Source organism: Melanerpes formicivorus, unplaced genomic scaffold (genome assembly GCF_026170545.1).
Source record: "Melanerpes formicivorus ecotype bairdi unplaced genomic scaffold, bMelFor1.0.p_v2 SCAF_4, whole genome shotgun sequence".
Classification (NCBI taxonomy): domain Eukaryota; kingdom Metazoa; phylum Chordata; class Aves; order Piciformes; family Picidae; genus Melanerpes; species Melanerpes formicivorus.
In genome coordinates this window covers 28,008,561-28,294,330 of record NW_027142356.1, presented here as the reverse complement: position 1 = coordinate 28,294,330, position 285,770 = coordinate 28,008,561, and the positions used below count along the sequence as shown (strand labels likewise).

The following is a 285,770-nucleotide window of genomic DNA, read 5'->3' as shown; positions in this document are numbered from 1 at the left end:
TCCAGCTCTTGCCCACATCCATTGAAGATGTCTGCTGTAGTTCACAATCTGCTGCATAGCTTCTGACAGACATATCACAAAGCCTCTGCAGGCATCATAGTCATTTTTCCCTAAAATCAGATTTGCATCCAGTTGCAAGATGGCATAGGCTAAGGTGCCCAGGTGCCTGCAGGATGACTAAGCCTTCATCAGATATTTTGCTGACAGTCGTATCTGACAATCTATGGGATTCCTTTTTCTGCCCCCCCAGGAAATGATAATGCCATTGGGAAAACAATCTGCACAGATATGCTCAGAAAAAGACAGCAGCAAGGCTTCATGCCACCTGGGTTCAGGAATCCTGTCCTCATCTTCTGCAGCCTTCATCCTCCTGGGCACAGCTAAGTCAGCAAGCCAATCTGATAGCCTTTTTGGTCCCAGCTTTAACCACCTCTTTCTGTTTTCTTTGACCTTTCTGTGACATTCTCTCACCAAATCTAAAGTAGCTTCTTCAGAAAAATCATTTCAGCTTTTTTCTGCTCCCAGATCTGTGTTCGCTCAAAGAAATACTTCCTAGATAGCGACTAGTTCTCTTCTTGATATCTGTAATAGATATTTTGTATTTGTCTGTCCAGGGAGGCCACCTGCTTTACAAGACAAATAACAAAGTTCTTGGGGCATGGGCATGGAATTGAATGACACTCTTTAGAAAGCAGTAAAGAAAGAAGCAGATTTTGCTTGCACTTTCACACTGAGAAGTTGGCAGTAAGACCATGGTTGTGTCAAACCAGAAAACTCCAGTGATCAAATATCTAGAAGAATACACAGGCTTGTCTTCTTTTTGCACTGTGGAGATGACAAGAAGACTGAAAACCTAATAATACAGGAACAAAGGAGTCTTTCCACTGTGTACTTGGTCTTGACCACTGGCTGCTGAAACCTCACAATAGGTTTGTTAGCAATTGTAATCAAAGGGCAGTGATTTTGAAAGGGTCTTTACACATCCTCTGACCTTATATTTTCTTAATTTTAAATTAAAGTACAATACATAGGCTCTGAGCCTCAGCTACATTCCATGTGCAATATCCACACTTTCCAGTGGAGGTTCAAATGTTGCTTTGAACGTAAATACTTATTTTTGTGGTTTTACATGATAGCAAATGAAGAGTTTGTGGCAATCTGGAATTAGACAGAAATTTCCTAGCCTACATTTCAGTGTCATGCTGAAGAAAGGCAGATGTGGTCAAACAGGTACAAACAGGAAGCAGCTTGATGGTTGTGAAACATTCAACTGAGCTGCTGTTTTGGTAAAGATACAGGGAACTGTCTTGACATAATTTGAAACATTCTCATTAGGTTTGTGCACTGGAGAAACTTTCTGGCTCTGGGAAAAGGTAGTAACAGAAGAAAAATCTAGGATAGAATTAAGTAGTTGTGTGGGGTGGTTTTTTTTAAGCTAACAGCCTTTCTTTCCTTGAATGACAGTAGCAGGATTTGTCCTACTGTTCATATAGCAGTGTGTTTTCATCCATGAAGTCTCACTAGCAGTAGATAAATAGACAGGGAAAGAAGGCTGACTCCCTGCCAACAGCCTTGCAAAGCGTGGTTGGACTAGGTATTTCTAAAGATCCCTTCCAACCCTTACCTTTCTGGGATTCTATGTGTGAAAGCAAAAAGCGCCTTTACCTTCAGTAGTAAACTTTTACTACAGTAAAAGTTAGAGGAGAGCATAGGAAAATGGTGGAGTATCTACAATAAATTAATGTAATGAGTATAATTTTCTCTTAAGGTTTTTCTCTGAATTTTCATTAGGCCTAGATGATATTTTCAGGTTTAATTTCTGTTACAGTGGGTAGTTTTTCTTCTGCTTCCTGTTAGAGCAGCTATTCAAGACCTGGGCATTAAAAAAAAAGGGATCCTGATCACAGGCAGTCACATACATCTGCGGATCAGACCTAGGAGGGCAAAGTTTAAATGTATCAAGAACACCACTCAGAATCACAGAATACATCCAGTTGGAAGAGAACTCAAAGATCACCCATTCCTACTCTCAGCCCAGCACTGAAAGGTCAACACTAAATCATGTCCCCAAAGGCCAGGTCCACACAGTGCTTGAACACCTCCAGGGATAGTGACTTCATTGCTGCTCTGGGCAGACCATCCCAATGTTTGATAACCCATCAGTGAAGAAATATTTCCTAATACCCAGCCTGAACCTCTCCCAGCATAGCTTGTAACCATTTCCTCTAGCCCTGTTGCTCATCACTGAGGAGGAAGAGGCTGCCCTTTCCTCATTCCAGCTTCCTTTCAGGGAGTTGCAGAGGCCAATGAGGTCTGCCGTCAGCCTCCTCTTCCCCTGACTAGACAACCGCAGCTCCCTCAGTCCCTCCTCAGAGGCCATGTGTTCCAGGTCCTTCAACAGCTTCAATGCTCTTTCTCTGCTCCAGCACCTCACAGGATCACAGGAAGTTAGGGGTTAGAAGAGACCCCCAGAGATCATCGAGTCCAAGCCCCCCAAAATATAGCATATTTTAGGTAATTCAAGATTAGGTATATCAGGTAATTCAATCCTTATTTTGTTTTAGGCCTTTCTTACTACTAGAACTGAATTATGCTATATATTAGGTCTTCATTTTGTACTATTTTATATCATTCAGGATTAGGTATATTATGTAATTCAATCCTCATTTTGTCTTACATCTTTCTTATTACTAGAACTGAATCATGTCAGATACTAGGTCTTGATTTTGAACTATGGATCTAAATATTTTTCCAAAGATATTTTTGTTAGAGATCTCTGTGTGTGAATCACAACATAGAGCTCATAAGGAGGATGTCTGTACAATATGGTGTGGTGGGTGGAAAATTCCTCCCCCCAACATTAAATTTGCCAGACCAGCTCAGTTGGAAGCAAATTAAAGCTGTATTTACAAGCAAAACTACAAGCTACAATGAAATGCAATGAATGTGTACAAAATATACAGTATTTACAATATTGACAGTTATTTACAATTAATAAACAGCACAAGGACTCCCCTGGCCAAAGATATGGGGGAGCTAATAGCTTCTCCCTCCTTGCCCTCCCTTACCCCTCCCCTGTACACAAAAGGGACAAGAGAAAGGAGCAGAGAGACATTAGACTTAGCCAACACAATGCAGCCAAGGTCAAGCAGAAGCAAGTTAGTATCTCTCCCAGAGTGAAGAAGCAAGAGAAGAGAGAAATTGTTTACATGGCTAGCTTTAAGTCCATTATCTTTCCAATGGGATTCTTTAGAACTAGCATTATTTTCCATGTTGCACCCAATAGTGATTTATTTATGTTCTGCTACTTTCTATTCAAAATCTGTGGAAAAAAAAGGTAAAGGCACAGCCTAAAACTACCACACATGGAATCCATTTTAAAAACTCCAGAAGAAATTTTTCAGTTATCTTTTGGTTTTAGTGAATTCTGATGCATATCATGAACCCACTGACACTGCTGCTTTAGGGGAAAAAAAAATGGAAGAGGCAAGGCAGAAAAATTACCAGTGGCTATTATATGTTGTAAGTGAAGTGAGGTTTATCAGTGATGTTGGACAACACCACACCGTATCCTTTAGTGGTTCATTCAGCTAGCAACATTCTTTGCCTACAGTAATGCCATTGACATTGACTGTCACCTTTGCCTCCTAACACACAGTTCAACTTGCAATTAATTACACCCCAGCAAGCTGCCAGGAGCTGAAAGTGTTGCACAAATTGTTTATCTTGATGTTTATCTGATAAATATTCACCGAGGCAGAGAAAGGAAATAGCATGCACGCAAGATAAGCACAGAGGTTTTGCATACAATAGCGTTTGTTTTCTTTTCATAATCACCAGAAAATCTCACAGTTCTGTTGAACATATGACCAAGGAAATCTACAGACATATTTTCTGGTATGCTCTGAACAGTCATTTCTTCCTTTTCCCTTTTCTCCTTCATTACCTATACAACTGCAAAGACAATAGTCAAACCCCCAAAATATGGGTGACTGGAGGTTTTGTAGAATAACAGAAACAAATATGATAACACAGCAAATTATATTGCTCAGGGCTGTTTTGAAATAATACAATAAAATAAAATTTAATTATTATTTTTAAAAAGTAGAAGAAGAAGAAAAAAAATGCAAAAAGAAAGTGCTGCAGTATACCACAAAATGACAGAATTGTGGGGTTGGAAGGGGCTTCTGAAGATCATTGAGTCCAACCCCCCTGCCAGAGCAGGATCACCCAGAGTAAATCCCATAGGAACATATCCAGGTGGGTTTGGAATGCCTCCAGAGAAGCAGACTTCACAACCTCTCAGTACAGCCTGTTCCAGTGCTCTGCCACCTTCAAAGTGAAGTATTTTGTTGTTTATGTGGAACCTCCTGTGTTCCAGTTCATGTCCATTGCTAACATTCTCTCTTACAATAAACCCAAAGAATCACTGATTGATTCATTAGCTGAATCTTGGGGGGAGGACAAGAGCAAAAATCTGCAAGACATATTAAAACATGCAGAAAAAATTATCTCATTGCCTCCACCCAAAGGTAGAGCTAAGCCATGTAAACTTCCTTGAGAACACTGGGCATGAAAGGGAAGAAGATGAAGTGAAACATTTCCTTTAAGATATAGATCTTGCTTCTGTCTTCTGCACCTTCATTGTCTTTTAGAAGGGATTCCCACAGTGTGTGCTGCATGTCTCTACTTCAGCTCTGTGTGCAAAACTGACACACCATGGAAAATAAGGAGGCTGCTGCTCAGTGCTGCTGTAGCAGGTTCATGGTTGGACTCAATGATCTTGGCAGTTGGACTTGACGATCTTAAAGATCTTTTCCACCCAGAACAATTCTATGATTCTACGTGGTACCAGTTCTCTGATTTCTGTACTGTCTTCTCTCAGTAGACCCTAACCAGTTAATTGGGTTTTATCCAGCAAGTCATCCCTGTTGCTATACTACAGTGTCTCTATTGTTGTTAAATATCTTGGTGCTGATAAATTAAACGAGAATAGGAACAGCTGCCAGATTTTTTAGGAAGGATCTTGGCCCAGAAAGGACAAGGGCACAACATGAAACCCTTAATAAATTTCATGTGGTCTCAGATGGATGTGAATTCAGAAGTTTCTTTGTGAGTGCTGGCAATCCTTTGACCAAATTCACTGGCTATTGCAAACCTCACTAATGACCACAGGGCTTTCTTGGTTCTGCATACAAAAGATCCAAAATAAAAAATATTTTTAGATATATTTGATGCTAGTTACCCTAAAGAGTAATTTACATCCTAGCTATTGTTTGTGCTTTTGTTTGTGTTTTGAGACTTGATGAATCTTCAGGATTTAAGTCTGGTAATTAGACAAGGTGTAGATGGTATTTTGAATGATTTATGCAGTGCTCTTTAAGAAGTTAGATAAAAAATAAGCTGACAGCTTGCTTATATTCAGATAGGTGGGGAAGATTAATTTTTTTTATGACAGTACTGAGCTTGATTAAAATCTCTTAATTAAACTACTGCAACGGGAAGAAAAAGGCAGGGTGTGATCGTGTGTGCATGTGTGTTTGTGTGAGAAGAGTGCAGTTTATTACAAAGCCAAAACTTTGACTAATAGCACAGCAGAAAATAATAATTGTACATCATTCAGGTAATCCATTTAAATTAAGTAATGGATTGAGCACTTTCAGGCAGTGCTTATGTTGCATGTTCTGTTGGAAAGAAGGTGAGAGTCACATGAAAAGCCGAGGTTATAATAATGGCTGTCAGTGAAGGGAATACGGAGACCTGGGCAAATGCTTCATCAAGTTTCTAGGAGTCTGTGTGTGCTCTTGAAGATGCTATAGAGTCTCTATATACATTGAACATGCATGCAACGTGTTTCTATGTGTGCTTGGACAGCTTTTATGATTGCTTAGGCTCTGATTTCTCCAGCATTTATGCACTGCTTAACTTCAGCATAGAGATCATTTCTGCACACAGAAGGATCGTGAAAGTCCACCAAAAAAGAGTGTAGGTGTTGCACCAGTGGCCATGCTGAGGGGGAGGGGGAAGAAATCCTATATATGCATACTGCTTTCTGGCTTCACTAAACCAGCTTTGAAAATTCTCCCTCATGGGGATAAACTTGGATTTGCAGAAGGCAAGAGAAGATTGACATCTGTAGCTCACATAACAGCTTTTGTGGCATGATTAATGGGAAGAGGTCAGCTCTGAACATGACAGGATGACAAAATCTAATCAGTGTGACCACACACAGGCATAAAATGTGAAAAAGATAAAGCACTCAGATTGGAGACTTTGCAAACTATTAGAAATCCTACACAAATATTGCGTGGGTAAAAATACAAGCCTCATGTATTTTTGTATGTAACACCCATTTCATTCTTCATTGGCCTCACTTCAGGAATGAAACATGTTACTGGTAGAAAAAATACAGGTATGGTGTGTCCCTATTTTACAAACTTATTCCAGTGTTTAGGAAACTGGCAGATCCATTTATGCCTGATAAAAGTAACTGCAGTGCTTGTTCCACTGAAGTTGTGTTGCAAACAGACCTGTGCCCTGTTTTCCTACAGAAGTTTGTAAACAGCTCCATCTTCAGGCATTTTTCCCTGTGCTTTAAAAAGAAGAAAAAAAAAGCTACAATTCTGTGTACCACAAGCTTTCAAAACCCTGTTAGCCTTTTTCACTTACACCAATTTTTATCACTTAAATCGATGTAATGGTTTCATATAACTACTTCCCACATATATTAAATGGAAAGAAAATCATTGGGATTGAACCAAGCATCTAACGAATGAATCCTGGTAGGTCAGTGGCACAGTAGAGTACATTTACCTGTATCTAAATGCAACTGAAATTGCATTGCAACCACTGGAATGTCTTTCTGTCAGCAGACAGACCCCAAAGTGCTCAAGTTGAATCCATTTTTAAAAGGCGGGGGTGGGGGTGGCTTAACAAAAATGAAGTAAGAAAGGCAGCACTGCAAAAATGTTAGCATGAAGGAGATGAAATATCTAAAAGCCTTGCAGAGGGTATGTCTCCCAAAATCAGGCTTGCACAATGGCCTTTGACTATCATTCAGCATGAGAGTGAAAGATGTAATTTCATATGCTGGCAGGAGTGTAAATGAGGTGTTCTGTGGATATTGAGAAGAGTGTAATTCAATTGTCCAGTGGGTGTTTTTCTTCCCAGGGGCAGTGCCTGAATAAACCAGTGAAATGGATCTGGGAATAGATTTATTTTATTTTAATTCTTTTCTGCAATATGTTTGAAATAATTCATCCTTTAATTTGAAAATGCTTTGGCATAGAGTTTGTGTCCAGAAGAGATCTCTATTTATGTAACAGGGCATTTGGTAGCAGATAGGGTGATCATGTCTAGAATTATAAACTGAACTCAATATATTGTAAGCCAAATATCAGCATATTTGGCACTTTAAAATACAGTCTTTTTATGGCTATTTTCAATTAGTCCTGCTTGATCAGATCACTGCTATTTAGAAGTACTATGTGTGATTACATATTAAATAGATTTATGTGATCTGGTTCTGCATGTGTAGCTATACATGGGAGGTCCTTTTGTATAAGTTGTCCTTTTCTCCATCAGTCAGACAGAAGATAGCTAAAAGCCTTCTCAATAAATTCATCACTAGTCCTTCTAGAATATATAAGTAGCCATTGGTTTTGCTTTGGTAAGTTTGGGGCTTTTTCATGTTCAGTTATAAGATTTATACCTAAAAGGTAGCGGTAAAGTTTTCCAACTGCTTGTTAATAGTGTATTACAGTAAAGAAGGCAAGTATTCATCCAACACTTAATTTGACAAGTAGCTGTAACTCTGTTAATATATACACGTTAAAATTATACTCATTGAGTAAATTTGACTAAATTTGACAGCAATATAATTTAACCAGAGCTTTTGTACTTAACTTTTTGGTGCCTGTTTCCTATCCATTTGAAAATTAGCTATCTAAGAACCTCAGAGTATTTTATGCTTTTCTCAGCTGGTCATAATTCCACTGGATTTACATGAAGCAAGTGGTTTGTTTATCTTAATCCTTCCTCTTTCTGTGCCCTAAGATACATTTATGCTGCAGAAAATACTAGAGGTAGCAAAGACCTAATTAGTTGTAGGTTTAAAGGTGGTAGAGTTGTCTAAGGCTTTTATTCTAAGTAATATGTAGGGAATAATGAAGATGATCCCCTGTGATTTTGTGAATCCATCTGAGTGTAAATTTATTCATAGTTGTACATTTATTCAGTTGAACACTGGAATAATATGCAGCCCTTGATGGGAGGAGGGAGAGAAAGGGGCAAAAGCAGACTTGTAAAAGTACATTTAGTTCATCCATTTTATTCCCACTGTATGCGAAGGGATGATGGCTTTTATGTACTTATTTTGATATGGTGACAGAAAGAAGCTGTGTGCAAAAACATAGTGCAGAATCTTGGCTTTTAACATCTTTGTAATGGAATAAACTGAGTTGAAAGCATAGCATCACTGCTACAGAAACACTTCAGACAAATAAATGCAAGTTGTTTGCTGACACTTTAAACCATTTCAGAAAAGTCCTGATCTAATTTAAGGTCCAGTCCTTTACCTTTAGATTGCACTGGAGCTTGACCAAGCTTTTCAATAACTGACAACCCCAAAGTGAAAACAAAAGATACATGCGTTGCTTCTCTTAAAGCAGTAAGGCACACAGAAGCATTTTACTTCTCTTCATACAGGTTCTCATTTCACCATCTCTCTTCATACATAGCCAATCCTTTCAAATTAATGGGACTTCTTCTAAACTGCAAACAGGAACATGTTTGTATAACTTACTAAATACACACCACACCCCAAAATACTGTAGCTACTTTTTGTGCCAAAAGCCAAGGAAACCGAGTGCTTATAGGAAAGTACTGTAGAGAGTACAGGATGTGGACCCAACAATGTATATGCAAATTTACTACATGTCTAGAGATGCTATTCCAGAACCTAGGAAAGGAAAATCCTGGCTCCACTGTAGCCTGTAAATTTCCATTCATTTAAATGCAGCCTGGATTTCCTCCGTATCATTTTCTTGCTGTATTATAGAAATGTTGACCAAAGCTGTTGAATTATAGAGGATGAAAGTACTTCTGTCACTACACTGAGGGGGACAACTATTTCTTTGAAAGGTGGGGTTGGGGGTTGGGTGGTTTTGTGAGGGTTTTTTGGTTGGTTTTGGTGTGGTTTTTTTCCTCAAAAACCTTTTCTTTCTTTCTTTATCTATAGAGCTTACAGAAGTTTTACTAAAAGCAAGAGCAGAATTATATTGGCTTTTATTTGAGAAAATATTGGATAACTACCAGAGTTTACTCAAGTGAAAATACTGGAGTTGAGTTACCTCAGTTAGACATTCATTTTAGTCATTAGAAAAGGATACCAATAGCACAAATTTCTGGTTATACATCCAATTACTGCTGAGTTGTTCTTTTAGGGAAGTGAAAATATTGGAGTATAGTTACCTCAGTAAGGCATCAGGATTCATTTTAGTCATTAGAAAAGGATACCAGGAGCACAAATTTCTGGTTATACATCCAATTACTGCTGAGTTCTTCTTTTAGGGAAGTGAAATTATTGGAGTTTAGCTAATTTACCTCAGCACAAATTTCTGATTATACATCCACCTACCGTTGAATTGTTCTTTCAGGGAGTATCCCCTGGCCTCTCCACAACTCATCTGCTTCAGTTGGGTGGATAAATAAAAACCATTGTGGCAGGGTCGCCAAACTGGTTTGTTAAGTCTTTGTAGAGTGCTTCAAACATATATTGCAGCAATGTGTTGTAATATCATTGTCAAAAAATGGGATGGGTTTCCCAGCAAGCCAGCTGTCACATACCAAAAATACTTAAGCAATGCCACGGAAATCTACAGCCTCATGATCATTTAGGAAGCTGTGCAACTCAACAACAGCAACAAAGCAATTAATTATCACGGGCAACACTTTTTCATGGGTAAAATCAGCTCCTCAATAAATACTTTAAAATAAAACAAATTAAGGTTGATTTATTTTGTTTGCAAGATGATGATCTAACTGATGCACATTTTCTGTAGGTTTTATATCAATGTGATGCTGAATTTATTGCCAAATTGTGAGTGAAGTTCTTCTAAAAGCATCTGAATATTCTTCAGTATGTTTGGATTTTTTTTTAAATGAATGTGAGATTTAACTCTCAGAGGAGAGAGATTTAACTCTCCTCTGAGAGAGCCACTGAAGTGGCTTTTGGCTACCTCAAAACAGTAGCTTCTAAGCCTAAATAAGGCTTCCATAAGTAACTACAGAAAGATTTTGACCCAAGTCAGCAAAAAAAAAGCTTGAATTTAGTTGAAAATTTTTAATTTAGAAGGTTCTGACCAAAGGAATTGCTTAGATCAAAGGTGTGTGGTTGGACACAGCTCTAGGTCAGGTCAGGGCAATGCTCAGTTTCTGAGGACCTGAAGTCTTTGTCAAGAGATGTATTTAGTTCCATATATTTTCAGCTACAGTTTTGTAGCCTGCTGTGTCACTTGCTTACACTCTCTTCTCATTAATAAAGAAAGAAACTCTCTTGGACATTCTGTCCGTAGGCTTGCACAGTTGACAGTATTCCTTTACAAATCATCTCCTTGTGTAAACTTTCATTTGGGTTTCCTTGAAAGGGGTTTTCCAGCCTGTCTGCTGATGCATGTGGTGCCTTGCCAAGCAATAATGGAAATGAACCCATCAACTCATGGTTCCCTTCCCAGGATAATCTGCCACCCCATCTGCGCGGTCGCAGCAAACTTCTGCTGTGGCAACCTCTGCCCAACAGTTATTGTATGATCTATTTAATATATTCTAGAGGAGCCATAACCACTCTGTGCCTAGATGGGATACCAATAAGGCCTCAGCAGACATGCCAGAGCAGCCTCTCCAGGGGATTGAGCTGGAGCCAGATTCACCACAGTCAGTTAAGTACACATTCCTTTGGTACATGTGTGGCTAATCTACTTTTAATTGAGCTCCATTGTTTTCATATATTTAGTAAACAAACGTGCATAGGTACAAAAGCTGCTGCTTGTTGACAGCACAAACAGAATGCAGCTTGCTGGAGCTTTGGACAGGAACCCTTGGCAGTAGACGTGGCAGAGTGTATTTAATGCACAGACATATTTCTTTGTGTCTTTTGCCTTTTTATTTGTCTTTTTTTAGTTTACCATTTCCTGGATTTTGGTTTCCCAATGGCCTCTTCTGTGTGATTATCACAGCTGAGTGTAGGTGCAAACACAAGGGCTTGCTCCATGCAGAGACATCTGTGTGCCAGCATTGTTAAAGGGTATGAACTGGGTTTTGTTTTGGTTTGCTCTCCCTTTTTTGATTAATATTAAGCCTCTTTAGACTGAGCTAAAAAGGCAGGGCTCTGCCACAGTGATGACTCTTTTATTGCCTTACTGGGAACAGAGACATGTCATTCACTTTTCACCTGCTTTGAGAAGAAGTAGCATGCTATGTATTTGTTATTCAATATTCAGCATGTGATATTTAGAGAAACCTTGACAGCCTTTGTTTGGTGTTGACTACCAAAAGGACAGGGCTGTTCCAAAACAAGCTGTGGTCATCTACATCCCTTTTCTCTTCTTTTCTTTTATCTTTTCTTTTCTGGTTTTGTGATTTTGTTTTTTGAGATGTTTTTCATTTAATTCCCATTGCCTGTAAGGTGCTCTAGGAAGAAATGTCCACATCCCAGGCAACATTTTGTTCCTGATGCTGAGGGTGAGAGATGTTTAGGGCAGTTGCTGGATCAGTGTGTTACTTGGGTCCATCAAATCTTCCATGGGAGCTCGGAGGAGCTGCCCAAGAGTCATCCCCCTCCTACCAAGCCTGATCCTGATCCCAGTGTGTTACTGCAGGGAGGACAGGGTGGATTACTGGCAAAGACAGTGGTCTCCTCCCTGGAGAGCAATGTAAAAAGTTCCTACTGGCTAGATAGTCTTCGCTAGTGTGCATTTCTAGATGGCAGCTCTTCTCCTGGCAGGTGGTTATATATCTGTGAACAGCCTCATTGTGCTCAGCATGCCCCGGTATTACTTTCTAGCTGAGGCTGCTGCTGTGTGACAGCTCTCAGCCCATCCTCTTTCCAGTGGGGGATGCTTCATCCTTTCATCAGGATGCTGTCCTTCATCTTAGCAAAGTCTCAAAGTGACATCTAGTGGAATACCTAGTCTCTGTGGGGAAATTTAATTAAACCACAGTCCCTTTATACCAGCACAAATATTGTGAAGGAAAACAACTCAACTCCTTTGACATTTTTGCAAATAGGTTCAGTGGAAACTGCTGTGTTTACTTTAACTGACATTTGTTTTTTCAGGCAATTATCCCTCAGGCTTTTTTTCTTTCATAATTTATTACATGCAGCTCAGCCATAATAATAAATACAAAGTTGTTTCCCCTTTCTGTTGTTGTCTTGCAGACTGTGCCACGAACAAATGAAATAAAAATGAGTCCCCCTAATCTCCTTTGCTTTCCCATCTCAGTGGTAGCCTCTAACTATTTATTATGGACCTTATGGAGCAGAATTTAATCCCAAATGCGAACAGAATGTTAGTCTGCAACTCTATTTTTTTTCCTCATGCTTGTGTCCTGCTCCAAACTGCACTAAAGACCCTAAGAGTGTGTTGTTGGTTTCTTTCTCTTTTTTTTTTCTTTTGCTTCAGTGGTCTTTGGAGCAAGTCCTTTAACCATGACACTTAAACACAGCTTTCAGCCAGATGACATCTTTCTGACTAGTTATTTCTGAACTAAAAGACAAACATGCCACCTTGATGCAGTTCTTCACTTCTCACTTTTAAATTTGTTCAAGAATTTCAGGAAGCCTTCAGAACTCTCCGAGGAAAATCTACCCAGAAAAACCAATTTGTAAAAGGAATGCCCTTATAATGGCAGGGGAAAGGGTCAAATCACAGGCTGGGCTTCTGCAAGTGCTTTCCTTGACTTCAATGCTTGGGTTGTAGCCAAAGCTTCAATGACAAATTCTTTTTCTAGCTCTTCAATCAAATGCTGCTGGACTAGAGGAGAAACATGACTTTTCTCTTTTCTTTTCTTTTTTCTTTTTTCTTTTCTTTTCTTTTTTCTTTTCTTTTCTTTTCTTTTCTTTTCTTTTCTTTTCTTTTCTTTTCTTTTCTTTTCTTTTCTTTTCTTTTCTTTTCTTTTCTTTTCTTTTCTTTTCTTTTCTTTTCTTTTCTTTTCTTTTTTCTTTTCGTTTCGTTTCTTTTCTTTTTTCTTTTCTTTTCTCTTTTCTTTTCTTTTCTTTTCTTTTCTTTTCTTTTCTTTTCTTTTCTTTTCTTTTCTTTTCTTTTCTTTTCTTTTCTTTTCCCTTCCCTTCCCTTCCCTTCCCTTCCCTTCCCTTCCCTTCCCTTCCCTTCCCTTCCCTTCCCTTCCCTTCCCTTCCCTTCCCTTCCCTTCCCTTCCCTTCCCTTCCCTTCCCTTCCCTTCCCTTCCCTTCCCTTCCCTTCCCTTCCCTTCCCTTCCCTTCCCTTCCCTTCCCTTCCCTTCCCTTCCCTTCCCTTCCCTTCCCTTCCCTTTCCCCTTCCCTTTCCCCTTCCCTTTCCCCCTTTCCTTTCCTTTCCCCTTTCCTTTCCTTTTCTTCCTTTCCTTTTCTTCCTTTCCTTTCCGTTCCATTCTGTTCTTCTTTCCCATTGTCCTGGTTTGAGGCCAGACAGATCCTGTCCCTGCCCCTGGTAGGGGCAAAAGAATGACACTCATGCAAATGGAAAGTTTAAGTGGAAAAGCAATTTGTGCTTTACAGAAGTTGCAAATACAGTGACAAAAGAATCCCCAAAACATACAGAGTCCCCTATAGCACACCCAAAAGCCTCCCAAACACTTCCCTTCTCCCCACCTGAGGGTACACCCAAAACCCCAGGGCTCTTTCTTCCTATTGCCCCGCTCACCCCGCTAGGGTCGTCTCAGGCTGGCTAGGTCTCCCCCTTCTCCTCCTGGTATTAGGCCTAGCCAGGCCAAGGATGCCTTGAGATAACTCCACCACAGTTAGCCAATAGGGAGCATCTTCCACAGGAGCAGAGAGGGAAGAAAGAGAATGAGAAAGACTTTGCAGATGTATTTATAGGGTGCAGGATAATATGGGTATGAAATACGCAGCTTCCTGTGTCCACCTACTGGGCTGGACCCTGAGGACACCGGAGGTGTAGCTTATGTGGCAGGAACAGGAGCCTAAACTGCCACATCCTTGCTGTTTAAGAATGAAAAGAATATGTTTGCAAGGGCAGAGCATGTTCCTCACAACTCTAAGGAACACAGCAGCCGTGCTTCAAGTGACTTAAGTAAAAGCAGTGAAACAACAGAGCAGACTATGCTCTATGCACTGATTTAATCCATCAGGTACTGTCATGCTGCTACTTTTCTTTGTGCACAAAAATATTCTGATCTTTCATTGAAAACTTTCATCGAAGCAAACCGAATGTTTCACAGCCAAAACTCTTCAGCTGGCCACTTTGTCTGAAAATATTTCCATTTTCTGAGAAGCAATTTTTCATACAATCCTACCAGCTGAAAGCTATTTTTCTTCCTTTATTCTTCATCAACAGCAAAAAGAGCACCTCAAGAGCTACACAAAGTTTTATATTCCATCTGGGAAGCTCATCAGCCATCCACAGAAATGAAGCTATTTAAAGGAACGGTAAATAGAGATGTGAACATTTGGAAAGCTGAATCCACTGGAAAGGAGTTATTTTTCAAAGTCCTTTTCAAGATGTTTTTTGCCAATAGCACAAAGAATCTGTGACAGATCTGATGAGTCTATAAACAAAATGTTATGTTCAGCCTCCCAAGTAATCAGGAAAGTAAGGGAGGAGGAAGAAAAAGAGATGGGAAATCAATATCAAACTCAGCAGTACTTTATATGGAAATAACAATGTTAATTTTTTTATTCCTTGTGCTGAAAAGTTTTTTTCTAGCTTAGAAATGCTTTCTTGACATAAAATGCTTTACAGAACGTATTTAGAAAGCCAAATACAATGAGGGATTTCCTTTCATCAGCTTGATGAATACATTCTTGAGAACTATTAAGTTCACAGGTCTGGAATATGCTGAGAAATGCCCTTCAGATAGCAGTTGTTCTGGTGGGCCACCGATTTGCTTTGATTTCTGCAATGAGTTCCACAGATGCCAATGGAAGGGGCTTGGTATAGCTCCTAGAGGGGCTGGGGGAATGAAAAAAAAAAAAAGGGAAATTTACTGAAAATCTGAAAAATCATTATGGATTTCCTGCACTGTCTTTTCTATGAGTCTGCTTTCCTGGTTTGTACCAGACCAGGTGTGGATGAAGAGTTTAAGTCCTCTTACTCTCAACTAACTCAGGTGGAACTTTAGAGAAGTCCTCTGTCTTATACTAATGTAAAAGCAAAGCAAAAGATTATTTGGGATGTATATTTAAGGCTGCCACATGGAATACATGCATTCATGCCTTTGCAAATGTAAATTCCAAACCAAACATCTTATCTGGAGCGGTAGGCAAATGGCATGAATGCAACCCAACACACTGGTGAAAGTCTGAGGAGCTAGCCCTTCTCAGAGGAGAGAGCAGCCCAAAGGCTAATGCTGTCACCCAGGAAAGAATGATGAAGTGCATTGCCATTTTTCATTTGACATTTAAACACATTTCTAATAAGCTTTCCTCCCTTTCCTCCTTCCTTCCTTCCTCCCTCCCTTCCTTCCTTCCTCCCTCCCTCCCTCCCCCTTGCTCCCTCCCTTCCTTCCTTCCTTCCTTCCTTCCTCCCTTCCTCCCTTCCTCCCTTCCTCCCTCCCCTCCCTCCCTCCCTCCCTCCTTCTCTCCCTCTTTCTTTCTTTTTCTTTCTTTTTCTTTCTTTCTTTCCCTTCCTTCCTTCCTTCCTTCCTTCCTTCCTTCCTTCCTTCCTTCCTTCCTTCCTTCCTTCCTTCCTTCCTTCCTTCCTTCCTTCCTTCCTTCCTTCCTTCCTTCCTTCCTTCCTTCCTTCCTTCCTTCCTTCCTTCCTTCCTTCCTTCCTTCCTTCCTTCCTTCCTTCCTTCCTTCCTTCCTTCCTTCCTTCCTTCCTTCCTTCCTTCCTTCCTTCCTTCCTTCCTTCCTTCCTTCCTTCCTTCCTTCCTTCCTTCCTTCCTTCCTTCCTTCCTTCCTTCCTTCCTTCCTTCCTTCCTTCCTTCCTTCCTTCCTTCCTTCCTTCCTTCCTTCCTTCCTTCCTTCCTTCCTTCCTTCCTTCCTTCCTTCCTTCCTTCCTTCCTTCCTTCCTTCCTTCCTTCCTTCCTTCCTTCCTTCCTTCCTTCCTTCCTTCCTTCCTTCCTTCCTTCCTTTCTTTTTCTTTCTTTCTTTCTTTCTTCCTCTCTTTCTCTCTTTCTCTCTTTCCTTCTTTCCTTCTTTCCTTCTTTCCTTCTTTCTTTCCTTCTTTCCTTCTTTCCTTCCTTCTTTCCTTCCTTCCTTCTTTCCTTCTTTTCTTTTTTCCTTCCTTTCTTTCTTTTTCTCCCCCTTTACACACACACACATTTTAATTGGGAAAATAGTAGGCAAGCTTTTTAAAGGTTGATTTCATTGGAAATGAAGCATTTGAACAGCTCTAAAAATCTGACCCAGACAGACACCTCCAGTGACATCGCAAGCACACCAAAATAGCTGAGCTACCCAACTGTAGCTTTTGTGAAAAGAGGAGGTCAAACTTTGAGGATAAATTGCTAATTCTGTATCAAAATTCATTAAATTATATAAACTTTTTTTATGAGATGCTGTTTGATAAGGATAATTTTATTAGTTCTTAAGTTTAAGGTAATTTGATTGAGTGTATTCATCAAGATAGGATTTTTAAACTGTCATTCCACATTTCAGGTTACCCACAGAAATAAAGGAGTGAGTGTTCATCACAAACAGGGAGATTTGTCCTAGAGTAAGGGCCAAATTCTGCCAGTTCAGACTAACCTAGAGACTAATGACAACCTTCTGAGTGTGATTCTAGCCCTGGCATCAAAAGGGGGGAAAATGACCATACAAAAAAAGAACTGCACCTGTGCCTGTCACTAAGGAGTTTCTTCAAAGTTAGACCAGCATATGACACGGCCACTACTGCATATAATTCCTAATTTCCTGAGAACCACTTTATTTTTGACCACCAGCAGGGTTTCTTTGGTTTTCATTAGCACATGGCTATAGCTCTCGGTGTAACCATATCCAGATTGCTAATGAAAAAATATTGTCTGGAGTCACATATGTATTCTGGAGACTAGGAGTATAATGAGGGTTGGGAGCAATGTATCAACCTGTGCATCTACTGAGCGTCTTTGTTACCCATCCCAGTGCCAGCACTGAGCAAATACTGTGCTGCTTTCTTTCAGGTGGTGTCTGTAGTAATCTGTCTCTGGGTGGAGTTTCCATAAACTAGTTTTTTTTTTGCAGACTTATTCTCACTACTGAAAAGGTCATTGCTCTCTAACTCAGATCCTTATATCCTGTGAAACATGGTACATCCCAACAAAACGTCCTCTGCCTTTCACACCCTGGTCCAACCACAAATGATACTCAGCATGTACCACAATAATTTTTGGTGAGGGGTTGTCAGATTTTCTGACATCATTCTCTGTGTTAAAAGCTATATAAGGCAAGCTGAGCCACAGATAGTAACAAGACTTCTGTCACTGCATGTAGAGCCACAAAATCACTAAATTAGTGTGGTGTAAACACAGGGCAGCACCTTCCTGAAAGCAGAATAAAGCTGATTCTAAGGATGTGAAGCCCTCTGAACTCACTCTCTATTTTATTATGATACATTAGCAAGGCTGCTGCTGTTACTGAGATATGCCATGTGCCTTTAGGGTGCTCTCCTGCTTTCTTTCTACTGTCTGTTCTCCATGCATTTCAGTTGAGGTTTTATCTCCAAATGCCTCCTTGCAGATCAGACCACACCTCGTCCTTATGGTGGTGTAAAGTTGATGCTTGGGGCACAGGGGGAGAAGCAGCGGAAGAGGGAAGCAATTATTCTCACCATACATAGACTCTTCCTCCTTCTCTTCTACCCTTTAGAAGCACAGGAAGTTCATCCTCAAACCATATGGTACCTAGAGATATGCTGTGAGTCTTGGGGGAATGCCAGGGCCCAGCAGTGCCCTTGGGGACCAGGGGGCCCTTCAGCCTCGCCTTCTCTCCCCAACTTGCCATGGCACAGTTTCCTTCATAAGATTCCTTATCGCACTTCTGCCAGTGCCTCTCGTTCCTGGCCTGCAACACCTGTGCTGCATTACAGTGCAGAAAACAATACCCACACTGAGGCAGGCAAACTGTATTTCATCTGTCAGGCTCGCTCCACTCCAGAAAAGCCACTGGCATTAATCCACTGTGCAGCCTTTGATAGTCTGCTGCTGAGAGGCTGGGTGGAGGTACTGGGGGCTCTCCAGGAAAGGTTACCTCAAGGCCTCTATATCAAGGTCTGAGCACACCGAGTTGTGTTTGAACTGAGCAGCAGTAATTGTTTCATTACTGTGATGTGCTGTTTCTCTCTAAGCTATCCATTGGCAGTGATGTAATCAAAGTCACTTGATGTGGAATTGGCGGACACACAATGGTTTGGCTGCTTTGGCTGCTTTGGCATTTGTGATCCACTTTGTTTTTCGGACCTGCTTATAATTTAAAATATATGATTTCCTTCAAAGTGGCATAGTTTTGAAAAATAGCATGTGATGCACTAATAAATTATTCAGTCTTCTGCACAGGCTACATGAAAAGCACATTTTTCCATCTGCATCTGGCTAGGCATTTGCAACTGTTTCTCTTGGATCTGTACCGCAGCACACTTAGCCATGATTCTGTGACCCCCAGAAAGGATTAATGCAATATGTTGTGCACGGAGCTGCTAGTGAAGGTCACTTGGAAATGTGGGCTAGTGTGACATGTGGCTGCCCACCTGCTCAGTGTTGTTAGCTGCAGGCACTGTGTTATTCTGTGTCACCACAGTGTAGTGAGCTTGTGTTCTGCAAACAGGCAGAGGGTCCAGTTCCCTTCAAACCAGAGTTAGGTGCCACAGAAAATACTGAGAGGGGATCTTAGCAATGCTTATCAGTGTCTAAAGGGTGGGGCACAACAGGATGGGGCTGGGCTCTTTTCAGTGGTGCCCAGTGATAGGACAAGGGACAATGTGTACAAACTAGAACCCAGGAGATTTCACTTGATTTTATGAAAAGACTTCTCCCCAGTGAGGGTGCTGGAGCACGCTGCCCAGAGAGGTTGGGGTGTCTCCTTCTCTGGTAATTTTCAAACCCACCTGCACACATTCCTGTGAAACGTGATCTAGGTGACCCTGCTCTAGCAAGAAGGTTGGACTAGATGATCTTCCACCCCCTACCATTCTATGATTCTACAGTGCTCACTGCTGCAGGGTTTGCTGGGGTTTCTCATGGGACCAGTAATAGGAGACTACCTACAGTTATAGCAATGCCATTCATGAAAATCAAAACATGGAGACCAGACCCTTAAAACCTCTTTTTGTGGAGGAAAAGAACCTGTTGCCACTGCTGGCAACAGGGAGGTCTGTTATTGCCCCTGTCAAACTTACACAGGGTGTCAGTACTACTCACCCACCAGCAAGAACTCATCTTCTGTGCTTTGAATCTCTCTAAAAGCTGGTCTGTATTAGACATCACTTGTTGGGAGGAAGATGAGATCAACTGCAGTGCTCAGGACCCCAGTTTAAAACCAAAATGTTCTTAGAGGAGGTCACTGTGATGGTGTCAGTCCAAGGGAACTGAAACACTTTGGCAGCTCAAGACAGCTTTCTACCTTCTCTTTTTCATAGGAAGTGGCATTGGACACTTCTATCTGGGACAGGAAAACTCTATGGTGGAGATTTGTTTATTTCTTTTCAGAATTTGATTAATTTATTGATTTTATCATGTTCCTGCCTTATGTGTTCAGAGTCAGCTCAGCAGTCAAAGTAAGTAGCATTTGTACATGAAATGAGTACTGAAGTAGTTTGCAACAACCTGCAGAAAGCCAAAATGGTCTCTGTTCCCTTAAGCATAATGAGTTTCATAGTTGGGTATACTCTGTTGTTAGGTCATAGATAAACAGTGATGATACAAACTGAGCCATACAAAACATTTTATTTTTGTGACAAAAGCTGCTCAGTGTGCCAGAAACATAACCGTGGTCACACTCAGCTAAGACATACCAGGATTTGAATGCCCTGGGCCTTAATTTTGATGAAAGACTTTTGCATACCAGCAAAAAGAGAAATAATCAAGACTGCCTAGGGTCTGGCATCAGTCAGGCTCAAAATGCTTTCTTTGCCAAGGTAAACACATCTTCCATATCTTGGGATAGGCTGGATGTCTAATGTGTTGGTGCTAGAAGAAAACAGGAATTGGGCATGTTTAGACTAAGATGAGAAGTTTGAGTCCTATGTGAGAAGGAAGAGATGCATATTCTTGCATCTGACAAATCTGAGAAGTCAAATTCCTCATTAAATTAAACTAAAAGAATAATATTGAGGAAAAGAAAAATATGGGTTCCTGTTATTTTAATCTGTGATTTAGTGGTAGAAGGAATATGAACACAGGCCTTGAAGGAGTATGATGTATTTCAGCTAGATATAGCCAGGCACAGATTTAAATGGAGACAGGGGAGGGAGTGTATCACCACCTGCATCACCACACTGGGGGAAATGCAGTCAAAACAATGCCTTTACCTCCCAGCTCAGAAAACTGGACCTCAGCGCTTGCTCTCCTGTTACCCTCCCCTTCCTCTGTCCCACCACCACAGGGCCCAGTGTCTCCTGCTTCAGCTCCATGTTCACAGTATGGAAAAGCTCTGTCAGTACCTCCCACAAGGACACCTCAGTTTCTAAGAAACATCCAGAAAGGCACCATTACCCTGAGGCCTTTAGCCCCCTGTTATGAGTCCTGCCTGTGCATGAATTGATATGCAGGATCTCACACACACACAGAGAACAGCTTGAGCTACTTGGTCAGATCCTTTCCTGGACTCTTTGGCTACTCATCCTGACTTGCATCCATCCCTGCACAGAATGGACTGCACAGACAAAGGGTCTTTGGCTGTCCTGTACAAAAGAAGCACACATTTGTGACAGAGGTAACTAAAAGACTTTGAGGTCCTGGAGTGGGTCCAGAGAAGGGCAACAAGGCTGGTGAATAGTTCAGAGAACAGGTCTGGTGAGGAACAGCTGAGGGAACTGGGGTTGTTTAGCCTGGAGAAAAGGAGGCTGAGGGCAGACCTCACTCTCTACAACTCCCTAAAGTCAATCTGGAGTCAGGTGGGTGGTGGTCTTTTCTCCCTAGTAACAAGTGATAGGATGAGAGGACATTGCCTCAAACTGAACAGAGGAGGTTTAGGTTGGATCTTAAAAGAAAATTCCTGACTGAAAGGGTTCTCAAAGTCTGGGATAGGCTCCCCAGAGAGGTGGTTAAATCCCCATCCCTGGAGTGTTGAGAAGATGCAGAGATGTGGTGCTGAGGGATATGGCTTAGCCCCAGACTTGGCAGAGCTAGATAATGGTTGGACTTGATAGTCCTTTTCCGACCATTCTAGGAATTCAGTGAGACCCGGAAATGATGAAACATTCATGTCATTAACGCAGAGAAGGGCAATTACTGCTCCAATAACTGGGAGGTGGGAGACACAACTTTTTGTCACCTTCTAAGCAATGAAGCTTGTGTTCCCCATATTACATAACTCAGCCCTTGACTGTGTGTCATCAGATAGCCAAAGGATGATATTTCACAGCTCTGCAGTAGCTGGGCTGACCTTCTGCAAGGCTTTTAACCTTGAGCTAATGAGTATTGTCCTTCAAGGGGTAAAACATTGAACTGCAGCTGTTTACTATTTACACAAAGGGTCTGACACGTGAGTCCTCCCATCGTGCAGTTTGGCCCATGTGAACTCAGTTCAAAAAGAAAAGAGAAAAAAAAAAGCTCAGATTTTATTACATTTGCAGCTACAGAGAGGGCAGACTGTCCTCAGCTGTCGCTCGTGAGCTCACTCTTGAGCTTTGCCCACTGTCAGAGGCAATATTCATTATTGCAGTCATTTTCTTTCCCATTTATTGTTCAACACCAAACCATGAAAAATGAACACTGACGTAATGATTGATCATGGAGCTGGGGGGGGGGGGGGGTTAAAAGTGAAGGCTAGGACTGTTGGGCTGTATATGAAAAGGTTTGGGGTTTTTTTTCCTTTCTCTCTCTCTTTCTCTCTCTTTCCTTTTTTTTTTTTGGATGATAATATATTGTTTGTGAATGGGTTATTTATTAGAGCCATGTGTAGCCTAAAAGGTTTGTAAAGATGATTACTAAAGCATAACCATATGTGGAATGTGTGTGCATATTTGTAAACTTGGCAATTTGTCCAGAATCTCTTTTTTTTTTAGTTTCCTTAAAGGTTTGTAGAAGAAAAGAAAAAGGTCTCGGTAATTGTGTAGGGTTGTTCTTTTTCTCAATAGTAGGCAATGCATTTTTCAGAGCTGTTGTGCTGCACATACCTTCTGCTTTAGTTCTGACATCTGACCCCCAAGTACTTTTGTATACTTCTTAAAATTACGGATAATCAGAATATTTGACAGTCCCACATGGATCTTAGCAGCAAAGTACTTTTTTTGCCAGCATCTCGTACTCTCCAAATATTGTGTTAGATCAGATAGAGACCTCTTCGTGCATCTGTGGTGGAAGGTAACAAAAACTGGGCATGACTAAACTACTGTTGGAGATATGAGTGCTTTTGGTAGCACATAGGACCCTTAATGGGAAGGAGTTCAAGCCTGCAGTGGGCAGTAGTGTCTTCCCTACTCTAGTGGTGAGGTCTGTGGTGACAGGTTGGACTCGATGCTCTTTGAGGTCCCTTCCAACCTTAGGAATACTGAATACTGAATATGAAAATTGTCCTATTTTTGTTATATTTTGGAACCCTGGGGTATCAAGGTTTTGGGTTTTTTAAAGAACCTTTTGGCCAGATGACACTCTCCTGTGAGTTTCAGAAATGCAAACAGTGAAGGCTCAGTCAAGAAACTAACACCCTTCCTGCGTTTGGCTAGTTGGTCTAAATGCAGAGCTATTGTGCTACTGCATCTCTCTTGATGACAAGAGGCTGAGAGACCTGGGGCTCAGTAGCCTGGAGAAGAGCAGACAGTGAGGGGATCTGATCAGTATGTAAAGGGTGGCAGTCAAGAGGATGGGGCTGGGCTCTTTTCAGTGGTGCCCAGTGATCGGGCAAGGGACAGGGGGCACAAACTGGAACACAGAAGGTTTCACTTAAACATAAAGGAAAATTGTTTGCTGTGAGGGTGCTTGAGCCTTGGAACAAGCTGCCCAGAGAGTTTGTGGAGTCTCTGTCTCTGAAAGCTTTCAAAATCTACCTGGATGTGATCCTGAGCAACCTGATCTAGGTGACACTGCTTTAGCAGGAGAATTGGACTGGGTTCCAGAGGTCCCTTCCAACCCTTACCATTCTGTGATTCTATGAGACTGTAAGCAGATAATTTTGGCACTAGCACTGGTGGGGCTGAGAACAAGGACTTTTCCAGTCATGTGTTCCGAGAGACTACAAACGTGAGCAGGAGAGGGTTCTGTTGGGTCTGACAGCTTTAAATCAGGTTTTCACAAGATCTAAGCACTGTGCAAAGAGGAACATCCCGCAGTGCACCTCCGAGGCAGGCTGCTATCTATTAGCCTCATTTTAAAGGAAATGAGGAACGTGGCACAGACAGGTGCTCCCTAGCAAGGCATCATGAACATAAAAGGAAATCCATGAGCTGATACTGCAAAAAGGAAATAGGCTTGTAACTCAACATTGACAGTACTCAACTGGTGGAAAGAAACTCGAGTACTTGCAAAGGCAGCTAAATTCAAGCCCAGGGCTTGGTTGCCCAGTCTGGGCAGATGCACAGTTATCTGCAATTATCTCCCTTCGCTATGGTCAGAGCTGTGTAAACACACTAAATTTGTCTCTTCACGGTGTCCATAGGAGCACTTTGCTGTCACTCTGTGTGACAGCACGCAAGTCCCCTATGAGGAGAGGCTAAGGGAGCTGGGATTGCTTCGCTTGGAGAAGAGGAGGCTCAGAGGAGACCTGATTGCTGTCTGCAACTACCTGAAGGCAGGTTGGAGCCAGGTGGGGGCTGGTCTCTTCTCCCAGGCAACCACCAACAGAACAAGAGGGCACAGTCTCAAGCTGCACCAGGGGAGGTTTAGGCTGGATATTAGGAAGAAGTTCTTCCCAGAAAGAGTGATTGGCCGTTGGAATGTGCTGTCCAGGGAGGTGGTGGAGTCACCACCACTGGAGGTGTTTAAGAAGAGATTGGATGAGTCACTTGGTGCCACAGGTTAGTTGATTAGATGGTGTTGGGTGATAGGTTGTACTTGATGATCTCAAAGTCTTTTCCAACCTGGTTAATTCTGTTCTATTCTATTCTATTCATACATGACTGTGACATTGGGGATCACCCCATGAAGTCCATGTGTTTAATTTTGTTGGGAATATTTTCCAGTATGTGCATAAATATCAAAGTAACTAAAGACACAGGTGGAATTGGACAGAGAGGAACCTAATGAAATTCAACAAGGGGAAGTGTAGAGTCCTGCACCTGGGGAAGAGCAGCTCCATGGATCAGTGCAGGTTGGGGGCTGACCTGCTGGAGACTAGCTCTGAAGAAAAGGCCCTGGGAGTCCTGGTGGACAACAGGCTGATCATGACCCAGCAATGTGCCCTCATGGCCAAGAAGGCCAGTGACATCCTGGGGTACATCAAGAAGAGTGTGGCCAGCAGGTTCTTCTTCTCTACTCTGCCTGGAGTACTGCATCCTGTTCTGAGCTCCCAATTCAAAAGAGACAGGGAACTACTGGAGAGAGTCCAGCAAAGAGCTACAAAGATGTTTAGGGGACTAGAAAATGCCTCTTGTGAATCAAAACTGAGGGATTTGAGGCTTTTTAGCTTGGAAAGGAGAAGAATGAGGAGGGGTCTTACCAATGCTTATAAATACCTAAAGAATGGGTGTCAAGAGGATGCAGCCTGACTTTTTTCAGTGGTGTCCAGTGACAAGACAAGAGGTAAAAGGGCACAAATTTGAACACAGGAACTTCCGTCTAAACAAGAGTTGGAACTTCTCTGCTTTGAGGGTAGTGTATCACTGGAAAGGACTGCCCAGAGAGGTGGTAGAGTATCCATCTCTGGAGACTTTCAAAATGCACCTGAATGCCATCCTGTGAAACTGCCCTAAGTAAATCTGCTCTGGCAGGGGGGATTTGACTCTGTGATCTCCAGAGGTCCCTTCCAAGCCCTACCATTCTGTAATATTATAATTGACTTTGAAGAACAGTCTTAGAGCTGTTTCATATAATTGAGAGTTTATAATTCAGGAAATAAGGACATGATTAAATTATGCACTTCATTAAGTGCCTTGTTTTACCACAGGATCACAGAATGGTGAGGGTTGGAAGGGAGCTTTGGAGATCATCTAGTCCAACCTGCTTGCTAAAGCAGAGTCACCCAGAGCAGGTTGTTCAAGGCATGAGTATTTATTGACAATGTCTATATAAATGAAAACAAGGATCATTTAAAGTGATTTGCAGGTTGCTGGATTGCTTCACTGTGTCTGTCAATGGCTTCATGTCCCAGTGGAGGCCAGTGACAAGCGAAGTCCCTCAGGGATCAGTCCTGGGACCTGTCTTGTTCAACATCTTTGTGGGTGCCATGGACAGTGGCATTGAGTGCACCCTCAGCAAGTTTGCTGATGACACCAAGCTGTGTGGTGCAGCAGACATGCTGGAGGGAAGGGAGGCCATCCAGAGGGACCTTGACAGGCTGGAGAGGTGGGCACAAGCCAGCCTCATGAGGTTCAACAAGAGCAAGTGCAGGGTCCTGCATCTGGGTCGAGGCAATCCCAGGCACAAATCCAGGCTGGGCAGTGACTGGCTGGAAAGCAGCCCTGAGGAGAGAGACTTGGGGGTGCTGGTGGACAAAAAACTCAACATGAGCTCTCAGTGTGCACTTGCAGCCCAGAAAGCCAATCAGATCCTGGGCTGCATCAGGAGAAGTGTGGCCAGCAGGGCAAGGGAGGGGATCCTGCCCCTCTACTCAGCCCTGGTGAGACCCCACCTGGAGTACTGCGTCCAGTTCTGGAGGCCCTATTACAAGAGGGATGTGGAGGTGCTGGAAGGTGTCCAGAGAAGGGCCACAAGAATGATCAGAGGGCTGGAGCACCTCTCCTATGAGGACAGACTGAAGGAGTTGGGGCTGTTCAGTCTGGAGAAGAGAAGGCACCGAGGTGACCTAATTGTGGTATCTGAAGGGGGCCTACAAGAAGGTTGGGGAAGGACTTTTCCGGATCTCAGGTAGTGATAGGACTAGGGGGAATGGAATGAAGCTGGAGGTGGGGAGATTCAGGCTGGATGTGAGGATGAAGTTCTTCACCATGAGAGTGGTGAAACCCTAGAATGGGTTGTCCAGGGAAGTGGTTGAGGTGCCGTCCCTGGAGGTGTTTAAGCCCAGGCTGGACAAGGCTCTGGCCAGGCTGATCTAGTGTGGGGTGTCCCTGCCCATGGCAGGGGGGTTGGAACTAGATGATCCTTGTGGTCCCTTCCAACCCTGACTGATACTATGATACTATGATTCAGGCTGGAGTTAAGATCAGAAAGTCATGTCACAGAAAAAGATGTGGTAAACAGCCCAATCTAAATCTCAATGAGAAACTTAAAAGGGATTTGAGAAGTCAAACAGTGGAAACTATGATTTGCTTCTCATGTTAAAAATATCACCTCCTTCACATCTCCTCAGGATCAGGCTTATTTCAAACAATTGTGGTTTATGGAGACTATTCTATGGAAAAAAAATATTTCATATATTCATTTTCCTTTAGGCAGACAGACACTTCAGCTGCAATAATAAACCACACCTGAATTTTCTGAAGCAATTAATTGGACAACAGAGCTATGGTTAATGTCTTCATGGAGATTTGTCTTATAGGCAAATGTGGGGAAAGCATTTAGAAAGAAGGAAGCATTTAATTAGTAAACTCTGCAATAAATATCCTTGGAAAAGGTATAAAGTGTCTTGTCAGCGATGCTGGCATTTATCTCCAGGTCACTGTTATTTTAGGGAGCAATTTCAATAGTTTAAATGATTAGCAGCATGGAATAATTGTAGATTTTTATAGCTGAAAGCTGAGTTCTGATTTTCCAGCTTGGGCCTAGTTAGTCTTTCATTTCATACCAACAGTTTTATGGAGGAAGGTTGTAGAGGGAGGAGGTTGCAGTAGTTTTGGATGTGATTTGTGCCAGTTTAAAAGTCTTCAGGGATGGTTTGTTGCATTTTAATAAAAGACCAGCAGTGGTTACACAGCATTTAAACCATTAGTGAGTACTTAAACATTTCTCACCAGATGTCTGTATGATTATGTTTTCTAGCCTCGTGTTTAACTGGGCATCTAAGCCTTATCAGTGGCCCTGTGATTCTTTGTGTTCACAGAAATGGAAAGTAAATCCTTACTAAATTCATCAAATTAGATCCTTGATGCATCCCATTGCTTGGAGTCTTGCAATGTGGAAAATTTTCCATTCTGTTTCTGCCTTCGATTATTCTTTCATCCACCACTGTTTGCTTTCATAATTCTTTACTTTGTGACTGTCTAGGACTTCATTAAATTCTTGAAATTAATTTTGGCTCCTTTGTGCTAAGTTACTGCAGCTTGTCCTTTGTACGCTGTGATGTGGATAAGCACAGGACATATTGGTGGTCACTGCACTGTTAATACATAATCAACTGCTCCTCTCCCTGGGCATTTGCGCCTTCTGTCTGAATTTTTATCCCTGCCTGTTAAATTAATGCCCAACAAATATCTTCATTCTCCTGAAATTGTCTCTATATCACAGTATCACAGTATAACTTAGGTTGGAAAGGACCTCGAGGATCATCAAGTCCAAACTATCAACACAGACCCCATGACTAGACCATGGCACCAAGTGCCACGTCCAATCTCCTCTTGAACGCCTCCAGGGACGATGACTCAACCACCTCCCTGGGCAGCACATTCCAATGACGAACAACTCGCTTGGTGAAGAATTTCCTCCTCACCTCGAGTCTAAACCTCCCCTTGCGCAGCTTGGTCATATGTTGGTCATATAGTTGGTTGTATATGTTGGTCATATGCTGACCCGCTCCCAGCTGCTGTTAGGTAATTCCCAATCTTTGCCAATTATGTCAGATGCAGGCTTGGCTTTACTTCAGTTAGATGGATCTCCAAAACTTCTCCAGCATTGTATCAAGATACTTTCCTGTCTCTTTTATGCTGTGTATTGAGCTCCCATGTTTCCTTTTGGCTAGCTGGCCTTGTATTCTGGGGGGGAAAGTGTAACAAAAAAGGTTACTTTAGAAATGTTTCCACCAATTCTGTTGGTCATCCATTTGCATGTGCTCTTGTTGCCAGTAGGAACTAGAATCAGTATATTCATTTCTTCCTTCCACACACAGATATGATTTATTTTATTTGCTTTGCTGACAGTTAAAGCTTCTTGGCATTTGAGAAGGTTAGTGTTGGCATTCCCAGGCCTGTGGTTGTCAAATACAGAGAAGTATTCCCCAGCAGATATTCATGGAGAGTTATGTTTCTTCCTATGGGGTTGCAAAAGAAGTGAAATATAAATACAGGTTTTGCTAGCAGGAATAAGAAGTATCTTCCTTTTTCCATTTCAAATTGTACCTGAGAATGCCTGTCCCGTTACTGGTAATTTTTGCTTAACAAACACTGGATTTCTTTCAGAGAGAAATGATATAGCATTTGATTGGAGCTACCTCTGTTAGAGAACAGTATTGGGTAAGAAGTGTTGGATAGTGTCTCAATCTAAGAGTTCTTATAAAAGCATCATATTTAACATTCCTTAGAAGAACATAGCGTCTACTGTATTACTGCTAGGCCTCCTATCCTCTTGGTGTCTCAGTAACCAATCCCTTTTTGCAGAGTGGCAAACACCAAAGGCAATGAAAGAGTCTTTATCGCTCTCCACAAGTACCTCGAAGGAGACTAGAGCAAGGCAGAGGTCGGTTTCTTCTCACATACAACAAGTGATTGGACAAGAGGAAATGGGCTCAGGTTGTGCCAAGGGAGGTTCAGGTTGGACATTAGGAAAAATTTCACAGCAAGGGTTATCAGGCATTGTCACCATCCCTGGATGGTTTTGTGATTGTCTTGGACTTGGCCTTGCTTGGCTGAGTATTAATGGCTAAATTTGAGGGCACCCAGAGAGCCAGAGATAAGACAGAGTGAGACAGAGGAAAGGAGGAATCATCCTAAATCTGCAAGAGATATATTGTCACCAACAGTCTGTAGTTTTCACAGAATCAAAGAATAATGCAGTTAGCAGGGACCTCTAGAGCCACCTCATTGTATCCGCTATGCAAAATAGAACAGACTAGCTCAAGCCTTGTTCAGTGCTTTGTTCTTTTAAATGTAAGTTGTACATGAAGCCAACTGGCCCACTTCTTGTATGCCTATTTCCTCCTACATAGCTCCAACCATGTCAGTCAAGTTATTCCTCTTCTACATGGCTTTAGGAGGAGAATGGCTTGAAATACTTTACTGTAACAGTGCATACTACTCTAAAAATACCCAAGAAGCTCACATGAGGGAACTTCAGATGTTTTTTCAACTGAAGAATAAGCCAATGGGGCCAAAATAGAACACAGGAGGTTCCACCTGAATAATAAAGAAAAAAAGTTCTTTGCTGTGAGGGTGCCAGAGCACTGAATCAGGCTGCCCAGAGAGGTTGTGGAGTCTCCTTCTGCAGAGGCTTTCAAAATCTTTGTGTAAATGTTTCTGTGCAATCTGATCTACACAATCCTGCTTAGCAGGGGGGGCTGGACTAAATGTCAAAAGGTCTCTTCCAACAGCCCACCACTCTGTGATTCTGTGATTCTGTGAATGCTTATCCCAAGAAATGGTTATTTCTGGAGGCTGTCTGAGAGGGTCTGCAACTTTAGCTACAATATGCCTTAAGTTAGCCAAATTCTTGTCTATGCAAGGTGTGGCTTGCAATCATGTGAAAGAAAAGAAGGCTACAAGCATAAGGATGCAAAAGAATGAGAAGCAAAATACTATTTTCTCTCTTTTATTTTCATTCACATATTCTAATGCTAGTTCAAACATCTCCTCTTCTTCATTTCCATAGCAATAGTTACCAAATCCTAGACAGGGCAAGAGTGTATTCAGGGCTGAGCACATATGCTCTTTGCAAATGCTGGAGGGAAAACTGGAGAACACCTGCATAACCATTTTATTTCTGAACAGGACTCTTTGTATAACCTGTCAACCACCCTGCTGGGAATCTCTTGTTTTGACATAATATCCAGTTTTACAAATGAATGTTCAGATGCTGGGGGGGTAGGGGGGAAGCAAGTCCCAACTCATGTGTTCTGCATGTCACCTTTCTGGTTAATAAGGTGTAATTTTGATGCCAGCTCAGTGGAGGTTTACCCCTTCGCCAGGGGGTTGAGAGGTACATACCCTGCAGCTGGGGCAGTCTTCCTTGATAAAAGCATAGAAGGGATTCACCACAAACACATTTGAAAATAATTCCTCCTCTTTCTTGGTCAGCTTTCCTGATAAAGTTCTCATTTTATTTGTTTGACTTGCTTACCTGGTTTAATACTGCTCCTGGATCAATACTAGCTCCTCTGGGAAACATGATGATGAATCTTTCCCCATTGCAGCAATGTTGTCCGGAGTTCCACTTGCCCAGGCTCTGCCCCTTCATTTCCAGGAAACTGGGTAACAAAACTGAATCTTCTGAACCTGATGAGCCCTGTGCATGTAGGATTTGCAGTCTCCTCCAGAAAAATGATCTCACTTGTCTTCTGAGGTACCTTCTACATCCACAGCTGGAGCACGTGTGCATGTCCAATCCCTGCAGTTGTAAGTGTCAGAGGAGAGCTCTTGGATGTCAGCCCAACTTTAGAAAAATTAGCTCTACTGTAAATTATGATTGCAACACTTAGGAAGGTTTGATGACTTTGCAGCGAGTGACCACATTGTGGGGACTACAAACAGAGGTGAATGATGTAAGAAGTTTCTATCACCCCTGTCTGAGGTGTCCCCAGTCAGGCAGTGCTCCTCCCTTCAAGCCTAACCTCTCTACATACAAAATGAGCTGAGGAACAGAGGGACTAGGTAAGATGTAGGTGACAAACAAATGATGTTGGGCATAGGGTCAGTCTCAATGTTACTGAATGAAACAGGGCAAGAAAGAGGAGAGTGTAACAGCACCTTGGGGCAACAGTAGGAGTCCAAATAACCAGAAGACACAAAGAGAGGGCGAGAGGGAAGAGACACTGTCAGATGTTGTGTTATGAAAGGACCAAGAGATCAGCATGACCAGTGGGGAGGAACACCAGCCATCTAGGAGTCAGAAGAAATTCTGTGGAATCCGAGAGGAAATCCCAACTTTTGGGCAATGGCAGACTCTTGGTGACAGAGGTGCTTTTCCTGAGTGATTAGTTGATCGGTTAGCTACCTCTACTGCAGGTTTGGCACAGATGGATGAAGCACGGCCAAGAAAAATCAGTTGCTGACACAGTCCATGCCCTTCCTGAGATGTTAGTAGATGTAGCTCTGCCTCAAGAGGGAAGGGAACTTTGTCAGCATTTGCACTAAGACATAGTTTCACTATCTGAGACCTTTTTTTTTCATAAATGTGGCCTTTATTCCTGTCTCCTAAACTTTTTTCTTGATCTTCCACTGGCCTTCAGGTTGATCTTGGGCATTATTTTTTAATCTACATACTTCAGTATCTCCATGTGCATAAAAAGCATAAAATAACTTGTCTAAGAATGCTCTGAACTTAGAAGAGAGAAAAAAATACTTAAATTTGATTAAAATACCTTTTAAAAAGGCAAAACATCCTTCTAATGCATATCCTTTCCATTTGAAACACATTTTAACAAGAGTTGCATACAATTCATTAGATGTGACTTGCTTCTTCTCTACTTTATCTTAGTTTTCACTGTATTTGCAGAACAATTTGAAAAGCATCTAGAGAATACCAAATATTTGGTTCATCTCTCTCTGATACTGAACAGCCACATTACAGGGGTTGTGCCTAGCCAACTAGGAGATGTCTAGAATGACAGATCCCGACTCTTTCTGAGAAATAAGGTTTGCTTATCTGAGACTAAGATCTCTGGCTCTAACACCCAAGACTGAGATGCACACTGAGTGTCTGAGGAGCATATGTTCCAAATCAGCTGTCAGTAAATGACCAAGCGAAGGCATGGAACAGCGGAGACATTCTTCACACGTTGCAAATGCCTGGACACTTTCTCTTCTTTTTAGGTTTTTCCTTTACACTCATGTTCAGATGGAAACCTCTCCGAAAGCCAGGTACTGTGGTACACAGTGGGAAAATAGTAGAGGGAGTGATTGATTGTGAAAACTGGAAGATGTATTGTGTAATCATATGCCAGGAGAGGGAGCAGGCAACATGACTTGGTTTCCATTTCAAATAAATAGACAGTGGAACAATCAAGAAACTGCCAAAGTAATGAGTTCGGTGTGGTTGGAACACCAGCCTTTCATTGCTTCGGAGAACGTTCCTGTCACAAGTTTCATCCACGGTGAAAGACACAGGTCTTCTGTTTTATTTTTTCACTTCCTGAGCCACACTCTGCTCTCTGTTATTCCAACTGACATCTGGAGGAAAGCCAGGGAGTTCACTGAAATTACTCTGCTTTTAAATTATTGTAACACAGATGAGATTCCTGCCCACTTTCCTTGAACCTTTGAGATATGCAAAACGTGATGGACTCTTTCTCATGGGGGATTTATACACTGATTTAACGCTACCTGACAGTTTCTTTACCACATTATGAGCTTTAGGTTGAGGAGGAGAAAAAGAAAATCTTTTAGCTATGAAAAAGTGACAGAAATCAAGAAAAATTAGTTACTCTCCATGTAAATTGCAAGAGGTCTCAAGGCCATATCAGAGCACATTATTTAAATTCTTTTAGCTATCAACAGCAGTGCAGAGCTTCTCCTCCAACATGTCTGAATCTGCATTTGATCTTGTAATTTGAGATACGTTAAATTAGAGGCTATGATACTCCCTTCACTTTGGAATCTATTACAGGGCTTCCTCTAAAAGGCTTGAATATAAACCTCACAAGACACACACAGCCGTGACTTGCACGGAACACTAGGTCTTGACAAACTTCAGCAGTGTTGGCCATGTGTGTAAGCAAGGATTTACCAACACACTAGGTTACACACAGCTCATGCCAAAAGGACAGGGTGCTGAGAGTCCTGACCTAGTGTGTGCTTTCTGTGAAAGCAGGACACTCTTTCAGTAGCTGAAGGATATAGATTATAACAGTGCTTGACACTTATAGTCTTGAAGGTCTTCTACTCCATCTAATTAAAATTTGTGGATATGTAGCCTTTGATGCTTGGGGAAAGTAAAATAGGTAAAAGGCATAGATAGAAGAGGAAAGAAGTCACAGGCACAGAATTCTAATTGTAATTCTAACTCAGTTCCTGGGCACTAGTCCTTCCTCAGATTCGAGGGGAGAGGAGAGGAGAGGAGAGGAGAGGAGAGGAGAGGAGAGGAGAGGAGAGGAGAGGAGAGGAGAGGAGAGGAGAGGAGAGGAGAGGAGAGGAGAGGAGAGGAGAGGAGAGGAGAGGAGAGGAGAGGAGAGGAGAGGAGAGGAGAGGAGAGGAGAGGAGAGGAGAGGAGAGGAGAGGAGGGGAGGGGAGGGGAGGGGAGGGGAGGGGAGGGGAGGGGAGGGGAGGGGAGGGGAGGGGAGGGGAGGGGAGGGGAGGGGAGGGGAGGGGAGGGGAGGGGAGAGGGGAGGGGAGGGGAGGGGAGGGGAGGGGAGGGGAGAGGAGAGGAGAGGAGAGGAGAGGAGAGGAGAGGAGAGGAGAGGAGAGGAGAACTGGAATTTCATCCAAAACAACAGACAAAATGAACAATGAAGAATAAATCTAATACTGATACTAAACCATGGCACAATACTCTGAATAAGAAAGAGGTGTGTTTTTTTCAGGAATATAAGTAGGAAAACATAATACCCACTGGTGTTAGAATTTCCAGGATTATTACAAGTCCAAAGTCATCCCTTATTTCTCTAGCTACTCCACAGCTTCTTTCTCAGCACAAAATCATAGTGTATGTGCCAGCAGCTTTAAAAAGTGTTCACCCCATGGCACATAAGAACATGTTACACCTCCATCTTCTACAGACTTTGCAGTGTCAGTGCATTTATTAAGCAGAAAACTAAAGCATCACTGTTTAACTTAGATTAACCATGAAAGCAGAAGGGAAAACCCATGTCTGAACAATTCCATTTCTACCAAGGTCTGCTAATAAACGCACACTCCATAAAGAAATATTCAGTACTTCAGAAATCACAGTTGCACAGTTCCTGGAGTGGGTCCAGAATAGGGCAAAGAAGCTGGTGAAGGGTCTGGAGAACAGGTATTGTGAGGAGCAACTGAGGGATCTGGGCTTGTTTAGTCTGGAGAATTGGAAGCTGAGGGCAGACCTTCTCACTCTCCACAACTCCCTGAAAGGAGGTTGAAGCAAGGTTGGTTGCTCTCTTCTCCCTAGGAACAAGTGAAAGGAGGAGAGGAAATGGCCTCAAGCTGCTCCAGGGGAAGGTTAGGTTGGATATTAGAAGAAATTTCTTGACTGAAAGTATTCTCAAAGACTAGAACAGGCTGCCCAGCAAGGTGCTTGAACATTCATCTCTGGAGGTGTTGGAAAGAGATGTGATGCTGGGGGACATGGTTTAGCACCAGGCTTGGTAGAGTTAGATAATGGTTGGACTCGATGATCTTATAGGGTTTTTTTCCAACCAAAACAATTCTATGATTCTATGAAGCTTGCTTCAGCTAGAAGTACAGCCCTCTGTCACTCTCCACACTTGACTATGTCATCTGAGGGGCATTCACGCCAGCCAGGTCCCTTGGCTCTCTCCATGCTTATTTGAGTTTGGCTCTTAGGAGTGTTTGGAACAGCTTTGCTCATATCCATTGTATTGAGTTGCTAACTGAAGGATGTATCTTCTTTCCTCAGAACATTTCCTGATATATGAAAAGTTAAAGAAAAGCTAGGTTTATCTACAGAGAAATTTGGGATTTTTTCTGCAAGTACAGACAGACTCAGCTTTACCTGGCTGAGTTACACCACTGCTGGCCAGCAAGGCCCACTCACAGGAGTAGAAGCAATGCCCAAGTGTTCTTGGTGTTTGGGATGCAACCTGGCAGTGTTTATCCAAGCAAAATGCCACAGAGCTTGGCTTGAGTGAGAAGGTAGGTTAAGGCCTATGTGTCTTATTAATCAATAAGGAGAGAGGCTGTAAATTGCAGAGTACACACAGCTGACTGGCTGTAGCTTGCAGTTTATAAAGTCTCCTTTCCTGTTATGCTGTAGGGCAACATCATGAACTAGAAATGTTTAAATAACATCATTAACCAGAAATGTTTAAATAACATCATTAACTAGAAATGTTTAAATAATCACCTATATTTTAGTGTGATTGCTCTTAAATTGAATACATGTACAACTCTTCCACAGAAAGAGTTTCTCCCTTTCGTTATATACTACCTTAGCTCTTCATAAGAACTATAAACTTTCCATACCATGCTTTGCACAATTAAAACCTCATGCAAGCTTTGTCCAGTGACATCTGAAAAATATACAGAGATCAGTGTTTAGCAGAGCACACCACATACAGCTTTTGACCCTTATTCAGTGGCCATCATTTCAATTCTTCTGGAGGTAAGGAATAGACAGAGCAGGCTGCCACCATCTCTGTGGTATTTTGTGGCTACTAACTTGAGTTTTTGATGTCAAACTAGAGAAGTCAAGGTCATTCTTAATAAAAGCAGCAACCATGGGCAAGATGAGTAGTATCAAAGAATTAATTTGTCAAGCAAGCAGAATGTTCTCTCACTGTGCCTTGTATTCCTCCTTGTGTTTTAAGGCAGAGAAATACACTGGAATAACTTTTCTTTACGGGCTGCATTTGCTTTTGATAAAATGAAAACAGTGAAAACAATTGAGCAGAAAGTTGAGGAGGTGTTTTTCCTCAAAGCACCAGCTAGAGAAGATTTCATGTAAGAGTGTGGAAGACATTTTCAGGAGTTGGATAAACAGGCTCAGTTATTTATACTGAAAAATTCCAAAGATTAGGCTTCTGCTTTTTAATGTCTCAGCCCTAAAAGGTATGTGATATATGTGTTCAGTTTGTTCTTTTTACATTTGCCCTTTAAGTGCAGAGTCCATTGATAGCCATTTAGAAAGCACCCAGGACTTGAGTGTCATGTGTTTTAGCAAAGCTAAGAGAGATTTGAGATATTAGGAGTAGTGTTTAAAACAGCCTCATGAAATTGCTGCTAGGAATCATCCCGGGATAGGAGGGGAGCAGGGATGATGCAGAGCAAGTCTTAAAGAAATGAGCTGTAGCTGATGCTGTCAGCAACACCACTGAGAGTCAGACTGGCAGTTCAGTCAGGGTTAAACTAATGTCTGGAATTTGGACACCCCTGAACACAAATTGTTCATGCCAGGAAGCTCTGTAGCTGACTGGCACTTCAGTCAGCTACACATACATGGAGCAGCTATCCTGGCGTGGATGACACACCTAACCTTCAAAGAGAGTAATTGATCACATTTATACAGAGACAACAACTGGTTGTTTTGGTTTTTTTAATCCTATCACCTGAGATGGTCAGAATCATACTTACCCTTCTCTAACAGTGGATTCACACAGGGGTTTTCATCCATCTCACACCTGCAAGGAGTTCTCCTTGCTGGTGAACAATGCAGAGTGCTCCCAAAATCATTCCATGCTCTAGAGAGATGTGAGCCAGGGGGGTGGTGAGGGGACTGGCCAGGTCCTGCACTCACCAAGTCTCTGCAACTTTTTCCTTACTTTCACTGAAGCAATCCAGTTTTGCATGACCTTGCAAGAGCCCTTTTTGGAGAGGGCTGGGTGTAACACAAGAGTTTGTGGAGATGAGCGCGGTCGTTGGATTTGACCCACTGCTTGGTTTGTGGCCGGTTTGACTGCAGGATTCATGGTGGATAAGGATGCCTGATATGCCTGAAGATGTAGTCATCTGAATTGGGCTACCAAATTGATGAAACTGAGGGTAAGGTTTAGTGAGACTTGCCAGAGCCCCTGTCAGTGGCTGAGGAACAGTGTGGACTGATGAGAACTGATACATCTTGATGTTTCATGGGATCAGACTAACATAGGAGTAACTATTGTCCCATTATTGCTACAACTTTCCCAAATGTAGTATGTCTGCACCCTTTTGTTTTTAACTTAAATTACAATGAGAACCTTGATCTGGGGCACCTCAGTGGTAGGCAAAGTTGGCAAGAACTGGTGGTCTGGGGCAGAAGCATGAACTATTAACCTCTGACTCCCATTAGTCCCCAACTAATGCCTAGTCATCAGTGTTGCTTAATTAATTTGTAGTGAACTGACAGGAAGATGTGGACCTGCTTTCTCCTAATTGTGTTACTTTATAAATATGTCCTTTAAAATCCTTGTTCATGTTATTCTCTAGACTTTTGACCTCCCATTCATCTTTCTCCTGCCATACAACAGATGGACTTGAATCTAGCATGAATGATGTCAAGTTTTCATCTAGTAGAAGCTCTCACCAGTATTGCTTCTAGCTGCTCTGGCTTGCAAATACCCTGTTTCAATAGAAATTAGAAAAATGCCTTTATCCTCATTTCTCTGTGAAATACAATATATTTGGAAGATAAGCCTAGACCTTCATGTTAATCATAAAGCAATTATGTTTAACCCTAGCCCAGAAAGCATGAAAATTCCTTTTTTCCTTATTGCAAGATCCAGTAGGATCCTCACAGTAATTATGCCACTTTCTTTTTTAGAAAACTCATAAGCTCACATCATAATCATTAGAGCTACAACTGAATTGTTGTCTGCCTTTGATTATTTGAAATACCCATTTCAGCTGCAGTGGAAGTTGGGGTATGTATTTAATTTTGATAGCTGAAGTAAAGCCTTTTATTAACCAGGTTGCCCCTTTTTATTCCTCACGTAGCCTTTTGTGTTTAATCAGTTTTTACATGACAGGATTCTGCATGAAGAAAGTGAGAAGGGCAGTAAGAAGTTAAGCCTGTAAAATACTGTCTATGCCTGGTGCCACTGACCATCGATTTGTCAGAACCCGGCAAGATTGCTCCTTACACCTTGAGTCTGTAAATAGATCCTGTCAATCAGGCTGTCCCCACTGTTTGTTATTGCTATTACTTGAACCATCCAATGTGTTTATCTGATACCTCCTCTGTGCTAAGAGATGTACAAGGACAGTGTAAACAGGAGAAAAGGTGGGATGGAGGAAATATCCTTCGTTCTGCTACATACATTCATTCTGATACCTACGTAAGTATCTGGGATACAAAGATAGTAAATATATTTCACTGTCCTCAAGATCCCAAATATTTGGGGTTAGATTATCTTTATTTTTTTGGTTGCTTGCTTTTTTCTTTTTCTTTAATTTGGGGTTGTTGTCTGGTTGGTTGGTTGGTTTTGGTTGGTTTGAATTGCTACTGGGGTTTTGGGGAGGGGTTTCAGGCGGGAAGTGTTTATTTGCTTGCTTGTTGGGTTCGGGTTTGGGTTTGGTTGGGCTTTGGGGGGGGGGGGGGGGGGGGGAGGAGTAGTGAGTGTATTTACAGTGCTGATCCTGCCTGAAACACAGGCTTACAGCTTATAGGAAAATAGGGGAAATGGGTTAGTCCACTGTATGTGTCTTGCACATTCTATTCTAGTCCCAGCCATATCTACACACTTGGTGAGGTTCATTACGGACTCTCAACTCCGTTAAACAACCTTACCCCATGTGATCCTGAGGTGCTGGGTTTGGCTCACATGGTGACCAGCACTGCCAGAAGAATAAATCCACTGCATTTTGCCCCACAGTTTACTTGGCAAGATATCAAACAAGCACACTGCTGATGAGAGTTCACATTTAATTGTCTAGATCTCAAGCACCAAAACCAAGCCATTATTCTGTGTGCATTATGAAATAGGTGTCAGGGACTCATTTCTCCTGTTCATCTCAGGCTCTGTGGAATGTAAGCATGATCTTATGGTCAGGCCCTGCTGCCCTTTCCACATCAAGTACTAACTTGTCAGAATGAGTGGAAACAGGTGTATGCAGAGAAAAGGAGATGGCTATATCTGAAAGAGTGTTTTTCACTGTGCAGCCACAGATGAAATTAAATCTGTCTGATAAGTGCAATCAAAATTTTCAGGCTGATTTGCGCACTATCATGGCTACTAGTGGCATATGTGCCAGCAATTATGTTAATCATCATAGAATCATAGTATCAGTCAGGGTTGGAAGGGACCACAAGCATCATCTAGTTCCAACCCCCCTGCCATGGGCAGGGACACCCCACACTAGATCAGGCTGGCCAGAGCCTCATCCAGCCTGGGCTTAAACACCTCCAGGGCTGGTGCCCCAACCACCTCCCTGGACAACCCATTCCAGGGATTCACCACTCTCATGGTGAAGAACTTCCTCCTCACATCCAGCCTGAATCTCCCCACCTCCAGCTTCATTCCATTCCCCCTAGTCCTATCACTACCTGACATCCTGAGAAGTCCCTCCCCAGCCTTCCTGTAGGCCCCCTTCAGATACTGGAAGGCCACAATTAGGTCACCTTGGAGCCTTCTCTTCTGCAGACTGAACAGCCCCAACTCCTTCAGTCTCTCCTCATAGGAGAGGTGCTCCAGCCCCCTGATCATCCTTGTGGCCCTTCTCTGGACACGCTCCAGCACCTCCACATCCCTCTTGTAATAGGGGCTCCGGAACTGGACGCAGTACTCCAGGTGGGGTCTCACCAGAGCTGAGTAGAGGGGGAGAATCACCTCCCTTGACCTGCTGGCCACACTTCTCCTGATGCAGCCCAGGATCTGATTGGCTTTCTGGGCTGCAAGTGCACATTGAGAGCTCATGTTGAGCTTCTCGTCCACCAGCACCCCCAAGTCTCTCTCCTCTGGGCTGCTTTCCAGCCAGTCACTACCCAAATTACAGGACACTTCAAACCCTCCCCCCTTGGCAATCTTGATTTCAGTTGCTCTTTATTACTTGAAGGCTCTCTGAAGTATTTTGGCTATGTTATGTCCAACTTCCAATATGTCTGTCCTTAATCTATATTATTTCATTGCTGCATTGCTCCCTTTATGGTTAGAAAGCATTCTTTTTCAGCTCAGTAGCCCATTGATGCTAGCAAATGAGTGAGAAGAGCAACCAGCTTGTCATATTCAGTGGTACAGTAAATGCTAAAGCATGGCATTAAAGCATTAACTGGCACCCTGACAAATTACAATGAATACTCCTTGCGAAGTAGCAAACATGGTAGTTCTGCCCCTGAGATTTCATTTTTCTTACTCAGCTTTCTTAAACTATATAAAGGTGACTGAGCTCAGCCCACTTTTCTGTGCAGAAATCAAAACTTCCAAATCAAAACGTCAATGTACCCTTCATCTTTCTTTCCCTTCCCTATAAATACGTGATTAAAATCACCCCAGTCTGTTTGCGTGTAATTGCCAGTGCTGGAAAGCAGCTACCTGAAGTATCCCATCATTTCCCACGTGCTATGAGGTAGGCAAAGAAGCATGTGCTCTGCCTAGCTCAAGCCCTCTAAAAAGAAAGCACACTTTGAGGCCCCATACCTTCCTACAGGCTGAGGCTATTACTACCTCAGGCCTAAGCAGCTACTACCTGTGTCCAAGTGCAAGTGTGGCAGCTAATTTTGCAGGATATGTGGCGTAATGAGGAACCAAATTACTACAGAGGGGTTTAAACTACCAGTTTCTCATCACTTTGGTGGGGAAAGGGGGACATCTGGTGGGAGGTCTTTGTAGAAATTGATCAAGGCAACTTCCTACAAGACACAAATCCTTACGGACGTGATATATTCTGAGTAACTGTTAGATTTTGCTGACCTTCTAACCAGGAACGTTGATTAAAGGAAGCACATCAAAATCACACAGCAGAATGGGTTGCAGTGGTGCATAGTCTAAAGCCCTCACTTCCCTTTTATCAAGTTCACAAAGAAGTGTATCTAGGCCTGGATCAATGCCCAGAACCCTCTTGCAAAGAGAGTTTCACTAAATGGAGAGAAGGGGTGAGAGGAAGTCTGATCCTGAAAAAGCCTTTTGCTGGGGGTCAGACAATACATATTAGAAATCTGAAAGCATCGCATGGGTACCTAAGAAAGCAAAATGTTATGACACTCTCCAAGCCTTGAGTAGGCATCTTCTCCAGGACTATAACCTGTTTAATCAAGCCTTGGAAATTAAATGAGGCAGGAGGCAAAACTTTCAGTAATACTCGAGCATGACGCTCCAAGATAAACTGCAGCAGATTAAAAGAAGTCTGCATAGGGCTTTGAGGAGAAGACAGCCAGCATGATGTCTGGATGTCTTGCTGCTGTTGCTTGATCTGTCAGGCCTGTTTGCATTGTAGCTGAGCTATCATCTCACCCACTGCCAACTGGGTAAATTTTATTTCCATGAAATTGCATGGCAAATAGACACATTTCTTTTCACCAAAGAGGGCACAAGGCATTTGCTGCGAGTTGATGTTTGCAGTGGATATACTTTCCCCTCCACTGCACTGCACACTACATTTCACTTCTTCGTCCAAATCATCTCAGATTCTATGTCCTGTGGCAACATAGTGTCCTTTCAGCCCATCACTGTTACAAACTCAGATTTATTTTTCACTATTTCTCACTGTTATCTGCAGTCTTCAAAGTGCAGCACAGGACTATCAGTGCAGACAATTTATGCTTGCATTTGCATTTAAGTTATGCAAAGCTAACCCAAAACTTTCTAAGATAAACTGTATCTTCCATATAAAGTATGTTTATTAAATGTGCTCAGTTGTTACAAAGATCCTTTAAATTTATGAAAATGCTAAGAAACCACTTGGCAAGAATACCTGAAATGACAATATATATCATGCCTTCCATAGCATATAAAGAACAGCATGAGAAAAAAGAACAACTAAAAATGTTCAGCATGTTCACTTATGCTCTGGGTGTAACATAAGCCAAGCTGACCTCAATTTATACAAGGCCATTTCATACTCAAATATACCACTAAGCTTTATTTTATCTGGTTTATTTTCATTATTTTTGGCCAGACCTGCAATGGGAGCATTGAGGCTTCTGAGCTGCCTCATAAAAAGGAATTTCAGAATGGAACAAGGTTCACAACTGACTCCTCTGATGGGCACACATGGATATTTTAAAAAGCAGACTTCTATGCACAAAGAGGGGGTGCTAATCACATAATCTCAGCATGGTGGGGTTGGCAGGGACCTCCAGAGATCATCTACTCCAATACCCCTGCAGGGTCACCTAGATCAGACTGCTAAGGATCAGGTTCAGGTGGGTTCTACTTTCTCACTACCCCCACTGTCAAGAATCTCTTCTTAATCTCCAAACGGAATCTCCCCTCTTCAAGCTTTAAACCATTCCCTCTCATCCTCATCCACTTGTAAAAAGTCCATCTCCAGATTTGCTCTACGCCCCTTTTAGGTACTGGAAGGCTGCTTTAAGGTCTTCTGGAGCCTTCTCTTTGCCAGGATGAACAGCCCCGGCTCTCACAACCTGTTCTTATAGAACAGGTGCTCCAGCCCTCTGATCGTCTTTGTGGCTTCATCTGGACCCACACCAACAGTTCAGTGTCCTTCACTTGGGGGTCCTAGAACCAGATATGGTGTTATATATATCTGAATTTGTTTCTGCAGTGGATAGGTGACAAAATGAATAGGAGATTGTCTTTGCCATTTGGGAAAAAAAAACTCAGTGAGGCTGTTCCAATGGGGAGTCCATTGGCTAAGCTCTGAAAGTGAATTTTCAAAAGAACTGGCCAATCCAATTGCCTGTAATCAAAGACTTTAGCATGCTTAGAAAAAAGTAGTCACATTTCAGTATCCTTCTGGTCTGTTCTTCCATTTCTACACCATATTAATGCAATGGGATTTTCTACTTTTCTCTGGGACACTGAATATTTACTACTTGCAAGTGAAAATACCAGTCTTGATGGAAAAATCATTTGATATGTTATGGCAAGTCCTGCCATCCTGAGAGACATAGTAGTTTAAGAGGTGGAGTGAGTGCTTGCTCTATGTCAGGGATTAACAGCCACTAAAGGAGTGACAAACATTCTCTATGAACCTCTCACCTTTCCCAAAGGGGAAAAGATGGAGAGTGACTTTTGGATTGGAAAAGAAAACTAAAACAGTTTAAATAAAAATAATAATGATAGCATGAAATAGATACAAATCAATATTGAACACAAGCCCCTGATGGCAGTTAGTCACTGTCACCACTGATGCTGTGGCAGAAGTCCCAGACTGGACTCAGCAGCAGATGGGAACTGGATTCAGAAGCTGGATTCAGGAACTGGATTCAGGAACTCATGGATTGGGATTGAAGGCAGAAGGGACAGAGTCCTCCTCAGATGCCAGCAACTGAAGAAGAGGAATGATGGAATGATAAGAAGAGGCTTGGCCCTGGTGACCCCTGATCTTTATACCAAATGGACATCCATGGAATGGAATCCCTTGTTGGTCAGTTAAGGGTCACCTGAACTGTCTGCTCTTCCTTGAAGGTGTGCATTGTATGCACATGGTGTGATCCCTGCAGAACTTAGTAACTGTGTTTGGCTTAGTCAGCAGTGACAGTCCAACACTGCCTGAAGGAAAGATACTGAATTTGAAAGTGTTTTACTGCATCAGAACAGCTGCTTTGATTTTTTTTTTCTAGCCAGCTTCACCTTTTTCACTATTTTGTGCATTTTCTTCATCATGGAAGGTAAATCTAACTAAGTGCTTTATGTTTAGGTTTCCATCTTCTGTCACAGTCTGGGGTTTATTTTCGCCTCCCATGTAATGCAAGAGACATCTTCATCCTCACCTTGAAGAACATGTCTTATGAGGAGCAGCTGAGGGAACTGGGGTTATTGAGCCTGGAGAAAAGGAGGCTGAGGGGAAACGTTCTTTCTCTCTACAACTTTCTAGAAGGAGGTTGGAGCAAGGTGCACTTTGCTCTCTTCTCCCTAGTAGCAAGTGATGAGAGGAAATGGCCCCATGTTGCACTAGGGGAAGTTTGGGTTGGATATGAGAGGAAACTTCTTGACTGAAAGGGTTCTTAAAGACTGGAACAGGCTCCCCAGGGTGGTGGTTGAATCCCCATCCTTAGAGGTGTTTCAAAGAGGCAAAGGTGTGGTGATGAGGAACGTGGTTTACACCAGAGTTAGGTAACTGTTGGATGAGATGATAGTAAAGGTCTTTTCCAACAGAAACAATTCTATCATTCTATGGTTGTGCATGTATAAAGTACTAAAGTACTTCTCATTCTGAAATCTGCACAGGATCCTCCTGGAAGATCAACACTTCTTTTTGGCTCCAGAGAGGTAAAAGATACTCTGTGAGAGAATTCAGAAAAGGAACCATTCATTTGAATTGAAAACACAGACAGGAAAACACATGACATTTATAGCACAACAGTTTATTTCTAAGAGATTAGCTGATGAGATTTCAGGAATAAATACAATGTACATTTGGTTTAGAAAAGGCTTTTCCCTAGATTACCATAAGAACATTATGCCATTGATTTCTGACACAGGATTTGTAAACCTAAAATACAATGCTGCATCTGTAATCACAGCTTTTGTAGAAGTTAAAAATGATCCAATGCAGTTAATTGTTTCAGCTGTAACTCTTACATCAGCAGAAGTGTGGGAAGTGTGGTTTTTGTTCCAACTGTACGATGATTGAGCTGAAATTATTAATTGCAATGTAGTTTCAGTGTAATTGAAATGAATAATTGAACTGCTGGAGTGGCTCCAGAGGAGGGCCATGAAGATGGGGACAGGCTGTGAGAGTTGGAGCTGTTCAGCCTGGAGTATAGAAGGCCCTGGGGAGATTTTACAGTGGCTTTCCACTACCTGAAGGGAACCTACAAGAAAGCCATGGAGAGACATTTTACAAGGGCTCATAGTGATAGGATGAGGGGCAATGGCTTCAAGCTGGAGGAGAGCAGATTTAGACTGGAGATGAAGAAGAAATTCTTGACAGTGAGGGTGGTAAGACACTGGAACAGGTTGCCCAGGGAGGCTGTGGATGCCCCTTCCCTGGAGGTGTTCAAGGCCAGTATCACAGTATCACTAAGGTTGGAAGAGACCTCGAGGATCATTGAGTCCAACCTATCGACACAGACCTCATGACTAGACCATGGCACCAAGTGCCACGTCCAATCCCCTCTTGAACACCTCCAGGGACGGTGACTCCACCACCTCCCTGGGCAGCACATTCCAATGATGAACGACTCTCTCAGTGAAGAACTTTCTCCTCACCTCGAGTCTAAACCTCCCCTGGCGCAGCTTGAGACTGTGTCCCCTTGTTCTGGTGCTGGTTGCCTGGGAGAAGAGACCAACCCCTTCCTGGCTACAACCACCTTTCAGGTAGTTGTAGAGGGCAATGAGGTCACCCCTGAGCCTCCTCTTCTCCAGGCTAAACAATCCTATCTCACTCAGCCTCTCCTCATAGGGAGACTTTCAAGATCATCGTGTCCAACCCATCATCCAACACCATCTAATCAACTAAACCATGGCACCAAGCACCCCATCAAGTCTCCTCCTAAACATCTGGGCTGCCCAGGGAGGTGGTTGAGTCACCGTCCCTGGAGGGGTTGAAGAGGGGATTGGATGTCGCACTTGGTGCCATAGTCTAGTCATGAGGTCTGTGGTGACAGGTTGGACTTGATGATCTTTGAGGTCTCTTCCAACCTTGGTGATACTGTGACATAGGTAATCTTGCAGAAGAAAACCATTCTCAGTAAGGAAAAATCACTTTTCTGGATCAACTTTTCACTAAGGCAGGTAATGACAGCACAAGGGGTAAGAGCTTCAAACTGGAAGAAGCTCAATTTAGATGAGACATTAGGAAGAAATTCTTCCCTAGTAGGTTGCTGAGGCTCTGTAACAGGTTGCCCAGAGAAGCTGTGGAGGCGCCGAGCCTGCAAGTGTTTAAAGCCAGGTTGGATGGGGCCTCAAATATTGCTTCAAAGGGACAACAAGTATTTCATGCTGGATACTGGAATGTAATTCTGCATCACTAACTCATCCAAAGAAAATAATAAGCAGTGATTTAAGTGGCAGGAACTGCAGCAGTGATGCAGATATTTGGCCAATAGAAGTTAATGAGCATGTGTGGGGTAACAGAGAAACTTTGTTAGGCTTTGAGGAACACACTGGTTTCCACATACACAACACTGGGTCCCATCTCTGGCACTCTCAGCTGCCCCAAAAGAGAACTAGGGCCAGGTAGGAGCTGGAGGCTTACATCTCCCACTCATCTTGCTGTAAACATTAAGTGCTTTCTCTCACATCAATGGCTCTGGAATGGCATAAGCCTAGTTGAAGGGATAGGGAAACTGGGCTTTTAGTGTCCCTGTAGCTTAGTTTCTCCACTTTTAATATATGTGGAGGTTTATTTATTTATTTAGCATTGTTTTAAAGCTCAGATGCCTTAGTGACAGACGCCTTTTACACGAATATTTGGAAGCTGTCCTTATGCAAGCTTTTAAAAGTTATCTCCTCTGGAGTGCTCCAGGGGGCTAGGCAGATTTATTCCCTTCACATATGCTTTCTTTCTCTCTCTCTTTCTCTGTTCCTCCCTCAGCCCATGTTCTGTAAAACATATTAACTTCTTTGTCCTGAAAGGTATTTACTTTTAAGTTGAAATTCAAGAGATGGTCCTGAAACTCCATGGTTACATGAATTAAACTGTATCTAGTCTTTGGAGCCACAAATGTTGCACTGTTAGCTTCACACTGTAAGGGGATATTGAAAAAAACCCAACTATTTTCCCCTTCTTTTCAGGCATTATTCTGTATAAAATATCTCCATCCACTGGCTTACATATTTTCTCAATGGTTATAAATATCCTGAATGGGTGAAAGCCAATCAAGTAAATACAGCTGATTTTTGGCTCTTGAATGAGACCAAACCCACCCATAACCACCCACTCCAGAGAAAAAGTTTATGCAACTGAGTCTTAAACTTTAGATCCAGTATCATTTTAAAAGAGGAGGCAGTGCTTTTAATTCCCTCCTCATTATTGTACCATTTGTTTGTATTCAATATTTTTATGTTTTGGGTATGGTTTTAAAAATCATAAATTCCCAGAGATTTTTTTTCCCCACTTTGGACAACTTTACCTCCTTCTGGAATGGCAGAGCTGTGTACCATGGAAGTAAAAAATAAGCTGTTGCAGAAGAGACTGAAAGATTCATGAAGCACAGGAACTAATAAATTGCATGGATTGAGCACATCCTGTGCACTTATTTCACATAATTCTTTTAAATTATTATGATGTAATGATTTTTTTTTCTTCTTGTTGTTCCATAAAGAGAGGTTTTGGCAAGAACTTGCCCAGTGAACACATCCTAGTATTAAACTTACACCCACCTTTTCTTTGTTTTCTCTTGACAAGAACTTGGGGGAAAAGAAATAAAAAAAGTCAAGCCCTATAGCAAGGAGTAGGTCTGCTGGAGGACACCACCACTGCCTGATCTTCCTGCTCCCTTACCAGGTTCATCCTCAGTCAGGTAACTCCCATGCTGTCTAAGAAACGAGCCCTTGCAGAGTTGTGTAACGTAAGTCATTTCACTTAGGTGACTGCTTCAGAGCATTCCCCTCAGTAACCTATCATAGTATCAGTCAGGGTTGGAAGGGACCACAAGCATCATCTAGTTCCAACCCCCCTGCCATGGGCAGGGACACCCCACACTAGATCAGGCTGGCCAGAGCCTCATCCAGCCTGCTCTTAACACCTCCAGGGACCACCTCCCTGGACAACCCATTCCAGGGCTTCACCACTCTCATGGTGAAGAACCTGCTCCTCACATCCAGCTTGAATCTCCCCACCTCCAGCTTCATTCCATTCCCCCTAGTCCTATCACTACCTGAGATCCTGAGAAGTCCCTCCCCAGCCTTCGTGTAGGCCCCCTTCAGATACTGGAAGGCCACAATTAGGTCACTTCGGAGCCTTCTCTTCTGCAGACTGTACAGCCCCAACTCCTTCAGTCTGTCCTCACAGGAGAGGTGCTCCAGCCCTCTGATCATCCTTGTGGCCCTTCTCTGGACACCTTCCAGCACCTCCATATCCCTCTTGTAATAGGGGCTCCAGAACTGGATGCAGTACTCAAGGTGGGGTCTCACCAGAGCTGAGTAGAAGAGAATTACCTCCCTTGCCCTGCTGGCCACACTTCTCCTGATGCAGCCCAGGATCTGATTGGCTTTGCGGGCTGCAAGTGCACATTGAGAGCTCATGTTGAGCTTTTTGTCCACCAGCACCCCCAAGGCTCTCTCCTCAGGGCTGCTTTCCAGCCAATCACTGCCCAGCCTGTATTTGTGCCTGGGATTGCCTCGACCCAGATGCAGGACCCTGCACTTGCTCTTATTGAACCTCATGAGGTTGGCTTGTGCCCACCTCTCCAGCCTGTCAAGGTCCCTCTGGATGGCCTCCCTTCCCTCCAGCGTGTCTGCTGCACCACACAGCTTGGTGTCATCAGCAAACTTGCTGAGGGTGCACTCAATGCCACTGTCCATGTCACCCACAACGATGTTGAACAAGACAGGTCCCAGGACCTGTCATCTTGCAAGCAATTCTGACCAATCTGGTAACCAAAGTAAGTGAAGCTGTACTAGAAAGGAACCTAGGGAAAGATCAGAAGTGGGTATACAAATGCATTGCTTTCAGTTACCGAGTAATCTGTACTAACACCTTAAACTGAGACAATTCAATGCCATTAATAGGTATTGATCACTGCTGCAAATAGTAAGCAAACAGAAGTAGAAACTAAGGCTGACTGGGCTTATTATTTTCATTTGCAATCTGTTTACCTACAGTGCCATAAACAGCCTCTCTGATTTGCTGTTTTCAGCTGCAGTTTGTGTAACTGTGGTTCTATAAACAGCCGTTCTGATTTTGGAAGAACCATCCAAGCTCTTCCCTCAATCACACATGCAGGGGCTTAGCGTTGTTCCTGGCTGAAAAAAAACTTCACACGTTGCCTCACAAACCTCACCTTTGAAGAAACAATGCATTTAAAGGCAGGCATGGAAGTTCTCAAACAGAGAACTCCAAACAGGAGGTTTACATTGAACGAAGGGTGGAAATGGTTTGGGCCCTTCCAGAAGCACCATCTGTTTCTACGGCTGGTCATTGTTTGGATTATTTATGACCATAATTTTAGATTTATCTGGTTAACCTTTGGATAGCCTCCTAAAATAAGTATTGACTCTCAGAGTTTTCAAGGTAATATATTAAGATGCAAGAGTTTCATGTTATTATTTTACAGAAAGAACCACAAGCCTTTTAATGCAATATATCAATACCTACAAAGCTGGGCAATAGCTATGCTATCACATGGCAAAGGGAACTGCAGTGTGACATACTTCTTGTTCACACCACAAGCTACTCTAATGGAAATTTCTTTCTGAGAAAAATAGAAAAGCAAAGGACAGCTTAGGTTGTTTTTTTTTTGAGACTTCCTTACAATAGTTTAATATCCATTTTCACATTGGAGTTCCACAAAGAGAGAGGAGTAAATGCAATGAAGCTCCTCCAAAAATAAAAGAAAAAGAGAAAGAGAAAAAGAAAAAGGAAAAAAGAAAAATAAAAAGAAAAATAAAAAGAAAAAGAAAAAGAAAAAGAAAAAGAAAAAGAAAAAGAAAAAGAAAAAGAAAAAGAAAAAGAAAAAGAAAAAGAAAAAAGAAAAAGGAAAAGGAAAAGGAAAAAAGAAAAAGAAAAAAAAAAGAAAAAGAAAAAAAGAAAAAAGAAAGAAAAATGAAAAAGACAAAAAGACAAAGACAAAGAAAAAGAAAAAGAATAAAAAGAAAAAAAATAAAAAGAAAAGGAAAAGGAAAAAAAAAATAAAGGAAAAGAAAAAGAAAAAGACAAAAAGACAAAGAAAAATAAAAAGAATAAAAAGAAAAAAAGATTAAAAATAAAAGGAAAAAGAAAAATAAAGGAAAAGAAAAAGGAAAAGAAAAAGAAAAAGAAAAAGAAAAAGAAAAAGACAAAGAAAAAGAAAAAGAAAAAGAAAAAGAAAAGAAAAGAAAAAAGAAAAAGAAAAGAAAAAGAAAGAGAAAACAAGAAAAAGAGAAAAAGAAAGAGAAGAAGAAGGAAAAAGAAAGAAAAAGGACAGAGGTAAAAAAAGGAAATGGATCTTGAGGATTTGTGGCTTGCATCAGGCTTAACATGGATGAAAAAAAGATGGGGAAAAAAGCCTTTTTCCATATTATCCTGTATATTCTCATCCTGCACTATTAGAGGTGCTGGGAGTCTCTTCATTTTCCTTGAGGGGTTAGGTCCCACAATCCAAAACAACTGTGCTAAAATAAAAATGGACAGAATCCTGCTTGGTGTTGCAAACGTTCACCAAGAATAGTTCAAATTTTGGTCAAAAATCAGCTGGTAGAAATTAGGATCTGTGGGAAAGGGACTGTGCAACTAAAGCAGTTTTAGTTGGAGTATAATTACACTTGCTCACTAGAGGTTATGCACACCAATACATAGGCTTCAGAATTAAAGAGCATGAACTCTCATGGATTTGTTTGTATTTAAAGGGCAGCACTCCAGTCAAATGAGTTTATAGAATTTGTTCTTCATAAGAGTGAGCCCACAATCTCATGTAGCTTTAGGCTCCTTTCTGTGTAACGGGCTAAAACAAACCCTCAGATGAAAGCACCTTACTGTTTTACTTGGGACTTTATGGCCTGTGTCCAGTCTTGGTTTAAACTTCATTCTATAATATTCCAAATCTACACAGCACTCTACAAAATGCACATTGACCAGGATGCTGGCAACCAGTCAAAATAAAACCACTGTTGAAAAATAGGCTGCAGAGTTAGTCTTTACTTAGCCAAATAAGTGTAAATTGAGGAAGACTTTTTAGTCTTCCTGATAATGTAATGGATTCCCCTTCCCACCAGGGAAAAACATTCTGAAATTATGAAAAAACCTGAAAAAAAGCTTTCTTCCAGGTGATCACCCTCCCTTCCCCCATGATTAATAAATAAATCTAAGACAGATACTGCAATTCAGAGCTATAAAAAACAAGAGACCCCTGTTTAGGAGAAACTACACATACCAGGTAGAACAGAAGAAGATCTCCAAAAAAAAACACCCAGCATTAATTCAGGTCTTTTGGGTGGCACTGCAGAGGAAATGAACCAGGCTGGCCTCTCAAAATGCAATCAGTGTTGTGGTCTGTAGTCATATAATCTTCCTTTTTATGATCCTAACCCTGTAAAATTGATTAGTCACTTTAGCTCCAATTTGACATTTCCATATTCATCTGAAACACTGGCAAACATTAAACTAAACTGTAGCAATGTGTGTAAACACCTGATGAGAGGAAATAAAGGAGAGAGAGCCAGGCTCTTTTCAGTCATGCTCACTGACAGAACAGATTAAAATATATGAAACCTGCACATAAGAAAGACCAGATTTGCTCTAAGGCTGGTCAAACATGGGCACAGGTTGCCTGGAGGGTTTGTGGAGTCTCTATCCTTCAACAGAGACCAGCTGGATGTGGTCCTGGGTAATCTTCTTGAGGTTGAGCAGAGGCATAGCCTAGATGACCTCCAGAGATGTCTTCCAGCCTCAGCATTTCTGTGAGTCTGTGAGAAGTTATTCTCTAGCTATTACATCTACTTCAGCTCCAGTGTAAGACTGATAGCACAGCGAGAAGCTGACCATATTTTAGTTCTTTAATCTAAAAAGGATTCCACAGTGGCTAAACTGCATTTTCTGAACCTTACTAATGACAGAGACAAGGTGTGGGGAAAAGAAAACGCTGGCGGGGTTTACGTACCCTTAGTCCTTGTGTCCAATCAGCTTCAAATAATGCATTTAACCTACTGTGGAACCCTGTAAAACGTATTTTTCGTTCACAGAGATTTGCTGATTTGATCAAGAAGCAGGAAAATGTTTACGAAAATGACTTACGGGGCAGGAAATGTGGTCCGAAGTCTGCTACATGAGGAATACAAAGCGAGAGGTTCTTTTCGCATGACTTAATCTTACACTGCCGCCTAGTGGCCAAGATCCGAATGAGTCACTGTAAGGCTTCACACTGGGCTTTAGATAGGGATAGGGCTCTAGAGTACTTCTCTGTGTTATTGTACTATTTTAATTCATCTTTAGAAACTAGATTATGTTTATTATATGTCCACATAGTAGCAGTGTTGCCAAATGTCACAAATTCATAGAACTGTTTCAATTGGGAATTACCTCTAATGGCCACTAAACCATGTCCTGAAGTGCCATGTCCACATAGTTTTTGAATGCCTCTGCTGACAGTGACTTTGCCACCACCCTGGACAGTCTGTTCCAATGTCTGACCACCCTTGCAGGAAAGAAATTCTTCCTAATATCCAACCTAAACTTCCCCTGGCAGAACTTGAGGCCATTTCTTCTCATCCACTTACTACTAGGGAGAAGAAACCAACAGGTACCTCACTCCAATCTCCTTTCAAGGAGTTGTAGAGAGCTAGAAGGTCTTCCCTCAGCCTACTTTTCTCCAGACTAAACAATCTCAGTTCTTTCAGCCACTCCACAGAAGATCTGCTTTCCAGACCCTTTACCAGCTTCACTGACCTTCTCTGGACATGTTTCAGCAACCTAATGTCTTTCTTGTACTGTGGGCCCCAAAATCTGAATACAGTATTGGAGGTGTGGCCTCACCAGTGCTGAGTACAGGGGCACAATCACTTCCCTTGTCCTGCTGGTCACACCATTGCTGATCCAGGCCACAATGCTATTGGCTTTCATGGCCATATAAGCACAGGCTGGCTCATCCTCAGCCAACCAGAAGCCAGCCCCCAGGTCCTTTTCTGCTGAGCAGCTTTCTAGCTGTGCAAGTATAGTGAAGAACAGAGAAATATCCATGTAGAAGGACACTAATACATTGGGTGCTAGTCGTGATTGAGTAATGATTGTAAGAGCACCTGCTAGAGAACAGTATCTAAGTTATTTAGTTCTTTCTTAGAACCAATGAAAGGTTTCATCTTGTCAATGCATCAAATTGGCATAAAAGTCCCAATTTGTTTCTCTTAAGGAGAACTCTCTGCAGGGCATTTGCTTAAATCAGCTTTTTTACAAAGTGCAATGATGTTCTCATCTACACTGTCCTAGGAATGTGCCTGACCTCTTACTGTCACTGGAAGCAGATGGTGAACTAGAAATTTTAAGTCCACTTAGTTTACAGTTTTAGAAATAAGCAGCTCAAGTAATAAGCAATCTCCAGAAACATGACAGCATCCTGGAACTATGCTGTGGCTCTTTCTGATCTGAGATGCTTTGCTATTGCTCCCATGAGGAGTTCTGGCTGAGTTGTCAAAAAGAAATAAGTGAAATGAAAACTGGTGCTCTGATCTTGCCTACAGAGATAGGCTACCTCCCTTAAAATCTGCTCTATCTGCTATGGCTTAGATCCTCAAGATCTAGTTGTATTTATGCCAACTATCTGGCCACACTGAAAGCGTTTGAGGATGTATCTTCGTTATACCTCTCAGAAGAACATTTCCTTTCTGCAAATGAATAATTTCTAATCTTCTCTTTGCTGTCATTTCTAGCCCACATCATACCTCCCATCCTGCTAGTTCCACCTTACATCTTCTCCCTCAATCCAGAACTACTGTTGGAATCCACAAAATAAGTCAAAGGGGAAAATGTCTTAGCTTTGCCAAACTCATTCCAAAAAGTACTACAGCAGTGGTACTCCAAAACTGAGAATAAGACTATAAACCTTCTTTGTTGCCATGGTGATCAAAATCAGGACAGTACCTTCTTTTCTTTTTTTTTCAGCCAGTACTTTTGACATCCTAAAGAACCTGCTCTATGGAAAAGGGTCTAATTAACTGCAGAACACCAAACAAATATCTGAGACGTGAAAATGGAAAGAACTGAGACATGAAAACAGAAAGAAATGATTGTATCTCCAAACACACATACACAAAAAGGACTAAAAGAAAAAAAAAAAGGGGGGGGAAAAAAGGCATAAATGAAAATGTTCCCCTACTGAGAGATGAGGGATAGGTGATAAAAGAGAGTAAGGACAAGGCTGAGACTTGGACATACAGAAGGAACATTTTAAGTGAATGAGAAGCAGGCAGTACCCTTAATGTTTTGGGATTCCTCCTAATGCCACCCAGTGCCAGCCACTCCATCCAAGATCCCAGAAGAACTACACTGCCATGGAGTCATAGACCAGTTTCCTTGGTATATTGTCCCAGGCAGATCTATTCCTTTCTTGACCTCATTTCAAAGGAAGGAGATGGGTGACCACTTGGTTCCACCTTCAGTCCTGGAGCTGCAGATTACAGTGTATTTTTTCACATTCTCCATGCCAAGGCAAAGCTTAAGCTTACACACATTTTTTTAGAAGACTATATTGCATATTTGTGAACTGTACACCAGTAAGTCTTATAATGTCTGTAGTTTTGGCTCCTCAGGTTTCTTACAGCGATATGCACTTTTGATTTAGAATAAACCAAACCAGGTTGGAAGAGACCTTCAAGATCATCGCGTCCAACCCATCAACCAATCCAACCCACCCAAACAGCTAACCCATGGCACCAAGTTTTTTGCTGTTTTAAAGTGTTCAGTAGTGTTTCATAGTATCACAGGTATACCACAGCCATTATTAATCAACTACATAACACAAGGAAAATCACAGGCAAAGCTCAGTGCAGCTTTTTAGCAGGCAAGCTCAGAATTTCGTGCTGTGCTTTGCAGAAGCACCTCTGCAGAAAGTTCATCAGGTTACAAAAACCTCTCAGCTGACACCAAGAGAAAAGAAAAGCCAACCAAAGTGAAAAATTAGGAATCATACAACTCGATAAGAAATTCAGAATTAAGAAGCAGGAAAGGCACTGAATTGAGCATGTAATTTGAATTTAAATAGGGCTGACTTTAATTAATTTAGCTTTAATTTAGTTTAACAGCACTTGCCTTTCCAAATGTTAAAGATCAGAAGTTTTATTAGAGAATATATTCAGGAACATTTCAACACAACCTTTTCTTAAAATCTCTGACATTTTCTCCTTAGAAAAATACTTCCACAATAAAGGATGGTTTCCTTTTACTTTACACACTCAGGCTTTGCAGCTTTGCACTAACACTAAGTTCTCCTCGGTCTTTTGCTTGGCTTTTGGGTCACGCTGGAACCACACTTTGATGGAAAGGCCACAGGGGGCTAAATGTGTCCAGAAGGTCTTCATACAGTTTAAAGAAAACCGAGTTCAACAGCTTGCCTCCTCCTTGACTAGATGTCTTCATTTAATGATCAATGTCCTAAGTTTGTCTAAATTAAATGGCTATTTTAGCCCATGTCAGATCAGCAGAGCTGCTCTGATGGGCTGGTGTCCATGAGATTGGACTGGAATAAGCTGTCTTACTAGGAATGGCTGCCTACACCCTCAAAAAAAATAAAGAAAATATAGCATTTCTCCAGTATGATATTTTTTAGAGTTGAAGACCTATGTGGTGTTAGTAATTAAAAAGGGAGGAATAAGGACACAAACAAGAATGTGAAAATTAGCTTATAGAAAAGCTTTTCAGTAACTTCCTTTTCCACTGTTTTTCCCCTTGGAAAAGCAAAAGGCAAAACAGACATACAGCACTAAAGCAGGCTTAAAATTGTTTGGTGATGACAAATTTGCTCCATTGTATTTGGATGTCTCCCCTGAATACAAAACACAAATATAATCTGGAAAAGGCAAAAAAAATCCTGAGGTCTTTTAAAAGCTAACAGGCTGCAGTTGTTTTGTTTGGTTTTTCCCTGAGATCTACACCAGCTCTCCACAATTAGACAATCAATCATCTAGGCGTGGTTAAGTCTTTTCATTGTGTCCAAGTACAACCTCCACTGGAGCTAAATCATGATCCCTGAGTGGCTTTAAAGACTTAATAGCCGTTTGTCTAGTGTTAAGTTGATAATAATCTCTTATACTAGCTCTCCAGCACTGATGTGGAAGGAAAAACAAAGTTTAGAAAACAAGCAAACAGAAAAAAAGATAATTAAAACAGGAAAAAATCAAACACCGCCACGAATCCCACAAACAAAACCCAAACCAACAAAAACCAACCCAGCAGCCATTTCAAAGCAGAACTTGTTCAGCATTCAGCATTTTGAGTATCTTAATAGATAATATTTAAGCCCATTTGCACAGGTGATGAAGAACAGAAGGTTTGATAGCTATGAAGAACTCAATTATTTGGGATTTGTTTGGAGGGGTTTCCTTCGTATTTCTGAGTTTCTCCTTCCTCATTTACTATGTTTGCCTTTTGTTGCCCCAAGGAGAAATTGTAGTAGCAATAGTAGCTTCTTTGCATTTCTTTAATTAAATCCTGAAAGGCACCAGATGCTTCCATTTGCAATCTCCCTTTCTCTTACTAAAGCACAGAGGAGTTAATCATACAGTAGGCTTTAGTTTACTCTGAACCCAGGCTGGGGCAGAGTTAATTAAGTCTTGCCATTTAGATGAAGTATAGCCTGTCATCACAACAGGTCTCTGCTGCATTGCTTTGTATTGGCTTTTTTTCAACCCAGTAGAGAATTCTGCGATTTTTAGCTCTCTCTGTAGTTTAAATTATTAAAGACTTGAGCTGTAATCATTCCTTCTTGTCCAAGAACTAAGTCTTATAATTTGGCCCTTAGGAAGTGCCTGGTTCAGTCATACTGGAGTGTAGGGATCTGGGGCTTGAAGAAACCACAGGAGAATTTCAAAGGATGACAGCCCATGCTACTTTTCACCAGATTCAGAGGTTATATAGGTGTCCACAGGTACAAGTAGGTGTTCCCTGTGATTTTCACAAACATCCCAAGCCACTTTATAAAATTCTAGGGTGGCATTTGTTGCATCCTTAGGTGTCTGAACACTCTTTGACTGTGTTCTTGACTCTTGCATCCTCTTTTCAAGGACACTGCAGTGTTAAGAAAGGTGAATGTTAGGCAGCTGTTTTGGCATATGCCTCAGGGGCAGCCAATGAATTCACAGGCTTTACCTCTCACAATGGAAATTTTATCCAAATAGTCAACTATGCAACTGGGATGCAAATCACTTCCCAGGTGCATCCTCAGGCTGACAAGATGAGGTTTTAATCACTTCACCTTTTGCCTCCCTACATCTGATTCCTCTGAGGAGGAAATGTGGCTGCACGAGCCTGAGCAGACCCCTGGAGCACTCCAACTGGGTCTCCACCTCAGGGATTTGGGTACTCAGTAGGGCACACCAGTCAGGAGATGAGATCCTGCTCCACCTTCCTGTCTCACAAGATGACTGTCAGCTATTCACAGATGAGCTGCAGACCCAGAACTTTATTTAAAGGAAAGACTTAACAAATGATTTTTAATAACAAACACAGCTGAGGAAAACTTGCTCTGCTTGGGGAGAATTAGTAAAGAAGAGAGGCAAAATTCATCAGATAAATTATCCATTATTAACATAACTGTATGAGAAACTTTAAATTAGGGCAAGATAAAGATCCAGGTTTGTAACTCACTTCCCTGAAGCACAAAAGTATGTGAGAACTTCAAATAACTAGGCTTTACTTAGAAAAAAAACCCAATAAAATATGTAGTTTAAAACACATGACTTAGACCTTTCTAAGTCTTTACTAACTCACTTGGATTAACTTTATCAGATTTGTAGTTATGTTACATTAATGACAGAAAATGAGACCAGGGCCACATAAACTGAAATCATCACCAAAGAGAACCTTGGTTTCTCAGGAGGATGTTGAGTCTTACACACACCCAGAGTTTTCTCACAGCCTGCTATTGTCTGAAAATAAAATAGTGTCTCTGCTGCAGGCAAACAAAAAGCCCCAAAACTCAGCCAGACTGAAAACAGAACATGAATTGTGTGGGGTTTTTGTCAGTCTTTCTCCCAGTGTCTGTTCACCTGCCCAGTCTGGAGTGCCAGGAAGGCTTCTCAGTGAAGGACTTTGAGTAAGACCATTCCTCTTCATTTTATCCTGTCTACCTCATGCTCACAAAAATTCAATGCTCTTTCTCTGAGCACATCAGGTTGCCACAATCACTTTCTCTTTCCTCAACACTAAGGATCATTTTAAGAGGAATTAACATACTCTTTCCCAGGAGAAAAGACCTTTTCTCCTGCCACATATCTAGCATCCTCATGTGCTTCCTGTAGTTAAGTTGCATATACTCAGAATCACTTAAAACTATAATTCATTTGCCCACATGTGATTAACACACACAACCCCTCCATACAGTATACCTTACTATTCTGGCCTGTCCTCACTTGCACTTGAACAAATGACAGCACAAGGTGCAACGTTAAGGAAAGCTTGAGTTTTATTTTAGCCTAACAAATTTAATATTGTAAGCTCATACTCATTTGAGAGAGACTGTTTACAAAGGCCTGTAGTGATAGGACAAGGCACAATGGTTTCAAACTAGAGAGATTTAGATTGAATGTTTGGAACAAGTTCTCTACCATGAGGGTAGTGGAACACTGGAACAGATTGCCCAGGGGTGTAGTTGAGGTCCCATCCCTAGAGATATTCAAGATGAGGCTTGACAGGACTCTGGGCAACCTGATCTAGTTGAGGGTGCTCCTGCTTTCTGCAGAGGGGGTTGGACTAGATGACCTCTGGAGGTCACTTCCAACCCAAACCATCCTATGACTCTATGGTGAAGCGTCCATAGCCTAAATATCCTTGTCCTCAAAGTGGAGGAGGGAGGAAAGGCTTTTGGGGGAGGGAAAGGCTGGGTTTTTTTTCATTGTAAACAATGGTGGAGGAGAGGAAGCATGATTAGACAATGTAGGTGAGGTCATAGATCCACAATATGAAGTGTACAGCACTAGTGCCTTGTTAAGGAGTTTCTCTCTCCCTTCTCATGCCTCAAACCATTTGTTTCTCTTCCTATGACTCAAAGCAAGTCAGGCAAGATCTTTATAATACTTGGCCAATATATTTCCTTCTAAACCCACAGCACAGACCCCCTCTGCAGCCTGCAGGAACAGCTGTGGGATGGGCTATCAGGGTGAATAAGAAAGGCAAGGAAGGACTTGTGAAACTGGTATGGAGCACAAATAGGTTCACACTATTAAAGGCAGCATCCTAATAGCATGTCAGACTTACTTCAACTTACAGATGAACCAGGACAATTTTATTGCTGATGAACACAGCAAAGAGGACTGCAAAAAGAAAACACTGTATTACTATCAGTCCCTGGAGACAGACTGAGAGTTGAGGCTATTCAGTCTGGAGAGCAGAAGGCTCTGAGGAGACCTTATTGTGTCCTTCCAGTGTCTAAGGGTGCCTACAAGAAAGCTGGTGAGGGACTTTTTAGGATGTCAGGTAGTGATAGGACTAGGGGGAATGGTGCAAAACTAGAAGTGAGTAGATTCAGATTGGATGCTATGCAGAAGTTCTTCATGAGGATGGTGAGACACTGCTTTAAGGTCAGGCTGAATGTGGCTCTGAGCAACCTGATCTAGTCCCTGCCTATGGCCAGAGGGGTTGGAACTAGATGATCCTTGAGGTCCCTTACAACCCTGAAAATTCTATTCTGTGATTTTATTGCTGGAAGCACAAGAGCTTGCACAGTGACATGAAGCAGCAAACAGGATCCACACTTTCAGTGTCCTGCTGTAATGAACAGAGAAATAAACACACTGCTGTGAATTTGTGAATTTTTATGTGCTCTGAGCTTATGCTAGAGTGGAGTAAATGCTTACAAAAGGTTCATGGCACCACACCAAGCTGTGTGGTGCAGCAGACACGCTGGAGGGAAGGGAGGCCATCCAGAGGGACCTTGACAGGCTGGAGAGGTGGGCACAAGCCAACCTCATGAGGTTCAATAAGAGCAAGTGCAGGATCCTGCATCTGGGTCGAGGCAATCCCAGGCACAAATACAGGCTGGGCAGTGACTGGCTGGAAAGCAGCCCTGAGGAGAGAGACTTGGGGGTGCTGGTGGACAAAAAGCTCAACATGAGCTCTCAGTGTGCACTTGCAGCCCGCAAAGCCAATCAGATCCTGGGCTGCATCAGGAGAAGTGTGGCCAGCAGGTCAAGGGAGGTGATCCTCCCCCTCTACTCAGCTCTGGTGAGACCCCACCTGGAGTACTGTGTCCAGTTCTGGAGCCCCTATTACAAGAGGGATATGGAGGTGCTGGAACGTGTCCAGAGAAGGGCCACAAGGATGATCAGGGGGCTGGAGCACCTCTCCTATGAGGACAGACTGAAGGAGTTGGTGCTGTTCAATCTGGAGAAGGCTCCAAGGTGACCTAATTGTGGCCTTCCAGTATCTGAAGGGGGCCTACAGGAAGGCTGGGGAAGGACTTTTCAGGATCTCAGGTAGTGATAGGACTAGGGGGAATGGAATGAAGCTGGAGGTGGGGAGATTCAGGCTGGATGTGAGGAGGAGGTTCTTCGCCGTGAGAGTGGTGAAGCCCTGGAATGGGTTGTCCAGGCAGGTGGTTGAGGCCACATCCCTGGAGGTGTTAAGAGCAGGCTGGATGAGGCTCTGGGCAGCCTGATCTAGTGTGGGGTGTCCCTGCCCATGGCAGGGGGGTTGGAACTAGATGATCCTTGTGGTCCCTTCCAACCCTGACTGATACTATGATACTATGATACTATGAAAAATAAAATAATCCAAACTCTCTTCTGAAAAGGTAGCCAGGAAAAAAGAAGTTGTAAGTTAAGAAAGATCAGAGCAATTGAAGTAAGCAAAATTAAGGTTATGTTTTGCAAGCCTACTAAACCTAATAGGATTAGGGGAAAATATTGATCATGTAAGTAGGCTTTCATCAGTGAGGACAAATTAATCTAACCTAATAATAGAATGAAATAAAAAAGGGAAAATTTTGTTTGGTATCCAGGGGGAGAGCCTTTTGTCCAATTGTTTTTATACTGTGAAATAGTGTGAAAGGGGAGTGGCAAAATTCACTTGAGACATTAAGAAAAAAAAAATAGAATGGTGGATGCATTAGAAAAAGTACTGCAGAAAACTACCCTCCAATGCTGGGAGTGCTCCAAGTGACCTTTCATAATAGAACTTCTCCATTACTGTTTTGTTTCTCTTTTTTTTTGGAGCCCATATATATGAGCCCATGCATATTTTACTTGGGACCTTAAATGAGATTGCATGATATATATCAACTGTTGGAGAACAGGGGTTGCTAATGGGGGCTGATCTTCGAATGCCCTTTTGTCATTACAGATGGGAGAAAAAGGAACCAAATTAATTGTCTCATTTCATTTTTATTCAGTATACTCTAATATATTTTCATGTTTTGAATTCCAATTTCTCCCAGTTCACTTTATAGCCAGAGCTGGAAAAGCCATTCCTTGTATTTCTTAATATGCTTGAAGGATCTAAGGAAATTACAGAATTCAACAGCTTTACTTCAAAAATCCATGTAAGAGCTCCAATGACCACCATAAGCTGCATGGTCATACTGGACAAATTGTCTGATAGTTTAGAGAATTTACTTATATTAGCATCTAGAATATAAAGTAGATAAAACCCATCAGAGAGCCTGAAATGTTCCTTTCATCAGTAAATCCATTATACTGTATAAAACCACACTGACCTCCTCCCAGTTATGACAGAAGTTTCCATTACCAGAGGTTTAAAGAACCCCTGTTTGTTCCAGACCTTTTAATATTTAGATGAACTCTGGAGTTTGGAAGGATTCAGGATTAAACTGTGCACTCAGCAAGCTGAGTGAATCTCATACTGAAGTCAGTTACATCTGTTAGATGTATATAAAGAGAGGGGGGAAATAATAGTCTTGGTTTTCTTGTGAAGTCCTTAACCACTGATAGTTGAGTTGTCACTGATAGGACATGGCAGGTGAGAATTGAGCATGTCCTTTGTACCTTGTCCCTGTCCTTTCTGAGGGTAAGTTTTGTGTTGAGAATAACTTGAAAGGCCCAGCTTGGTCTGGAGCAGATGCAGGTGGAATTGGCTAGTACACAGGGATAGTACACTGGCTAGTACATTCCAGCCTGGGGGTGGGTGTTCTTGCCAGTTTTTTGCCAGCTGACGGAGAGGACACACAGTACCTGCTCTGGAATAAGACAGTGCTAACCAGTTAAAAATGTTTGACCTGTTTGAACCAGTGAGGTGTCTCTGTTACATGGCTATGGCCTTTTCAATATGGAGTTACACAGCACAAAACTGGTATTACTGTATCAGCAAACCACAGCCAGCACTATGGCAGGCTTCATCTTTGCCTTCATGTCCTCAGGCGGGTAGCTGAGATGAGTTCTGTGGGCAAGAGCAGCTGACATCCATGGAGAAGGGAGCTTGATGCCCCAGCCATGACAGCAGTCAAAGGAGGCACTAGTGAATGCCAGGGGCATGGGAAAAAACAATAGTGAAGGATGAAAGGGATACATTCCCCTGGGCAATGAGACCAATATAAGGCCTCTGAATGACTTGGCATGTGTGATGCCCGTGGCAGCATGCCTTCCCTCCACTGCCTTTGATCCCACCACTGAAACACTGCCCTCACTATCCAAGTTGGCGCCTGGGCTCAAGAAGTCTTTGAACCTCAGATTACTGGAAGCCAGAAGAATACTCTCAAGAAGTATTGCTGCAGCATCTATTACTCTTCCCCTGGCACATACTAGTAGCTATGGTTAGAGAGCAGATCCCCATCTTGAGGGGGTTTTAGTTTTGCTCACTCCAGCTCTTTCTGTATTTCACAGTCTAGAGTGGTGTTTCAGCCTGTCCTGGCTCTGAGCAAAGCTGCAACATCCAGCCTTCCCCCTACTGAAAGCTTTTCAGATAACCCTTTAATTACAGAATTACTTTTTTATCATGAGGTTCTGAGTCCACTTTATCATGAAGTTCTGAGTCTCCTCAGTGATCCCCAAATGACAAAGTCATGCAAATGACAAAGCCTCTTTACCTCTTGAGAGATACTTATCTGTACATGTACTACAAATGGACCACATGTTGCCCACATGAAAAAGAAGAATTGCAGAATCTGGTTTTTAACTTGCACCTCTACAATTTCTGTTGGCAAGTGGCTTTTTTGCCTATCATTATGTCACTCTGGGATTTATCCTGGCATTTTCTGATATTGATAATGGGAGAAGGCACCATCAGCAAAAGGTTAGACATGTTCGAGGGCTTGAGGGGAGGGATACTTCACTCAGTGATCTCAAAATGAAAGTTGCTAAGTTGTGGGGCATCTCTTTTGGTGACACAGATCCTTCATCTTATTCTTGTGATTAGATCCTTATGAGGATCCAAGCACCAATGCTCAGAGCACATGAAGCCTAGGAAAATTGATTATAAGAAGAGCTGATGAAGAGGGTCCAGAGGAGGGTCATGAAAATTATCAAGGGGTTGAACCACCTCTACTACGAGGACAGGCTGAGAGGGCCAGGTTGTTCAGCCTGAAGAAGAGAAGGCTCAGGGGAGACCTGATAGCAACCTTCAAGTACCTGAGGGGGGGCCTACAGGAAGGATGGGGAGAGACTATTTACAGAGGCAGGTGAGGAGGAAACCATAGCACCAAGCCAGCATGATAGTACTCCTGGCACAAAGCTTATTGGCCCCCTGAGAGGCAGCAGAGATCTGTGTTGTGAAGAAAAACAGCAGCCTCAGCATCGACTTCTCCTCAAAAAACATCCTAATCCATATTTTTGAGACCCATAAAAATATGGTGGTTTATGGATTTGAGCACACAAAAAATCTAACTGATGCTTTATTTAAGGTCTTTCTTCCAGAGTGAGCTTATTGAATGTCAGTTCTATGTGTGATCACAGAATCACACAATGTCAGGGGTTAGAAGGGACCTCCAGAGATCACTGAGTCCAACCTCCCTGCCAAAGTACCTAGGACAGGCTGCACAAGTTCTTTACAAATCGCTCAAGGAGCAGAGCACCTCAGGGCTGTTTTACAGAGCTGCTGCTGCTGCTGAGCAGACACATTGTACACAGATACGTATCCCTGTGGCCCTCAGTGGTGAGGTCCCTAGAGTTTTTCCTGATGTCCAGTATTTCCCCATGACTGCAGGATTTGCAGTGGTTTATGGCAAGTCTTTCAACAGCTGATATTCCTCCAAGCCTGTCCTGATTCCTGAGAAACACTAGTAACAAATGGGTCATGGACCAGAAGTCCAGGTGATCAGTAAGTCATCAGGACAAACTGCTTTTGGCCACCCTGCACCTCAGGGAGCTGCTGGGGCCAGCAAGGCATGCTGAGCAGTGGCCTCTTTGAGAAGTGCTTTGTCCTGGCTGTCCCTCAGTACTTGTAGCCAGACACGTGATGATTGGTGTGTCTTGCATGTTGACTATACCACAACACACTGAGTGCTTTTCTGTGATGGTTTTAGGTTGGCTACAGCTATTGCTGGTTCTCATTTAACAACAGCAACACAAAAATTAAAAAGGAGGTAGATTTCCCTCCAAGTTAACCGTCCACACACAATCACCAAGAAGCCATATAATACTCATGTGAATGTCTCATTCCCACAGAATTGTACTGTCATACAACCTGTTAGAGCTTTGGGTAATTGCCAGTGGAAACAAAATCAAGCCAAGCAGACCTTCCATAATTAATGCATGACCTGCCTTCTGGATGAAGAAAAGATGCACATGGGTTCCACCTGTGGTCCCACCACAGCTTGGGAATGCCATTCACTGTCCATTCAGGCTCACTCCTTGCTTTACTATACTGGGGAGGGCAGCATGGAAGTCATTCTCTGCAAAAGTACAGTGACCTCCATCCCAGGGAGCAGGAGCCAGGCACACCCCTGTGCTGTGTGTAGTATGTCTTCATCAACATTCCAGTCCTCCACACCCTCCTGAGCCTTGCTGGACACAAAGTTTTATCTTCAGAGAATCACAGAATGGCAGAAGTTGGAAGGTGCCACTAAGGATCATCTAGTTCAACCCCCCCTGCTAGGGCAGGATCACCCAGAATAAATCACATAGGATGGCATCCAGGCGGCTTTGGAATGCCTCCAAAGATGGAGACTCCACAACCTCTCTGGGCAGCCTGCTCCCTTGCTCTGGCACTCTCAAAGTGAAGAATTTTTTCCTGGAAACCACTGAGAAGAATCTGACTCCATCCTCCTAATGTTAACCCTTTAAATATTAATAAGCATGAATGAGGTCCCCCCTCAGTTTCTTCTAGGCTGAACAGACCCAGATCTCTCTCTCAGCCTTTCCTCATAAGGTAGATGTTCCAGTCCCCTCAGCATCTCTGAGTGACTTTCCACCGGACACTCTCCAGTAGTTTTCTGCCTCTCTTGAGCCAGTACTGGACACAGTACTCCACATGTGACCTCACTAGGGAAGGAGAATCTCCCTTGACCTGCTGGCCACGCTCTTCTTCATGTACCCCAGAACCTCAGTGGCCTTCTCGGCCTCAAAGGCACACTGCTGGCTCATGGTCAGCCTGATGTCCACCAGCTCTCCATGGTACATTTCTCCAGAGCTGCTCTCCAGCAGGTCAGCCCTCAACCTGCACTGATCAGGGAGGTGATCAAGTCACTGTCCCTGAAGTGTTCAAAAAGGGATTGGATGGGGCACTTGAAGCCATGGTTTAGCGGTCGTGAGGAGTTGGGCGAGAGGTTAGACTTGATGATCTCGGAGGTCTTTTCCAGCCTTATTGATTCTATGATTCTATATGATCCTCAGGGCAGTTCTTCCCCAGGCACAGGAACTCAGCACTTGCCGTTGTTGAATTTCATTAGGTTCCTCCCCCCCACCCTTTTGGGTTTTCTGATGCCTTTCTCATTAACTTGCTCATGGGGATGGGGAAGCCCAGAGTTAGGCAGTTTCTGAAGAGTGAGGCTGGTGTTTTCCTAAGCAATTGCTACCCAGAAGCACACCCACCAGACGTGGTGCTAAAATTAACGCTTCATTAACACCTGGCGTTCCCTGGAAATGAGGCTCCTGGGAGGTGGCTTTGGTTGTTTTGCTTTTATAAGCAGCAAGCTCTCCCCCCACCCAAGGCTCTTGGCGGCTCTAGCTTGAGGCGGGCCCTAAGAGCAGTAGGCTCCCTTTCCCGGGCCCCGCTTCCCCGCCCGCGGAGGCCGGTGCCAGGAGCCGCCTCCTCGCTCCCCGCCCTCCCACCGCTCACCCGGACCCCGTGACGGTCCGGTCCCGCCCTAGCAGGCGGCAAAGGCGGGGATCGTGTAGCTAGGCTGGGCGCGGAGGAGCCATGGGGTCGGCGGCTGAGCTGCTGCCGCCGTTAAGGGAATGTGAACGGGAAGCGGGGACGGTGTCCGCCCGGTACCAGCAGCGCCCAGAGGAGCAGGTGGGTGTCAGCGGGTTAAGGGGTCTGGGGAAGGCAGGGCCGCGGCTTTAGGGCTGCCCCGGGATGGCGGGGGCTGTCCCAGGAACAAGGCGGGACGCCGGGAAAGCCCTGAGTCCGTCCCGGCGTCCTGCCCTGTTGCCGTGGCAGCCCCGCTGTCAGGCGAGAGAAATCCCTGAACACCTTTGGATTTATCTTCCGTGGCGTTCCGGTTTGCGGCGAGGCTTATGCAACCCAGCCGAGCTGCGTGGGGCTTCCCCCGCCGCGCTCTGGAGTAGCCCCCGGTGTACCCCGCCCGGTCCTCGTTCCTCCCTCCCCGACACGTTCGGTCCCTGCTTTGGGTTGAGTTGTGACTAAAGGTACAGAGGTTCTGATCCCTGCTCAGCATCCACGTGTGAACATCTGGCTTGAAGTAACTGGGGTGCTGTTGCCATCGCCGGAATTGCCCTGTAGTTCAGCTCTGGGTCTTCCTTTGAAAGCCTTTGGCTTCTTCACTGAAGTGTTTTAAGCTTTGAATCTCTTTATTGCTCATTAAATTGGATGTAATGTGATTGGAGAAAGAGATCAACTCATTTTTTTGGCTTGGCTTATCCTCAGGGTACACATTTTCGTGGCACGGTGGATGGCAGTGGGCTGAGGAAAGAAGCTGTGTGTGTTTCCCTGTTGTTAATTGTGAAATGGCTTTCCGCACACTCTTTGTTTTGCAGACAGCCTTGTCCCGCTGCTTAGACAAAGGCAGTGTTCTTAATGCACCTTTATTGATGTTTCGTTTAAAGATAAAAGAACACAACCCATTTCATCCTCGGTCCTTTAATGAACTGCTACAATTGTGTGACTCGGTAAGAGAAACACACTGGTGCTGATAATTGCACCGGGGCAAACAGAGCTCCTGCGGTACTTCCCAAAGTAATTTCCAGGGAGTTTTCTTTAATTTGTTAATGATTTCTGTTGAAAATTTTTACAGGATGGTTGTGACTGCAACTCAGCCCTTACTGAGCCCTTTCCAGCTAGAATAGCTTGGTACTTGAAAGCATCTGGTAGTACTTGGTGACATTTCAGCTAGAAGTGGGCCACTTCTGAAAGACACTGGTGCTTGAGAATTCTCTTGGTGACCATTTACGTCAGTCAGTGCATCTCTCTTGGCCCTTTCTGTAAAAAATGGGTCAGAGCAGGCCACATACCTGAATGTAGAGTAAGGCTAGATGTGCTATGAGAGGCATAGCAGTTCCCATCTATCCATGAACCCTTCTGCAAGGTATCACAGGAGGAGACTCAAATTATTCACTGGTTCTGGCTGCCATCTTCCCTGAAAAAAAAAAGACATTAAAAAGCTGCCTCAGATCATCTTGGATGTTACTGCTCTCAAACTGGTTGTAACTTGTCACTTGAGAAGGGAGCTCCCTGCAGTTCACCACTGCTTCTCTCAGTGTGGTGGTGTGGTTTCAGAGGATGCTTTTGATTGAAGAGCAGCTTTCTGGTGTTGGCCAAACACATTTTAGAATGAAGTTGGGTGAAGGTACTGCTTGGGGTGGCCACAGGCACAAGAACACTTGGCTCAGAAATTCTCTTCCCATTTTTCTTGGGCATAGGTAGTGAGCATGGCCCTTCCTCACAAGTTGGGAAATAACACTAGGATAGGGAGGCAGTTTTAAATAGGCCATGAGGAAGAAAAAGAAAATCCTTCCAGTTTACTAGAAATGTTTCATAGTGTGGAGTATTTTTTTTCTGCATTCTGAAACGCTAGCAGTTAGACAAATAACCTACATTTGAAAATGAGGAATAGCAGTTGCCTTTATTTAATGTACATAAAGTATGTACCTTGGTGAGGCTTCAGCTGGAGTATTGTCTATAGTTCTGGACTCCCCATTTCAAGAGGGACAGGGAACTGCTGGATAGAGTCCACTGGAGGCTACAGTGATGCTGAAGAGGATGAAGCATCTACCTTGTGAGGAAGAGCTGAGAGACCTGGGGTTGTTTAGCCTGCAGAAGAGCAGATGGAGAGAGGATCTTCTGAATGATTATCAGTATCTAAAGGGTGGGGGTCAAGAGAATGGGACTGGGCTCTTTCTCGTGGTGCTCAGTGACAGGAAAAGGAGCAATGGGAACAAACTGGAACACAGGAGGTTTCACTTGAACTTAAGTAGCAACTTAACTTTGAGAGTGCTGGAGCACTGGACCAGGATGCGGTGAGAGGTTGTGGAGTCTCCTCCTCTGGAGAGATTCCAAACCTGTCTGGACATGCTCCTGTGCAACCTGATCTAGGTGACCCTGCTTTAGCAGAGGGGTTGAACTAGATGATCTCCAGAGGACCCTTCTGAACCCCTCTATTCTGTGATTGAATAAAATAGCAGTAAAACCAGACATAACTTGATGGTTAAATAGGAGTGTTTTGTTTCTGCATGTAGGGAGGACTAAAGCTAGGTGAGAAATAGACAGTATGTACACTTGCTGCAAAATTTGACAGAGTCCTACATTCCCTTATGCAAGAGGAGCACAGACATGCAGCTTGGCTTGAAAGGGGCTCTTGGTCATCAAACCTAGTCGCATGCTGTCACATTTTTGCTTTCATGACTGCCTCCAGATTTCTCTGAGGAGTTGGTCTCCTCTCCCCTTTCTGTTCTCACGGAGGAGCTGTTGCAGAACCCTGCCGTTCCGGTGGGCAGGAATCCAGAGTCCTGTTTGCAGGCTGGGTCTCACCTGGAGTCCCTCATGGAGGCCTAGCATTGTTGGTGTGTTTGCACTGTTAACGCAACCACTGCTCTTCAGCCCATGTGTTCCTGTTCCTTTTTCTCTCCTTGCAGTACAACTGTAGGTGCCACCATAGTGTTGAGTGTGGTGGAAAAGGAATGGGTCAAAATATGCTTTGGCGATGGTGTAAATTCTTCTCTTAGCTGGTGTAAAGCAAAACCAGCATGAGAGCAAATCCTTTGGCCTTTCTAGAGAAGTTTTGGGGATGTTTTAGGTGAGGACCTAGGACTGGTAACCTGGGTGTGGGTTTTTCATTTGATTTCTTTTCCCAATTTTCTCCAGAATTCCATTTGTGTAAGATCACACCTAGTAAAATAGTACTAGAAGAAACCTTCCTGACAAGCAGGAGCCAAATAATAATGTGCATGCCTTAAAGTGGTGATCGTTGTTTTTTTAAAGAGGATACTCTATAGGAAGTAAATCTCCTTATTTAAATGCCAACCCTCTGGCTTTGATTTTTCTTTTGAAGCTTATTATGTCAGCAAGGACATGCTTAATGAAATTACTGACAGGTACGTATTTTAAAGACTAGAAGGATAGAGTTGGGTTTTTTTTAGCCTAGAGGAGGCTCTGGGGAGACCTTTAGAGCAGCTTTCCAGTATTTGGAGAGGGCTACAGGACAGTTGGAGAAAGCCCTTGTCCTGTCACTCTAATGGCTTCAAACTGGAAGAAGCTCAATTTTCTTTAGAGACCAGTAAGAAATTCTTCTCCATGATGGTGGTGAGGCACCAGAACATGTTGCCCAGAGAGGTTATGGAGGCTCCAAGCGTGGAAGTGTTCAAAGCTGGGTTGGATGGGGCCTTGCGCCAACCTGGTCTATTAGGAAGTGTCACTGCCCATGGCAGGGAGATTGGAACCTTATGATCTTTAAGGTCCCTTCTAACACAAACCATTCTATGAATCTGTGATACATTACAAAATATCATACGTAGCCCTTGGAGTTCATATTACAGTGGGCTATAGAATTTCCAGCTTCAGTGATCAGCTTTAAAAAGCTGAACTGGATGATGATGTGATTAATATGCTTTGTAGGTTTGCATGCAAAGATGAGAATAATTACACTTACTGTAGTCTTCACAGCGCTGCAAACCTTGTTAGCATCTTCCACCTCACCTGGTGTTCCCAAATGGTGTGTGGAGGCACTGGAAGTCTCCTATAGCCATGGCAGCAGGTTGCTGATTCACCCTGTGAGTTCACCATTTTTTCCTAACTGTTGATAGTTGTTGGTCAGGTGCAAAAGGTCACCTGTGTTTTCAACACTGCTAGAGGTAAGGACCTAAGGAAGTGATTGTGCCCCTGTACCTGGAACTAGTGGAGCTGCACCTCTGATACTGGTTTCAGTTCTGGGCCCCTTACTACAAGAAAGACATCACAGTGATGGAGTAGGTCCAGAGAGGGGCAGCAAAGCTGGTGAGGGGTCTGGAGAACAGGTCTGGTGAGGAGCAGCTGAAGGAACTGGGGGTGTTTAGTCTGGAAAAAAAGGAAGCTGAGGAGAGGCCTTACGGCTCTCTACAACTCCCTGAAAAGAGGTTGGAGTGAGATGGGTGTTCACCTCTTTTCCCTAGTATCAGGTGATGGAACAAGAGGAACTGGCCTGAAATTGTGCTGGGGGAGGTTCAGATTAGGTATTAGGAAAGAATTCTTTAGTGAAGGAGTGGTCAGGCATTGGAACAGGTTGCTCAGGGAGGTGGTGGAGTCACCATCCCTGGAGGTATTGCAGAAATGTATGTGTAGGGGTCTTTGGGACATGACTTACTGGCTGTGGTGGTCTTAGGTTGATGGTTGGACTCAATGATCCTAGAGTTCTTTTCCAACTGAAACAATTCTGTGGTTCTGTGACCTCAAATCCCCTTCCCTAACCCATTTTCCAAAATAGGTTAGCCTCTGTCATATTACAACAGTCTAAATCTCATCAGCAGTTACAAATTAAACTATGAAATAAGATCAGAACGGTAGATTGCGCATGAGTGTGAGGCAAAAGTCCTGCATTCCAGTAGGGCATGAGGTGGTGCTAGCAAAATACATGCTGCCAATCAATCCATGGGGACTTTGAAGCCAAGCTGTATTACAGCAAACAGAGTTCCTGAAAGCTGTGGCATTGTGGTTTCCTTCTGTACTGAAAACTATCTGGGCAGTAATGTACTTTAGCCTCCTGTAATCTAAGTTGAAGGCAGTGGCAGAATTCCTGGTTCCTTCCTTGAGGCCAAGATCTCCACCTCACACTGCTTTAGGATGCACAGAATCCAAAGTGCTTTCTGATAGCTAAGCTAACACTGGTGTTTCTAGAAAATATCTACAGACAGATTTAATATGTAGTACCTCTACTTGTCAGTAGCTTGGGCAATCATCTTTTCATTAGCCTGAGTTTGTACCTTTCTGGGATGTTTGATTACTGCTTTGAACAGTGTTTTGTATGTGGAGTGGTTTATCTGAGTATTTTAACTTCTAGTTAATGGGCTCACATGTAGAGGATAGATTATAATAAGTGTTTGGCCTTTCCCATTGAAAATTATGTTGAAGAGATATGGGTGTCTTAACCAAGTTTAAGCCCTGAATTTTTCTAATAAATTCATAATTTCATAGAATGGTTTGGGTTGGAAGGGACCTTAAAGATCATCTCGTTCACTAGATTGTGCAAGGCTTTTTTCAGCCTTTGCCTTGAACATCTCCAGGGAGAGGGCACCCACGTCCTCCCTGGGCAACCTGTTCCAGTGTCTCCCTACCGTTACTGTAAAGAATTTCTTCCTAGTCTCGAGTCTAAATCTCCCCTCCTCCTCATCCTATCACAACAAGCCCTTGTGAAAATATCACCAGTATTTCTCCAGCATGGAAAGAATTATCAGAAACAAAACTGGAGGATAATACCAACAGCCTTGTAGTGTCCCTGCAGGATGGACATGTGCTGCCCAAAATGGTATCATTGCAGTTGTAAGTCAGTAGAGGCCAAGAATGTTTTCAGGTCAAGTTGTACTTGTGGAAAATGTGGTGCCTAAGGCTGGAAACCTATTTCTAATTTATTCCACACTGAGATAATCTGAAAATTGTAGGTTTCTCCTGCTTGCAGTAGTTGGGATTTATTTCTGAAGTAAAGTAGCAGTAATTGATGGGGAGGGCTTGCTCCCTCCTTTGTTCTGGCTCTCCAGATTAACTCTGCTGCAGAGATTCATAGCTACAAAATAATATGTGATAATAACTTTCTCAAAAGCATTAGTGGGTTTTCTGAGGCTCAACAGTATTTGTGGAAAAACAAAAGAAAACCCCAGCCCTTCAGACATACCTGTAGCACCTACAGTAGGCAGGATAGCATGCTGTGTTTGAGCAATGTGAAGAGTATGTTTTCTTAAAGGAAAAAAATATTCTGGAGATAGAAATTAATAGAAATTTCTTGTCCTTAAAAGGCAGAATTAGCAGCTCTTGCTTTTCAGCAAGTTCAACAATACCATGTTGAACATAAGGTAGATTGCAAGCCATCTGCTGGCTCAAGCCAACCAGTCTTAGTGGGGGAACCTTGATAATAAAATCCTGTGGAAATTAAATGTTGCTGGTATGAGGAAAAGATGGATAAGAAATTGCTTTTGACCTAGTCTCTGTAAAACTGCAGCATGACTGGGGTCAAGTCCTAGGGAGAGTAGTAGGAGCCTAAGGAAGAGTACAAACAGGAACCTAAAATGGGGAAGAGAGGCAGCAGATCATAATATGGGGACAGGCAGGGTGCTGGGTTCTTGTCTGTTATACTTTGTCATCTGGTGCCATATCAGTGGGGAAATTTGCTGGGGCTCAAACATAGCTTGTCAGGGGAAGCCTCTTGAAGCTATCTCTGCTCTGCACACACACACAAGTTCAGTATCTGGAAAAGCCCTTCCATCTCCTTTACACAGAACTGCTCCTGGCATTTCAAAGTTTGTTCCATAAACTGCTGACACTTAAACCTGAGTTGTTGTAATGGCTGACTAACGGCAATCCAGTGGAGTTGCTTTTCGTATGTTGTTGCTTGTTTCTATAGAAACATCTTGTTTCTATTTTATAAGTGGTGTCTAAATTCTTCCTGTGAAATGAACATTAATCCAGTCTTTGGGTTTGCTTTTTTTTAATTATTTATCCCAGAGGAACAAGCTCAACTTAGTTTTTCTTTGTCATGTTTTTCATGTGGAAATGAGGTGTGATTTATTGTTTTCCCCCCCTCATTTCCTAATCTATTAAGCTTTTCATATTTCAGATTATTCAAGCTACCATAGAGAAATGAATCTGTTGTGTTAGTTTCTTTTTCTCCAGACAGCTGAAATGAATTTTGCTGTCTTGGTAGTCTGGCTGATTAGCAAGATCTTCGTAGTGTTTACACTGACAGGGTCAAATACTAATCATTGTTTCATGCTAGCAAAGGATGCTGAGGGACACCATTCTCTTCCTGCTCTAGTAGAAGAAGAAAAAGATCAGAAGCATTTCTAATAATTATTTGGTCTTCTTAGGCAAATTTCACTTTCTTTTAATCAAAACATAAAGAATCTTTTGAGGTATGAGAAAGCAGGGCGGAATCCTGGGCACATGCCGCGTGTTGCTAGCTAGTAGTAGCAAAGCTGCCTAGTTTGCATATGTGGAGGAGGAGGAAGCAGAAAGCCTGCACCGACCCACCCATGTATTGCAGAGTTTCATGCTGGTGCCCTGCAATGGGGCAAGGCTGTGGTTCAGAGAAAGAGGAGGAGACCACAACTTGGGCACTTGCCATTCACTGCAACCCCCTCCAAAGCCTGTCCACGGCGATGTGCTGGGCAGTCAGATGGCCAGGTAGCAGCAATTCAGTCCTCTGGGGCTTACATTGCTGACTACCTAACCATGAAGTATCTGTAAGTGCCTGTTGGCTGGTACCTGTCCTTGTCTGCAGCCAACAGAAGTCAGTCTTTTATTTTGGAGGGGAGAGAACTTGTGGTTTCTTCCATTCTGGTCTCTCTGTTCATTTTCTTTTCACATTTTTCTGTCAGAATGAGCTTGAAGTATTTTCAGTTTTAGTTTGCATCCTCTAAAAAAGAGGTGGCTTTGTGAGGTGCTCTCTTCTAAACGTGAAATGTCCCAGCACAAATTTTGCACTAAATAAGCATGTTCCCAAAGCCACATCTCAGTGGCTTTTTTGACATTTAAGTGTCTATGGGTTTCAGCTGTCAGACACACCACCTGTCCCCTGGAGTAAAAATAAACATGGCTGGAGCAAAATAGATAGTGAGTAGTTAAATACTGCAGAGGAAACTTTGTACTTAGAAACAAAAAAAAGGAAGATGAGGGGGTGGGTATGTAAATGTGGTATTGCTGTATTTCTTTATTACACTTTTGGTTTTTAATGTCTCATTTAGATGTCATTAAACACGTTCCCTACTTAACTCAGAGGGGATTTCTTTCCTATGTGGAAAGAAATAGGGCCTCTCTTCTTCTTCATGTTACAACTGTAAATGTGATCAATTGTGATCTGAGGCATGTCACAAACTATTTGGAGATGCTGCTGCTTTTCTGTGTTGCTGAAGACCTTTGTGGATACCTTTTTCCTGCTCCCTTCTCTCTTTGCTGCCTTTGCCCAGCAGCATTTTTTCAGCTGTAAATTCACAAGCTTTTAGATGGAGAGCAGTTATCTTCCCACTCCTTTGAGTTTTTCTCCTCAATTGCTGGAGTTCCTGTTTGTGTAATGCCCTTTTGGGCAGTTGATTGAAGAAAAGAGGCAGTGATAGACTTGTACTCAGCCTGGTGCTGTTATCAAGCTGAGCGTGGAGTGGGAGTTTTTAAGTTCTCTGAGCAACAGAAGACTGTTGGGGTTTCTTCAGTTCATTAGTCATGAAAAATAGGAATGAAGATGTTATTTGGTTTTATTTTGCAGGATCTTGTACCTTTGGAGTAATTGAATGCATTCTTTTTTGTTGTTGTTAATCACAACATTTTAAATCTTTAGATGGAGCAGGTGTTCCTTATGTTCATCCATTCCTTCCTCCTACAGCCCAGAGGCTGTTTAATGTCATTCAGTTCTTTCACTTAGGGCCATTATGTAGGATTTCTTTTTAAACACACAAACAAAACAAAATCCCAAGGCAAATGAACCATCTCAAGGTCCTTAGGCTAAGCAGCAAAGCTCCAGACCAAGATGCTGCTTCAGGAGATTAAATGACTGGAAGGCAAGACCAGAACTACACATGTTCACCTCATGGCTAGTGTAGTAGCAAGATTACAGGACTCAGAATCATTGAAGTCACTTCAGAGCTGTTCAGTTTGTGGCCCTCCTAGACAGTTCATCCAGCCCACTGATGCCTTCCTGGTGTCCCTGGGATAACTCACCCATCACACCAGCCTTGTGGCAGAGGGGTGTGTGATCAAGCAGGGCTGGCTGTCTTCCACGAGGCTGGCATGGGGCACTGGCTGCAGCAGTTGGAGCAGCTTGGGTCACTCCTTTCAAACTGCTTTCTTCTTTCCTAGAATGAGCCCTTGGAGGCCCCAAGTTGTTCTGGCAGAGAATGGCACGCAGATGTTGTAATGGTTTGTCTGGCACGTGGCTAGCAAATCCACCACATACAGCAAGTGAGAGGTGCCTTGAGTGTGAGCACTGTGCTCAGTGCTTACCAGGTAAAGTGATGCAGCAGTAGCCATGCCCCTAGGAGAAGCCAAAGGAACTTCCAGACAGAGCTTGTTGGCAGCACCATGTAAAGACATCATTGATACTATCCTTCAGTGAGCTAGTGCTGCAGGTAGCAGAAAAAAGACATGCTAAGTCTGTGCTTTCATGCTGTCTTTGAGCCACAGGAAAAGAACTTCCCAAGCATGTTAGGTTTGTGTCCCCTTCGGGTCCGTTTGCGTTCTGCATTCTCTGAGGGCTTGGCAGAGTTACTGGGTGAACAGTCAGGGGTAGGACCCCTGTGCTCCCAGAAATTTGAAGGGGAAAAAAAACCTTGAAGTGGCTATATTATACTGAGGAGATGCAGACTGAGATCAGCCTTAAATGGTTGTGAAAAGTTCAGTGCTAACTTTATCCTTCTCTCCTAGAGAGAGAAGCATATGAATCATTTCAGAGATGGTTTCTTTGGTGGTGGGGGTATGTGCTAATGGGATCTCATGTTTCTCCACATGGTCAAAACACCCTTGATGGGCAGAGGGAAGCAAGAAAAGGGTCCTCCTGTCAGACTGGTGTGGAGTAGCCTCTGCTCATGACTTACAATGTGCCTTTCTGAATTTAGGCAGCAGTCAGTTTGAGTGAATGTGATGGAAGGTTGCCATAAGCAGGGGTGGTTAGTGGTCAGAACACACTTAATTTGATGTTATGTCATAATGGATGTAACTGGCAAAGACACAGACAGATGTTTGTTTGGGTTCAGCAGGCTCAGCTGTTTTCACCTTCCCTGTTCTGTTAAAATGTTCAGTTACATAGGAAATTTTTTTTCCAAACCACTTGAGAGATGTAGACACACCAGCAGTGCTGGAGGTGGACAGAACTTGTGCTTAGTATCTCCTCTGTGATCTCTTCTGAAAAAAAGATCCTATGATGGCATGCTCCATCTCAGAGGGTACATGATGGTGCTCCTGAAGGATCTAAGCCCCTAAAGACATTTTATTGTAGGAGATGAGTAAATTTGGTTTCACAGTTTCCATCGTGAAGTCTTCCAGAATTCGGCTTCAGGCTCTGATTTTATGCCAATAAAAAGTAGGAGATTGCAGACAATAGTTTTGCTGCTGAAAATGTCATTTTGAGTAGGGAGGGGAATTTCATGACACCTGAGAAGTCAAGAGAAAACGATGTGCTTGATATAGGAACTGCAGTAGGCTTGTGAAGAGCATTGTGCATACATGCTGAACACTGGGATAGAATAGAATAAACCAGCTTGGAAGAGACCTTCAAGATCATTGTGTCCAACCCATCAACCAATCCAGCCCACCTAAACAACTAACCCATGGCACCAAGCACCCCATCAAGTCTCCTCCTGAACACCTCCAATCATGGTGACTCCACCACCTCCCCGGGCAGCCCATTCCAATGGGCAATCACTCTCTCTGTATAGAACTTCTTCCTCACCTCCAGCCTAAACCTCCCCTGGTGCAGCCTGAGACTGTGTCCTCTTGTTCTGGTACTGGGTGCCTGGGAGAAGAGACCAACATCCACCTGTCTACAACGGATGCTTCAGACATTTCCCCTTTTGTTCTATATAATACAATAATTCTGTGTATATAATTCTATATCATAGTATCACAGTATCAGTCAGGGTTGGAAGGGACCACAAGGATCATCTAGTTCCAACCCCCCTGCCATGGGCAGGGACACCCCACACTAGATCAGGCTGGCCAGAGCCTCATCCAGCCTGCTCTTAAACACCTCCAGGGACGGCGCCTCGACCACCTCAAATAACTTCAAATAATTAATAATTTTAATTTGAAATCATTTAAAGTAAAAAAATAGAAACCAAATATGAAGTGTGGAGTACTGCATCCAGCTTTGGAGTCCCCAGGCGAGAAAGACATGGACCTGTTGGAGGGGAAGGCCACAGAAATGATCAGAGTGAGGGAACACTTTCCCTATGAGGGCAGGCTGTGAAGATTTAGGGTTGTTCAGCCTGGAGAAGAGAAGGCTCTAGGGAGACCTTAGGGCCTGTTGCAGTAGGACAGGGGTTAATGATTCTAGACATGAGGAATAATTTTTTCACAGTAAGGGTGGTGAAACACTGGCTGAGGTGGTAGATGCCCCATCCCTGGAACCATTCAAGGTTAGGTTGTTTGGGGTTCTGAGCAACTTGTTGAAGATTTCCCTGCTCACTGCAGAGGGGTTGGACTAGGTGACCTTTAAAGGTCCTTTCCAACCCAAACTGTTCTATGATTCTATTAGATATTTTTAAAATGGAAACATCTGAAAGCATTTATGGAACATGAAAGGGAAAGGAAATTGAGGCAATGAAGTCAAAGATAATCATTTGTATGAAGGAATCTGCTAGTGCAGTGTGCTTTGAGGGCATTGATGATCCCAGGATGTCTAAAATAAAATCACTTGCATTTAAAATTAATTTCAAGCAAGTAGTAATTCATTACAGCCATTTGATAAGAAACATTAGGCTGGGAGGCAAATGCAATCTGCATTTCTCTTTTAGCTTCACTCGCACAGGAAAGCCCCATTCAACTTTTTCCTTCAGGAATAATGCTGTGTGTGGATTTGGTGAGTGTTTTTCAGTCATTTGGAGGAAGGAGCAGAGAGAAGGTGAGAAGACACTACTGCTGTTTCTCTCTTGGACATGCATCCATCTATACCCATTTGGATTTCTGGCTCTGCTTGTACTCCCCTGGCCCCTCTGAGTTTCTTCATCACTCCTGTCTTTCAAAGAGCAATGAAAGGCAAACAGATTGCTGCAGATGAAGGGGATCTCATTTACCTTCTTTCGTGCGCCATGGCAAATGAAGTTTGGGAGTGCTGTCTGCACAGCACTTGTTACCTATGAGGAGAGGAGCAGCTGTAAGGGCCTGGAAAGCACACATTCTCTAGGGGCTGCTGCAGATAAAGAGATTCCCCTGACAGCTTTTTGACACATGCACATGCGCGCACACACGTACACACAAAATCCTAGAAGTTAGGAAGGCAAGGCTGGGTTTAAAACTAGACACTTGGAGTCAGAAACCACTTTTGGTTTTAAATGAGGCAGCTGAGTTTTGTTGGAGTGGGTGGGCTGCACAGAATGGGCACATTTTTTTTCCCTGTTTTTTCTGCTATAGTTGTGTCTGTGTAGCTTCAGGCTGATCAAGCAAGATGTAGTTAGTATGAAAATAGTCCTGAGATTTGGTAGGAAAAGAGTCCTATGGAAATAGAGTCAGATGGAAGCTGTATGCTTGCTGCAGACAGCCAGTTTCTAAAATAGTTTAGACAAGTACTTTTGGGGAAGAGGAGAAGCATTTGGTTATAAGGATGTGGTTTGAGAGCTGCTCATGTGCAGCACATACATGGGACTGTATGCTGGTTTACTATTGCCTTGGGAACTGGTGAGAGCACTTCTAGCTTCACTGTTTAAAGCTTATAGAGTCATAGAATCCTTTCACTTGGCAAAGACCATTAAGATCATCAAGTCCAATTACCTAACTCTACCAAATCTGGTGCTAAACTGTGGCCCACAGCACCACATCTCTGCCTGTTTGAAACACCTCCAGGGATGAAGATTCAACCACCTCCATGGGGAGCCTGTACCAGACTTTGAGAACCCTTTCAGTCCAAAAGTTGCTCCTTATGTTGAAACTAAACCTCCCCGGGGGCAACTTGAGGCCGTTTCCTCTTCTCCTATCACTTGTTGCTATGGAGAAGAGACCAACCCCCACCTGACTCCAGCCTCCTTTCAGGGAGTTGTAGAGCGTGAGAAGGTTTCTGGTCAGCCTTCTCTTCTCCAGACTGAGCAGCACTCAGCTGCTTCTTACAAGATCTCTCTTCCCCAGACCCTTCACCAACTTTGTTGTCAGCAGTTTGGAGGATTGTAGCATTACTAGTGCTGGCTCTAATGACTCTGGTTTAGCTACACCTCTGAAGAAACTTAGATGTTCAGCATGTGAAATATTGTGCAATAGTAAAGAAAAATGCCATCTGTGTTTTATAGCTGGTTGTCTGTTTTCAGCATCACTTGTTTGTTTTCTGAGTTGCCTCAAGCAAGACATACTTAGCCTGAATTAACTGAAACAGAGTTTGAAATCTTGACAGTTTCCATGATCATTCTGGAACGTTTCGTAAGCACTTGAAAACATTGGGAAAAATAACTCAATGCTGGGTTTGTAGCTAAACATACGCTTTCCACTTGCCATGCCTAGAAGCTTGCCTTGCATAATCACTTTAGGAATTCATGAATCTACCCCTGTTTGAGAAGAAGAGAGTGAGTTAAAGTGGTGTTTAAAGAAAAGAATACAATAAAAAAACCTGGACAGCCTAAGACAGACTTACTCTGTACCCTGCTTAAGAGACTGTGCAGCTTCTTGCTGGTAGCTGATGAAGCAGAATGGGGCTGCTAGGGAGATCCTATGTCTTAACAGCTGCCTCGTAAGAGGAGAGATGCTGTCTGTGTAGGCACACACAGTTCATTGTGCTTCATGGCCTGGTGAGGTGGAGACCATGCACATGTGCTGCTGGGAGCTTCCTTCCCAGTGCTGCACTCCTCTTGCGCTGTGCAAAAGCTTCCAAGACTGCTGACTACCATCCAGAGGCAAAGAGATTCCTTTGGTTTACCCCTCATTTGCACTGGCCACTGGCTCCAAGCCTAAGCTACTTTGCTAGAAATCGTTGTGATTTGTCTTGCACATGTTACCGGTTTTCCTCAGAAGTGATCTCTGCACTGCTTGTTGCAAACTGTCCTCTGATCCCCTCTGCCATCATCCCATAGGCACACGCTCCCTGTGGTCTCTGCATGCAGGGAGCAAATAAATACATTCTCTCTTCCCAGTACATTCTCTCTCTTTTTCCTAATTGCTGTCATCAGTGTATCAATTATACTTAGGCTAATTGCTTGCCTCCCAGTGCTCCATGGAAAAGAGTTCCTATAATAGCAGTATGTTCCCAGGGCAAGGAGCCCTCTGCCCTGCTGAGCCTGCAGGGACATGCAACAGGCCCAGACTTTCAGAGAATTGTAGAATTGGTTGGGCTGGAAAAGGACCTGAAGATCACTGAGTCAAACTGTTAACCCATCACTGCCCAATCCACCACTAAACTATGTCCTTATGTGCCATATGCACTGCGTTTTAAGATGTGCTTCAGGGGGTGGTGACTGCCACTTTTCTGGGCAGCCTGCTCCGGTGCTTGATAACTGTTTGGTGAAAAAAGTGTTCTTAATATCCAGACTTCTCCTGGCACAAACTTGAGGCCATGTCCTCTCATTCTATTGCTTTTACTAGAGAGAAGAGACCAATGCCCACCTGGCTCCCAACATTCTTTCAGGGCCTCCTTTTCTCATGACTATCTGCTCCCTCAACTGCTCCTTATCAGACCTGTTCTTTAGGCCCTTCCCCAGCTTTGTTGCCTTTCTCTGGACCCACTCCAGCACCTCAATATCTTTCTTGTAGTGAGGGCCCCAAAACTGAACCCAGGACTCAAGGTGTGTCCTCACCAGTGCCAAATACAGAGGGACAATCACTTCCTTAACTCCTGCTGGTCACACTATGGCTGATCCAGGCCATGATGCTGTTGGCCTTCTTGGCCACTTGGGCACATGCTGGCTCATTAATAGCCACCTGTTGATCAGCACTTCCAGGTGCTTTTCCACCAGGCAGCTTTCCAGCCACTGCTCTGCACCTGTAGCATTGCCTGGGGTTGTTGTGATCCAAGTGCAGGACCTGATGCTTAGCCTTTGTGAACCTTGTAAAACTGGCCTTCTAATCTTGATAGATGGCAATTAATGAGGATTCAACATTTATTTGAATGAAATAAAGCACAGTTAAAGCAAAAAATTGGAGATTCCATATCCAGTGAAGGGGAGAAAAACAGCTGGGCCTGAGAATAGGGTTGAAGAGACAAGGCAGTGGCTGTCAGTGCATAACCTCTGACACTGCATTTCTCCATGGTCAGGCTCTTCTGCAGACCTGCAGAAAAATGGACACAACATTCATTACTATTTAGGCTTCCTGCACCCCTCCCTTTCTGGGATTTGGTACTGAGGCTTCAACCAATGTCTTTATGAATGAAGAAATCAAGTCCCCAAACAGCTGAGGCACCGCAGGGGTTTTGTCAGTTTGGTTTTATCTCGGTAGGAGCTGTGGTGCTTTCCCCAAGCATCATTCAGTCAGAAGGTTCTGCATGGTGGCCTAAAATTAAAAAAGAAAAATACTTTTTTTTAAAAAAATGAGTTTCCTGGGGTCTTTGTTGTATGTTTTTCTGTGGAAAGAGGAAGTCACATTATTCCTTGGAGTCTCATGGCAAGCCTGGCATTGCTCTGTGAGGGAGTTTCTGTTCCTCCACTGAGACTATGCCATGTAACCAGGGACGCAGAGCAGCTTTCATCCTTGAAGCAGAACTGAAGATCCATGTTTGCTTTGAATCCAGGAGGAGACTAATTACACATGAAGATTGCAGCCAATTCATTGGAGCTATTGTCAGCTGACTGAAATATTGAGGAGTACCTTGCTGCATGTCTTTTCATTGCTGCTTAATGGAAGGATTAGAAATCTCCTTTTAAAAGCAAGTTTGCCCTGCCACACCCCAACACGAGTCAGTAAGGTTAAGTGCAAAGGATTTCTGGACAGTGTCAGAGATGGGATTTCAGGCTCTAATCTAGCTATGTTTTACGTGTTGAAACAGTTGCATGTTCTCTGCAGAGTCTTCATGTAATGGGGGGTTGCTGACTTCCCATACATTTGCCTCATGTTTCGTGGTGGGAAAAGGGCAGGGCTTGTTTCCCCTCCCCTTTGCCTCTTTGTACCACCACCTTGCTTCTGTGCCATTTCCTGTCAGCTTGTCACTTGTTACCAGGGAGAAGAGACCAACCCCTGCCTGGCTCCAACCTCCATTCAAGGAGTTGGAAAGAGCAAGAAGGCTGCCCTCAGCCTCCTTTTTCTCCAGACTAAGCAGCCCCGGTTCCCTCTGGTGTTCCTTACCAGACCTGTTCTCCAGACCCTTGACCAGCTTTGTTGCCCTTCTCTGGACCTGCTCCAGCACCTCAATGTCTTTCCTGTAGTGAGGGCCCCAAATCTCAACCGAGGACTCAAGGTGTGGCCTCACCAGTGCCAAGTACAGTGGGTCAATCCTTTCCCTGGTCCTGCTGGTCACACTATTCCCGATCCAGGCCAGAATGCTATTGGCTTTGTTGGCCACCTGAGCACATGCTGGCACATCTTCAGCCAGTTGTTGATCAACCCCATCATGTCTTTCTCTGCTGGCCACCTTTCCAGCTACTCTTCCCTAAACCTGTAGTGTTGCATGGGATTGTTGTGACTTCTTCAGAATCACAGTAATAAGTACTTCCTTATTTTTCTTCTGTCCACAGGTCCAGCAAGAACAAAGAAACCATACTGCAGAACCTGTAGTAGATGACTATAAGAAGATGGGGACTCTCTTTGGTGAACTAAACAAAAGCCTAATCAGAATAGGCTTCACAAGGATGTACTTTGGAGAACGGATAGTAGAACCTGTAATAATTATTTTCTTCTGGGTTATGCTCTGGTTCCTTGGCCTACAAGCCCTTGGACTGGTTGCTGTTCTGTGCCTTGTCATTATTTATGTACAACAGTAAAATTTTGCAGACTGTTTGGATTAGGTTTTTCAATACTGTCACTATGTCAGTGGATTTATGTGTTTCAGTAGAGAGGTGGCACATCAAAAGCTGCAATGCTTCCAACTGCATTTTGCTGAACTTCCAATGTTTGGGATGAGGAGGACTAAAATGCTGCATTTTAAGCAAAGTCAGCAGTGTAGTACTACATCTCTGAAGGCCAAAGAAGGAGGTGTTTGTATTATAGCGGTGACCAGTGTGCTGTTTCCTGCACTCTTGGTGCCTGAGTCCAAGGACTGCCTTTTTGTTTTCCCTGCCTCCCTCAATGTTCTTGCTTTGTATAGTGAAAATTTCCTCTCTGGTTTTAAGAGACTACTTGATGCAGGTGTCCTGTTTCACTGTGGGGGTTTACATGATGTTTGTTCCCAGAATCTGCATAATTTGGCAGTTTTTTGCTGACAAGCTGCCAGGGGGAAAGGAGGGGAGGTTTGCTAACAAGCCTACAATGACAGACATTCCTAAGGTGAATTCAACTTCCCAGCACAAAAGCATCTTTGGTTAGTGTAGTTTCTAGTAAGCCTTCCCCCCAGGAAACAATCTATGCCAGCAGAATGTTTTTATACTAATATTAGTGACTTCACACAAAGCTTCAGCTGTTATTTAGGGGGAATTACAGTCCTCTCTTGGTCAAATAGTCTATTGTCTGCCTTGGGTTTGGAAGTGGACTCAGCTCCTGCTATTTTTGTTTTGATACTTAGTCTTTTCCTCAGCCCTCCTTCTGAAGCTAAATGTTTGGATAATTCATGGACTTTGCAGGCAGTCAGAGCTGCAGTGCTGGAGTCTTGCTGTTCCAGACTTCTCTGCTTCCTCTGGGTCCTGTGTTGCGTGTCTGAGCGAAGCACATGGGTATCAGACCAGATCTCTCAACGCTTCTCTGATCTGCTGCAATCTGGACCCAACAGAGCTAGGAGCTTTGCATACGTAAGCAATTCCCCATGCAGGGCAAGAAACTAGTTGAAATCAGGTGGTGGTTTGACTTAGTACTCTTAGCTGATGCATTTCTGCACTTGGCAACAAAAAATGTGTGTCTATAGTTGCATGTCATGGGCAACACGAATCAGAGAATAGGTTATGTGCATCCAGGAGTAGGTACAAAGTTCACTCTGGCTCCCCAGGACATGCTCCAGGAGGGTGTTGAATATTTCCAAGTCAAATGTGCTCATTTAAGGAAAAACAGTAAAATGAGACAGGACCTTTACTAAATAGGCTTCCAGTTTAATATTTACTCTATATTACTCTAGTAAGAAATGTGATCGCAAAATTGACTTCCTCTGTGGTAGAGTGAAATTAAATATTTACTGAAATGTAATAGAAGATGTGAAGTTTAAAGAAAACCTTTTGCAGTGACTCTTTTGATAAACATTTTTATGCTAGAAGAGATAAAAAGTAAATGAGTTGAAAATGATGTCTTATCCAGAGACATTTGAAGCTAAGGAAACACTAGTCCCTGCCTTGCAACTGGATTCTCAGGCTGAGCCCTTAAAGACTTTCCTATTAATGAAATAATTGTTGCTTAAGGCAGCAAACATGCAAGCCCAAGGCCTTGCAAGTCTTTGTGTGCCTACATGCCAGCTGTAGACATGTCTCTGTGCTTTTATAATGAATGCAGAGTTACCTTCTGAGGAGCCAGGTCTCCTCTCCTGCCCTTCAGATTGACCTTGACTGTGGACCTGAAAGGCTATGGTGAACCAGCAGGACTGCAGGGGAGCAGGACTGAGGCCCAGATGCGTATTTAGATGGCAACCTGTGTTGGTTGCCACCAGTTAAATAGTTGTGCTGCTGGCAGGGAAGTGTTTGACAACAGAAGGTGTTCATAGATGCAAGGCTTTGTTACTCACAGCTGGAAGTCCCAAAACAAACAGCAAGTACAGGCTGAACTCAGAGGCAGGAGCCCTGTACTCACAAGTGCCTATGGGTAAACTTTGGTTTTGTTTCAAGTCCTTTAGAAAGCAGAACACCTGTTTATACCTTTGTATATTTGTATAGATATAATGGTGGATCTCTGTGTACTCTTCTCCTGTATAAGGGCTGTGCTAAAAAAACACCCTGTCATTAAACAAAGAAGAACCCAAAATCTTTCCTCCCACAAGCAAGTTGCTGTTCAGAGGGTCTTGTCCTGAAGGAGTAAGTGTCCCTGTGCTGTCCTTGTTGCAGTAGCACTCTTGTGTAAGGACACCGTGCTGTGAGGTGGCATGTAGGTATTTCCCTGAAGTTGTGATTTTGCTCTGCACATGAGAAATGGGGAGCAATGAGGACATGTTTTATTTGCATGCAACCTTGTTATATGTACACAGCTGTGACTGTGTCACTCATGGAAGTCATTTCAGTTGTTCTTTCACTGTTCATGTTTGTATGCCATGTGCTCTGGGGAGGGGTAGCTCGTGGACGGTGTATGTTTTATATGGTTTCCCTTGAGGGTGTAACTTCCCTTGTCTTGTTCTTCATAGAAGTATTTAATTTTAAACACTTGAAAAAAATTAGCCCTCCTGTTGGAGTTAGGTTTGACTGAAAATGGAAAAAAAAGAACAACCAGGTATTGCATGAAAGATACCCTTGCCTGTTTGATTTTATACATTCCATTGTATGAAAGAATTTGCACCGAGTCACCTGTCCTAATTTTGTGCTCTTGCTGTGCCATCTCCCTGTCAGTTGCAGGAAAGGACAGAGGAGTCAAGGAGGGGAAAAAAAAAAAGGGACTGGCATAAAATCAGCCCTAAAGAGCAGAAAATGGAATGCAGTGAAATGATGCATAAGTGTCAGAAGAAATCTGATCCTACCCATGGTCCAAACATGAGAGGGCAGTGGGCAAATAGTCCTTGCATTGCGGTGTTTTTCCATTCAGGTGTCGTTCCAAGGGTTCAGAGGATGTCTCCAGCTAAAAAGCAGGTTAATTTAAATAAAAAGGACAATTTCACTGTTGTCTGTATAGTGAAACTAGAGGATGTACGTATGATTATTATTCTGAAAGCACTTTTTTGTGTGTAGGACTGGATGAAGGAATTCTGTCCCTTAAATCTAACAACACAATGTAGTTCCTGTTAGTCAGTGTAATGTATTGAAAGCCTTTTACCTAACCTCTGTTTTTTAAAGGATGGACACTTCAGTGCTGTTTCACACCCACCAAATACAGAAATCTTTGAACTGTTGTGCAGTGAGAAGAAACTCTACATATAAGAGAATCTTGGAGAGCCTTGTTTACACTGAAACATCATCACGTCAGAGCTGTTCATACCAAAAGGAGAAACCACATTTCTTAAAACCTCTGTATGAAATGAATCTTCTGGAAAGCACTTTGTTATTCTTTCTAATAAAAAGCATTGCCATCAATGGGAGCTGTGCTTTGTTCAAAGTTAACTTGACTCCTTGCAGAATTCCATGGTAGGCCCCATGGAATGGAGCAGTGCTCAGATGACCTCTGAAGTCACTTAGCTTGCAGCAAGTGGAGTGTTGTGGGGTTAAGCACTGGAAGCCTTAACCATAGAAACAGAATGTCCTCCAGGAGCTAGACAGTCCAGGAGGTGGACCCAGGAAGTTATAATTTTGTTATTCAATCCCATAATTCTGCTATGTCTTTATGAGCTGGCCATAGAATCAGAGAATGGTCCAGGCCAGAAGGAACCTCCACAGGTCATCCAGTCTGACCTCCACCTGTGGTCAGCAGAGACAAGGAGATCAGGCTGCCCAGAGCCCTGTCAAGCCTCACCTTGAACATCTCCAGGGAAGGGGCCTCAACCACCTCCCTGAGCAACCTGTTCCAGTGTTCCACCACCCTCATTGTGAAGAGCTTCTTTCTGATAGCCACTCTAAATTGCCCTTCTCTAGTTTGAAGCTGTTACCCCTGTCCTGTCACTGCAGGGCTTTGTAACAGTCTCTTTCCATCCTTCCTGTAGGCTCCCCTCAGGCACTGGAAGGTTGCTACTGGATCTCCCCAGAGTCTCATTCTCTTTTCTCCCTCTTTTTGGCTCTCGGAGTCATTATCTGGTAACATGGGGGACTAGGCCTATTTGTGGCCTTCAGAGGCCTGGTTGAGCAATTTCAGCTAGTTCAGGCCTAATGGAAGGGAAACAAAGGGTGCGGGGTGGAGAGAAAAGGAGCACTTGGGCTTGTGGTTTAGTCTAGTTGGGGGAAGGTTTTGGGGGGGTTTCAGGTATCCTGTATATTTGGTGTTAAGGATTCATGTGTTCTGTATTTTCTTGTGTATTTTTGAATGTAATTCTGTATTTCTCTCCAATGCAACAAGAGCGTCTTTCCTGTCTTTGCTTCCTTTGGGAGGAAAATTATGTCTGACTGCTCTTTGAACAAAGACATGGAGAAAGAACTGCAGTACAGGAGCTGAATGAACTGCGTCAGAGGTCTGTGCAGCACGTTACACTGAATGAAAATGGTAAAGCTAGATGTGAACAAATAGCGGCAAAATGAAGGTGTAAAGTAACAGCATGTCTATCTTGCACCCAGAGCAGCCTCTGGAGGAACCAGATGTGGTCAAGGGTATGAAGAACCCTTTAAAGCAAGAGTTGCTTTGCCACAGAAAGGTTTGTTTTGATTTAAATAATGCATAGAAGAGCATATGGTTCAAAGCAAATCCACTTCAAACTGTCCATTCGTTGTTTTCTCTGCAGGTCAGAGTGGCTTTTGTACTGCCAGGCCCAACAGACGCTTCAGAGTATCTGTGTCGCTCAGGATGCACAGTGAGTTAAGCAACTTTGCTGAAAGCAGCAGACTTGACTGTTGTTCCTTCAAACTCATCTTGGTGGTTGAGGTTCACTGCTTGAATAAGTCCAAGCCTTCAGGTTTTCTTTCTGATAAATAATCTCGGTCAGACCCTTCACAGGCTGGATGCAAATTCAAGCACAACCTGGCTTTGACTCTGATTCTTTCCATCCTGGGCTTTAGGTTTTGGCAGTTTCTTAGCCTCTCCCCTCTGCCAGAACTGATAGCATCATCCATTTTCTACTTTCCCCCTGCCATCTGGATGCATTCCTGTGTGACCTGCACTAGATCCTATGGTCCTGCTCTGGCATGGGGGGTTGGACTCGATCTCTTCCAGCTCCTTCCAGCCCCTAATATCCTGTGATCTGTGATCCTGCCACTCTGTAGTCTTCCTAGGGCTGTTCAGTTAGAACAGCTTCTATGCCAAGGGTTTGGGATTTTTCATCATTCAGACTTCTTCAAAGCCACCTAGACAGAAAATTGTTTTTCAGTTGGTTATTTTGTTGGTTTTACTGTCTGCCCAGAAATTAAAGAGAGGATCTTTATGAACAGGCATATGCAGGGCAGTCACTTTTCTTTTTATGTCGCTTGTCTGATGATGTAGGTGATGGATCTTTGGTGCCTACAAATTGCTGTTTGGTAACCATGAGGATTTTGAGAAAAGATGGGACAAGTAGCATGTGGCTCACAGGCAGGTAAACTGCTCACTTCCTTTAACTCCTGCCAGCACCTCTGTTTCTTCTGGGAAAGTCTCCAGGTGCATGGTAAAATCACCAATATTCCTTCTGCACTCGCTCTGAAGAAACTGAGTTTTCATCAGGTACAAGAGACAGGGGTTTGCATGCTGTCCAGAACAGGTGATATCAAGTGACTATTCCTCTATTCTCCTTCACAAGTAACTGTTTTCTAATGTAGTGATCTTCCTCAAACTAGCTGGAACATACTTCCTGGGTACATGTCTGTAGCAAGGTGAATTACTAGGTAAAGAAAATCCTTTGGCAACCAAAATCCTATTCTGTAACGAGTCAGACATTGCAAAGTCTCTTGAGTTGAATGAGATTTGAGTTCTTAAGTCCTTATCTTCACCAGTTTACCTGCTTGTCATTTTAAATCACTCTTGAATTCATGTCCTTCCTAAAAGCTGCTAGTCCAAAATCCAGAAAGCTGCTCCTCCATCAACCTCATTACCAGCCAGGTTGAAGATAGCCTGTGCACACAGGATGGCAGGTCACAGGGAGAGACTGGCATGTCTTTAGTGCTACCTGGATGGTGTCACAAAGCCTTAAATCAGGTCTCCAGCATTCCTTTTGCTATCACTTTGTGTACTCATGCATCTTGTCAGCAGCTTAGTGAGAGCTGACATCAGCCAAGTACCTGATTTCCTCAGGCATTTCAGTCCTCTGAGCTTGGGGCTTGCTGCTTCTGAACCTCCTCCAGACAGCTGGGCACTGACCTAACTGTCCTTTGCTTCTTGTTGAGAGTGGAAATATACTCTGGCATACTGTGGTCATGTCCTCATCCCAACAAGAGTAGGAAAAGTGTGATGATGCAGTTTTCCTGAGAGAACAAACATTTCTGTGCCTTTAAGCTTACACCAGTAAGTCTCTCTGTCAATCTTCCTGCTGCAGAGAGGAGAAAATAAAATAAGTTATGAGTCTGTTGCCCATTTTTGATGCTTAGCAGATAAGAAAACCAAAGCCATGCAAGTGTTTGAATAAACATAATATTTTTCATTTCACTTCCTAGTTTCTTCATTCCATCTGTGATTAGAGAGATAAGAAAGTATTTGGCTGAGTGCTGTTAGCAGTGGAGTTGACTCTTGGTTAACAAATTCTTGTCCCAAGTTCTTCAACAGGTACCTACAGGTTGCTGTGTTTTACTGCTTCCCTTCACGGTCTGTTTTTTATTATTCTAATGCCTTAGCCTAGCTTCTTAAATTGTATTTCTTTTCAAACATGTTTTGGGGAGAGTTTGTTCCTTGTTGTGCACATACCCCAGTGGAGATGGGACTGCCGGATAATTTTGACCCTGCATAGGCATGGGTTTTGTCATTGTTGAGACCTGCCTGCCTTGGTAGCTGGGCTTTACCAGAGGCAGGTAGGCTTTAAAGTATAGTTAAAGCTTGAAATGAATAGGAATTCCTTGTGCAGTTTCCCAGGAGGCTAAGCCACGTGCTGTAATGACAGCAAGGAGCTCTAGAAAGTAAGTTAATGCCACTGTAAAAAGATCCAGCTCTTCAGGAGCAACTACTCTGCTGTTAATGTTTTGTTGCTAAAAAACAACAAACAAAAAACCCCAAACAAACAAGAACCCCACACTACAAACAAACAAAAAGAACTCTAAAAATAATTCAATACATTTTCAAACCCTATGCTATCAGTCTCAACATTGCTTTTTTGATGCTTCTCCCTTCCCCCATCTTTTCTGAAAGCCTCCTGATTGCCACCTTTATTTGTTCACTTCCAGATCTCTCTGTAATACAAACATTACAGGAAGAAAACCAGTGTAGCTCTTCCCAGACAGAAGGCATTTTCTTCCAGGCTAGTGGTAGTGCAGGCTGCTTTTACCTTCCTAAGTGCTTTAGAGCTCTCCTGGGAGAACTCAGAAAGCATTTAACTCAGAATCAGCTCTTCTCCTGTATTATTATAAATGTTGTTTGTCTCTACTTGTTTTGCTGATTTAACATTTAAAAGCAGGTTTCTGACTGAGCATATTTGGGCCTGCTGCTGTATCCTAAATCCCCACTGTAGGAATGGTCTTGTCCCCTTATTCTAAGAATCCATATAGAAACCCTTCTCAGCAAAGTCAATGTACAGATTCAGAAGGAGTTTTCAGCCTGTGATAACCTTCCCTGTAACCCAAAGTCATGAAGAAGTGTGCTGGAATTACGATGTTTAACTCTCTTGGGATCTGACAGGAAGAAAAGGTTTTTTGGAGTTTCCCATAAAACCCTGAAGAAGTGAAATCTTTCACTCCCTTCTCTTTTCAGCACTGTTAAAGATTTCTTTGGGTTTTTTTTTCATGTTTGTATTCAATGAACATTAGAGTTAATTTTTATCTCCTGAGTAGTGCTCAGCTATGACATTTTCTATCTTGTCACTATGTGGTTCTGTTCAGTCCCATTTGTCTCTCCTACTGAAAGCTTCTTAGATGCTGCTATTGATCACAGAATCACAGAATGGTCGGGGTTGGATGGGACCTCTGGAGGTCATCTAGTCTAATGCCCCAGGTGGGCAGGTTGCACAGGAACACATTCAGGTGGGTTTTGAAAGTCTCCAGAGAAGGAGACCCCACAACCTCTCTGGGCAGCCTGCTCCAGTGCTCCAGCACTCACCCTCACAGGAAAGAAGTTTTTCTTTATGGTCAGATGAAACCTCATGTGTTATATAGTTAATGGGAAATAACTAGTTGATGAAGGAGAGAGGGCAGTGGTCTTGCCCTTTCTAGTCCTGCCCCGTCCTTGTGTCATCCAAGACTCACACAATGGCAGGTTCAAAGCAAACCTGCATCCTGGCTTGTCTTCCCCTTAGGACAAAGCCCATCAGGACTGTTTCATGAGAGCACTGTCTCAAAGGTTAATGTGCTTCAAATGTTTTGTGGCAGAAGTCACCTGCATGCAGCTCTAGTGACCTTAGACAGGGGAGTTGCATGCTGCTTCTCCCTTGTCCCACAGCCAGTGCCGGGCCAAGGATAACTTTGGCTTTTGATGGGGTTGTAAAGCCTTTGCCTAGATTTCTGGCTGATGGTTTAGAAGGAGTCCTTTGCCAAGTGTGTAGCTGCATGGACTAAAATAGAACAGACCCTGAACTTTAGAAACAAACTAAGCATAGGCTTCTGCCTTTCTCCTTCGGGGCTTTTTGTAAGGAATACATTTGTTTCTCAAATAGAGAAGTAGCACTTGAACTATTCTTTTGTAAACTGAAACTCTTTAAATTAAAAACACTTTTCATTCCACCTCCCAGGACACCCTGGGGTTTCCATATGTCTCTGTTTCCTGAAGAGTCATGCCACAGCTCGTTTCTTAGCGGTGGCTGTGTTTCAGCAGCTAGCACATGATGGCAGTTGAATGCGTGTAGGTGTCTTCAGGGTCTTTCTAATCAACACTGCTTCATTGCTGAGCTCTGGAAAGAATTTTTTTCTTGAGGAAGAGAAATGGAGCTCACTGTATGCAAGGTGAGATTTAACAAAGCCAAGTGCCAGTTCCTGCACTTGGGTCGCAACCCCAGGCAGTGCCACAGACTTGGGGCAGAGCTGCTGGAAAGTTGCTTGGCAGAAAAGGACCTGGAGGTGTTGGTTGACAGCTGGCTGAACACCAGCCAGCATGTGCTCTGGTGGCCAAGAAGGCAAACAGCATCCTGGCCTGGATCAGCAATAGTGTGACCAGCAGAACAAGGGAAGTGATTTTCCCCTGTACTCAGCACTGGTGAGACCACACCTTGAATACTGAGTTCAGTTTAGAGCCCCTCACTACAGGAAGACTGAGGGTGCTGGAGTATGTCCAAAGAAGGGCAACAAAGCTGGTGAAGGGACTAGAGAACAGGTCTTGTGAGGAGTGGCTGAGGGAACTGGGGCTATTTAGTCTGGAGAAGAGGAGGCTGAGGGGAGACCTTCTGGCTCTCTACAACTCTCTGAAAGGAGGCTGCAGTGAGATGGGTGCCAGAGGAGGTTTAGATTGGAGATAAGGAAGAATTTCTTTACTGCAAGAGTGGTCAGAGATTGGAATAGGTTGTCCAGGGAGGTGCTGGAGTCACCATCCCTGGAGGTGTTCAAGAAATGTGTGTACATGGCACTTGGGGACATGGTTTAATGGCCATGGTGGTGTTAGGTCGATGGTTACACCTGATGATCTTAAGAGGTCTTTTACAACTGAAACAAGTCTATGATTCTGTGCACACAGGCACAAGAGTCTCTGCCATTATTACAGTAAAAAGCATTGGAGCACTCCACTGAAGACAGGAACAGTTAACAGTGCCTTATATTGAGATGCCTTTCTGTGTTCATCTATTCCTGCTTCAGTGATTTTATTACAGCAAAAATGTGCAAAGCCCTCACAGATGTGTAGTTTCTGTTACCTTCCCATCTGGCTGATGAGCTGTCACAGGCAAAAAAATGTATTCAGCTTTGGATTTGTTTCTTTCAGGAGCATCCTCCTTGCATTCTGCCCTATGGGGACAGGCTACAAGAGTTGGGGCCTTTCAGCCTGAAGAAGAGAATGCTCTGAGGAGGCCTTCCATTACCTGAAAGGGGCCTACAGAAAGCCAGGAAGGGACTTTTTACGAAGGCGTGTAGTGACAGCATGAGAGGGAATGGATTGAAGCTCGAGGAGGGCAGATTTAGACTGGGGATTAGAAAGAAATCCTTTCTAGTGAAGGTGGTGAGATACTGGAACAGGTTGCCCAGGGAGACTGGATGCCCTCTCCCTGGAGGTGTTCAAGGCCAGGTTGGATGAGGCCTTGAGCAACCTGGTCTAGTGGCAGGTGTCCCCACCAGTGCCAGGGGGGTTGGAATTCGATGCTCTTTAAGGTCCATTCCAACTCAAACCATTCTATGAACCTATGCTAGTAGTAACATACATGTCTGAAAACTGCTGTGTTGTGTAGAAGGTTGGCACTACAAAACCAGTTTGAAATGTCTTCACAAAAGACAAAAAAAAAGTTAAGTATTTAGTTTGGTTTGGTTTTTCTTCTTTAAACACAGCATCTTAATTTATGCAGAATCTTAGTTCTTGAAACAGAGGTCCTTCATCTAGGAAGGGGCCTCCTGCTTCCCTGAGCTCCCACCCTGGTCCTCAACCCAGCTGTAAGTATGGGATTCTGCACTTCTCTCTTTATCATAGTGATGAGGAGCTGTAATTGAAAAAGGTCTTGCAGCTACAACCCAAAAGCCCACATGCCAGTGGGAATGAATTACTAAATGACTTCTAAGGATCGTGAAGAGGTAGGTTCAGCAATGAAAACCAGTGACAGCAGAAAGCCAAGAGCTACAGCTCCTACAAGCCTGTTGTCAGTTTAGAACAAAGTCATCTCTTAAATGACTTTGAATGGGACTGGACTGATGACTGAGTTCTGGGTGGCCTGAAGAGCTACTGGTTGTGTAGCTAAATCGAGCTTCTACTTGGTTTGTGTCTGTAAGCTGTGTTCCATACAGTCCAGCTCTTCTCAGCAATGTACAGCTTGGATGTGTGTGAACCAAATGGCAAATGTATCCTGGTTCTGAGAGGAGTCTTTTACAGTGCCTCTCTTCCTCAATTCAGTCACTATTTTCTCCAGATACTAACTACCTGGGAGCACTGTTGTTAATGTTTTTGGACTTTTCACATGGTAAAGCATGTTCCTGCTTGGGCTCCTAAAAGTAATTTCTGCTCTCCAGAGGGGCAAGCTGCTTGTTTCTGGTAAGTGCAAAGAGGGAACCAAGCTGTGCAGTAGCATTACCTTGTGCTGGATGCAGGGTGTCTAAAGGAATTTCAATTATCCATGTGCCTCATGGCTTACTTGTATTTTGCTTGTCTTCAGCAAGCTCAGCTGTTTGAGCCTCATGCAGTCATAATGAGGCTTTGATACTTTCATATCTGAGTCTTCTCCTTTAAGAAACAAAATAAAGACAGCTTTAAGCTCTTTCCTGTATTGGGCTTTTTCAGGAAGTTTAGCACGTTTGTATCTTTTGCTTGTGCTTCCTATTTTGCCTTTTGAGCAGTGAAATGGTTGAACTTCACTGCCTGAAGCCCAGGCTGCTTGAAGTTAGCAGGAAGCTGCTGTGCTCTCCTAAAATTGCATATTTCAGACTGCCCAGGTGCGTGCTCTGTCTGGTATTTCCATCAGAGAAAACTGAATGATAGCATCTGGGAAAGAATAACCTCATGGTGCAGTATAGGTTAGGGACTGAACTGTTGGAGAGCATCACAAAGGAAAGGGACTCAGGGGGCCTGGTGGGCAGAAGGATGCCCATGAGCCAGCAATGTGCCCTTGTGGCCAAGAAGGCCAATGGCATCCTGGGGTGTATTAGAAGGAGTGTGGTTGGTAGCTCGAGAGAGGTTCTCCTTTGCCTCTACTCTACCCTGATGAGGCCACACCTGGAATATTGTGTCAAATTCTGGGCCCTTCAGTTCAAGAAGGACTTCAAGGCACTGCTTGAGAAAGTCCAGCACAGAGAAACAAAGATGCTGAAGGCAGTGGAACATTTCCTTAGTGAGGAAAGATTGAGGGAGCTGGATCTGTTTAGCTTGGAGGAGGCTGAGGGGTGACCTCATTCATGTTTATAAAGATGTGAAGGGTGAGTGTCAGGAGGACAGAGCCAGGCTCTGCTCAGTGGTGTCCAATGATAGGACCAGGGCCAATGGGTGCAAGCTGTAGCAGAGGAGGTTCCACATGAACATAAGAGAAAACTTTCACTGTGAGGGTGCCAGAGCCCTGGAGCAGGCTGCCCAGAGAGGTTGTGGAGTCTCCTCTGGAGACATTCAAACCGCACCTGGATGTGTTCCTGTGTGACCTGCTCTAGGTGATCCTTCTCTGGCAGAGGGGTTGGACTGGATGATCTTTCAAGGGCACTTCAAACCTCTAAGGTTCTGTGATTCTGTGTGAAAACTAGATAAAATATACTGTGATTTTACTCCTTAGAGCTGTATTATTCTTGAGAACTGATTTGCTAGCCAGGAGGAATGTGGCAGATCCAACTGTGTACCAGTGAAGTATTTAAACAGCATGGGCAGAAAAATGTAATTACTCAAGAAAGATAAGGGAAATGAAGCTGTCAGACTGGGAGAAGGTTTATTCACAATGGGGTGTGTACCCCTATCTTTGTTACATTTGCACTAGTGAGAGTAGCATGAGCATCAGGCATGTAATGTTGGAACACAAGCCCTATGAGGAGAGGCTGAGGGAGCTGGGGTTGCTCAGCCTGGAGAAGAGGAGACTCAGGGGTGACCTTATCACTCTCTACAACTACCTGAAGGGAGGTTGTAGACAGGCTGATGATGGTCTCTTCTCCCAGGCACCCAGTACCAGAACAAGAGGACACAGTCTCAGGCTGCACCAGGGGAGGTTTAGGTTGGATGTTAGGAAGAAGGTCTATACAGAGAGAGTGATTGCCCATTGGAATGGGCTGCCTAGGGAAGTGGTGGAGTCACCGTCATTGGAGGTGTTCAGGAGGAGACTTGAGACTTGATGGGGTGCTTGGTGCCATGGGTTAGCTGTTTGGGTGGGTTGGATTGGTTGATGGGTTGGACGCGATGATCTTGAAGGTCTCTTCCAACCTGGTTTGGTTTATTCTAATAAAGTTTATTACAGAAGCGATAGGAAGGATTATGGAAGATTGCCTGGAGTTGGAAAAGGGGAGGAGTAAATTCCATAGTCTGATGTGGAAGATTGTAGAGTTAAAGCACTGTTGAAAGTGACAAAGCAGGATAACTGCAATCTCAGCTGGACACAGGGTAAACTGGAGTCAAGAATAAGTTATGACTCTCAGAAAATACAGTCCTATCCTAGGATGTTTTGGACTATATATTTTCGCTATAGACGTGTAACAAGTCAGGGCATTGCACTGAGTGTTGTTAATTATATATATATATATATATATATGTAATATATGCAGATAGACATTAAAAAACTTCAGCATGTGGTACAGAAGAGGCTTCATGAACATCTTAGAGTCAGAATCAATAAAGTTGGAAAAGACCTCAAAGATCATCAAGTCCAACCTGTCACCCAAGACCTCATGACTTATGGAAGCTGGTTTGTTTGTAAAGCTAAAATAGAGTCACAGAACAAAGCACAGGAGGAAATTAAGTGAAAGGGTGAAGTTTGCTGAAAGGTAATTAGGTAAAAACTGTTAGTAATGTTAGTCCAGGTGTTAGGCAAAAAATTACACCCTCATTTGTGCAAGATTCCGAAGCAGTAGCAGCAGTGACAAGAACTGGAAACAGTTTTTAGGATAAAGCTTGATTGTTTCCAAAACAGATGCTAGGAGATGGTTGCCTGCAAGAGGGGAAGGCTGGTCTGTGGCTCTGAAGCAGATTGCTCCCAGTTCTGTGGTATAGCTGCAAGCTGAGCTGAGTTTCACTTGTGCTGCTTCGAAGATGTCAGTGCAGGGGAGGCACGTTAAGTAGCCTGCAGATTGCCTTCTGGCTCCTTTCCCCTGCCTTGGTTGTCAACATGCTGCAGTACTTGTGTGTTAGTCAAAGAGATTATCTGACCTCATCTTTGCTCCAACTTTGGCTGATTGGCTTGAGAGATTAATTTCTGAGATAACAGTGTATAATTTGCTTAATACTGTTGTCTGGTACCAAATGTCTGATCTCTCCAGCTTGGAGGCTAGAATTCAGTATTCCCATTGAATAGGTGAGCTGATAGGATCTGTGTTAGCATCATTGCTGAGGAAGAAAGTGACATGATTAGGCCCTTAAGTTGTTGATAAATTCTTCTTGCTTGCTTTTGGTTTGCTCAGTAATCTGTATGTTGTAGCAGTGTGCCCCCAGCATCCTGGGCTGGATGTTCAATTACTTGTGACTATAAAAGCTGATAATCTCGTGGCCAGTGATGTGAGCAATACTTCCCTTTTCAGTTGAACATAAATTGCTCAACAGTTACAGCACCTTCCTGCCCTTCCATGTGCAGCTCAGCAGCACACAGATGCCCGGGCAGAGCCCTTCCTGAGAGCCACAGCTTAAGGAAAACTCTCTAGTTGTAGCTAACAACTCAGATCTAATCCATGTCACCAGGAAACCCACAACTACTGTTACGTCAGGGCTTATCATAAGACTCCTGCAGGTGGACTAAATGTCTCAATTCCTAGTCAGTAAATCTGTAATCCACAAAGCAACTGTCACAGGTGGCATTATTTGATGTACTTCATCATGCAGAGAGCCAAAAAATACAGGCTTAGGATGACATGGAGTCTGAATTCAGCTTTAAAAGAAGAATAACCCAAAGGCTAGAACTCTGGATAAATGTATCATATAACTTGGATTAATTGTGCTTTGCCTCTGCTGAAAGAGAAAGGCTCTCCTTTTGTGGAGGCTGAAGGAGGAGGGACATACTAAAACAGGTCATTTAAGGGAATCTCAAAGCTAAGTGGGACAACATTCTGAGACCACCAAGTTTATGCTACTTCAACCTGCATATAAGTTTTCCATCTCTGTGAAATGCTCTTTGGAGCACAGCGTTCTCTGGAAAATACACAACAGCAGCGCAGACCCATCCTCCAAGTCAGATGTGTTTAAAACATGTGTGTCTAAAACATGTATGCATGCATGCTCTTTTTAAAGACATGTATATACCACCTTTGTGGCTGAAGAGAACAGGCTGAAAAGATGTCATTTAAGAAATGCACTTTCAAATACTTTCTTAGACATGTGGTACATGTCAGCATAAGGTGATCAGTGATCTACTGTGTGTCAAGAACCCACTGCTCCAAAGGCTGTTCATGAGGGCAGCATGTACTAATCTTTACTGTTTAGTACCTGTCTGTTTTTAAAGCCTTATATCTGAGGAAATAAAAAAAGGCAGAGGGTTGAAAACAGGGATTTTTTTGGTTTGGGTTTGGGTTTTGGGTGGGGGAGCAGGTATGAAATGGACATAGTTGGGAACTGAGACTTGTCCGAGGTCAGGCAATTCTGTGGGAACTGAGTATCGCCTTCTGGGGTCGCAGTTTAACTTCACCATGTTGAGTTTAACTTCACCATGTTGGTGTCTCACACTGCTGCTGGAGACCCATGCTTCAGGAGCTCCTTTCACAAGCTGTGAAAATTCATAGATTCGTAGAATGGTTTGGGTTGGAAAGAACCTTAAAGATCATCCAGTTCCAACCTCCTGCCATGAGCAGGGACACCTGCCACTAGACCAGGTTGCTCAAGGCCTCATCCAACTGGCCTTCAAAATCTCCAGGAAGAGGGCATGCACAATCTCCCTGGGCAACCTGTTCCAGGGTCTTATCATCCTCACTGGAAAGAATTTATTCTTACTACCCAGTCCCTCCTCAAGCTTAAAGCTATTGCCCCTCATCCTATCACTACACGCCCTTTGCTAAAGATCCCTTTGCAGCTTCCCTGCAAGGACCCCTTCAGGTACTGGAAGGCTGCTTTAAGGTCTCCTCAGAGCCTTCTCTTCTCCAGGCTGAACAGCCCCAGCTCTCAAAGCCTGTCCCCACAGGTGGGGTGATCCAGCCCTCTGCCCATCTTTGTCCCCTGTGTAGGTAACCAGTCTGAACTCTGCTCAGTCCCAGTAAGCAGCAAATGGTTCTGCTGTTGTGAATGTTTCCTGACTATCCCACTAGAAAACACCTGCTCAGCTGCTGAACCTGCTGAGCATGCACCCCGCGTTCTGTCTGCCTGAGCAGCTGTCAGGAGGACAGCAAGAGCTCTGCAGAAAGAACACTAGCATCCACCAGCAGTTACATCCTGAGCAGTTGGCTGTGTCAGGTCTTCCAGTAGGAATACCTAGAAATTAAAGTGAAATACCTAAAAATGCCTAGAGTTTTAGTGTACTAATGGGAAAATCATTATCTTCTGCATGGGGGCTTCATTGAAAGACAAAGTCCTTGCTCAAAAGAACCTTGAATTTCAAGATTTGCTATTAGGTGGCGCTATAAACCCCAGTACCAGCCAGTGGGCTATGACCAGAATAAATACTCGGCAGGCTGCAGGGTTTGCAGCTCTGGGGCCTCTTTGACCCATGCTGTGCTGCAGGGAGCTCCGACTGTCTCACATCTCGTCCTGCACAGGGATAGACACAGACCTCGGCCACGCCGGAAGCCTCCCGTGCCCAGAGACCCACGGTGGGATACGGAGCCGCAGGAAAGAACTGGGCAAGCAGTGCTGAGGACAGCGCTGCCTACGCCCTCCGCTGCAAGAGGCTGCGGGGGCCGCCTCCCCCAGCCCTCCTACCCGCCTGCACCAGTGCCTAACTTGGCCCCTGGGTTTCACCCCACAAACAGCCTGCTCGGTCTCGGTTTCTGAGCCCAAACACGTAGAACTTGGTCTCAGTCCAGCCGCAGGAGACCATTCCTCTGCCCCAAACCCGCAGGACTTGGGCTCCGTTTTCAAGCCTGGGAGATGCCTGACGCCGTCTGTGCTGAGCCCCCTAACCGGTAACAGAAGCCGGGTTTCGAGCCTCACAAACACCCGGCTGGCCGCCAGGGGCTGAGTTCTAACACATCCAGCCCCGTGTGTGGTGCCGGGGACGGTTCCGGGAGCCCTCAGCGAGACTTTATTCTCCAAGCCCTGCGATGATCCACCGGCAGCGAGGCCACGAGAGCACTGGTACTTGCTCGCAGGACCCTCTCCCCCTCCGTGGCCGCAGCCCCACAAGATCCCGCACCCCCCTGCTCAGCCGGTCCTGGCTTTACCGGGCACTCGTAGGGAGCCGGCCCCGGACCGACCGTCCCCAGAGACAAAGGACAATCAGGTGGGACGGGGGATGGTGGTCGCCGAGGCTCAAACTTGCTCAAGGCAGTGCTCCGCGTTCCGCGCTGATGACGCCCCTCCTCTTCCGGCCTGTGGCACGGTGCTGATAACGGCTCGGGGCCTCTAGTGGTGGTGCGTAGGGTGGGACCGTGGGTCAGAACGTGAGGCATGAACCTCGGCCCCGCGGCGTCTCCTGGGGGTGTGCGGACCACGATGCCGGGCTTGGAGGAGTCTCGGCCCTAGTGTTCGTCTGTGCCCGGGCGGGCTTGGCCGGAGGGTTCCTCGATGCGGAAGAGTGCCGAGAGACGCCTGCCCAGAGCCCAGCCTCATCGTCTGGAGCCGCACTTCGGGTCCCGGCCGAGCTGAGGTCCTAGGCGGGGAACGGAGCCCCGTGGCCGAAGTCCTGCCACTGTTTGTGGGGCTGGGGATGCGGCTGCGGGTCCGGGTGCGGTCCCCGGCAGGGCTGGAGAGCAGCGGGGGCCGCCGTAGCTCTGCGGAGTCGCTGTCGCGGAGCCAGGGCCGGCGGCTCCGCGCAGACACCGAATAAGCGCTGGGAGCAGCTGGTGGCGCTGGGGCTCTGCCTGGGCACGGTCTGATCTGCACCGTGGCTTGGGGCTGGCGAACCAGGGTACCAAACCATCATGGGGAGGATTCGTCTGGTCTCTCAAAGCGCCTTTTGGCCCTGGGTTGTTCCCAGTGGGACGTTCAGCTGGGCAACAATCGAGGGACTGCAGGGCTGAGCCCAGAGACACGAGACCGGGGTCTGCTGCTAAGCCCAGGAACAGCAACGTGGGCCCGATCCGAAGTCCCGAAGCACAGGAGTCAGTCTCTTCTGAGGCTTGTGTTGTGAGTCTCCAAACCCCGAAACTGCCCAATGGAGCAGGACTCGGGCTCTGTTTTTCAAGCCTCATGGCCCCTAAATGCAGGTCTTTCTCCCGCTTCTGACTTGCCTCAGAAAAAGAGAGTACCCTTACAAGCTGCAATAACACTGGAGAGATGGAAGGAAAAAATAAATTCAGTTAAAACTTCATCTAAGCCAACTTCACTTTTAAGAGTGAAAGAGGTAGGTGTTTTCCATCCTACTGCTGTGAGAAAACCACTTCTCTGGCACTGAGATTTGTAACATGTAGCTCTGATCCTCAGAACCTTTTTGTGGTGGCTCAACCCATTATGTGGTAACTGTTGGTCTCACTGAGCTCTGGGCCTGCTTTCCCTGGGGAAGGTTAACATAGGTAAATGGCTATTTGAAAGCTTGGTTTAATAATACACTATTGAGAGGTAGCTTTCTGTAAATTTAGTTTTTTTCATTCACTTTTGGAGGCTCAGCAAAGGGCTTGGAGCAAATACAGCTAGACCATCACAGGTGTGCTGCTTTCAGCCTTGATGACCCTTGTTTAACACACATGTCTGCAGCAAGCTTTAGGCTGCCCTCCACAGAAAGCAAGAGCTTGGGCCAGTTTGATTGTACAGGACAGCACTGCATTATCCACACCTGTGGGAACAAAAAAAGCTCATTCAAGATTTGCTTTTTAAAGAGGAAAGAAAGAAGCCAGGGTGCCACAACAGTAGAGGTCAAGAGCAGAGGATAAATTGCCCTTTCCATGAACCAGCATTTCAACTCCTTGAGCATAACAAGACAGAAGGTCTGCTCACCAGGGTCAGGGGGAGATGGCTGAGAAGTTCTGGTGCTCACTTTGGAAGAGGCTGAGAAGTTCTGGGGCTCACTTTGACCACTTCGAAGCACAGCCTGTACTTTTTCATGTTATTTTCCAGGCCTACCATGGCTTAGTCATGTCTTCACCCACCAGCAGCACTGCTTTGCTGACAGCATTTGAAGTGAGAAGTAACTTCAAGTTTAATAATGAACACTTTTCAGAGGTGTCTTTATTTTTGGTGAGCACTCTGTTCCTCCCTCCTTCCCTTGCTTTTCAAGGTAATTAGTTACACAGCTTCTACTAAATTGCCTTTCATTCTGTGCCATTGTCTTCTGATGAACCTTTTCTTGTCTGCTGGTGTGCAGTGCCTTAGTGTTTATGATACTAGTAGTAAAACTCTTGGGTTTCTTTTCCCTGCACTTTTCCTGGACTACAAAGTATATAGCATGCAAATGCAGTCACTTAACAGTCTTTGCAGTCTCAAATGGCCAGAGGGAAAATAACTACTGGATGCAAAATTCCTCTGTTTGAACACAGCTCTCCTATCTTGTCCATCTCCAGCTCCATGTCAATACTGATAACAGAATACAATACCTGGAAGTTTCAGCATGCCACTGTTGCAGATACTCCCTAAGCAGTAATTGAGGGCCCCCTTTATGCCCCTGTGACTTTTGGTTGGGATTTTTGCCAGCTTGGCTCTGGGTGAGAATACCAGGGACTTTGTAGTGACTGGACAAGGGGGAATGGGGTGAAATTGATGGAGAGGAGGGTTAGACTGGATCTTGGGAAGAAATTCTTCAATACAAGGGTGGTGAGACTCTGGAATAGGTTGCCCAGAGAGGTTGTAGAGATCTCCTCCCTGGGGGTGTTCAAGGCCAGGTTGGATGAGGCCATTGAGCATCCAAGTCTAGTTGAGAGGCATCCCTGCCCATGGTGGGAAGGTTGGAGTAGATGATCTCTGAGGTTCTTTCCAACCTAAGCCATTCAATGATATCCTAGCTCAGGTGTCCGTCGATAAGTCTATTGAGTGTAAGTCTACACAAAGAAGTAGTGAAAAAGAGGAAAGCTGGGTGCTTCCTAATGCTTCTGACAGGGACAAGAAGTTAGTTTGGGAAGGAGGTTTGTTTGGTTCACTTTTAAGAGAGGAACTATTACTGTCTTAGTTTAAACATCTTTCTGTTGCTAACCGCAAATTACTGACACCTTCCAAGCAATCATAGAATCAGTCAGGGTTGGAAGGGACCACAAGGATCATCTAGTTCCAACCCCCCTGCCATGGGCAGGGACACCCCACACTAGATCAGCCTGGCCACAGCCTCGTCCAGCCTGGTCTTAAACACCTCCAGGGACGGGGCCCCAACCACCTCCCTGGACAACCCATTCCAGGGCTTCATCACTCTCATGGTGAAGAATCAGTTATTATTGATAATGTTCATTTTCCTTGACACTCTTCTTTTGTATTTTCAAATGCCCCAATAATGTGGGCCTTTTAAAAGTCAGGTTTTGATATAAGCCTGTTAGAAGAGCACCAAATCTTGTTGAATTAACAGACATTTGCCCTTTTAGTCATGTCCACAGGAACTGCAGCCACAGAGCTCTTCCCCACCTAGTGTTATGTTGGCACATCAATATTCATCACTTGTTATTTAGAGATAAAAAGGTGGCACTGCAAGGGCACCAGGGCTCCTCTATTTAATAGGCTTGAGCCAGAGGATCAGCTCGTTGCCAAGTTCTTTCTGGTTGTGCCACTTGATGGCACACTTGCATCAGCACACTGCAGGCTGGAGGCAGGACAAAGCAACAAATCCTGTCCGAAGCTGTTCCACTTAATTAGTTTTGTGTCAGGAATGTACCTGTTTAATTGAGAGAAGGAATCTCGCACTGTAGTAGTGAAGTCATACAAAAGAATTACACCGAGGAAGCCCTGTGTTTTGCAGTCTTAATCCCAGGTATTGCCTGAATAATTCATTACTTTTTCATGCTTTCAATAAGTTTAGTAATAAATTTGTCTTGGCCTTACTGAGACCCTTCTTCCATGGCTGGCAAATTTTCCCTGCAGCTGGTGGAACTGAGATTGTCTGGAGAAAGGAGGCTGAGGGGCAGCCTTCTCTCTACAACTCCCTGAAAGGAGGTTGGAGCCAGATGGGTGCTGGTCTCTTCTGCCTAGGAACAAGTGACTGGAGGAGAGGAAATGGCCTCAAGTTGCACCAGGGTTGGATATGAAAAACAACTTATTGACTGAAAGGGTTCTCAAAGACTGGAAGAGACCCCCCAGGGAGGTGGTTGAATCCCCATCCCTGGAGGTTTCAAAGAGGCAGAGCTGTGGTGCTGAGGGCCATGGTTTAAGACCAGGCTTGGTAGAGTTAGAGAATGGTTGGACTGGATGACCTTAAAAGTCTTTTCCATCCAAAATGCCTCTATGATTCTATTTTGATTACAGACTGAGTGAAGGACATCATGCCCATATTTGCAGAGCATTTCATCAGCTGTGCATCCTCTGCAAGGCAGCAAAGGGCACCTCTGTGATGTGGAGACAGTCACTTCAAGGTTTTCCATCTCTCCCCAGACTGAAGGTTACTCTGTTTGGGGTGCAGATGTTTTGGACATGCTTCCTTGCTGGCTGTTTCCCTCAGAGCAGCTCTATTAATACAAGTGTGTGTTGACAGCTGCCCAGCTGTGTGTGCTGGGGGGGGTGGGTGTCAAACACACCTTGGAGCTGACACAGCCCTCTGCATGCTGCTGGCTTCTGGGAGGGCAGCAGCTTGGTGAAGTCTGGTTTGTCTCTAGATAAAACAAGGTGGCAAGCTGCTGGGACACTGGGTAGGCATTTGTTCATACAAGTGCTGAGATAGAGGAATCCTCCCACCATTTTCCACTGGTCCCAAGCTGCCTTAATGCTTTTAGTGGTTGGACTGGTCACTCAGCTGCTGCTCATGGTCCCACTTGTTTGCCAGCACTATTTATACCACAGCTCTAGGGTTGAGCAGTTGGAAACCAAGCACTGTGGTGCCACAGCAGTGGGGATACTTAGAGCCCCAGAAAGCTGGGTTGGGGGCCAGCTGGAGCCATTAAGTGCCTGGTGAGCAGCCACCAGGCTCCCAAACCTTGCTGGGGAGACGCCTGTGAGTCAAGCCCTGGGCAGAGTGAGGGCTGGGTGCTGGGGCAGTCTGGAGGGCAGGAAGAAAAGCGGGGTTTTGTCCACCCCGCACAGAGCGGCGGCTTCATCCCTGCCAAGCCCAGCAGAGAATAAAAGGCAGTGGATGCCAAGGAGTAAGTCTGAGGTGACCATGGAGCCTTCCTGGTACGGATGGCACGGCTGAGTAACGCTGGAAAAACCTGAGAGGCAAAGAGTGGTGGGGGCTGTTTATCTTTTTATTATAAATTTAGTATGAATGACCAATGGAAGAGTCACAATGGAGTACCAAGAATGGTTCATCAACATTTTAGCAGCATTTAAACAGTAATAGATTCCCAAACACCTCTGGGCACCCCTTGCCCTTTGCCTCCCTACCCACAAAACAATAACCTTCACCCCAATGTGCTTTCCAAAGCTGTGCAGGGGATGTAGCTGCCCACTTTCCCCCTGAGCTGCCACAAAAACATCCCATCCCAAACGCCAGTTACCATGCAGGCCCAGGTTGGCAGCATGGGCTGGTGGGCTGTAGCATGGGATGGGACTCACGGAGTGGGGGAACCCAGCATCTGCTCACATCCTTGCTGTGCTCCTTCCACCAGCCCCTGTGTGGGTCGGCACTCCTGTGGGCACCCATACCTTCAACCACAACACCAGGGCTGAGCCTGTTTCCCAGCTGCTGCTGTCCTCTGCTTCTGGATGTCTGGGATGCCGTGCACCCCACGGCCCCACTCATGTACCTGAGACTGTGTGGCTGTGGCGGGATGGCCAGAAAAAGAGGAGTCTGGCAGCCCACTATCCCACTGGGACTGATAGCGAGGCAGCCAGGAGCTGAGACTTGAAGGCAAAAGCTAAAAGGTGAGCAGTGAGATACTTCAAGCCACAAAATGAAGTCAGTGTACTGTCAGCTACTGCGGAGAACTGTGGTCTGCCTAGTGAGTAACACGGACCAACTTAGTGTGTGCTTTGTAGTTTGGTTTGAAGTTACATTAAGACATGAACCGCCCCAACCTTGCTGGTGGGAGCTTGGTGAAAAGACCAGTGAAGTAGAGGTGGGGAAACACAACACACGCCCACAGGTGTAGACAACAACATAACTATTGGCAAGCTATTTCCCCTGCTTCTTTGGTACTGCCTAAACTTTCTTATCCAAAATAGAGGAGGGAAATGCACCGTGTAAAAGGTAACCGTTTGTCAGTAGTTACACAGCCCTAACCATCACCGCCATGGCACACACGGGTCCAGATGATATGAACAAAGTTATTTTATGAAAAGCACTTCTGCACATTTATTTTTTTTTCTTTTGTTCCAGTATCTTAATAGCCTTTAAAAAAAAAAACAAACACAACCAAAAACCCAGGAAAACAAAACAAAACAAAACAAAACAATCCATGTGATACACAGTCCTGTACCTCGCTTCTTCTTATAGCAAATGGACAAGAAACAATTTGTTTTTTTCTCCCATACTCTTCTTCAAAAGGTTCTTTAAAAAATCACCACCAAAATGATACACTATGTACAGTTTTTTGTGTTTTTTTTTTTGTTTGTTTCTCCTAAATATTAAATTCTAGGCCATTATTTTCACCCCACTGATAATATAACTTAGGTATCGTTACCTACTATATGCATATATATTTCTTTAATAGATAAGAAATGGCACCACGTCACCATGTCACCAATATGACACATTATTATGTACAGTAGATATGGAAGCTGGGTCCTCTCCGGCCGGTTCTTGCTCGGGAAGGCTTTCTCCCCTGGGTAGCAGGTCGGCCGCTTCCCGCCCCGCCGGCTGGAGGAGGCTGCTCAGACGTAAGGCAGGATGCCGTACATCAGCAGGGCCATCACGCCGGCGCTGAACAGCCCGGCCACCGGCACCGTCACGAACCACGCCAGGAAGATGTTGCGGAACAGGCGCCAGTCCACAGCCTTCTTAGAGCGGATCCAGCCGACGGCCACCACCGAGCCCACCTTGGGAGAGGGAGGCGAGAGGTGAGGGGGGGGTGGCTGAGCGCTCCTAACCTGCCCACGGCCGCACCAATGCCAGTCAGCTGATACCAAGCAACGCTCCCACAGTCTCCTTTGCTGGAGACATTCAAAACCTGCCCGGGCGCATTCCTGTGTGACCTGCTCTAGGAGATCCTGCAATGGCACAGGCTTTAGACTGGATGATCTCTGGAGGTCCCTTCCAACCCCTAACATTCCCTGCTTCTGTGTAATTCTGTAATAAAACAGCCCATGATGATGATGATGATGATGATGATGATGATGATGATGATGATGATGATGATGATGATGATGATGATGATGATGATGATGATGATGATGATGATGATGATGATGATGATGATGATGATGATGATGATGATGATGATGATGATGATGATGACGACAGCTCTGTTCTGGGGAGGTGGCAGAAGGGCAACAACTACAGGGTGCTTTAACCTTGCTTTTTCAATCCTCTCCTGTTTTTAAGGTCAGCCAAAGAAGAATAAAGGTATTTGTGGGTTTTACTCTGCCCTGCTAGTTCCCAGGTTGGCCATGAGTGCAACTGGACCAGCTCTCCACTCATACAGCACCTGACTCAGTCTGTAGGGGAAAGGGCAACTGTCCACCAAGTCTGGCCAGACTTGGATCTACATCACAGAAACACTGGGAAAGCTGGTTTTAAGGCTCTGCTGGAGAGTGTGGCATAGGGCAGGTCAGGAGAGCCAGCATGGTTCCCATCCCACCTGCCTGTCCTGTTGCTGTTTTGGGATGTCCTGGCTGTTCACCCAGCAGCTGCCAAAGAGCCTGGCATACAGAGTTGGCTCCAAAAAACACTTGGTATTTCAGAGCTGTGGGCTGTAAACAGGACAGCAACAGCAATACAAGCAGCTGAACCCACTCTGTGACAGCCACTGGAACTGGGCAGAGGGCAAACTAGGTCCCATACAGCTGCCCCACATCAAACTCATCAGTCCCAGCCCTCTGAGGAAACCCAACCCTTCTGGACAAGGCAGCCAAGCAAAGCATCCAGAGCTAAAAATCCTCCCTGTAGACGAAGTCATCAGCTTGATGCCATGGGGCATGCAACATCAAGAGGTCTGGCTTCAGGTGGGGGGATAGATAAAGCACCACAATACCCTTCAAAGGCACTGACACCAGGGCAGCTGGGTAGCTCAGTGGCTTTGAAAACAAAACACACTGTGGCATGGGCCACTCTTTTCTTCCTTCAGATGTATTTTCAGTTGATAGGCTCAAGTATAAACCCAGCATATTACTTTTTAAGGAAGAACAGGGTTAAGAACAACAGTTATGGTGAAAAAAACATGAGGCAAACGTTTCAGAACCACTGAGTTTTCTTTCTGCCCTGGCCCTCTGCGCCCTTAACAAATGTGTAAATCAGCACAGGTCTGCTCAGAGCAAGCAGTAAAGCAGCAATAAGTGTGGAAGGAGTATCTTATTTTAATGGAAACTCCAGGTGGGCTTGTGCTCCCTGAAGTACCAGAGGTGACTCATCTTTCCTTCCTAGTAGAACTATCAGTCCCTGCTTAGAGGATGGGCTGCTCCTCATGATAAATGCTGGGAAGACAGGGAGGCAGGGATAATGAAGGTGCATCTGAACACCTCTTTAACTTCTAGCTCCTGCTTAACATTTCTTCTTCCTTTGTGGAAGACCCGGCAACTCCAGGGACATAGGACTCTCAAGAGTGGCTTTGGCAAAACAAGGAGAAACCAAACTTGATATTCTAGGACTAAAAAGACCTCAGGCTAAAGCTTGATCCAGTAAGGAAACCTGTTAGCTAATATTTAATATGAATACTCCCTGAGTGGACAACAGGAGACCCTGTATTTAGGAGGTGTCAGTGTAGTTAGGAGGTGCCCAGCTAAGAGGAACCCCCCCAAACCAGCGTTTGGTTTCTCAGCAGCTCAGCTGCCAGGCTCTGCTTTGCATATGGCATGTCCTCAGCATCCCTCTGTCATGTTTGCTACAAGAAGCATTGCTTCTTGAGCAAGGCTGCAGTCTGTGCACGGTAATCTCCGAGTCCTCCCTGAAATTTCAGAGGTATCAGCAATGATGGCATTGGTAATCTGGTTTAAACATTATTAAAGTTTAGTGTATTAATAGTGATTTGGATGGACTAGAGGTTAGGAGAGTAGCTAAAAGTTGGGTGTAGGGACACTACACCATCTGCAGAATTTCAAATGATATCTACTTTGAGATTGGTTTGAGACCAGTGCAGTTTGCCTTCAGTATGCTCTGCTTAAAGCACAACACAAATGCTTTATGGCTCTCGTGTTTGCGTGCAAGGGCACATCACCATGAACCACAGAACATGATCAATTCCATCACAGCAACACAGAACATTTTGCAGAACCCCCAAATCACCACAGCAGAGGGGAGCTAGCAGTATGACCTCAGCAAAGTCGCTTTTGCACAGAAAAAGCATCTAACTTCTGCACTCTGATTTTAGCCATGTGTGAGGGTGTCCAGCCCATTCCAGCTGAGGAAAGTCTGTTTGCTCCTGCAGCTCAGATCTTAACATAAATCAACAGGTTCAATATCCTCATTTGCCTACCTGGGCAGCAGAAAGGCAAGGTTGGCACTCATACCACGCTGTCTTGCAGTGCTAAATCCCAAGGGAAGCTGAAGGGCTGCAGGCAGAGCAATGGGGCTGCTGTCTTCAAACTCTCTAATTCCTCAACAGATTAGGTCCTTCCCTGAGGCCCTTGTAACTTGGAAGCTTTCAGAGGGACTTTTCTCTCTCCTTTGACTTGTGGCAAGGAGGAAGGTGCAGTTCAGGCTCTTAGCAAGTACAGAGCATGGAGAGGCTGCTGGGCTGTAGATTCAGGACAGGCATATTGAGCAGTGGCTACCTCAAGTAGAGCAAAGTCTCTGATTTATAGAATCATAGAACTGTTTTGGCAGGAAAAGAGCTTTAACATCATCCAGTCCATTCAGTATCTATCTCTGCCAAGTCTGGTGCTGAACCATGTCCCTCAGCACCACATCCCAGCCTCTCTGAAACACCCCCAGGGATGGAGATTTAACCACTCCCTTGGGGAGTCCTTGAGAACCCTTTCAGTCAAGAATTTTCCTCTAATATCCAAGTTTCACCTCTGGTGCAACTTGAGGCCATTTCCTCTCCTCCTACCCCTTGTTACTAGGGAGAAGAGATCAACTTCCACCTGGCTCCAACCTCCTTTCAGGACCAAGTGCAGTTCCTGATCTTAGAGTGCTCGATGAATCTTTCTTAGAAGCTAATTCTTTTCTTCTTGCTTCCATTCTCTAGTTTGCTACCACATCTACTCCAAGACCTGAAAATTGCTGCTCAGAGGTTCCCTTCATTATTTCTCATCTATCACTCCACCTCAAAAAGGCCTCCCTTCTCCTCAGGTGTTTCATGCTCCTCCTTTGTCACTGCTTTGGGTAGCTGCTACAGGTGCAGGTGACTGACACTGCTTCAGCAGGGTTCCCACTTTAGGAAGTGCTAATTTGCTGTGGAGCAGATGTTGGGGAATAGGATAAATTCTAGAGTTCTAGGATTAGGTTCACTTTGAACACATTTTCTTTTTGATTTCTAGGGAGAAATAGTTTTTTCCCCTGTGGATATTTAAGGCATTTCTGCCTCAAAGGCTGACAGCACTTTCAGACAGGTATTTTCCCACAGAAATTATATTGAGAGTTCTTTTATTCCTTCACTCAAGCCCTCAAAGAAAACAAGGAATATGTCTGTTACTAGGGTTTGCTTTATCTTAGGATCTTTCAACTCAGGATCTCATTTGGCTGAAACACAGAGTCACTTACTTCAAATACAGTGACATCCTGGAACAGTATTAATCCCTATTGCAAAGTGGATCTTCCCATTAAGAATGAGTAATCTTAAGATATCTTCCCATATCGAATGAGATACCACAGGGAGCAGACAAAACCCAAGCACATCAGCTGCCTTTGTGGAAGTAGTTTTTTAAATGAAGAGTTATTTTTCTCTTCTATTAGAAAAGACCAATCCTTTAACTGTGTTGAGCCAATGAAGACCTCCTAATGCCACCCTCTTGTTAGCTTATGGCTTCCAAGACATTTCCTGTTTAAATTCAATCTATTTGTCTGCACCCAAGTGTATTTTCTTACAACAGTTGGCGTCAGGCACACAACTGGGATAATCAAAGCTGTATTATTCTCCCTGACAAATTCTTCATCACACATTTGATATACCAGCCAGCTTAAGGGGAGATGGCTTCAGCCTAGCATTTTTACAACTGGATCACGTTGTTATTATTTTTCCCCTCCCTGCTTGATTTTCAGAGGACCCAGAGTTCAGCCAGCGCCAGGAAATCTAACAGCCTTTCAGAGCAGCTCAGTCTTGGCTGCTTCTCAAAGAGCTCTACAGCAGAAGAAAGAAATGATTTTGCAACAGAGGAAGGCTTTCTGAAGAAATGGTTTTCACTAGAAAAAGGCCAATTCAACCAACTTGGGGCATTTTGCAGGATGTGTGGATTTCATTGACTCTTTCACTGGAAACCAGGTCAATGTCACAGGCAAGGATGCCTGGCTTCTTGCCAGCCCGCCTGCTGTGCCATGGAGCCAGGCAGCCCCAAAAACCTGCTTGCCTCTGCCCCAGCCAGAGCTAGAAGGCCTCCAAGGTCCCCAGAGTGCAGTGGCAAACTCTACAGGATCTGGCTCCTGTAGGACTTGGTGGTATGTCCTGAAGCAGAGGGGGCTCTGCTGCTCTGGGGTCTCTGATTTTGGAGGAGCTTCCTCACATCCTGCCAGAGGGTGAGGGATAGAGACAGCTTTGTGTATCCAAGAGCTTGAGGGTACATGGGGAAGCGAAGGAAAGAAAGACAGGACATTTAACTCAGGAATTTCCTGGGGAACAAAATTCCAGATTCCCACTGTGTCATTCCAGCAGTGTCCATGTCCACATGCTCCCTCTTGCCTACAAAGATAGAAATGTCTTCTCACACCACATCTCATAGGCCACTATGAAATGCCGCTCATTGCTCACCTTGTATCTAGACTTCAAAATGGTTTGTTGGGGTTTTTTGTACAAAAAAAAGAGGAAAAACAAGAGCCAACAACCTTGCTCAAAGAGCTAATGACAGGAGCCAGATTCTCTATTACAGTGCACAAAAGTGAGGATGAGTTGTTTCAAAAGAAGACAGACATTAAAGTATTAGCTTTACGATGGTTTTCATACAGGTGGCTCTACGCTAGGTGTAACAGGGGTGGGGGAGACCACACAAACTACGAATCTAGATTATTTTACCAGGTCTATATTAGTTTGGTATGGTCAGGGGGAGGTGAAAGGTGTTCCAGACTTTTGTGCAGTTACTCCTAAGACTGACTTTGCTTCACCATACTGGCTTTGTGAGCCGGCCTCATTATTTCGCAGCCACTGTCCGCAGGGCACGCGGCATAGTGAAGGCAATCTGCAGCAATTGCTCTCTCTGGTGTGTGGTTATGGTTCGTCCTAGTGATGTGATTTACTGATGGGATCACTGCAAACTCCAATACCTTGCAATGGGTGGAGCTTATTGGAATACCCACATTTGAGGCTACAAGTACCGTTAGCGCACACATTACTTCAATGCAAAATCCACTGTGAAGAAATAAACAAACAAACAAACAAACAAAAAAGACAGATGGAAAACCTGTAGTAAACGAGTTATATGCAGGAAGTCCCATGCCATGCACGTGTCAAGAAAGTGAAGAACACACGATGAATGGTGCGCAGCCTCTGAACAAGGGAGAAACACTACCCAGCCAGGTTCAAATGGCACCGTTGGAGGAAAGCAGAGGCCTTCCTTGACATCATTTGCTCTAAAATTGAGGTATGTTGTTTGTTGGTTTTTTTTTGTAAGGGCTGATTTGCTTTAGCCACAGCTATGGAGCTCACACTTTTTGACTTTACTGTGACAACTCCAATGGGTGTTTTGGAAGCCTGATTATTTTCCAGTGTTGCCGGCAGGACTGAGGTGTGCACCACCACCTAACTGTCCTGCGCCGGCAGCTGTTTTCCCCTCACCGTGCCATTATCCACTGGCTTGAGCGGCACAATTTTAAGATGAACAGTCCAGGCTGCCTTGACTGCAGTCGCTGGGCAAAGGCATACCTTGCAGTGTGTAGTACTGACAGGAAGTCCAACATTGGAAGCTACCACAACTGTGAACGCCGAAGCCAACTCAATAGTGAATCCACTGCAGGAAGCATAAGAAAACACTTCACAATCACTCTTTGCATCAGCTGGGACTGATACCGTGCAGCGTGCCAAAATCTTACCTGTTTCTTCTTTTCGACCGTTTTATCTCCAACTGAGTTTTGTCATAGGGATTAAGTTAAGAGAACAAGGAAGGGCTGAACAATGGGAACGGCACGGTCATCTGTAGCAACCTGGCTGCACGGCTCATTGCGTCAGGGACTTTTTACTGCTCTATGTTATGGTGAATCATGCCTAATTAGTAATTTGGTTAAGCACCAGCAGAGGTCGAGTATGCATTAAGGATGAAAATTACTGTCATAAATACATATGGCTTTAATAGTCAGAAGCACAGTAGGAAAGCCACTGCAAGCTTGCCATTTCCAAATGCACTTTCTGCCACGTTAATTAGGTCATCAGCAGAAGACTGTTCACGGAGACCTCTATGCCTTCAGAAACATTCGGTATTAGTTTACAGGGTTATCCTTTCTCACTTTCTTTCTCTTTCTTTCCTTCTTTCTCTCCTTTCCTCTTTTTTCCTTTCATTTTTTAGAAAGAGGGAGAAGCGAAGGCAGGTTATCATTACAATCAAAGCACAGCAAATCCAGAGAACTGCATTACAAACAAAGTACCGGAGCAGGGATTTCTCAGACTGGTTCACACACAAAGTTCACACAACGCTTAATGACAACTGTGCACCTACCTTGATGGTGTGATTGGAGTGAGGTCTTTACCCATGGTCTGGATGACTCTTCTGCCCCAGACCCAGAGACCAACACAGATGCCAACGCCTCCGTAGAACAGGAGCCAGACAGGAGTTGATGCTTCTTGCATTACACCGCCTTGCTCGTAGATGAGCCAGAGCGCAACGAGGGGACCGATCGCATTGCTGGAGAAACAGGAGAAAAATGCCCAAGTTACAAAAATGCAGCTAACCACCTCAAAAAAAAGCCTCTTATTTTCTGTGTGATTTTTCCTTCATCATGTATAACGTGCTGCTCTGACTTGACCCCAAAGGCAACACCCCTTCTCATTGGAAGGGCTGCAGCAGGGGACTCTTATCAGTGTTGGGTTTTCCAGTTGTCACTTCAACACTGATAACTACAGTGAATGCTGAAAGGAATCTCTCTTTTACAAGTCATTTCCTGAAATGTCAGAGTGGGTATTACCTCATTATGCCTACTCTGGGACAAATCCCAGGATTTTCAGTACCATGATGAATGTATCTCAAAATTTACTGATTCAAGAGCTCTGAAACTTTACAACTCAAGTGTTAGATTAGCACTTTTTGGCAAAGAGAGGAATTGATGAACAAAGTTACCATGGCAGACAAGAAGACACAAACATAATCTACTCTGACAACCTGTAATGTTTGGAGATACGATCAGAATGCAGCCAGGAAGTTGACTTAGTCCTTTTCAAACACATTGCAGAGCTGAATCTGGGCTGGATCAGAGAGGACTCCTTGGTGACACAGAGCTGGCGTAAACCCTTTTTGCTACCCTGCTGCTGCTATCTAGAAAATCACTGGGAATCAGCAACACTGAAGTCCCCACGCCCATTGCAGGTCACCCAATACTGGTGGCTGGAGTCTCCAGTGCATGGAATTCTGATTCTGGTTATTCTCAAAAAGCATCAAGTTTCTAGATGTGAGAGTTAGAAGAAAAACTCAAAAGCTGGTATCCAGTTACTTTGGAGACTTAGATACTAATAAAGATCCTTCTTGGTCCTTTGCAGCTCTTTTGCCAAAGCGAGTATCTGCCAGCCCTTCTGAGCACCATTTATTCACAGCCAAAAAAAGCAGAAGAAGCAAGGAAGCAATCCACTTATGTCTAAGCATTCAGAAGAGCAGAGCAAACCTGTCCAACGCCATTCAAAACCTCTGAAAACCAACAGGAAGCTGCCCCTTTGTAAACCGATAAGGAGCGTGGGGTCACAGCGAGCGCTGCAGCCAGGACCAACTAAATTTAGTTCTTGGTCTTGCTCCAAAGCACACAGATGGAACAAGGGCCAGTTTGAACGTCAAATGTCATGCAAACCAAGCCACTGTAACCAACAGTTAATAATTTACTTGAATCTCATCTTTACAAGATATGAGGTGCCAGGGACTGAGTGCTAACCACCAAGAGATGAAGGTCCTCAGCATTCCAAAGCTCTGCACATCTAAGCAACAGGAGACCCTCCTTCTTTGTCCTGGTCCTTGAGACAAATCAAGCTCTGAACCCTGAGAAGTGGTCCTGCAGCAAAGGATCTAGAAAAAGACTTTCCCTTTTAAAGAAACACACCAGCATGCAAGCTGTGAGGCAAAGGAAAAGTACTTTAAAATGCTAATTGATATAAAAAGGCTTTAATAACCCTTATGGATTTTCCACAGGGTGAGCATCAGGAGGATGGAGCCAGACTCCTCTCAGTGCTGCCCGGTGACCAGACAAAGGAAAATGGACTCAAACGGGAACACAGGAGGTTTCATGTAAACACAAGGAAAAACAACTTTGCCGTGAGGGTGCTGGAGCACTGGAGCAGACTGCCCACAAAGATTGTGGAGTTTCCATCTCTGGAGGCATTCCAAACCCACCTGGATGTGTTCCTGTGGGATTTACTCTGGGTGACCCTGCACTAGCGGCAGGGTTGGACTAGATGATCTTCAGAGGTCACTTCCAACCCCTGACATTCTGTGGCTCTGTGATTTTGAGAAAGATGCTGGAAATAAATGAGTGAGCTAACATGGGTAATGAAATGCCCTATGAGGAAAGACTGAGGGAGCTGGGATTGCTCAGCCTGGAAAAGAGGAGACTCAGGGATGACCTTATCACTCTCTACAACTACCTGAAGGGAGATTGTAGACAGGTGGATGATGGTCTCTTCTCCCCCAGTACCAGAACAAGAGGACACAGTCTCAGGCTGTACCAGGGGAGGTTCAGGTTGGATGTTAGGAAGAAGTTCTACACGGAGAGAGTGATTGCCCATTGGAATGGGCTGCCCAAGGAGGTGGTGGAGTCGCCGTCATTGGAGGTGTTCAGGAGGAGACTTGATGGGGTGCTTGGTGCCATGGGTTAGTTGTTTGGGTGGTTTGGATTGGTTGATGGGTTGGACACGATGATCTTGAAGGTCTCTTCCAACCTGGTTTGGTTTATTCTAAATAAATCTATTGGGTTCAAAGACACTGGGGAGTACAACGAAGAACTAAACACACCTTAAATAAAAGAGTGATTTCCAGGAGCAAAAAATACTTCAAAAATTCTGGTCTGATACTGCAACCTGGATTTGTTGAGCATCAGTGAAAGCATGGTATGTGAGAAGTCCTTAGTGCCAAAACACAAGCATTATTTTACCCTCAAGGGAGAAGAGATTCTTGATTGAAGCATTTCTAGTGTTTTTAAGTAGACCTGCAACCTCTTTGCCAGCATTTTCAGGCGTGGATTAAATCACTTGCATGGTTAAATGCTTTACCATGCATGGAAAACACAAAGGTAAGTCACAGAATCACAAATTGGTAGGGCTTGGAAACGACCTCTGGAGATCATCTAATCCAGACTGCCTGCTAAAACAGGGTCACCTAGATCAGGCTGCACAGGAACACATCCAGGCAGGTTTGGAATCTCTCCAGAGAAGGAGAATCTACAACCTCTCTGGCCAGCCTGCAGTGCTCCAGCACCCTCAAAGTAAAGTTTTTCCTTATGTTTAAGTGAAATCTTCTGTGTTCTAGTCTGTGCCCATTGCCCCTTGTCCTGTCACTGGCCACCACTGAAAAGAGCCCAGCCCCATCTTCTTGATCTCTGCCCTTAGCTATTGATCAGCATTGATAAGATCCCCTCTCAGTCTGCTCTTCTCCAGGCTAATGATCCTCAGGTCTCTCAGCCTCTCCTCTTAAGAAGCCTAGAGATGGATGTATAAAGGCAAGTAATCCACTGATCAAATGAACACAGGGAGAACTGACCATCCTTTCTTATAGAGCTGTATGGCATGGGAAGTTTTGGAGCAAGTGGAACATCTCCCTTCTGAGGAAAGGCTGAGGGAGCTGGGTGTCTAGCTTGGAGAAGCCTGAGAGGTGACTTCATTCATGTTTATAAAGATGTGAAGAGCAGCATCAGGAGGATGCAGCCAGGCTCTGCTCAGTGATGTTCAATCATAGGACAAGGGGCAATGTGTGCAAGCTGGAGTATAGGAGGTTCCACATGACCATAAGGAAGAACATTTTCACTAAAAAGGTGACAAGAGCACTGCAGCAGCAGGCTGTCCAGAGAGGTTGTGGAGTCTCTTTCTCTGGAGACATTCTATACCTACCTGGATGTGTTCCTGTGTGACCTACTCTAGGTGATCCTGCCCTGGCAGGGGGTTTGAACTGGATGGTCTTTTGAGATCCCTTCCAACCCCTAACATTCTGTGAGTCCAGACACTGATTCCTGACTGTTCTGAAGAGATTATGGATGGATGTTTGTCAGTCCTAATGTAAATGGGAAGACAGAGAAGGCTTCAGAAACTACAGCAGCAAACTACGCTCTTTTGTAGCAAAAGCCAGTTTTAATTATTTGCAAATGCTACACCTCTGTGAATCAGCTCAGCTTAATCCTCAAAGAAAAGGTTATTTTCTTATTTGTGGCAACAGAGGGCAAGGCAAAACTTCGCTAACTTATGGCTAGCCTTGGAGGATCCAACTGGCTGATGCTGCTCAACAGATCAGAAGAGGTGACAGTGATGCCCCCAGAGGCAGCACTTCTGATACCTTCCCTGTAGGAAAAAGAAGCAGAGGAGCACTGGATCCACATATGTTTGGAAAGGCAAGAAAGGTAATTAACTGCATTTACATCTGTGGGTAGCTGCACCACTGGTTTTCTATACCAGAGACATTTCTGCTCTCCCAGTAAATCATATTCAAAGTGACTTAAACATTCAGGTCCTGAGGGATATCTCCCAGCCTGAATGTCTGCAAGTGGCTACCAGCAGCCACCAAACTGGCAGTGGTCTGCAGCCACTGGCTCCAGTCTACCACCATCACAGCTCTTAAGAGGGTTCCTTTGGCTTCTGGATTTGTTTAGTAGGTCCATCCCCAGGGGCCTGTGGTATCAATGCTTCCTATCCCAATGGAGAAGAAGCCATTGGGCCTGTTCCAAACTGCCAAAAGCTCACAAGGAAATGCATCTGACTCATAAACTGCAAAGACAAGGATCTTGGTACTGCATACATCAGCTTCAAGATGTTACCATGAGCATGTACAAGCAACAATCCTTGGGACTGGGAAGAGTTCATTGGCAGAAGACAACCAGCCCCAACATGACAGTGAGAGAGAAACAACACAGGCAGTAAAGAAAGGGGGTAAAAAAGTGTTCTTAGATAAGAGACTTGGCTTTGAGATTTGCTGCTGTGGTTAATGGATGTCTCCCAAGTGAGAGGCTGAGTGACTAAGCAGATGAACCACAGAGACACTGGCTAGACAGGGATGTGGCTTCCACAATATTTCCCACCGCTTTTATCTCATTTTACTCAAGACATGACTAGCAGGAAAGCAGCCCTCAAATCTTCCATGCCTTTGGCCACCACTCATTTCACAAGTCTATCTTCAAGAAGCCCTTTTACTTGCATTAACTAACTCTTCTTGGAGCTCCAAGTCTTATTTGGGGTGGTTTAGGGAGAGATGAAAAAAGCCTGAGATGGTCACCCAGGGGCTCTGAACCCCTATCCACATCCATCTGTAAAACTGACATTAGGTTCCTATGGAACTGAAGTGCTTTTGAAGATGTTACTGCATTATTTCCATACTAAGAAAAATTTCTTCACAGAAAGGGTTATGAAGCAGGTTACCAGGCTGCCCAGGGAGGTGATGGAGTCACCATCTCTGGAGGTATTTAAAAGATGCATGGATGTGGTGCTTAGGGACATGGTCTAGTGGTAGTACCTTAGCAGTAGTGGTGGGATTGTGAACTCTAGGTGAGTGGCTGGAGTTGATGATCTCAAGTCTCTTCCAACCTCAGCAGCTCTATGATTTAGCTGCAGGGTTTAAAAGCCAAGGTAAACTACTCCTGTCACAGTATTACAGTATCACAGTATCACTTAGGTTGGAAAGGACCTCGGGGATCATCGAGCCCAACCTATCAACACAGACCCCATGACTAGACCATGGCACCAAGTGCCACGTCCAATCTCCCCTTGAACGCCTCCAGGGTCGATGACTCAACCACCTCCCTGGGCAACCGGTTCTTGGGTTTTGGACACCTGATCTGCATTTTTCCACCCAGCACAAGAGGATGGCTGCTGTGAGTTAATTTTAGGATGAATTTATAAAATATTGTGGCATAGAATCACAGAATGTTACAGGTTGGAAGGGACCTCTAGAGACCATCTAGTCCAGCCCCTCCTGCCAAAGCAGGATCACCTAGGCTAGGCCACACATCCACACAGGTTTGAATGCCTTCAGAGAAGGAGACTCCACAACCTCTCTAGGCAGCCTATTCCATTGCTCCATCATCCTCACAGCAAAGAAGTTTCTCCTCATGATGAGGTGGAACCTCCTGTGCTCTAGGTTGTATCCATTATTCCTTGTCCTATTACTGGGCAGCAGTGGAAAGAGCCTTCCTCTTGACACCTACCCCTGAGATATTTATAGACATTAGTAAGATCCCCTCTCAGCCTTCTCTTCTCCAGCCTAAACAGCCCCAGGTTTTCATCTTTCTTCATAGCACAGATGTTCAAGTCCCTTAATCATCCACATAGCTCTCTATTGGACTCTCTCCAGAGATCCCTGTCCCTTTTGAACCGGAGAGCCCGTAACTAGACACAGTATTCCAGGTGTGGTCTCACCAGGGCAGAGCAGCAGAAGCCTCACTCCTGATTCTGCTGGTCAGGAAGTCTCTTTACCACTTCTGTTGGGCACCACCCTTGCCCTGGTTAATGGCAAGACACAGCCCTTTGCAGGAGGGGTGTTGGCTAGGGGCTGTTTGCCTTGACCAGAGGCAGGACAGAGGACTGAAGGACATCTCCAGCAGTGCCTGTGCCGGCAGCCGCTCGGCGGTGGCTCGGCTGGGCGCTGCTGAGCGTTCCTGCAGGGCTGCCTGCCCCACGCCATGGATTCGCTGGCTGCCTCGACTGGCGCCAGTTGGCACAGCTTGTCTTTTTCTGCTCACTTCTGCCAGTGGAGAATCTGTCCCACACCATTTATAAAGCTCTTGTGAAAGATAGGATTTGACAGTGAATCTGAGCTATAAATAGAGCTGGCTTCTCCTCTCCCCTGTGAGACTGATAAAATTACCAACAACGTCCCCCAACACATTCAGCTATCACGAGACAGGCTTAGAACTTAGCCTTTCCCATGCACACACGTGCACACAAGCTGAGATTTTTCAGGTGCCTTTGGGTCAAAAGTCCAGGCCCTTCTCTGGAGGAACTTTTATTTAGTAAGAGTGTTTTTTTCAGTAATAGAAGGATTGCATCAGCTCAATGCTCTGTCACCAAATCCCATCAAACTTGTCATAATATTTTAGGAACCAGCAGCACTGCTATTACCTTGCTGCTTCTGATTTGGGGAAAAAAAGGGAGGTGCTGAAAAAAAATAAGTCAATTGGATTTGAATGAGTGGCCAGCAGGTGGAGAGAGGTGAGTTTCCCACTCTGGTGAGGCCTCACCTGGAGTACTGTGTCCAGCTCTGGGACCTCAACACAAGAGAGACATGGACCTGCTGGAGTGGGTCCAGCAGAAGGCCACAAAGATGATTAGAGGGCTGAAGCACCTATTCTACAAAGACAGGCTGAAAGAATTGGGGTTGTTCAGCCTGGAGAAGAGAATGCCACAGGGAGGGCTTGTAGTGATAGGACAAGGGGAAATGCTTTGAAACTGGAGCATGGGAGGATTATGTTGGACATTAGGAGGAAGTTCTTCATAATGAGAGTGGTGAAATACTGGAACAGGTTGCCCAAGGATGTGATTGAGGCTCTATCCCTGAAAACATTCAAGTTGAGACTTGATATGGACTTGGGTAGCCTGCTCTAGTTGGAGATGTCCCTGCTGACTGCAGGGGGTGTTGAACAAGATAACCTTTGAGGGTTCCTCCCAATCCAATCCAATCCAATCCAATCCAATCTGTGAATGCTACACTGAATAAACATTGTGTTGTAATCTACCATCTACAGGCAACTTGGTGAGACCATGCTTTGATTCTCTGCTACCTGAAAAAGCAGATTGTGTTTTGGCCACCTTTTCTAGTGGAGTGAAGGAAGCTTGCCACAATATATCATCACTGCTTAAAACTGAACGACGAGCCAAACAGCTCTCCGAGAGATCTATATTGAGCTTTGAATATTACAGATAGAATTACAAAATCCCCAGTCATTTGACTATTTCCCAAACCAGGATTTCCCAAACCAACTTTCCACTGGGAAAATGAGTGGGATGATATTTTTGAATGTGCTGCAGTTATGTCTGGAGGCATCACCCAGTTGAATAAGGGTGCAAGAAAGACACCCCTGTATGTACCAACTTGGGGGGGGGGGGTGGTGGTGTAGGGGAATAATGTCCTAATCTCCACAGATCTCAGATTATCCAGAGAGTTTTATGCTGGTTCTAATAATCAGTTTTGAAATATTGCATATACCCTAGTGCAATAAAAGTGTGTCAGAGCTGTGCAGTGCAAGCTTTGGGTGTGTGAATGAGTCAGGAAGGCTACATAGTTCTCCCTGCAGCTCATCACTGTACACTGTAAATGCTGGCTCTGAAACCCCAGCTCCCTGGAACCCTGGAGGGCTGGGTCCATCCTCCCTCACTCCCACCAGCATCAAACTTTCCCCAGCAAGCCCAGTGGCAGGCCCTGCATTTCGTTTCTCTTCTCTGGTGTGCCTGCCTGTCACAAGTCACAACGAGTGCCTGCAAAATTAAGGACACAAGTGAAGGTTTGTATCTACCTGGGACACAAGCTGCACTTTCAGGACTGACTGCTATGAAAAAGGGAAGAAGCCAAATTTCAGGCTGCTCTCAGTAATTGTAATAGTCAGATGAGCTTCCCAAATATTCAAAGAAATCTTGACTGCAGCTCTCAGGGAGGAAATAAGAAAGTCTCACTTTGTAATCCAGCCTTATTACAGCTCCTTTAGACTCCTTATTTAGCCAGAAGACCGAATCCCACTAAGCTCCCTGTGTGTAGGGAGATACTGGCAATATTCTGGCACTTCTCTCCTTCAATACCATTGCATTTCCTTCAGGAAGAGAGGAGAAGGTGAGTCCCACTGCTGTTTGTGTGCTCTGACCTAAAGCTTCAGTCAAGTCTGTAGGGAGGTGAAAGTGATGTTGGAAGGCTGAATGACCTTACAATTAATTGGTCTGAAACCAAGATAGCAAGAATGGAAGGCCCTGTAAGACTAAAGGACAGGATGACCTGGAAGGTTAAAATAATCAGAAACAAGACACAGGAGTTAGGAGCAGTATCAAAGGACGGTACAATTCTGTCAACTTTTGTAGCTAATGCCTCATTCTGGCTTCTTTAAATAAACCAGAGGTGGATTTGGACAAAGATCAAGGGTGTTGCCTATATAACCTGTGGGGATATTAATACTATAAAATACCTCAAAGGAAGATAATTTCTAAGTAAGAGTAGGATCACCTTAGTGTAATGAATTAGGTTTAACTAAATAAGCACTTGTACAATGATTGCTGTGATGTAAAAATCACATAACCAGTCATATATATAATTTGTTGTTTGTATACAAACCATTGCTGTTGGAGGTAACAGTGTGCTGATCTGTAGATCTACCACCTAGCAGCCATTTCTCTGCAGAACTGGAATAAAACAAATCTCTTCACTCTGTGTGCCAATTGGTTTTTGCACACCAGGTGAAAAAACCCAGACTTGGGACAACAAAAGGAGAAGTTTCCCCTTCCTGTATTTTGGGCAAGAAGGTATTTCCCAGTTTCACTTCCACTGCTTTGTTTAACAATGAATTCCCTACCTGGTAGGTGTTCAGTTGCCCTAAAACCACTGAGAGCTTGTGTAGAAATGCCTTAAAAGTACTAAACATTGTTATTGTAGCTCTGAAATAATCGTCAACCCTGTCTTCAGAATAATAAGAGAGGCATCCTTTGTCAGGCTTGTGCCTTGTGTATTATTACCTGCAGACTCTGATATGAATGACCTCTTTATCCTGTCATACCCAGCTATGATTACACAAGGGCAGTCCTGAAGTTCTCCACGTGAAATTTAATTAGAACAGCCACACTCAAACAATTTATGCAGCAGGAATCCAACAGAAGTGAGATCCCCCTCACAACTGTGAAACATCTGCCAGCAGGATTCCTCTCCGTACCGTGCTTACCAGCTTATCTCTGGTCTTGCCTGCACCTTGGCAAGCACATGGGCAGGCAGGCAGTGTGTTTTGTACTCACCCTGTCCTGTCACCATCAGGATAATAAAACACCTTCCTCCGTGGCTGGGGTCCATGGTAGACACCCAGGGTAGATGCCTGTTCACACGAGCCAGAGCACGCGGCTCCTTCTGTCATCCCTGGGGTTTCTCCTGTGACAGCAGGATTGATGGCCTGGGGTGGAGGGGGTGTAGGAAGGGCCAGAAGAGGCTACCCTTTTATAGGAGAAGGAATCTGTATGAGGGAAAACTAAGCACAGACCCAGACAGGTGCACAGGAGCACAAGGCTCAGGCTTTTTTCAGAAGCATAAATGGCAGAGGTTAGTCAGCAAACTTCGCATTGACCTACATCATTCCCCTGTTTGTCACCCCATCCCACTTTGATTGCAAGAATTCAAGAAACAACAAACTCCAGAGGCTGGCTGAGTCAACAAAAGCATCTTCCCATATGGTTGGCCAATGCACTGTTTGCTCATAGCTTTCCCATTTCCAACCCAGTAGCAAAGAAGCCACAGCCACCATTGTGCTGAGCACAGGGGACAGCTATGGGCTTAGCAGTCTCCTCTGACCATTTCCAAACCAGCCTGGCCACCTGCCCTCATTTATGGGACCTAGTTAATTCAGACATGCTTCCAGGCTTTGAAATACAACAGAAACCCTTCCAGCTTCTCTCCCACTACCTGCATTTATACAGGTGTGCTGCTGCAGCCGCAGTGCTGGGCTCCAGAGCATGACCACTCCTGCTGAACAAGCCTACTTTACCAGAAAATAAGCTTAACCCAACTCAACCATAGGTGCATCTGATCCCCACCAGCCAATAAAGCCCAGCCTCCAGGCCTCTCTGGAAAGCTGGCTCTGAACAAGCATTTAGGAAGCTGGCAGTTCTCCTTGTGTCACACTCCCAGCCCAGGTCTTTTTTTCCATCCTGCCCTTTTTTATTCTCCTGTTGCCCTTGCAGTGACCTGATGTGCTCCTTTTGTGCTGGGGTGCTGAGCCAGTAGGACCTGTTCACTTTGACTTTGCTAATTAAGTTCAACAGCAGTTTTTTTTCCCAGTGGTTCTGTCCCAACACATTTAGTTGGGATTTGAAATTCTTTAGATTTCATTCAGCCCATGTGCATGATGGTGTCACAAGGCTCCCGGCCCAGCTCAGTTAGTCCCAGCCCTGGAAGGGCTCCAGCATCCTTGACACAGTGGATATAAGCTCTGTGGCAGGGGTGCAGGAGGGAACGGTCTGAACAAATCAGTCACCCAAATAAGGAGTTACCATGACTCTCTGTTTCCTTTTACACAGGAGCCCTGCTACAAACATCTGCTCCCACAGCCAAGATAGCTGGTACCCCTATGAAAAGGTGTCTCCTTGGAAGAAGCTGGGCTCTAGCTATCCTTATTTATGAGTGAGTTTTGCAGATAGGCAAAACACTGGTTTAACTTGTCCAAGTCCAGGGGAAAAGCCTGGACAATGAAATGAAAGAGATCTCCATATGTTGTTTTGTTTCCCACAAACTATATGGGGCCCTTCTGCTCCCCAAAGTTTCTGAGCTGCATCATGGTTCAGTCATAGAATCAATAGGGTTGGAAGAGTCCATAGCCTGTGTCTCATGCTTAAATCTGCTCAGGAACAGGTAAATCGTTTCATAGAGTCATAGAATTGTCTTGGTTGGAAGATCAAGACCTTTAAGATCATCAAGTCCAACCATAAACCCAGCACTCCCAGGTCACTACTCAGCACCATCTTAGTTCTCAGGTGAGTAGTCTCTGCCTTTAAAATGTAAAGCTAATGGCAAAGATGCTTTTGGGTCTTGGTTTGTCCTACTGCACTCCTTATCCTGTTCCTAGAATTATAGAATTGTTCAGGTTGGAAAAGACTTCCAAGATCACCAAGTTCCTTATGCAGGTGCCAGCACAGAGGGGAGGAAAAAAAGAAAAGGAAATTCTTTTTTTCAGCCCTAAGGTTATGCTTTAGAGGTCCTTTTCATGCACTTTACCTATCTGCACTTTTCTTTTTTACATTAGCTTTTCATTTCTCTTTCTTGGCTCCTCTTAATTGCTCCTTTCCCTTCAAGGAATACCAGCAAACCACCTCATGGAAAAGATATAGAAAACATGGGACAGGAGTGAGTTTCAGGATGAAGGAAAAGGTGGAAGTCCAAAGAAATAGATTTAGACATCAGAGGTGCTGCCCTAAATATTTGAGTGAGGAGTTTAAAACCAAAAGTGGGGTTTTAACAACAGGATTCAAGGTTGAAGGGGAAAAAATAGAGAGAGAAGCAGCTTGACGGCAGCAACTAAAATGAGCAGAAGGAAAGTGAACAGAAGAGGGAGATGAAAAGATAGCAACCTTCAGCAGAAGATGGATTGCCAAGGCTTGCTTTCTCAGGGAAGTATGGACAGAAAGCTGTGCTGCTGGGTTGGTCCCACTGCATTATTTTTAAAACAACATGCTCTCTTTTGAGCTCTGCAGATCTTTATGCAACAGGCAGAGGAGCCAAGAGCCCAGTGAGAAGGCTTCTGCTCTGCTAGATGAAGACTGGCAAAACCTCTCTGCTACACAATCCACAGGATAAGTACCTGCATTCCTACCTACTCAACCCTTTTGGTATACAAAGGCACCTCTTATTTTTATTGCTTTGCTGGAAGTCAGTCCACTTGAAAGGATGGGTTCCTATCCAATCCTACACCCGTGACCACCTTCTTGCCTCTGTACCAGCTTTGACCAAATGAAGCTAACTTGTTATTTAGTTTTGCAATTACACGAATTCAGCTTCAGAAGAGCTCTTGGAATAAACAGCATTTCATAAAAACACATTCTTTCTGGCTCATTTGGTTGTATCAATGACAGAATCAGAGTTCTGCAAAACACTACAAAATACAAATTTCCAGGACAGGATATTGCCAAGGCAACAAGGAGAATTGGGCTGTAATGCAACAAAACATGTTACACAGAGTCTAAACCTTTGTTGTCATCCTGTCCTGCTCCTACCAACACCAAAGCTGATCCCTGAACAGACTGCATCCTTACAGCTCACTTCTAGCAAATTCTTCTACATAAAAGTCCAGCAATGCTTGCATAAACACTTGAATCCTTGAGGAGGATGCACAGACATCACCTACAGGGAATAAAGGAGCAGGGGCACCTGCTGGGGAAGGCTGTGATGTCTCTGCAGTGGTATTTCCCAGGGAACATCACAAGAAACACCAGCAGTGTTTCATACATCCATAGAAAGGTTTGGGTTGGAAAGGACCTCCCATGTAGCACAGCCCCCTCTGCAATAAGCAGGGGTATACTCCACTAGATCAGGTTGCCCAGAGCCCTGCCAAGCCTCACCTTGAATATCCCCGGGGATGGGGCCTCAACCACCTCCCTGGGCAACCTGTTCCAGTGTTCCAGTACCCTCCTTTGTCCTTGTTCCTAGGTTCCCCTCAGCACTTGCAGATTATGGATACTGGCCTCCATAGACCTCTGCTCTTACTCAGAGAAGGGGTCTCCAAAGGAGACTGAGTGGAATGTTGTATAGCAGCACTCCAATCCAGAGGATAAGGGACCCTAGACTCCTTTCTGAAGCCAGATCCCAGTGGATGCAAAGGGAGTAATAACAAAAGCAAGGACAAGAATTCCCAGAATGCTGGAGGGACAGGGAGAGAAGAGACAAAATCACTGAATGGTGGAGCTTGGAAGGCACCTCAGGGAATTGTCTTGTCCAACTCCCCTGGCCAGAGCAGGGTCTCCTAGTGCAGGTTGATCAGGTCAGCATTCAGGAGGGTTTTGAGAGTCTCCAGAGAAGAAGACTTCACAACCTCTCTGGGCAGCCTGGTCCAGTGACTCAGCACCCCCAAAGTAAAGAAATTTTTCCTTCAGTTCAAGTGAAACCTCCTGTGTTCTAGTCTGTGCCTGTTGTCCCTTGTCCTATCACTGGCCACCACTGAAAAGAGCCCAGTCCCATCCCTCTTGACCCCCACCCTTCAGATATTGATCACACTGAGAATATCCCCTCAGTCTGTTTTTGTCCAGGCTAAACAACCCCAGGTGTCTCAGCTTCACAGAATCACAGAATGTTAGGGGTTTGAAGGGATGGCCAGAGATGATTGCATGTAACCCCCCTGCCAGAGCAGGATCACCTAAATCAGGTCACATATGAACATGTGCAGGCAGTCCTTGAAACTCTCAAGGGACTCTACCACCTCTCTCTAAGCAGCCTGGTACAGTGGTCTGCCACCCTCAAAGTAAAGAAGTTCCTTTTCATGTTTAGGAACTCAACCTTGTAAGATATATACTCCAGTCTCCTCAGCATCTTTGCAGCCCTCTCTTGGACTCTCTTCAGTAGTTCCCTGTCTCTCTTGAAGCAGAGAGCCCAGAACTGAAAACAATACTCCAGATGAGGCTTCACCAGGGTAGAATAGAGGAGGAGGAGAACTTCTCTTGACCTGCTGGCCACACTCTTATTAATGCACACCAGAGATACATGGGCTGGAAGTTAGGTGGCTGACAAGAGTGAGGAGCAGTAAGTGCTCTCCTTGCTGCATGGGACAGCGTTGGCCCAGATGCCCAAGAAGGAGTAGGAAAGTCATGAATGTTGCAAAGCCCTACTGCAAACCAACACCAGCAGGGCACAGCTGACATGGAGAGGACTTCAGTAGGAAGGGGACTCAGTACAGACTCAGCTATGCCCAAGTAAGGACCACTGATTCAACAAGCAGCTTCTATGTGGACTTCTCAGGGGACCCTATACAAGAAAAAGTGCCTTCTGAGTACCAAATGGATTGCTACAGGCCTAGGGAAGAAGCACTCCAGCCAAATCCTGTAGGAAAAATATGCAGTGTTCCCAGAGACAGAGCACCTGGGAACTCCCAAACCATCCTTCACCCATGTGCCAATGAAATCGCAGGGGGAATTAGGGCCTGCAGATGGAAGAGGGTCATAAACAGATGAGCAATGTGAGTGGAGTCAAGGAAGGTATAAAATGCTCCATCCTGAGCCTCTATCTTATGTCCTTCGGTCAAAAGCCTTTGACTTTGTGGAATAACAAAGCTGAGCCTTTGAAGAGAAAGAGGGTGGCAAACAATTCAGCAAAGAGACACTATTTTGCGGGGGTCTGAGCAGATGACAGAGGGCAAAGAGGTGCAGATAAACATGTCTGAGACCAACTCTCAGATTTTGTCAGCTGTCTGAGTCAATACAAACAGGAGAGAAAGACTCCTGGAGGATGATCCTTTTCCTTATTCCTGGAAAATGATGTTAGTGCCATGGGATGTAAGAACAGACACACTTAAGCCAAATGACTGAAGGATGAACTCACTGGCTTCTTCCAAATTCAAGATGCAACTCAACAGTGATAGCAGCTGTGGACAAAACTCCTGCCAGGGAGTACTGCATACCAGAACCATGCTGGGAGATGGGAACTACTTAAGTGAGTGCTAGGAGATGAGCCATAGCCCATGTCCCCTCTTTGAATGGGGTGGCTCCCTCTATTCTGGTAAGAGAACAGGGGCAGATGGAGAAACTGTATATGCAGTTTATGGCCTTCAGCAGGATTTGGATGTTAAGGCTTGTTAGGTTTTGTGACTTATTTAGTGATACACCACCTCACATGGTCCTTTACTCCTGGAAACCTCCAAGCAAGAGGTTCAGCAAAGGGTTATCTCTAAGAGCTGCAGCAGTCACAACAAAGACATCCTTCATACACCTCTTTACACAACATTTCAAGAGATGAAATTCATCTCATGACAAGACTTCTCATCTGCTGATAGTCTCCAATCCTGCAGCTAAAATGGGCTATGAAATCTGTAAGGCTGGGACTGCCCTCTGATTGGCATTCCAAAGGGGAGTCTCAGTGCCTCAAAGCTTGCCAAAACTAAACCTGCATTGAACTAATTCCTGCACAATTCTTTACCAGTGAACAAAAAAAAGACATTACCATTGAGAAGAAAATAAACCACAGACTGAGCAGCTTGACTCCTGGTAGACACCAGGGACATCAGTGCCACAAGGTTTGCAAAACACAGTCCTGATGATAATCTGCCTGCAGAAATGAATATGCAGGCAAACCTCTCTCCAAGCACTTCAGCTATAAAACTGCTGGCTGATGACATCTCGTGCTCTTACCTGACATCATTACCTCCATGGGCAAAAGATCCAAAGCAGGCTGTTAAGATTTGGAGGAAGTGGAAAAGCAGATGGACCTGAGACGTGTCTTTCTCTTCCTTATCCTCTTCCACAGGATCAGGTGGGGGTCGGTTAGGCTCAGCGATTTCAGAGGCCAGCTTCATTTCCACCCCTCCTTCCTCCGCCTCGATCTCTGCCTCAGCCACTGCATTGCAATAGCTGGAGTAGCTGTCATAGCGAACTCTCTTCTTGGAGTAAGAAACAGTGTCTCCCACCAACTTCTCACTGTCCTCTGGAGTTGATGGCTCTGCTGCCTTAAAGGAGGAATGCACAGGCATGCCACAAATAGCAGCCGTGTAGCAAGTATAGCTGTTGTTACGCCGTAACAGTTTGTAGTTGTTTTCCTGAGCGGGCCTCTCATCGGTGGCCCTCTCCAGGTGTATTTTGTGGAGCAAGTCTTTGTATAAACCTGAGTCCTTGTGCACAGTGTGATAAACGTGGCCGTCGCTCCTTATCTGGCCGTCGAAGCTGAAGGTGCCGTTGGACACAGGAGACTTCGCCGAGGTGTGCGTCATCGAGAATGCCCTTCCTGCAAAGGTGGACATTCAGAGGGGCTTTTATTTCTGTGAATTCTAATACAGAAGCCCTGTCTCTCCCACTTCATGGGACAGTAAAATGGCAGCAATCTGAGAGTGCAAGACAAAGAATCATAGAATTATTTTGGTTGGAAAGGATCTTTAAGATCATCAAGTCCAACCATTACCTAATTCTGCCAAGGCTGGTGCTAAACCACAGCCCTCAGCACCACATCTCTATCTCTTTTAAACAAGCCCAGGGATAGGGATTCAACCACCTCCCTGGGGAGCCTGTTCCAGTCTTAGAGAACCCTTTCAGTCAACAAGTTGCTTCTTATATTCAATCTAAACCTTCCTTGGTGCAACTTGAGGCCATTTGCTCTCCTTTTATCACTTGTTACTAGGTAGAAGAAACCAACACCCACCTCACTCCAACCTCCTTTCCTCCAGACTGAACAACCCCAGTTCCCTCACCCACCCAAAGAGATCAATTCTTCACAAAGAAGATCTGTTTGCAATATATGCAATGAATAAGGCAAGATTCAATTAAAAGTAACTCCTTCACCTTCTGTGCAAGAACAACTTTATTCTAGGGCTGGATCTCCCTGAGCCAAGCTGCATCACCTGCAGCAAGTCAGTAGGGATCAGCTATTCAGAGGTGATACTTGGAGGCTACATCCTGAGGACTTTTGAAAAAAAATAATTTCTAATGAATGCCTTAAAATAAGATCTGTTTTTGCTAAGATACTGTCTCTATCAAATAGGCATACTAAGGATTTAATAATAATAATCATAATAAACCAGGATGGAAGAGACCTTCAAGATCACCACGTCCAACACATCAACCAATCCAACCCACTTAATCAACTAACCCATGGCACCAAGCACCCCATCAAGTCTCCTCCTGAACACCTCCAATGACAACTCCACCACCTCCCTGGACAGCCCATTCCAATGGGCAATCACTCTCTCCGTATAGAACTTCTTCCTAACATCCAACCTAATCCTCCCCTGGTGCAGCCTGAGACTGTGTCCTCTTGTTCTGGTACTGGGTGCCTGGGAGAAGAGACCAACCTCCGCCTGTCCACAACCTCCCTTCAGGTAGTTGTAGAGAGCAATAAGGTCACCCCTGAGTCTCCTCCTCTCCAGGCTGAGCAACCCCAGCTCCCTCAGTCTCTCCTCATAGGGCTTGTGTTCCAAGCCCCCCACCAACTTCATTGCCCTTCTCTGGACTCATTCCAGCAAGTCAACCTCCTTCCTAAACTGAGGGGCCCAGAACTGGACACAGTACTCGAGGTGTGGCCTAACCAGTGCAGTGTACAGGGGCAGAATGACCTCCCTGCTCCTGCTGGCCACACTGTTCCTGATGCAGGCCAGGATGCCATTGGCCCTCTTGGCTGCCTGGGCACACTGCAGGCTCATGTTCATCCTACCATCGACCAGTACCCCCAGGTCCCTCTCCACCTGGCTGGTCTCCAGCCACTCTGACCCCAGCCTGTAGCACTGCATGGGGTTGTTGTGGCCAATGTGCAGAACCCGGCACTTGGATGTGTTCAATCTCATGCCGTTGGAACCTGCCCATCTGCTGGAAATGTTGTTTATTGTAATGTCATGCTGAAGATGAGGTCCCCTTTCACAAGTACCTATGTTTAAAAAAAATATTATATTTTTTTTAAAAGAAAGGAAAAAGGTTCATGTTCTGTGGAAATATTTTCTCAGCCAGTCCAACATTTTGATATATTTTTCCTATGGACATGGGCAATCTCAAGCACAATATAGGCTGGGCAAGGGGTGGCTCAAGAAAGTCTGGAGGAGAAGCACTTGGAGGTGTCAGTTGATGACAAACTCACTATGAGCCAGCAATGGTCACTGGCAGCATAGAAGGCAGCTGTGTGATGGGCTGCATCCAAAGCAGTGAGAGCAGCAGGACAGGGAGGGGATTCTACCCCTCTGTTCTGCTCTGCTGAGACTTCACCTGGAGTACTGTGTCCAGTTCTGGTGCCTCCAGCATAAGGAGGACACTGAACTGTTGAAGCAGGTTCAGAGGAGGCCATGAAGATTATTATAGGGATGCAGCAGCTCACCTATGGGGACAGGCTAAGACAGATGGGGCTGTTCAGCCTGGAGAAGGCTCTAGGGAGACCTAAAAATGACTTTTCAGTACCTGACGGGGGCCTACTAGAAAGCCGGGAAGGGACCAATTACAAGAGTTTGTAGTGATAGGACAAGGGGCAATAGACTTGAGCTGGAAGAGGACAGATTTAGACTGGAGATTGGGAAGAAATTCTTTATAGTAAGGGTAGGGGGACACTGGAACAGGCTGCCCAGGGCGGCTGTGGATGCCCCTCCATGGAGGCATTCAAAGCCAGGCTGGACAAGGCCTTGAGAAACCTGGTCTAGTGGAAGGTGTCCTTGCTCAGGACAGCAGGGTCGGAAGTAAATGATCATTAAGGTCCCTTCCAACCCAAACCATTCCGTGATTCTCCAGTTCCCACTGTGTACATTTAACATTACACATGTCACCACTAAAGCAGTATTTCTGAAGGAACTTCTGTCTTTCATTCCCTGTCTTCCTGGATTTCCACTTTTGGGTGTTCAGAATTGGGTTTAGCTATTTTTGATCTGGAAGCACCCACTCAAAGGGCTTCACAGCATGACTTACTTGATTTTGTGAGAATCAGTTGAATATATTAGACATTTATTAATGTAATTACAGGGCTGTGTAGATATCAGCAAAGCAATATCAATGTCAGCAGATCCCTAAGTGTGGGGAGGTGCAACCCCACCACATGGGAGAACAAAAAGACCTTTATGTACACAAGCCTACTTCTTCTCAACCTATGTTCAGAAAACAATGGGTAAGATTTTTCTAGTGGCCACGCTCCAAAGGGTCATACGTTTGTCAACTGAAGCCCAAATCTTTTCATCTCCTGTGGCAGCATGCTAATCACCTTTATATGCTGAATTTAACCTTCAGGCATCAGCAATTTGTGCTCCCTGTATTTTTCCACTGCGTAAAAGGATGGAAACAACAGTAAAGGTAGCAAAGTGACACAAAAAGGAAAGTGCTTTTCCTTTTCAGCTGACTCTAAAACTGAAATACAGTCAAAAGAAAATGTAATTGGGTTTAAGTACCCTCTAGAACACATCACATGTAAATGAGCATCTTTCCCAGCCAGGGCAATAGAGCTGGAAATCCCAAATTCACCATTTACAGCAGAGACCTACTTGCAGTTCAGAAACCCTGTCAGAACAGGCAGAAGAGAAACCCTCCATACTGTGATAGCTTCTTACCATAGGGTACACGAGGATGGTTTCCATTTGCAACAGGATCTGGTGCCCCAGCAGCTTCTGTTCCTGAGCCAGTCAGGGGAATCGTGCTCTCGTCAGAGGCTTTGGCACCAGGAAGCTCTTTAAAGACTGGTGTTTCTTCATCTTGAATTTTATCAAGACTCTCATCTGATATCCTTGACAGTGCAGCATCTTTCTTTAACCGGCCTGAGGAAATAACAGCACTGTAATTTTACACCCAACTCAGCTGCCTCGCTGCTCGTGTTTCCACTGGTTGCATCAACAGCGTAGATCAAGGTGGATACAATAACCTGGCTCTTTTACATACACATTCTTTATTTCTAACACTTACCTTTACTAAATTCAACTCTAGAGCATCTTTCTTTCTTCCTAAAAAATGGGGCACAGCAGGTACCTGCAGTAAAACCCCAAGCTGCTCATTTATTGATGAAATCTGAAACTTGTCCCTGGGTTTTATTTGGTGCGAGTAGCAAAGTAAATACACAAAACACTGTAAGGCTAAAAGCTGTGATCAGCCCGACTCACTGTAAAGTTAAAGAAGTCACTTAAAAACAAAAATTCTGCCAGATTTTTCCTCTCTAACATTTCCTTCATAAAATATAAATTGGGTTCTGTTTCAGTATTTAGTTTCTGTTTCTGCTAGACCCTAGAAGTGAGCACTGCAATGGATTGCCTAACGAGGTTTTGAATTTCTACCACTGCAGGTTTTTAAGCGCAGGTTATACAAACACATGAGGAATAGTTTAAGCACATCCTGCCTGTGGGTGGGGACTGAACTAGCTGACCTCTCAAGGGCACTTCTAGCTCTAAAAATGCATTTTCCATGATTTTACATCGCTTGTACTTCACCAAGCAACCACTTACTTTCGATTTTCCTCTTCATCCATGGGCACACAAAAATCCAGACTAAGATGGCGAATATTAAGGATACGCCGATTGAGATTAGAGCGATGGCCCACATGGGCAGTACCAGTCCCAGTACTGTGAAGAGAAAGAAAAGAAAACCCCAGCAAAGTGTAAATTAATACCACTTCATTATCTCAGGCAGTGGCAGAGTGGTCTGTTGTAGGAAAGCCTGTACTCACGTGAGCTTCAAAACCAGCATGAATGAGCCACTCACTTTTAACATCAGTATTTAAAGGTCTGGTTGACTTCCAGTTCTCAGTTACCCCACTGTGACCTTATTTCCAAAGAAGCCAGGGGTAAAACTCCCACATCAGGGCTGCTAAACCAAGTTTTCTGTGATTTTATACATTAATGCATGTTAAACCGCAGTGGCCATGAAGTATTTACCTGATCTTTGCTCTGATCAACAAAGCCTGATGCTCAGCTTAATCTAAGCCATTATTTGATTATGATAAAAGCTTAATGTAGCACTTGAGATCTGAGGTCTCAGTCCTGCAATGCACAATCATGTCAATAATTTGTGTTCCTGGAAGCAGCTCCCCAAGAGAGTTCCTTGAGTTTGTTCAATCAAATGATCAGACCCTTAATGAAGAAAAGAGCTTGGTCTCTGAGCTTTCAAATCTGTATTTGCTCATCTAGCTTGAAACCTAGGTGATTAATTCATCCTTGTGAGTAAATGCCACCAGGGCAGAGGCCTGAGAGAGTAAATATGTATTTGCTGAGAATCAAAAACAGCCTCTCACCTTCTTAGTCACACACTTTAGAGAGTGCTAAGCTGAAACAGAAAGGACATTAAGATTCTTATTTCATTTATTTTGCAGAGTGCCTGACCTACTTCTACGGTACAACCAGTGAGGAAATGTTGGTTATACAGCTGATTTACTGTGAAACTTCTTGGATACACAGCCATTTGGACTTCAGGAAAAGGAATTTGTCTCACCCTCAATCTGGGCACTTCTCAAGCTTTTTATTAATTTCAGTGATGCTATGATGTGGGGTCTACTGACTGCACCTATCTAGTACTTCTAGTGTGTAGGTTTTAGAGAAAGCAAATTTCTGTTCAAAAAAGGCCACTTTCTAAGCCTGCTTTCTTCATTCAGGGGCATGTTCAGGAGCCTCTCCTCAATTGTCTGTTTGTTTACGGCTCTGGGGCAGCAATGTAGCCTAGAGATAACATTTAGTGACCAGAGTCTTCAACAAAGTAGTCAAGAGCATTGAACAGCTCTTTTCTGAACTCTTTTGCTGCAAGTGCATGTTTAAGTGCACTCTAAGCCAAGTTAAATATAAACACAGAAGTGCAAACATATAAACATAAAAATGTGTGAACAGAAATGTATGAAGAGACAGAAATATAAGTAAATGCAAACATAGATACAAATAAAAGCAACATAGAAATGCACATAAAATATACAGAAACGGAAGTAAAGTCCTGGAAATGACACGTATCATTTCCCTCTTGAGTTGAGTTGCAGCGAGGACACAGCACCCAAGAAGACAACACATTCAATGCAGGAACAGCCTCAGGGCTTCTGAGCATTGATGGGAAATAAGTAAATTTAATTAATAGGCTCCCTGCCAGATCTGCCAGAACAGTGACTCTGCTGATTTCAACAGAACTATTGAGTCAGGCTGAGTGCAAACAGCCTACCTGGTCTTACCACCTGCTCTGAACATGCCCTCTTGATGCACATATCTGAATTAGCTTTGAGACCTCAACACACACTCAGATTTACAAAGCCAAAGCCGGCAGCTCAATATTGCCCCTTCCCCTGAAAAGGGTTTTTTTTTGGTAGCTGTGCTCTTCCTCACTAACCAAAAGGGTCAGGCAGGAGTCAAAAACAGATGCACAAATAGAAGCAGGTGGGGAGATGTATAATTTACTCTCAGAATCATAGAATGCTTTGAGTTGGAAAAGACCTTTCGAAGGCATCTAATCCAACCCCCCTGGGACATCCCCAACTAGATCAGGTTACTCAGAGCCCCATCTACCCTGCCCTTGAACGTCTCCAGGGATGGCACCTCCACCATATGCCTGGACAAGTTGTTTCTGTATTCCACCACCCTCATAGTGTTCTTCCTAACATCCAACCTAAATCTACCCTTCTTGAGTCTAAAACCATTGCTCCTTGTCATGTCACTACAAGTTCTTGTAAACAATCCCTCCTGAGTTTTCCTGTAGCCCTCTTTCAGCTACTGGCAGGCCATCCTTAACTCCTAAGCTAGGAGATAGTAGTGTGATGTCAGCACTGGCAGAGCATCATCCCAGTCCCTCCCATGCCTCTGCAGATGGCTCACTCACCTGGTGCCCCCGTGTACATGATGGAAAACACGTTAATAGCAATGGTAGCAGCATAGAACACTGGAAGTGCACGGAGGCCGTTGGGCACAGGGTCTTCCTGCATTGAAATTGAGGGGAAAAAAGTGAAATATTAGGTGGATTTTCCATAGGATTGTCATCAGTGTGAGCTGCCATGAGGAAAGCACATTCTCCCCAGTTCAGTGCCAGGCAGGTAGAGCTTTCAGGTGGATGGTAAGGAAAGGATGGTGACCTCTCCGGCTGCACCCAAAGCCACAATGCAGGTCCTGGCAAGCACCAAGCATTCTGGGGAAGCCTGACACTGTTAAAGGGAACCAGGAAGGCAGGTTGTACTTTCAGGTCAGCTGCAGACCTCCGGGGCAGATGGGTGACCAAGTTTCTTTCTGTGAGTGTTTCCTCACTGGTCTTGTCTCAAAGAAGAGTAGTGTCCCTTTCACTTGGCATGACTGAAAGGTGCCAAGCAGGACAGAGCTTTGATACTTTTTGGGAGTGGGCTAACAACAGTCAGTGCGACATATGCATAACACAAACTCCTTCCTAACCTCTCCACTTCAACTGAAACACGCTGGCACTTTCCCCCAGCTAGCAGAGAGCTCTGAAACGTTGAGTGCCTGGCCACATGAAGCAGGTGAGATAAATAAAGTGAGCTTGCTGCTGCGCCTGCTGCCCGCCACGGGCTCGTGCCCTCCACGCTCAGAAGGCAAGACTCAGCTGACGGTGCGGCGGAAATGTGCTGCACAAGCCAGGCAAAGAGCCTTTGTGAGGAGACTGCCTTGGCCTTTTGAGGGGGCTCCACGTGTTTGCAAAGAGCCTGGCAAAGTTAAGGGCTGGCGAATGTGGGTTTGTTTCTTGCTACCATGGGCTGCAAAAAGGGAGCCAAGAGCAGGCTGCGGCCACCCTGCGCTGTGCCCTGGTCCCAAAGCGCCAGGCTATATCCGCAGGGCCAGCTGCTATTCAGACATCCCCAAAACAAGGTCATAAACCCCTACATCAGGCCATGGGCTTGCAAGCTAAAAAGCTGGTCTTTCTTCATACACGCACACAATGCAAACCACCACCTGCTTCTGCCAGAAGCCCTACAGATCTCACTACATTGTGAATGGCACAGGCAGCAGTCAGAAAACTGTTTCCTCATCTTGAAGTTTTTCTGCCTCCTGAATGATTAAATATGTAGCTTTTATACCAGAGTTCATGTGATTTTGATGACTAATTTCTAAAGTTGGTAGGTTTTGAACACAACAGAGGAACTTTTCCACATCCTTTATGCAACTTGAGTCATTTTCAATTCAAAGCCGATCATATTTATCACCTGATTTTATTGCTGACATATATTTACACCAGAAATAAAGACTGATGAAGCTGGGGCCACAGGTGGTGCTATTTATAGCAAGAGAATCAATGCCTCATCTATTTAAGTTGCCTGTATAACTGCTAATATAGCGTCCCTTATTTTAAGTCATTGTCATGCGCTGCTGCACTCCCCCGTTTCAGCAAGCTGGATGGTGTGAGCGAGATGGAAAGAGCAGATAAAAGCATTCTGGTTCCCAGCTTATGCTGGAGTGCCAGGCAAATCATCTTCCACAATGGAGACAGGTAGACTGATGTCACCTCAGAGGTGCCACTTTTGACCAGGGTCACTAAAACACATGAGAGTCTAGGAAAAATGCAGATGCCCATCTTCTGATGTCTAAGGTCTAGAAAAGCAAAGCTTACCATTTCACAACTGTGACACAGCAATTAGAGTATCCCCAAGGGAGAACTGTTCTGCTTAAATAACAGTCAGTCAGTCAATAAGTTTGTACTGGTACAGAAGCAACCTCAATGCACCATCCTTTAATCAAAGAGAATGTACAATAGTAATTATCGTGCAGCACTTTCTAAGCCTCAAATGCTTGTCAAATTACTTACTCTGAGCTTTCAGAAGAGCAGTTGCAATGGCTGTTTAAAAAAACAAACCAAGCTACAACAAACTAGTCTCCTGTCCCAAAAGCAACTCTAGAAATGCAAGCACCCAAATGGGAGACTAGAACACAGCCTTCATACCAAGTGAGATTTCTTTACCTTGTTTAAAATGAAGAATCTAATCAGCACAAAGAGGACTCCAGACATCAAGCCAGATAACAGTGGGGAAATAAACCAAGAGGCAACTGTGTTGAAAGAAAGATAGAATAAAACATGAAATGAGCAGTCTGCCTGCATAGTAGTTAAATAAGTGGTTAATAGGCAATACATTTAAAACAGTTCTTGTACAACTGGAGTGAATGCTTCATATGCAATGTGTCCTTTTGGCCAGGAAGGCAAATGGTATCCTGGGATGCATTAAGAGAGTGGCCAGCAGATCAAGGGAGTTTCTCCACCCCTTCTACTTTGCCCTGGAATATTGTGTCCTGTTCAGGGTTTCCCAGGAACAGGGATACATTACAGAGTGTCCAACAGAGGCTATGAGGATGATGAAAAGACTGGAGCATCTGTCTTATAAGGAAAGGCTGATAGACATGGGGCTGTTTAGCCTGGAGAAGAAAGGTTGAGAGGAGATCTGATCTTTTCAGTGGGGTCCTGAAAGGGGCAATGGATACAAACTGATACATGAGGAAGTTCCATCTCAACATGAGAAAACACTTCTTTATTGTGAGGGTGATGGAGCCCTGGAGCAGGCTGCTGAGAGAGGTTGTGGAGTCTCCTTCTGTGGAGACTTTCATAACCCACCGGATGGTTTCTTGTGTGGCCTGCCCTACATGATCCAGCTTTGGCAGGGGGGTTGGACTTGATCTTCAGAGGTCCCTTCCAACCCCTACCACAACTCTATGATTTATAAGTCCTGTCCACTGGCACTCATGAAAGTCAAAATAATGCTAGGCACAATCAGAAACACCAACAAGACATTTCCCTTCAAGATTAGGAATCAATTTCACCAGGAAAGTTGCTTGTAGTTGGGTGCAAAGTGGACCAAGAAAGCTCTGTAATTTCCTAATTGTTGTGATCAGGAATGTGTCAAGTAGAAAGCAGCTGCACTCAGCAGGATGGTGTGCTGCTGGCAGGGGAAAAGTCTCAAATTTCCAAAATTATACAGAAGCATCAACTGTAGTGAATAAAGTGAGCACATATTTTGCAGGCCAGATTTGCAAGTGTCCAGGGCTGACTTAACTGCAGTAGGTGGCAAACCTCCTACTGCTTTCAATAAAAGCAGATTAGGGTAGTGCTCTGGAGATTTCACCCAGAATGATTTATGGTGTGCAGCATGGTTAACAGATTGATTCTGCTGTCATTGCAAACTTTCTTCTACTTCTGACAGAGTTCAGAAAATCCCACATTGCTCCAGCTCCTCTGAAGCTCTAGAGTATTTCCATGCCTTCAGCATCAATCCTTTTACTACAGGGTTTGGGCTGTGACTTGGGTTACAAGGATTCCAAAACAATAATGAAAACTCCTCCACATGCCTGCTTGGCTGTGCTGATCCTGGTAGTGGGAGGCTGTGAGTTAAGCGTGTGCTGCATGCCCAGCTTTTGCCTCCTTGAAGCTGGTGGGTGGAGGAACAGGACTGTGGGCATTCACATGATGGCTAGCATTGTTGAGAGCAAGAACGAGGTGGTATGAGCCACCACAAAAAGAATTAGAAGAGGAGGAGTGTCACCTTGAAGCAGATCTCTGAGGGACAATGTGTCCTTGACTTACTAAAGAAGCTCCATCTAAACATGAGGAGGAACTTCTTTACTTTGAGGGTGGTGGAGCACTGGAACAGGCTGCCCAGAGAGTTGGAGTCTCCATCTCTGGTGTCATTCAAAAATCCTCCTGAATGCCATCCTGTACAACCTGCTCTAGGTGAACCTGCTCTGGCAGGGAGGTTAGACTAGATGATCTGCAGAGATCCCTTCCAACCCCTGTGATTCTGCTGGGGAAGCACAACTTGCTTCTTACCCCTTCATCCACCGGAGATACACTGCAGCCCTTAATGAACCCTCTGAATGACAGGACCAGAGTGAAGAATGATGTAAGGAGGGAAAGCTGTCGGCACAAAGCAGCCTCCTGGGGAGGTTTTTTTTCAATCAGTGCACACTACTTCATGTACCCTCATGCATGAAAGCAGCCAGCACTTACCAATCTTGACAAGCTGCATCCACTGGACTCCCTGTGTGCCAATCGCCACCAGAGAGAATCCAATCGTAGCACCTACGATGCAATGGGTCCCTGATATGGGGAGTTTCAAGAACGATGCAATCAGCTGCCAAACAGCAGAGCCTAGGAAAAAACAACATCCCAACGTATGCTATAAAAACAACAACAGCAACAATCATGTCACGCAGAAAATTCTTCACCGCGTACCCACATTCCTTCATGAGTGCTGCCTACACTCTGCATGTACAAGAGAGAGCTTCTGAAGAGAGTTTTGTTTCTGTTCTAGCTCTAAAAGCAAATACCAAGATAGTTTAATAGCAGCTTTGAATGCAGCATCTTACTTGATAACTTTTTATTACTAACAGCTCTTTACACTGCACAATGCTTCTGCTTTTAGTTTTTGAAGGCTTTCAGTATTTACAGCCTGTCTGAGTACATACACAGACTGCTCCCACTCTGCACCAACCTTAGAAAACTTCATTTATTGGACTTGGAAGCCTGCAACTGATCAGTGTGATCACTTCAACTATCCATGAACTACTACTGAACTATCCATGCTCTTAAATTCAGATGTGACCAGAGAAAGGCTGAAATTGCAGGGCAAAGAGCTTCTCAGTGACACATGGCCTTGCAGAACTCTCCATAGGGAAAATGGGTTGTGGAGGGAATAAGGACTATCCTACTGCCTTCATTTGCAGTTCATTATGGCACTGGAGAAACTTAGAACAACAGAAATCTTAGTCATGTGGTAGCCAAAGATACTCTTGGCATAAGGAAGTAAGATCCCCCTGCTAACTAAGGGCTGGTGGGTAGTGGGCTATAAAGCAGATTCAATGGCTGATGTCCCAATAGATATCCCAGGAAGGATGTTTGCCAAGAGTGAAGAAAAAGACCCCAAGCACCAGAGAAGATGCCTTCTATTTTTCAGTCACATTTTCCAGTAGTTGAATCAGACCACAGTTGGCCACCAAGTCCTCAAGCATGCAGCTCCATGCTCTGATTCAACTTTCACACTGCAAGGATCCAGGTTCCTTGCTCCTCTCGCAGTGGTGCCAACCTCAGGACACTGAAATAGTTTTGACAGTGACACAAGCCTTCTATGGATCTCACCTAATAATGGAGAATTCTCAGAAAGGTCTCCTCTTCATAGCCTTAAGATTTAATCTTCATGTGTTACGAAGCCCAAATGGCAGCAATTAAACTGCCATGGGAGCTCTGGTACTCTCTGGCTGGTGCTACCTCTCTTCATTGATCTGCAGCAGATCCAGATGACAAAGCAAGGTCGCTGACCATATACTGTTAGGCCAAATCTCAGCTTCTATGTTCAGTAAGAACAGGAGAAGATGGCTTGAAAGCCCCGAGACAGGGCCATCTGCAAATGGTGATCTGCTGGCATCACACACAGCGATGTCTGGAAGTCAACCAGTTTGTAAACCTGATCTCTCCTGGGGTACTATCCCAAAACAACTGCTACTCCCATTGCTATTGGAAATTCTAGATCAAACAAGAAACACCTGCTCTTTCATTTGCTGGCTTCTCTTTCCCTGTACTAAAATAAAAATAAGCTCACTTTGAAACCTTTGACCAGCAAGTGAAAGTGAGGTGAAAGAGAAAACAGATGGCAACATCTGGAAAGAGCCAAATAAATGAGCCATAGATGTGTCCTTACAAAATAATCAAGTCTAAAATACAAGGAAAATGCAACCAAGCTACAGCTGCACTGCACAGGTGTTGAGAGGGGGGAAATAAGGAATTGTGCCATACTCCCTCTATTTAATTTGGTTCACCTTGAAAAGAAACAGGAGAGCAAAAGGGCAAGTGGTGGAGGACTGATCTATGGTCTGAAGACACTGTGTGGGCTAAAGAAGTTTAAGGAATCACATTAAGGAATAGAAGAAAAAACAAATCCAGCCAGAGCAGGACTTCTCTCTGGGGCTTGCAGTGCCTTAACTACCTACATCAAAGATTTAACTCCTCTTTAACACAAAATGCCTGCTCCCAGTTTTGATCTTTGCAGAACTAGCCTAGGGAGCAGGAGGCTCACTAGACCTGTTAGAGTCCCAGACTCAGACTGGTTGCTGTCTCCTAAAGAAAGGAGGTTGGCTGCAGACCACCCCAACCAAGAGACACCAGTACCAGCTTTCAGCTCAGGGTGTGTTTCACGTTCCCCTGCAGCTGCAGGCGCTGCATCCATTTTCTTGAGGCTCTGGTGCTGTGTTTCAGACACAAGACCTTGTTGAGTACCATGCTACCTGAAAGACCTAGTACTCTGCTTTGCCAGACTGGCTGGGATGGCCTCTTTGTTGGTGGCACCTGCTCAGTTGCACCAGCAGCTGACTCCAGCTTCCACCAGGACTACTAGAACAACACTTGGGCAGCTCAACAATAGCCTGACAAGTGGTTAATGCTAGGGAACTACTACAATTTACTCCCAAGAGCAACAGTCCCTCACTTCCCAATCACCTAACAAACCTTTTAATAGGCTACAAATTATTGCAAAATGTTACATCTAAAACTTTAAACTTGTCATTCCCTGCTTCCTTTTCTCTTAGGAGAGAAGTTTGCCCTGAAAATCACCATCTGCTGTTTGCTGCAAGCATCAAAGGATCTTCCACCAACATCTGGAAAGAGGATACAGTGACTTTTGGTCTCTCCCAGGCTGTTGACTCATTTAAGCCTCATCGAAATTCAGAAGCTAAATCCATTTGCAAAAACATGATCATGAGGCATGAGGGAACGGGGGTGGGGGAAGAAGGCCGAGCAACAACAGAAAGAGGAAAAGAAAACATCCAGGAGGGCTCGGGGAAAACACAGAGAAAACACCACCACACAGCCAGAGAAAAAGCTGGAGATGGAGTTGAGGAAGGAAAAAAAAATGGAAATCTGCTGTTTGTGGTTAATTCTGAGATTTAAAATGTGGAATTTCTTCTTAATGCCCTGACTGGAGGAAGGGAATGCAACTGCTCATGAAGTTCACACAGGCTTATGTAAATACGCATGCAAATAAGGTGTTTTCTTTGAGCTTCTGGCCAGTTGCCTCTGCAGGGGGCATCTGAGATTTAAAACTTTGCCCTGCCAGGATCAGGATACCAGAAATAGATACAGAAACAGAAAATAACCTTTTCTCCAATAGGGACCATGAGTATCGAGTACGTGAAAGTCAGAAGCTGCAAGGCCACTTACATTTCAGACTGCTCCCGGACACACACCCATGGGAAATGATGGAGCTATCTCAGAAGGGTAAACGTTGCAGTGGAGCAGTACTATGAATCCACCCTACAGCTTGAGGGGAAGATCAGAAACCTGCAGCTGACCTTGCAAGACACTGGGAAAGAGGAACTGATGGAGGGTGCCCAAGAGAACATTTGATATGGTTGAACTTAGCAGCTTCACAGAAAGACAGTTTAGAGAAGCAGATGTGGTCTCAGCAGCTATTTGTCACTAACCAACCCCTCTTCCCCTTGGGCAGAAGGTAGTCAAACTTCAGGAGAGTCAGGGATAATGAAAGCCTAAGGGAACCACTTCCCTGCTCTCAAGCACACAAAGCCACCTCAGACAAGTCCAGAAACTGGCACTTAATGTCCATCTTGATCCCTTAAAATTTAGGAAAGCAAAATGTTCCCATTTCCTTACAGAAATGGGTGAATAACCACATGTACTAGACTTCTGCGTGCATGCACCAATCTCAAGTGCAGGTCCTGCCTGAAAACTGTGGGGAGGCTAGAGCGGGTAGGTGGAAATACTATTTAGGTTAGGTTTAAGGAAGTTTAAGGAAGAAAACCTTTGATTGAAACATCCCTTTCGAAGGGAGGACCTGCAATGCACAAATAAACCACACTGCCTTGTTGTGAGATGCCACAGACCTGGCAGACGGAAGAAGTGGTGGTGGGATGGTCAGGCTGGCCTCTTGCCTGGGCTGCCTCTCCAACAGAGAAAGAGTTTCCTTCCTGCTGTCTCCTGCCCTTTAAAAGCAGGTTTGCTATTGATCCATGAGGGAGCTCTCCAAAAGCTCACAAAACCTCTTGCATATAAACAAAGAGTAAATACAGTGGCTTAATGTTACTTACCTCAGAATATGCTATTTGTTCTGAAGGGAGATTAATTTAACTGCAAACAAAAGAAGGGGAGCAGCCTCTAAGGCATCCTGAACTGCTGTCCCTTTGAGTCATAAAAATTAAAACCCCCTTAAACGTGTGATCATGAATTTTTACTGCTCCCTTAGTTTTGCCATGGGCAAGAGTGAAGTGTGTGATCAGCTGCAATCACTCAGACAAGAACTTTAAGCAAGTATGTTGGAATCTTCTGTAATTTTTTTTATAACAATTCAGGTAATTCCTTCTCATAGGTGTTCACTGAAAGCTGCTATTTCTGTAGGGTCACAAATGCTGTGCTTGCAGAGTTCTCATTTACCATCATAAAAATCTTCCAAACCACCTTTTCAGCACCCTCGGAATACATCTGTGCGATCCCTTATGTTAAGCCTTATTTTTCCATCTACTACTTAAATGGCTGAGCCATTGAGAAATACAAATTATTAGAAGCCCTTGAAAACATTAAAAAAAACAAACAAACATAGGAGCCTAAAAAAAACAGGAATACAAAGGGTCCTGCACTCATAAAAACCAGACCTGCAGGTGCAGACGATGAGAATGAACAATATTGAGAAGGAGCAGGATGTCAAGCACACATGGAAGGTTACTTGGAAGAGGAAAGCACTACTTACCAACCATGGCACTCACTTCTCCTGCCATCAGCAGCGGGACGGTGTTGTTGTAGAGGTTAACATCGATGATACCTTTCCTAATGGTTTCTCCTACTTTTGCTCCCAGCAACACTGAGCCAGTGGTTTCAAAAACTGAAGCCAGAATGCAAGCCTGGCGCAAAGTAACGACGCCAGAGCCCACGGCCGTTCCGAAAGAATTGGCAACATCATTTGCACCCACAGAAAAGGCTAAAATAAAAGCAATGATAAACCCCACAATGACCATCCACAGGTACTCATCCATTGCCATCTTTTCCCCACACCGTAGATCAGCTTTCCCCTTTGCAAAGAGTTAATAGGCAGGGCTGGAGGGCACCGCAACGGATTTGGAAAGCAGATTTCTTGTAAACAATGAGTTCTCTCTGGAAAGTGCTGGGTAGTGTTAGAATGTGAAGAAACTGCTAACTGCTGATTTTCAAACTACTATAAATACTGTTCATTTGGCTGCCTTCGGTCAGCAGTGAAATACATTCCATATTTTGCTCTCAAACTGGTACAACTGTGATGTTCTGTCCTGCAACAGAAAAACAAACAAACAAAAGAAATAAAAGAAATCTTTTTTAACCAAAAAAAAAAAAAAAAAAAAGGGGGGGGGGGGGGGAGGAAGAAAAAAAAAAAAAGGAGGGAATACTCAGCAGAGCCCATTACAATGTGTGTTTTCAGAAGTAAACATGATTTAAACCCCACTAATGGGGTCCTACCTCGGCATGTGACTGTTCTAATCATAAAGCAATTCAGAAAGAGGTTAAAATGAGGTCACCTCCAAAGCAATATGTTTCTCCCAGTATCACTGACCAAGAAAATTTAACTTTTATTTTTATTTCCTGAGCAATTTAAAAAAGATTTAGAAAGGTTGGGCATTTTGTCTGTGTTGACTTTACTGAGTGGTGTGATAAGCCCTCATTCCAGAAGGAGGATTCTTCTTGGCTCTCTGCACCCCGTCAATGGAAGCGTGTAGAATGTATCGACCATACCACAGGGCCTGATGTGCAGCTGATGTGGATCACCTAACCTCAGCAGAGCTCCCTACCTTTTATCAGCTGCAGCCAGAGAAGCACTTGTTTAAAAATTGCTTATCTGTCTGTCTGCCTAGGAAATGCCATTACCAATACTCTGAAAAACATTCATATTGATCTATTGCTGCTAGCACATCCCATGCAGTAGGAATACCTTTCTCTCACAGATTCTCAGTCACTGAAAGAGCACAATAATCACAAAATTCCTGTGAAACAGCACAATAACCACATCACCACAGTCACAATAACCCTGTGCAACCCCACAGATCTAAAGAAGCCTATTTTGAAAAAGTTTAGCTATAAAGCTGAGGTTACCTATAGGAGATTGGGGGTTGGACAAGATGACCTTTGAGGGTCTCTTCCAACCTGATGCAATCTGTTACCCATTGCTAACAGTCATCATCTCCAAACCATTTTTACAGGTATCTTTTATTGCTTCTTCTGACAGTTTCAGTTTTATGACAGCCTTCTGAATTAAATCTTAATTCATATAATCTGATTTTTTAAAACAGAGCTTTCAAACAAACAAAAAAAAATGGACAGAAAGGGACTTTAGAAGATAAAATCTTCACCATCTGAAAGACTACTAAGCAGAGCAGTAAGGTCCACACTGATGTCAGGATGGTCAAAAGCTAGAAGCACATTTGCCCAAACCATCTGCCTGCACTGCTGCATCTCTTTTGCAGGCAGCTACCATGAAGAGGTCCCATGCCACTCTCTGCTTTGCTATCCATGCTGTTTGGCTACAGAAAAGTGGCATTTTGGAGGCAAAAGGGGCAAGAGGTTAGCAGCAAATACCCATCAACCAAGTCCACAAATTTTAACAAGCATTCCAAGAGATGAGGGGATATCAGATGGAAAGCCATAAGCCCACCTCCTGCTTTCTCTCAGTTTTCCTACAGTCACTTCAGTCTCATACAAAATATCCACATCCACAGTTTCAAGACCATGCTTAATTTCTTCCACTGACCCCAATACAATGTAGGCCCATGTGGTGGTAAGGAGGAAGGGTGTCTCATACTTTTGAAACAATGGCAACATTAGAAGGGATGGCAAAAATCAGAAGGGATTTTGCTTATCCTGGAGATGCTGGATCCCTGACAACCACCAACAGGAAAATCCTATCCCTATATGTGTTTCCTAGAAAACCCTTAGACTGATGCTCTCCCTAAATACACATATTCAGCAGCAAACATGTCCCTCTTTCTCCAGGCTCCAAACTGGCTGAACAACTGTTGCTCCAGTCATTTCCAGACATGGGGCAGAGACATCAACCCTTGAATGCCTTACACCCTAAGATAACATCTCTCAGAAGGCCTTAATGGCTCAAAACATTTGTATAAAGATTTTTATACTACAAGATGAGAAAATGAAGCCTCAATGCATTTTTGATATTTGAGGACCTGTTGCCTTTCTGTAATTAATGAAAGTGGCACAGGACTTAACAGAGACAGAGAAGGCTAACAAGATTTGGAAGACACCATTAAGAATTGGCACTTTGTTTGCCTGTGAAGAATGAGAGAACTCTGTGAAATTCATCCCAAAAAAATCTATTATGTATATCAGATTTTTGCCAGGAGATGGAAGTGCTGGACTGGGGTCCTTCCTTGATCCTGGAGATTAATGATTTAATTCTTCATCCTGCAGGGATTTACATAGTACCTTTGCCAAGTTAGCCTTGGTGCCCCTGTTTCCTCTCCTGAAAGTGGGCAAAGCTGACCGAGGTCCGTGCATGCATCCACAGACACCGTGATCATGTGAGACCCCTTTCCTTTGGACCCCCAGGATGAAAGCATACCCTTATTCCCAACAGAGACCTGTCTTTTCTCCACTTATCAACCAAACTACCAATTTACTGTGGTGACCCAGTTTCTGGGATAAGGGGATTGTGACATTCCCCCACTGCAAGGGAGTTCATGGGACGATGTTTGCCAAATCTGGCTCCTCCGGCCACAGCGAGTTCCTGCAGCTTCCAAAATAAACCACTAAGTCACAAGGTTGCCTTTATTAGCTTCTCTGGGAGGGTGGGGAAAGAATTCCTGATGGTCCCAAAGAAATTAAGACTTCAAGTGTACATCTGCTCCTAAAACACCTTGTGAAGACCAGAGTCTCCCAAAGTCTGTTGGCAGGGCTCTTAGCAAAGGGCTCAGAGAGGTAGCTACATAATTTACCTCCTTTCCTTCAAGAGAAAAGGATGTCTTAAGTAAGAAGTCACCTCTCCTGTCATTGTATACAAGGTTTCAGTTAAAGCACAACATCCTCCAAACCTTGGGAGCCCTGACTTGTCATCTGCTGCGTTTGCAGAAGTGATGAGGCACAGTAATGGCCAAGGCTTCTCTTTAACAACATGAAAATCAAAACAAACAAACAGAACAAAAAAAGGAAGGGCAATAAACATAGATTTAAAACCCAAGGTGGAATCAGTACTTCAGTGGCTAGGTGTTACTACTTTCAATCTTAAATGAGTGTAAGAGATGCTAAACATTTAAAGAAAAACAACAGAAAGAAAAATAAACTAACTAAAAAGTGGACATCTCTGCTGAGAAAGTTTTTAGAAATGCAAAATATCCTGCAAAGTAGGCCAGGGACTAAATACAGACTAAATCTTGTAGCATGCTTCTTTCTAGAGCCCAAAATATATCTGGCATGCTCAGGCACGCTGAGCTATGCCCTTCATCACCTAATCTAACCCAAGAGCCTGTGGTATTTCCATGTTGTTACTGGGACGAAAAGAAACTGGCAAAACTGCCATGCAGTGGGGAATGGCCAATCTTCTGCCACCTGCGTGACTGCTGGAATTCACTAGCCTGTTTCTTCCCTCTGCTCACTTATATTTCACCAACATGCCTCTAAGCACACCAAATGCAACCTGACCTCCGCGATGCTGGGAAGCCTTCCCATTTACCTGCAGCATCTTACCAGTACTGTCCCTCTGCCAAGCTGCTGTGCCACGCTGCTGCAGCAGACTCTGGGTGCAAAAGTTAATTTTCCTATTGATGCTTTGCTCTTCCTGAACCAGTCCAGCCTGTCCTGCAATGGCTGTGCTGCAAACTCACCCTTGGGCACTAGCAGGACAGAGGAACTCTGCCAGGGCCAGGGAGTTGCAGCAGCTGAAGCTGGAGCATGCATCTCTCAGGGCTGTTGGAGCGAAGGGAAATGTGTAGAGATGACATTTCCAATAGCTAATTCTGCATCAAATCTGCTTTTTTAGTCAACACAGTTTTCTTATGACCCATAATTAGACCTTTATCTGAGTTGAAGCATTTAACTGTTTAAGTAGACTTAGAAACTTTCAGAACTGGCACCTCAGTGAGAAAAAAAAATGGGTTTTGCAAATGCTAAGCACATCCCTCTGCCTTCCTGGCAGATGAACCAGACACCCCCCTCGGACTTTATTTTGTTTCTAGCTAAACATCTTGTTATAACTCTGTCAACACAAAGTGCTACTTCTTCCCTAAGGGAGAGAGGAAAACAAAGCCTAGGTAAGTAAGCACCTTGATTCATGCAAAATGACAAGTGAATCCTCAGGAAAAAGTCAGGATCTCCTGCTAACCACAAGATCATTTTAGGACATGTCTATATCCATTTACTAAGAGCTCTGCTGCAAACTATTCACAGTACTCTTCTAAGCCTAGACAAGTTTTGAGTGAAAAAAAATAGTATGAAATTTGAAAAGCAAAGTCATCAGTTTTGGGTGGTGGCTTTGGTTTTTTTGGTGGTGGTTTTTTTGTTTGGTTGGTTGGTTGTTGGTGGTGGCTGGTTTTTTGTTTGTTTCCAAATTGCTGCTAAAGAGAACACAGAAACATCGAACAACAGGGATGAACAGTTAAATAAATGCTTGGGATGAAGCTCAAAGTCTAGGGAAGCAATCAGAGTGTATTACTCACCAGCAATCCAACTGTGTGATATAAAGGAAACAAGAAGGCACCTCATAAACATCCTTTATTCTACTCTTTGCAGAAAATTAGGGAAGAACCTACTGCACTGGTGAAACATTGAAAGGTATACAAATCATCCCATATGCAGCTCACCCCATGCATAGAACACCTTGTGTGCAGCTCTTCTGCTCTCAGAAGCTGCCCCCATGCTGCAGATGAAAACTTTCTGCTGCTCCAGGTGGAGCAGAGATTCCTTCAGGTCCCAGTTTTCACTGGTTTGTTTTTGGCCAACTGTGTCAAATCAGAGAGGGGAGGATGATTTCTTTCCCCCTGCAGCACTGCAAACGGCAGACGTTTCCTGATAGACAGTGTCACTGAATTTGTTTTGGCAGGCAGGTTCACTTATAGTTACTGGTGGCTGAAAAGTCTGTGTAAAATGCTTCCCAGACAGCAGCTTCTAGAATTTTATTCCATGCCTCTCTGATTCCTGTATGTTGTTCTTTATATAAAAACAATCCATCAGGTTTCCCACCTATGCACATAAACTCGTACCAGATCTAGCATAGCAGCCTACTGGAAGTAAATGCAGCACTGCATAAAAACCAACCCTGATTTATAACCAAAGTTACTAACATCACTCATATCAGTAGTCCTTGTCATTTCCAGCTCACACTCAGGCCACAGGGCTCACAAATTACCTACTTTAAATTATTAATGCTACACTCATGATATGATAGGTACTATTAATTCAAGTGGTTCAAGGCTAAGAACATCCCTATATGGCTCTAAATTACATGGACAGGACTTGTCACCAGGCCAAGCGTGATGCAAGTTTAACGCTCCAGTACACAAAAAGCACCCTGAACTTACTGTTAAAAAACATCAATTACCACATCCACAGGAGCAGGTATCACTCAGCTCCTATTTTAATATTTGCAGTGTGTTTAAGCACACCTCATGCCACAACTCAATATGGAAAACAAGGCTGAAGCTGATAGCTTTCCCATCCGGATTAACATCACAGAGTGAGACTGTCTCTGCCAGCTCCCAAAACTTCCAGAAGATGCTTCCTTTTCTTAGTCCCTACCAACCTCTGTTCCCACCACTGAAAGGTCAGAAATGCATATAAAATATTCAGCATGAGATCCTGTTGCTGGAAACATTCACTACAAACACACAGAGACAGCAGTCACGTTTAAACAGCCATTCTACAAACAAGTAAGATAGGTAAAGTATCAACAAGTCCTTGTGCATTTGCTGCCAAGTATCATTTTCTCTAAGAAAAGCACAGTTTGATCCTTCAGTGGCTGAACAAAGTCTTTCTAACAAGAAAGTGTGTTTTTTTATGGTTCAACACTGCAGATTTTTAAGATTCATCCAGCAAGTGTTCATGGTTATGAAAAACCTGTTGTACAGAAGAAAACCATGCAGAGAAATCTTTGTAACTCGCCCAGTATTTAAAAGTTGTTTTAAAAGGAAAAAAGGAGCCAAGTTCTTCCAGCAACTTATCCTCCTGATTATAAATACAGGCTGAACTCTAAAATAGACAGCCTATCATTCAGCACAGTCACATCTGAACATGCAAACTTCCAGAGGGTAAGAAAGAGAGGGCTGTAACTTACACCAGGCAATCCGGGGATAAAAGTCACTCTGGCACAGGAGAGCACACAAGAGAACACCGAGAAGCATCAATGCGAGTCCAGAGTCTTATTCAGTAGGTGAAAATCTGCCTCCTCTTAAGCAAAGAATTCTGCTGGGGGTGGGCACTGATAAAACACAACACTGCGTCACCAGTGCACTACCGAGGCAAACCAATCCAATGAAGCTCACATTAAAAGCAACAAAACCTTCCTCCCCCCCCCTCCCTTTTCTTTCTCTTTTTTTTTCCCCTCCCCTCCAAGCATAGGCATAGACAAGAAAGGAAATCTCCTTTTTGGCTGCCAGCTGGGCATTTTGGTGCCATCAGGTAATCTCTGAGGTCTTCTATTTGCAGGCACGCTTAAACACAGCCTTAATTCAAGTGCATGTGACAGGAGGGGGACGTGCCTCCAATTCGGGAGAGATGTCGCATGCTTGTTACTTTATCCAAGTCAGCAGAGGTCTCACGGGCTACGCAGGCTGCAGAAAGTTAAAGATGTGCACGAGTTGTGACTGGATCCATGCCTAAGCAAGCAACTTCACTTTTCAGCAGTTCAGCCTGAAATTACCCAATCCAAATTCCTTTGACCCGCTCTCCTTTTGAGTGGGAAACATTTCTGCATGTATGGCAAGGCAAAAAAAATAGTAATAATAATGATAAAAATGTTTGCCTAAAAGAACCCAGCTTAGCTCCATGTAAAATACTTGCTTTAACAGCATATAGACTGCAACTAAGCCATTTTATTCAGCCAAAAGGAAACTGCATTGTCACAGTTTAAAACACTCTCTCTCACACACACCACACATTTATTCGATCATGCTTCTGGTTTATACAGAAACAATGCTTTATATTCAGCTGTGGGGGTTTACTCTGTTCTGAGTCACTCAAAGCCATGGAGTTATATTCCAACATAATAAACTTCAATTGAAACATTCTCTGCATCCTGAACAACCGAGAAAAAACCCAAATCATTGATGGAGATTTTCAAACACAGCCTTGGAAACATAATTCTTACCTCAAACAGTTTTCTTTTATCATAGAATCATAGAATGCATGGGGTTGGAAGGGACCCTCAAAAGTCATCTTTTCCAACCCTCTTTAACAAGGAGGCAAAAGTTTTCTAGCCTGGTTAAAGCCAGCTGCTGCTGATATTCAGGGTTAATTTGGTAAACCTGAAAAGCAGTTTCACATTTCTGAGGAAAACTCACACGGATTAGGAAGCCTGCATCAGCTTCTACAAAGAATTAGGGCAGAACTGCAGCTAGAAATCTCACAAGGCAGAAATGACATTTAAAATCTCCCATTAAAAAATATATATATATAATAAAATAATCATAATTCCAAGTATCAGGCCACAATTCTTTGTAAAGAATGCTGACTCTTTTTGTAAGGTCAATACTCAACTCCTGTTGAGCTTGCAATATAGCTGCTAACTTTGTGAAAAGCCACATATCCCTTCAGTCTGGCTGCACTGTCTTTCCTTTTACTTCTGTCATAGCAGGAAAACAGTAAAGGAGGATGATCCTTTCTCACTGGTTTTCACTTATGTACAAAAGCAATGTGTTTTAACAAGAAAAATATTGATCTTTTCCTGCAGAGCTCACCAGATCCTCATATTTTATTATTTTTACAAGTAGAGTCAATTAATTCCAACGACAGCGATTCTAATTGTAAACATGAAGTCAGGCTGTATTTATAGGTCTAGATTCCAGGGTTTTAAGGAGTGAATAAACAAACACAGAAACTTTCTTGGAGCACTGATTTAACTTTATAAAGTTTAAAAAAAATAAAGGGGGGGCAAAATATCATTTCACATTCTCTGTATAGCTGACAAGTTGTTGATATCTGCCTTGGAAACTCAAACCTGAACAGTCCAACTAAGCACTAAACCCACCCTTCTCCTTAAAGGACCGTTTCCCCAGCCTTCAGTAACCACCACCTGTGTGTAGAGATGCAGGGAGAAAGGCTGTCACGAGGGCAAATTATTTGGGTAGGATCTACATCAGCTCCAAAAGCCAGAAGCTGCCAGCGTGACCTGTGGGAATCGTCTTGGACCCAGAAGTACAACAAACTGGAACCATTTGAGTGCCACTTCCCACGAGCCAGCCCGACCACAACGGTGGTTTCGTGTTGACCTAAACTTCAGAGCTCGGTCCACACACGAAGCAAAGCATATAATAAAAAGTACAGAGAAAAGGAAATATCTTCAAAGTTTCTGCTCTGCTAAATCAGCACTGTGGACCTCAGGCATGGGAAAATTCAAGCCAAGAGAGGTTGACCATTAAGAGGAGCTGCAATTTGGGATACCACAAAAGAAGCAGGCAAAGGAAAATTCATACAACCACAAAATAAATGATGAGGATCGGCTTTTGGCAATGGCAGCTCCAGCTTGGTTCCCAGCAAATCAAATATTTGTAGCAATGATAAATATAAATAATCTCAACCAGATTTATTTTTTTTTTCTTTTTTAATTGTAATTTCTTCTGGTTAAATCCACAACTGAGAGATCTCAGATCCAACCAACCCACACGAGGCAGATTAATATTCTTGTTCAAGTCGCGTCACAGGACGTGCCAATTTAAACAATTAATTTTAACTCCCCTTTGTTTTGTATTTCCACGTCTTCTGAAAGGTGCCCAAGTACTCATTGCCCAGTCACCACCAAACCAACATTAATTGGCAACTTAATGTAACTTCTGTCAAATGTAACTGCATTTTTTTTACCATCCAGGCTCCGTATGTCAGTGGCTAGAGTGATTTTAAAATACATACATTTCCAGTTGAAACTAATGGGGAATTAGTGTCTTTTTCTAACATAAAAAGATGGGGTAAGACCTGCAGCCTGAATGCCTGTGAACTGTATTTGGGCAGAAACAGAAATGCAATAAAAACATCCAAAAGCTGCAGGACATAGTTCCAGCAGCACTGTGCCAACTTGTATAAGGTTACTGAGCAGCGATGGGACCTTTCAGGCTTTCACATACCTGCTGATACTCTGAAACTGGGAGCCATAAGCAGCTGGAACTGAGGACCTTTTGGTTCCTTTATCAGTATTTGTGCTCCTGAGCCTGCCTGGGAACTCTTATTTTCTCTCAGACTACAAACAAAAAGAATAAGCTTAATGAGGAGGAATGAAAATGGGTAGCAGATGACTGCAGAGGTATCACATAGTATGTCAAAGAAATCCAGCTCTTGTCATACCCTTTTTTCTGGTATTGAAGTGACCATCTACACCATGGGAGACTTGAAGCAGGACACTGCATGCTGCTGATCAGTACCTGGAGATCAGCCCTGAGGCGGTCCTTGAAGCTAATGGAGATTTAACACAACTCTACAGAGCCCAGTGTCATTCCTGAGTGCTTCAGTAACTCCACTGTGCCTAATGAATCCCAACCAAACTCGAGTATCTGCTCTGTGCAGAGAGCAGATAGCTACAAACACAGTTCAAGCTGCTGGCTCCAACCAACAAAAGCCCATTGTCTGCTTTTGCATATTGGGTAGGGAGCTCCAACACATTCCATCATCTCTCAGGATAACCTCCAAATAGAAGGATGCATCCATGTTTCACTGCAAGAAAAAAGCATCTCAGGGACTCTCTGGGAAGTCTAATGTGACAGAGACAAAAATTCAAGTCACTGGCCATTAAGGCATGGAGTGATTCCTTTGCTCTGAGGAAACAAACCATTTGGATGGACTTTCTTCATGGCTCTGAACTCTGTCATGCTGTGGTCCAAACCTCTTTCTACAGCAAGCCCCCTGGGCTCTCAAAGAGGACATCCCATCCCAGCTAGGAGACTTCCACTCCTGATGGTTGTGGTGAATTGGCTGTGCTTCCTTAGGCATGCAGGGAGAGCTGTCATGTTGCAGAGCATGACACTGCTTGAGATCAAACTCATCTACTGAGTAAGAGGACCCTGGGAAAATGAAAGGGAGGAACCCACAACTGCAAGAGTTGGAGGCACAGAGGATGACACAGGCTCCATGTGTATGGCCTGGGAGAACCAACATGGCTCCAAGCCCCTGCCACAGCACAAGCCCATGAAGAGCTTAGCAGTCAAAGGCAGCAAATCTGTTCTGAAGGAGCAAGGCTTTGGTCTGCACCAATTCCCCAATTAGTGCCAGGAACCAAGCTTGTATCACCCACCACTCTGACTCACTGGAGACTGCAGTACCACATCCACAGCAGGCCCAAGGGAAGAGGTGAACCGCTGCTCTGAGCCTCCCTGAGCTTAACCCATGATTTCTCCTTCCCAGCCCCATACCCAAAGAAAGAAACCAGCATGGGCAAAGTATTTCTAAAAGCCCTGGCTACTGCTGACAGCTCCAGAAGCATTATCCTCAATTACTAATGGACCTACAGTGACTTAACACAGCAGATAAAAGCTGCCCATGAAACACTCCCGTGGCAATCCAAAAATACGCCTTTTGCAAATTCAGAGGCTTAAGCCAAGATCCCCCTGGTAAAAAGCCAGAGTACAGTTGCCAAAAGTGAACAATGCAAATTTTTCAGATAAAGGAAACCTGAGGCCTCAAGCCCCAGATTGCCTGCCATTTCCATCTGGGTTTGGGTTTCAGAGAATAACCACTGTGAACTCTTTTCCCGTTGAGCCAGAAGAGGTGGCTGGGGCTCCCCCGAGTCCAGCAGCCCTCTCTCTCTTCAAAGGCAGCTGGAGTGAGTAGCTACCAACTTGCCAAACCACACTGGATAGCTCTTGCTGACAGTCTCCAAAACTGGTGTGGCCAGCAGGGCAGAAGACCATGTACTGCTTGCTGAATGCCAAAAGGAACAAAGGACCAGGGGTATAACCAAAGAGAGGAGGGACAATGGCACTGAGAGGTGCCAACCAGAGTTATGGGAGTTAAGTGGAGGCAGGTGAGGCCAATACATTGTGGCAATGGAAATTCCACTTTTCTACAAGCATTGCAATAACAAAGATAATACAGGTGGGAACAGCAATGAAAGCTGTAACCTTAGCTGCATTTTATAGGAACAGAAAACAAGGGTTACACCAGGAACTTGGTGACCATGCCTAATACTGTCTGGAGACCATATGAGGAATGGTGCCTGGCAATTAATAGGCCTGTTTCTCCCCTGAAGCCCAATAGCTGCTGATCTCTGTTCTTCACAGTCCATGTAATAGTCCACATCTAACTCATGTAGACTTGCTGCTAGAGACATAAAGAACACAATGAAGCAAAAACCTTGAGGTTTGCTTACAAGGTGGTGTCAAGGTATCAGATGCCTCACCACAGGCTGACAATTCTGCTGAAGCAAACAAGTGGCCAACAGACTTGTTACACTGGCTAGGAATTAAATCATCACAAATGCAGCATGACAAAGAATGTTTCATAGTCTGGTGCTTGGCTCAGCAAACACCTCTGGGAGGAGTTACTAAGGGCATGTGATCCTGCGAAGCTAGGTCTAGAGGAGCTAGGCTTTACCCTCTGCAAACATTGCTCTCCAATGCTTGTCCTGTGCAAAACATAGCACTGAAAATCATAGGAAAAGGGGACCTACAAACCAGGGATCTTGTTATCAAGAACACCCTCTCTCAGCTGAGTTACTGCTCATGGAGAGATGGCTGCATATTTTATCTGGACTCTTCCTAGCCTAGGAGCAAACTTTGGTAACATCAGCATTTGTGCTACAGCAGTCCAGAGCCTTATGTCCAGATGGAGCATAAAGAGTCTTCCTAAAGGTATGGTCAGGGCAAGGGGATGCACATTGCCCCCAGTGGACTGATGAGTTGTATTCACCTTGAACAGCTAGAATTTCTCTGCCTACTGACACATAGGCTACAAAGAGGTCTTTGAGTACAGCTAAGCTGCGCTGGTGATAGTGATGCACTACAGCACCTCAAGGGTTGCCCAGAGGAATAAAGATAGCAAGGATGCTACTGAGAGGTCAGGAGTAGCAAAGGGGATTCCAAGAAGAACTCTCTCTCTTCCCAGCCTTTCTGGAGAAGGCTGAGAATCAGAGCTAGCCTTGCCAAGATACTGCTGGGTCCACCACAGCTTGAATGGAGAATTCTCTAGATCTATGCATCTCCCTCACAGAAAATGATGTAGCCAACAGCAGCAATGCCACAGTGCTGGCACACAACTCTGTTCCATACAAGGATCAAGAGAAGGGCCACACCACTCCAAGGCAGGGTGTAAATTCCAAGAGAGCTGAAGTATCAGAAAACACAAAGAAAAAGAAAAGATAATTAAGTCTGCTGCAGCCAGATATGACAACCACACCATATGAAGAGAGTCCTCTGGAGTATGGAGCCCAGTTCTTGCAAGATCTGGAAGGGACCACAGTCTACTTCTGTCATACTGATACAGAAAAAAATGTCACTCAGTTATCCATAATGCAAATCAGTAAGTGAATTAGCATGTAAAGAATACTGAATATTCAGGGGAAAAAAAAACCAAAGACAAGATAAAAAAGTAAATCTATTTTCTTTTAAAGAAATAAAGAAGGAATCTACAATGATAAATGACTGCTTGTTTCTGGTCACCAAGACCTTCAGAAGTCATAAAAGCAATTTCCTCTTCCCTCTCTCCTATGCATAAATTAAAAAGGCAAAATTAATTATGCCCTTTTTTTTTCCCCCTTCAATTGTCAATCAGTTCCTCAGCTCTGAATTACCCAGATATTGAATTAAATCAAATTAATAAAATGATGTGAAGAGAACAGTTGCTCTGAAACAGTGGAATACATGGCTCCCAAGATGGTTTTAGTTTTTCAGTCAAGTCAGTCAGTATCTCAGTTAGCACAGTCTCCAAGTGTTTAACCAGTTCTCTCCTGCAATTTGATCTTCTTGTCAAAGTTCAGCAGACATGAACAACTTTGAATCACTTCCTTTAATACAGATAACTAAGCAAAACAGAAGAATTTCTGGCTGCATTTTGTTTCCTTCAAATCTGAAGAACCAGGGCTTTAAAATCAACATAATCCTTTCCAGTTTCACAAATGTCTCAATCAAAAAGTGTTTTCCAGTCTCCAGAGCAATCCAGAAGCCAGACCGTGCTGTTCACTAATGTACATTTGATCTGGGATCCACTGGTGCCACTGATCTAACGTGGAATACAGGTGTGCAAAAGACCTTCTGTATCTACTTTAAACCACAATGATCGGTTATTGACAAAAGAACTGACCCATTGGCTACACTGCTCATCCTGGGATTTTGTTTTGTCTGGTCTTCTCTAGGGTTTATTCACTAAACTGCATAAACTTAGAGGCACAGTTCTCCAGCCAGCAAGTCTTCCACCAGAACATGCAAAAGCCCATACCAAGAGTGTCTCCTGGGTCAATCTAAAGGCAAAGACCATGAAAGGAGTAATGCTGAAAGGAACACTAGGTGAAGGTAGAGGCAGAGGTAATATGAAGAAAACAGAAATGTGCAGATTTTTGTGTTCAAGTCAACAACAGCAACTAAAGTTTATTGATTTCAGTTTCAGCAGCTGAAAATCCATGAAAACATATTGATATGATACAGACAGTACTATCCCATATTCAAATGGCTATAAAAGTAATCATAAAGGCTAGCTTTCTCACAGTCATTGCACTTTACTTATCAATCAGTACAACAAAATCTATTTTAAAATATAAATATTACTGAGTGCAAATAGCTTTTGTATCCAGTTGTAATTTAGCTGCTCAATTATATGGAAATGCTTCAGTATAGGGACTGGAAAAAAAATATATATATCTATAACTGGTAGCTACAAAAATAGCTGGACACATTCTCAGCCACTGTCTCTCAACTGTTCCCTTTATATCCACTGTAAAACTATTTCCAACATACTAATCACATCTATTCGGAAGAAACTAAAATTATAGGATTTCAAACTATTTTCATTAGAAAAAAAACAGTCCTTTAGCACTGCTGTTACTCTTCCATCTAATTATATACTCTTAAAGGCCAAATATTCAGTCAGCATGCAAAAATAACCATAGCCTTTTATTAAGGATAAAACACCAGATAAGAGCTTATAAGAAAAATAAAGATGCTCTTTGCCTCTACCAGCAACTGTCCAATAAAGGCAATTACATTTCATTTTAGAATTTAAATACATGTATGCCAAAGTCTCAGTAACTCCTTAGCAGAGACTTAATGCAGTTAAGTCTGATCTCAGCATCCCAAGTTGCTGGGCTGCATGCCTGATATTTCCTTGGAGATATTTCACATAACAGCCAAGATGTTAAAAACGGTACCTCTCCAAAAACCTCTCCTCTCACTCAATACTTAGTAATCTGCACTTAAAATCCAACAGCCTTGCCAGGAAATCTTGCTTCTCTGGAATGTTTTTGTGACCAACAGTCAAACAGAAAATATTGAGCTGATTAGTATTTGATTCTGCCATCTAAGGACAGCTTAGGAACAGTACATTTTAAGGTGACTCCAATTAGAGGGCTAGCACCAATGTTTTATGTCACATTTTTTATGCAAAGGCTGTTTATTAACTGCAAGCAAAACCCTGATTTCCTGCTTCATAATGGTCATGGGCGAATCTCCACATTCAATGTATGCTTCTACAAAAATGAAGGAAAAAAACCCACCTAAAATTGATTTCCAGGACACAGCAGCAGCTATCTAATCCCAAAATAAAACCTGCAGCGATGTTGCGGCAGAACGAGCTTGAAGCCACGATTATATTAAAGACACAGATGTGAGGGCAGTTTTCAACTTCCAAACAGATATGCAAACAAAGTATTACAATCCAGGGGGGCAGGCAAATGAATAAGCAAGCAAACTACATGATGTTTGTGCAGCGTCCTCTCAAATCCTGCAATCCCTTCTAGAAAGTCTGGGTCTACATCTCCCTCTTCTTTACTCATGTTCTTCTCACATGGCTTGGTCTCAGAAACTTTCCATGCCTGTAACGGAAACTCGAGCCAACTTCTTAAATGTATGATTTCTTCATCTCCACTCATCATCCACTTCTGTTTCTGAGAAGCTCCTCATCATGACACCTGTATCTCAAGAAGCAAAACAGGAAACATCACAGGGATGAAGCAAGGAAAGATGAATAATAATATGCCTCTGTGTCTTTAATAAAATCCCAACTTTCATTCAAGTTCCTCTGAGGAAATAAAGAGGTCCTTTCACAAAAGCAAAGCTTTGCCAAGCTAGGTGTGTAAACATCACATGCCAAAACTGGGGTCACCGATGAAATCTCACAACCTGCACCTCCATTTCTGACATGATGGGTAGGAGAAAGCCTGTACACACTGTGGAAAAGCATCTTTGGGTCCCAAGCTTGCAGAACTAGTCTGCAGCATCCAGCTCAACTCAAAGAAAACACTGACCCATCCACTAACTCATCCACTGCTGCAAGCGATACAAGCTTTACTCAGGAGCCGTTTGTCCAACTGAATAGAGCTCTAGCCCAAAACTGAAATTACCAACAAAGATGTAAGCCTCTCTCTCTAATTTCCCTCCTTCATCTACTCAACTTCCACAGTTCACATGTGTGTGTTTCACACACTCATCAGGTACAGGAGGAGATGCTTCCTTTGCATGACAGCAGTTTAACTACAGGGTGACAAAGGCCTAATGCTATTTTCACTGTGTCTTTGTCCCCAAAGTCATGCCGAAGTTTGGGAGTGGGATGGAAGGGACTTGCCTGTTTCTGCCATTCAAAACTTGGGATTAAGTGGCCCCAAAGCCAACAGCAGGCACAGTTCAGAGGCCAACAACAGAAAAGCTGAGGGAATGACCTGCCCACAAAATGGAAACACAACCATTTTTTTGTCCCAATGAGCAGCCACTGGCCGGCCTCACAATTTTGCCTGAATGCTGAACAATGGGGTGCAGCAGAAATTATTTCTGCAGCATTCCCAGTCATGAAGCCTTTCAGGGCAGATAAGCAGATACTAAAACCATTCTGCCAGCCAGCTCTCAGTAAGACAGAAGCATGAAAGCAATTTTATCTCTCTATTTTATGGTTAAGGCCATTTCTGAATAAACATTAGCACCAAAAATCTCTTCCTAGCAGAGGCAGAACAGATCCTACCTCTTATCAGCTACTATCTCAAATTCTCTGAATTCCACCCCCCATCTGAAATCCTCCTTTCTTCTGCAAAAGCACTTGACAGCAGCACGCTCCATACATGGGGCACGCTTCACCCAGACAGCAGAGTCCTTCTCCAACCCCTCCCAGTGAAGCTGCGGGTCGCTTTGGCTCTCTTACACTAGGGACAGCTGCAGGGACAGAGGCACATCTGGGCACAAAAAGCCTTGGCTTCAATTCTTGCACACTGCAGCAGAGAAGATCACTGAGCCTCGGACAGGCAAAGGAAGAAACCCTCTGACAGCACTCCGGGTATTGCAGAAACAATAGCTGTTAAGTAACTGGACAGAAATGTATTTGCTGTGCAGGGATTGTATGTCAAAGAAAAACACATATTCCCTCATTCTGAACTCTTGACACTCTTACCCTCCAAAGTGCTTAGGAGGCAAACATTCCTGAAAGCCTGTGCTATTGAGAAATAAGCTGCTGCTTACTCAGGAAAGGCAACTATCACAGATTTCAAAAGTTTACAGAGCCCCAAAGCCAAGGCAGCCACACGTCCCATCAGCAGGACATCCAGAACATGTCCAGATACCAGTCCATTATTTTACACCTCAGTGATCCTTTATCTTTTATCATGATGATCACTGCATACATGAAACAGAAACCACAATTCCACTGTTCCATAGGATGTTAGGGGTTGGAAGGGACCTTTGAAGATCATCAAGTCCAACTCCCCTGCCAGAGCAGGACCAGACAGTCTATAGCACAGGTTGCACAGGAACACATCCAGATAGCTCTTGAAAGTCTCCAGAGGAGGAGACTCCATTCCAGTGCTCTGCGACCCTCACAGTGAAGAAGTTCCTCCTCATGTTGAGGTGGAACCTCCTGTGCTGCAGCTTATATCCATTACCCCTTGTCCAATCACAGAGTGCAATGGAGAAGAGCCTGTCCCTTATGTCTTGACACTCAGCCCTTAGATATTTATCAACACTTATTAAATCCTCTCTCATGATCCCATACTCATCATAACTCCATATTCTCTCTGCGCGCCAGAAATTACATGCAGACAAGTAATTCAATTTATTATTGACATCCTCACTTGTTAATCAAACATCTACACTCAGCATATGCACCACACAGGCCAGAAGACATCCAGCAGCTCATGGCTGCATGCAGAAAGAGAACTGCAGAAAAAAAGATGAATAATTGTCAAAGAGATCTGACACTAGCTGTCACCTGAAACAAGTGAGGAATCTTCAGTTTTCTTTTGAAGAGACAATTTACTGGCAGGCTGGTACTTCTACTTTGATCTGCTTAGCAGCCAACATCAGCAGAAGAATTTTGTAGCTCAGTAACAAAACACAGAAACCTCCCAGACTGTTAACTCAATTACAGTATTTTGGCAAGGAAATCTTCCTCTTATACCTTAGGGAAAAGTCTTAAGATTAAACAGTGCATGTTTTAAAGGCACACGTGCCTCAGCTATTTGGTGTAACAGTTTGTGCACGTAATTGCTTTGAGAGCAAAAGTATTCCATGGCAACTTGCTTGGAGAACTGGTATTCTTCCTTGCTTCCCAAGGAAACAACACTTGTATGAGCACACCAACTGTCCCATGCACAGAAATGTTAAATTGTAAGGCAAATTTCAACCTCATGTGATGGAAAAGGATAGATTTCACAGGTGCTCAATTCCTACAACAGGCTTGCCCCTCAAGCAATGTGCCTGGTTCACAAACGTCACGGAGACAGCACGTTTCAAGTAAATATACCAAAGAACTTCAAGGCAGTGAGAGCCTGCTCAGGGACCATGCTGCTGGGGAAATCAGGGTGCTAATGATACTGCTATGCAATGGAAAGAGAGGAAGATCTTTAAAGCACTACAGTGCCACCAAAACTAAGAAAGCTGCAGGAAACACTCACCTTCACTAGTGCAGCTGGTCACAGAGCTACTTTTCTACTTACAGAGCAATACAGCAATGCCTTATGCACCCATCACAACTTCCAGCTGTTGGCTAAGAAGGCCAACAAGACCAACAGCATCCTGGCCTGTATAAGCAGTAGTGTAACCAGTAGGACCAAGGAAATTATTGTCCCCCTGCACTCTGCACTGGTGAGGCTACACCTTGAATCCTGGGTCATTTTGGGCCCTGGCTACGAACAGACATTTTGGTGCTGGAGTGGGTCCAGAGAAGGGTAGTGAAGCTGGTAAAGGGTCTGGAGAACAGGTCTGGTGAGGAGCAGCTGAGGGAACTGAGATCATTGAGTCTCTGAGAAAAGAAGGCTCAGGGGAGACCTTCTCTCTATAACCCCCTCAAAGGAAGCTGGAGCATGGTGGGGTTGGTCTCAAGTAACTAGCAATAGGATATGAGGAAATAGTCTCAAGTTGCACCAGGAGAGGTTTAGGTTGGATATTAGAAGCAACTTGTTGACTGAAAGGGTTCTCAAAGGCTGGAACAGGCTGCTGGAGAGGTGGTTGAATCCCCATCCCTGGAGGTGTTTCAGAGGCAGATGTGGTGCTACAGGACATGGTTTAGCGCCAGAGGTGGTAGAGGCAGACAATGGTTGGGACTCAAAGGTCTTTTCCAACCAAAACACTTACATGATTCTACCGTTGTACGGGCTACTGCTGCAGTATTAGCAGACACTTCTCAGGATTTGTTAAAGGCACTTGATCAATTGTTATTCTCCTTTGCCACTACAGGTGGCCTTAGAAAACCCTAAAAAATTTCTTTTTAAAAGTGCTTCTCAAATCCTTTCAACAAGATCTTACCCAGGCAGAGTATGCTAAGCACTACCAGCACAGGTCAGGTTGCTGGTCCATCTGTTTGAGAATCCTGCCTCCTGTGATTGGGACCAGATGCTTCAAAAGGTGGAACAGCTTGGGTAGAGAACAATGATGCAATTCACCCAAAGGGGAAATTCCTTCCTGACCTCATCAATTAGCATGAAGGTTTATATGCTTAATTTATTTTTAATCCTATTTACTGCAACTCTGGACATTGTCATTATGTATATAAACATCCAGGTCTGCTTGGAATCCAACTAAACTTTTGGCCTCGGTACCATCATGTGGTACAATTACGCCAGCATTTCAAATGCACTGATTTCCAATTTCATTTCAACATCCTTTTGTTCTTGCGCTACGGGAACTAGTGTGGCTATTAACCACTTCTCCTACCCTTCCTCCAGCCCACCTTGCACCTTGAGCTCTCATGCCACATTGAGCTCTGTTACACAGAGGGAACATCATCTGAAGGCCTTTAAGGTAACAACTCACCAACTTCTCTCAGATTTTCAGTCTGGAGAAGAGGAGTCTGAGGGGAGAACTCATCACTCTCTACCACTACCTGAAGGGAAATTGGAGTAAGGAGGGGGCAGCCTCTTCTCCTTGATGACAAGCAACAGGACCAGAGGAAATGGTTACAAGCTGCACCAGGAGAGGTTCAGGCTGGATATTAGGAAATATTTCTTCACTGAAAGGGTTCTCAAGTATTAGAATGGTCTTCCCAGGGCAGTGGTGGAGTCACCATCCCTGGAGGTGTTCAAGCAGTGTGTGGACCTGGTGATAGGGACATGGGTTTAGTGTTGACCCTTCAGTACTGGGTTGGACTGGATGATCTTTGAGGTCTCTTCCAATCAGATATATTCTGTTATACAGCAACACTTCTATATGCTAAAGTTATGGAATCTGCTGGAAGCTGGCAGCTCCACCAGAATTTCACCAGGTGTTTACCCTCTTGCAAGCACACTTCACTGATGTTTTCCACTACACAGCTGCTACTCTTACAAGTTGTGCCCTGTGTTGTTTGAACCTCTCTAAGATTCTGATAAATTTAGTTATAAAAGAACATCCAGGAAGCACACACACCTTCCTGTGTTTTTCAGAGTCTCACACAGGACCCTCTCCTTCTGAGCAAAGGACTCCACTCTCATCTCCATGGCTGAACAAAGAAGAACAATCTCCAACTGAGTAAAACCAATCACATTTTGCTCTTGGTTGATGTTCCTGTGGGCTGCAGGTTCCTCTGTGCAGTAACTTTAGCTTATGCTGTTACTTAGGGATGAGCTATGACATGGTCATCATGATTACTATGCCAAGTACTGACTAAAGCTCCAGTGTGATTTTAGTCACTGCCATTTCTGCTCACACAATGCTTGCAAGAGGCACCAAGGTACTAAGCCACACCTGCCTTCACCAGAAGTCTGGTGAAAACAAAATAAATAGAATAATGGATGCAAGCAGTAGACAAAGAAGGGAGACTCTTAAAGCAGACTTGAGGTTCTGGATCCTCTCATCTCCCTAGACACAGTCCTGCTTTTGGCAACTATTTCTGCTGCATTTTCTTCTCCCAGCCTCTGGAGTTAAAACTTCAGACCCAAGGCCACAGTCCTTAAGAGAGAAAGTGTGGGTCTGGCTGATACCTCACAGCAAAATGCCCCCCCCCCCAGTTTGATGACAGACTTTTTACAGCATCTGTATGAAACACCACATAGCCATCACTTCTACCACAAGATGTTTTGATTAGGAGCTTGGAACTGGTGAATAATGGCAAGAGAACAGCTCTTTGCCTCAACAAAAAAGAAAATGATACTGTTTTACCCCTCAACCAGTCCAGAGAAAACTCCTGTCTCAGCCTATGGTCTCTAAACAGATTGAGCTCTTTAATGACCGAAGCAGCACTAAGAGAACTGGAAATGGGCACCATTTCGCCCACTGCCAGCTCCTTCACTGATAGAACCACATGCAACTTTTCCTCTGAGTATTGTATACTGATTAGTCACTAAAATCATAGGTCCTACAACGGCAGCTGAATTGTCCTCTTGCATACAGTGACCTCCCTGTGCTCTTTAATTATGCAGCAGCCTTAGAAACTCTGTTCTTAATACTTCCTAAGAGGCCACAAACACTTTCCTGTTCCTCTGCCTCACATGTGTAAAGACAACGTACTGAATGCTCCTGCAATGCTCTTAGGCAATGATCAGTGGTCCAAGCCACAAGGTTCAGAGCACTGCCATACCAGCATCCCCAGGACCTCTGATCAGCCATCAAGTGGTTTGCCTTGGGCATTTCATGATTTGCTGAGGTTGAAAGAGAAGACAGTAATGATACAGAACAATTTCCCCATCAGCAGTGGCAAAAGCAATCTTGGCAGCCTTGAGTTCAATGCTTTCACCGCTTTCACGTCCTCAGTGAACATCAAGTCAAAAAGGAAAGAAAAGAAGAAGTGATATTTTCTGTTTGTCACACACAAACCCAGAATGTGGCTAAGGAAATCTTTCAACGGACTCGACGAGAGTATTTTTGGCTGTTAAGAATTCTCAATCTGTTGTGCTAAAATTAGCTTTAAATAAACGTGCACTACAAGCAGGACATACTTTGCCTAAGAAAAAAAATCTGCTGGCCACTTACAGATCATGTGAGCTCACTTATTTAGTTGAGCTAAGAACACTGGCGATTCCAAGCCTTATCTGACTGGAGATTTGGCTCTATTTAGCAATGGCACTGGCCACATATCAAAATGCACAATGAGCCACAGCTCTTTACCAAAGCAAGGGAAAGTTCCTGCAAACAATTGTTGCTGTGATTTAACAGGATGGTCAAGCAGAAAAGAGATCTAAGATTAGACAAGCTTGTGCTTTTACCATTCTTTGGAAAAGAAAAAGCAAGCCTTCCTCTTCTGTCAGTCCACCCTTCCTTCCATATTACAGTGTAAAGAAATGGGACACCTTCAATGATTGCTCCCTGATGTGCACCCACCAAAGCTATGGAATATGACAGTCCTGCTTTTCATCAATCAGTTGAAAGGTTCCCAAAGTTCTGCCCTGGTTTTACAGCCAGTGCTGAAAGGTTCCCCAGTGCCACAGAAGTCGGTTCTAATATTGCCCATGGAAGCTTACACCGTGATCTGAGCAACAGCAAAACAGTCACTCAAACATACTGAGTACTCTGCAGTGGGTAAAGTTCATAGCAGCTGTTCCAGTCCCAGAAAGACATCTGAGAGAAGCGCCATAAATAACGAAATCACATGGAGCCCCCCCATTGCACAACCAATACACATCTTTCCTGAGCAGGAATTTATGCTTCACACCCTATGCCGTCAGTCAAGAGCATGTTACAAACTGTGTTTTCAGGATGATCCAGAGGATATCTTGGAAAGTAATTCAGCCCTCCTGCTGGCTGAGTCTTTTAAAAATACTCCTTCAATTCCACTACAAAAGAAAGACAAATGTTTCTACAATCTTGCCCAAACCAGACTCTTTCTAAGGAGCAAGCTATACATTCATGCGTGCCTTTTACATATCACAGATGTTTAAAACCAGTTCCAGCAAGTCTGACAGCCCGACAGGAACTGCAGGGAACTCCTCCTTCTCAGGCTTGGGACCTACGTAGTTCTTCAGATATGCAAATGTAAGGGTATTTTTTTTCAGACTCCAGTTTCAGCAAATCTCTCATTTGGGCATCACCTTCTTTAGGATCCTTAATTCATTTCATCGTTAAATTAAAATTCAACCTACTTCTCTTAAAACATCTAATTGCCAGGGCTCTGCAAGGGGAGAAACACTTTTCAAAGGAGTGCTTAGCTATAATTGAGAAAGAAAATACATGGCTCTTTTGTAAGAATGTGAATATTTCCCCCTCACCACCCCCCCCCCCCCCCTCTTTTTTTTCATCTTCCGGAGTTTTGCCTTCGAGGGCTTGGTTCAGAAATTCCAAATTCAGTTTATTGTTTTTCTCATTTGGCAATTCTGTTACTCTTGGAGTTTGAAGTTATTTTTATTAAAGGAACGCCCAGAGTTTAGATGTTCCATAAAAAGATCAGAAATTATTTTCATTAAAGTTAACACCCAAAGCTGAGGCATTCCTTGCCAAAAAAAAATCAGGCCAAGCACCTTCATTCTTAAAATTGATTCTGAGCCTCTTCCTTGCAAACACAGATTTCAGAGAGACAAGAGTGCTGGGAAGTTTTATCAGCCTTTTTTTTTTTAATCAGAGGTGGAAAAAAAATAACTTACTAAGGCAGGAAAAATCCTGGGCCTTTTGCTCTTAACACAATGTGTGGGGTTTTTTTACCTCCTCCCTTCTTGCCATCTGTTACAGAAGCAGCAGGACAAATTTCCACTCCCCGATGTCAGGTCTCTCATGAGAGATGTACTGGTGGTATCTCTGTGGTGATCAGTATCTGTTCTTTAGGCAGCACGGAGTCCCCCTGACCCAGGCGACACCAATTTCTGATGGAACTTGTTAGACTACAAGAAACTTGCTCTTACCTCTTACGCCACAACAGAAATGGGCTACAAATTAAAGGATCTTACCTCCATTCTGGGGGGGGGCTGAGGCACTGAAACCTTCTGCTCTTCGGTAGCAGCCGTGTCTCGAGGACAAGATCAAGTGCTGCCTTTTTGTTTGAGCAGCTACATTAATAAACTAGGTAACATCACCCAGGTTCCTCACCATGACTAAAGCATAGTTTAAGTGTTTGGAGGGGAAAGGGAACGCCCTTTGATCCCTACTTCTGATTCGGAGCGTCAGCAAGCCTCCTCCAGACGCTAATGCTCTTTAGGCATAACAGGCCAAAGGCATCACGGAGTTAATAACATGTTTCCCAGCAAGGTGGCTTCTTCCCCGTTGAAGAAGTCACGTAGTGACAATTGTCAATCTCTTTAATGTAGAAATTAGGGCCGGGGCAAAATCTTTTCAATTCCTCCAAAAGACAGGTTAAGTTGCAACACAGGCACCGTTCTCTCTGCAGCGTGTGTAATTTCAGCTTGCTCAATAGCAGCGGCACTCCTGAGCTCAGGAGGACTTTAAAAGGAGCGATTATGTTCACAGAAGCAAGCTAATGAGAATCAACTACACAGGCAACACAGGGAGACATTCCAGAGCCCTGTGCTGTCACCAGGCTTTTGGCCAATGCTGCCTGATCATATATGCAAAATGCAGATTACAGAAATAGTCATCATAGGTTAGAATATTCTCAATGAATAATTTTGCACTGAGCTTTAGAAGCTCCCCCGCAAACCATCCTCGAAAGAAGGCACTCAGAACTGCTCCCGTTTTCAGAGCTTCTACTGGAAGCAGCAGTATCAGTGGTGCAGCAAAGGCTTCCTCTGTGGGTCTTGTCAATGGACCAGGCAGTTTTGTAAGGGAAGTTTGAGAGCACCACTCGTGCATTATGCTGCAGCACCACAGCAGCTGCTACAGGCTACGTTCCCATCTGGGTTCAGCCAGCACATGCCAGTTCCTACTATGCAGGCATGTAACACTGGACTAGAACTCAAAATGCTCATGGCACAAGGGAAAGTATTTTCACTACAAGGACCACAAAGTTTACAACTCCTTCATCTTAAAACAGCCACATTCATAGCTTAGAAATATTGAAGACCCTGATACTTGTCACAGAATTTATAAAAGCTCTATCTGAAAAGCTTCTGTGCAGCAGTCAGTCTCAAACCTAGCCAGACACATCACAGTTAGGAGGGATGATCTCTCCACCACTTAACAGAAGATGATAGTTTTCACCTAAGATTATAGAGTCATGGTTGTAACTCCATCTGAAGACTGCATTTACAAAGATCTGACTGTTCAGCAGCTCCCACGGACACAACAGAGTGGTCAGATCCTCAAAAACATCCAAGCTACAACAGACAGCAACTTGTTAATAGCTTTTTTGCAGTACTTTACAGATGAGGAATTTTAACTGCTTTGAAAATCTCCCTTAGCATGCTCCGTGCGAGCGGGCACTACTAAATCTACGTATCAGAAGAGCTTTTATTTTAAACAGTATTGGGTAATCCAGAAAGATTTGCCTCTGTGCAGCGTTCGCAAAAATAAACGTGACTGAAGATAACTCTGGCACAATTATTTTAAAGGTCACAAGCTTTCCCCATCCAAGGCATCTAATAACTCACCATGAACAAAGTTCCACAAGAGTTTGAGAATCCATTCCTCTGCATGCCTGCAAGCCCCACTACTATGAATGGGCACACACACACACAAAAAGCAGATCTATTGTCCCTGTCTTTGCTTTCAGGAACTAATTTTTATCTATTGTTTTTACTACCATTGCCACCCTATCTGCCTTTGCTTTTAGGCACTGGATTTTTTTACTACCACTCTCTTTTTCACTACTACTGTTACACTTTTTCTCTACTTGTAATATCATAAATTAATGACTAAAAATCACTGCAAAGCAAAATTTCAAGAGCTGACAGCACCTTCGGGCCCAAACCCACGCTGGTCCTGTAGAACTGAAATATGAAACCCCACAGCAAAACAGGCGACGGTTTTGCAGGGACAGGACTTCATCAGCACTTAGGAAAACAAGCCACCACGAAGACACCACCAGCGCTCTTCACTTACGGCTTAAGCATTCATCTAACCATCTAGCAAGTGCAAAAGGTATGGACTCTTTAGCTTTTGTTGCTTCTCCTTAAAAACGCTTTGTCTCCACAAACAAGTTTGTGAGATACCTGTGCCACTACCTCAGGTCCGTGAGTGAATACGAGTGGAGCTGCAAGCTGCTCACGATTTCAAAGCGTTTCACACCAAATCCAGTACCCGAGAGAAGAAGTGTAAAATTATAGGCTACAGAGAGAAACTGAAGGCTGGGTTTAGTGAACTGGAAAGAAGGGGTTCAGCGAATTGGAAAGAAGGGGTTCAGCGAACTGGAAAGGGGTACGGTCTGACACGCTGCTTTCCTGACCAACGCGTGGCCGCGCCGGGGCTGGTCGCTGAATCGGGGGCCCGCTGAGCGGTCCCGAAGATGCGCCAGAGGGAAGGTTCCTCCCCGCGCTGTCTGTGCCCCGTGTGACCCCTCGGGTGGGCAGGGCTGGCGGGAAGGCGGGCTGAGCTCCCGGACAGCCATGAGACCCACGCCGGCAAAACGGCGCGCTGCCGCAGGCTGATTCAGCCGGACACAGGAGGCGGAGAGCCCTCCCCCGGAGGATGGAGAGGAAAACCCATCCAGTCCGGCGGCACGCAGCCTGCCCCCGGGCCTCAAGCGGAGCCGGGGCCGGCCCCGGCCACCCCCTCCCCTCCCGCGCTTTCTCCTCGGGCGGCCCCTTCGCGCCTCACCGCGGCCTTCTCCCTGTTCCCCTCAACGCGGACGGGCCGGGCTCCGCCGTGACCCCACTCACCGCCTGGCGGGCGCCCTCCGAGCAGCAGCGGCGGCAACAGCAGCAGCGGCGGCAGCCGGCTCAGCCCGGAGACGGAAGCGGCGGCAGGAAGTGAGGTTGGTGCGGGAAGGAGGGGGGGGAAGGGGAAAGGCCCCGCTTCCGGGACGGATGGCGACGCGGGGAGAGGGTCCCGCCGGGCGGAGGTGGGTCTGTTGCCGCGGCGTTCCGGCGATGTGGCGCGGAGCTGGGCCCGCGTACGGCCGGAGTAACGTACGGTACTAAATTGGGGGAGGCGGCTAACGCCGCGTCAGGCTGCGCTGCCATCCAGGGAGACCTCCACCGGCTGGAGAAAATCAACGAAATTCAGCAAGGGCAAATGTAGGGTCCTGCGCTTGGGGAAGAACAGCCCCATAGATATGTGCAGGCTGGGGGCTCTGGCAAAACGGACCCGGGAGGATATCAGGCTGACCGTGAGCCAGCAATGTGCCCTTACAGCCAAGGCCAATGGTGTCCCAGGCTGCATCAAGAAGAGTGTGGCCAGCAGGTCGAAGGAAGTCCTCCTCCTCTGCCTTGGTGAGGCCTCATCTGGAGTACTGTACCCTGTGCTGGGCTCTCCAGTTCAGGAGAGACAGCAAGTTACTGGAGAGTCCAGTGGAGAGCCACTAAGATGAAAAGGGGACTTTCCCATATTACCAGGAAAGGCTGAGAGACCTAAGGCAGTTTAGCCTGGAGGAGACTTGAGGGAGGATCTCATTAATGCTGATCAATATCTAAAGCATTCTTGTCAGGAGGATGGGGCCACGTGCTTCTCAATGATGTTCAGTGACACAACAAGGGGCAATGGACACAAACTGGAACACTCTTTAAGTTCCATGTAAACACATGGAGAAAAGTCCTCACTTTAAGAGTGACAGAGCAGGGAAACAGGCTGCCAGGAGAAGTTGTGGAGTCTTTTATCTCTGGAGGTATTCCAAAGCTGCCTGGACATGTTCCTGTGTGATTTACTCTAGGTGATCCTGCTCTGCAGGGTTGTTGGACAAGGGGATCCCAAGAGGTCACTTCCAGCTGCTACCATTCTGATTCTGTGAAGGCAGTGTGAGGAATGCAGGGATGACAGCTGAGCTGCTGTCAGTCTGAGAGGATCCCACATCCTACAGTCTTTGTTTGGGCCACCACTGCATAGGAACAGGCCTTCCTCCCACCAGCTTTCAGCTCTGGAGAGTCAGCTGTCTTTGGTTATGTGATTCAACTGAGCCCACTTCAAGGGGTAGGTGCACTTAGCCATCTCACTATGGCCCAGATGATGTTTTACCATCCCTGCAGACACTGAAGTACAGGTAATTGCAGTCTGATAAACAAGCTTTGGTGAATAAAGCAAAGTTTTCTCATACATGATTGCAACTGCAATGTGTTTATACTACTGCTCCAAGACTTGATGTATTTCAGAACAGAAATGGGTAAAAAACTTTCTGGGCATCCGTTGCCAGCACCCTGTGCTCTCAACATGCACCACTTGGCCTTCTCAAGACATGTAACATTAAGAATTACAGTGTGTTACATCTTTGAGTAGTTTTCAGGATTAGATGCTTTTATTAAGAAGCAATTTCTGCACTATTCTTCAGATTTGTGATTTACCTAGAAAAAAGTAACTAGGGTGTGAGGTTTATTCTGGATAAGCAATGATCTTTCTGCTTATGCACATTTTTACACACAATCCCATTCTTTAAAGCATTTTGGCTAAATCAAGCTAACCACCTTTGCTATAAACACAGTATTGGCTTTAAGTGTCTTCAAGACATGCAGTTCACAGCACTGTGTACTTCTCTGTCCTCCAAGCTGATCTAGGAACTGTTCGCAGTACTGTGTATGCAAGGAACAAAATAGCTTCCAGGCAGTTAGGTACTGTCCTGCTTTCTCTAGGGTGTCATTACCAGAGAAGGTAGGAGCTGATTTCTGAGGTGCTGGCAGAGACAAATAAATTAAAACACTGGTTAGTGGGTATATCTCTACCCTCAGAGGCTTCTCTGAGCAGCTGCGCCTGTGTTTGATACTTTCATGCTGAATATTTCAGGAGGCACCCACACTTATTTCATGGGTCTCAGAGAAAAGCTGCCAAGAACAAAGTTTTTAGAAGAGTCCCCTTCTTTTGCCTCTCGCCTTCAGCTATGCATGGATTAGGAGGCATTGACAATCGCTCCGCACTGACTCTTGCCATCAGCACTGGAAATATATCCTGAGGTCCTACAAGTGTGGACTTCACTCCACTGAGAGCTGCACGCTTTCAGTCTGTTTTGGTGGTTGCTGCTGCTGCTCATACTTCCTTGCTGAAGAAAACACAAACAAAAAACCCCAATCAGCAGCAGTTATACCATTTATAATGTACAGATATATACAGAGAGTCAGAGAATTGGTCTGGTTGGAGAAAACCTTTAAGACCGACAAGTCCAACCATTATCTAACTAAACTATGGCCCTCAGCACCATCTCTGCCTCTCTTAAACACCTCCGGAGATGGGGATTCAGCAACCTCCCTGGGGAGCCTGCTCCTGTATTTGAGAACCCTTTCAGTCAACGAGTTTCTTCCAACCTAAACCTCCCGTGGTGCAACTTGAAATTGTTTCATCTCATCCTACCACTTGTTACCAGGGAGAAGAGACCCAACGCCCACCTCGCTCTAACCTCCTTTCACAGAACTGTAGAGTGTAATGAGGTCTCCCCTCAGCTTCCTTTTCTCCAGACTAAACAACCCCAGCTCTGTCAGCTGCTCCTCACCAGACCTGCTGTTCAGGCCCTTCTCTAGCTTTATTGCTCCTCTCTGGACCTGCTCTAGCACCTCAGTGTCTTTCTTGTAGTGACTGGCCCAAAACTGAACACAGTACTCAGGGTATGGCCTCACCAGTGCTGACTACAGGGGGGCAGTCTCTTCCCTAGTCCTGCTGGTCATACTATTCCTGACAGAGGCCAGGATGCTGGTGGCCTTGGCCAACTGAGCACACACTGGTTCATCTTCAGCCACAGTTAATCAATACCTTCAGGTCTTTCGCTGCTGGGCAGCTTTCCAGCCACTCTACCCAAAGCCTGGAGCATTCGTGGGATTGTTGTGACCCAAGTGCAGGACCCAACAATTGGCCTTGTTTAATCTCATCCCACTGGCCTCAGCCCATTGATCCAGCTTGTCCAAGTCACATCTGTGTGTGCATGGATACATATCTATATATACACACATATATAAATATGGTAACAATCAAGAAATAGACTTCAGTTTATAGAATGTAATGTCACAGCTTAGCCACACAAAGGGGAAGCTTATGTCATCTTTAGTGTATGGCCTTGGAAAAGCTGAACAGTAGGGTCATGGGAAAATGTCATTACATTAATGGCAGAGAACTGGGATCCTATTCAGGTCCTTTCATTTTGGAAAGGAAAATAAAAATTAAAGGCTGTGGCTTCAGAAGTATTATTACAGATGGCCTGAACACTGTCACACTGTTGATCTCCCCATCACTCATCTCTTCCACAAATCCAAGCCACAAGATGACAACTACACTGACTTCAAAGTAAGCATGGTTAGCAAGACAAAAGGAGATCAGAGTTGTGTGGTGGAACAAGCATCACCAACAAATGCCAGCAGGCATGCCTCTGTTGGAAGCACATCTTTTTTTTTGTGCCTACAAATGCAATGGCCTGGTTTAAGAATCTTTACATGAGGTCTTTAATTTAAAAGGTGGTTTCAACTCATCAAGTATTTATTACCTGTATTACCTCTACAGGCATGCATGTACAGCAAAGGTGAAGCAAGTGCAAGTGTTTCTCTGAACCGGACCTCTAATATCTAGATGACCTTGCTTTAGCAGGTGGGTTGGACTAGATGATCTTCAGAGGTCCCTTCCAAACCCTTCCATTCTGTGATTATGGAATCTTATACTCCAGGTCATGGAGTTCTTTCCTACCTCCATCCTGACTCCCATTAAGACGGGAGTAGCAGCACTTGTTGGTAGAGTAAAATTGTTATTTATTTTGAAGTTACGAAGTTGAATTACTCATGATCCCACAAATCTATCCACACTTTGACAACATTCAGACTTTCCTAGCTCCTTTTAGCTTCAACACTGGACTAGTTTTGACAGCTACATGAGAATCCCACTGATGCTCTCTCACCCATACTTCTCACACCTCAGTCCTGCAGAACCTGTGCTCACATGGTGCCACAGGACGGGGGCTCCACCCTGATGTCCCCACCTCATCAGGACTGGCAAGCTCGAGGCCATTCCTGCAGGATCTGTCCCCAAGGATCCAGAGGCCTAGGGGATCCCTTCTTTTCTCTCACTTACCGATGGAGTACATCTCCAGCTGCTGCCGCAGGCGGATCTTTTTCATGCTATCATAGAAGTTGGGCTCAGGCGGCGTCTCGGCGGCTGGGGGCAGCGTGAAGATACGCATGATCCTCCTCTTGTTCCTGCGAGGAGGGGCAAAAGGCGGTGAGCGGCTGGGGCCGGGCCGGCTACAGGTGGGGCCTGTGCTGTGGCAGCCCGGCGGGAGCCCTCGTCCCGCCCTCGCGCCCTCCCCACACGCCCTCTACGGCCTCCCCTCACCGTCGGGCGTAGACCAGGAGGGCGAGGCTGGCCAACACCACCAGCAAGTAGACGTTAGTGGCCTCGTTCCACGCCTCATGCACTGAGTAGTCGATGGCTCCGCTGTCGCCGAGCCCCGCTGAGCCGCCACCTGCCCCCGCGGCCACGGCCGCCGCCATAGAGGAGAGCGGCCGGTCGGGCCGGCGCGCGGCGGGAAGTGACGTCAGGCGATGCGGAGCGGGGCGCCGCCATCTCGGGCTGGCCCTGAGTGGCAGCGGGGAGGGGACTCGCGCTGCCCTCCCTCACGTGTGTTTTCCCCCTAGCTAACCGGTCCTGGGGAGAGACGTGAGCAAGTGACAGCCTCTCCGCCAGGGATGCGGGCACCTTGGTGGTACGGGTGAGATGGTGAGATCCCACCCGATGGCTTCGGCTGTCTCAGAGCTCGGGAGCTGTTGGACAAAATGAATGAGCAGCCTTTAAAGGGCTCCTGCTGGCATTGCACGAAGTCAGGTAGGAGCATAGTCATTTGCAGGGAAGTTTTCCGACTTAGAGTGTTGGTAGCAGTGTTTGAACGTTATACAAACCGACTGCATTTGCAGTAAAATGTTAATAGTGATGGACTCGTGTGTTAGAACATCACACAGCTCAGTGCAGCCATTACGTGGCATGGTTAGGTGAAGAGCAGTATGACCGCAACAAAGAACAGAACCAAACACTTAAGCAGAAGGGGCCATGTGCTTCCCTGCTTATAAACTGCCTCTCAAAGTCAAAGGATGAAAGTCGTCTCAGGCCCACAGGCCTTCCAAACCCTACTCTGCAGAACAGAAAGTCACAGAGGCACAGAGAGGTAAAGGGTTGGAAGGGACCTATGGAGATCATCTAGTCCAATGCCCTGCCAAAGCAGGGTCACCTAGAGCAGGTTGCACAGGAACACATCCAGATGGATCTTGAAACTTTCCAGAGAAGGAGACTCCACAGCCTTTCTGGGCAGCCTGGTCCAGTGCTCTTTCATCTTCAAAGTAAAGGCTTTTTTCCTTTGTGTTTCAGTAAACCTTCCTGTGTTCTAGTTTGTGCCCATTGCCCCTTGTTCTGTCACTGATCACCACCAAGAGACCAACCTCATACTCTTGACCCTCACTGTCACATTACCCTAATGTCTGCCTGTCTCAGAGGCCCAGGAACTGCTTGGCAAAAGTTCTTGCCTCTTTTCCAGTGCCCAAATAAGGACTTTCTCTGACACAGGTTCAGGAAGTTAAACTAATGGACAGATTTAACTTACTGAAGTGACAGATAAAACAGATTGGGGACTGCCAGTGATACATGCACTGACTTCAAGTGGTTGAGCTCAAGTTAATAAATCCCAAGTAACATCCAACAGATGCAAATCTTTGCAATAGTGCTAATGTGTAACAACACAGCAAAAGCTCAGCCCTATATTGAAGGTGCAGTTCTTGCCAAGAAGATGTCCCTGTCTTGGTTGAAGGAAGAGCAGCACAGCCTGTAGACTCTCCATTTCTCTCTTAAAAATCCACAGTCTTTCCCCCAAGGCAGGTTGTCCCCTCATGGCTTGTTACACCTTAACCCCAGCTGTCTCTCCCTTGTAGGCACCATTTAGCATGATTTGGGAGGAGAGTTGAGCACCTCTGCTATGAGGATAGGCTGAGGGAGCTGGGGTTGTTCAGCCTGGAAAATACTCCAGGAGGACCTTATAACTGCCCTCCAAAACCTGAAAGGAACCTACAAGAAAGTTGCAGAGGGACTTTTCACAAGGGTGTCTAGAGACAGGACAAGGGAGAATGATTTTAAGCTGAGGAAGAGTAGGGTTAGACTGGATCTTAGGAAGAAGCTGTTCAGCATTAGAGTGGTGACACTCTGGAATGCCCAGGGATGCTGTGGATACCTCCTCCCTGGAGATGTTCAAGGCCAGGTTGGATGAGGTCTTGAGCAGCTAAGTTGAATTGAGAGGTGTCCCTGCCCATGGCAGGAAGGTTGGAGTAGATGATTTCTAAGGTGCCTTCCAATCTAAGCCATTCTATGATATGCTTAGCATGTCCTCTGTTTGGCTTATTATCATAAGGAGCAGTTAGGCAAAGGTCTTCATTCAGACACTACAGCTTTCAAAAGCTGTTTTGAAGCTGCTTGGTTTTGTTGTTTTAGCCTTGCTTCAACAATTTTAGTTGAAACAGGACCATCTTATCTTCACAAGACCCCTTCCTTCAGGCACTTGGTAGGCTATCTTTGCAGATTTTCACTTCCAGAAGTAATATCTCTTAGTTGTAGGCATCTCAACCGTTCTTCTGAAGTGCACTAAATTAACCTGCACTCCTTTCCCACAGTAAGCTAGGCTGTTATCCCATAGAGATACACCAGTCTTCTTGCTTTCATGGTGTGGAGAACCATCAGAGGTATGAATTCAGCAGCTCCAAGAGCCTGGCATGAAGTCTAAAGCATCTTCAACCACCCAGGCTGGTGCTAGCTCAGTGGCAGCAGAACTGTGGGATATAGTTCAGCTTGTCACGAGCTTTCACTTTTCACAGAGGAACTAAATTGGACAGCGTAGGTTTTCAAAATAGAAGCAGCACCTTCTGAAAGAGCTTGCCTCTTTTCTTCTTTTTTTTTTTTTTTTTACCCAAATGGGAGTTGCTGGATATTCAGATGCTGGAGCAACACAGCTTACTCCTATGCTCCATATGCTCCTGATGCCAAAAATTGAAATTCTAGGGTTATGCTTTGGCAGAAAAGGTGGAGCAGAGCAAGCATTTCACTTTAGAAACTTGAAAAGTTGTCTGAACTGCATCATGAGGTGCAAATTAACTAGGCAGAGGACTTTACAGCACTTCTAACACACATACTAATTCCTCTTTTAATTTTCTTTTCATTTTCCTTTGCTTTTCTTTGACCCCTTACTGAGTAGAAAGGGTTCAGACACCTTGCTTGGATGGTGCTCACTAGGCAAATGTCTGACAAGCCTGGGGAAACTGTCCTTTGGTGAGCCATTTCCTCAGTGCAAGATGTGCAAAGTCATTCTTGTTCCATGCTATGGAAAAGGATTCATTTAAAAAAGCCTCAGATCAGGGCATAAAAAGGTTACAGTGCAAACAGCAGTAGGAAAAAACCCAAAATGCTAAGGCACTGCTATCTTGAGAAAAGTTCATCGCCCCACATGGTGTGGGAAAGAAGAACAGAACAGCAATTAGACATAATTCTAGGTCATTAAATTGGGATGGCACCCATGCACAGAACTGTGGAAACCACAAGGAGGGGAAAAAAGAGTCTGTCACTTACGCAACGTGACACAAGACAGTTAATTAAGCATGGTTTCACAGGGACTTTAAACAGTTTCTCAGTCAAGTTGAGGCTTTTTGTTTGCTTTTTTAGTGTGTTGAACTTTCCTGCTAACAGGCTTGACAAGCACTGTGAAAGAAAAGTGGAAAGAATAAACCTAAGTAACTTGAGTGCTCTTTATATTTCACCTCTAGATCTCAGCTGAGATCAGGCTGGCTGCTATGAGTTGTAGAAAGGTTGTGTTTAAATTGTATCTGGAGGCACTTTTTCTATTAACCTTGCAGCTCTGCTCTGGACTACGGAGAAGGAGACTGGAATGCTCCAGGACTCTGCATTCCAGCTTCCCATCCAGAGGAAACCAAGGCCTGCATCCACAAAGCATGACTTCAGGTCTCAAGGGTTTCTCTGCAGTCTCCAGCAAGCAGGAACAGACTCTGCCTCACTGCAGGTGCCTGATTTGGATTTAAGGCTCAGCTAATCAATGCAACCCCAACCTAGAAGACAAGCAGAGAGAGATTTTCTTCACCCACACAGAATCATAGAATAGTTGGGGTTGGAAGGGACCTTAAAGATCATCTAGTTCCAAGCCCCCTGCCACGGGCAAGGACACCTTCCACTAGCCCAGGTTGCCCAAGGCCTCATCCAACCTGGCCTTGAACACCTCCAGGGAGGGGGCATGCACAGCCTCCCTGGACAACCTGTTCCAATGTCTCACCATCCTCATTGGAAAGAATTTCTTGATCCAGTCTCAATCTGCCCTCCTCAAGCTTCAGTCCATTCCCTCTTGATCACATGCCCCTCTGAAGCTAGCAAATGCTAAGCAGTGAGTAGGACAGGGTTAAATTGAGGAGCACTGAGTGACTGTGAGAGTCTTGCAAACCTGAGAAAAAGAGATGGTCGCTGGTCTGTATTGTAGCAATAGGAGTTCTGGTGGTGACTTTCTTGAGGAATCTGGTTCAGATTCCAAAGTTGGTTGCCTCCTAAGCCCAGGTTAGCTTGTCCTGGTAACACTGTTGTTTCATTTTGTAGCTTGGGCTTTTGTTTCAGTCTCGGGCTCCTGGCACACCTTTAGAAATGGGAATGCAAGCAGCTGTTGAATTTGGTTAGAGCAGTCATGCCTTGCAGTTGTCAGGATGTGCCCAAGAAACGGTGTGACCTGTCTGGGTAGATTATGTAGCAGGTTTATTTGTAGCTCAGATGAAGTGGGATGGGATAAGCAATTCTCCTCTACAATGTTGATGCATGAGGACATCAGCTGCTTTCTATTTTCTTATGCTAAAGCTGCTTGCAGGGTACAGCCTGTCATTTGGTGCTGTGCCTGTGTGGCATCTGACCTCCAGGATCCTAGCCTGTGAGCAGAGCATGTGGGCACCAAATATATAAATAAAAAAATAAATAAAAGTAATAATAACAACAACAACAACAGATGACATAGCCTCAGCTAGCCTGGCAAAGCACAGCTAATAGAAACCCAACTAACATTACACAGTACCGAAGAAGCCTGGGGAGTTCCAGCTAGGGGTCAGACACTATCCCTCACTGGAAGGAGGGCAGAAAACCACATAGCTGTGTGATTTAATTAAAAAATGAAAATACTAAACTCCCAGCTTCTACAGAAGCAGGAACTTTGTTGATTCCACAAGGAAATCTAGCATGTACTGGATAAAAGCCCCCCCCCCCCCCCCCAATATACTTATCAAGAGAATTGCTGAAAAGCATCTTCCAGTTCTACAAGGACAGAATTCACTGTCCAAAAGTCCTTAGTATCCAGCAACTACTATAAATCTGACTGAAACCTGCTGAATGTTATCAATTTTGAAAACCCAGTTACTTCAAACCACATCCTAGGCTGCATCAAGAGCAGTGTGGCTAGCAGGACAAGAGAGGGAATTCTCCTTTGTTCTTGTGAAGCTCCTGTGTCCGGTTCTGGTGTCCCCATCGTAAGAAAGATGCAGAGCTGTTGGAGCAAGTCTAGAAGAGGGCCACAAAGACAATCAGAGGGCTGGAGCACCTCTGCTATGAGGATAGGATGAGGGAGCTGGGGTTGTTCAGCCTTGAGAAGAGAAGACTCCAGGGAGACCTTATAGCTGCCTTCCAACACCTGAAGGGATCCTACAGGAAGGCTGCAGAGGGACTTTTCTTGAGGGTGTCTAGCGACAGGACAAGAGGGAATGGTTTGAAGCTCAGGGAGAGTAGGTTTAGACTGGATCTTAGGAAGAAGTTCTACAATATGAGGGTGGTGAGACTCTGGAATGAGCTGCCCAGAAAGGGTGTGGATGTCCCCTTGTAATGGGTTGGGGCAAACCCCCTCCCCACCACAGGGCAGAAACAACGACTCAGACAAAGGGATTGCAAAAGTGATGGAAAGTTTAAATAGAAAAACAATTTAAAAACAAACACCAATGAAAGCTTTACAGAGAACCACAAGCACCGTGACGAAGAGAGAGATCCCAGAACATGCCCAAGAACATCCCATCCCCACCTGGGGGTACACCCAACCTCCCCCCAGGGCTCTTTCCTCCCCCCCAACCCAGCCTCGGGCCTGGGCAGGCCCAAGGGAGGCGGCTCACGCCATTTTACCTAGGCTGCAGCTGGGGACGAAAGAGGAAGTGAAGACCCCACATGGGCATTTTATAGGGGAGCAGGGCATTATGGGAAATGGAATACCTGCCTGTGACCACCCCCTGGGCTGGGTCCACCCCTTGGGACCTCCCAGGTGTGTTCTGTGCAGTGGCATCCGGGCCAGCACCCAGCCTAAACCACCACACCCCTCCTTGGGGGTGTTCAAAGCCAGGTTGGATGAGGCCTTGAGAAACCTGATACAGCTGAGAGGTGTCCCTGCCCATGGCAATAAAGCTGGACTAGATGATTTCTAAGGTCCCTTCCAACCTAAGCCATTCTGTGATTCATATCAAAATGTGAATGCTGGATTTTTAACAGTAAGCTTGCTCTTTAGAAAATGATGATGGCCAAAGACTCTGTGCATGCCTCTCTATATAAATATATACTTTCTAATGGATTGTGAGTTACCCAGAGCTAAACAGAATGAGAAATTGCTGAGGCATAAATATCACTGAAATGCAAATATATTTACCATTTAATACTGGATTATAGAGTGCAGAACAGAGACTGGCAATTATTGGCAATCATGTGGTCAGCTCAAGTGTACAGTATTTCAATTAAAATAAACCCATGAAATCCTTTTTCTGTTTTAAAAAGTACCATCTACCATATAATTTCTCTGAATGAACTCTACAAATACACACATTATATCATGCTAGAGGAACTTGAGAACCACTTTTTTCTTGTTCCCAGGGTCTCCTGACTGTTGGTAAGACATTACAGGGGTAATGATAGAATTGGTTTACAGCTGCAGATTCTGCCAAATATCTCACAAATTGTATTTGGCAAACAGCACTGCCCCTGTTTCACCAAGATAATGACCTGATGCTTTGTTTATGTGGCACCAAAGGAAAATACTGGTTATGGGCTTGTGATAGAATTGCAGAAAGTTTGCCTGGTATTCTAAACTTCTGATCCACTTAATAGTTACCACTCTATTAAACACAGAGTAAGGCATACTTTAAAAGTATTCTTTCAAAAAGAAAAAAACCCAAACTGTTAATTAAATGCCTTGTGTCCTTGTTTCATAGAATCATAGAATTGTTTTGGTTGGAAAAGACCTCTAAGGTCGTTGAGTCCAACCATCACCCTAACACCACCATGGCTGTTAAACCACATCTCAAAGTGCCATGTCCGGACATTTCTTGGTCACTTCCAGGGATGGTGACTCCAGCATCTCCCTGGGCAGTCTGTTCCAATGCATGACCACACTTGTAGGAAAGACATTTTTCCTAATCTCCAACCTAAACCTCCCCTGGCACAATTTCAGGCCATTTCCTCTTATTGTATCACCCAATACTACAGAGAAGAGACATCCCCACCTCACTGCAACCTCCTTTCAAGGAGTTGTAGACAGCAATGAGGTCTCCCTTCAGCCTCTTTTCCAGACAAAACAAATCCAGTTTCCCCAGCTACTCCTCAGTGTTTGCCCACAGGTGTGGCTATGCATACACTACTTTTTACATCTGATGCTGTCAAACACAGAGCTGCACAGGCTGTATGTTGCTGTACATGCTGCTCACTCGTGCAGCATTTAGCAATAAAAGGTTGCTTTTAGGTCTGAATACCATGGCACACAAAGGGGAATATGCCGCATCAGACCTGAGCCTGAAGCCATCAGGCAGCTGGGAAAGGTAAACAGCATAACCTTGACCCTGGAAGAGGTTGCCCAGGGAGGTTGTGGATGTCTCCCTCCCTGGACGTGTTCAAGGCCAGGTTGGATGGTACCCTGAGCAACCTGATCAAGTGGAAGGTGTCCCTGCCAGGGAGGTTAGAACTAGATGATCTTTAAGGTCCCTTCCAACCCAAACCATTCTATGACTATGAATCTACGGCAGTGCTGTTCTCTGAGTGACTCTTGAGAACAAGAAAGAAGCACTGGGTCTGAACTGAATCTGGGACTCTGCTCTGAGACAGGCTGTTTCCAGTCTGTGTCCTGTGGTACAAACCTGCCTGATAAGGGCTACACTTTATTGACAAATCCCCTGGGAATTTTGTTTTGGCAACAGCATTAGACCAAGAGTGAAGCATACCATACCAGGAGTGGGTCCAAGTGCCCTGACACAGTTGGCTCCCACAGCCAGACTGTCAGCAGGCTCAGCTGGCATGTCCTGGTCTCCCTGTCTCCTCCACTGCTGGCACAGCAGAGTCCCAGAGGGATTCAGCCTGGGAACCAGGTGCTATTTCATGAGTTTGGGAGATGATCTGCTGCTCTGGTTCTTCACCTGGCTGGTCAGATGAGGTGGGCAGGACATGTTGTGGGAGTCTGGCAGGGATGACAGAGGAGACATGGCCCAAAAGGGCAGGGCAAGGTGGTGCAGATCACTGACCTCTACAGTTATCCTGGCAAAGGGTGAGACCCGAGGTCTTCATCTTGGGTGATGGCAGCAAACAAAAGCCTTGGGACCCCTGAGACCATGACACTGACCACCTAGGGTGGCTTGGGGAACCCCCTCTTAAGTTTTCTGAAAATGAGCACCATTAGCAGTCCTTCTTGTGTGGTCTGCATCTTTGTGCAGCTTCATGGAAGAACAGGGATATAATAGGAAACCTGACAGTAACCATCCCAGGAGAAGCACCTTTTGTGAGAAAGGACAGGGAATGTGGGGCTCTTGATTTGAGCTTGAGATAAGGACCAGTGGCATCTGTTGAGAAAGCTGGGGCAGGGGAGGCCCTGTCCACTGGTCTAGAGCTGGCTGGGGAGTGGATGAGGAGAGAGGGGTTGCAAGCTTCCAGTTATGAAGAGGCCTCTTTCTGCCTTTCACTGTTTGGTGTTCACCAGCAAACATGTAAGATCTGCTTGTACTGAGGCAGCAAAGCTCCTGAATGTTTGTCCAAGGCTGCCATTGGTGGTGAAAACTGGAATGGTCAGCACAAAGAAGAGAGGCATGTAGGGCTGCCCTGCTTCTTCACTTTAAGGGGGAAAAAAGATGGAAATGTGAGAAGGACAGGGTTCATGCAATGGGGACATTGTGGAATGGGCTAGTGGGGAAGAACAGAAAGATGGAGAGGGTACATACTCCTCTGATTTTGCTGACAGACTGGGAGGAGGTGACACTTAACCTTGACTGAGATTGCACCAATTAAGATGAAAGAGACAGTGCACAAACACCCTGAGCAAGTTATAGGGGAGGTAGCTTCTTCAGTTGGATTGTGTGACCCTTCCTGATAGGTCCAGCTACCTTGTTACTACAGAGTCGCTAATGCAAGCACAGAGAGATCTTGAAGGGATTTATGGACGTTCCCTAGCAAAATCCTGGCTCCAAGGGCAGTCAGATCCTGGCTATGTTTGGGCATGAGAGCCTGCAACTGCTAATAACTAACGCTCGGCTGCCCTTCCTGCTGCCATCTAGTGTTTCCTCATGGACAGAAGGCCCCCTCCAAGAAACAAGCTCCAAACCGATGGGCTCAGAACAAATGGCGTTTATTCCTGCTGAAATAGAACAGATGGACAACACACAAGCTGAGGGAGAGGGAACAGGGGAGAGACTCAGTACTCAGGGTGAGTGTTTAGAGAGGCACCTAACAATATTTGTAACTATTCCACCCAGGAACAGAGACACATCTCCGTGGCAAGAAAATCCAAGCAGAAGCTTTTCTTAACCAAGAGAGACTAGCAAGAGATGCTTGGCAGGTTCTTCTTGTCTGGCACAAGAAACACATGCTATGTTTAATTCTTTGTCATCAGGTGCTGATTTTTCTTTCAAGTATCTATGATGGCTAACAAGAGGTTATTGTGGGGGACAAAAGATTTGACTCATGGCTTTGAAGAGCTGTAAGAGGATGGTTTTCCATATGCAGCACATCCTGGATTCATGCTGGAACTGCAGAACTCTGACCCTGTTAATCATAGAATGGTTTGGGTTGGAAGGGATGATTAAAGAATCACCTAATTCCAACCCCCCACTGTAGGCAGAGACACCTGCCATTAGACCATGTTGCTCAATGCTTCATCCAGTCATAGTATCATAGTATCATTCAGGGTTGGAAGGGACCACAAGGATCATCTAGTTCCAACCCCCCTGCCATGGGCAGGGACACCCCACACTAGATCAGGCTGGACAGAGCCTCATCCAGCCTGCTCTTAAACACCTCCAGGGACGGGGCCTCGACCACCTCCCTGGACAACCCATTCCAGGGCTTCACCACTCTCATGGTGAAGAACCTCCTCCTCACATCCAGCCTGAATCTCCCCACCTCCAGCTTCATTCCATTCCCCTTAGTCCTATCACTACCTGAGATCCTGAGAAGTCCTTCCCCAGCCTTCCTGTAGCCCCCCTTCAGATACTGGAAGGCCACAATTAGGTCACCTGGGAGCCTTCTCTTCTGCAGACTGAACAGCCCCAACTCCTTCAGTCTGTCCTCATAGGAGAGGTGCTCCAGCCCTCTGATCATCCTTGTGGCCCTTCTCTGGACACCTTCCAGCACCTCCAGATCCCTCTTGTAATAGGGGCTCCAGAACTGGACACAGTACTCCAGGTGGGGTCTCACCAGGGCTGAGTAGAGGGGGAGGATCACCTCCCTCGACCTGCTAGCCACACTTCTCCTGATGCAGCCCAGGATCTGATTGGCTTGGCGGGCTGCAAGTGCACACTGAGAGCTCATGTTGAGCTTTTTGTCCACCAGCACCCCCAAGTCTCTCTCCTCAGGGCTACTTTCCAGCCAGTCACTGCCCAGCCTGTATTTGTGCCTGGGATTGCCTCGACCCAGATGCAGGACCCTGCACTTGCTCTTATTGAACCTCATGAGGTTGGCTTGTGCCCACCTCTCCAGCCTGTCAAGGTCCCTCTGGATGGCCTCCCTTCCCTCCAGCATGTCTGCTGCACCACACAGCTTGGTGTCATCAGCAAACTTGCTGAGGGTGCACTCAATGCCACTGTCAATGTCACCCACAAAGATGTTGAACAAGACAGGTCCCAGGACTGATCTCTGAGGGACTTAAACACCTCCACAGAGGGGGCATCCACAACCTCCCTGAGCAACTTGTTCCAGTGTCTCACCACCCTCACTGGAAAGAATTTCTTCCTAATATCCAGTCTAAATCTGCCCTCCTCCAGACATTCCCTCATTAATAACTCAAGAGTTCACAGGCTGGGTGGTGCAATGACAACAGAGACAGCATTCTTTCTCCCCAGGCCTCTTAAGGTGTTTTAAGTCAATGTCCAAAACAACCACACATCATTGTTTTCTTTTGGAAGCCCTGACTTTGGTGCTTTACTTCATGACAACCTGAGCAGGAAAGCTGCCAGGAAGGACTGCACAAGTGAGAAATGGCAAAAAAGCAGCTAATTTAAGAAAACAGACTGCCCAGAGAGAAAGGAGAGCCATAATGGGCAGCCTTTAAAGGACTGCTGGTATTGTGTGAAATCAGGGGTAGGAACTGAGTCATTTGCAGAGAAGTTTTCCCATTTATAATGTTGGCAGCAACGTTTCAATATTGTAGAAATTGGCTGCATGTTCTCAGGGCAGGCATAACACGATTTGTTTGGCTGAAGAGCAGTATCAGCACAGCAAGGGACAGAACCAAACCCTTCAGCAGGAGGGAGTGTGTACTTCCCTGCTTATAGATCACCTCTCAAGTCAAAACATGAAAGTTGTCTCAGGCCCTTAGGTCTGCAGAACAAAAAGTCACAGCATTGCAGAACGGTAGGGGTTAGAAAGGACCTCTGGCAATCACCTAGTCCAACCCCCCTGCTAACACAGGTTCACCTAGAGCACAGGATTGCACAGGATTGCAATGTCCAAGTGAGTTTTGAATGTCCCCAGAGAAGGAGACTCCACAACCTCTCCGGTCAGCCTGCTCCAGTGCTCCAGCACCCTCACAGAAAATATTTTTCCTTAAGTGAAACTTCCTCTGTTCCAGTTTGTGACCACTGCCCCTTGTCCTTGCACTGGCCACCACTGAGAAGAACCCAACCCCATCCTCTTGACCCTCACCCTTTAGATACTGGTCAGCACTGAGAAGACGACCTCTGTCTTCTCTTCTCCAGACTAAAGAACCCCAGGTCTCCCAGCCTCTCCTGATAAGAGATGCTCCAGTCCCCTCATCATCTCTGTGGCCCTCTGTGAACTCTCTCCAGCAGTTCCCTGTCTCTTGTATAGGGGAGACCAGAACTGGACACAATACTCAGCTGTGGCCTCACCAGTGCAGAGCGGGAGGAGAACCTCCCTTGACCTGGTGGTCAGAGTTTTCTTAACGCACCCCAGAATACCATTTGCCTTCTTGGCCACATGAGCACATTGCTGGCTCATGCTGAATTTCTTGTCCACCAGAACTCCCAGGCCCCTGCTACACAGAGCTGCTTCCCAACAGGCCAGCCCCAGGTGCACAGTGGTAGGGTCCATGTGTCTCATTCACACTACTCCTGCAGGGGCTGCTGGTGTGGGCTACAGGGCTCAGAGAGCAATAGCCACATGGCTTCAGAACCAAACTCTCCTCCATTCAGCAGCCAGAGATTGCTGCTGGGGCTCTGGCATTGGAGTTCACCAAAATCTCAAGTGGGCCTGGGTACTGCTTTCTGAGCAACCATTACTTTTACTGCATGGGGAAGTGGGTGAGGGCTTTGTGGATGAGATAGGGGCCAAAGCCACGAGAACCACCACAAAGCTTGTGGGGGGCACACCATGTTCTCTGCTCTTCAGTCCTCTGCCCATCAGTTTTAAGGTGTCTTAATTTCTTTTAGCAACTCTTTTTCTGTAATTTTTAAGAGAGTTTTGTGTAAATGTTGTAACATTTTATTTCTTAAGGAACAAGTTTTGTCCTGGGCTCGCACAACTTCATTTCCTGGCTACTCCTTTTCCAATAATAGACTGACCAAGCCAATGGGAAGCTTGCAAAGCTCCAACACTGGGCACACATGATTTTTTAAAATCAAAACTTACAAGTTCAGTTGCTCTTCTATGTCTGGGGACAGAGATGTTGCCCTTTTGCAAGCTAAATAAATAGGGAAGACATCAACTGTCACACGTTGTTTGTCTCATGACTCACTATAACATTTCCCTAGTGCCAGGCAGGGCTGCCTCCCGAATAAGCAGAGTCAAAACTTTCCTGTAGGTGTCCAAGATCTCCTGGGCAGAAGGCCTTTCAGCTGGGTTCTTCTTCTTACATGCTGCATGGATGTCAAACAAATGTAGACGCACAATGTCACTTCCTTCAACGTGGCCCAAGAAAAAATTGGTGACATCAGGGATTTTCCAGATGTCTGTTTTCTCATCATAGGGAGGCATGAGGTCATCCTCAAATGGCACCTCTTCTCCATAGGGCCAACGTTGCTCAGGAGCCACAAACTCACCCTGGAGCTCCCGGTGACCACACTTCACCAGCCTGCCAGCACTTCTGTTCACCAGAGGCAAAGCGTCCAAATCATTCACTAGGATGTGAAAGTCACTTGTCAGGAGATACTGAGAGAGGACCTTATCCAGGTCATTTGAATCACACATCACAAAGGTGCCCAGAGGGCTGCTATGCAGGTACTGAATGACACTCACATAGTCCATAGCAAGCATCAACCTGCGGTGCCAAGTATTAATGGCCTTATACTTGGGGATGTGGAGAGTCTCATTCAGGCCCCTCAGGGAGCCTAGAGGATGGTACTCAGTGAGAATTGTGAACTGCTGCTCACAGTAGCCAAGCAGACGGACAACATACTTGCTTTGAAGTGCTCTCAGCATCTTCAGTCCATGGAGAAAGTCCTCCTTCAGCTCTGAGTTGGTAAGCTGTGAAAGGACCACTTTGTTTTCCTTCCACTCAGAAAGGAAGACCTGAGAATACACAAGAGACACCTAAGACTCATGGAGGAAGAGACTTCTTAGGCCATCTGCTACCATCAGCTGCTGACCTCCAAGTGACTGCTTAGTCACAACTGCAATTACACATACTAAGCACAGTCAACCCCTTAGGTAAGCCTGGAACCTGTCACAGCAAGCTCCTACCAGCCTACAACATTTGGAATGGGCAATGCAGAGGAATTGAAATATTTCATGCCACCCAACCAGCCTGTCTTACTTTGCCACGACTGTACCACACCCCACAAGCACTTCACTCATCTCTGTCATTGTGCTCATGTTGCTGGATGTTGTTCTGTGTCAGGGAGGAGCCCAGGGCTCGTCATTCCCATCCCACCTGTCCTGTGCACCATATGCCCCGTGGTGTCTACGGCTGCTTCAAGGACAATTACCACAGCACCATGGGCATGAATTAACCATCAGTGAGAGCTCCTTATACGCAGGAGAGAGGAAAAACCAAACTCACCTTTTTCACGGCACCTTCACCAACACACTTGAGTTTCCTGACTTCCCTATTTATGGCTTCACAGGTGAGCCACGGGGAACAATTCTTCACCGTTCCCAATTTGAAGTACCCGAAAGGGCAGAGGCCAGGGTCTGTTTCGGCACGTCCCGAAGAGATGTAAAACTCGTTCAGGTACAGGTAGAGAAAGGTATTAAGGAGGAGGACGGCCGCAAGCAGTAAGGCCAAGGAGGTGGCTGACATCTCCCTGGGAGGAAACTCCCTCCTAACGAAAAGCGGTTTCTTTTCCATGGCCATGCCCTTTGCATTCTCCGTGAAAGACGGAGGCTAAGCAGGACCCTCTTCCCAGCCCGCGGATGAGCGCCTGTGGGGCTTTTTCACTGCAGGTTACACACAGCTGTCTCGCAGCCCCTGCAGCCCTGAGCCTTACAGCCTACGAGAAAGGCCACGCGTGGCAGCAGGACACGTCCCCAGCGACTCCAAGCTCCACGCTCGCCTCGCTGTTCATCCCCCTGGTTTTCCAAACAGAAGGGGCCAGGCTGCCGGCCGCCCCGTTCGGGGACGCTTTTCCCCGGAGCACACAGGGGCCGCAGGCCCGGGAAGGCGGGGAGGGAAGGCTCGGCCGCGCAGGGCGGCGATGGCGGCGGCGCCGCCCCAGGGCGGAGCGCAAGATGGCGGCGGCCGCCGCGGGGCTGGTGGCGGCGGTGGCCGTGGCGCTGGGCGGGATGCTGATGGCGCCCGGCCATACGCAGCCGCACGGGGAGGGCCTGCCGGAGGGGATCGGGCCCGAGCCCCGGCCCCGAGAGGGGATAGCGGCGGAGCGGCATCTCCCGGGGCGGATGGACCAGGCCCTGCTGCTCGTTCTCAACGAGCAGCCAGAGCAGGGCCTGCGCCTCGCCACCCTTTCCGGCTCCTGCCACCAGGTGAGCGGAGGGAGCCGCGGCGGGTTGTGCTCTGTCTGTCTCACCCACTCCCCGGCCTCCGCTTTTGGCAGCCCTGCCCCAGCCCTTGGTGGGGCTGCTTGGCATCTCCCCGTGCTCCATTAGGCTGCTTTGTTTTTATCGTCCAGCCCCACTCCAGCCCCTGGGCATCCTTGCCTTACCCTTTGCCACCACGCAAAGGAGGACTGCCTTTCAGTGGCCCCTGGCACTAATGAGCTCCCTTTGCCCTCTTCTCCCACAGTGTTTGTATCAGTTCCTGGCTTTTGTCCCGCCAAGCAACGGGAGCCTGCGAGCACCGGGCACGGTGTTGGTGATGGTTGATACCCAGCATTCGCTCACCCTACAGATCAACAACTCTTTGGGTGACAGGGAGCTCTGCAAGTAGGTGGCCCAGCCCCAGGGAACACCTGGGTAGTTCTGCTCTGTATTTTACGATTTTTTTTCTTCCATGAAGTCAGGCAGCTGTCTGTTACCTGCACTTTCATCCTGACTGTCCAGATCCCGAGTGTGGCCTTCCCCTGGATGTGGCAGCCGTGGCACATACTGTAATTGCTAGAAGCAGGGGCCACAACGGGGTGTGTTGAGGCAGCATGTATAAGCACCTGGTTTCTCCTGCAGAGAGCTTCTAATTCAAGGGGACAGGGCATGTAGGAGGCAGTGCATGAGTGGTAAAGCATCTGTGTTGGCCTAGGGGAGGGTGATACTGGGCAGAGTCACAGCCAGGCAGCTCCCTGTTGGATGCCACTGGTCAGCCTGGTTTTTGGCTTGCCTTCTCTACCAGCAGTGAGGCTTGCAGCCCCTCAGACGTAGCTGTGGTACATGGCTGTGGCAGGGATGGCTTATTGTTTCCTTTATCCTTTGCAGGCTTCAGTATCATTTTGGGGAGTTTGGCAATTATTCCCTTGTGGTAAAGACCTTAAGTACAAGCACCAAAACTGTTTCTTGTGACCTAGTCATCAATGAAGGCCCTATCAACAGCTACCTCCGTATGTAATGCTCTGTTTCCCTTTCTCATTCTGCAATGTGCATGTCTCCCAGCAGAACCACCTTCCTAAAAAGCCTGTGCAGCCACTCATGCTCTGCTGAACATGAGGTCTGCTCCTCTCTCAGCATCTTAATTCCTTGATTTATACCCCTGTCTTGAGGGCCTGACCCTGATCAGACCTCTTCACATCAAATAATTTATCACCACATTTTGCCCAGAAAAAGCAGGGTGTGTGTCTGGAGGGAGATATCCTCACAGTTCCTGTTTCCTTGCATGTTTATATATGTACCTGGAAGCCTCCCTCTTCCTCCTTCTGTCTGGCTTTTCTCACAAAACAGGAAGCAATCCACACAGGGTCTACATTTGTGTTTGCTGTTGCATTTTTAAACCTCACCTTTTTTAAACCTTGCTTTTTTGTTCTTCTCTTTTCCAGGGCTGTTTCAAACTCTCATCTGTGTCTCTCCCATTCTTTAAGTTGCTTTTCAGTCCTTTCACTTTTCCAGCTGTAAAGACCAATTCTCCATGTTTGCAGACTTGGTGCATCAATCCCTCCCCTGTCTTCATGTTGAGGCTGTTTCTAAATCTCTAGTTTCTTCTTCAGAACATCTAGCACATCGGCTCTTCTCACCGTTGGCTTGTGATGCAGTCTAATTTTACTTTGCTTTTTTTATGCTGAGATGTGAAGTAACTGAGCTGCACTTTGAAACTAGCCTGCTTTCATCTTGGGGGTTTGTTGTGGAATTTTTTGTTCTCTCTGGGATTCAGGCTGGGTAATATGTGCTGCATGGAGAAAGTGGTGTGATTATGGGTGGGTTGGGCTTTTTATCGTGCTTGTGTCAGGCTTGGCCAAGCCCAGGCTGCTGCCTGGTTTTGTTATGTGGTTTATTGAGTTGTCTTCTCTTTCCTGTAGCTATTCTTTTTGCTTTCCTGGTTTACATGGGACTCTTTGCTATCCTGATTGTCGGCCACCTTTCTATGAAGTAAGTGAACAGTGTTGTGCTAACTCCTCACATGTCAAGCGAGGCTGCCAGCTGAGCACCACAGGTCACAGTGTGGTAGTGCTTCAGAGCCCTGCTGTAGCCCTGCGGGCAGATCAGATCCTGTTATCAGGATGCCCTGTACAAGTTAAGCTGTGGTAGCTGTCCATATGATAATCAATCCGGGGTGATACAGTTTCACAGAAGGGACCCCAAGGATCATCTGGTCCAACCTTCCTAGGTAATAGAAGAGTTGGAATGAGCTGGCCCAGCACCCTGACAAGATGAGTCTTAAAACTGACCGACGTATGGGAATCCACTACCTGCCCTGGGAGATGATTCTGATGTCTGACTGTTCTCCTGCTTAAACATTTTCTTCTGAAGTGCAATCAGAATCTCCCAAGGATTAATGTGTCCCCATTACCCCTTGTCTCTTCCATGGGACTCCTTGTGAAAAATGGAGTCTCCATCTTGGGAGCCAAGCTTTACATACTGATTTCCCTTGAGGGATGTCTTCCAGCTTCATTAGCTGGTGTGTAGAGTGGTTACTGCAGAGCAGCTCATGTCCACTGTTAGCTGACACATGTCCTGCCTCACCTCCACATGACTTCTTCCTGAGTCTAGCCCCAGATGGCAGCACCTAAGCACATGTAGCATGTGCAGCCTTCCATCCTGGGTACTGAGTGACGTGAGTAATCTCTGCCTGGAAACAACCTTGAATAAAGCCCCCAGACCTGACCTTGTGGCAGTGTAGTCCTATAGCTGAGCTTCCTTGAGGGGCCAGGCACTGGCTGAGTCTCAGTATCACATACGTGAGCTGGGAAAACACATGCTGGGGCTGTCCCACCTTTGGATATATGCTGCTAAACAGTTGACATTAAAATGGAATTGGTGTAACATACTTCTGTTCTTGTTTTAAACTTGGTATTTTTCAGAATTAATCTAGTCAGAAACTGGGTTTACAAGACACTGAACCCCAGGGAAACTGATCGTCTGATTAACTCTGTGAGTGACCACACTCTGTAAGGTCTTCTGTACTGTCTTCACTACTGAGGAACACACACTGTCCCAACAGCTGGGGACTCATTTATTACTGATCATCCTCCTCTTGTGAATATTCCCCTTGGTAAAGGGGAAGGGAGAGAAGGGAAAGCCAGCTTTCAAGTCTGCTTCCAGCACAGTGGAAATTTTAGCAGGATGCACACTTAAGATTTCTCTAGCAGCTCTAGAGCTGGCATTCCTGTGTGAGCTGTTTTGTACTAGAGTATACATAGATCATCACAGGCCGGGATTCACATCTAGGGGGTCCAAACTTGTCTAGAATTAAAAGACTTGGGAGCAGAGCTCTGCAGCAGTTCTTGTAGCTGCTCATCTTCATGGCTGTGTCTTTATACTTTTATACTGTTCCTTCTTTAAACTGTTCTTTGTGCTTTATGCTGGTACTAGGGCTGATCAGAGCGGTTTAGGGAATCTGATTGGGAAGAAGCCACTCTTGCATTTAAAATAATTCATTTACTGCTGGTTAGCTCTCTGAAGAGTCCATAGTGTCAGACAAATGCTTATGGGATGGATCCTGTTTGAGAGCCAGCAACTGGATCTGCTCAGCTTTGTGTGAAAGCAGCACTCACAGTGATGGCAAATCCGTGGCTGACTTGGACTGGACCTAACTCTGACAAGTCTCAAATGCAGGCTCTTCTCCCTGCATTCTTGTTTCCACCCTGGAGCATCTGCAAATATGATTGCAATATAGTGGAGCCATGAGGGAGTTAGAAGTAGCAAGCAGGGAAACAAAAGGAAGAGTAAGATGGGGAGAGCAAGCACAAAGACAGTGTGTAAGTTTGCTGCTTGCTGTCCTCTGCTGTGGTGCAGGCAGCTGGTGCAGCTGCTGACCGTCCCTCCCGTGTGTGGTTTGTTCCCAAAGGAGCTGGGGTCCCCGAGCGCAGCGGACTCGGCTAGCAGCGATCCCAGCCGGCCCCTGTGGAGCGCGGCCCCGCGCCAGCGCCTGCGCTCCCTGGACACCTTCCGAGGGTGAGCAGAAGAGCCACGCTCAAAAGCAGCCCTTCCCCGGGGAGCGAGGCCGTTCCGACCGCTCCTGCATAGCAGATGGAAATGCATAGCAGATGGACGGTTCAGGGGTAGGGGGGAGGGGGGGATGTTTTACTTGGAAGGTAATCAAGGCTTTAATTCTTGGATTTTTCCAAAACACTTAGCAGCTGATCGAGTCTGAGGAAATATTAAAGTTGTTGTGGAGGGTGGAAAAGAACAGCATATGTTCAGTGCAGAAACACTACATGAGGACAGCTTACTTTGGTTCACTGCCACCCTGCTTCCTGCTTGGGAAAGCTGGAAACCTTGTACAGAATCACAGAATGTTAGGGTTTGGAAAGGACCTCCAGAATTCATTGGGTCCAAGCCCCCTGCCAAAGCAGGATCACCTAGGGCAGGCCACAAGGGAGCACATCCAGGTTGGCTTTGAAAGCCTTCTGAGAAGGGCAGCCTGTTCCAGTGTTCCAGCACCCTCACAGTGAAAAGTTTTTTCTCGTGTTGAGGTGGAAATTCCTGTGTTCCACTTGATATCCATTATTCCTTGTCCTGTTACTGGATGCCACAGAAAAGAGCCTGGCACCTTCCTCTTGACATCCACCCCTCATGTATCTATAGACATTGATAAGATCCCTTCTCAGCCTTCTCCAGAATAGACAGCCCCAGTTCTCTCAATCTTTTTTAGCAGAGATGTTTGCAGTCCCTTAACCATGCTTGTAGCTCTTCCCAGACTCTCTCCAGTAGATCCCTGTCTATCTTGAACTGGGGAGTCCAAAACTGGATACAGTATTACAGGTGTGATCTCACCAGGGCAGAGTAGAGGGGGAGGAGAAACCTCCCTAGACCTGCTGGACAGAATTTACATACCAGATCTCACAGTTAGAAATGTTGTAACAGAGCTGTGTGTGTTCATATACATGTGGTTCATTGTCATGTGATACTTTGTGTGGGTTTTTTTGTTGTCTTTTCAGGCTCTCTCTTGTAATTATGGTGTTTGTTAACTATGGAGGAGGAAAATACTGGTTCTTCAAACATGAGAGCTGGAATGGTAAGGTACAGTTAAGACAGTTAATCTGGGTCTTAATGGCAGCAGTATCTAGACATGGTTAGCACTGCAGTGAGCTGTTGCTCCTCTGAGGGCTGGGACACTGCCAGGTAGCCTCAGCAGCGTATCTGGCCTCTTAGGTTAGTGGGCAAAGCAGTGTATAGTCCCGCTGCTCACACAGTGATGGGGTGGCTTCAGATCACAGTCTGTAACCTTTCCATTTCTGACACAGGTTCAGGTCTTTAACTTTTCAGTGGTTTTTAATGACCACAGCCAAGCTGATGGTGCTCCATGCTGCATTAACCTAACACCTTGATTGGCAAGCTGATGGGCAAGGCTCAGGCATCATAGAATGGCTTAGGTTGGCAGGGACCCTAGAGGTCATCTACTTCAGCCTCCCTACCATGGCCAAAGGTGCATTGTGCTGCCCTGGTGGAGATCCCATCCCTGGAGTCTTTTCTGAGACACAGCAATGAGTCCTGCCCCTATTTTTGCAGAATGGTGCAAGCAGTGAGGCAAGAAGGTTAGCTCTTGGTTAAGTTTTGCCTATAACGTGTTTTAGATTTTGGGGTATGAGTAATTGCAGCCTGCAATTCCTCTGGAAACTCGAGGATGATGTTGGAATGCAGGGAGGGTTTGAGGTCAATAATGTGTTCCTTGGTATTTCTCTGTAGGATTAACAGTGGCAGATCTGGTGTTTCCATGGTAAGTCTCACTGAATAGTTTTGTATCAACTGATTCTCTGTTAAGGGTTGCAAGGAGAACATTGTGTGCACCTTTTCCTCCATGTGGAAAGGTATTTGGAGAGGTCAATTTGTGTTACACTCTCTATAGGAATGTGCCCCTCCAGATAACAGCATTATTCATATGAAGCAGTAAAAGAGCTCAGTGCTTTTGGCTGCTCCACATCCTCCTTCCTCCCCACACACAATGTCAGTGGGAGGCCCAGTGTTACCTTGCCAGTGGAGGTGCAGTATCCCTGAGGAGCTCTTTGCTACTCACAATGTTGAAGGTGATCTGCCTGGCAACATTCAAAGCTTGATTGTTGTGTATCCAGAGATAGCCAAGGGAATTTTTGATTAAGATAATCTATGTGTAACCAGAGGAAGGTCTCACAGGGAAGCAATTACCCCATCTGCCCCTAGCATGCCTCTCTAAAATGGTTGTAGCTGCCCTTGGAGATGGAGCTGGACTTGGACTCTGAAGCTAATCAAGAGGGGAGGAGCAGGTCAGTTCTGCAGGTGAATCATGGATGTGCAGCTTGTGTTTTACTGCTTTGCAGATGCTGATTTAATTTTGGGGAATGCAATTTCTCTGGTGGCATGTATGTTGCTGCAAAAAAAGGCCAGAAAGCAATTGCTTCCCTGAACTTTATTGTCTTCATTGACTTCTGAAAACAGTGGAAGGGTCCTGTAGGACAAGCTTGGTTGTCTGGGGATTCTTGGCAATCAGAGGAAGTAAAGTTGTCCAGTTTCTCTCAGCAGATGCTTTTCTGTTGGGCCAGTGCAGGCTATTCAGTGAACTTGAGTGTCTGCTGCCACACAGATGTGTGGTGAGACGTGTCAGCTCCACTTTACATCTCTGCTCTCCAGGTTTGTATTCATCATGGGCACATCAATATTGCTGTCACTGAGCTCCATGCTGAGGTGGGGAAGTTCCAAGCAGAAGGTGCTTGGGAAGATCGTCTGGAGGAGTTTTCTGCTAATCCTGCTGGGAATCATAGTTGTGAATCCCAATTACTGCCTTGGGCCATGTGAGTGGACCTTGCTCTCTTCCTTGTATTTCTGCAACTGTTGCTCCTGCCTGCTTGGCTGGGCTGTTGAGAGTCCAGTATCAGCCTTGCTGTACTGACCAGAGTGTGGGGGCAGTTGGATGGTGTCCTGTAGGGTGGTGTCCAGTTCTGCACTGGCCCAATTCTCTATTTATCCCCTGTGCTGACCAGTTTATTGTCTAAGTGATGACTTTCCCAGGGATATGGTTTATGGAAAATGAGGTGGCAGTGTCCCTTGTACCTGCAGGTGCAGTGGGTCTCAGCTGTCCTTGGAGAAGGGTGGCTTTTGTATTTCCAGGAGGGCCCACATCTGCTCCTCTTCCCCATTGCTTACATGTGTTCCAGTGTCCTGGGATAATCTGCGGATTCCTGGGGTGCTCCAGAGGCTGGGATTCACATACCTGGTGGTTGCTGGTCTTGAACTCCTGTTTACAAAACCTGGGGCTGAGAGTGGGACCTTGGTGAGTTTTGCGGGGCGATGAGAAGTGATATTTGACTAGGATACTGGAGGGTACTGAAGGATACTGGAATAGAGAACTTTGCTCTTGTTGGGGCTCAAAGAGTCACAGCATCTTACCTGATGTGTAGTGCAGTCTGACCTGGCAAAAATCTGAGGCATCATGCACTCTCCAGTTTCCCAGCCTGCATTTTATCCCATCTAGCTGTCCTGTACTGGAGGATTTCACCAATCTGTGGAAATAGTGATTAGAAGCAGGCATCCCAGGCACTTTTGATGACTTTCCACCATCATGCGACCCCAGGGACAGGCATCTCAGTGCTGGGTCCTGTGGCCTGTGTTTTGTCTGGTTCATTCTGGCAGAGTTTTTTCACAGCAGGGGAAAGTAATACTGCTTCTTGGCCTTTCTGGAGTCTGTTTTCCCCAAAGGCTTTCATTCTACTCATGAATCAAAATTCCTTTTGACATTTTCCAAGCTAAAAAACATTGTGGGCTTTTGTTTTGTTTCTCCCCTCCTCCCCCACCCCCCCTGTAACAAAGTGTCTGGAAAGGATTTGAGAAGATGAAAGGTCTGCTGGTAGAACCCAGTTTGGTAATGACAGCAGCTCCCTCTTGTATCTGGGGGACTGCCTGCCAGGAAGTACAGGGTACTTAACCCACGTGTATGATTTTCACTTGCCAGCTAACACCTCCCTCCCTCCATCTTATGCAGGAGACACCATGTCCTGCTCTGCAGGATATTCTTCCCTACTGGCCACAGTGGATTTGCATTCTGACCTTAGAAGTGATATGGCTCTGCCTGACCTTTTTGTTACCAGTGCCAGGCTGTCCCAGGTAAGACTGTGCACTCAGGCTCCTTCCTGCGGAGCATCAGATTGTTTTTCTTCTGCTGAGTAGAATACACATTTTACTAGCCGTAGGGAAAGAATAAAGATGATAGCTTTTAGGTCAGCAGGGTTATGGGAAACATTCATGGGATAAAACCCCTTCTTTTCTTTGGTGCTAAAGCACTAAGTATTGTGAAGTTGACACCATTGATCCTTTCTCTCTGATGAAGAGCATTGAAGTCTCCCTGAGGTCTGTGTACAGTGATACATGGTCACTGCAGTGTCACCCCTTTGCCTCTTCTGAAGGGTCAGCACATGCAGGGCAGGTGGAGCATCCAGGGCTGAACTGTGTTAGGCTCCTGACACTGCCTGTCCCCTCATGACCCAGCTGCTCATGGCATTGTGATAATCAAAACCAGGGTGCCCACCAGCCAGCTGTCTTGTAGTACCTGTGTTTTGCTGTCTGCCTTTGGCTAGGGAAAACATTGAATGTGCTGGGCCAGTGGACCAGCTACCATTCAGGTGGAGCGTACCAGCACATTGTTGGCTTCTCTCCTAGGGGCTATATTGGTCCTGGGGGCATTGGAGACTTTGGAAACTACCCCAACTGCACCGGGGGAGCAGCTGGTTACATTGATCGTTTGCTTCTTGGGGAAAAGCACATATACCAGCATCCCTCTTCAAGTGTAAGTAGCTGTTGGGTTGCAGTATGAGGCTGCAGGTGAGCATTCAACAGAGTTGTCGTAAGGGGCTTGGGAATGACACAGGGGGCTGGCAGAGAAAGGAGACTGGATGCTCAGGTGCCCTCTAACAACTGTTTTCTCTCTTAAGGTGATTTACCAAACAACGATGCCATATGATCCCGAAGGGATCCTGGGAACCATAAATAGCATTTTTATGGCATTTCTGGGACTGCAGGTACCTCTTTTCTTCATGGCTATGTGCTGTAATGGGAAGAGTCGAGGGAATCTTGGGGGAGGCAGCTTAGGTTTCTTATTTAAGTGGTTCAAACATAACTTCTTCCAGAAAAATACTGTCACACCGACCTCAAACGGTCACACTTAGACTGAGGTGAGTGTCAGAGAACTGGAATCTAACCTGGCAGTAGCTTGCATTAGACAAACCCACACTTCTTGTAATTTCTCACAAAGGATGGACACAAGAAGTGTGCAGAATATCCACCTGTAAACTCTGCTTGGTTGGGCTTAAAACATTAATGCAATCCAATTGTATCGAGGTTCAGCAAGGCCACTTGGGTCACAACAACCCTCATGCAATGCTACGGCTGGAGGCAGAGTGGGTGGAAAGCTGCCCAGGAGAGAAACACCTGTGGGTGTTGATGAACAGCTGGGTGAAGATGAGACATTGTGTGCCCATGTAGCCAAGAAGGCCAACAGTATCCTGGCCTGGATCAGGAATAGAGTGGACAGCAGGATCAGGGCAGTGATTGTCCTCCTGTACTCAGCCTTTGGGAGGCCACACCTTGAGTCCTGGGTTCAAGGTCTGGGCCCTTCACTACAATGAGACATTGAGGTGTTGGACTAGGTGCAGAGAAGGGCAGTGAGGCTGGTGAAAGGTCTGGAGAACAGGTCTGGTGAGGAGCAGCTGAAGGAATTGGGGTTGTTTAGTCTGGAGAAGAGGAGCCTGAGGGGAGACCTTCCTGCCTCTCATTCCCACTGTGAGCCTTTCAGCCACTTAGCTGACATAAATCCTATGCGTATTCTCTGTCTTAGCAGAGGTAGGTGGTGGCAAATATACCTGGCCTTGGCATGCAGTTCCATTTACAGGCACTGATGCTTTTATTTCTGTTACTCTTTTGATACTAGGCAGGAAAAATTCTCTTGTTCTACAGAGACCAGCACAAACAAATTCTGTGTCGCTTCATCACATGGAGCGTAGTGATGGTAAGTCAGAGAGCTGTGTGGCTCCTTACAACACAGGCACTTCTGTGCAGGGCAGACTTGGCATTTCTGAAACGTGTTGCAGTGCTTGTATGAACTTCAGCAACTTCCTGTTGCAGGGAGTGATTTCTGCCATCCTGACAAAATGTTCTAAAGAAGAAGGGTTTATTCCCATAAACAAGAACTTGTGGTAAGCAGAGATACAACTTACAGTATGACTTTGTAAAAGTGCTGTTTTACCTTGGGGAATCACAGGATGGTTTGGGTTGGAAAGAACCTCCAAGATCATCTAGTTCTAGCCTCCCTGCCATGCACAGGGACACCTTCCACTAGACTAACTTGCTGACAGTCCTCTCCAGCCTGGCCTTGGACACCTTCAGGGAGGGGGCATCCACAACCTCCCTGGGTAACCTGTTCCAGTGTCTTACCATTCCCACTGGAATTTATTCCTCATCTCCAGTTTAAATCTGCCCTTCTCAAGCTTCAATCCTTTGCCCCTTGTCCTATCACTACAAGCCCTTGTAAAAAGTCCCTCCCCAGCTTTCTTGTAGGCCCCTTTCAGGTACTGGAAGGCTGCAATAAGGTCTCCCCAGAGCCTCATTTTTCATGTTGAGCTCTGTCTTCACCACATAGATCTTTACCTGATTTTTCTGCTGAAAATGTATATAGGTCAATATCCTATGTGACAACCACCAGCTGCTTTGCCTTCATCCTCTTATCACTGATGTACTACATTGTGGATGTCAAGAGGCTGTGGTCAGGTGCTCCATTTTTCTACCCAGGTCAGTGAAATGATAGCAGGAAATGTATTCCACTTCTTTCTGCACTGAGATTATCTTTTTGTGCTTCTAAAATACTTGGGATTTAGAATGAGGTAAGCTGATAGATGCCAAAATGATTCACTTGAGCTGAATCTTTGCAAAGAACCCCCAGGACACCTGAGCCCTATTTAGGAGAGAGGGTCTGTCAAGACTCTTAAGTGAGGGCTGGAAGCTGCCATTGCCTAACGACTGTTCTCATTCTGGTCTCCAGTTAAGGTCACAGGGAACAGCTTCTTAGGACCAAGAGAAACACCACAGCTGGCTCATAGCTGGTTTTGGGAAGGGCTGCTGAGACTTGAGTAATCTAATGGGAAACTCAAAGGCTCGTCCACAGAATAATACCACTTCTGAAGATGTGGAAGATGGAGTCCCCTGGGTAGCTGTGTAGGTTCTGTCTCTGTGGTTTTAGATAAGCCTGTCTCCCAAAGCATCCCACAGTGGTTTTAACCACACTGGGCTCTTGACAAACATCTAAGTACGGAATGCAAACCCACAGCAGAGGGAAGCTTTTCAGCAGCTTTGGTGTCTGGACAGGAAGATGGGTCTGGTGACAGCATGGTATCGTATCTCATACCAGAAATCCCAGAGCTTTGAAGGGTGGTCAGTATTTGTTTGTAAAGGCAATAGATCTGACCACAGAGGCTGGCAGTTGGCCACCCTGAAGACAATAACTGTGATTATTCTCCTTGTCAGTGGAACTGGCAGGATGCTGATTAGGTTGGATTTTCAGTTTGGCACAGGGGTTGTCTGTAGTTCAGTAAATATTTGGTGGGAGAGCACTCCTCAGGCTGTATGTGAGAACTTGCATGTGTAGCACCTTTGAGCAGGTGACATTAACTGCTGTGATGAGCTGTTGCCAGTTTCTCAAGCCTGGCATGCCTCTGCCTGCTCACTCTGAAGCAAGCTCATACCTGCTCCTTTGGAGGCTGCCTGGGGCAGTGGTGGAATCCCCATCCCTGGAGGGCATGTGGTGCTAAGGGATGTGGTTTAGTAGTGACCGAGTAGTGCTGGGTTAATTGTTGGACTGTTATGATCTTAAGGTCTTCTCCAGCCAAAACAATGCTCTGAGTCTGTGACTTGTGCTTCCTTTCAGGAATGAACTCAATCCTGGTCTACGTTGGACACGAAGTGTTTGAAAACTATTTCCCTTTTAAGTGGAAGATGCAAGACACTCAATCCCATGCAGAGCATCTGACTCAAAACCTCACTGCAACAACTCTCTGGGTCATAATATCATACTTACTTTACAGGAGAAAGATATTCTGGAAGATCTAAGAGAGGTGGGCAGGATGTGGAGGGCCTAGATGCTGATGGAGAAAGTTCATTAGGTGGATTAGCCTAGCCCATGCTAGGCTGTGACTAAAAAGGGATACCAATTCAAGTTTACAGTGCCATGGAAGTAAAGGGACAGTATTTTCTTACTCAGTAAAAAGCCTCCTTCTCTGCTGCAGCTGCCCTGTTTTCTGAATTTTGTAAATATTTGACTGATCTTCCTCCTTCCTGTAGACAAACTGAGTATATTGGACCAGTCAGGCAGTCAAAGACAGCCTGGTGGTGCTTACAGAAGGGATTGCAAGGGGCTGTTGGGGCAGCACTGTGGTGACAGTGGTTGCATCTAACAAGGTGCCTCCTATCTAGGTGGCCTGGGGTCTGTATATACCCTCAGCACTTCCTGCCTGTGCCACTCTGGCTCCTGGCACACGTTTAACTTGGCCAGCTTCTTGACTCAGGAGCACTGGCAGCATCCTCAGCCCTTTGCTTGAGTTGGCAGTGCAGGGACTGACTGGAAGAGCTCATGGCCACTACTGTGCTACAGTGTGCTGTGGAAAGTGGTGACTCAATTCATCATTCTTCATTGTGTTCTTCCACTTTGGTCTTGGATCAAAACCTTAGGGTTAGGATCCTGCTGCCAAAGATCTTTTCTCTTGGCTTATTAACCAGCACGTCGCTGCTAGAGGTTTAGCAGCCCCTCTGTGCAGGCTCTGGGGCTGTGTGTGACATTCCTCGAGCAAGGGAGGAGGTGCAAGTTTCACTCTGCAAGTGCAGAAAGGCCAGTCCCTATTGACTTTGTGTCATCACCAAAGTTCCAGCAAAGCCATCCTCTTCAGAAATGGAATTTCCCAAGGACCCTGAATCTGAAAACCAGCACTACAGGCAGAATTCAGCCAAAAGGGAAGAGATAGCAGACCAATTCCATGTACAATAATAGTTTCTGGAACTCGTGAAACTCACTGATGCTGTGATTTCCAAACTAGTGCTAATAAAAAGCCTGAACTACCCTGCTCTGTTCTCTGTGCGTAAAGTTAGAAGTACAAGACACCTTAGTACAATGCTATGGGGGGAAAACCAACAAAGAGGACATCACAGAATCACAAAATCATTCAGGTGGGAAAAGATGCTCAGGATCACCAAGTCCAACACATAACCCTGCTCTACAAAGTTCACCCTTAAACCATATCCCCAAGCACCACATCCAAACCACCTTTAAACACATCCAGGGTTGGTGACTCAGCCACCTCCCTGAGCAGCACATTCCAATGCTTCACTTGCTGTGGAGAAATTGTTCCTAATGTCCAGCCTAAACCTACCCAGTGGCAGCTTGAGGCCATTCCTTCTTGTGCTGTCACTAATTACCTGGGAGAAGAGACCAGCACCAGCCTCTCTACAGCATCCTTTCAGGTAGTTGTAGACAGCAAAGAGGTTTCCCCTCAGCCTCCTCTTTTCCAAACTAAACAGCCCCAGCCCCTTCATTCTTCATCAGTTTCATTCTCCAGGCCCTTCAGCAGCTTTGTTGCCCTCCTCTGCACTGGCTCCACTTGTGCAGATCAACACTCCCACCTAACTTGGTGTCATCTGCAAACTTACTGATTACACAATCTATGTTTTTATTAAAGTCATCAATAAAGATGTTAAACAGAAGTGGTCCCAACACTGAGCCCTGAAGAACACCACTTGTGACTGGCCACCAGCTGGATTTAACTCCACTGTCCACCACTCTTTGGGCTATTTGCCCAGCCAGTGCTTTATCCCCCAAAGCCTGTGCTCATCCAAGCCAAGAGCAGCCAGTTTGTCCATGAGAATTCCAGGGGAACAGTGTCAAAGGCCTTTCGAAAGTCTAGGTAGACAATATCCACAGCAATAGGACATGAGAGAAGACTTCTTAAACAAAGGTTTATTTATAAAGTTTGATTTATCTACATAAGAAAACTAAGTGGAGAACAAACACTCAGTAATGTTTGTGTACGGTGGAACCTGTAACTCACAGGGAACTTGGCTCTCCGGACAAGTGGTTTTTCACTGCCATGCTGCTGTCCACACACTCCAGAGCCTTCCCCTCTCTCTGTAATCATGATCTCCTGCACCATGATCCAGTCCATTCAAGCAAGGGTCTGAAGCAGCAGTATTTTCTCATTAATGCAGAACCTATGCAAGACCACCATGAGATTCTCTCCACAGCGCGAGACCTGGCGCTCCATGGCCAGGCGGAAATCTTCCTTCACTCCTTTCGTTATGCCCCGGGTAACTGTGTGGTGCCTTAAGCAATGAAGGAGAGACAGACAGACAAAATCAAACCATGGTTATTCGGTGCACTGCAGTCATTTAAAAGGTGCTGCATGGCACTTATTGTACAGCTACTGTCCAGAGTTCATAGAAGGAGAACCAAATAGGCTGTGCTGTGCTAGCTTTTAAAGCTCATGGCTTCAGTAGCTCACAAGTCCTTCAAGAGTCTGCAGTTCCATGAAAGCCTGTACTCTTGCTGTCTGGATTATGACTGTTGCACAGGGGAAAATGTTGCTGCTGTGGCTGACAGGAAAAATCTTCTCTTAAACCAGCATGTACAGACTTCTCCTTGCTTGGGGAAAGGATTTTTGTTTGCTGTCTACCTTTGCTGCCCAGGCCACTTCCTCTTTGTAAACACTTTCAGAAATAGTTGGGGGAAGGAGCAGACAGCTGCCATCATAAAGAACAGAGAGCATCTTGCACCAGGAGGAAAGTGCAGGAAGGAGCTAGATAATCCTGTGGGCACTGATAATGCAGTGACACTTCACAGGCCACCACAAAGCCCAAAATCAAGACAGGCTGTGAGTGTGCATCATCTAAAGCCAGCTCTGCTGGAGACAGTAGGCACCAGGCAGGGATCACATTTACCCTGAGAAGTTCAGGACTTGTTCTCAAACAGAACAATGGTCCAGCTACTGAGCAAGATCAAGCAATGCTGGCTGGGGAAACTCTGGGGAGAGTGCCCTGGTTAAAAGCTGTTCCTGCGAGCAGTTCTTTGTCCTCATGCTGGCCTGCAGCACTTGATACCTAAGTCATGTCTTTACAACAATGCTCTGCAGCACCCAAGCACTGCACTGTACTTGATTGGCCCAGCACTGGGTAAGTAAGATCAAGACTTTGTCACCATCTACCTGCAAGCCCTGCTTGGGAAGGGAAGCATAAGACAGGCCCTCAAATGAGGGCCCTAGGACTACCAACAGAGCAGCCATATATTAAATTAGAGAGAAAACCATAATGCTAACTGAGACAAGTCTAGAGTCACAGGTAAGAAGGGAAGAGGTGGACTGAACCCAGCAAGCACACTGAAAGAAAGGAAAAAAATAACGGGTAATGGCATCTGTGCCAATCCAGAGATGCTGGAAATGAGAAGGAAAAGTCTGGGAATGACCCTCACCAACAATACCACCCCACCTTCACCTAAATCAGCAAGTCCAGCATTTGAGAAGAGACTTCTCTGCCAAAACGGCAGAGATCTCTGAACACATGGCAAAAGCAAAGAGCCCAGCTTGGAGACAACAGGGCAGTCCACTAATGAGGTTGTGTGAGTGAAGCAAAACTGCACTGAAAACACTCCAGCACATTCAGAGGCTGAGGGACAACCTCTGCTTTCCACCTTCACTGGCTTAAACACGGCTGGCAGCTGAATACTATGGTCAGTTATGACCTCAAGGAGAATAGGCCCCCTGCAGTTACTGAGCAAGCCAGCAGTGCTTCTGAGGATGTGCAACAGCTACAAAACAGAATTCAAACAACTTAAAGGAAGAAAAGTAGCTACAAACAGACCCAGAAACCAGTATCTTGAAAGGGAAGGGTTACACTCTTGCTCATACATGACTGAACATAAGTATCATTCGGGGGACATTTCTAGTTCTGTTTCAACAATGATTATTAAATTGAAAGGACACAGATACTGGCAACTTATGGGCAAAAGAAAAATAGATGTTACAGCAGAACAACATGGTTTGCCAGGCAATGTAGGCACAAATGGAATAAAATAAAAGAAATAAAACAGATAAATATTGAGTAACAAATTGCTGAAAACCATGGGCAGTAAAACATGTTGACAAAACACAGCACACTATGAGCGGGGTTGTTCCACTTGGTACCTGTCAGCAGTCTGTATGCTGGGCTGTAGCACAGGTATGAATTCCTGCTGCAGCAACCCCATGGGAGGGCTAGAAGTCCTTTAAAAAACAGCAAATAGCAGCATTCAAACACCCACACACCAACTCCCCTCTCCGGTGCAAAACACCTCCAGAAAAAGGAGCAACAAGGAACTTAAGGGGAGATCACATAGCAGTATGACCACCGAGCAGCCCAAGGGGTGCAGGACCCTACCAGCATCAAACATGCAAACGTCCCCAGATTTCAGTGCAAGGCTGTTCTGTGCTTGTGGTGGCACACATGGGCTTGGACAGTTACACAGGGAGAAGGGACAGCAGGAGATGCAAAACCACCAGTTCAGTTGTACTGTGATGAACTGCTGTAGCTCTTCCCAGGAAGCGTGTCAGTGGGAGAAGACTGAACTGGAAGAGCACTGCAGATACCACAGCTTCCCTGCAGAGCTGGCAAGAGCACATCAGCCAACAAGGAGAGCCCACGGCTTGGGGGTGAGGGGTTTGCTGCTGAGCCCAAGCCGAGCATGCACAGCGGGTATGGGCCAAGTTGAGTACATGACGGTGGTTATTACAGGATGCCCATGTATCTTCCCATTGGCCCACAGATGGCCTTTTTCACCTTTTCAAATTCAAAGTGCATGCAGAAATGGCTGCTAGAGGATGGCACAATGTCAGAGCACAAAAGCCTGCTCAGAGCAACCTCCCATTTATGAGCAGGGCCACATCAACTAGCCACCAAAATGTGTCTCAGCTGAGTTTGTCTTCTTGATGATGTCCTTATCTCTGTGTGCTGTCTACAACACACGACAATAAACTCACACATCCAGCCTAGAGCAAATCCAATGCCCCACCTAAGAAGAAATGAGACATTTGGTATATGGAGAACAAGTCTAGTTTCTTAACCTAAGGCTCTCAAAGCACCACCTAAATCTGTGCAGGCATTGTTCACCCCCAGAGATGCTAAAGAAGGAGCAGAGACCCAAGACCTGCACTTACATACCTAGAATATCAAGTTAGGTGGCAGCCTTCAGGTCTCACAGGTGGCTGCTTTAGTTAGTATCTATAATTTCTTAAATGAATATGGATGGAGAGCTATGCTTATCAAAAGCAAGTAAGGATGGAACATTTTAGTAGTACAGAAAATACAATACAGCTACAACAAGTTGAAATAAAATATTCACAAGAATTATTCACTCAAATGAGATAATTTTTCAAGAGTTCTTGGCATTCATGAATCCATTACTTGCAAAACAGACACAGGAAACAGAAAATACAAAAGGAACAGCAAGAGGTTGTTGGTCCCAGAGTGGCAGATGTCTGTGAAAGGGTTTCTGTGCAACTCTGTCTTCGTTACTGTAAGATCTGCACTCAGAACTGAACACAGCCAAGTGCACAATCCAAATTAAAATCACACCTTCAAGATACTTTGTCTCAATTCCAACCAGTTGAGCTTTCCCCCCACTCTGTCCCCAAGGGAAGATGCCATGGAAATGTGAGTGGAGGCAGGACACTTAACAGCTTTCACATCAAGTCTAGGCTGTTTGGCAGGCCAAGGTCAGAGTAATTAGAATAAGATTTATCTACCAAAAAGAGGAGTGCAGTGTTAATCAGTCATGTGTTGCATCTTGTTCTTTTCCTCTAACCTCACCAGCTAGCACTGCCACTGCTGACTTGTATAATCAGTACAACTATGAAACCTGGCAGAGTGAAAATCACTTAGTAATGGAATTCAGAGCTCATTGTAGAAGCCTTGTAGACACTGCCAACAGCATCAGCCAGCTCCATCACCAGCTAAAAGAGAAACCATGGACCTCTGTATTGCCGCAGTGGATACAACAAGCTGTATGGATACTTTGCAGGATTAGATTAGAAGACTATAGGCTACCAAGATTTTACCTCAGCTTTTCAAAAACCACATTGCAAATTGCTATCCTGCCTTCAGAAAAATGAGTATCATTTCCTACCCTTTATACCCTTCAGGTTGGACTCGATCTTTGAGGTCTCTTCCAACCTTGGTGATACTGTGATACGGGACTGAGGAGAACTAGTGGAAGAAGAATGTAGAACTCACCTGGGGAGAAAAGGTCTTTTAAGCCCCAAACAAAAAGCTGTCCTTATCAAAACCATGTAATGTCTGTACTACATTTCCCATCAAAGAAGGTGCAGGATGGCTACAGGCATTTGTGATGAGGAAAGATCAGGCAGAAGAGCTTTGTCTCTAGGCTGCTGTGGCAAACTCATCACAGTTTTCCTGTGCATGACTGAAGACTCTCTGTGCTGCCTCTGCTAATTATGGGGATGATACAACCAAACACAAGCCAACTGGGAGGATACAACCAGAATTGGTGATAGTTTTGAAAGATGAAAGCCAGTCTGAAGATCTTGAGCCTACCAGCCACTGTTGCAGGAAACAGGGCTGTGCAGGCATTCTTTATCTAAAACCCAAACTGGGGCAGGATGCAAGGTAACCAGTGCTGCTGAACTCACCACTGCTGGGTAACACCATCCATGACACTCACAGCTAGCTCAGCTAAAAGAGTATCTGGGGTACCAGAGGAGCAGATGTCATCTCCACTTAGTGGACTATGCCCTGAACTCTTCTTCCCATCAACTCTGTTGAAGTGGTTCCACATTCCAGACACACAGAAGACACTGTACACAGCTTCTCTAGCTGGGCAGGATATTTGATCATTTTGGCTCAGTAATCACAGAAAAATTGACCTCTCTTCTCCAAGTGTTTCCATCACTCAGGGAACATAGAACTGATCAAGAGAAAGGCAAAGAGATTTCTGTCTTGCTAGAAACACTGCTTGTGACTGGTGGAGTCAGAACAGTAACAGCATTATGACAAAGAGAAGCAGCACTGAAAGGCTACAACTGACTTGAGATAGCAGCTAGCAAGGACCAGGGGTAGTCTTCAGTGCTGACAAAGTTTCATACCTAGCAGACCATACTCTGAGTTTTGTTTTCAGACAGCTGGTTACAAGCAGCAAGATAGAGCAAGGGTAAGAGTTTGGCAATCGAGAGCTTGAAAGAGAATTCTGTGTCACATCATTAAGCATTTGTATTGCTCTAATTAACCCTAGCATCTTATTTTTGTGTTCCTTACCTAGAACTCTGAAAAATCTATTTGCTGGTCCAAATTTGGATCCAGTTGTTAGGCTCTCACTTTTCATAACTTTAGCCCAATTCTAGTTAGTGAATATCCAGAATACACTGACCCATACCAGAATCTCAACAGACTTTATCAGTCCCTCTAGCGTAAAGCAAAATATCACAACTTCTAACAAAACTGTCAGGACATTCCAAAACATTCTCCACTAAATCCCTGCAGCAGATACTTGTTCAGTCTTGACTCAAAACTATGAACACCCAGGTAGTTAATCCAAACTATTTATTTCCTCCAGCTTCTCATAGTAAGCTAAGCAAAGTTCCTTCAGCACACAGCAAGACATGACCTGCTAATTCTGGCAGAGGGTATTAGAGTTTCTGCAGTATAATTTATGAGGTACACATAAGTTCCTCATCATTCAGTGGTCTTTCATAGCTTTGTTTACAAGCAGCAATGCTTTCTGTTCAGTAAATTATTAAACACACCTTGCACTCATGCCTAATTATTGGAAGAATTCCAGAGGAGTGTGTCTGGTGGAAAGCACAATGCTGCCATCACTTTTATGTTAGAGACTCATAGAAGCATAGCATGGCTTGTGTTGGAAGGGACCTTAGACATCATAGAGTTCCAATCCCCTGCCAATGGGTAGGGACACCTTCCTTCCACTAAGGCTGCTCAAGGCCCTGTCCAACCTGGCCTTCAACATTTCTAGGGATGAGACCTGGAAGTTGCTCTGGGCAACCTGTACCAGTGCCTCACCACCCTTACAGTGAAGAAATAGAATTGTGGAATGAATATGAATCATTCTAAAGCAAATGCCACACTGAAGTTCTGTACAAGTAGGAGTTTAAAGTTGAAGAACCTCCAAAATGCATTCACAGATCAGCAGGAGAGTCAGAAAAAGAAACTCACAGCCCTTAGCCAAATCCTTAAACTCAAAGACACGACAAACTTAGTATCCAGAAGATGACATGAAAGCAAAGACAAACAGAACATACTCCCTTTTTTTCCCCTCAAAGAAAACAGTAAATGCTTTTTTATCCTTACTTGATCAACATTGCTTGATTTGGCAGCAGTTCCAGATGAATTTTCCCTCCTTCCTGTGTTCTTAAATAAGCAAATTCCTCCAACATATCAATATCTGAATAAAATGTTAAAGATTTGAGATGGGTAAAAAATGATAGAGAACATTCCTTCTTACCCCTCCCAGGTGAAGCCACGTTGCTGAGCAGCAAAACAAACAGCTATTGAAGTATCTCATTCCTAAAAGTGATAAAGATCACAGCATGCCTTCCTGATCCTCCACAAACCCATGAGGAATGGCTCTTTAAAGTATGAAATACATCTCTTAATTTCTTTTCTTTCTTTATAAGTACAGTCAGACAGATAAGTAAAGCTCATCTCTCTAGAATCTCTGGTTGTTATACTTCCTTGTCCTGCACTCAGTGCATGCTGAGGCTGGGACTGAAGGGAATGCCACCATAGTGGCACATACCATCCATTGCAGTTTGGGTACCATATCGAGCTTTTCTTCTTCTCTCCCCCACCCCTGCCACTTTTTCCCCCCTTCCTTTAAAACCAGAGTTTTTTTAAGTTGTCTGAGATAGAGTTAGACCCTTTACTTCCTGGGAACTGTGGTTAGATGTCTGTACACTGTGTGTACACTGATTAAAGAACAGTCAGCTATCTGACTACAGGAATCAGACATGCTTTGCATGAACTCTGACATAGATCAGCATCTTATGTGCCCCAAAAATCTGACCCACACAAAGCATTTTATAAACAACAGCCAAAATCACTCAACTCTGAAGCACAGGCATTGCTTGAGCATTTTTGTTAAGAGAGAGATCTCATAGCATGTATCTTATCTTAATGCCCTACATATGCATAGATTCACAGAATGGCTTGTGTTGGAAGAGACCTTAAAGCTCATCTAGTTCCAACAGCCCTGGCATTGGCAGGGACACCTTTCACCAGACTAGGTTGCTCAAAGCCTCATCCAAGCTGGCCTTGAACACCTCCAGGGAGAGGGCATCCATGACTTCCCTGGGCTATCTTACTGAAAAGACTGCCAACACAGCCAAAGGTGCTGTTTTTCTGAGTGCAGCTGCAATTGCAGTGTAAAGTGTACTCTCAAGTGCCAGAAGAGGTGACAAGAGTCTTATTTCTAGTCCATGGTGCACTGCCAGCTATAACAAGAGGCTTGCACAGTATGGAAATAAACAGAGTATGACTGACAGAGAAAGCTGCTGATGAAACAATCTAACAGCTTTTTCAGCACCCCAACAGAGTTTTGGATGTGAAAGACGCTCTTGTTAGAAAAAGGATACTCGTGACATAGTTGAAAAAATTCTCATACTGGAAATTTCCTTGTTGGCATATTTTGTTGATGGCTTTCAGGAACAAGTTCTCACCCCTTGGCCACTCATGCTGAAGCAGAACAACTACATGGCCCAGCGCCATATCATCTCTGTTATCTGTGAAAGCTCTGAGCTTCAGGGAAAGAAAATGACATTGAGACAAATCAGGAAACACATACTGATTTTATAAATACAGGGGATTCATCTCACCCACCCCTCTGCAAACACAAAAGAAGTGCTTTAGGAGTGTATTTCATTATGCCCCAGTATATACATTTAAAAGAGATTGGATTTCCATCCAAAATACCAAATTCTCTCCACTTACCTGTAAAAGAAGTCTCAATACAGACAACAACAGTGTGAGATTAATTCTCTCTTCTACCCAAACCAAAAAAGAGTAGTGAAGGAAAACAAACCCTCCTCCATCAACACTTTCACCCCTCTCCAAAAGGGACTCTCCACAAGCCCATTTAGGTGAAGAGCACTCAAGGCCCAGCCCTTCACACCCAGTCACATCACTGGGACAAGGCCATGCAGTTCCAAGATCCCAAAGAGAGAAACTAGGCCTTAGAGACTGGAGAGAATTTGAAGACTTGACTAGAGCTTACCTTGAAACAAGCTAACAACAGGTGAAGGCAGTAAGGCATGATAGCTCTACTAGTACAGGGCCAAAGCTTCAAATCAGACCCTGCAACAGAACAGTGTGTCATACACTCATTAGTGGTCTAATGACCATGAGAATGGAGCAAAACAAATCTACAATTGTCAAGTCTCAGGTAGGGAGGAAAACTTAGAAGGTAGATGACAAATTTTTCAAAACATGAAGTTGCACACATTAAAACAACTTCTTCATTCCTCCTTTCCTGTGGTAAGGCTTTGTCACCAATATACTTTAATAGATACCCACAGGAAAACCACCCACCAAAAAAAGAGGGGATAAAGAATTTCCTCCCTTTTCATAATACAAGAAGAGAAGAATTATATACTCAGCTGAATTGTGTGAACTGAAACTCAGCTGACACTGAGTTTAGGGTAGCAGCAACTCCATACCTTTCCTAAATTTAGACTTGACTTTAGGTTGCTCCTCTTGCACTTTACCTCCTTCTTGTATTGGAAGCAAAATACAGCACATGAGGTCAAGAACTTTTTCACATGTTTGCTATAAAAGAGAGACATGATAATGCTAAGTCTAAATTACAGTTCTTAAAATTCAGCTATGTTAATCATGGCTAAAAATTTCAGACACCCCAAAAGGAAAAAACACACCACCACCACCCGCTAAACCCCAAAATGAAACAAACCCCCCCAAACAAGCACAGAAGAAAAAAATCCAGTCACAAAATTCTCTGCTAGAAATTGAATGGATTTAATGTGTAACTTAGTTGGTTGCACAAAAAGATGTAGCTGTCATTAAACATCCTCTGAGAGCCCATGTAAGTCCTGTTAATTGTGAAAAATACGTGTCTTGACATTCTTCATTTCAGGAGTGTAAGATCAATACAACTGCAAACAAAAAACTACTTCATTTGAAGGATTAAGTTTTCAAAGGAATTCTTAGAATAGCTTTTAAAAGCTTGTTCTGTAAAAATAGAAAAGGAAAATGGCAATCTGACAGCATGGCAGAACTGCAGGGAGTTTGTGATGCTATTTCCTAAAGACAGTAAGAGGTCTGCATGATGCATTATCACATTTCCAATGAAATAGTAAGCTGGAAGGGACAAAAACACTTGTCCAGTAGTACTAAGATAAGTGTAGGTCTTAAGAGACCCAGCCTTTATTGTCAGTGCTGACACTGACTGACCCCAGACCATAACACACTGCTGTAGTACTGAAAACACAAAACATGCAAAGGTAAAGAAAGAGAATCACACAATCACTTTGGTTGGAAAAGACCTTTAAGATCATTGAGTCCAACCATTCTCTAATTCTACCAAGTCTGGTGCTCACATGGCCCTCAGCATATCTCTGCCTCACTGAAACACCTCCAGGGATGGGAATTCAGCCACCTCCCCTGGGAAGCCTCTTCCAGTCTCTAAGAACCCTTTTTTGGTGAAGTTTCTTCTAATCTCCAATCTAAACTTCTCCTGGTGCAACTTGAGGCCATTTCCTCTCCTCCTATCATTTGTTATTAGGGAGACCAATGCCCACCTCATTCTGACCTCCTTTCAGGGAGCCGTAGACAGCAAGAAGGTCTCTCCTCAACTTCCTTTTCTCCAGGCTGAACAACCCCAGTTCCCTCAGCTGTTCCTCACCAGACTTGTTCTACAGGCCCTTCACCAGCTTCATTGCCCTTCTCTGAACACGCTCCAGCACCTCAATGTCTTCCTTGTAGTGAGGGCCCAAAACTAAACCCAGGACTCAAGGCGTGGCCTCCCCCAGGGGCATCCCTTCTCTGGTCCTCCTGGTGACACTACTGCTAATATAGGCCAGGATGCCGTTTGCTTTATTGGCCACCTGGGCACACAATGGCTCATGTTCAACTAGCTGTTGATCAACACCCCCAATTCCTTTCTCTGCTGGGCATTTTTCAGCCACTCTCTCCCAAGCCTGGAGCATTCAGGGGAGCTGTTGTGAGAAGTCTGGAGGTCAGGCCAGACAGTACTGTTCTTCAGTCTCTTATACTGCCATTTGCTAATATGATCACAGAAACTTCTTTACTACATACTTTTTCTTTTCCTTGCTACATGAAGCCTATACCTAAGAATTTTTCCCTCCAATATTTAAAAGTGTTTCAGTAAAGTCAAGGAATCCAAATTCAAGGCTACATTTACAGATAACTCAAATACTTGTAACTATGGAGAAATCCTAACTAAAACCCCAAAATCATGACTATATAAGAGAGATGCTGATGGTCAGTGAGTTAATGTGCAGGGTTGGGTTGGAAGGGATCTCCAAAGGTCACCTAGTCCAGGTCACCAGATCAGGCTGCTTAGAGCCTTGTCAAGCCTGACCTTGAGTATCTCCAGGGATGGCAAATGCAGCTCTTCCTCCTGTGAAGTGTGGATTTTTCAGTAGCCCCTGGCTGAAGTTGAATGCAGGCTTAGGGAAAAATATGAAAGAAGACGAGGAGAAATAGGAACCACAGAGGATGAATGAGCAGCAGTGTGTGGAACTCTGTACCCACCCGATATTCTCCAAGGGCAAAGTGGCAGGTTGCTAACTGGATTAGCGCTCTCTGATTTTCCAGTGATCCTTGTCCTGTAATTTGCTGTGGAGAGTGGGAGCCCTGAAGAGCTGCCAAGTGATGTAGGCTGCTAATTGCTTTTTTGTACTGCCCCTTTAATAAAAAAAAGACATAAGAAGACAGTTTTAGGGTTTTCTGTATAGAACAGGTAGAAAAACAGAGATACAAATTCCCTTGCAGAAAGCTTTCTGAACAGACTGTGTCCAACCCAGAGGGCTTCAAAATTGTAATCTAGCAGAAGGCTCTCCAGTGATCTGCTAAGTGCAGACTGATCACTCACAAGGCAGTGAGAAGACCTTAAAAACCCTGCTTACAAAATCACTTTTATAACTGAAACACAAACATGCTCTTCAAATTAATCATTACTTTATTTAGACCAAACAAGTAAGAAATAGCACTTGTGGAGGCACAAGTACAGGCAAAAATAAAAGATCTCCAGAGGAAAAATGTAGAAGAACAAGCTTTGTTCTCTGGGTGCTATTTGGAAAAAGTACAGTCAGCCCCATTTCGGAGAAGAATGATACATTTAACTGAGACATGTTAAAAGCTGCTGCTGTTTGAGAAGTCTTCTCTCTCTGTTCCAATATAATGCACTGGCACAGGAGCAATGTGCACTTTTCTTCCACAACACTACTATCTACTGGTCAAAATGCCAACGCAGAAGTCTTCTCTATATGCCAAAACTAGCTGGACAGCTCTTGGGAGAGGAAACTCCTATGCAGAGTATCCTGCTTGTTCTAAGAACGGTATGCTCCCATCCCCATAATGGTCTTGCTTTAAAGGATAAAAGCAGCAGACAGAGCAGTCCAATTGGCTGTTCAGAACAGCTATTAACTAGGAGAAGGAGCAACATAATGGCAACATTTGTCTGTATTTTTTTACCTGGTAGATGATCATGTCTGTAAGAAAGATTCTTAACCAAAGCCAGGTGTCTGTCTTCCATGACAAACAAATTCTGGTGAACTCTGCATGGTCAGAGAAGAAAAAGAGAAAAATGAAGGATTTCACAGTTTGGGTTAAAAATCAATTACCTGTCCAACAAAATTTGAACTTAAAAATATTAAAAAACCCCACCCAACACTAAGAGTGTGAAATCTCTCAAATATAAGTTCCCCTGTTCCTATACAATCATATTTTGATTATGCTTCTCTTCACTGCATCCAACAAATCTTAGAAGCAGTTAGGTGGTACTGGTACTGTTTGCCTGCTTTTTAGAAGAGAAGTTTGTTGTGAAAATCATCACAAAGATACTATCAGAAAGGGAGAGCCCCAGCAAAGACAGATCCTCTTGAGCATAAGCTAAAGCAGCACATCCTCCCCCAGTATTATCAGCACTACTGATAACCAACTCCTCCTCCAGTTAAAAGCTGCTTCCAGCAGAAGTGGGAGTGAATGAAAAAGAGATCCTTATTCTTCATTAACTTCAGAAATGCAACAACTGGTAAAGCTTCTTCTTGGAACTTACATCAGGACCCAAAGTAAAATCAATTTTAAGGATTCACCATTACTGGAATTCTATTTCAACAATAGTAAAATGCAATGCAAAGCAATGAAGCCTAAAAGCAACTCTGCTTGTAGTTACCTTTGTCAAGTGATTCCAGAGAGTAGAGCAGCTCCCAGCTCTCTCTTGCCAGTTTAAAGCTCTCTAATACTTCAATAGAGTTGGCAAGATCTGCCTTGTTCACTGTAATGTGACGACTACGTGCCTTCCCAGAAGGATCCTCATCATCTGAGCTCTGCTTAAGAGTCAGCATAAAAAGATTAACTTAATTTACACTTGTTTCAAAGCACTCTGAAGTTCCATTGGATGCAAGAAAATATTTTTGTACCACAGATGCCAAGGTCCTAGTTTAAGTGATTTTTCTTGTAATATTAGAACAAGCTGTTTTGCTACCCAGAAACTCAGTGGGTTTTGACTGCTAAAGAAAGAGATGTATTCACAGTTTCAATCATGAAGAGCCAGCTGCCTTGGAGGTTTAGCTGTGGAACATCTGACTGCTCTGGCTACCATTTTTAACAGCTTCTGCAGTCTCTGCTGAACTCCCTTAAGTTAAAGTATCCACATCAGCACACACCTGTCCACAGTAACCTCTATAAACATTCCTTTATTCCCAGTGCCTTTAGCCAAGAGTCTGTTAGCAATTCATGACCACCAACAGCTATTCTAGGGTAGCTCTGAAAATGTGTGAGAGACATCTGTCTCAAAACCACCTAAATTCTAGTACCAAAGCATCCTTGTTACAAATGAAAAAGGCCAGAAAAGTTACCATTGTTTTTTCTCTTCCTTCAGCAAGTTTTCTCTTCTTGTGTACATGTTTGCTACGATCAATATCTGTATCACCATAGATGTTGGTCACATCCTCTAGAAGAACCAGTGGGGTTTGGTTTGGAGCATTTGGACCTGGATTTAAAGATAAATTAATTCAACACTGCTCAGAACTGCTGTGAAAGGTTTCATGTCCACACCAAGCTGGTTTTGTTTCCTTCACAAGTAATGATTATTATGCTAGAGAAAACAATCTGAAATTAATTCACTCAAGATGCATAGGGTTAAACTATGTGGGTAAAGCCATGGTCTTCCCTAAGCAGCCATACTGTGAAGGTCAGAACCCATTACCAGATGTCACAAGAGTTTGCTCGAAAGCTTCAAGGTATCTTTGAATCCTTTCCTTACAGAGCAGGCAGCAGATGGGCTCAGGCAGCAGGTATTCTCTCACCCAGTGCTATTTGCTTTTATACAACTATTCAACAGGTGAACAGAACAAAAAAAGCTCTGAAGACAACAGCCATCAACGCAGCAAAGCACAGCAACGTTCCCAAAACATTCTCAAGAGAAACCAAACCAATATGCTGACAGGCACTGAAGTGACTGTATTTTATCACAAGATTTCCCTAGTAGGATCACTCAGTGTCAGCACTGCCCTCACTGACTTCAGTGTACAGAACTAAACCATTAATTGAGTGCCAGAGTCCCTCATCACTCTCCAAAGCCTCTGAAGAAGCCTCATTTTGAAGCACAGAAGATATAATTTCTGCTTCCAAAACACCTGGTGGAATCTGGTACTTCTTATTTCAGACCTTAGTGTTTAAGTTCCATTAAATATAAAACAGGAAAACCACCTCTTTGTCTCCAACAGCATTAGTACACAACCACTACTGAGAAAGCTTTTCTTCTGAGAACATCTTCTCCTTTTGCACAACTGAGTTGTACACAGGTGTGTGCAAAGCTCAGAGAAAGAGAAATACAAAGGAAAGGAGAAATCCATTAACGTTTTTCCTTCTTGAAGTCTCCACCAGACAAGCCAGCAGTGAGGACAAGTATTTTCAGTATGTGCATTTCTTCTATTTGCAGAAAGGTAAAAGGTGAAAGCCTTAGTATAAAGACAAACCATTTCATGCCCTGACAAAAAAACCCAACCCTGTATCAAGCTTTTCCCATCTACTCAAAAATTATGTGTAAGGAGCCCACTACAACAGAAATTAATGTTGCAAGAAACAACCAACCTATCTTGCTTAACAAATAATGCTATCTCCTATGACTAGGTTCAAACTAAACACCCACACTGAAACAGCCCTTGCACAAAGGCTGCAACACATTGAAATCACCTCTCCCTGCACTATCATGCATTCCACCATGTTAGAATCTAACCTGTGTAAACTGCAAACAAAGCCAGGTCATGATGTAGAAAAGCAGCATCTATGAGAAACAGACAGGAAAGTAGCACAGCTGGCATGCTGGAAGAGTTTTATTACTAGAATCTCAAGAGCTGCCTGCATCTAACACCTGAGAAAAGAATGTTTTTTTCACCACACTGATTTGACTGAATACTAGTTCAGTGCTTTGCTTTCAAAGTGTTCTCTTCTCAGTAGCATGCAAGGGCTGCAGCCTTCCTTCTAAAACCTCCAATCCTAAATCAAAACAAACCCTAACCTCACCCTTGGCTTGAGCTGCAAACCTCTTACACCACTGAAAGTTACACAGCTATACAAAGAGCAATGTTGCACTTTCCTGTCCAACTGAGCTCCAGAATCTAAAGCTTAACATAGTTTTTAATTGGTTTCTAGCACAGTGTTATAAATATCCCCTAAAAGCATGAATCCAAACAGCAACTTCTGCCAAGCCTGCAGGTTACAAGACGTGTGAATTGCCTCATTCATTTCTCAAGTCTCCAGCAAAGCATATATGAATTATGGAAGAGAAATGCATTGAAAATTTTCTCTCAAGCAGCTTCTTCCAAGTCCACACAGGTGAGAATAAAGTCACAGATCAAAGCTCAGAGCTACTGGATTAAGGAGAAGACAGGTATGTATGTCCCCTACACTTCCAAAATACGTATGATTCTACATTTCTACAGCAAGCATTCCACAGAGAAGGAAGAAAAGAAACCTTACAATAGAAGGGATATGAAAGGCACTGAACATCACTGGACTACAAGCACAGAGGTCCTGCACCAGGGGAAGGATAACACCAGAAACCAGTACAGACTAGGGGTCATCCTGCTGGAAAACAGCTCCATGGAGAAAAGACCTTGGAATACTAGTGGACAGCAAGTTATCCATGGGACAACAACGTGCTCTTGTGGCCAAGACCAATGGTATCCAATGGTCTCTTCCAACTCCTAACATTCTGTGATTCTGTGACTTTAACACTAAAGCAGAAATGAGTAATTAAATTGGAAATATTTTCCTGATGTCAGGAAATGAGAGAGGGTATCAGAAACGCTGCACTGAAGGGACTGTGCTCTGCTCTCTCAGTATAAAATGTTTTTGTGACAGTTCAATCTCAAAACACAAGCTTTAACATACTCAACTGTACAACTTTCAAAGGAACTTTTTCACTGGTGCTTTACTTCCTTCCTTTCTCAATTCAGAATCAAGCAGCTAAAACATCTCTCTGCCCCCCCATAACCCTTCTGTGCTCTGGACAGAACCAAAAATCAATTAATTCCTGTATTTGTTGAAGTGACTGTGTGTTCTTTGCACACAAATTGCCATTTCATTTATCTTTCATTTATCTGCTCTCACTGATCACCTAGCTCTCTATGACAGGGTTTTTTAAACCCTATCATACTGAGTGCTTCATTACTCAAATGAGCATTTGCTCCACAAATGAACACAACACACAGAATTAAAGTTGCCATTTTATAACGAATCAGTAATTGTAATGTTACTAAGTACTAATTACCTATGATGACAACAGTTATTGTTCCAAGGAATTGCCTAAGCAGGGGATGCACACTATTAAGAGTCGAAAATTCCTGTTTGTGATGCTGCTTATTAATTTATTAATTAATTTCTAAACAAATTGGTGCTTAAAGAACCTCCCTCAGCTCTGGGCCACCCTTGAAAAGTCCAGCCCATCCCTGAAGAAACAATCTAAGGTGTCCAAGCAATCTGATGCTCCAAATGCAGACCTGAGTGGGTAGGAAAAGCAGCACAGGTAACATTCCTATTTTAAATGCTCAATTCACAAATGAATTACAAATCAGGATTAATTTGCAAAGTACACCTTAAGGACTGAACTGAAACTGTATTTAAAAAAAAAAAAAAAAAAAAAAAAGCCTAATTGGAAGCTTGGGAATTTCAGAAAATGTCTTTTAGACATTAGGAGGAAGCTCTGCATTGTGAGGGTGGTGAAGCACCGGAACACGCTGCCCAGAGAAGCTGCAGAGGCTCCAAACCTGGAAGTGTTCAAAGCCAGGCTGGATGGGGCCTTGAGTAAGCTGGTCTAGTAGGTGTCCTGGTCCATGGCAGGGTGATTGGAACCCTTTAAGGTCCCTTCCAACCCAAACCATTCTATGAAAATCTTTCCCTATTCAGTTCTTATTTGACTTACTACTAATTTGTTCGGTGTTCCTAATAAAAAATTCTTGTCCCATTTTATGGAAGCTTTTCATACAGCCTTTGACTGGAAGAGGCCAGGATAACATCAGCTTCAAAGAAGCAGAATCAGAGGAGAAAATGACACAAACACAATGCTGGTGAAAAAAAAAAACAGAAACAGCCCTAGGGATATTTCTCATAACATCTGATCTGTTACTTTTCTCTTTGCTAGACAACCAAGGGCTGCTGGCCATCATGGCTGCTGGCCATCACTGGAACCATGATGCTAAGTCAGACGAACCTTTGGTATGATCTACTCCAGCAGTTGTCATGAACTACTTCTGCTGGTAAGACTAATGGCTTGGGAGAATCTTACAGAAGACTGACAACACTTCATAAAATGATACATGCAAAAGACTAAATGAGAAAATATCTTTCACACACTGTCAAGGAAATCACACAGAACTCTTTACAAAAGTTGAAACATTGGAAACTAACCTTGGAAGAGGGATGGCTGGATGTTGCTGACGTACTGGAATGCATTTTTAAAGAAGACCAACATTGTGGAATACACTACTTGATTCTTATATTTAGCATGTGCATCACTATCAAAGTTACTGATGTACCTGCAGAGGTCTTTCATTCGATGCAAAATATCACCAAAACTTCTGAGGAAGAGAGGAAAAAAAGAATTAAGGACAGAGTCCAGAACTAGAGGGATGCATGATGAGAAGTGGAGGCTGGGAATGCACACCACATGTCTCTTTGCTGAGGCACCTAGAGAAGGATACCTCACAGTACTCCCACACATGACTTTCATCCACAAAGATTTGGTTTAGAGACTATTTTGAAAGTGCTTCCTGGATCCACCTTTTTGCTTTACAATGTACTGTCTTAGAAGGAAAGCTGCATTGAATTTACACAAAATATTCTTATGGTAAAATCCTTCTTCAATCCATCTCCTTAAGGATAAGGCAAATTCTCCTAGACAAAAAACAAACAAACAAAAACCACCCAAACAAACAAGCAACCAGAAAAGTAGACATTTCTCACCTTCTTCCCTTATCCATTTGCCATTCACACCTCATTCCCACCACAGACAGGATTTTAAACAGCCTCTCCCACGGGTCTGTAATCTGGGATGATTTCTCTGTAAGACCATCTATTATGTATTTTTGAGAGCTACGCTTGCTTGGAGACATAATATCAGAGGAATCTTGGGAACCTAGGGAAAACCAGCACGTATACCAGCAAGAAATCAAACCATCTAATTTATTTTCAAGGAGCAGACATGTATAAATGTACATCAGAGCTTTCAGGAGCATACATTCTTTACTGAGACAGATGATAGGGAGCAGCAAGAAGTTCTGCCTCCACATACAAGAGAGCTGATAAGACTGGATAAGGACATCTTGGACATTTTGTCCTACTTCTCAGTACATGCATTGAAGCATCATGATTAAGTAGTTGAAGCATTGTGAGGTATTTTGGTATCAAAGAGCTAAGAAACCATAAATACTACTATTAAACCCTTTCTATGGGATATATTAGGATGAGTGGAAATGGCCACTAGTTGCATCACGGGAGATTAAGGTTGGATGCAAGAAGAAACTTGTTGACTGTAAGGGTTCTCAAAGACTGGAACAGGCTGCCCAGGGAGGTGGTTGAATGCCCATTCGTGGAGGCAGAGATGTGGTGCTGAGGGCCATGATTTAGCACCAGACTTGACAGAGTTAGATAATGGTTGGACACAACAATGTTAAAGGTCTTTACCAACCAAAACAATTCTGTCATTACATAAAAGTAATGAATTCTTCACTTATGGACCTCACCTCAGTAATACTAAAATGCATTCTAAGAAAGGTTAATGTAAAAGTATTCTTACCTTGATACTGGCTTTCAGTCTGTGCAGATCTAGTGACATAGTTAATATAAAACTCTGCTGCTTTATTCAGATATTTATATAACAAGCTGGCAGGAAGTCGAACATCTGGGTTGTTAATTATGAGAGGAAGAACATCACAAACTAAAATAGAAAACAAACCATAGAAGTCTTTTAGGTTTGTGGGGGCTTTTGGTTCTATTTCCTAAGTTTCTCAATCAGCAATGTAAGCCTACATCTCTGGCTGACCACACACCACAAAGGATCACAAAGAACCTCACCTGACTGACTGCAGCACCAGTTTGTACCATAAGGTCAGCCTGGACTAATGTGGCCTGAGCCTCTTCTGCACAAAGCAGTTTTCTAATGTTAGTATTCTGACCTCAACACTTTGCCACACTAAAAAGTTGTCTACTGAAACAAGGACATATTTTCTTACCAAATAATTTTCTAAAACAATTCACCGGAGATTCTTGGTCTTCGATACTCTCAGCATCTAACAAGGTTTCTCCAAGGCCTACCTGTGTAAGCAGAGGGGACAATCAAACACTAGACCAGTGGCTTTAGAACATTTTTGAACAGTGAGTCAGTGGAATTGAAAAATTACTCGGTGGATGCATGACTAACAACTCATTACATGACAACTGCATGTTCTAGTCTAAATACAGTTAAACTATCTCTAATGGTGAAAAGCAATGCCAGAAGCTAGCAAAGAAAGACCATAGCAAAGCAAGACCAAGAGAGAGTGACTGTGCCTGCATCTGTGTGTAGTAAAGATGTGCATAGAGAGCAGAAAGCAATGGAAGTACCAGGCCTTAATGCTGTAGCTCATTACCTCAGCTGTGGTAACTATATGTGCGTTCTGCCTGATGCTAGTACAAGCTACAACATGCTACTGCAAGTCAGTTTAAGAACTAACAGGTTTTAGAATATTCAAACTATTTTTAAACTCTTCTTAAACCATCCTTCATTAAAGCAGGTAGTTTAAAAAAATCTCCAGCTGTAGTTTCCTAAGTCAAAGCAAACCATGATGCTTGTTAGAATTTAGTCATAACCTCTGCTCCCAGTGAGAGTTCAGACAAAAAGCTGAAACAACATTCTTTATCTTAGAATGGTGAGGGCTGGAAGAGACTTCAGGAGATCATCTACTCCAGTCCCCCTATCAAAGCAGGTTCACCTAGTTCAGGTTGCACAGAAATGCATGCAAGCAGGTTTTCAAAAAAGAAAAGGGGACTTCACAACCTCTCTGGGCAGCCTGGTCAAGGAAAGAAGTTTCTCCTTCTATTTAGGTGAAAACTCCTGTTTGAGGCTTTACAATGAAACATGAACAAGATTCACCCTCTCACTAGGGAAAGGAAAACACATCCCAGCATCATCTCAGAATGCCAATATCCTGAACAGTTACTAAGTTCCTGTGAGCTTCTCTTACCCCGTGTTGCACCACAGTCTCTGGGAAACGTCGCAGTAGCAGCAGCAGCATTTCTGCCCTTTCTAATGTGTTAAAGCACTGCTCTGTGGCCTTCAAGAGCATCTCACACTGCACCCGACCAGGAAGGGTTTCAAATAATCCTTAAAAAGCAAAAGTAAAGTGTTTTATTTGCTATGTCTGAATCACAAAGGGTAAAAGCCTAGTCAACATCATCTTGTCATGAAGAGTGAAAGTGATTGCCTTATACTTTTTTCTGCTTTTAGTATCTATGCCTGGTAAAAAAAATAGTTGTTTCTTTCAGGGAAGACCATAAGAGTACTTATCAGTGTTTATTTGGATGCACAGAATTAATAAGTAAGACTGGCAATGAATGAAACACAATTCTAACACACATTTGACATTTTAAGATTCTTTTTTCCAGATTTATTTTTTTTTAAACTTGCATTCCTCTTCTGCAATCAATACTTTCATTATTAAAAGGTAGGGTTTGCAATTCAGACTTCTGGTCAATGTTCATTTTCATGATCAGAGAGTACACCCGTCTGGAAGAGACCTCAAAGATCATCCAGTCCAACCCTTGACCCAGCACTGAAGGGTCAACACTGAACCATGTTCCTAAGTAACAGGTCCACACGGTGCTTGCACACTTCCAGGGACGGTGACTCCACCAGTGCCCTGGACAGACCATTTCAATGTTTGAAAACCCTTTCAGTGAAGAAATACTTCCTAACGTTCAGCCTAAACCTACCCTGGTGCAGCTTGAAACCATTTTCTCTGGTCCTGTCACTTGCCATCAAGGAGAAGAGGCTGCCCCCTCCTCACTCCAACCTCCCTTCAGGTAGCTGTAGAGAGCAATGAGGTCTCCCTTCAGCCTCTTCTTCTCCAGACTGAACAACCCCAGCTCCCTCAGCCCCTTCTCACAGGCCATATGCTCCAGGCCCTTCATCAGCCTCATTGTCCTTCTCTGGACATAATCGAGCACTTCAATGTTCTTCTGGTAGTTGAGAGGCCCGGAACTGAACACAATGCTCAAGGTGTGGCCTCACCAGTGCCGAGTACAGGGGTATGATGACCTCCCTGTCCCTGCTGGCAACATGTTTCTAATACAAGCCAGGATGCCACTGGCTTTCTTATCCACCCAGGCACACTGCTGACTCATGTTCAGTCAACTGCCAACTCTCACTTCACTTGTACAAATTCACCTCATTTTTATGATCATTCTTTGTCCTCTGCAGTCAGTGGGATGATGATTCCTAAGTCCTGTTACACTTATTCCCTATGCAACCTCTTTTCTAAGTGCTTGTTCTTCTGGTAGACTTAAGTCTACTCATACCAGAGACAAAACATTGGGAATCAGCTTCCTAAGCCTAACACACTGAAAAATGTCTAAGGCTGAACTGAGAATAAAAATCTACAGCCTACAAGCAAAGAGTGACATTTACTTGCCACACTGGACACATAGTCTTATCTTTAGATTCCTACTTACCAGATAGAATCCTCACCTCTTAAAAACTGTGTCTGCTTGTCCTGTGAGTCATTCCTTAGAGCTGATGTAATAACACTGATCTCTCTCCATACAGCAGGTTGGTCTGGAAAATTCACAAACCTGTAGCAAAGTTTGAGGCAAGGAATGAACAGTGATCTCAAAAATCTGTTTCCAAGATAAAACATTTCTATGAAAGAAGGTGGAAAATAAAACTTCTCTATTTACTGCATATTTTTAATGAGAAATATTTTTTTCTGCTTAATTTATCCACGTGGATTTCCACAAACACATCATGGTTTGGGGAATTTCTAACCTTTCATAAAACAAGCACCTGGCAAAAGTGTTGGGCTGCAGCTCTGATTACTTACATGTCATAGAGCAGCCTGCCTGCAGATGCTGTCCTTTCAGCATTCCTCTCAATAGTGTACATCTCATACTGCAAGAGGCAAGAACAGAACATTAGCTTTCTTTAAATACATTTATGAAACAAATCAGTCCTTCTGAATCAATACACTGTCCCCAGTTTGCCACAGCAGTCTGAACAACAGAAAATTAAAGGATGGCAACATTTGCTGTAGAAATTAGGAGCTGAGATCTGACTAATTCCAAATCAAAACAGGCATAAACTTCTGTATGACAAAGTTAAGCATGCTAATATTAAAATGTTGACTTTACTTTTACAGAAATAAAAATTTAGGATTTAAAGAGTTCTTCGAGCAAGGTTTGTTTTGTCAAATGCAATGTACAACTTTAAGCTGTCATAAAAGCCATGGGCACGACAGATACTTTAAATCTCTAGTAGAAATGGATGTCTCCCTTTTAACAGCAAACCCGAATGTTTCATAAGCTGAAAACGCAAGGAGGAGAATGGCACCTTCCCCTCAGTTAATAAAACACTTTGACGTCTTTCACAAAGCACTGATAGGAGTGGATTTTCTTGCAGTGAAACATTAACAAGCAGTTACAGGCTTCTTTATTTTTAAGCACTGGATACCCCAGCAAGAGGCTGGGCACCTGTGGTACTACTACCAGCTCTCTTGTTACCCGACAGCCACCCTCTGTGTTCAGGGAGGCGAATAAACCCTGGCAAAAGAAGTTTACAAATGAGTGTTGGGCTGCAGGACATGGATGCTGTGATGGACTCCTCTGGGCGTGCTGGGCCAGGCCTCTGGCTGGGTGCTAGGCCCGGGCGGCCGCGCGCGGCTCCTGCCACGGCTGCAGGGTGCTGGGCGTGGCCGCGGCCAGCAGCCGCCCTGCTGCGTACCCCCGGGCTAGGCCCCGCCGCAGCCGCTACGGCGAGTAAAAGCCGCCATTGCGTCGCCGCTGTCACCACGGCAACCGGCCGCCCTGCCCCTCCACTCCCATTCCGTCAGGCTAGCGCCCGCCGCAAAGCCCTGTGGGACAGAGGCGCCCCGCGCCTTTACCTTGCGCCTGGCGTTTACCTGTATGTTGAAGTCGGCCGGGTAGAGGCTCCGTGCCGTGATGAGCCAGGCTTTGGCCGCCCACAGGTCCCCCGGCACCAGCTCTCGGGCCCGCTTCACCAGGAACTCGCAATCCCCCTGCGCCGACATCTTCGCTGCCGGCCCGGCCAGCGCACATGCGCCTCGCTGCTCCGAGGCGGTCCCACTCACTCCCCCGCCCCGCCCAGAGCGGCCGCCATTTTGGAAGCTGGCGGGAGGACGCTTGGCTTGTGGCGGGCGCCTCGTGCTGGTGGGGGGGGCTGCGCTGGTGCTCTGTCTCCCTTCTGCCGCTCACTGCTCTTGGTCCCAGTATGTGGTTTTTCCGTGGCGGCCTCAAAGAGTGGTCGCTTACCCGGTGTGCAATAGCCGAGCTGCATATACCGATATATGTATATATATAGTGTGTGTATATATCTGTATACATACACACATATATGTATACACACACAGCAGAGCAGAGACATTTTTATCTCGGGTTTACACACAAGTGGTAGCTGGGTGATGTTTCACATAGCTAGCTCAACTTAATTACAAAGTTTTGCACATTTATACAAGTCTGATTAACATACTCTTCTTACCTATGTATATTTGTTGTCATTCTACTTCTTGACTGGTTTATAGCTTCTTTGCCCTCCATTAAAACAGCAGTGTCTACAAAATGAATAGCACATGGGGTGGTCTTGTAGGCAAGGGGCTCCTCAGCCTAAGGCAGGGTGGCTTTTAGTATTATAACGATATATTAATGGATAAAGTTAACTCACTAGAAACATATGTTGCAGCAGTTTTATATCTTCAGGGTTTGCTGATTAAAGTTTCTTCTGTTGCCGGCTTCTTATTTCTTTAGGTCATGATGTCCTTGCTGTCTTCTTAGGGCCTTTTGTTTTACTTTGATGTGAATTTCCAGCACAAACCAGGCATCATAAGTCTTTGGGCTCCTCTTCAAGGCTATAATGTCTAGCAAGGCAGGCATTGCTTATTCAAAGTAACCAGCTTTAAACCATAAAGCCCCTGGTCAATGGTCTTCCTTAGAAGACCAATGCACTACATTTAACACTAAGGTAGATCGTGTCACTATAACAGATTCACAGGTTGCATGTATTGGGTTCAAAGGGACCCTCAAAAGTCATCTTGTCCAACCCCCCTGCAGTGAGCAGGGATACCTCCAACTAGGTCAGTCTGCCCAGGGTCACATCAAGTCTGATCTTGAATGTCTTCAGGGACAGGCCCTCAACCACATCCCTGGGCAACTTGTTCCAGTATTTTACCACTCTCATTGTGAAGAACACCCTCATAATGTCCAAAATAAATTTATCCTACTCCAGTTTAAAATCGTTGTCCCTAGGCATTTACTCAAACAGTTTCACTTAAACAGCGATCTGGGCTGGACCTATTGAGGAACAGGGAGCCTGCAGACCAGGGGGTGCAAGGACTTTGAGGATGGGGGTAGGCTGAGGAGGACCTGTGGAGCAGAAAGTTTTGGAGGACTTGTATAGGCAGGGAGGACTACAGATTTCCTGTAGCCCAGGAAGGCAATAGTTTGGTTTCCCAAAACTTTTGACTGACTATAGTGAATTTGGGGAGCAAAAGTAGAAAGGGCTCTTCAGTCTTTAGCAGCTAGTATGATAGCTGGTAGGAGACTTGCCAAAGTGCTGTCAGCAATCCTGTCTTCTGGCCCTGTGAGGATGTCATGGGTATAATGGTGCTTAGAGGCAACTGAGCTAAAATCCCTGATGTTGGTTGCAGTGGAGCGCTGCCTTCCTGAAGGTGGTGTTGCTGCAAAGCAGTCTGCTTAAAAAGACCAAGGCCATAGCACTACTAGCCTGTCATATGTATCTCAAAAGTTCCATTCCTTTCTGTTACTTGCCTAAAATGTCAGTTGCTCCATTTCCCCCTTGTCACTTTCCAAGTAGGGTGGTCCTTTCTGATATAGCAGTAGACCTTACAGACTTTGCACTTGGGAACGTCTAGTGATCAGATCCATACATCTCCACACTTAGGACTTTGTGTAACATCCAGTTAGCAAATAGTATTAACAGACTCTTAACCTCTGTTCTAAGTAAGGGGCAAGGTCTCTGTTTCCCTGCTGAGGTAACTGTGGTGTGTGTTTGCCTTGTTATTTCTCAGTTATTGCACAAGACCCACAGATGCCTCTCATTACTCTGGTGCAGTGAAAAAGGGTTCTCACAGTGCCAGGCTGCCACAGGTTTTCAGCTCTAAAGTCCCTGTGTGAGCTGGGAATGTGGCTTCACAGCTCCTCTTCTCCATGCTATTGTGAATTCCTCCTATTCCAAAACCACCAGCAGCTTTAGGTGAGGATCTTCCTACAATTGGAATCTTCTTTTTGATTTCACTCTGTGGCTACAGTGTTGGGCTGTGCTTGTGGAAGAGTTGTTGTGTGGAAGTTGTCAGACTTCAGCAAGAGGTGTACTTGCAACAGCTCTGCCCTGTGAGGGAGAGGGCTGAGTCCAGACTGACTTTTAACTGTCACTATCCCATGCCCTGTTTTGGTTTTCTGTTGCTGTGTTAACTTTGTAATAATAGTATCATTTATGTTAGAAAAGGCCTTTAACATCATTAAGTCCAATTTATATCTGCATATCATTAAAATTCTATTAAACAGTTATTTACTCAGGAAGCTAAATCAGAAATGTGTTATATCTGCTATTTTCTTTCTTCCAATAGCCCAGCAACGAGGCAGAACCATCACCACATAAATTTGCCTATAACCACACAGTGCTTACAACACTAACAGAAGAAATGTCTCTGGCAACCACAAAACTAAAGTTGTGTCACACATTCTCTAAAGAGCCACAGAACACAGACAGGTACATCACACACAATTTATGCTTGGCCAGCTAAGTTCAAAAAGAGGCTAAATTCATCACATCTATTCTAACAGAATGAATTTGACCTGAGTCAGTGAATGTGCATTGCCAGCCACCAAAAGGTTAAGATCACTTTAAGAAAAGGATGTCAGCTCTGCAAGTGTGCTGTCTGTTTAGACCAGAGATTGAAAGAACTCTTTTCATCCATCTGTTAAAAGAGTATTTTCTTCAGCTGACTCCTTCTTGTGTGAAGTGTCATTCCACATTCTACAACGTATCCTGAAGTGCATGGACCCCTAGTTAGGGATCCATGACAAATGAAAGCAGTAACTCTTGCCCAAGAGCCTCATTGAAAGCAGGTGACCCTATGTATCAATAGACAGCAGCGCATCATAGAATCAATAAGGTTGGAAAAGACTTCGAAGATCATCAAGTCCAAGCTGTCACCCAAGACCTCATGATTACTAAACCGTGGCACCAGGTGCCACGTCCAGTCCCCTCTTGAACACTGTATGATGGCCTCAACAGGATCCTGCTTATTGTTCCTTTTCTCAGGGCTCATGGAGTATGCTGCTTGTGAGGCCAGGGCCAGGATGTGCAATCTCAAGCACTTGCAGCTCAGAAAGCCAGCTATATCCTGGGTTGCATCAAAAGCAGCATGGGCAGCTCTGCAGTTCTGAAACCCCACCTGCAGTACTGTGTCCAGCTCAACAGTCCTCAGCACAAGAGGGACATGGATCTATTGGAGCAGGTCCAAGGGAGGCTACTAATACAATCAGAGGAACACCTGTGCTATGAAGACAGGCTGAGACAGTTAGGCTTATTCAGCCTGGAGAAGAGAAGGCTCCAGGGAGACCTTAGAGCAGCCTTCCAGGATTTGAAGGGGTCTGCAGGAGAGCTGGACAGGGACGTTTTACAAAGAGATGTAGTGACCTGATGAGGAGTAATGGCTTCAAACTGGAAGCAGCTCGATTTAGATTAGGCATGAGGAGAGAATTCTTTCCCCTGAGAGTGATGAGTCATTGAAACAGGATGCCCAGAGAAGCTGTGGAGGCTCACAGGTGTTCAAAGCCAGGCTGGATGGGTCCTTGAGCAAGCTATTCTAGTAGGAGGTATGGCAGGGGGGGTTGGAACTAGGTGATGTTAAGGTCCCTTGCAACCCAAAGTGTTCTATGATTCTACGATACTGCAAGAGAGCAATAGATGTCAATGGGTTATCAGTGATTGCTTTTGAAGAGGAATGGATGTGTGAGAAGTCTCCTGAAAAATTTCTGGTGCAGAATCACTCCTGGCACCAGCTTGGCATGGACATGGCAGGTTTTGGGCCACTTACAGAAAGTGTCCTAAAAGCATAATGTAGCTGTGAAGGCACCTGTTTGCCAGTCTGCTCAGCCCTTCCAGGCAAGGAGAAGATGAGGATCTTAGTTTCTCATCGCACAAACTGTGTATTTTTACAGCAGGCAAGAAGTCTGAAGGGAGCATAGGTGAAGGTAGGAACCCTGTGAGCAGTGTTAAGGCTTGGAAGGGTTTGCTGACAAACCTAGCAGAGGACTTAAATTAAGGGTGCCCGACCCCTGGACTCAGCAAGCAAAACTGTTTGCTCTGTGATAATCTCATAGATACAGGACAAGCAGAATCAGAAGAACTGCAGAGGTCTGGGGCAAGTGATGCCAGTGAGAGAATGGGAAATACCACTTCTGTTTTATTTGTGGATGAAGAGAAGGATTTGGAGAAAGATCCTCCAAACACCATGGATCTGGAAAATACGGGTACTGAGTCTCTGTTAGGTGAAATAGGAGTAGTATTCAAAGGTGTTGACAACATAAACTCTAGGTTTTAGCTGAGAAGGTCTATTTAGAGCTGTTATTGTACTAAACCTAAACTGGCATTCCATACTCATGTCCCATCCCAGGAGTCAAGCCTGTAGGTGGTTCTGTGTGGTGGTTACATCAAGGTCTGAAGCTTCTTCTCCACCTAAAGTAGCTTTTCTGAGTTCTTGCACAGACTGTGCTGGTTTGATATCCACAGTGCAGGGCACACTGAAGGTCTCAAATTAGTTGTCTGCTTTTAACAAGCCAACTAGAAGTGCAGACAACCTCCTTCCTGCAGGAACTCAGGACCCAGCCGAAGTGCCTACATGAGCCTTGTTTGTCAGGAAGACGCTTTGTAACCTTCTGTAGCAGGAAACAGTGTTGACCTCAAGGCAAAGTTTAGTAATCTGATGCTGTGAAGGTTGATATTTCCCTGGGAAGATTGTCCCATTTCTGGAGGAAGACCTCTGGGTAAGAGAGATAAAGCACTTGGGGTGTATTCAGGCAGCATAGCTGACACAGCACTGGGACAGAGGGGTTGTGGATCTTGGTTGTAGCTCAGCAAGTTGTTTCTATGCCACAGCTGAGGGACTCCATTAGGGCAGCTGTGATTCTAGCCAGCACAGAGAGCATTCAGGAGGCATTAGATTGGCACTGAACAGTAGCAGAGGGCTTTGGAGGTCATTCTCCACCTTCTAAATTTCTGAACTGGTATAATCCTAGCAGACAATATCCATTCTGTGCTGGCTTTCCTGACTTGGTCCCCTAGGCTGTTATAGGATTGGTGTATTAACAAGTGCCAGGGTCAGGTGAGCTGGGGGTTTGGTGTGGGATAAAGCAGGCTGTGATGTGGAGGTGCAAAGGTTAGGAAGTGTGCTGTGCTGCATGGTGTGAGTCTGACTTGCCAGCCATTCCTTAGGCCTGGGGACTTGGAGCTGCTGTCTGGCATGGGTGACAAGGAAGCTACTCTCTTTTCTAAGGCTTTGCACATATGCTGAAAAGATCTGAAAAGGATCAGTCTCCTTAGTATCTTATGAAAGAGGCCCCAGAGAAGAGACTCTATGGTCTACACAAAATCATGCAGAACATTTTGTTGGTTTGTGGATTTTTTTACTAATTCTGTGGCTAATTCTTCTCCTGAGATGTCTGGGCTGCCCATCACTGAGAATTTGAGGCTGAGACCAAATGTTTTACTTGTTGCTTAGATTTGAAGGAGAGTCAATTTGACATCTGAGTAACAGGCCAGAAGGAAAACCAAAAGGAGATTGGAAATTCCAGAGTGCGACATCCTGGGATGTGTGGGATCCAACACAGGCTTCTTCATACAGTGGTTATCTGTTAGTGACCTCATATGTCAGTACAAATGTGTATGCCAGATCTAATGAAACATAGTTTAGCACCAGATATGGCAGAGTTAGATCATGTTTGAACTCTATGATCTTAAAGGTCTTTTTCAACTGAAATGATTCTGTGGAGATCTTTGGCTCTGGTCTCCACAGATGAATAAAAAATCTGGCTTCAAAACACTAGAGCTAGCCACAATCTTCTTCATTTCTGTAGCAGCCTAAGGCAGCTTTTAATAATTGACCTAATTTTCACAAAATCATAAAATAATGTAGGTTGAAAGGGACCCCAGGAGATCATCTGGTCCAGCCACCTGCTCAAAGTGCAAATAGCTGTTCTTTTATGGCTCTAAGATAAACCAAAAATCAATTTCAAGCAAAGAACAAACAGGTTTCCCTCAGCCTGCAATTTGACAGTGATGAGTGGTGGGGGGGTCAGTGTTTATAGGGGGAAATATTTAGGTGGTTTCATGAGCAGCTTAGCTTTTAGGTCAGGGAAAGTGAGCCAAAAATTGTAATTATCTTGCACCCAGCAGGGACAGAATTGTTAATCACTGTTACTCTCATACAGCCAAAGCCACAGTCATAGGATACCAGTGACGCTACAGCTGGAGCTCTGGATGGGGTGAGTTGTTTGATGTGGTTAGAGCATAACGGAGCAGCATACTGTTTGGTGGGCTTTGCATTCCGTTTACAGGGCAAAAGTCTTAGAAAATGCCACCTTGCCCTTGTAAATTGGGTGTATTTTAGCCAGAAACTTATTCTGCCATTTATAAAGCACTTTTTCTTTTCTTCTTTTTTTTACTAAATCAGTTTTTACCTGGAAGGATTTGATGAGAACCAGTTAAAGAAATATTTTTTTTCCCCTATAGAACTTCTCTTAGTGGAGAAATAACACAGATAGGGAGACTATATCTCCTGGATGTATCTCCTTTCCTCCTGCTGCCTTCCCACGTATTCAGGCTCATAATGTTCCTGTGGTAACTCTGCAAGCTGCAGAAATAGAAAAGAAAGTCTAAATTAACCACCTGCATATCTTTGTCCCCACTTTTAATCCTGCAGTCAGATTGAAAAAGAAAAAACGTGCTCCACAGTTTACATATCTCCCTTTTTCATTCCTCTCTCATACCAATGTCATTCTTCTTCCTTGCAGGTTCTTTCTGCACACATCTCACAAGTGTGCAGCGCCTTGTCACTTGGAGTGGCCCTCATCTCATAAGTGTTAATGCCTGCAACCTTCTTTGGAGAAAGCCATTGTAGGCTGCCTTTGTAGGCAGTGAAGCCTGTACTCAGCAGTGACAAGGCCATGCCTGGAGTCCTGGGTTCGGTTTTGGGGATTTCACTACAAGAAAGACATTGAGGTGCTATAGCAGGTCCAGAAAATGGCAACAAAGCTGGGGAAGGGTCTTGAAAACAGGTCTAGTGAGGAGCAGCTGAGGCACTTGGGGTTGTTTAGCCTAGAGAAGAGGAGGCTGAGGGGAGACCTTCTGGCTCTATACAGCTCCCTGAAAGGAGGCTGGAGTAAGGTGAAGGGTTGGTCTCTTCTTCCTAGTAACAAGTGATAGGATGAGAGGGAATGGCCTCAGGTTGCACCAGGCGGGGTTTAGGTTGGTTATTAAAGAAACTTCTTCACTGAAAGGGTTCTCAAAGACTAGAACAGGCTCCCCAGGGAGGTGGTTGAATCCTCATCCCTGGAGGTGTTTAAAAGACACAGAACTGCTGAGGGACATGGTTTAGTATCAGACTTATTTGGACTTAATGATCTGAAAGGTCTTTTCCATCTGAAATGATCCTGTAATTCTATGGTTCTATTCTAAGCCCAGGAAGCAGTTCAGCTGATAAGGTATGAGTTGTAGCAGGTTGAACTGTGCTCTGATTGCCTTTACATAGGTCTCTGCCACTTATAAAAGGGATGCAGGGGAGTCTCAGCTGCAGAGATCTGTGTAGTAATTCCCTGTGTGTGGTGATGAGTGTGGCTGTTTCCATGTGTAACCAGGTTGCTTGGTTTCCTTCTGCTGTTCCCAAGAAATGAACTTCTTCAACCTCTGAAGATGTCTTTCTTCATTCCCAGGAGGGACAGTAAACTCATCCCTGATAGCTACAGCCTTTGGTGGCTCTCCAAGCTCTCTGCTCTGAACACAAAGCTGAGCAGCAGCATGTGACTACTGATTTCCTTTCATCAGCGAGTGCTACTTGGACTACTGCATCCCGAGGGAATTGCGTTAGAGGTTTCCTCTGTAAGTGCTCTGCCTTTCAGAATCGCTTTCCAGCAGCACTCCGAGTGGTCTAAGCAGAGAAGGAAGGTTTAGCAGGCGGGCAGTCAGCAGCAGCACCCTGCTCTTCAGCATAGGCAGCAATCACTGGTTGGGATCCGCTTGCCTTTGCCCCAGCAGCAGGCAGCTCTGGTAGGTGACTGCAGGTATGTCTATGTGTGGAATTACCCTCAGCCTGTGCAGCAAAACCAGTTGAACAGCATGTTGAGAGGAACTGTCCTTAAGAGAGATCGCCCCTTGAAGGAGCACAGCTCCTATAAGAGGAGTGGGGCTGTCTCCAGCCAGCCCTGGGAGACGATGCTGAGAGCATATTGAAAAGCTGTCTCCAGCCAAAGCCTGCCAGTTTAACAACTCTGTTCACTGTTCCTATTGCACAGTGGGCTCTTTGACGCAACAGAAAGAGCTGCCTTTGCTGCCTTTTTTTTTTTTTCCTTTCCCCTTTTGCTTCCTCTTAAATCTGCCTGGCCAATTTAAAGCTTGTGGATATTTCTTTCCCCCTCGGGGAAAGCTTATGTGAGGTTTTTTTCTTTTTCTTTTCCCCCCCCTCCAACATTTCATTCCATTAAACTAATTTTTTTTTCTTGTTTGCTGTTAGAAAATGCTGGAGCTGAAGACAAGGCTTTCATTGCAGGTCAGTGTATGAACTCTTGGCCATTTAATGTTTGAGTGTAGCTTTAGCAAGTGCTGTAGTTTGGGAGGGAAGAAAAAAAAAAGGCAAGTTAACAAGGTTGTATCCTGTGAGCCCATGTCTGCCTGCTGCTGGATTGGGAATCTTTTCAGTGCCTGAATTCTTCACAGATGAATTTACCACCTTTCTTTTGCAGCCAAATGTACCAAATTACTATTTGAATGAGAACCGAGATGACATCACACTTGTATCTGTAGTCTTTAACTTCTGAATTTGTCCACTCCCTCAAAACACAATAAACCTTGCTGTGAATTTTCAGTGTAAAGTTTTTGCCTTTTTATTTTGCAAGGACTGTCTTTTTGAATTGTAATTTTTGTTCCACTCTCCCCCACTTCTTTTCAGCACACTGTACTGGGAAGCAGGTTACTTCTGGGCACGTGCTGTCTGCAGGGAAGATAGTTGTTTGCTGGTTTGTATTCCTTCTTGGATTGCTATCAAGGGAGCTAAGAAAGGATGTAGACATGTTGTTAATGTCTCTCCCCAAGCTGTATTTGAGGTAAGGCAATCTTCTTTTCCTGTCTCTGAAATTAGAATATGAAGTAGATGCAGTATTGCTTTCATTTATAGCTACTAAGATCATCCTGTGCCTATTTATTTTTCTTCTTGATAGAATGTGAATGGCTTTGTCACAAAGCTGTGACAGTGTGGCAGTTAAAAGCCTGTATTTTTCTTTCTGCCACACATCTGCATGCATCTATGAGCTTGTGCACCCTCAATCACTGAGAGATTTTTTTGGTGATTGCTTCAGGTTTTCTCTTTTGTTATCATCACATTGAGTGAGTGGATTTCTTGCCCTGTGTAGGCAATTCTTAAGCAAACTTTATAAAACTCAGTTACAAATTGTTTCCACTGTGAATCATTTTCCTTGCAAGAAGATGACTTTTATGGTAATGTTTAACTTGAGCAGAATTGTTTTCAAACATGCATGGTGCATTGTTGGGGTATTATTTTTTTAATAACAGGAAAATAATGATTCATATCAGACTGCTTTTTTCCTTCCCCACATAATGTTGCCTCTTAGGGGAAGTTGGTAGCTTTAAAAGGTGGAATAATTATTTATCAGGAAGGTTGAATAATTATTTATCAGGATCAGCACAGCTGAGAGGTGTCACTGCAATGTTTGCCGTATGCAACTGCACTGGAAATGGAATTTGTATGGGATTCCACTGTTGGTGAGTTGCCATTAGTGCCTGGGGAATTAGAAAATAGTATTTTTTGCCTCCAAGCAATTCAAGAGCTTGCCATTCAGGGAGATATTTTTTTCCTTTCACCCTTTTCTGTAGCAAGGTGGCAGATTTTATAATTCAAGACTTTGACACATGCTTTTAATACTTTTACTGTTATTTAAATCAAGCCATCTGAATCTTCGTGTCATCTCTTACAAAGGGAAGAATGTTTTAAGGCAGGCATGCAGTACTGCAAGTCCAGAAACATTCTGAATTAAGAAACATGTTCTGAATGTGTCTTGGTTGTCCCCTCACATCTGTGAAACTGTTTGCTATTTGAATTCCAAATAGTCTTGGTTCCATTCTTTTAACAGTGTGTCAAGAGGATTTTCTGTTGGAATGGGGTAGGGAATGCTGCATGGCAGAGTTACAAAGCTACAATGAACTAGAGCAAAAATATTTACTACTTTGTAACCCTCATGTGAACCAGTCATTCAAAGGTGGTTTTAAAACCCATTGAGACTTAACTTTATTTAATCAACTTCACACCAAATCTTCCTAGCATGTTCTGTTATGTATTTTTGGGAGTTATACACCCGTATCCTGTCACAATACAAATGCACAGCTGATATCTGCAACCTGTTTTCTGCTGTTAAAATACAAAAAGCTTATTCCCTACTGCCATGAAGTTGTCTCAATTTAAATGTGCCTTCAAAGCCTTAAAATTAAGTGGTATCAACGCAGTCTTTATATAACATGTTTCTGATCCCTTTTCTCAACAACCATCTCTGATCCACCATCACTATCAGGGAGTGTCCTGGGCTGCTTTCCTTCCCTCCTGACCTCTGGTTTGTGAGGTAGTCAGTCCTGCTTCTCACAGGGAACACAAGTGTGTTGACATCTCTGTGGGTATTACTCTGCCTGAAAGCCTGGCAGGTGGGTAAAGGAGGTGTGTTCTTTGGGATCTTTGGTGTGCCTTGGTGTCTTCTTTGGGATCTTTAGTATTGCAGCAGATGCTGCAATATCTTACTGGCTTTCAGATTTCCAGTAGCTGTCAATAAGCAAGAAGGTATTTGTCTTTGGTTTCAGCTTTTCTTCTAGCCAGTGTAACAGAGCTTGTGGCTTGCTGTGTTTCTCCTTGCATGCCCTGAACAGTCTCAGGTTAATGAGTATTTATTTTATTACCCTGGTGACCTGGTATATGGATTACCATGCCCTTAGTAAGGAAAGGCTAGTTGTTGTCTAGTTAAAGTCATCCATAACTTGAGCCTGGTCAAGAAGAAATACAGTAAGAACTTTGTAACAGTTACAACAGGCAACACATTTAGAAACACTTATGCAGGATACAGACAAAAATAAAAGGCAAAAATGCTTCATCTCTTTATACCTAGCTTATATTATGAAGGTCTTGATCTTCTCACAAGATTTTATTGTTTGCACACAGCTTATCTTTCAGGTCACATCTCTTAGAAAAAGCCTGTCCATGAGCCTCCATCAGTTAGTTACTCCTCTGATGAGAGAAAATTCCATCACACCATGTACCTCAGGTCATTTTCCAAACTCTTGAGGAACCTCTGATTTCTTGTTCAGTCTTCCCTACAAAATTTTTCTGACATCCCCAAACCCATTTTGCTTATGTCTATTCAGACAAGGTGTCAGCAATGTTCTTAATTGTTTCAGTATTAGACAGAAAGATCTCTTCATTTCTCTGTGTGTGTGTGTGTTACCCTCTTACACCTGACTGATTAGTCAAAAAGGGAGTAAATCTCTTTGCCTTCCTTTGGGACTTAGTTTTTCAGGGAAAATGTCTTCCTGATGAACTGTATTCCCTACCAATGAGGGTATTAACATACTCAGTGTTGTGCAGAGTAATGGCTGGCTTTTTCCTGATGCTGAAACAGAGGATTGTTGTCAGAAGATAGCACAGAGGTGTGTGTTACTCTTTAAGCATGATCTCACTGAAGTACGTGACAGGGTAGAAGACTTGAGGGGCATAAATTGAAGAGTTTAAGGACCAAGGGCGAAAGAGAAATGGCTCTGTAATGCTCTAGGCAAAGAACTTTTCTTTTAACTCTTCAGGGTGCAAACATTTCACCCATACTATCTTTTCATGTGTGCATTTTAGGCTGAGTGTGCAATTTGCAGTCTCTCTGAAGGCCTCTCAGCACTGTCATAATATTACCAGTAAGGGATCATGTCTGAAGTCATGTCTTGCTCTGAAGAGAGGCCTTTGGCTGAATGCCATGCTGCTTGAGGGCTTGAGTGAGCCTTTTCTTTGAGACTTTATTGCATTTGTGACTGAGAATAAAAACTTGGCTAAAAATCTCACAAACTAAAAGTCTCCCACAGCCTCTGGGGAGTTTGACCAGCTCAGCGGCAGTTGGCAACATCTGCTTTGGTAAATGCCATGAGCCTCTTGATCAAGCTGAAAGAACTTTATTCCTTGTGTTCTGCATCAGCTGCAGGAAAACATCAAAAGTTAGGGCCTTTAACAGGTTTCCACTTGTTTTGGTTCATTAGCTGCAGCTATAAATAGTAACTGCTCATGGGTGCAGAAAGCCTGTCTTCTTGATTCACACCTTCATTAGGAGCCACAGACATGGCACACTGTGTTTGGAATTCTTGGTTGGGATGTTCTTTGTATGGATGCCTAATGCTTGTTAAGTTTTAGTGATGGAAGGCATCAGAGTGATAGCATTGTAGAGACTTTGCAGGTTTCTTTTGCTTTCGAGCCCACGCTTTGAAGGTTCAGCACTGTAACCACTTCTAACCACATTTAAGTGCATGGACTGACAGAGCGGGTTACAGGTTATTTCCATCTCTATAGACTGTGGAAGGCAACCCAGACCACACAGCTTCTTGCCTTTACTAGAACCTATGGAAGAAAAGTAATACTCAGTTCTGTAAAATTAGTACTTTTCCCCTGCACTGAAAGCAAGAGCTTTTCTCATTTATTCGTTTTATTATTTTTTTTCAGTACATCCTTAGCTCCTCAGTTTTAGAATAGCTGCAGTTCTGGTTCATCATCATCAGATTTATGGGGTTTAGGGTGTACCATAATATAATGCATGGACATGGCACTTCAGGGCATGGTTTAATGACCATGGTGGTCTTAGGATGATGGTTGGACTTGATGATCTTAGTGGTCTTTTCTAACAAAAATGATTCTAGGCTATTTCTGTTTGATGCCAAGCACCATTAAAATTAATGGGGGAATTCTTAACCGTACATTAGCATTAAACATGGTTAAGACCATCAGTCTGCCCTAAACACTCAAGCTGCAGTCCTGCTCTCCCATTGAAGCCATACAGCTGTTTTGCCACTTTAATTGGAGGCTTGTTCCCAGCTCAAGAGAAGGGGCTTGCAGAGGTGGTATGAGCACAGTAGGGACTGAATGTGTCCAGAGAAGGGCAACAAGGCTGGTGAGAGGCCTTGAGCACAAGCCCTATGAGGGGCGGCTGAGGGAGCTGGGATTGTTTAGACTGGAGAAGAGGAGGCTCAGGGGTGACCTCATTGCCCTCTACAACTACCTGAAAGGTGGTTGTAGCCAGGAAGGGGTTGGTCTCTTCTCCCAGGCAACCAGCACCAGAACAAGAGGACACAGTCTCAAGCTGCTCCAGGGGAGGTTTAGACTCGAGGTAAGGAGAAAGTTCTTCACCGAGCGAGTCGTTCGTCATTGGAATGTGCTGCCCAGGGAGATGGTGGAGTCACCATCCCTGGAGGCGTTCAAGAGGAGATTGGACATGGCACTTGGTGCCATGGATTAGTCCTGAGGTCTGTGGTGATAGGTTGGACTCGATGATCCTCGAGGTCTCTTCCAACCTTAGTTATACTGTGACATACTGTGACTGTGAGCATCCAAGTAAGTTTTACTAGTGATGACTGTGAGCTAGATTGGACAAAACCTAGCAAAGATGATAAGGGGCAAAGAAGAGGAGAAATTTAACAGGCAGTTGTCTTTTTCAATAGCAGAGAGGATAGTTTTCATTTGCAAGTTACTGGCCTTCCAGTATCTGAAGGGGGCCTACAGGAAGGCTGGGGAAGGACTTCTCAGGATCTCAGGTAGTGATAGGACTAGGGGGAATGGAATGAAGCTGGAGGTGGGGAGATTCAGGCTAGATGTGAGGAGGAGGTTCTTCACCATGAGAGTGGTGAAGCCCTGGAATGGGTTGTCCAGGGAGGTGGTCGAGGCCCCGTCCCTGGAGGTGTTTAAGCCCAGGCTGGACGAGGCTCTGTCCAGCCTGATCTAGTGTGGGGTGTCCCTGCCCATGGCAGGGGGCTTGGAACTAGCTGATCCTTGTGGTCCCTTCCAACCCTGAATGATACTATGATACTAAGTGTGTGCTGGGGAGGAAGTGGGCCAGCCCTCTGTTTACACAAATAGCTCTTGTCTTCATGTTGCATTGCCTTGATAACAGAGAAACAGAGACCTGCCACTTGGACATGGGCATTGGCCTCCTATTAGGAAAGGAAAAAAATAACAGCACAGTGATGGAAATGCTGCTGAAGTGAAATCCTGAGGGGGGAAAAAAAAACATTCTTTTTTTCCCTCTCTATTGGGTGACTGAAAGTGGTCCTACAATATGCACTCCAGCAACCTTGGAACAGTGTGCAGATACCCCTGGGAGTTGTTTGTACTGGAGAAGGCTGTGGCAGCAATAGATTTGTGGTTTGCTCTTGCTGCAAAAAGCTGCTTTTTTTTTTTTCTTTTTTAAATAGCTAAAGCTATAAATAGTTGACAGTTCTTAAATTGAATAATCCTCTCTTCCTTTCCAGGATGAGAAACTGAATCAAGATTTTCAAAGCCAAAATGCTTGCCAGCAGATATCCCTATTAATCATCTGTTTGTAGTGTTACTCAGATTTAGAGGGAGTTCTTTTATTGTTACTGGTTTGTGTATGGTGAAAAGAACCACCCAGAGTCTTTCCAGTGGCAGAACCAGAAGCAGGGCTTAGTGTCCCACATTTCAGCTCAGAGTTCTGCCTATCAGATTGGCCATTGGAATGGGCTGCCCTGGGTGGTGGTGTAGTCACCATACCTGGAAGTGTTTAAAAAAATGACTGGATGAGGCACTTAGTGCCATGGATGATCAGAGGATGCGAGGATGATCAGAGGATGATCAGAGGGCTGGAGCACCTCTCCTGTGAGGACAGACTGAAGGAGTTGGGGCTGTTCAGTCTGCAGAAGAGAAGGCTCCAAGGTGACCTAATTGTGGCCTTCCAGTATCTGAAGGGGGCCTACAGGAATGCTGGGGAGGGACATCTCAGGTAGTGATAGGACTAGGGGGAATGGAATGAAGCTGGAGGCGGGGAGATTCAGGCTAGATGTGAGGAGGAAGTTCTTCACCATGAGAGTGGTGAAGCCCTGGAATGGGTTGTCCAGGGAGGTGGTTGAGGCCCCATCCCTGGAGGTGTTTAAGCCCAGGCTGGATGAGGCTCTGTCCAGCCTGATCTAGTGTGGGGTGTCCCTGCCCATGGCAGGGGGGGTTGGATCTAGCTGATCCTTGTGGTCCCTTCCAACCCTGACTGATACTATGATACTCTGATGATCTCGGAGGTTTTTTCCAGCCTAGTTAATTCTGTGATTTTGTGATTGTGTGTATTTTTATTTTTTACCTTTTGTAACCAGTCACCCAGGCCCAACAGGGCTGTTAAAGTTCAACTTACCCAGGCACAGTGTGTCTACACTTAGCTTCTTTGCCTTCACCTATCCTACAACTGATGTTTCCATTAGCACGTAGGGGTGATCACACAAGTACTTCACAGTGGAAAACTTCAAGAATTGCATTGATTTGGAAGGGAGAGCTTTGCTCTGGCACACATCAGACAGTCTTTCCTATGTGCACTTTTAATGTGGAAAACCATTCCTCTTCAGTTAAAGCAGTCTGAAAAAAAGAGGTAACTGTTTTGAAAAACACTCCTTTTGCAGGAAAATTGCTGTTATTTGTGAGAAGGTGAGGCCTCTTGATTTCAGGGCTGAGATTTTAAACCCAACTTTCAGAAAGCTTGTATGACAGCAAAGTATACAGCACTGTGTATTGTCAATTAGGTTACCTGCACTGCTTTTTTTCTCTCATCAGACTGCTCTTAAGTAAAAAAAAAAGTTATCTGAGTGGAGCATATGTCACATCAAAATATTGACTCAAATCCTAGCAAATTGAAACAGAAATACTTTAGACTGATGCACTACTTATGAAAGAGGTGGTTGCTAGCTTGGAAACTGATGAGATTTGTTTGAGCCACAGGGATAAGAAATAGACAAAAGAACTTGTCCAGGTTGCAGGATAGTCTAAGGGGATCCTATGAGATAAAAGTCAGTGGTGAGGTTTTCTCATGCTTAATGGACCCAAGCATATATATATATATATATTTGTGAATGAATTAATAAGCTATTCCACAAATAGTCCAGCTCTCTCTGAGAATTGTTCAGGAAATGAAAAGCACTTATGTAATGTTAAAGGAATGAAAGGAAAATTTCTTAGCATTAGAGAAGGGAAAATAAAGCTTCACTCTCAAAATCCTTAGGAGCTAATTATGTTGAGAAACCAGATCACTGCAAATGTAAAGCACATGCCCAGTTGTATTTTTGAGAACACATCTCAGAAGCTCTTTAAAGTATTGTAATGAATCAGGAGCCCTAATTTTCAGGTGTGGCCAAAAAGGCTTTGTAACTTTGTGTGCATAAATGTTTGCCTTTGTCCAAATGTGGTTTTAATTTCCTTTTTCTCCCTTGATCCTGGATCTGCCTTCTGCTATGACAACCAGATAGGAGAAGCTGAAGAAGATTGCTGTAACACACCTTGTTTGCCAGCAATTCCAGGTAGTGGTACATGTGCCAAGAGGGCCAGAGCCTGCATGTGCCTTGTACTCCAGCTGCAGGGAGTGTGTGGGAAGCAGACCACTTCTATTTCACTAGAAGCACCTCTTACACTGGGGTGCTAGTTATTCTTGGTGAGCACAGGTGGGCAAGTGAGCCATATCCAAGGAAAACGTAGGCTTGTGAAGGCATTTTAAGGGAGGTGCACTACGGATTTCTTTCCAGTAAGTGTAGGGCTGTTATTTTCTTACCTTCCCCCCAGCCCCCGGTTAAATTGCTTGAGCTGGCAAAAACAAGCTTATCAGGTGGAAAAGACTTTTGGTTTTTTTTTATTAAGGTAGTTGTCCATTTCCTGTGCTCTGATTAGAATCTTTTTGGCTGCGAACTACTTAAGAGAGTCATAACTTCAGAGTCAAAGTGAAAAAGAAAACAAAATCTTGACTGGCAACAGTTTAGTAATCTTGTAAACCTATTAGACCTCACCAGCAAAAGAGACACAAAGGTCTAGATTAGAGTCAGGAATTAGGATTTAACAGATTCTCATTTTCACCTCTCTCCAGTAAAGAGCTTTTGAAAAGACTTTGCCTCTCTGTTGGAACCTCCTGGCATTTTACTGAACTTATCCTTATTTGTTTTTTAACCCACATCCCTAATACCAAGGATTTTTCACTTGTTTTAAATAACACTATGGCTCTACTCCAGCATGCCCTTTATGTGGGTCACATATTCCTCCTTCTCTGCATTGGTCTAGGATTTCCAGTTATTTCCATATCCTTTAGGCTCAGCCACTACACTGCCAACTGAAATGGGCAGGCTGCTCAATGTCTTTTTCAACTCAGGAGTAATTTAATCAGGGAATGACAGCATTATGTCTTTCTGAGAGCTGAGCTGTGCGTGCCAGGTGATCTGCAATAGAGAACAGCATAGTTAATAAAAAGGCTTAGGCATTTCATGCCATCTCATGCTTCTGCAACTTGCAGTGCAGCTAATGGTACTGCCTTGATATTTGTTTTTTTCTTCCCCTTCTAATATGCATCATTCAAAAATGCAATCAGTTACAGGAGGTACAGAGAAGAGGGTGGCTGAGTCATGGACTGCCTTTGTATTGTATGAGACGGAGTTTCAAAGCTGTTGGGTCCTGTGAGATCCTTAATCACTGCTGTATTAGTTTTACAGCAGTGGTGGTGCTTGCAGAGCAGATGAAGTCTGTTTCTTTAGTTCCCCTCTGGAGTTCCTTCCCGGAGTTAGAAAACGTCTAATGGAAGCTTGGTATTGGTATCTTCCTACATAAATATTTCAACTGTCATAAAACAGCAAAGGAGAGAATTAGCTGTGAGGAGAAAGTCTTCAGGGAGTCTTTCCATCCATGATAATCTTCATCTTGGTTGATTAATGTGCTTTTCCTCAGACAACCTGAGAGAAGAAGTGAACCTTTGCTGTTACAGGGAACCTTAGGTCCATGAGAATTTCTTTCCGCTGGGGAGAGCTAACTGGATGGCCCTTGCTATCAAGGCTACTCCAAGGGAAGGTTAAGCTCTCTTCCAGTGTTACCAAGGGAAGAAAGAAGGTGAGTGTGACACAGATCATAGAATCTTGGTGTGATAAATACCTGTGCTGTGCTAATTTCTTGCTGCTGAGTACTGTTATTTGGGTGAATCAGCTTGAGGTGACAGCTGCATTTTTCATTGGAGTCTCTTGGCCAAATGGTGAGCTGGTGGGCATGATTTCATAATGCTGGTGTCATGTGGTCAGCTAAGCATCAGCTACTGGGAATGCCACTGCAAAACTGTCCTCTGCAGTAAGACTTCCCTGCTGCTTCTTTGAGAGAAGCATTAGAATCACAGGATTGTTGTGGTTGGAAAAGACCTTTCAGATCATTGAGTCCAACCATTCTCTAATTCTACCAAGGCAAGTCTGGTCCTAAATCATGACCCTTAGCACCACATATCTGAGGCTTTTAAACACCTCCAGGGATGGGGATTCAACCACCTCTGTGGAGAGCCTGTTCCAGTCTTTGAGAACCTTTTCAGTGAAAAAGTTTTTTCTGATATCCAACCTAAACCAGCCTGGTGCAACTTGAGGCCATTTCCTCTCATCCTATCACTAGGGAGAAGAGATCGACCCTCACCTCACTCCAACCTCCTTCCAGTGAGCTGTAGAGAGCCAGAAGGTCTCCCTCAGTCTCCTTTTCTCCAGGTTGAACAAACCCAGTTCCCTCAGCTGCTTTGTTGTTTTCATCTTTATTTTCTCTTTCAATTAATAAATACATTTTTATGAATTCAGAGAATTGAAACCAAATTGTGTCCACAGTTCTTGTCATCATTAAGATAACCCTATTAGGCTGGCTTAAATCAGGTTCTATTTACTATGATCATTTTCACCTTTCCTGGAGCACTTCAGCATGCACAGTCTTGACAGCTCAGGGTTCATTTGACATCTCTTTTCCCCCCTGTCTCAATGTTTGATTAACAGTTTCCATAACTGTGCTGTGATGCTAATTGCACTATATGTGAGTAATCCAAGACTGACATTTGCTTTTCAGTAGTATAGTGACTGAGGAAGAGATCTGCTTTTTCTATAACAAATATATCCAGACACCACACATATTGTCATACCTTACCAGTATCACAGTATAACTAAGGTTGGAAGCGACCTCGAGGATCATTGAGTCCAACCTGTCACCACAGGTTATAATTTGTACAAGGATAGGCTGGAAAATTGCTGAAAGATGGATAATAATCATCAGTTCCTATGAAGTGATGTTGAGATGCTCAGTAAAGCAGTGCAGGTACATGGCAGGGACCTGGACTCCCACGCTGTGGAAGGAAAGAGAATGAGGCTGACACATAGACCAAACAGACAACACTCACAACCTATAAGGCATTGGGAAGTTCCTCTCCTGGAACATTCTGGGTTTGAGGTTTTGAGGGATGGGTCTTGGTCCCAGAAGCTCAGTTAGGAGTCTAGAATGCTGAGCTGAGGTTGGCTTTTGGACAGAGAGCAACTGCAAATCCATGCCAGAGAATTCCTCAGAAAATGCTGCTTCCAGGTGGCTTGTGGGAGATATCTAGGCTATGTTGTGACCTTATCTTTCAGGCTCTGTTGCTGCTCACCATGGCAATGGGAACATAAGTGGGGAAATGCTGTTGGTAAATAAACACCCATACCTTTGATTCAGCTGCTCCACCAGTCAGATGGTTAATAGTCTCTGAAACACGGGGCTATGGGTCTAGGGAGAGAGGCAAAGCAGTCAGAAGTGTATGGGGAGACAAGAAGCCAGAGAGCAGCCCCCACCCAAGGTTAGAGAGAAGGGCGAAGCTTTGTAAGATGAAGATGTGTAGGGATTTGTCTTTCTGACACTTGGGTATTTTTCCTCCCTTGGCTTATTAAGTTTCTATGAACAAATAAAAGATGTTGTCCTTCTGATGTAGCTTGACTGAGTCACTCCATTTCAAAACAGTCACAAGTGCCCAGAAGGTTTGTTGTAGCTGGACTTAGGCCCATTGGGACTTTCTGAGATAAATATATTTGATGGAAAAAAAGAGTGTTGAGAGCTGCCTAACCCAGCCTGCCCTCAGGAGGAACCAAAGCTGGGACTCTCTTGCTGCTAAAGACTACACAGGGAAAATGTGAGAGTCACTTCAGTGAGGCTCCTAGTTCACTCCTCACTCCTTCGTGAGAAGAAGTGTATTGTTGGTCCAGGCCCTTTTCTGCTCTCTAAGGTTCTGTTGATGTTCTATGCAAATATGTATGTCTTGAACAGGCGGGCATTTTGAAGTTTCACTGGGGTTTTTCCCCCCCAAGATGTATTTCAGAATCAGAACCAGCTGCTACAGCTCCTTCTCTTCAGCAAAACCACCTGAAACTGCATTGAGGTTTTGTGACTCTTTGTAGCTACAAACCTACTTGCAACCAATGCCTTCACATTGCATGTTTATTTTAGCAGCAACATGATTCAAGTGGCTCCCACAGATGCTCTCATCTCTTGTCTCCACTTGTTTACTCCTCCCTTCTTCCTTCTAAACACATTTTCCTGTCCATTCAGCAAAGCAAAGGAAGCTGTGTTAGTCAAGCTTGGGCATGTCAGTGCTAATGACCAAACGGGAGGAATGCTTGGGGACAGCACAATCTACACTTCAGCCTAGTCCTTTCTTCTTCCAGGAATGAAGGTTTCAGGTTGGAGTGTGTGGTTTGTCTTTTCCCAAACATATGGCATCTTTGCACATGTGTGGTCTGAGCCCTCAGCACCTGTAAACAGCCTGCTGCCTTGGGAAACCTAGGCTGCACTGCATGTTTACTCTGAGAAGAAATGTCATCTTGTCAGGCAATGCATCTGCCCTCCTGCATGCCCAAAGTTCATCATTTCATTCCTCAGTTACATGGCACAGACATGGTGAAGAATTTTAAAGTTCATGTTCCTTTTCTCTAGTGACCCTCTGTATGTGATGTGGAAGTGCAAAGCAAATTCTCTGAAGCTGCTCTCAGATGTTCTGTCACAGTCTGTGTGTTTAGCTGATCAGTGGGATTTGACAGTTTGAGACAGGATGGATGGATGGATTAAGGAGAAAAAATGGTTATTGCAGTTTTCAATTAAGGTAGAGCATGCTCTGGTCTAAATAATGGCTTCTGGCTGTGGCTTCTTGTCAGGTGGTCTACTTAAAATGTTCATTAGTAGCACTTTCTGCTACTGTTCTGATGTCAGCAGTGTGCTCAGGTGGCCAAGAAATCCAGTGGCTTGTGTTGGAAACATGGTGGCAAGCAGGAACAGGAAGAGGATCATCTCCCAGAAGAGGAGGCTGAGGGGAGACTGCCTTCTTCAGCTACCTCAAAGGAGGTTGGAATGAGGTGGGGATTGGTCTCTTCTCACATGCAACAAGTAACAGGACAAGAGGAAACAGTCTCAAGTTATGCCAGGGGAGGTTCAGGTTTGGATATTAGGAAAAAAAATCTTCACAGAAGGGTTATCAAGCACAAGAACAGGCTGTCAGGGAGGTGATCACCACACAATCATAGAACAGTTTGAGTTGGAAGGAACCTCCAAAGGCCATTTAGTCCAACCCCCAACCATCCCTGAAGGTATTTGAAAGACACATAGTTGTGTTGCTTAGGGACATGATTTAGTGGCAGTAGCTTAGCAATAGTGCTGGGATTGTGAACGCCAGGTGAGGGGTTGGACTTGAAGGTCTCAAAGGTCTCTTTCAAACTCAGCAGTTCTATGATTCCATTCTAACATTCTAACTTTCCTTTTCCAAAAAGAAAGACATTCCAGTGACCATCCCAGTAATACAATATTTTTTGTTTGTCTCTCTAAAGAAACATGAGTTCTAGCTCTGCTTTCACAGCACACCATCTCATTTTGGCAGGCCTTTGTCTCAAGTAGCCCAGCTGTGCAGTGTTTGAGTTGTGCAAGAAATCTCATCCAGTTATATCATTGCCACACTGGTGAAAAACAGTGGTGTGTCCTTCAGAAAGCTTTCTCAGTGTTCTCTCAGTGATGGATACAGCATTTTCCAGCTGGGGTTGATCAGGTGTTTATACCACCAGGAAGTGGGCATGCTGGGCTCTTCAAAACCTTTGGTGTGGCACATTTTTAAACTGAACAAGTTGACACAGAGATGTGGTGCTGACAGACATGATTTAGCACCAGACCTGGCAGAACTGGGTAATGGTTGGACCTGGTGATCTAAAAACTCTTTGCCAACCAAAACAATTCTATGATTCTAAGCTGAACTGTCTTCTGTAGATATGGTAGAAGCATTTTCTGGTCATTTTGTGAGTTATTTTGTTTCTGACAGCTTGAAACTGGATGAAGCCTGAGAACCAACCTGTCCAATGAACACAGCTTGTGTTGTGCCACAGTGTAGATTTGGGCTGAGAGAGGTCTGTGCTTTACTGCATTTTGCCAGCACTTTGAAGCATAAATGGTTGAACTTTGTTTATGTCTTTGCAGGCCATGAAGTGCTCTACTGCATGAGCATGTAGTGGAGCATGTCCTCAGGGAATGACTCCTAGCTTGAATTGCTTTGAAAAAAAGAGGCTGTCTGAAAGCAAGTCCTCCTACCATTGCAGTTAGTTGTCTTTACTTTTACCTCCCTTTGCAGGTTATTAAGGACTCACATCTAGAGGGACATCCATGTGTAGTTCAGCATCTGAGGAAGGAGATACATTCATGTTGGAAAAGACTCTGGGGATCATCACATCCAATTGATAACTCTACTTTACAAGGTTCGCCCTTAAACCATATCCCCAAGCACCACATCCAAACCACCTTTGTTCCACATCTAGGGTTGGTGACTCAGCCACCTCCCTGGGCAGCACATTCCAATGCCTGACCACTCTTGCTGTAAACATTTTTTCTAATGTCCAGTCTAGCCCTACTCTGTTGCAGCTTGAGGTCATTCCCTCTTGTTCTATCACTAATTACATGTGAGAAGAGACCAACACCAGCCTCTCTTTGCTGTCCTTTCAGGTAGTTGTAGACACCAAAGAGGTCTCCCCTCAGCCTCCTCTTTTCCAAACTAAACAGCCCCAGCTCCTTCAGTTGCTCTTCATAAGATTTATTCTCCAGGCCCTTCACCAGCTTCATCGCCCTCCTCTGCTCCATTACTCAGCTGTTCTTCTTGTCTCTCTTTATACTGTGAATCCTTTATTTTTATTTTGATTTTTTTTCCTGTGCTGATGGATATAGAAGGGCAAAACCTACAATTGCACCCTGGATTTTTGGTTTGTAGCTCTACTCCTTTAAACCACAATTTCCCACTTAAAACAGAGAGTATGCTTGGAGAGAGTAAATTTCATGGGGCATCTCCTGTGGAAGTCAAGAAAGAGAGGTAGAGCCTCCACCCCTTCAGAGGCACAAGCATCCTAAGAGTGAGCCTGAGGGTGTGCACTTCTTGGAAGAAGAAAATGCAAAATGCTCCTGTGAGATCCTGCCTCACATTTGCTCCTCAAATTCCTTCTCTCTGCTCCTGTGTGACAGATTCTTGTGAAATTCCAGATATGCCAACAGCTGAGGAAACTCCTTGTGTAGCTGGAATATGTGCAAACTGTTTAGTTTTAGGCTCCTAATTTTGAAGGCTAAGACAACATTCCAGAGGAGTCCTAATTTCTAAGTATTTACCATTTCCTTACTCTTTTTCCTCTGGGCTGAAGCAACAGTTTCTACCATATTTAAAGTGCTCATTGTTTGCACTAATACATTGTTTCAATAGACCATCCAGGCTGGTTCTGCTAGGTGTGAAGTGGCCTGTGCATTTGTTTGGGAGAATGAAGAAGCTGAATAAGCCACTATCTGGTATTTAGTGCCTTGCAGTCACAGCAGATTCACTGGGGGCCCAAATGGAGCTGCAAAGTGTCAAACAACGAGCAGCGTCACTGTTCTGGAGAGGTTTACTGTGTGGAGATGCAAAGAGCACTCCAAGAGTGGCAGGAATCTGTAGCTTTCCTCTGGAGGAGAGCCCACTGCCTGGGAGCCTGGAACTTCTGAAGAGTGTGCAGCAAGAGATCCCACATGAAGCACTTGGCTCTGACATCACCAAGAACAGAGGCAATATTTGCTACTCGAAGTTGGGCCAAAATGGCTTTATTTATTTAACCATCTGTTTGCAATAGGTTCTCACCATCTTTTCCTCTTATCCACTTTTATATCCATATGTCACAGCTTGCTGGCAGAACAGCTTCTCAAAGGATTGTTATTTTTAAACCTGGACCAATGCAAACACGCATGACTCCTCAGCAGGCAAGCAGCTTGTTAACTCATAGTGGGGCCTGCTTCTTGCCTTTCTTGTATTTTAAGTCAGCTACTAACTTTTGAGGCAGAATACCTGGGATAAAGCAGCAGCAGGTTTATAAAACCAAAGGGGATTTCAAGAATGTCTCTTTCTTGTTCTACTGTTTGCCTTTTTTAGCTGAGTGCATCTTGGCTGTGTTTGACTTACTGCAGACATTCTCTACTGTTACCCTGCACAGCTTTCATGGTGTCCAGTAACCTCATACAAGTGGCTGAAGTCAACAATAAAATGAATAGACAGTAGCACACCAGATGAGTCTGAGAGGAGGAAAGCCAATGTGCCAAAGTTATCAGGAGGATTCTCACTTCCTGGTGCATTCTCTCAGTTGTGTCTTGGTCTTCTGCACTGTAAATACATAAGCTTGTTGGCATAATGTGAATCATAGAACCATAGAATCATTTTGGTGGGAAAAGAACTTTAAGATCATCACATCCAACCATTCTCTAACCCTGCCAAGTCTGGTGCTAACCCATGGCCCTCAGCAATGCATCTCCGCCTCTTTGACACACCTCCAGGGATGGAGATTCAACCACCTCCCTGGGGAACCTATTCCAGGCTTTAAGAGCTCTTTCAGTCAAGAAGTTGCTTCTGAATCTAAATCTCCCCTGGTGCAACTTGAGGCCATTTCCTCTCATCCTATCACTTGTTACTAGGGAGAAGAGACCAACACCCATCTGGCTCCAACCTCCTTCAGGGACTTGTAGAGCAATGAGTTCTCTTCTCAGCCTCCTTTATGCCACACTAAACAACCGCAGTTCCCTTAGCTGTTGCTCACCAGACCTTTCACCAGACTTTTCACCAGCTTTCTTGCCCTTCTCTGGATCAACTGGCCTTGAGGAATCTCATGCAATTGGCATTGGCCTATTGATCCAGCTTGTCCAGGTCTGTCTGTAGAGCCTTCTTACCCTCCAGCAATGTAAGTTCTTATTGTGTGTGTTATTTCATAACTCTGCAGGAAGCTTGCTTTGCTTCTGATAGGAGTCTGAATTAGTTGTTTTAAGAGAAAGGCCCTTTGGAACCTTCCAGGAAATGCTGACTTGACTGCAGGGTGTACTTCTGTTGTGTAACAAAGAGGGGGAAAAATATAGCTTTTACTGGCAAGGGAAACTGGCTTTACTTGTGTCATCAATCAGCTGTGACAGAGAACCAGGATGCCTCCTGTGTGAACTTTTAGTATTTAACACTTTTCTAGCTGAATGGCCAGGGACAACTTGGAGGTGCTGGGTGATCAGAAGCTCAACAGGAGCCAGCAATGTGTGCATGCAGCCTGGAAAGCCAAATGTGTTTTGGGCTGCATCAAAAGCAGGTTGAGGGAGAGGATTCTACCCCTCTACTCCACTCTGATGAGACCCCCCACCTACAGAACTGAGTCCAGCTCTGGAACCCCCAGTGTAAGAATGGCATGGACCTGCTTATGAGGATCCAAAGGAGATGTCCACAAAGATTGATCAGGGGCCTGGAACACTTCCCCTGTGAGGACAAGCTGAGAGTGCTAGGGTTGTTCAGCCTAGAAAGGAGAAGGCTATGAAGAGACCTTAGGGCAGCCTTCCAGGATTTGAAGGGGGCTACAGGAGAGCTGGAGAGAGACTTTTGTCAAAGGAATGGAGTGACAGGATGATGGATAATGGCTTCAGACTGGAAGAAGCTCAATTGAGATTAGACAATAGGAAGAAATTCTTGCCTATGAGGGTGGTGAGGCACTGGAGCAGGCTGCCCAGAGAAGCTGTAGAGGCTGCAACCCTGGTAACGTTGAAAGACAGGTTGGATGGGTCCTTGAACAACATGGTCTAGCAGGAGGTGTCCCTGCCCACGGCAGGGAGATTGGGACTCAATGACTGTAGTGGGTTGGAATTTCCCCCCCAACATTAACTAAAACTACCACAATGACCTTCCAGCCCAACCCGTTCAATGGTTTTATGATTGCTGAAGAAGCTCACAAAGCCTGACACGAAGTGGGAAGCTGAAGAACTGTGACTTGCTAAGTTAAACCAAAGCAGACATTCTCAACTTATTGAAATGTTTTAATTAAAAATAAATCTGTATAAGTGATAGAGCATCACTCAAAGATAAACGTCTTCTTTATGTGGGAATTGACTGACCTAAGCAAAACTTTTAGATGGCTGTGTGTTGTGAGACAGATTTACTTTTTGGTTGCCTCCAGGTTTTTTCTTTAATCCCGTTTTGAAAGGATAATTTTGTGGTCCAGTACATTGACTGTACAATATTGAATGTAGAAAGGCTTCCTTCCTTTTTTCCCCCTCTGGTTTTACCTTTTCTGCAGACACTTGACTGCATTTTATCTTTTCAACTTCCCCTAATAAAGAATCGACTGGTTTAATGATGAAGGTGAAGTCAGTAAGATTCAAATATTATCTCAGTCTCAAATATATATTAAAAAAGAAAAAAAGAAAAGGCATTTGGAAAACTTTCTCTAGAAAGAGGAAAAAATGTTTTACTGAAACAACTACAAAAGTTTTGGGCTTTTCAGAGAAAACTTTTTCCTGATCTATCAAGGAAATGGTGGATCTGTGACCAAAACCACATACCAAAGCAGTCATGATGGCCTCAATGGGACTCTGTGGCACAGTAAGGGCTAACCTGGAGGAGGAAGGAAATGGGGGCTGAGTCAGGGGGCTGGCTTCTTCCTGTCAGTCAGTACTGACCAGACTGATAGGGAAACCCGGATCTGCAGAGCTTGGGGGTTAGTACATGAGCTATGAGAGCTGCTAATGCTGCATGTTTTAGAGCTTCACGTGCAGCCTGGGTAACCTGTCTCCGTACTGGACTGGATTGCAGCTATTTTCTGACTTCCTGGTTATCAGTTTGTAGCCTGAAACTTGATTTTCTTTTGTAATGTAAACCACAGCTGAACACAGTAGTCTTGGTCTGCAATATTAGTCCCTACCCTGATAATTCTTGCTCAGACTAGGTAACACACCAAACCTTTTATGTCTTGTCTACCAAGATGCTTTTCCCACTGGTCCCCTTTGCTCGTTTTATCTGGAGTACTCTCTTGATACCATACTACCCAGCAAATTTCATTTGAATTACAGGGAGTACAAAATTTAGGGCTTTGCATTCCCATAGGAATATAACATTAAGCTTATGGGAGCCAGATGTCTACCCTCAGTTCCCATATGCTGGACTCAGAAAGGAGAAAACTTACTGTGCTGTCAACTTTACTGGAGTTAATGAGGTACAACTCCACCATCTTGCTGGGTACAGGGGATTCTAGCTGTGCCAGGGGATTTCTGGTACAAGGAGAGGAGGCGGGAATCTCTCTTACTTTAAGGTCCCTTCCAACTGAAATCATTCTATGATTCTAATGTCACTGTTACCATACTGTATCACTAACAGCTTTTCTCAAAGCAGTGGACTCCTATTGAATTTTGCAGTTGCCTTTTCTTTTCTGGGCTGAACAGCCACAACTCCCTCAGCTTGTCTTCATAGAAGAGGTGCTCCAGCCCTCTGATCATCTTCATGGCCCTCCTCTGGCCCTGCTCTAACAGGTCCATGGCCTGTGTTGGGGACTCCAGAGTTGGACATAGAACTGCAGATAGGGGTCTCACCACTCACCAGAGTGCAAGGGAGGGGCAGAATCCCTTCCCTTGACCTGCTGGCCATGCTGCTTTTGATGCAGCCCAGGGCATGGTTTGCTTTCTGGGCTGCATGCACACATTGCTAGCTCACATTAAGCTGAGTGTGTGCATGTAAACATTTCAAAGTGAAGTAACAGCAGTTTTCCAGATCTAGACTTACACAGATAAGCAAACTTATTCTCCCATTTATTTATTTATTTATCTTCTCATCATACCCAAGGATTTTGTATTCTATCCATCTCATTATGCCAACTCTGAGACATTTCAGAAGCTAGTATGACTTAGTCTATAGCTACTCTGTCCTAGTGAGGCTCCACCTGGAGTATTGTGTCCAGTTCTGGGCTCCCCTGGTTAAGAGAGACAGGGAACTACTGGAGAGACTCAAACAGAGGGCTACAAGGATGATTAAGGGAATAGAACATCTCTCTTGTGAGAAGAGGCTGGGAGACTGGGGCCTGTTCAGCCTGGAGAAGAAAAGGCCAAGAGAGGATCAGATCAGTGTTTACAAATACCTTAAAGATAAGCATCAACAAGGAGGGTCCAGGCTCTTTTCACTAGCGCCCAGTGATAGGACAAGGGGAAGCAGGCACAAACTGGAACACAGTTTGTGAGGAAAAACATCTTTACAGTGAGGGTGCTGGAGCCCTGGAGCAGGCTGCCCAGAGAGGCTGTGGAGTCTTCTTCTCTGGAGACTTTCAAAACTCACTTGGATGCATTCCCATGTGATCTGCCCTAGGTGATCCTGCTCTGGCAGGGTGGTTGGCTGGATGATCTCTGGAGGTCCCTTTCAACCTCTAACATTCTGTGATTCTGTGTTCTGTTAAAAATTAGTTTAGTCCTTCTGGAAGCCCTCTGTATGGAGAGCTGTTGAATGAAGGAAATTGGGGTAACATCTTTGAGCTGTTCCCTGGCTGTAGCTTGTCCTTATTCTGTTAGCTATTCTGCAAAAAGAAGTCCTTCTCTGTTAGTGTGTTCATATCCTGGATACTGTGCAGCACTGCTGCAGCATCATGTGATTGGAATAAAATGCTTCTCTTTGAGACATCTGCAAAACTGAAATGGCATTTATCTAAATGAAATTAAATTGAAGGTCATGCTCAGAAGGTGCTGGTCTTCCAGCTAAGTTGGACAGATGAGCTGTCCAACCCAACGATTAATTTTTAGGACTGGCAGCTATGGCAGTTTGTTAATCTGCTCTTAAAAGACAGTGCTGAACTCCAGGTCAACCCAAATCTGTTTTCATCTCTGTTTGAACAAAGTTCAAAACACTTTTGGAGCAACTAAATTCCTAAAACTTCAGATCAGAGCTTGCTGATGAGAAATGGTCAAAGTCATTGTGGTTTCTTTTCCTGAGGTAGTGAGAGACTCAACGATGCAGCTGCTCACAGTAGGAGCTCCTTTTTAGAGCAAACGGTGACGTTGTTGAGGTGTGGAGATAATTTTAGATGCTGCATTGGCTCTTTTCAGATGTAGTTAGAACTTAATTGATGTTTAACTGGTATACCTTGATAAGAGGGAACCAATTAAATTGGCACTGGGCACTGGGGCCCAGAGTGCTAATGGAAGGAAAATTCATAGATTCTTGCGTTTGTTGTGTAACTTTCAGAATGAGAAGCCTGAGATGAGCCTGAATCAGTATCTTGAATGTAAGCCTATCCATTGCTCACTTCCCTCACAACATTAACATGGTGTTTCCAGGGATGTTAACACTTCTGAGGTTTTCTTGTTTTGTTTAAGGCTGCTTCTAATAGCGTTTGTATCCTATTTGCAAGATGATCAGATTGTTAGTCATAGAGAGGAACAGTGTAATTGTCTTTCTGAGGCTTTTCTCTGAAAGAATGCAGGCTAATGCAAGTAAGATTTTCTGTTGAAGATTGCTCTGAGATCAAAGATTAGGAAATGAAGATTTGTACTGTAAATTGGCTGTTGTCTTCAGATATTGGCATTTAGCATTTTGATTCTAGACACTGTTTCTTAATAATCTTTTATTTCACTTTCAAGTGCTTGTATCAATTGCAAGCCAGATGTTAGAATGTCAAGTGGTTTGTTTGGGATGTGTCAGTGTGCTTCCAAGAATAGAACAGAATTAACCAGGTTGGAAAAGACCTTGAAGATCATCAAGTCCAACCTATCACCCAACACTATCTAATCAACTAAACCATGGCACCTAGAACCCCATTCAGTCTCTTCCTAAACACCTCCAGTGATGGTGACTCCACCACCTCCCTGGGCAGCCCATTCCAATGGGCAATCACTCTTTCTGTGAAGAACTTCTTCCTAACATCCAGCTTAAACCTCCCCTGGTGCAGCTTGAGACTGTGTCCTCTTGTTCTGGTGTTGGTTGCCTGGGAGAAGAGACCAACCCCAGGGGATGATACAGGAAGGCTATGATGGTGCACTCAGTCAATTTATCAGTCAGGTTCTTTTTGTTTAATTCAGCCTTGGACAGCTGAACTGAGCTGAGAAGTAGCTGAGAAATCACGATTTGGCGTTAAGGAGAGATAATTTCTTTTTGCATTCATTTTGCACACTTGTGTGAGGCTAGATTTTAATCATAGAATCAATAAGATTGGAAAAGACCTCAGAGATCATCAAGTCCAGCCCTGTCAATGTGTCTCATTCTGGCTTGAGTTTCTGTGGTGGGACTAAGGGGGATAAATTTTAGTTCCTGATATTTATAGCAGGCTAATTTGTCTGCAGGCCTTTGTGCAGTCCTTGTCATTTAAAAGTTCAAGGCAAATGCCAAATGGCTGCAGAATGTGGTTTTGTATTTGATTTTATTTTTTGGTAAGGCATTCAAAATCTGGGGAAAACATCTTTTTCCTCCTCCACATAGCTTATTTTGGAGATTAATATGATTCTAGTGAAATCTCCCTGTGATGTGTGCTGCTGCTCAGTGAAGATTTTTCAACACCTACACAGAAAGTAATTGCAGCTTCTGCCATTCACTGCCTCCAAAAAAAAAATTTTCCAAAAGTTTTGTGAGCTAAAATGGTAGTTGCCAGTCTGCAGTAGGAAATTGTGGCAGAAAGTATTTGAAAACATGGAATTATTTGGCTTTGCCCATGCCATATGTTCTGAGAGATTGCTGCCTCTGCAAACGTGACTGTTCTTTTGCCATCCATTTCTGTCCTCAACGTGAAGAGTGAGAAGAGTGGAGAGCTCAGAGTGGAGATACACACAGAGATAGGTTAGCTTGGGTCCCTTTCTCTGGCACAAATCCTCTTTGGTTTGGGGGAGTCCAAAATTCAGACTTGAAATAGGTTGTCTTTTCTGTGCAGAGAGAAATTTCCTGTATCTCTACGGTCCATTAAAAACCTAAATGCTGAGGAGAAACTGTGGTGGGTGCACACCATCCAAAATTTCAAACCAAGCTTCTTGGGTTTTGCCACTCCCTGTGAGTAGGTGCAGCACCATCCACGGTGCAGAGCCATTTACACAGTGCTTGCAGTGATGACAGAACCTCTTTCCTTGTTTAGATCATTTTGGAGCACAGGCTCCTTGGAAACAAGTGAAAAGCACCTCTGTGAGCTGGGCTGACCTCTGGCTGTGCTAACAGGTCAAGCTAAGGGTGAAGATTTTCTTGCAAACAGAGGCTTTTTTAGAATTCATGTCCTTTTCCTCAGCTGTCAGACTAACCACTGCATATCCATCAAAGCTTCTCTTTGCAAATAGACTAATGCTACTCAGGGCAGCTGACTACTTTGAAATACAGAGGTGTTTTTGTCAGTTCCTGGAAAAAAAAAACACAACGACATTTCAGTTTGTCTCACTTTCATCTCAGGCTCTTTCAGTTGGTATGAAACTGTGTAGGTCTGGTGAAATCAACAGAATGGTTGTTAGGAGGAGTTACCGTCCCCAGCTTGCTGGTACTGTCTGTGCAGCTGAGATGCCTTAGCTGTGACCACCTTCAGTGCTGACTTAAAGTAGTCTGCTTTTATTGGCACTGACATGGATTGGGACTGCTCTCATAAGCATGCCCATGAGATAGCAGTACAGTAACAGCTTGTATTTGAATGTCAGTCAGTGTCAGGCAATGCCACCAAAGGCACTAATACAATTTAGGACAAGTAGTGAGTGCTTGTTGTCAGGGTCCTGGTGATAAAATCCCCATGAAGAAGAAGGTGGAAATTCCCCATGCTTCAATTCCTTGCTATGAGAATTGTAGTTCAAAGGACAAAGTATCTTGGTTAATTTACTGTTCTGAAGTGTATTTATAGGTTATTTTTTTTTCCAAATAAGTGAGATTACAAACCAGAAAACTAGGTAGGAAAGAAAGAGTACCCTGAAGAGCGACCCAGTACGTGTTAGTGAAGGTAGCTCTATATACACACACATGTATTTTAAGGTCAACATTTGAAGAGCTCTTTACCCAAAACTTGAATCTGCTGCAGCTTCCAGACATGAAATTGTGTGTTTATCTAAGGCATTGAGATGTAATTTCAGTTTACACCATGTTAGCACAACTAATCCTTTCAGTGATGTTCAGCTTCTGCCAATTCAGTCAATGGACTAATTGTGTGAAGTGAAGCATACAAGCACAGCAGTGTTTTATGTGCTACATCTTACCACTTCCTGACCCTGTCTCGCTGCACACTACCTTCTTGCAGTCTTCTAGCCAGATCTGTTGTAGAGTTAGAAATGCCCAGATTAATTTTCCCTGCTTTGACAAGCTCTTTTACATTGCAGGAGACCAGCTTTTATAGTGCATCCATAGGAAGCATCTCCACTACAGCCTTTCACCGCACAAGGAGACAGACTGAAAATGTAGGCAGCTGGCAAATGTGAAAGCAATGAAGAGGTGTTCTGAGGTTGGCAGTGCTTTTTATAGTACACACATTTTCTGGGAAGGGCATAAGAAGAGAGATAAGCAGGAGATGATTGTGGCAATCTGAGAAGTAGCTGTAGCAGACCAAGATGTTCCAAAGAGAAGATCACAGCCAAAAGGTAAGGGCATCAACTTCACCTTATCCTTTTCCCTGCTGTTGAATATTTTCCTCAATTCCTCCTTTGAAAATGCTGACATATTCTGGAGAATCCTGTGAATCCTGTAATAGCCATTCAGCATTGCTACTAATTTTTGCAGCTTACTCTAGCTCAAACAATTTCCTACCTAAATGTGTGTGGGGGTCTTTTTAAGAAGCTCTTTAGACTAACAAAATATTAGTTTTGATAACAGTTTGAAGATCAGAAATATCTCTGCATAACTGCTCTAGAGTAATAGTCAGTCAAGGCAGAGGGGAAAAGTCATGCAGCAGTTGATGAGAAGTCCTGCAAGAGACTGACTCAAGGCAAGAAATAACTGAAAAATAACTCTGAAACTCTTATTTTTAAATATGTTTTTTACTTAAGGATCTGCTGGCAAGGATGTGTGACTGAAAGACTATGAACCTCTGCTGTCAGCAGCAGTGTTATAATGTCATTAGTGCATCCAAGGGGACAGAATCAAGGGGTTAATTTGCTTGTGTTTGAGTCTAACAATGTAGTCTCACAGTGCTATCTAGGACATTATTCAGCTGTGGCCTAAATCTTTGGTCCAAAACTGAGAGGTTTTGAAAATCACACTGGTAATGTCCTGTCCTCAGCACAATTGTTTTAATGGAGTCTACAGCTAGATCAATACTCATGTTCAGTCATCTAACTTTTCTTTCCTGTTTTGAAGTACACTTGAGGAAGTCGTACTAAAAATAATAATGTTCACAGTTTTCACTCCTTCTGAGAATAAAAGTAACTTTTACTAAACTTTCTTTGTGGTCTTACCTCCTTGGGCAGAGAGCACATGTGGAAAACACAGCGGTACAGGTTGGACTTGATGATCTCTGAGGTCTTTTCCAACCTGGTTGATTCTATAACTCTGTGATTCTAAGTACTGTACATTGCTGCAAGAATTTTTATAGCACTGTAAGAAACAAAAGAGGGCCTGAAAATGAGAAGACAGTGTGCAGTGATGGCAGCCCCCTTGATGGAAATAAAGCTTTCCCTGATTTTGAGTAAGATTTGATCTGAAAGCTCCAGAAAATATCCTATCCCCAGTTCTTTGGGGTTTATGGGATCATCTGGTGGGATTGCAGCAGTTGGTCTTGATAAGAGTTTCTGGGTCATCAAGTGTCTTCTCCAAGTCAGGCTTCATGTGGTCAAATGCGACCACATTTTCTACCTGGTGTTTTGGAAAACATGCCTGGAAGCTGAAATGTGTGTGGCAGCTGTGAGACTGTCTGCCTTTAAAATATGAGTGCTCCAAGAGTTGAGAGTGCTTGGGGAGCCATCATGGGTCAGAGGATTTCTCACCAGAAAAGTACCAGATAATGACTTCCTAATATTTCCAAAGCATGGCAGACTTTGAGGGCTGGGGGAGTTTTTCACTGGCAATGAGCCAATTATATTAATAAATTAAGCACAAGCATGCAGGATTTCCTGCGTAAGGGTCTTGGCACCTTTTTAGGTCTTAGCACTCCACAGCCCTGAGATCTGCCATAGCAGCTGAGAAATGAAGCAAATTCTTACAACTGGACTGAATGACTAAATTCTAACCTGCTTGAATGACTGTCCTTGTCATTTGTCTTTCAGGTCCTAAGGCTCCATCAGCCACCAGATGATCATGTTGCAGCAGCATAGGTGTTGACATGAGGATCAGAGGGTGCCCTGTCTGCTTTGCAGCTTGTCTTTGTGTCCTGCTGGGTAAACACTAGAGAGGCAGAGCAGGTGTTGTAAGAGAGCTGATGAGCCAGTTCCTGCACATACATGCATCTGTATGAGAGTACTCCAAGCGCAAGGGCCTCTGCGGGACTGCATGAACATCAGAGCTGTCACTTGTGGGGGCTAAGACTTTGCTCTTGGAGAGATGATGCTCCGACGAGGATTTATTCTATTTCTCCCCCGACTAGTAGGCCTGGTAGTGGTGGCCTGTTGCTCAGTGTCTATTGTTTACATGTTGGCTTGCACGCCCAAGGGTGACAACCAGCAGCTTGCTTTGCCCAGGGTGCACAGACCGACTGCCAAGGAGGGATATGAAGCAATTCTGCAAGAGCAAGAAGAGCAACACCGCAACTACATCATCAGCTTGAAGAAACAAATTGCCCAGCTGAAGGCTGAGCTCCAAGGCAGGAGTAAGCAGCTTAAGCATGTGCAGGGCCAGCACCCAGACCCCTTGGACATTCGGCTCGACCACAGTAACCCGGAGAAGTCCCAGGCTAACCTGCTGGCTTTCCTTCGCTCCCAGATAGACAAAGCAGAGGTGCACAGCGGCGTTAAGCTGTCCACAGAGTACGCAGCTGTGCCCTTTGAGAGCTTCACCCTGCAGAAGGTGTACCAGCTGGAGACAGGGCTGACACGCCACCCAGAAGAGAAGCCTGTAAGGAAGGACAAGCGAGATGAGTTGATAGAGGTAATTGAGTTAGCTGCTGGGAGCCTGAACAACGCAGCGGGCGATGGCAATGCGAAACACCACGTGTACACAGCCTCCGACTTCGTGGAAGGTTTGTATGCAGACACCAGGTTAGAAGGTTCGCAGGGTGCTGGTGAGGGGTTCTGGTGTTGACTGTGTTGCTGAGGGAGATAGGTATTACCTCAAAGCACAAATGTCTAGGATGCTGTCAGTGCTATGACCCAGAGATAGACCTAGACTATCTTTAAGGTCCCTTCCAACCCAAACCATTCTATGATTCTATGAGTTGTATGAAAAAGTAGGGATCTGTGCATCAGGGCTGGAAACAAAGAGCTGACTTGTGAGAAGATTTCTTTGTGGAGTTCATTTGGAAGTCTCTTTTATCTCCTGACAATCTTTTTTTCTCCCATCTTCCATTCTCCAAGAATGACAAAAATTGCCAATCAAAGCACACAAAAAATGCCATTGCTTTGTATAATTTGAGCAGGAGAAGGGTGGACTGAGTTTTCTATTCCAATTCTGCACTTCCAGTATGATTTGGACTCAGAACTTGTTCAGAAGACAGTGCTCTTCAAGTGCCACTGCCTACACAACAAGTTAGTAACAGGCTGCGTTCCATGACAGCTTCTACTCTACTTCTACTGGTTGATAGTACGCTGAACATGAGCCAGCAGTGTGCCCAGGTGGCCAAGAAGGGCATTCTAGCCTGTCACAGGAATAGTGTGGCCAGCAGGAGCAGGGAGGTCATTCTGCCCCTGTACTCAGCACTGGTCAGGCCGCACCTTGAGTCCTGTGTCCAGTTCTGGGCCCCTCAGTTTAGGAAAGATGTTGACTTGCTGGAACGTGTCCAGAGAAGGGCAACAAAGCTGGTGAAGGGTTTGGAGCACAAGCCCTGTGAGGAGAGGTTGAGGGAGCTGGGGTTGCTTAGCCTGGAGAAGAGGAGACTCAGAGGAGACCTTGTTGCTGTCTACAACTACCTGATGGGAGGTTGTAGCCAGGGGGGGTTTGGTTTCTTCTCCCAGGTAACTGGTACCAGAACAAGAGGACAGTCTCAAGCTGTGCCAGGGGAGGTTTAGGTTGGATGTTTGGAAGAAGTTCTTCACAGAAAGAGTGATTGCCCATTGGAATGTGCTGCCCAGGGAGGTGGTGGAGTCACCATCACTGGAGGTGTTTAGGAGAAGAATGGATGAGGCACTTGGTGCCGTGGTTTAGTTGATTAGATGGTGCTGGGTGATAGGTTGGATTTGATGATCTCGAAGGTCTTTTCCAACCTGGCTAATTCTACTCTACTCTACTCTAATTCTATTCTATTCTATTCTATTCTATTCTATTCTATTCTATTCTATTCTATTCTATTCTATTCTATTCTATTCTATTCTATTCTATTCTATTCTATTCTATTCTATTCGCTTTGTACCAATACAGCAACACAGCAACCTTGAGCAGCATTACCCAGTGAGCAAAATCAGCTGTTACCATTTTTTTGCAACTGCCCAGGGTAGCTGGAGCTTTCTGGGAGATGTGTACCGAGAATACCACCACATAACCCTGCAAGCTTTCTATCTTCCAGCTGATTTAGCAATAACAGCACACAAAAACTGTATGCATCCTTTGTGTTACGAGTGGGGCTGCTGCCCTCATCTTCAGCTTTGAGCAGGTGGAGAAGTGTGCTGAAATGAAAAATCAGGTAACTGGGGTCAGAGCCACTGACAAAATCATAGAGCCACTGATAAAATCATAGAATCATGGAATCAGTTTGACTGGAAAAGACCTTTAAGGTCATCAGGTCCAACAATTTTCTAACTTTATCAAATGTAGTGCTGAACCATGGCCCTTAACACTGCATCTCTGACTCTTCTAACTAGCTCCAGGGATGGGAATTCAACCACCTGCCTGGGGAGCCTGCTCCAGTTTTTTAAAACCCTTTTAATAAAGAAGTTTCATCTAATGTCCAATCTAAACCTCTCCTGGCACAACTTGAGGCCATTTCCTCTCCTGTGTTTAATAGCATATGGACCTATGCAAGTTATTCTTGTTTACTTGGCTCTCTTTGTGTGGATTTTTCTGTTCTTGCAGGTCACATCTGGTACCTGCTATCACTTTTTCAGTACTGGTTCATTGCTAACATATGTCAATAGGCAGTGGTGATGTGGTGAAAGAAATGTGACTAGGGTCTGTATCTTTTTCCTCTTCCATTTAGTGCCTTTATTCTTGTCTTTGCAGAGGGAAAAAATCTTTCTTCAAACACTTCTTACATTTGGGAAGAAATGTTTTGTCTCTGTGGCTGGGTTCTCTTAAAATAAGTGCCGCATCCTCTGCAGTTTCTAGACAGAACCGTTTGTGCGTGGGAATGAGAGTGCAACCCCAGTACCTTGCATATGAGCTCAGCTCCTTCTCAGCATGTTTGCTGTTACATGAAATTTGGATAGTATTCTCATGCAGTTCTGCTTCCAGGAGTAATAGCTGACACATGGTGGAATTTTTCATTTTTTCTAATTCAAAACCAAGAGAACCACACCTTCTCCCTGGGGCACAAAATGTTATCCATCTGGCTGCTACTCTGCTCTGCTTCTCTTTCCACAGAGGCACTTGGGCTGTCCAGCTGTATAATCCTCCCCCCTCACTCCCCTGCCCCACCTCTTACTACTCCCATTTCTGTACCAAGTTTACTGCTTTTGCTCTATGAGGAGCTGGTAGGAAATGACAAGGCAAACATCAGAAATTACTGGGTGTTTTAATTAGGCAAAGGAGCACTCTGTTTCCAATAGAAAACCAGTTGCTCTGTGGGCAGAATAACAGGCCTGGTCATTAATGGCAGCAGAGCTGAGTGGCTTTAGAAGTCATTCGTTTTCTCAAAGATAGAGATAAGAATTTGAAGACTCTGACAAACTCAAGTAGTGTGTTCCCTAAGTGAGTGTAATCAGTCTGGGGATACTCTTTCCCAGCAGGAACAGCTTCACAGATTCCCTGGTTTGCTTCAGAAATGCCCTGCCATGGCACTGTCAGATACGCTGCATCAATATAAGCTTTGCAGCTTGGCATGTCTGTCTGGTGACTGGAATATTAAATAAGGTCTCAGAGACAAATGAAAAGGATCTCAAAGTTCTCATCCAGCCTCGAGAGTTCCATGATTCTGTGAGCAGCTTTGCTTTCTCAAATTGACAGGTCCTGGTGGTGAGCTATGTGATGCAGTTTTGCCCTAGAAGCTTAATGGGAGAAAGGATGATGCTCATCCTCAAAAGGATAAAATGTTGCATTTTACTCTGTGTGAAGTGGGAAGACCATGATCTTAGAGTTAAAATGGGGATGATGTATGTGGAGAAATCCTAAAAGCACTTCCCACAGCATCTAACAGAATGCAAGTAACAATCCAGGAAGTGTTTCTATAGACAGTGAAAGACCTGAAATCTCTGGTGTGTGGAACTGAGGCTGCAACTGTCATCCACTCAACAGCATTTCCTTAAAGTTTCGTGGCTGTTTGCTAGTTATCAGTTCCATGCAGATCTCTGAAACTTGTTTGCCTGCCCAATTATTTTGATTAGAAAGACCTTTCAGATCATCGAGCCCAACCATTCTCTAACTCTACCAAGTCAGCTGCTAAACCACGGTCCTCAGCACCACATCTCTGAGGCTTTTAAACACCTTCAGGGATGGGGATTTGACCACCTCCCTGGGGAGCTTGTTCAGATGATCTCAGTTGCAGGCTCAAGTTCAGTAACAGATGAGGTTCATGGTCTGCACCTTGGGCAGACTGTATAGAAAAAGCTAGGGAGGAGTCAAGGGCACAGCTTTAAAAGATAAGCAGTAAAAGAATGATGGAGCTGCTACCTCATTAGATTCCTCTGCTCTGCTGAGGGAGGATTGGGGCATTTGTTGAATCAGCTTGTATTAAAAATAAAACATGAAGCGAATAACAGATCAGTAAATCTGCATATAGTATTAACCAGCTGCAGTGTGCACTAAAATAAGCCACACAGTCATAGTGAAGATAAGACAGTCCACAGAACTCTGGCCAGATAAAATCATACCTCATTAATCTCTTGGATGTCCTGGCCATACCTGTGTAAAAGCTACAATACAAGATGAAGAAAGAGCTTTATGTAGCCTTTGACACAGACCTTCACGAGAAACACAAGGCAGAGCTGACGGTCTGTGGGTCAGGTGCACTGCAACCTGCACATCAAGGAATGACTAAGATCTAAAAAAACAATGTTGTTTGGTCAAGCTGTTCTTCATAACCAGATGTGGAGAAAAGATCCCAAAGAAGCAATGCAAGCAGGGGGGTTTTCTTCCAGACACGTTTTGCTTTTCTCTTGAGTACTGCAGGAGAGGGAAGGCAATGCAATTACACTCTTCTACTGCTAAAGGGTTAGGGTATTTAAAGTGGCTTAGCAAGTAGTTAGAATTATCATTTAATTATGCCTTCTTAAACCTACTGGGCCTAACGAGGAAAAAGCTTTGTTTCAGTATGCACTGCAGGGACACTGTGGATGGGTAAAATCTACAGGCTTTTGGCCCACTTTAGCTCATTTAAGGTAGCAGAATAGTGTTCCAATGGGGCAGCCCTCAGCATAGGTTCAGGCCAGATCTTAATGGCCCCCACTACAAGAAAGATGCTGAGATCCTGGAGCATGTCCAGAGAAGGGAAATGAAGTTGGTGAAGAGTCTGGAGAGCAGCTCTGGTGAGGAGTGGCTGAGGGAACTGGGGTTCTTTAGTCTAGAGGAGTAGCTCAGGGAAGGCCTTCTGGCCCTCTACAACTCCCTGAAAGGAGATTGCAGCGAGGAGAATGTTGGCCTCTTCTCTCTAGTAATAAGTGATAGGAGGAGTGGAAATAGACTCAAGTTGCACCAGGGAAGGTTTAGTTTTGATATTAGAAGAAACTTCTTGACTGAAAGAGTTTTTTAAAGATTGGAACAGGCTCTCTAGGGAGAAAATTGAATCCCCATCCCTGGAAGTGTTTACGAGACACAGAGATGTGGTGCTGAGGGACATGGTTTAGGACCAGCCTTGGCAGAGTTAGATAATAGTTGGACTTAATGGTCTTAAAGGCCTTTTCCAACCTAAACTATTTGATGATTCTGTAGGACCTATTGCATCCATCATGTATGTTAGCAGTTTGTTCCATACAGGAAATGTATGAATGAAAGAAACATCCTTGGAGACTGTCTAATGCAGTCTCCCGGATGGTGTCCTGAAAGAAACATTCTTGGAGACTGTCTAATGCAGTCTCCAGGACTGTGTCCTGCGTCAGGCCTCTGACAAAGTCCGCAATGTGATCCCTACAGACCACTTTACTTGCCCAGGAGTGGACATCATTGCCACAAAGAAAATAAAAGTCTCTCAAGACTTTTGTCCTGATTGGCAGTGGCTGAAGCTGATGGCTGCTGGGGCCTGGGTGCATAATTTTCTGAGGGGACTTTGCTGAAAACCTCCCAGACAGGAGGCAATGTATGTGCTCATCAGGAAATTGCTTTCCTGGTAGATGGTCTAATCGCTCATCTAGCAGAGAGGCAGGCTGCCTTTCTCAGTCTCTCTGCATCACCATTACCATGCATGCCTGCAGTGTGCAATTGGAGCAGTCTGAAAAATAAGGACAGTATGTCTGCAGGGTTATCCTGTGTGAGCAATTGGTGACCTTCAGGGGTTTGTCACTCTGCCAAGCCTAGGGATGTGCCTGTGAGCATACCAAACAGCTCCTACAGCCCAGGGCCGTGTTCCTGCCAGGGCAAGAGACTCACCCAAATGATGGTGGATTGTGCACTGATCTAAACCTGAACGTCTCATGCCCTCAGTGCTGTTCCAGCCAATGTGTGACATAGCAGACTGCATCCTATGAGAACCCCCACTGTGTGCACAGACTGCAGGAGTTGGGGCTGATTCAGCCTGGAGAAAAGGCCTGCGGCAGGCCTTACGGAGGCCTTCCAGTATCTGAGAGGGACCTACAAGAAAGCTGGGGAGTAGAGTGTAGTTTTTGCTTGTAAATACAGCTTCATTTGCTTCTGACTGAGTTGGTCTGGCAAAGTTAATGCTGGGGGTAAACTTCAACCCATCACAGGAGGGACTGTTTATAAATGATAGGAGCAGAGGGAATGGATGGAAGTTTGAAGAGAGTAGGTTTAGACTGGATATTAGGAAGAAATTCTTCCCAGTGAGGATGGTGAGACACTGGAACAGGTTGCCCAGGGAGGTTGTGGATGCCCTCTCCCTGGAGGTGTTGAAGGCCAGGCTGGATGAGGCCTGGGGCAAGCTGGTTGAGTGGAAGGTGTCCCTGCCCATGGCAAGGGTGTTGGAACTTGATGATCTTAAAGGTCCCTTCCAACCCGAACCGTTCTGTGTTGCTGTGATCTTTTTCTCTCCTCTAGAAGCTCAGCTTTGATCCAAAACCTCCTCTCTTTTGTTTTCATGCAGGGATCTACCGCACAGAAAAGGACAAAGGCACGTTGTACGAGCTGACCTTCAAGGGAGACACAAAACATCACTTCAAGAAGATTGTTTTATTCCGGCCGTTTGGCCCGGTAATGAAAGTGAAAGATGAAAATGTCAACACAGCTGACACACTTATTAATGTCATTGTGCCCTTGGCCAAGAGAGCCAGCAAATTTCGGCAGTTCATGCAGAATTTCAGGTGTGTTTCCATTCCAGGGCTGCCTTATTTTTTTCCCTGCTTGGAAAGGAAGATGCAATTTTAGGAGTTATCAAGGCCTCACTCAGTAAAAATCCTGCTGCTTTGACGTAACATTTCATTGTGCCACTGGGAAGTCATTTTAGAGATTACAGACACTGAAAGGCTGCTTAATGCATTGTGATTAGCAGCAAAAGCAATTACAATTCCAGTCTTCAGGGTTTCTGATTTGCATGTACCTGACTTACGTGTCTCAGTCTGTTCTGTTGGGGCACACACAGCTGTGGCAACATGATAATTTTGTGCCATTACTTGTGAAGGAACATTTTGAATTAAAAAGGGAATTAGTGCTCCCAGACACTTTGCCAGGCCCTTTTAGAGAAAAGATGAAAGCAGCCAGAGGAAAGAAGGAAATGTATTTAAACTTTCAAGATACTTACTATTGATTTTTTTTTCCCCCCCCTTTTCAGCAGAGATGATGTTGGGAGAGAGAATTTAACTGAGATGTAGCTTTAAATAGCTGCCCAGAAAAGACTGTTAGCAATAGATACTGACTCTTACAATGGAATTTGTTTTGCCTAATTACAGCCATCTAAAAATAGGCTCCTTATCTAAATTAGTCATCTGATAGGTGCTTGGTTTAGGATGGGAGAAATCATCCTCTGATGATGCTGATCTCTCTGCTGATTTTAAGATGAACTCTTGCTGACTGTGTATATGTGAAACAGATTGGTCCTGCGCTTAAGGCTACTGGTTCCATCTTTGGTTGATACTTAGATTTTAGTAAATACACTCTTAGAAAAATGCCAAAGATTTGAACTCTGGAATATCTGTTACAAAAAAAAACCCAACAAACCCACCACCAAAAAAAAAAAGCTACAAAAAAAAACCCCAACCAACCCCAAACCCACACACAAACCCCAACCAAACAAAAAGCAAAACAAAACCAAAACCAACAAACCAAACCTCACAAAATTAGGATAAAGATAAAATATCAAGGTTAAAAGGTGTTTATGTACAGCTCCTTTAAAGTCCCTCTTCTCCTATATTCTCCTAAGTGCTGGAATTATTTCCTGCCTTGTCATTCTTCCTGGGGCTGGGATAGCCTATTTTAACAGTGTCCTCCTATTATAACAAACACTGCTTAGAGAGATTTTCCCAATCTGCTTGAACGATAGACTTTTGTCCCAGCTGAAAGAGCCTCTTTGTCAGGATAAAGGTCTCTGTCAGTGCTCTCAGGAATGCTTTCCAAGGTTCACCCTACTGTGCCTTCCCTTGTGGGTGTAGATTATTGAAGAAAGCTAACTTCTGGGACAAGTCACCAATCTGTCTCTGTTCTCTAGGGAAATGGGCATTCAGCAGGATGGGAGAATTCACCTCACTGTAGTTTACTTCGGAAAAGAACAAATGAATGAAGTTAAATCAATACTTGAAAATACCTCTAAGTAAGTACCTGAGTATCTGGTCATAGAATCATAGAATCATAGAATCAGTAAGGTTGGAAGAGACCGCAAAGATCACCAAGTCCAACCTGTCACCCAAGACCTCATGACTACTAAACCATGGCACCAAGTGCCACGTCCAATCCCCTCTTGAACACCTGCAGGGATGGTGACTCCACCACCTCCCTGGGCAGCCCATTCCCATGGCTAACAACTCTCAAACACAACTGATGTGTGCTCTTCCTACACACTGATTACACCATGAACTGCAGACTGGACAGCTGCTGTCCAAACTCATAGTTGTGCCAAAAGGTACTACACTGCATTGGAGAAAAATGGCTTTCTTCCCTTGTATCAGAGAAAAACAGTCATAGCCTGATGGTTCCACACCCATAATTTGGTGATGTTGGTTGTTAGAACCACAAAGCAGATTTTACTGAACTGACCTCAGGGCAGCTTTATTTTTTTTTTCCACACTGGTGACTTTTTAAGTGCTTTTGGAACAGGCTTTAACTGTTAGGACAAAGTAGCATTAACTGTTAGGACTTTCCAAGGGCAAGTGCATGCAGTTTCAGTAGAGCACACACAAATTGGATGCTTTTGGCCAGTTCTGGTCTGTTGTATTTCATAGAATCATAGAATTGTCAGGGTTGGAAGGGACCTTAAGGATCAGCTAGCTCCAGCTCCCCTGCCATGGGCAGGGACACCTCACACTAGATCAGGTTGCTCAGAGCCACATCTAGCCTGGCCTTAAAAACCTCCAAGGATGGGGTTTCCACCACCTCCCTGGGCAACCTATTCCAGTGTCTCACCACCCTCATGGTGAAGAACTTCCTAACATCTACCCATTTCTATTTTTGCTCCATTCCCCCTAGTCCTATCATTACCTGACATCATAAAAAGTCCTTCACCAGCTTTCTTGTTGGCCCCCTTAAGATACTTGCATAACTGTATTTGTCAAGATCATGTGGCAGTGTAGCCTTTTGTTACCATCTCCAGGTGGGAAGAGGACCCTTGTATAGATACAATAATATGGCCACAGGCCTTTTATAGTTGCCTGCTAAAGATAGTTTTGTCCATCTAAAAGCTGTTAGGATATTTGTGAGGTCTGCCCAAGGAATGTCTGTGCCAGGAATGCCAGTATAGGATTATGCAGGTCAAGCCCTGAATTATGATTCATAAAATCATAACATTATTTTGGCTGGGAAAGACCTGTAAGTCCAACACTCAACCTAGCACCATGCACATTGAACCATGTCCTGAAGAGCCATGTGAATGTCAGCAGAGTGGAAATGTCCACAAGGTTCAAAGAGGACTCAGTTCTCTCAAACTGCTCTCAGAACTGTGTTACTACAGATTTCTAGGTTGTTCCATGAGCCAACAGTATGCTCAGGTGGCCAAGAAGGCCTAGATCAAGAATAGTATGAATCATGGAAGTGCTTGTCCTCCTGTAGTCAGTAGTGGTGAGGCCACAACTTGAGTCCTGGGTTCAGTTTTTGGGCCCTCACCTCAAGAAGGACACTGAAGTGCTGGAGTGAATTCAGATAAGTACAACAAAGGTGAAGGGTCTGGAGAACAGGTTGTTCTGGAGAAGAGGAGGTTGAGGGGAGACCTTATTGCTCTCTACAACTCCCTAAAAGGAGTTTGGAGACAAGTGGGGCTTGTTCTCTTTTCTCAAGTAACAAGTGATAGGAAGAAAGGAAATGGCCTCAAGTGCACCAGGGGAGATTTAGATTTAGAAGAAACCTCTTGACTGAAAGAGTTCTTAAAGCCTGGAATAGGTTTCCCAAGAAGGTGGTTGAATCTCTGTCCCTGGAGGTGTTTCATAGAGGCAGAGATGTGCTGAGGGCCGTGGTTTAGAAGCACACTTGGTTGGACTATTGAGTATTTAATTATTTTTTCTAACTGAAATGATTCTATGAGTCTATACTGGCTTCCTGCCCCAACATGTATGAAGAACTGGAAGGAGAGTGTGAGCTGCTGAATATTTTCCTTCTTCTAGGTCAGCCAACTTTAAGAACTTCACCTTCATCCAGTTGAATGAAGAATTTTCCAGGGGCAAAGGATTAGACGTTGGTGCTCGATTTTGGAAAGGAAACAACGTTGTTCTCTTCTTTTGTGACGTGGACATATACTTCACAGCTGAATTCCTCAACTCCTGCAGACTGAACACACAGCCAGGTACTGCTTCTCAGAGGTGTATTGTTTTCCTAATGCTTAGCAGCTTTCTCCAGAGTATTTTTGCCTTTGAATTGGTAATGAAGCTGCTGTAAATTGTTCTTGAATGTCAGAGAACTAATTAAGACATGTATAAAAATTCCATTGCTGGCTGGCTGTTGAAAGGTTGCAACACTCCTGCTCCCACTGTGACTGAATGTCTTGCCTTCAGCACCTGAGATGTCTGGAACAAGATCTTTTTGTTAATTATACCTTCACATTCAGATTCTCATGCAAAGAACATAGGCTCAGTCCAAAACTTGTGTGACTTTGCCTGGATTTGGTCTGAGGTGGACAGCAGCTTGTAGGAGAGAGAGGTGTGTTTTATACAGCTTTTAACCAAAAAAAATCACCCATTGTCATTTTCAGGGAAGAAGGTGTTTTACCCTGTCCTCTTCAGCCAGTACAACCCCAGTATAATTTATGGCCACCATGACTCCATCCCATCTTTAGAACAGCAGCTGGTAAGTCCGTGCTTTTCTGAATGCCTGCTTTTATTTGGACCAAGCATTTGTAGAAGTGGTGTGTGTGTGCTCTTGGGTAGCATTTCCCTGTTCCTCATGCACAGTGACTACCACACAGACAAAATTAAACCCCTCACTGTGAGTTCTACAGTGAAGTATCTTGGTAACATTTATTTATACCCTTTTTGGGGGGGATGTTTTATACATGGAACCTAAGAATTGAAACTGTGTCGGATTCTCTGCCAGGAGGGATGTTCTAATAGGAATTAGTGTCAGCCTCTGGTCTTGCTCTCATTTCTTCTTTGCACTGAATAGTTTCTGTGCTTGCATCTTGAAGAGCTGATATTTGTAAAAGCATAGATCTCCTTAGATGAGTCAGTGGAAATAGAATTCCAGTGGCTGTCACAATTATTCCCCCACTTACTTGAACACCTCCAGTGGCTTTTCCCGTCCCACAGTTGATGACTAAACTGCTTGTGAGCAGACAGTGTGTCTGAAGTGTACCACATGGTCTCAAAGTCAGATGACATGCTTGGAGTTGTCCCTTCTGGTTTGCATCTGGCACCAATATAACACAGTACCCCCAGACTGATTTGCATCTTGCCTGCTTATATTTGGTGTGAGAACAAAGCATTATTCTAAAGAAACATTGCCAAAAGACATCTGATTTAAAACTGCAGTTAAACACAGGCAAGTATCCTTGAGGAAGAGGAAGCCATCGTGTGGAAGAAGCAGAGCACCCAGACAAGAGGTTCACATGAATGCTAGTGGCACAGCCACAGCCTGGCACTGCTGTAGGTGCTGTTCTTCATTCTCTGGTGCTCTGGCATTGCATTGTCTTGAAGCTGAAGGGGTGACTTTTTAGAAGGACTTGTAGTGATAGGACTCAGGACAATGTTGCTTTAAGTTGGAAGAGGGGAGAATTAGGCTTGATATTAAAAAGAAATTCTTTACAGTGAGGGTGGTGAGACACTGGAACAGGTTGCTCAGGGAGGCTGTGGATGGCCTGTCCCTGGAGGTGTTGAAGGCCAGGTTGGACAGGGTCTTGGGCAAGCTGGTCTAGTGGGAAGTGTTCCTGCCCATGGTGGAGGGATTAGAACTGGATGATCTTTATGGTCCCTTCCAACCCAAACCATTCTATGATTTCATGATTCTACGACAGAAATGCTGGCTTTCCTTTTATATACACCCTCCACACTTGCTCCTCTCCAGAGTCAGCCAGGTCACAGTCTTCTGCCCACCAGTGCTGCTCAGTGGCTCAATTTTCAAATTGAAGCACAAGTGAAATATGCAGCTTCATTCAGTTCCTGTGGGGCAGACCCCAAGCTGCCACTGCTGCCCCTCTTACTGCCCATCTCTGCTGAGAGCCACTCAGAAAACCTCAGGCTTGTAAAGCACTGTGCTTTGGAAATTAAACAGTTTAGCTCTTGAGCTAGCATCAATTCCACAAAGTGTGTTGTCAGGACTGTGCAAATGTTTATAGCTAATATTTGGCTTGTAAAATGCACTAGTGGTTTATGTCTTGGTTGAAGGCAGCACTGCCAATCTCATTTTCATCTAGATTTTTAGATTTTCAGCCCACATTAGTTCCCAGGCAGGAGGCCAGATCTGTGCCATTAAAACAAGGCAGGGGCAGCACTCTGTGCTGATGCTTGGGCTGCTGAGAATAAACTAAACCTTCAGAAATGTTTGAGAGAATTTGATTTGTGCAGCAGCCACTTGCACTAATGGGAAATAATAATAATGCTAATGCACACAAGTAGCCTGCTGTAAGGACAGCGTTATGGAGATTTCTTGTCACAGGGCAGTTCTGGCAGATACGATCTGGTTTGCTTTTAATTGGCTTCTGCGGCAGCTTGGCTTTTAAAAGGAAAGGAGAAATGAGAAAGACAAAGATAGCAATGTGAGCAGTAAAAAAAATTAAAATGTTAAAGACTTTATTTTAAATAGTGTGGCCAGCAGGACTAGAGAGGTGATTGTCCCCCTGTGTTTGGCACTAGTGCCTTGAGGACCTTGAGGCTTGGGTGCAGTTTTTGGGCCCTCACTACAAGAAGACCTTGAGGTGCTGGAGTGAGTCCAGAGAAGAGCAACTGAGCTGGTGATGGGTCTGGAGAACAGGTCTGGTAAGGAATGGCTGAGGGAACTGGGGCTGTTCAGCTTGGAGGCTCAGGGAAGACCTGGAAGGAGACTGGAGCCAGGTGGGTGTTGGTCTCTTCTTTCTAGTAACAGGTGATAGGATGAGAGGGAAAGGCCTCAAGTTGCACCAGGACAGGTTTAAGTTGGATATCAGAAGAAAGTTCTTGATGAAAAGGGTTCTAAAAGACTGGCACAGACTGTCCAGGCAGTGATTGAATGCCCATCCCTGGAGGTGTTTCAAAGAGGCAGAGATGTGGTGCTGAGGGCCATGACTGCCACCAGACTTGGTGGAGTTAGAGAACGGTTGGACTTGATGATCTTAAAAGTCTTTTCCAACTGAAACAGTTCTATGATTCTAAGTGACAAGAGTTATGAACAAGAGGGGAGACACGAACAAGACACTATTTTGGATTAGGACTTTTTGGTAGAAGAAATGCTGAGAATAGTAAATCCAGAAATGGAAACTGCCTCCTCATCTTCCGTTAACTCTGCCATAAGTGAATCCAAGATCTTACAGAATAGCTGCCAAAAGGTAAGTTTGCCAGGCCTTCAAGAATGTGAAGCTTAGGGGATTTAAAAACTTGTCCCAGGCCCTTGAAACTCTTGGGTGTCTGACCAGGTGGGGTTAGGTCACTTACACAAAGGGCAGGAACACTCAGCAAATATCCACAAAACTAGGTTTGGGATCACCTATGGATTTCCGTGGGGGAGAATAAAAGGGCAGTTGCTCCAGGTTCTGACCACATTCAGAGACTTGTGGGCTGCTCACACTAAAAGCATTTCTGCTCCTTTATACATGCCACTTTCCCTCCATGTAGGTTATTAAAAAAGAAACTGGATTTTGGAGAGACTTTGGATTTGGGATGACTTGCCAGTACAGATCTGATTTTATCAACATAGGTAAGTATAGTACAATACTCTTGCTTTTTACTTGACCCTTTCCTTGACCTCTAATTTGCAGTAGTGCCCTGGTTAGGTGTTCAGACTATTCCTAAGTGCCATAGAGGTTACTAGAATCTAAGCACTGCTCAGTAAAGCAATTTATCTAATAGTGAAAGATCTGAAGCTAAGAAAGAAGAAAAGGTCTGAAGAAAGACTCAGAGAACTGGGGCTGTGTAGTCTGGAGAAGAGAAGGCTGAGAGGAGGTCTTATTAATGTCTATAAATATCTGAGGGGTGGGTGTCAAGAGGAAGGTGCCAGGCTCTTTTCAGCAGCACCCAGTAACAGGACAAGGAATAATGGATGTCAGCTGGAACACAGGAAGTTCTGTTTTAACATAAGGAGAAACTTCTTTACTGTGAGGGTGCTGTAGACCTGGAACAGGCTGCCCGGAGAGGCTGTGGAGTCTCCTTCTCTGGAGGCTTTCAAAACCAACCTGGATGTGTTCCTTTGTGGCATGCCCTAGGTGGTCCTGCCTTGGCAGGGGAGTTGGACCTGAACTCTGGAGGTCCCTCCCAACCCCTACCATTCTGTGACTCTGTGGACAGTTGGACGCTGGCAGAATGTGCAGCTCTTCTAATGAGCTGCATGGAGCCAGAGGACAGCTGTAGTGCAGCTAAGCAGCGAGTTTGCTGGTACATACTGACAGCTTTCTTTTGGATGTTGTGTGGGTCAGGTGGCTTTGATCTGGACATTAAAGGCTGGGGTGGTGAAGATGTGCATCTGTATCGCAAGTACCTCCACAGCAACCTCATCGTCATCCGAACGCCTGTCAGGGGTCTCTTCCATCTGTGGCACGAAAAACAATGTCTGGATGAGCTGACCCCAGAGCAGTACAAGATGTGCATGCAGTCCAAGGCCATGAACGAGGCTTCTCATGGCCAGCTTGGGATGCTTGTTTTCAAGCAAGAGATTGAGACACACCTTCAGAGACAGAAACTGAGCAGTAAGAAGACATGAAGCCAGAAAGGAAGGCAAAACCCCCTTTCAACTGCACTACAAGGTGTTTTAGGAAAGAGTTGCCAAGGAGAAAAGATGGGATGAGACTGAAAGGGGATGGAAATTCCAGCAAGAGAGCAGCAAAAGAAAGTGAGGGAAGGTGCTTGCCCTCCCTTCTTCCTTTTCTTTTCTTTCTCTCTTTTGTTTTTCAATCCCTGATAGGGCTTTTAAGTATTCCATTAGCCTGACTGTTCAGCACTTGCCTCTGGGGAAGACTTGAACACTTGATGAGATTCAAGGTCATGGAGACAATGAACATTGCAGAAATACCAGTGTGGTATTCACAATAACAAATGGATGTGCTCTTACATTTACATGTTTGTAAGATGTGTACAGTTCTTTAAAGGATTGACCCTTTGGTGGGCCAATGGTAATGAGTTCCTTTCTACTTCTAACCTGACTTATCTAAAAAGGGCTATTTTTGAACCAAGTACAGAGCTCCTGCTCTGAGGACATCTGACTGTTAACCGTGGTCAAGCTGGAGTGACTGAAAACATTTTCCCCTTAAGGGTTTTGGATGGGTCTGGGGTGGGTGGAACACAGCAGCAGTGCACTAACAGGCGGGGCATTCCTGGTTCCTTCAGAGATAGCAGACATCTCACAAAGTGCTTTCTAAAATCCAGAAAGAGAAAGCCCAAAAATGCTGGAGGGTAGTGACTGTTCTCTCATGTGGCCAGTGAACAAAAAGCAGTGATCCATGTCTGGATCACATCAATCAGATGGCTTGCTTCAGCTTTAGAACACTCTAAGTATCTCAAGATCTATTTTTACATGAAATGGATTTTGCTTGGGAATTATTTTGTCATACTTCTGGTTTTCTACCTCTGACTAGGAAACGGTGCAGCCTTCCAACACCTGGGAAAGGCTCTGTAGATCTGTGTGCCCTGTGGCTGGGAACTGGGTTCAGGTAACAAGTGCTTTTTCTGCACAAGCTGGCTGCTGGAAGGCAGAAGCTTTACCATGCTGAAGAAAAGGAAATACCGACTTGCAGTACTGATCTAGCAGGAGGCTTTAAACTCTGAATGTCAGCAAGCAAAACTGATGACCATTTCCTGCCTTCATACCAAAGCATTCCTTCTAAGCCAAATGCAGAGTCTTGCCCAGTGCACGGCAAGCTTCTTGTGATCAACAAAATAAATGTTTGTGGTGGATTACTGGACCCTGCAAATTCTCTTATGGTAATTATAGCTGCATCCTGAAATTCAATAGATTTTTTCCTTTTTAATTGCCTAAAAGTGTTGAAAGCATGAGTTGCTTCTCTTATAAAGCATTTCTTTTAATGCTAACTGCTGTTTTATCATTTTAATGTATATTGGCCAATGAAAACTCCATGGCCTTGGAATTCCCCTTTGCTTGCCTCAATGCTGTTTCTCCAAGCAGTCTCCTTGTTTTATAGCTTCATCTGAATTCAACTCAGCCTGAAAACAGATTCTAATTAGGTTTTGGGCTTGTAAAAGCTGAGGGTAGAAATATGCAAGATAGCACTGAAGAGTTGAGCAAACCAGTCTTTGTTGTGCCACCGTGTGGTAGGAAAAGCACTATGAAACCTCTTTGGGAAGCACTGTGTGCAGAATGTGCAGACTGAGACTGCTGCTGTAAGTACCTTTGCCCCTGACACGTTTACACCTCTTTTTCTTCGCTGAATGCAAATGATCTGCATTCTGCTACCCTGGCAAACCACCCAATATCCAAAACCCCTTCAAAAGTACAAATGGATGGAATCCAGATGCTTAAAACCCCACCCTCAGACACGTCACTCACTGTAAAAACTTCAGCAATAACTCAGCTAGGTCCTCCAGAGAACTCTTTTTTTGTTCCCAGCATAGATGACAAATTGTTTCTAAAGGGCTTTGTTTCAATGCAGTAACTTCACAAATGTTATGCAGGAGAAAGAGACAGGCGTGACTTGTTGAAGGCATGAGAGAGCCATGGAAACTGAGCTGCTCCTAAGTGTTACTTGATCCCACACTAGGTGTTAGGTGATCCTACAGTCCCCCTTAGCCTGTATTTGAAACTGAGTGATGGATATTATGAAAGTTTCATAATCATAACCTGCCTTAACTATTTCAGTGATGGCTTTTCATTATCTTCCCTTAAGTTTCCTTAAGCCCTTAGCAACTTGACCTAACTTTGAGGATGGCCATATTTGTAGATCAGGGCTGGACCAGGTGATCTGCCGGGGTCCCTGTAAACCTGTACTAGTCTCTAATTCTAAGCACCAGGCTGCTGGAAATTCAACACTTTGTTACTTGGAGCACCTTAGCAAGTACATACAACCATAGAACCATACAGGTTAGAAAAGACCTCTAAGAGCACCAAGTCCAACCTGAAGAGGGCCTAGAAAAAGGACAGAGAGAGAATGTTTACAAAGGCCTGAAGTGATAGGAAAAAGGGCAATGGTTTCAAATAAGAGAAGATTTAGATTGGATGTTAAGAACAAGTTCTTTACCATGAGGGTAGTGGAACACTGGAACAAGTTACCCAGGGAGGTAGTCAAGGTCCCATGCCTGGAGATGTTCAAGGTCAGGCTGGACAAAGCTTTGAACAATCTGATCTAGTGGAAGATGTCCCTGCTGATTGCAGGGGGGTTCGACTAGATGAGCTTTGGAGGTCCCAAGACTACTGGACTATCACCCAGCCCCTGTCAGAGCTTCACAAGTTATGCTTTTAGATACCACCTTTGTGATTCTGTTGCACATCCTCTACCATGGAGATCTGCTTCTCCTGACAAGAATACTGTCAATGCAGCTCCTGTTTCTTGGCTGCAAAAGACAAGAGGTGAGATTGAGCCAGTGATGAAGACAGCCGTCATTGTCTGCCCCAGTGCAGGAGAATCTAATGACAGTGGAGGGCTCTCTCTTACAGGGTGGAGACTGTACTGGTATGAGAGGTAAAGAGCAACATGAGGAAGGGGAGCTGCTGTTACCTATATTTCAGTGAGCCTAGTGGAACTGTAACAGGATTTCCAGACCAGTAAGAAAAAGACACTGTCCCGCACCACATCCTGATCTCCAGGCTGGTGACACATGGGTTTGATGGGTGGACCACTAGATGGATAAGGAACTGGCTTGATGGCCGCACCCAAAGAGTGGCTGTCAATGGCTCCATGTCCCAGTGGAGGCCAGTGACAAGCGAAGTCCCTCAGGGATCAGTCCTGGGACCTGTCTTGTTCAACATCTTTGTGGGGGACATGGACAGTGGCATTGAGTGCACCCTCAGCAAGTTTGCTGATGACACCAAGCTGTGTGGTGCAGCAGACACACTGGAGGGAAGGGAGGCCATCCAGAGGGACCTTGACAGGCTGGAGAGGTGGGCACAAGCCAACCTCATGAAGTTCAGTAAGAGCAAGTGCAGGGTCCTGCATCTGGGTTGAGGCAATCCCAGGCACAAATACAGGCTGGGCAGTGACTGGCTGGAAAGTAGCCCTGAGGAGAGAGACTTGGGGGTGCTGGTGGACAAAAAGCTCAACATGAGCTCTCAATGTGCACTTGCAGCCCGCAAAGCCAATCAGATCCTGGGCTGCATCAGGAGAAGTGTGGCCAGCAGGTCGAGGGAGGTGATCCTCCCCCTCTACTCAGCCCTGGTGAGACCCCACCTGGAGTACTGTGTCCAGTTCTGGAGCCCCTATTACAAGAAGGATGTGGAGGTGCTGGAACGTGTCCAGAGAAGGGCCACAAGGATGATCAGAGGGCTGGAGCACCTCTCCTATGAAGACAGACTGAAGGAGTTGGGGCTGTTCAGTCTGCAGAAGAGAAGCTTCGAGGTGACCTAATTGTGGCCTTCCAGTATCTGAAGGGGGCCTACAGGAAGGCTGGGGAGGGACTTCTCAGGATGTCAGGTAGTGATAGGACTAGGGGGAATGGAATGAAGCTGGAGGTGGGGAGATTCAGGCTGGATGTGAGGAGGAGGTTCTTCACCATGAGAGTGGTGAGACCCTGGAATGGGTTGTCCAGGGAGGTGGTCGAGGCCCCGTCCCTGGGGGTGTTTAAGACCAGGCTGGATGAGGCTCTGTCCAGCCTGATCTAGTGTGGGGTGTCCCTGCCCATGGCAGGGGGGTTGGAACTAGATGATCCGTGTGGTCCCTTCCAACCCTGAATGAAACTTTGAAACTATGAAACTATGAAAGAAAGCAGCCAACAGGACTGGAGCTTTTGCCATTGAGGTCTCTACCTTCCTGATACCAGGATGAGCTTGTGACCTTGCTCAGAATGGGAATTGATTTGATGTTGTCTGGGGAGGGAAGAGAGATCACCCTGGGCAGACAAAGAGGCCATATGGGGGACTCCTTTCTTTAATAGTTTAGGGCTGTTTCAAGCTTTGGCGAAAGGCACAGAGGCATAGGACAAAATTAATTGCCTCATCCTTCCCAGTCAACTAGTGACAGGACAAGAGGACATGGTGTGAAGGTGCACCGGGAGAGGTTTAGGTTGGATATTAGGAAGTACTTCCTTGCAGAAAGCCTGATTAGGAACTGGAATGGACTACCCAGGGAGGTGGTGGAGGCACCACCACTGGAGGATTTTCAGATAAGACTGGATATGGAACTTGGTGGCATGGTTTAGCTGAAGTGGTGGTGTTAGGTTTTATGATAGAATTGATGATCTCAAAGGCGTTTTCCAGCCTTAATGATTCTATGATTCTAGGCATCATCATCCCTCCAGCTAGCAATTTAGGCACTTGTCAGGACAGGGTGGCTGTGGACTGTACTCCTGGCTGTGTTTGTAGGAGGGATGAGGCTGGATCCCAGAGGGAGCCCTGTAGAGCTGTACTGCTGTAGAGCTCTAGAGCTGGGGCTGCAGATCTGCAGGGCTGCGGGGGCTGTAGGGTTCGGGGGCTGCAGGGCTGTAGGGCTGTAGAGCTGAGTGGCTGTAGTGCTGCAGGGTGGTTTCAGAGACGTAGGGCTGTAGGTCCTCCTAGTCTCCCCCCTGCCAGAGGTATCCAGGCCCCTTGGCCCACCCTGCTTTTTGGGGGCTGCTGAGAGCTGCTTTGGAGGCTGACTGGGGTGCTTGGGCATGGTAGGGGCTGGAGTCTCCCCACTGAGGAGTTGCTCCAGCCTCTGGGGCAGCCCCGGCCCTCCTCAGCTGGTTTGTGGGTTGGAGGGACACTGGAACCAAAGAATCACTGAGACTGAAGAAGATCACTGAGTCCCAACCATTACATTTGCCCTTCCAAGGCATTGTTTTATTTTACTTTTTCCACACAGTTTTTTGCTTTCATGTTGTCAGGACATAAATTTCAAAGGCAGGTCAGTTCCTCGTGCCCCATAAGGATTTTTGTGGTCTGGGCCTCTTCCCAAGAAGTCCTCTGGAGCTGGCCTCTTTCACGCATGGCTTAGCATCAGGAGGTCTTTCTTTCACAGAGCTTGGGCAGCCACAGCGTCGGGTGGGACATGGCCAGGCGGTCACGGACGGAGCCCCCAGCAGTGCCAGAAGGGAGCCCAGCTGCTTGCAGGGAACCTCCTCTCTGCAGGGAAGAGCAGCTGGAAAAGGTGGCAGGCAGTCCCAGCGCCCACTGGCCTCTGCCTCCCATCCTGCTCCCTGAGCTTCGAGTGGGCAGAGGGGGCACGAGAGGGCTGCTCTGCTCCATCATCCCAGAAGCCTCAAACCCTCGTTCCAGCCGGGCAGGGCTCCTTCGCGGTCCATGCCGGGTGCCTGAGGCGGCATCAGGGTGTGCGAGGGGTCCCTAATCCCCAGGAGCTCCGAGCACTCCTTGCAAGTGCGCTGCAGATGGGCGCAAAGGCGCAGGGCTCTCTCCCGCTCCCGTTCCCTGGCTGAGGCCAGGCAGCGCTGCAGGACCCTGGGCAGGGGGCACCTCTCTCGCAACAGGCCCCAGCCAGCCGCGGCAGGGCAGCCTCCTCCCTCCTCTCCCTCTCGGCTGCCTCTGCCCTGCTGCGGGTGGGTGCTGCTTCCCCGCCCTGACCTTCCCCAGGCTGCCCTCGCCCAGCTGAGGGCTGGCTCTTGGCTTGCCCTGGGGCAGGACTCGGTGCTCTGCCTGTGCTGAGGTTGCCGTAGCAGCAGAGCCTCTCTCCTCTCCATGTCTTCTGTGGGGCTCGACCTTGTCAAGTCCTGCTGGGCAGACGGGCAAAGCGGGTGAGCTTGCCTGGCAGAGGG

General features: G+C 44.7%; 7 protein-coding genes across 15 annotated transcripts; 3 read left to right on the top strand and 4 right to left on the bottom strand.

Moving 5' to 3' along the window:
* Positions 1 to 66,207: 66,207 nt before the first annotated feature.
* FAM241A (family with sequence similarity 241 member A) lies at positions 66,208 to 86,683 on the top strand. The gene is made up of 3 exons (XM_068137438.1): positions 66,208 to 66,380; positions 83,072 to 83,215; positions 84,113 to 86,683. Exons 1-3 carry the CDS (start codon positions 66,285 to 66,287, stop codon positions 84,308 to 84,310), a joined length of 438 nt encoding a protein of 145 aa, XP_067993539.1. The 5' UTR covers positions 66,208 to 66,284; the 3' UTR covers positions 84,311 to 86,683.
* An 18,783-nt stretch (positions 86,684 to 105,466) lies between these two features.
* Positions 105,467 to 173,980, bottom strand: SLC20A2 (solute carrier family 20 member 2). Of its 5 annotated transcripts, none has more exons than XM_068137431.1 (11): positions 172,539 to 173,980; positions 145,821 to 146,373; positions 141,080 to 141,220; positions 139,046 to 139,131; positions 136,967 to 137,063; positions 134,626 to 134,742; positions 133,744 to 133,947; positions 129,875 to 130,463; positions 114,135 to 114,320; positions 112,750 to 112,834; positions 105,467 to 107,219 (listed from the first exon to the last, which is right to left on the bottom strand). In XM_068137431.1, the coding sequence occupies exons 2-11, from the start codon at positions 146,107 to 146,109 to the stop codon at positions 107,055 to 107,057; spliced, it is 1,959 nt and encodes a 652-aa protein (XP_067993532.1). In that variant the 5' UTR covers positions 146,110 to 146,373; positions 172,539 to 173,980; the 3' UTR covers positions 105,467 to 107,054. The 5 variants fall into 5 exon arrangements, with proteins under 5 accessions (XP_067993532.1, XP_067993529.1, XP_067993531.1 ...); XM_068137428.1 differs by lacking the exon at positions 112,750 to 112,834 and adding an exon at positions 113,348 to 113,432 and having other exon boundaries at positions 172,539 to 172,636; XM_068137430.1 differs by lacking the exons at positions 112,750 to 112,834; positions 172,539 to 173,980 and adding exons at positions 113,348 to 113,432; positions 169,716 to 170,212.
* On the bottom strand, positions 159,789 to 177,299 carry SMIM19 (small integral membrane protein 19). Of its 2 annotated transcripts, none has more exons than XM_068137437.1 (3): positions 177,109 to 177,299; positions 176,848 to 176,972; positions 159,789 to 161,357 (listed from the first exon to the last, which is right to left on the bottom strand). In XM_068137437.1, the coding sequence occupies exons 1-3, from the start codon at positions 177,264 to 177,266 to the stop codon at positions 161,305 to 161,307; spliced, it is 336 nt and encodes a 111-aa protein (XP_067993538.1). In that variant the 5' UTR covers positions 177,267 to 177,299; the 3' UTR covers positions 159,789 to 161,304. The 2 variants fall into 2 exon arrangements, with proteins under 2 accessions (XP_067993538.1, XP_067993537.1); XM_068137436.1 differs by lacking the exon at positions 159,789 to 161,357 and adding an exon at positions 174,079 to 174,841.
* Positions 177,300 to 187,672: 10,373 nt separating this feature from the next.
* On the bottom strand, positions 187,673 to 191,873 carry POMK (protein O-mannose kinase). The gene is made up of 2 exons (XM_068137435.1): positions 191,246 to 191,873; positions 187,673 to 190,755 (listed from the first exon to the last, which is right to left on the bottom strand). Exons 1-2 carry the CDS (start codon positions 191,537 to 191,539, stop codon positions 189,982 to 189,984), a joined length of 1,068 nt encoding a protein of 355 aa, XP_067993536.1. The 5' UTR covers positions 191,540 to 191,873; the 3' UTR covers positions 187,673 to 189,981.
* A 41-nt stretch (positions 191,874 to 191,914) lies between these two features.
* HGSNAT (heparan-alpha-glucosaminide N-acetyltransferase) lies at positions 191,915 to 205,286 on the top strand. Its single transcript, XM_068137433.1, has 17 exons — positions 191,915 to 192,165; positions 192,425 to 192,564; positions 193,048 to 193,169; positions 194,079 to 194,148; positions 195,081 to 195,150; positions 196,067 to 196,173; positions 197,160 to 197,236; positions 197,908 to 197,938; positions 198,826 to 198,986; positions 199,350 to 199,465; positions 200,174 to 200,295; positions 200,848 to 200,974; positions 201,120 to 201,206; positions 202,115 to 202,192; positions 202,309 to 202,379; positions 202,859 to 202,971; positions 204,104 to 205,286. The coding sequence occupies exons 1-17, from the start codon at positions 191,968 to 191,970 to the stop codon at positions 204,283 to 204,285; spliced, it is 1,872 nt and encodes a 623-aa protein (XP_067993534.1). The 5' UTR covers positions 191,915 to 191,967; the 3' UTR covers positions 204,286 to 205,286.
* Positions 205,287 to 206,167: 881 nt separating this feature from the next.
* INTS10 (integrator complex subunit 10) lies at positions 206,168 to 229,269 on the bottom strand. Of its 4 annotated transcripts, none has more exons than XM_068137423.1 (18): positions 229,128 to 229,269; positions 228,054 to 228,121; positions 227,702 to 227,805; positions 226,200 to 226,339; positions 225,210 to 225,291; positions 224,774 to 224,914; positions 223,942 to 224,113; positions 223,387 to 223,556; positions 219,333 to 219,466; positions 218,648 to 218,804; positions 217,948 to 218,030; positions 217,006 to 217,158; positions 214,932 to 215,040; positions 214,490 to 214,569; positions 213,852 to 214,014; positions 212,569 to 212,662; positions 208,398 to 208,475; positions 206,168 to 206,544 (listed from the first exon to the last, which is right to left on the bottom strand). In XM_068137423.1, exons 1-18 carry the CDS (start codon positions 229,254 to 229,256, stop codon positions 206,388 to 206,390), a joined length of 2,214 nt encoding a protein of 737 aa, XP_067993524.1. In that variant the 5' UTR covers positions 229,257 to 229,269; the 3' UTR covers positions 206,168 to 206,387. The 4 variants fall into 4 exon arrangements, with proteins under 4 accessions (XP_067993524.1, XP_067993525.1, XP_067993527.1 ...); XM_068137424.1 differs by having other exon boundaries at positions 218,648 to 218,801; XM_068137426.1 differs by lacking the exon at positions 208,398 to 208,475.
* A 9,158-nt stretch (positions 229,270 to 238,427) lies between these two features.
* On the top strand, positions 238,428 to 280,946 carry CSGALNACT1 (chondroitin sulfate N-acetylgalactosaminyltransferase 1). Its single transcript, XM_068137422.1, has 9 exons — positions 238,428 to 238,581; positions 262,146 to 262,403; positions 264,024 to 264,931; positions 271,250 to 271,466; positions 272,807 to 272,908; positions 274,908 to 275,086; positions 275,492 to 275,586; positions 278,541 to 278,622; positions 279,338 to 280,946. Exons 3-9 carry the CDS (start codon positions 264,298 to 264,300, stop codon positions 279,619 to 279,621), a joined length of 1,593 nt encoding a protein of 530 aa, XP_067993523.1. The 5' UTR covers positions 238,428 to 238,581; positions 262,146 to 262,403; positions 264,024 to 264,297; the 3' UTR covers positions 279,622 to 280,946.
* Positions 280,947 to 285,770: the final 4,824 nt, after the last annotated feature.

Excerpts from the sequence above, each read along its gene's own strand:
- FAM241A (XM_068137438.1), top strand. The coding sequence starts at position 66,285 with ATGGGGTCGGCGGCTGAGCTGCTGCCGCCGTTAAGGGAATGTGAACGG. Across the intron at positions 66,381-83,071 it reads AGCAGCGCCCAGAGGAGCAG|GTCCAGCAAGAACAAAGAAA; the intron begins GTGGGTGTCAGC and ends TTCTGTCCACAG. Across the intron at positions 83,216-84,112 it reads GAGAACGGATAGTAGAACCT|GCAGTCAGAGCTGCAGTGCT; the intron begins GTAATAATTATT and ends TGGACTTTGCAG.
- POMK (XM_068137435.1), bottom strand. The coding sequence starts at position 191,539 with ATGGCCATGGAAAAGAAACCGCTTTTCGTTAGGAGGGAGTTTCCTCCC. Across the intron at positions 190,756-191,245 it reads GTGAAGGTGCCGTGAAAAAG|GTCTTCCTTTCTGAGTGGAA; the intron begins GTGAGTTTGGTT and ends GTGTATTCTCAG.
- CSGALNACT1 (XM_068137422.1), top strand. The coding sequence starts at position 264,298 with ATGATGCTCCGACGAGGATTTATTCTATTTCTCCCCCGACTAGTAGGC. Across the intron at positions 264,932-271,249 it reads AGCCTCCGACTTCGTGGAAG|GGATCTACCGCACAGAAAAG; the intron begins GTTTGTATGCAG and ends GTTTTCATGCAG. Across the intron at positions 275,587-278,540 it reads CATCTTTAGAACAGCAGCTG|GTTATTAAAAAAGAAACTGG; the intron begins GTAAGTCCGTGC and ends CCCTCCATGTAG.
- HGSNAT (XM_068137433.1), top strand. The coding sequence starts at position 191,968 with ATGCTGATGGCGCCCGGCCATACGCAGCCGCACGGGGAGGGCCTGCCG. Across the intron at positions 201,207-202,114 it reads TGGCATTTCTGGGACTGCAG|GCAGGAAAAATTCTCTTGTT; the intron begins GTACCTCTTTTC and ends TTTTGATACTAG. Across the intron at positions 202,972-204,103 it reads TGCTCCATTTTTCTACCCAG|GAATGAACTCAATCCTGGTC; the intron begins GTCAGTGAAATG and ends GCTTCCTTTCAG.
- SMIM19 (XM_068137436.1), bottom strand. The coding sequence starts at position 177,266 with ATGGCGGCGGCCGTGGCCGCGGGGGCAGGTGGCGGCTCAGCGGGGCTC. Across the intron at positions 176,973-177,108 it reads CTCCTGGTCTACGCCCGACG|GAACAAGAGGAGGATCATGC; the intron begins GTGAGGGGAGGC and ends CCCTCCTCGCAG. Across the intron at positions 174,842-176,847 it reads GCTGGAGATGTACTCCATCG|CAAGGAAGTATGAGCAGCAG; the intron begins GTAAGTGAGAGA and ends TGTTTTCTTCAG.
- SLC20A2 (XM_068137431.1), bottom strand. The coding sequence starts at position 146,109 with ATGGCAATGGATGAGTACCTGTGGATGGTCATTGTGGGGTTTATCATT. Across the intron at positions 137,064-139,045 it reads GATTCTTCATTTTAAACAAG|GAAGACCCTGTGCCCAACGG; the intron begins GTAAAGAAATCT and ends ATTTCAATGCAG. Across the intron at positions 134,743-136,966 it reads CATGTACACGGGGGCACCAG|TACTGGGACTGGTACTGCCC; the intron begins GTGAGTGAGCCA and ends TTCTCTTCACAG.
- INTS10 (XM_068137423.1), bottom strand. The coding sequence starts at position 229,256 with ATGTCGGCGCAGGGGGATTGCGAGTTCCTGGTGAAGCGGGCCCGAGAG. Across the intron at positions 223,557-223,941 it reads CAAATGGATAAGGGAAGAAG|AAGTTTTGGTGATATTTTGC; the intron begins GTGAGAAATGTC and ends TCTCTTCCTCAG. Across the intron at positions 219,467-223,386 it reads CCAGCCATCCCTCTTCCAAG|GTCCAAATGCTCCAAACCAA; the intron begins GTTAGTTTCCAA and ends CTTTAAATCCAG.